Source organism: Bacillus rossius, chromosome 13 (assembly GCF_032445375.1).
Source record: "Bacillus rossius redtenbacheri isolate Brsri chromosome 13, Brsri_v3, whole genome shotgun sequence".
Lineage (NCBI taxonomy): Eukaryota > Metazoa > Arthropoda > Insecta > Phasmatodea > Bacillidae > Bacillus > Bacillus rossius.
Genome location: NC_086340.1, coordinates 40,814,377 through 41,102,734, shown reverse-complemented (window position 1 = coordinate 41,102,734; position 288,358 = coordinate 40,814,377). Strand labels below are relative to the sequence as shown.

Here is a 288,358-nt window from a genome sequence, read left to right as displayed (position 1 = left end):
CAAAAGGGCGTTACGGTAAAAAATGAGCGCGTCTTTCAGTACTCGCCAGTGTTACCTCAGTAATGATCCTTCAAGGCTTGTAGGTAGTGAGAGAACGACGTAAACAAGTTGTTGCGTGTGTAAGTTTTTGTGTGTATAAATTTTTGTGTGTATAAGTTTTTGTATGTGTAAGTTGTGTGTGTAAGTTATTGTGTGAGTAAGTTGTCATGTGTGTAAGTTGTCGTGTGAGTTAAGTTGTCGTGTGTGTAAGTTGTTGTGTGTGTCCCTGTGAATGTTTTAATACAACACTGGTAGTTGGATATTACACATAAAAATGTTTTAAATACAACAATGTTTGCGTTTTTAATACAGGATTTCCATAAGAGAATATCTGTTTCAATTTTATATAATAATATTTTAATTTAGACCAATTACATCAAATTAAAGGTAAACTAACCTAGTTATTCTTACAAACGCTCAATATGTGCACCTTTAGTAATACGGCACACATTTAACTTAAGTACAATTCTTCCCACACTTTGGTTAACAAGTCCGGAGTAATGTAAGCAATAGCCTCTACCAATTCTGTATCTCAACTCTGGCAAATCATTATGTAGCGGCGGAACGTAGACACGATCTTTTATAAAACCCCAAAAGAAAAACAATCGCATGGCGTTATGTCAGATGAACGTGGAGGCCAGCGCAAAAGAGCTCTGTCGTCTCGACCATTACGACCAATCCAACGGTCAGGGACTTCGACGTTCAACCACTCTCGTGCAAAGAGATTCCAATGGGGAGGGGCTCCATCCTGTTGCCAGATAAAGTTTACAGGTTCACCCTCTGCTAATTACGTCCATGAGTCACCATTTTGCGTAGGTGGTGCTGCAAGCGGGAAAACCACGAAGCAGTACTCACGCATGCTCTTTAGTTGTGTCCTTGGATAAAAACTCTTCAGCGCTTACAGTTAATATTTTAAAACTTTGTAACAGGGACATTATTTTATGGATACAATGCGTAACAATGTCTTACATATAACAATGCATTTCCCTACTTCCACTTATACAAATTTCAGTTCTATTCACAAAGTTTCTCCTACGAAATGCCGCGAACCGGAGCTAAGATGTTACACATCAAAAATTGTTTCACTCAGTGTGTTACGGAAAGTGTAACGATCAGGAAGAGAGCGGTGTAACCACGTAGCTTTTTGGCTCCATGTTTGTTCCACTTACATTTCTATGGTGTAGTGACACCCTGCGAATGTGGATATGGCCATTGCACATTACACGCGTTATTCTGAAGCATCTTGATAGAAATAGCAACTGAATTTTCAGGTCAATATGAAGCTTAAAACATACAAGTGCCACATAACATGTGATTCCCGTAAAGCCTCTCGGTTTGTAAATTTATGTATCATATTTTGGCTATCAAGTTACTTGCCGGAAACACAGAGCACAGCAGTAGCGCTGCTTGCAGCGCCACCAGTGAGCTGACGTGGAACTACTACAAAAAACCTGTGAAGTTTAACTTCTAACGCAAGTGGCAACCACGGTTTCGTGTTTTTAAATAAATTCATTACATAGCTGTCATTATTTTTACAATTGGTTTTTATATATTTAATATGTGTGTATTTAATAATTTTTGGAATACTGTGGTAAATAATTTTTGAATAAACTTTTAAATTTTAGTATGTATATAATTCACGTATGAATATATTATTGGGGTTTCCTAAAATAATATAAATTTAAGATATTTTGAGTACTATAAAACCATTTGTTTTATTATTTACGAATTATGACTTCAAATAAAATGTTCACCAAAAATTAATTAAAAACTGTATATAAGCCTTTGATGTTATAAAAATTATTAAATTAGCACTTTTAATTACCAAAAACGTTTATACAACTTCCTTTATTTATAAACAGAAGCCTATACACAAATTTCCATATTTATAACTTCATAAACGACGAATATCCAAACAAACTTCCATTCCCAATCTAAATCCCTTAGGGGGATGAATTTTCAAAAATACTTTCTTAGTGCACATCTACGTTATACACGAAAAAATTTCATGTTTCTGGGACCCACCAGTTTAAGCTATGCGTTATCTGCCGGTCAACCAGTGTTAAGAGTTTTGTTAAGTGGATCATAATGAAGTTCCTGAAAGTTTAGCAGTAAAATTATAATAATAAAACTACCTCCGTAGCTCTATCATATAGCGGGCCTCAAACCACGTGAGAATCGACACAGAGCTGTGTTGCAAGAGAGGCGCTGTGGTAGGGGGTGTGGAATTGTAGTGGTTTCCTGAAGCTACTTCCTGGAGAACCCTGTGGGGGGAATGTAGTCCTGCCCCAGTAGACCTGTGCGTGTCCTCTCTTGACCTCGTCAAAGAGAAGCAAGTATCCACCACATAATAATAAATAGAGACCGGAAAAATTCTCGGTTTCAATGACCTCTAGGATAGTCTCCACGATTCTCTATGCACTAGGACAAATTGCACCTGCTCATTGGATAGTGACTCGTGACACGTGTCACCGGGGATGCTTGTGATTTGATACTTATTTTGTTGAAGGGTTTTTCACTGGCTTAGAGACCTTCAGGTAAACGGTGGTCCAATAACTGACTCAGAATGAAGATGAACGAGTTTGGACTCTAGCCTACCGCGAAATGAATCCGCGAATTCTTCCTGACTCCAGCGATGGGTGTGGCTGTGGAGCCAGTTCGTTGTCGTGTGACTTGGAACCCGCCGGCGCGCGAGTGGAAGACGCTCACTCGACGCCCAGGTATGCCCGCTCCGGGCATTGGGGCATGCGCCATGCCGTCTCGAGGCCCGCGGCATGCAAATAGCATCAGCTAAGCGATCCTCGGACAAAGCTCCGAACCAGCGGTCGATACGACGGCACGTAACAACCCCCCCTCCCCCCCCCCTACACGGGGGCCTCCGCTTCCCTCCCAGATCACATGCATCCGCGTAATAAACCATTTTCCCCCTTCCACGATAAAGGTCTTGACGAACCCAAAAATACTTCTGTCGGAGCGCCCAGGACACAAAAGGGGGAAAAAAAATTCTGAACTTTTACGATAGATTCCTTTGGAAAACAGTTGCCAAGATATAGTCAGTAGAGACCGGAAAAATTCGCGGATTCATTAGGCGATAGGCTAGATTTCAAATACATATACCTCTTAGATGATTTTCCTATTGGCTTACTGTTCATCTGGACGCATCTAAACCAGTTATAAATCCTCAACCAAAGAAGGATCGAACCACAGACAAACCAGCTGAGACGACTTACAAGTCGGCAGCCAATGAACTTGCGTTATTAGCCCGAGTGTACAGGGGAATGTGCAGTCTATCCTGAAGGCAATCGAAACCGCGAATTTTTCCGGTCTCTAATAGTCAGTGATACCACAAGAATGAAAACTGTAACACTGTACAACACATGGCTATGGTTATTTTTTTGCATATATTAAATACGTTTTTCGAGATGATACTGAGTATTTCTCACCAAAAGTTGGCGCATTATTTAATATTTCAATTAATGTTTCATTAAATCATATTTTTTAAACCACGGAAAACCTGATTTAATGTTCAATAATTTGAGTTGATTTTTATTATGCTTATTAATGTGTGCATTTAAAACTGGAAAGCTATTCAGGGAACGGTTTTCAAATAACTTTAACTATTGGAGGTACCGGGACAACACGCAGCATAAATTCCCGGATAAGAATATGAACACATTATTACAGCGAACATTATTTTGTGGTGACACAGTTGTTTTCATGTAAATATTCAAATCTACAAATATACCTATTTAATTTTACATGAACATTTCTGTTTCATTTACGAAAAAAACATCACACTCTAGCAGCTTGTGCAACTGGATTCAAGGCAAGCACACACAGAAACTTCAGGGACATGAAAACTTCACATGGCAAAATTGAAGTTAGTTGTACTATACCAGCATAAACAGTAAATGCAGGTTTACACTAGAAAATTAAATAATTAAGAATTAGTGGAGTATTGAAGATATGACTCCATGTATAGGTACTAATATGATGGTATATAATGGACGTGTAGGGGTTTTGACGGGTGTTGTGCGAATCATATGTTGACCTTAGAATTAAAAGCGATGGTTATATTTGATATATTTCCTTAATAATTATGAGAAAAACCAATGAGAGCACATTAGAAAGTGATTTGGCACGAAATGTTTCCTTGGGGAAAACAGGTTGTGATTACTACGAAATGAATAGAAAATACGAAATTATTACCATAATGCCAATAAAAAGAGACCTGAAAAATTCGCGGATTCAATTCGTGGAATGTTACGATTCAAATAATTATACCTTATTGCTCCTTAAGCCATTGGTTCACTGTTAATCTGGAGTAATGAGGGCCAATTAGAGATCCTCGCTCATAGAAGTGTCGAATCACAGGCTGCCCAGTCGAGACGACTCACAAGTCAACAGCCAATGAACAGTTGGCATTTGCCCGAGTGTGTCTGTAGAGGATAGTTGAGTCTATCCTGGAGGTCGTTGAACCCGCGAATTTTTCCGGTCTCTACCAATAAACAATAAATTACCTTCTTAAAAGTAAAATACAAGAAATGTTTTTAAAAAAGTGTTTAAGTCTTTCTGCACTCGCCAGTGATTTGTAAACATCTGACCTCGAGAACGAGCAAATTCATGTCTTCTCGTGTTGTTAATATTGAAAATAATTAGAGACCGGAAAAATTCGCGGTTTCGATGGCCTTCAGGATAGACTGCACATTCCCCTGTACACTCGGGCATATAACGCAAGTTCATTGGCTGCTGACATGTAAGTCGTTTCAGTTGGTTTGTCTGTGATTCGATCCTTCTTTGGTTGAGGGTTTATAATTGGTTGAGATGCGTCCAGATGAGCAGTAAGACAATAGCAAAATCATCTAAGAGGTATATGTATTTGAATTCTAGCCTATCACCTAATGAATCCGCGAATTTTTCCGGTCTCTACAAATAATGCTATAATGTAAAACTCGGACACAGAATTCAAATTTTATTTCTTTAAAATAATACCGAGCGTGATAAATATACTGATCAATAAAATGTTCACTTGTCAAGAACATAACAATTTCTAGACACGAACCACACACATAATTCTGCGTCTGCCGCTAGAATTCGCTGCCTGAATCGTAACATTTGCTTGTCACTAGAGACCGGAAAAATTCGCGGATTCATTAGGCGATAGGCTAGAATTTAAATACATATACCTCTTAGATGATTTTGCTATTGGCTTACTGTTCATCTGGACGCATCTCAACCAATTATAAACCCTCAACCAAAGAAGGATCGAATCACAAACAAACCAACTGAGACGACTTAAAAGTCAGCAGCCAATGAACTTGCGTTATTAGCCCGAGTTTACAGGGGAATGTGCAGTCTATCCTGAAGGCAATCGAAACCGCGAATTTTTCCGGTCTCTACTTGCCACCATTATCCACAGGTGGCAGCACCAAACTAACAGATATTTTAAACTATTAGAAACGGCTGCAATAAAAGCGAGAAAAAAAATTTCAAACCCCGGTTTTTGTTCTAGTTTTCAACAAGAAATTTTACTAAAATAATATCCATCTTATTTAAATTCGCTAAAAATTTTATACATTAAAGTTCCCGCACACTTATATTTGTTTTTACTTAAACGACTGACTTCAGTCTGTAAATAAATACTACAAACAAACATCAGACTTATTAAGCTGTTTCAACATTATTATTATAATAACATATATTTTACAACATTATTATAAGAAGTAAATAATAAATACCTAGGACAAGATTCGAACCGCATCCTGTGAGGTTAACAAGCGCTCTCTCTATCGCTGTGGTGTGCTGTGCGGTTGACATATTACAAGGAGGATATATTGTATTATAATTACTGTAATGCCAGACTTATTACGTATTTTAAAACTTGAGGTTACTTTTAATTTGGCACACCAATACGTTTGATATGTACCCTAATGTTTACGAAAGTGACTATACACGAGTTTATGTTGCTACACGTGGGTCCGCCATCTTTGTGTCACATTTCCGCCAAAAACCTCCTTTCCGTTTTCACGATATTACTCCTGCAAAATGCCGTATTCCGAGCGTTAAATGGTTACACATCAAAATGCTCTAATCAGAAATTATATTTTGTTTTGTTATTTCAAAAATCGAATATTCTGATGTGTTTCTGGTTAGTGTTTGCTATTATACGAGTTTATAAAAAAAGTATTTACAATAAATATAAATAAATTTTTTATGTGAAAATTGGCGTGAAATAGATGATATTAACATTACATAAAAATATTTAAATTTGAATATATTTGTATTCTAATTTGTATACGAATTTGAGGTAACGAGCTACTGTATTGTAATATTTAGGTTGAATCGTAGCCATAAGTCGTATTTTAAGTAGGTACCTACATAACCAAGCGCACCATGGATAAAAATGTTTCGTTGAACAACTCATTAATCGGTAGAGACTGGAAAAATTCGCGGTTTCAATAACCTCTAGGATAGACTCCACGATCATCTATGTACTAGGACAAATTGCACCTGCTCATTGGATAATGACTCGTGATACGCGTTACCTGGGATGCTTGTGATTTGATACTTCTTTTGTTGAAGGTTTTTCACTGGCTTAGAGTCCTTCAGGTAAACGGCGCGGCGGTCCAATCACTGACTCAGAATGAAGGTGAACGAGTTTGGAGTCAAGCCTACCGCGAAATGAATCCGCGAATTTTTTTTGGTCTCTATTAATCGGTTACGATTCCTAACCGAAATGCACTTTTAAATGCACCGTATACATACAAACACAAAAATTCATCTTTTATAACATGGCTTAATTTCATTGGCTGGAATAAACGACCACTACGTCAATCATAAACTCTAAATTAGCAGTATTACTAAACTCTTTTTCATCGGCAGTAGTATATAATAGGGGCTCCGAAAACAGGCTTCAGGCTGTGGAGCGTGTGGAGCTGCACGCTCGAAAAAATGTCACGTTCCGGAGGCCATATTTGATGAGCGTAACGGGACACAACGTAACGGGACAAGTAGATCACGGCAGCCATCTTGGATCCGGATCAGAATTCTATTAAGTTAATTTTTTGATGAATTTTGAACTTTTCCCCGAATCTCTAGCATTAAAATTACGGATTTTCAAGATGGCGGCCAAATTTCAAGATGGCGGGTGTCACAGCAATAATAAATGATTACTGCACTCTAGCGGGTAAGAATTAAACTAACATGGCGTCGGTGCACTCTCGCCGCCGATACAATGATGATGGTTTCCAACATCGAAGACAAGATGGCGGACATGACGTCATACTAGATGATGTTATATATGCTTTGAAAAAAGTGGTGGGGGGCAGTCTGTCAGCAGCCACCACAGGGGGAAGGATCGGTCGCCATTTTTAATTTTTTGACCTCGTCGGGTTCGAACCGAGGACTCCGAACTCCGTGTCTAAAAAGTTCAATTTTTATAAATATTTTATTAAAATTTTATTAATTTAATTTTTTTTATAAATTTTAAAATTTTTTTCATTAAAATCGGATAATAAATAAAAAAGTTAAAGATGGCGGCCGTAACGGAAATTGCAACGGTGACGTCATCATCCAATATGGCGGACAACACAATGCCGGAAAGTTCGAGAAAACAAAATGACGACATCCAAAATGGCGGATCCAAGATGGCGGATCCAAGATGGCTGCCGTGATCTACTTGTCCCGTTACATTATGTCCCGTTACGTTGTGTCCCGTTACGCTCATCAAATATGGCCTCCGGAACGTGACATTTTTTCGAGCGTGCAGCTACACACGCTCCACAGCCTGAAGCCTGTTTTCGGAGCCCCTATTATATACTATCGGCGTTCAGGATTAGTTTGTAACTCTTAAGTTTTTCAGTAGTAAAGTCACATAAAAGCCCCTCGAATTCGAATTAATGTATCACACTTAAGATATTAATTTACTTGCTATGTGGTGCCGAAGGCTTAGAGACGAAATTCGGCATCATTGCTTGCACGATACACTTTTTTTGTGGCACCATCAAACTCGCAAAAGAAACAGAGGAATAAATAATGGGATCCATAACATAGCAGGTGTAAGTAAAATTTTTGCCTATATGAGGTTCTCATACCAAAACAAAACCTGCGCATCTGAGCTAAACGAGTCCGAGGCCAAATATTATTGATGTTTTTTCTCTAATTTCATATTATTTCTTGACAGAATGTTTTTTATGTAATTTTAACTTAGAAAGTTACTCAAAATTATTTTTTAAACCATTTAGAGTAGTTATAAGAGCTCTAGTCTCATGCGTTCTCCATCCTGTTGCTATACAGTTTTTCATAACAGTCCGAACTCTTAAACGTCGTCTAAGTCGAGAGTTTATTTGAAAGAAAATTATTTATAGTAAAATTTATAATAAAAAATATATTATATAAAGATTATAAGGTCTATAACCAAATAGTACAAAAAGGCATCTCCCAACAAGTTACTTGAAACTCTACAGCACAAGAAATTGATTAAGAGTCACCTTCAAAATTTTCCTAAGATTCATAACAGCATGAAAAATGATTATAATATGAATAAATACTATCATGAGTTGATCCAGGGTTATAACTTACTCGTGGGATACACGAGCATAACAAACACTAGATAAGCAATTTCAAGTTAGGGATACTTTTACTAAACGACCACTAACAATGTGAAGCAAACCTGAGCCAACCTTACACTGTGTGGATTTCAAAAGAAAAAAAAAAAGCAGTAATCACCAACAAGTGGTGGAGAAACAGTTAATTCTTTGTTCAAGTTAAAACATTATGCCAACAATACTTCACAAACAACTAGTTCTACACACGAGTGTGGGAAAAACAAACAACAAATTACAACTACACGCTTATTACTAGGGGCATGCATATTTCGCGAAAATATTCCGAGACTAGCTCAAAGTCAAAACACTGTACCGTCGTCTGTTTTTCGTGATTGGGTGAGTTTCTTTCAGGTACATGCCAATTGTTACAACACCAATCACAGGTTTTTAGTGCGGAAGCAAACGCGAGCTGAGTGGCTGTCAAATAAGGCTACGACTTTTCTCGCAGACGGCCGCCAATCACAAGGAAGAAGACGGTGGTGCGGGTATACCTTGTTGCAGTCTAATCGGCGTTCAGAGTTTTCCGCGAAAAATGCCTGCTCCTACTTATTACTGAACTCCATAAGGCCAGACCGACAAGTGGCAAGGTTGCACCGTCTAACTTAAACAGGATACATGGGATACCCGTATTATACACATCATGTATCCAACTATACCATCTGGCAGCCCTGTGCGCACGTGCGAAGGACGAGGGGGGTAGGGGGTAGGGGAGCACAGCTCAAGGGTGGGGGAAGGGGGGAAAGGGGTGTTTCGAACCATAGAGTCTCTTCCTGGCGGACGGCATCGAGGCCAGAGCGCGCGGTGTGGAGTCTCCCAGCCAGGCCCTCCACCCTCGACTCTATGTCGTGCTTGGAAACGGGGAAGCCTTCATTTCACAGACTAGATAGCCACACCCGAAGTTCCCCGAAGTTCATGCTCGCTTTTTTTTTCTTCCGTTCTATCTCATTGTATAAACCGGTGTGGCATTAAATTTTGCGGTCGATTAGGATAGGTTAGCTACATTATAAATACTTTAAAACATTGCGTATGGTTGGTTATATTAGGTAAGTATAGCTACATTAAAAATACTGTAAAATCATTTTATGATTGCTTAGCAAATAACATTTAATATGTAGCTATCCAGGGCTAGGAAACCGTTTACATGATTTCACAGTATCTTTAATGTAGCTATCCTAAACAAATCAACCGTCCACAATGTTTTTAAGTATTTATAATGTAGCTAACCTTACCTAATTGACCATTAGTTATTATGAGTTACAATGAACAAAAAAAAACCGAAGATACACGTTCGGGCGTTTGGCTCTCTCGTCTGTGAAAAAGAGGCTTCCCTTGGAAACGTGTTCGCTTCTGTACTTTATTACACAAGAGTCCATTGGAAACCAGTTGCCAAGAAATACTTTGTAATACTACGTGTTCAACACATGGCTATGATTATGTTCGCTGAGTACCGAGTATTTCTTACGAAAATCGGCACATCATTTTATATTTTATTTGATGTTTCATCTAAACATAATTTTTTTAAAACCAAGGGAAATATAAAATAATAACCAATAATTAGGATATATTTGTTTTATTATATTTATTAATGTACGCAGTTAATACTGTGAAGCTATTCAGGTAACGATTTGCAAATAACTTCAACTATTGGAGGCACTGGGACAACACAAAGCATAAATGCCCGGGTAGGAATGCGAATCCAGTATTACTGCAAACACCATTTTGTAATGATACAGTTGTTTCCATGTAAATGTACAAATTTACAAATACCTTTGAGTTTGTATAAATATTTCGGTTTCATTTACAAAAAAAGTTACAGTTTAACCCTTATAATCATGCATGCGACCGGACCTCGCTTAAACGACAGGATTATCCTATAAGTAGGGACCGGAAAAATTCGCGGGTTCAATGACCTGCAGGATGAACTCCATAGTTCTGCATACACTCGGTCAAATGTCACCCACTCATTGGCTGCTGTCTTGTGAGACGTCCCAGCGTAGCAGCCTGTGATTCGATAAAGCTTTGGTTGGGTATTTCTCGTTGGCTCAGAGTCATCCATTGAGTTGTGAGCCAATAGCAGAGGCAGCACTGAGGTATAACGATTTGTATTTTAGCCTATCGCGAAATGAATTCGCGAATTTTTCCGGTCTCTACCTATAGGTGAATGCTAAGTCTGTACCAGTGGCAGGCAACAAGATAGCACTGACGTTATTACAGTTACTGCAAGGGCCACATATTAACTTCCACAGCAATGGAAAGTCCTCTTGGATGCATTCCAATATACGGCTTTAATAATCGATAATATTTATCAACACAACCTTTAAATAAAGTAAAATATAATATAGTGAAAAATCACATTCCCAGTATAATCATTTAGATTTTAAATATTTACTCACACTGCTATAGAAATTACTTTTGTTGCTAGTTTAATTATTCATGTTTATTCCTCGCACGAAAATGCATCCTATTGAAACAAATTATAGTTTTATTTTATTTACAACCACCGTCTCTGAAATTATTACAGGAATTCATTCAAAACAACAAAAATAAAACCAACACCAAATAATAACAAACGTCCCCATATAGCAACTATGAATATTAACACAAGCACACAAAAAAAAAAAAACTCCCAGCAGACACTCAGCTGATACGATTATTTCCATATAACTAAAAAAGCCAACTGTGCAGATTTTTCGCTAAAGCATGTGAAAAATGTGGTTTCGTGATACGATTTGTTCATGTAATTCAGAGAACTGTATTACTCGTTAAGATATATCCTATGGAATATTTTATATAACTAGAGACCGGAAAAATTCGCGGGTTCAATGACCTCCAGGATAGACTCCAATATCCTCTATACACTCGGGAAAATGCCAACTGTTCATTGGCTGCTGACTTGTGAGTCGTCTCGACTGGGTGGTCTGTGATTCGACACTTCTATGAGTGAGGGTCTCTAATTGGCCCTCAGTGCTCCAGATTAACAGTGAACCAATGACAGAAGCAGCACTAAGGTATAATTATTTGAATTTTAGCATAACACGAAATAACCCCCCCGAATTTTTCAGGTCTCTATATATAACTGAAAATGACAACTAATAAAGCACGTGATGTATATCCATATCTGTTGCTTCAATGACTTTAATAAGACGTTATTGAAGTAAACCGTAACATCAGATATTACTTGAAATATGCCACTTATATAGGACAAGCTATCTTTCTTCTATCGCAAAAATACTCAGAGCGGGTCTGGAAAGTTTGATTAAACCGCTTACCTTTATTTGACAAAAGAGTAATAGAGGGTAAAAGGAAGAGTAAAACTTTTTTACTTTAAATCCATGTTAGAAGAGCAGTCTAGACAATGGCTCAAGGTTGTCTCTGTGAATGTCATGATAAATGTCAAGTAGGATGAACCAAAGAAAATAAAACTTCAGTGATATTTTATCTAAGCTTAAGGTGACGTTAACGTTTACAAACCCATTTATTCATATAGTGATATTATGGATTGTAATCAAAATGCTCAATTTGTTGTAAGTTTGGTCTGTTTATTTTATATAAGTGTGAAAAATTAATATTCTTACTTCTTTAAGGCCTTGACATGGATTAAATAATTCTCGTTACGCCACTGAGAACTGAGTCCGTGGTATTTGCTTCGAAATTTCATGTGATTGCTGCATGTTTCGGAAGCTGAAGAAGTGATTTTTAATAAAGTACTTCCTACATCGTATGGGTGTATGATTCTGTTTTTATTTCCTATGAGTAGAGAGAGACCGGAAAAATTCGCGGATTCGTTAGGCGATAGGCTAGAATTCAAATACATATAACTCTTAGATAATTTTGCAATTGGCTTACTGTTCATCTGGACGCATCTCAACCAATTATAAACCCTCAACCAAAGAAGGATCGAATCACAGACAAACCAACTGAGACGACTTACAAGTCAGCAGCCAATGAACTTGCGTTATTTGCCCGAGTGTACAGGGGAATGTGCAGTCTATCCTGAAGGCCATCGAAACCGCGAAATTTTCCGGTCTCTACCTATGAGTTTACTGAATGGGGACTATTTACATGTCTCTCATAAAAAAAAGTAGTTAACTTTTACAAACATTCATTTACATTCCAACAACATACCGTGATTAATAATAGCTACGCATACATACCTGATAATAAGTCTTTTACCTCTCTAATTGACTCGATGTAGGACAGCGTACTGCAAGAAAGTACACCATAAATTGCTTGCTATCACAGTAGAACAATTAGTAGGAAACAGCCGGCCAGAGCTGAATTACAAACAAGAAACTCCCATAAATAAGCAAATGTTGACAAGAAGCCGGGTTCATACTAAGACATGTCAAATTATTTGTTTTCAATTAATTTGCCACAAGTTTTTAAAAAAAAACCTCCAACAAAGCTTTGCTGGTGGAAAACTATTTTTTCCCCCCGTGAATACGGTTTTATGTAGTAAAGTGAACTATCTGCAGTTCTTAATTTTAAGGATTAGAGGAGGAAAGAAAACTTTAACTGCCTTCCACAGTCATTACGTTGTGGAAGAAATTAGGTTTCATAAGAATATGAGATTTTTATAAAATTAATTTCTTAGTTACTGTGTAATTACATCAACAAAAAATAAGTAAAATATGTTTTCTCGTTAAGTTAATGTGAGATATGCTACTCTATTTGAATTTATCTCTTCAAGGTTGTACAATTCAGCATTGTCATTAGAACGTTTTTTTGACGTGATAACGTCTTATAAATCAATGAACGCCGGCTGCACGCACGAAAAACATGACTCATTGTCACGTTCCGCCTAAGCCGAGCGTGCAAGAACCGGCCAACCACCGTGCGAGAAAATCTTCTATAATATCAAACAGGTTAAGGCGGGCTTTTTAACTAATTGTTCGTGATTATATTTAAACAAATTATTTAAATTAAATTTGCCAAAACTGCAAATAATATTTGAAAATTAAAAAATTATGCAAATTTTCATTAATGTTTTCTTATGACGTTATCACGTAAAATTATCGTCCGTAAACCGACTTTACAGACAACCCCCCCCCCCTTTTTTTCTCGTTATTTATAGAGACTGGATAAATTCGCAGTTATGATGGCCTTCAGGATAGACTGTACAATCCCCTGTACACTCGGGCAAATAACGCTAGTTCATTGGCTGCTGACTTGTAAGTCGTCTAAGTTGGATTGTCTGTGATTCGATCCTTCTTTGGTTGAGGTTTTATAATTGGTTGAGATGCGTCCAGATGAACAGTAAGCCAATAGCAAAATCATCTAAGAGGTATATGTATTTGAATTCTAGCCTATCGCCTAATGAATCCGCGAATTTTTCCGGTCTCTACTGATTGGCTAGGCTACCTGTCACGTGGCTTCAGGCCTGCTGGGAACAGCAGGTTAGGTTTTATGAACTATTTACCTTCTGCACTTGTCACGGTTCGAACCAACTACTCCAAAGATGAGGAAACTGCGTTTTTTGAAAATATATATTAAAATTCTTATAAATATATTTATCAAAATGATTTAAAAATCCATAATTACGTCAAAGATGGCGTCCAAGATGGTAGGTGTTAATCAAATCCTCACTCCTACTCAAACTCAGAAATTTTCTGGAATATAAGATGGCTGTATGATGCCACAGAACCGAACTGTTGGAATCTAAGATGTAAACCAAGGTCAAAGGTCAAAGTCATCTAATTGACAGCTACGATGTCACAAAAAAAATATGGTGGTCTCACTCCGATTTCTGTTCCCGGACTGGTATAACTATACTACTATGTACAGCTGCTGACCAGCTGTCAGTCAGCACTGGGCAGACTATTGGCTGCTACGAACGAGCAGACCAATCAAATGCGCTACACGTGCGCATGTGCGGTAAGAAAAATTAAGTTCTCATTTATTTTCAAACAAAAATGTATTTTGATTATGCTTCCAAATTAAAATAATCAAATACATACGTAAATAAACATAAAATACAATTTCAATCTAAAATATTAAGAGTCATAACAAGAAACGGCGGAAATCGCGCTATTTTGTGTACAAGACTCTGCTCCCACTCACTCGTAAACAGACAAAACTATGTACTTCGTTCATATATACGATGATAATAGAATAAAGCTTCTTAACATTAAAACTGTTTTATGACCTTCAGCAAACGTTCACAAATATTGATCGGATAGAGTTTGAAACAAATTTTTGCATCTTGGAAAATGGAGGGAGAATTCTTGTCCTACACGCGATTTGAAAATGGGTCCACTTCTTAACTTATTTTACGTGATAAAACTGTCTGCGTTACCAGGTGGAAGAATTCCCGACCAATTTTATATGTTTTTGCTTCACCTTGACCATTAGTTTACCCGTTTAATATTTTAATACTAGGAGAAATACAAAGGATTTAATATTATTAGTGGAAGCATAAAAGCGCTTGAAATGGAATAACTCTTTTCAGGTGCTCGAAAATGAAAGTAACTCGATCTATGCAATCTCTTCAGGTACGGTTGAAATGTGAGGGTTCAACTCTGCAGTTAATGAGACACGATGGCTGACGTCAAATGGAATCACTCACTTCGAAATCATTCCTCCGGAGTCACGGACGTGATTCTTTCAGCGCCGAAGTAATTTCCTGATGAGACTGCATCCCCCCCCCCCTCTCCTGGCTCGCTCGTCAGCTCGAGTAAAAAACGAGCTGTTTGAGAACCCTGGGTCACGTGTATGTCTCCGTGCTCAAGGCTCTAGGCTCGGATGACGTGCTTCTCGGAAAACGCAAATTCATTGACTCAGAGTCAGTTCCCAAATATTCCGTGTTAGTGCATCTTTGGAAATTTTTTTTTGCGTGTAACAATTAGCTCTTGGTACACGACATTTGTTGGGAATATTTTCGTAGGTGCGACAAAAGCAAAAAAAAAAAAAAAAAACAACAAAAAAAACAAAAAAAAAACAATTGGTTGTCTGTAAAGTCGGTTTACGGACGATATTTGAACGTGACAACGTCATTACAAAACATTGATGAAATGATTGCATAATTTTATGTATAAAATTGAATCATTTTTATTGAGTTATCACTATTTTGTATGGATACAAAGATGGAGTGAAATGAAATCTACAATTTAATTGATAAATTTACTTTTATTTGCACTCATTAATTCAAATATGTTTATTACTTTAACGAAGAGATTATTTTAACTATACCTTTTATACATGTTTGCTATTTAACTTCTTCCAATCTGTGTTATTCTGTTAAGGATAGGACGATGATAGGAAAAGTAGGAAACGAATGGAAGTGTTTCAAGTTTAATGTGCCTCGAAAAAGTCAAATCGATGGTTGTTCCAATCGAGTGGAAGAGAGATAGATGCGGCGCAAGCGTACAATGAGCGTAACGGGACACAGAGTAACGGGACAACGTGCGTAACGGGACAATTTTTCTTGAGTGCAGCCGGCGTTCATCGATTTATTAGACGTTGTCACGTCAAAAAAAAAAACGGAAATGTGGAACAACCGCGGTGCTGAAATCTGCGGTGGTTAACGTGAACCAAAGTTCACAGATACAACGGTAAACCTTATAGTATTCGCTTTTTAAATGAATTTTAACAAGACGGGTAGTATTTTAATTAAGTTCCTTGTAGAAAAGCAGGTCCAAAGCCGGGGTTAAATATATTTTTTCAAGTAATTTTGGCTTCTACCGGAGCCGCTTCACTGTATAGTTTAACCTTTCGCTCTAAAAAAGTTGACAGTTGACGTTGCTGCTTCGGCAGCGCATTCTAGCGGCGTATGCGGTAACTACGTGTGATTCGCGTCAGTAAAATAAGTTGAAAAACACGCTCGGCATTACTTTAAGGAATTCTACGTTAAATTTCGTGTCAGAGGTTTCGTATTTTAAGTTTATTGACCACTTCACTTGCGAGCACTGAAGGAGTTTTCCCCCCGCTGCGAAGTTGCAGAAGCGATTGGCGTGACATTGTTTGGTGTCTAGGCAGGTACCCGGTGTCTAGTTGGTACTCGGGCAGCAGGCGGCAGCCGGGCAGTCCCCGTGCAGATACGCCCTTCAGGCGCCGCGTCGCCGCGCGGTCGCCATGGAGACGCCGGCCACGTGACTAACGACGCGGTCGGTCCCGCGACGTGCAATTCACGGCGTCCGTCTTCGCGCGGGGAGAGCGATTATATTTTTGTCCCACCCCATTTTCCCCCCTTGCAATACTAGAGGGGTTTTTTTTTCGGATGCCGGTTGCGCCGCCTGCATATTCATGATTTTTTTTTTTTTTTCCCCTCTCGCCCCTTGAAACGTTTATCTCTTTATCACGCGGGGGAGTTATTTTCCCGAGCGGACTGCGGTGCTCGGCGGAACACTCTGCAGCGGCCGCCATGACAGCGCGGCCTCTGCGTCAGGCGATGCTAGCGCTGCGGCAGAAGTCGGCAACTACCTCGCGTGGGCTCCGCTAGAGACCGGTGTGCTATACTTAGAGACCGGGAAAAATTCGCGGATTCAATGACCTTCTAGGATAGGCTCCATTACACCTCTGCATTTCTCAAGCAAACACGCATGTACATTGGGTGCTAAATTGTGAGGCGTCTCCACTGAGTAGCTTGTGATTCGATGCTTCTTCGGTCGATAGTCTCTCATTGGTCCAGAGAGCTTCAGTTAAACTGCGAGCCAATAGCAGAACCAGCAGAGTTGTGCACATGTTTGAATTTCAGCCTATCACGAAATTAATCCGCGAATTTTTCCGGTTTCTAACGATACTGTGTACATGTGTGCGATACATGACTGCAGACGAAGAGCGACGTTGTTACAAGCAGCCTGACAGACCAGTACTGGTGTCCTGTGAAACTCTTCTGTGATAGCTTCCCCGTGGTTCGGCCGAATGGAGTACGTGATGTTGATGCACTTTGTCCTTCAAAACTCCCCATGAGGAAAAGGTCAGGTTGGTGTCAACTAGGGGGGATCATGCTAGCAACTTCACAGACCCACGTCGACAGAACCAGTTCAGTCACTCACTCACTGGCATGGCGTAGTGTGGCGGTGCACTATCTTGCTGCCACAACAGGACATACATGTCCGGTCGTGCACACGGTGTCTGAAAGCAATATAAGGTAATGTTCTCCAGTAAAAGGTACCATTGAAAACAAATGGGTAGAGACCGGAAAAATTCGCGGGTTCAATGACCTCCAGGATCGACTCCAATATCCTCTACACACTCGGGAAAATGCCAACTGTTCATTGGCTGCTGACTTGTGAGTCGTCTCGACTGGGTGGCCTGTGATTCGACACTTCTATGAGTGAGGGTCTCTAATTGGCCCTCAGTCCTCCAGATTAACAGTGAACCAATGACAGTAGCAGCACTAAGGTATAATTATTTGAATTTTAGCATAACACGAAATGAACCCGCGAATTTTTCAGGTCTCTACAAATGGGCCAACCTGAAGTGTGCCGGGCTTGGTCCCGACCCACCAACCTCCAACTGTGCGCTGTAGCAACAGCAAACACAAAAAATAATTATAAATGAAAAAAAAGGGTTATATTCTGGAATAGAGACCAGAGAATGTGAGGTGTGTGTGTGTGTGTGTGTGTGTGTGTGTAACTGTCAGTTAAAAAAAAACACTGATGGCTAGAGACCCGGAAAATTCGCGGGTTCATTTCGTGTTATGCTAAAATTCAAATAATTATACCTTAGTGCTGCTTCTGTCATTGGTTCACTGTTAATCTGGAGGACTGAGGGCCAATTAGAGACCCTCACTCATAGAAGTGTCGAATCACAGACCACCCAGTCGAGACGACTCACAAGTCAGCAGCCAATGAACAGTTGGCATTTGCCCGAGTGTGTAGAGGATATTGGAGTCGATCCTGGAGGTCATTGAACCCACGAATTTTCCGGGTCTCTACTGATGACAGAGTAAATTAACAGAACAAATGAGTAACAAATTAACAGAGTAATTGAACAGACTAAGAAATTAAACAAAGTACAGAACCGAAATGAGAAGGAGGCAGGGTTCTCAGAGGCTTATATATGAGCGTAGAGCGCACTACGCATGCGCGAGACCCCTAGAGGGGGGTCAAAGGCGAGAAAGAGGAAGGGATGACGACACAAGCAAAACAAGAGGGGGAAGGGAGGAAGTTGATATCCACGCCGAGACGTCTTCAGATGACGACGGTGAATTCACTTCAAATCAACCCATCGTAAGAGACTCCACCCCAAACCATGACACCAGGACTATTGTCATTACACCAGGACTATTGTCATGCATACGGATGTTTACACTAGGATTTTATTCCCTCCAGTACACGCAGTTGTTTCGGTTCAAACCTCCCGAAACATTAAATTTGGCCTTATCTGTCCAAATGATGTGTTTTTCCAAACCTTGATTTTCCTTCAGGATTCCCAGCCATTTCTTTTGAAAACTCCAAGCGCCTATCAGGATCATCATCGTTAAAATAATTTATCAAACGAGGATGATGTGGCTTTAATTTCAGATCCTTCATTAATCTCTGCGGTGTCGTGCGTGATATGTTGAACTCTGGACAAACGCCTTTGAGATTTCTGCTTCCCGGGGGACGAGTGAACGGCTTCCAACACACGAGCTGTGTTATCATCGGTATGCACACTCGGGGGCCTACCCGCTCCCTTAGCACGCAAAACACTGCCAATTGCTAGAGACCGGAAAAATTCGCGGATTCATTTCGCGGTTGACTAGACTCCAAACTCGTTCACCTTCATTCTGAGTCAGTGATCGGACCAACGTTTACCTGAAGGTCTCTAAGCCAGTGAAAAACCTTCAACAAAAGAAGTATCAAATCACAAGCATCCTTGGTAACACGTGTCAAGAGTCATTATTAGAGACCGGAAAAATTCGCGGGTTCAATGACCTCCAGGATAGACTCCAATACCCTCTACACACTCGGGAAAATGCCACCTGTTCATTGGCTGCTGACTTGTGAGTCGTCTCGACTGGGTGGCCTGTGATTCGACACTTCTATGAGTGAGGGTCTCTAATTGGCCCTCAGTCCTCCAGATTAACAGTGAACCAATGACAGAAGCAGCACTAAGGTATAATTATTTGAATTTTAGCATATCGCCTAATGAATCTGCGAATTTTTCCGGTCTCTAGACATTATCCAATGAGCAGGTGCAATTTGTCCTAGTACATAGAGGATCGTGGAGTCTATCCTAGAGGTCATTGAAACCGCGAATTTTTCCAGTCTCTACCAATAGCTCGAGACCTGAATATATCTCGGTTTCATTAGGCGATAGGCTATAATTAAAATACATATACCTCTTAGATGATTTTGCTATTGGCTTACTGTTCATCTGGACGCATCTCAACCAATTATGAACCCTCAACCAAAGAAGGATCGAATCACAGACAAACCAACTGAGACGACTTACAAGTCAGCAGCTAATGACCTTGCGTTATTTGCCCGAGTGTACAGGGGAATGTGCAATCTATCCTGAAGGCCATCGAAACCGCGAATTTTTACGGTCTCTTCCAATAGCGTCAAATTTGTTGTTTATTCTTGCGATTGTTAACATAAGGGGAAGAGCCATTTCCTCCAAACTCAACTACCATCTCCCGTCCCACCACAGAGTACCTAATTGTTTGTTTGCAGAATACAAAAGTGACCGTTATCCCCACTCTCAGGCTACACAGTGTTGCCATATCGAAACTTGTGTAAAGAATTACAATTAATACAGTCAGTCAAACATCGTGTACATAATTAAGGGCCACTCTGTAGTTAGGGGTAATATGTTCTGATAAATCTTTTATTTGTATTTTAGCCTTCTTGTTTGTCATGTACTCATGTGTACACTCGGACGCTCTGTAATGCCATTGAATATATATAATGCTAAACCAGTGCTTTGTGTATACTTTTCTTTTAATAAATTTTAGCTGGTTGGTAAGTATCATCAACAAATATTCCCCGTTATGACTGTTTTTGACATTAAGTTGTTTAATTTTTTAACAGTTTTGTTGACTGTCAGATTTGTGACGAATCCACGTGATTAGACAAAAAAAATGTATAATTACAGATATTTATAAAATTGTACAATTACACAAAACAACTGTATAACTACAAAATAGTGTCTGAAGAAATACTGGGTTCGGATTATTACACGGGAATTTATGCTTTGTGTTGTACATGTACCTCCAATAGTCAAATGTTATTCATAAACCGTTACCTGAATAGTTTTTTAATATTAAATGCGCACATTAGTAAACATAATAAATCCAGATTAAGTCCAATTATTTATACATTCGATTTTTTTCAACGATTAAATTAACTATGCTTCAATGAAATTTAATCAATTTAAAATATAAAATAATGCGCCATTTTTCGTAAGAAATTCGTAGTATTATATCGAAAAAAATTATTTCATAAATGCAAAACTATCTATACAAAGTTACAATGCCTTTCTAGTGGCATTACAAACAATTTCTTGGCAACTGGTGTCCAAAGGAATCATTTGTGAAAGTACCAATGCCTTGCCCGAGACTGCAACCCGGTCCCAGCGCCACCTGGCATAACAGGGTGTATACATACTAATGTCCCAGTTTCAATTATATATTATAGCAGTTCAGTTTAGACTATTTACAACAAATCATATATCAAATTGAAGGTAAACCAATCTTTTTTTCTTATAAATGTTCAATATGTACACCTTTAGTTGTAAGTAGTATATAATAGTATGTCCGGGGACAGGCTTCAGGCCGAGGAGCCGACCGCCATCTTGGATTGTGACGTCACGGCGGCCATCTTTGATGACCTTGACCTTTGACCTTGATCCTTGGCCTTCAAAATTTGCCAAAATTTACCAAAAATATGCCCAAGTTCGCCCAAATTTCCAGTTTTTTGGAAAAAACATTCCGCCGAAAAATTCCAATCCAAGATGGTGGTCGGCTCCTCATCCTGAAGCCTGTCCCCGGACATACTATTATATACTACTGTTATACGGCACTTTCACCTCCCACAGTTCTGACATGACATATAATCTATTTTTTCTCTTGATTATATATATATATATATATATATATATATATAATCTTATAAGAAAAATTGGTTTTGAAAGAATCTCTTTTTTTAAAGACTTTATACACAATTTATGCGTGAGCAAGTGCATAACTTAAAAGTTGTTTAAAATATCATTGTTCTCTTGTAATATTTTCTGTAAAGAAACTTTCAGCCATGTAGCTTAGTTAGATAATGGATCATCCATTCCATTTTAAAATTGGCCTAGATGGTAAAACCCTGAGTGAGAACTTACGTTTAAAGCTGCCTAGCTTAGAATAGCATTGAAATAAACACGAAGCTCACTGTTTTGAAGATGTTCTTATTTGATATTCATACACGTGAAATACGCAGCGAGTTATATTTTAAAGAAGAAAAAAGGATTGTATCAACATTGATCTGATAAAGAGGAAGAATTATTGTTCTTGCAAGCACGTAATACTAGGGAGCTAGACTCGTTTGTTTTGCATTTCGGACAGCCAACGCTCTTCAACATTCCCCACAGTTTTTTTTTTAATCTTTTTTGCACTCTGAAGCAGTTTTTCCTGCAAAAAATGTTTGGTGCACAGCACCTTTCTAACCATAAATTAGTGAAATGTAGGGCAAACAACATATATTTATACGGAATATTTACCCGTCGTTATTTTTACACTGTTGAAAAGTATGGTATATGGTAAAAATTATAGACATATGCCATTGCTGATTACACTGTGTCACAACACTGTATTTTTTTTGTATCTTGAACAAAATAAATATTTTAAATTACACATAATTGTAAATTAGTACAAAATATCTCTATCACTACAAATTCATGTTTGCAGTAATACTTTGTTCGGATTCTTATCCAGGTATTTATGCCTTATGTTGTCTCAGTGCTTTCCACTAGTTGATGTTATTTGTAAAAGGTGTCCTGAATATTTTTCTAGTATTAATTGCGCACATTAATAAGCATAACCAAACAAAATTAAGTCAAAATATTGAATATGCAATTATCTTTTCTATGATTTTAAAAATTTAAGTTTTAGTGAAACATCAATCACCTGTTGGATGAATTCCAACCGAAATACTCAAAGGTTACGGCAAAAACCTCCGTCATCAGTAGTCGGAGTTAGCAGAATTTTTTTTTTTTTTTTTTTTGTAATTACGTAGCATTTTTCTGTATAACCTCCAGTTTCTTTGTTTTCTGTGTCTTGTGGCAAAATGTTTGTTCATAATCATACCTCATGTCTTGTAAACAGCTCTCTAACTGGGAAAGCAAACACTTTACGTATCGTGCAACGGGATTCAGAGGTCAGCCAGTATTCAAAAAATATTCGATATTCGTGAATAATTTGATACTCGATATTCATTAATAATTTGATATTCGATTCGACATTTCCAATTATTTTTTTTAGTTATTTATTGCCAATATATAGGCACTGATCACGTGGGATGCATTCACATAAATAATTATTGGAAAAATAATTAACATGTTTGAGGTAAAGATGATTTTTTGAGAAATATGTATTTTTCCTGCAACAATAGTTTGCAATAGCATTGTTTTTATTTTTATCAAATAATCACTGATTGTGATTTAAAATGATTAATAATATGTACTCTGTGTTGTGGATATAATCAGATCAACAAAACAACTTTCAAACTTCAAAGTTAGTGGTTTTAAAAAATGCATTTTCATGTTTTATTTGTTTGTTTTTTCCTTTATCCTATATATCTTTATTATCGTTCGATATATATTCCTCTCTTGTTTTAGTTTACTGTATTTTGGATCAATTTTTTTCTCAGACTCCTGTGTAATGTGGGAAAATTTTTTTAACTGTTAGTTAAAATTTCGGTCGATGAGTATTCAATATCCGTTTTCATTGTGATATTCGTTTAGAAATTTGAATCTAATGAAAAAAATAACCTATTCGCAGGAGCCTAGTATGATATCACAACGCCACGCACTGCCATTGCGCTTCCAAACTCCTGTTCTATTGCAACCCCTTCATTGTAAGCGAAAAGCACTTAAATTTGAATTAATTATTTTGATGCTTGGAGCACGAAGTGATTTTATATTCTAACATCGATGTCACCGTGGTTAGCAATTGGTTAGCAAAACAAACCGGAACTGTATTAAGGCTAATACTAAAACGTATGTTTGTCAGCTTGAAACCAACTCTGTTTAAAGCTAAGATTGCAGTACAGAGCAATCGTCACCCATTGTGGTCAGACTGAGACTATATTTGTGGCTTCATAACATAACAATTCTTAATTTGTATACTATCGATGATTATAATAAGTTTTCTTTTCTATTTTTCTATATTTTTAATTTTACTATTTGTTGCTTTTTACTATATGTTATTTTTGTTAGTTTTTGTAATACGAAAGAAAAAATTATAATTTTAAACATAAATTATTATTTCACATTAGGTAGTCGTCTGTCACTATTAATAACAATGAATTCAATTAAGTTCTATGGTAAAACAGAGACAATTTTTTTTTAAATATTAAATTATATAAAGCAATTCGATGAAAAAGAAGTAAAAACTAAAATAGCGTATTTAATTTACGTTTAATTATATATAATAACTAGTTGTAGAAAATCTTTACTACAATAGAACTTAAGTGTTTTTAATGTTGTTTTGAAATAATGAGGAATCTCCCGGTACAGAAGCAGAGCTAGCTTTGGCTAAGTGTGAGAGAGACGAGTGGTCCCATATGTATACCGCTGCTTTGCCGATTAAACTATAAAATAAATTATTTACAGGTCGCTCTAAATGGTTAGGACCATTAGTAGATTTAATATACCTATAATAACATTTACTAAAATTCTGGTATCAGGTTTTTCTTAAAAACAAAAAATTATCTTTAAATATAACAATATATACATTTAAAACCTAGTTTGTATTTTTTTTTCTAAAAGCAAATGGTAGGCAGTATAAACTTTTATCTGCTTTACTATTCGTTTCAGAGATTTCTTTTCAAAATGAAATTTTTTAAACAAAGCACGGTATTGTCGCTGCATTTATTTTTACTAGTTACAAGTTTAGATATACAAATGTGTAGACAAACAAGACTTTTAATGTAGTAAAGATTTTCTATAACTCAAAACATACTTTTTTTTAAATCGTCCACTTTAAAAGGAGTATTTAATCTCAAAATTTTAATATTTTTTTAAATAAATTAAATAAAAATTATTAAAATTAATAAGTAATTTCTAACAGAATTTTACAAAAACTCATCTAAAATCTACATAGGCCTATGTGTTTAAACTTTTTCTGGGACTTTTCGTTTTATGAAATAGACTTCCATTTGGCACAAGATTAATTAATTAATAATATACTGTTTTTAATGCTGGTAATGATAAGTTTGGCCTTCCCAATAATCGTCTGGTGGCCATTACGTGACTTTAATACTTTTTTTTTTGGGGGGGGGGGGGGGGGGAGGAGGGTCGAGTTTATTAGCTAAAATTGTAATGAGGTGAAAGTGAGATAATTTTTTTTTAAAGAAAATTTATTTGTGGTATTGACCGTTCATTAATGTTATAAGGTTAAGATACTTTATCTATAGAAACGTAAGTATTTTTCGAAAGTTAATACCGACAGAAGAGATTGCATTCTTGATGTTGGATTAAGATTATAAATAAGTTGTAAGGTGCATGTAGTTTAGGTCAGTTTGAGCTTTAAAAATATAACTTACTATCTGCCCGACCCGGCTTCGCACGGCTATACTAATGGAAAAAAATTAAGCCACATCTCCCATTTACAGTAATGGTAAATAAAAAAAAAATCAGTGAAAATTTATTACAATGCTGTAAAATGTACCGGAGAGAAAATGAATAGCACCAATGGTTTCCCGACTCGTGCACGCAACGTACAACTGATGTACCCATACTTCGCTACGGCAGTCTACAGGCAGATCACTCTTGCGCCGCTCATTATACATGCCCCTCCTTGTGGGTACGCCACTGCCGCGCGATGCCCGTTGCCATGGAGACGCAGAAGGCATGAACAATGCAAAATCCTGTTCTCATGCAGACAAAGAACCTTTGTTGCCTGGTTTTAACCACCCATGGATCTAATTTTCGGAAAATGTCATCCTGCGTAACATAAGGAACATTACTGTGAAGTTTCAAGTCTCTAAAATATATATACTTGAAAAAAGGGCAATTTTTGATATTTAAAGTACTCGCAAAATTTCAACGGTGATGAGGACTGCACTAACAATGAAATAGTCGTTGCCATAGAGACGAATGAAGCATCAACAAAGCAACAGCCGTTGCCATGGTGATTTCCTACCGAAAACTGGAAATTTTGATATATTACGCCCCCGAAACTCCCCTTGGGATCGTATTTCCGCAGAATCCGTTCTTAGTGAGCGTCTACATCACAAAATGAGTAACTATGCTAAATTTCAAGTCAATCGGGTGTATAGTTTTAGAGATCTCGTGATGAGTGAGTCAGTGAGTGGTATTTCGCTTATATATATATATACTAGATAATGCCCGGCATGCGTTGCAATGCCTCAATCAATTTTTTTTTGTAATTTTTTAAACGTATACTAAGCATCTCTCTTTATCTCTTTAATTCTATATCTCTCTATGTATATCTCTATAACTCTCTCTATCTTTCTATTTATATCTCTATCTCTCTATATATCTTTCTAGCGGACCCGACAGACATTGTCCTGCCCAAATGTACTTTTTGTGGGATATGGATATGGCGGTAAGTATTTCTACGCTGGACATTTTGTATCTTCTCATTATACATACCCCTCCCTCCTCTTGGGCGCGCCACTGCCGTTACCAAAAACCTTTCCCATGGTTACGCAGAAGGCAACAACAATGCAAAAGCCCGTTGCCATGGTGGCTAATTATCAACAATGCTTAGTTTTTTTGCTTTTAAAGCGTTTATTTTTAGTTTTTCTTAACTCAGAATCGAGATAAAATATCCAATTGTGAATCTAAACCATCCTCGAATCCCCTTGAACTCACACACAAAATTTCATCAAAATCGCGTACAAACAGACAGACGGAAAAAGTACTGTTTTATTATAGTAAGATAGATAGATTATTCTTACATGTTCGCATCCATGCAGTATATGAAAAATCAGCATTCATAGCCCCACACCTATAACTATACGTATCTGCTGCCCACGACTTTTTCCGCATGGAATTTTGTATTATCTTGCACCATTTAGAAATTTAAACATTATAACATAACAGTTGATACAGTTGTAGTAGTTTTCTTATGTTCACAAATGATAATTTTTCTCACCTCTATTTCAGTCTTTGCAATAAAAATATGTTACTACCTAAATTTTGAGTAAATATGTTTCTACTTTCAAATGTAATGACGGAAAGACACTTCATAAAATGTCTTTGTAAACCACATTTACTGTTTTTTCCGTCTCGAGCTAGAATGTAAAGATTGTCTGCATTACTGACCCGCGAGCAAGCTACATACATTTCAGAGAGAGAGAGAGAGAGTGAGAGAAAGACACATATTGAATGTCTATTTAACTAATTTTTTTATGAGAGCATATTTTCATTAAATAAATCATGAAATCATTCAACGATAAAAGCTGTTTATTTAATTAAGCGGACGGGTTCGCTCCAAGGAGAAAATTGACGCGGCGAGACCTCGTGGACATAGAGAAATGACACACACTCACTATTTGTGTGGCTATGAAACATGATTTTTTTCTGCAATTTAAATTGTAATATACAAAAAGGGTATTGAAAATTGAAACAAATATGGCGACACTATAAACTGTCAGGATCTTTATTTTTTTTCTTACTCTCTACTTAGTTACTCACAACAGCAAAACTTAATGGCTTCTAATAATGCGTTGCAAATTTTGCTTTTAAAGCGTGTTTTTTTTAGTTTTTATTAACTCAGAATCGAGATAAAATATCCAATTGTGAATCTAAACCATCCTCACTATTTGTGTGGCTATGAAACATGATTTTTTTTCTGCAATTTAAATTGTAATATACAAAAAGGGTATTGAAAATTGAAACAAATATGGCGACGCTATAAACTGTCAGGATCTTTATTTTTTTCTTACTCTCTACTTAGTTCCTTACAATAGCAAAACTTAATGGCTTCTAATAATGCGTTGCAATTTTTGCTTTTAAAGAGTGTTTTTTTTTTAGTTTTTCTTAACTCAGAATCGAGATAAAATATCCAATTGTGAATCTAAACCATCCTCGAATCTCCGTGAACTCACACACAAAATTTCATCAAAATCGGTCCAGCCGTCTAGGAGGAGTTCAGTGACATACACACGCACACAAGAAATATATATATAAAGATTGACTAATATCAGATTAAGATCTTGATGAAATAGGACAAAAAAAGTATCGATTTCTCATTCCAAATATTCCCTTTAAACTTCAATTTTTTTTTCAGACATTTAAATAAAATTCATGGCATTATAAAGTCATGTCTAAAACGTTTATGTCCCTTGCGTATATCTGGTAACATGGACAGCGCTTATAGCATGTAGCGTACACTGGAAAGAAATTAAATGCACCTTAAAATGCGCACTGCGACCTGAGGATGAGACACGTTATAGAAAGAATCTTGCCATCGTAAAGTATTGTTAAACAAAGATATTTACATAAACATAAGAATTTAGCGCTCAATTTATTTATAACAAACAAAAAATGTTTTGTTACCCAGATGAAAAAGGTATTTGGGGGTCGTTCCATTTGGGCTTCAATTATTAGCATGGTAAATATTGCCAATTCCTGTATTCTTACCACCATATTTCGACAAATAAATTCTTCTTATAGAAAATTCTATATCAAGCCTTTGCTGACTGACAGTTCAGCGGAATTTACAGAGCACTTGCAACGCACTGAATCAAATCTCTGAAGAAAAAAAACAATAAAAATTACTGTTGTATCTATATAGTTTTTAACTGAATTAATCAGTAGGATTTCTTGTACTTGATAAGGCAGTTTAAAACTTATTTCCTCTGATTTACACGGATTTCTTCACACTGAGTATTGAAATTTAACGTGTAATTCTACAGGATGAGTCTGAATTTGACGACAAACTTCAACGGTTGAAGTAGTTACTACAGGTTAATTACGACGAAAAACTAAAAACATGCCTACGACGTATGGTCTCAAGGGTTTCTCAAGGCTGTTAAACGTCTCTGAAGTTGAAGCTGAACAGCATTTCTATTATAAATAATAGAGAAAGTATTTAAGATAGAACACAGAACGTCTGGGTTATGTTTAATTGATTGAAGTTCTACAGTCACCACAAATTGTGAGGTTGTAGTAAAATTATTTAATTAACATTATTTGGGTTAGTAACACGCCACAAAAATATGTGGAAAATAAAGGTGTTAACCCCAATTAAATCAAATGAAGAAATTTGTTACAGTGACAAAATTCGCGGTGGCTACAGAACTTTATTCAATTAAACACAATTCAGACTCTCACTGTTCCATATTTAAAACTTTCTCTATTTTTTAAAATAAAAATGTTGTTCAGTTTTAATGAAGCACATCAGTAGAGACCGAAAAAATTCGCGGTTCCGATGGCCTTCAGGATAGACTGAACACTCCCCTGTACACTCGGGCAAATAACGCAAGTTCATTGGCTGCTGACTTGTAAGTCATCTCAGTTGGTTTTTATGCGATTCGATCCTTCTTTGTTTGAGGTTTTATAATTGGTTGAGATGCATCCAGATGAACAGAATCATCTAAGAGGTATATGTATTTGAATACTAGCCTATCGTCTAATGAATCCGCAAATTTTTCCAGTCACTACACATTAGAGCGTAAGTCGTATGCATGTTTTAAATTTATTTTGTCGTAATGAACCTGTAGTTGCGCATTTCATCGGTCGAACTCAGAGTACCGCTCTGCACAACAGGTGACAAGCTGTTGATGAAACTAGAATGGAATACGAATAAGTAAATTATTGGACTAGGCAAGCTGCTTGTCTGATTGTAAGTCGTTATTCCCGGTGGAACTCGCTAGCACCGACAAGGTGCAATTTTATTTTTCCCTAACCTAATTAAAACTAAGTGTATTTTGGAGGGGTCCGGGTTAGGGGAGGGAACTAAGTGCGACTCAGGTCGAAGCCCATACGCCTGGTCATGCTGGGATCAGCCATGCAGGGAGAGGGTCGCATGCATCATGTGCTAGGAGGGGATTGGCCAGCCATGGCAACGATTGTTGCCATGACAAACTTCCCTCACTCATAAATCTAGACTGTAACTAGAGATAGGTTGGGCCCAGGTAAATCCTGCATAGACACAGGGAAAACGCTGGACACTGACATCCGGGGTGCAAATTTGCATGCATTAAGTGTAGGATAATACAGGAGACAGAGGATGGTCTGGATGAAGAGTTGGACAGAGTAGAAAAGAGTCTACCATGCGGGGGGTAGGGCACTTGGACTCAAGGTCTGCTTTGTATCTTATCCAGGGCTGGATTTAGTGGCCAGGGACGCAAGCGCCCCTGGTGGTGAGAGGCTGCACTGACCACTCACTCCGCCGCCAGTCAGCACCTAACACTAAAGAAGAAAATGCGAATAACACAAGAAATATGTTACAATAAAATAAACATGCCGCCGTGCAGGGCGGAAGCAAATGACTTATATTTAGAGAACAGAAAAAATTCGCGAATTCATTTCGCGGTAGGCTGGACTCCAAACTCGTTCACCTTCATTCTGAGTCAGTGATTAGACCGCCGTTTACCTGAAGGACTCTAAGCCAGTTAAAAACCTTCAACAAAAGAAGAATCAAATCACATGCATCCCCGGTAACACGTGTCACGAGTCATTGTCCAATGAGCAGGTGCTATTTTTCCTAGTGCATAGAGGATCGTGGAGTCTATCCTAGAGGTCATTGAGACCGCGTTTTTTTTTAGTCTCTTCTTATATTATATGAATATTACTTAATTCTATTATTCTTGACAAGGTGCAAGTCACCCAGCTGTGGATCACAACACATGTTCGGGCTCCTTTAGTGTGTGTGTGTGTGTGTGTGTGTGTGTGTGTGTGTGTGTATGTGTGTGTGGTTAGCGAACTGCTTCGTCACATCCCCCCCAATACCCCTCCTCATAAAAGCGTGGCGCCTTGTTGTGTCACCCTGCGACAGGCGCTACCATCTGGCGTTACAACTCTGCACTACTAGCGCAGTACGCTTCACACCGGTGCGATGAATACCATCCGAAATGTACCAGCACTCATACTCATACTGTCATAACGTCATCAATACCCGGAGTTTAATAAAAAAAATTTGTGTTCGTAATCACGAGGGCTACAGACAAATAAAAATTGATATGTGCTTCTAAAACATATACTTTAGTGATTGGTATTGAATACGGGTACATATATATGATAAAAAAAATTATTTAATGAGAAGTGTAGTGATATAATTTGTGTTAATAAACGTTTCAAGTGTATCTATGTAGGTATAAGATCCCTTGTGTATCATTTATTTACTTTATAGCTTATATATTATTACTTTATTATTCAATAAATAATTTAAATGTTTAAATTAGAAAAACATTCCGTATATTTATTGAATTTTATTATTAAATAAAAAATTTCTTAATTATTTTACTAAATTAAATTATTAATTTTATAAACTTTTTATATTAAGTCTGAATACTGAGTATTTATTTACCTTTTTTTAATGTATTTGAATTTATACCTGACCAACCGTATTTATGATATCACTACAGTCCTATTATTTTTTTGTTTCTATTAATTATTTGTGTGCAAAATTAAAGTTATTTTTTTTTGTTACGCCAAGTAAGTAAAACTTCTAACGCACGTACATAAAAACACGAGTCCAATTTTCATTTTAAATATCGGGTTATCATTTGAAAATGAATAATAATTCAGTTTTCCAAAACGCCTTGAAAAGAGAGTTTTTAAAGGATTAGGTAAAACCAAGTTTTTATTTATGAAATACATCCAAAAAGTTTGATTAAGCTACATATGAACGGTTAATAAAAAAACTTGATATCACTTGATAACCAAACATGCTCTTAGTTTACTTCGGCATTGAAATATAAATTGATCACTAAATTTTTCAAAAATTTTAAATAAACACAAGTTAACTTGTTATAACCATTCATTAATATCGAATTTTAGGGAAATTATAAAGTTAATTTAAATCGCACCAACAAGGAAAATTTATGGAAGCAAAAAATAAAAAAGGTACCTACCCAGTAACAGGCAACTCAACCACGTGTGGCCCTAAACAAGCTGTCGCACGCCACTGACTGGGGGAACACAGGTTCGCAGACATCTCGCACACGGAATATAACCAGAGCACAGGGGCTCCCAAAACTACAGACCCGCAGGTTATATCCGACTGCGCCCCCAGTACCAACCAATATGCTCAGAAAAATATTTTTCTGTACCTTCACGAAAGATTCCTTTTGGAAACCAGTTGCCAAGAAATAGTTTATAATACTACAAGAAAGATAGCGTAACTTAGCACAACACATTACTATAGTTATTTCTGCATATATGAAATACTTTTTTTCTTCGAGATAATACTGAGCATTTCTTACGAAAATTGGCGAATAATTTTATACTTCAATTGATGTTTCATTCAAGCATATTTCTTACACTGCTTGAAATAATATCTATTTTTTCAATTATTGGGCTCTATTTGGTTTTTTTTACGCATATTATTGCACGTATAAAATACCGTAGTGCTGTTCAGGGAGAGGTTATCATGGACCAACTTTAATTATTGGAGGTAATGCCCGGGTAAGAATCCAAACCCAATATCACCATTATCTTTGAAAGATTTGTGCAGTGGGAGTGCATGACTTGATGTAAGCTTTTGGACATTCGCCATTGCTAAGCAGTATTTTGTAGTGCCACGGTAATTGTACAAACATCTGTGAGCTGTGACCTGAGCGAGTGGCGACTGTTGCAGGCGACGGGCATGACGCCGCTGATGTACGCCGTCAAGGACAACAGGACGTCCTTCCTGGACCGCATGATCGAGCTGGGGGCCGACGTCTGCGCCAGGAACAACGTGAGTACCGCGAGACCCTTACCGGAGACCCGGGGGACACCTCCAGGGCCGCAACTAGAGTCTCTGGCAACCGGTGGCATGAACGGATTCATGCGCCACCCCCTCCCTCTTTTTTGCACATACCACACCAATAAAGCGGATGTCCGGGGGCCCTCCCACGGAAAAATGGTGCTATTTAAGCATTTTCCATACCTACATGTGACAGTTTCTGTGCTACTGTAACTTCCATGCAAACACTTGTTACCAGTTACCAGTTGTAGTAGGAAGGAATTACAATGCAAGCGATTTCGGCGCCCCCACAGCTTTGCGCCCGGGGCGTATGCCCCGCTTGCCCCCCCCCCCCCCCTTCCCAGTTGCGGCCCTGGACACCTCGCAGGTTCATGTGTCGACATGGTCTGGAGCCCCTTCACGCTGCAGTCCACCTGGAGGACTCCAACCCAGGGGTCGGCCGCCACATGTGGCTCTACACCCCTCTGCCTGCCGCGGCTCAGAGCAAGGCCGGACATAACCTCAACCTGCACCCACACCTGCCTCCTCCCCCTCCCGCTCTGCCCCGGCTGCTTCTTACTGCAATGATTAACTAACTAACACAACCGAGGTTTTCTTGTTCTATCAGTAGAGCTCTGCTAAAGACCACCATAGTTCTTACATTTACGTGTTTTTTTCGTAATCACGTGGGCTACAGACAAATAAAAATCATATATGTGCTTTTAAAACATATACTTTAGTGATTGGTATTGAATACTGGTACATAATTCTAATAAAAAACATTTATTTAATGAGAATTCTAGTGATATAATTAATGTTAATAAACATTTCAAGTGTATTTATGACTTTATATTGAATTTGCGAATACAATATTTTGATTTTATCTAAAAATTTTATAGTCTTAAAATTCACTGTAGATACAGAGGAAATACACGATGAGGCTCTCTAAAAAAATTGGAAAATCTGTTGTTTTTTTAATACTTGGTTCATCTCACTCGAAAGCCTGCCGACCCCTGAATTACGAGCCAATGAGAACGTTCAACAATAGAAGTGTCGAATAACAATCTCCTTAGCTGACAGATGCCATGGGTAGGTAGCCAATGCGCAGTTGCAGTGGCCCGAGAGCTTACAGAATTGTGGAGTAACATCCCAGTCATGGAAACTGCTAATTTTTTTTCCCCAGTCCCAAACACTTGGTGTAAAAACATTTTCCAAAATTTATTTGAACATGCAGTGAAAAACCTTATCAAGTCATTGTGTTAAGAAATATAAGTTAGTTCTACATTTAAAAAAACATGAAGTACGTTAATCAAGTTGCTGGGGAAAAAATATTGAAGGTGGTACCTGCACATAACTTCAATAAACTACCAAAAAATATGATTTTTGCCTTGAAAACAAGGTACAATAAAGTTCAACGTATTCAAACAACTTGCCCAAACATCTACAATATTCCTTACGTAACATACACCCACATTGCTTAATAGTAAACTAAATGTCCCTCTTCTATGTCCAGTATGTGTGCAGGGTCGGATATAGTGTTACCTTCTCCGGGGCAGAAATTGGGACAAGGGCCTTTCTCTTTTTGTTCATACAATAATAAACGTTCCATGCAAAATTTGTTTTGTATCCGTGTGTATATTTAGAAAAATATTAATTTTTTTTCATAAACTTGGTACATTTCAGTGTTCAAATGTACTTTTGTATTATTTCCGTACTGTATTTAAGGAAATAATATAATGTTCAAGGTGCAATAATAGGCTTACCAAAGATAAAAATACAGATAGTTTTAATTGGTTTATATTTTAAAATAACATTATTAAAAAACATAAACATACCGTACTTTTACAGTTGTATTACCTAACTCTGTAGATATTCAAGGTCTAATAAAAAGTTATGGTATGAATATACACATATAAAATTAGGCAATTAAGACATATATGCCATACCGTTTTCAGTCACTTAGTACATATAGTTTGTTTTTTGCCGTAAATGCAGGCAGACAACCAAACCTGGACAACACTGCAAACTGACGAACACAACGATGAAAACAAACAGGTATTATTGACAACACAGCGGTGACAGCACGGACGAAAACAGTATTTTTCCTATGACAAAACAGTTGCGACGTTTCGGGAAATAGCATCTGTACCTGTCATCGGGTACAAACAACCACATAGATAAATAGGTATCATTTAGTTGTACTATAGTTTATATAATCTCTCAAAGTAAACCCTAATTACAATTGGTTCCTTTTAAGTTTTTTCGTAGACTTCAGATGTAATGTTAAAAACTCTTACTTACTCTAACTTATAATCTCCTCCCCCATTATGGTTTCTCACCACTTCTCATCTCATCTCCTCCACCCAATCCATCAAGAACATCTGCACAGCCATTGGGCCATGGTTTTCGTGAGTTTTCGGGCCTCCTATTGGTGCCACATGTTGACTACATGGAAAACCCCAGGTCCCATTTAGATACAACCATTTTTATTAGTTATTGTAATTTTATATATTTCTAAGAACAACTACTGGTGTCATATTCACCTTCACTAAAACTGTAATTGTGATAATGGAAGAAACAGGTCTCCTTTAGTTTCAGTATAGTTTCTTGGTCACTGTAACTTTAATGTGATCGTCATACAATCAGATTGACATTTCTGCTGTCTATCGCACCCCACTGGCATGAAAACCTAGGCTCATTCAGTTGTTAAATAGTTTTTCAGTTACTTTTTTTTAACTCATCAGATGACCATCTGCTCCTGTCACCGGAATGGTGATGATTTGAAGGTAAAACAAATGTTAATTATTGCAATATAATTGTTAGTAACTAAATGTTTCTATAATATTAATAATCGCAGTTGCCATAGCTACGTAAAACGAACTATGAGGAAATAAATAGAAAACCAGGTATAATTGAGTTAATATCAATTTTATTAGTTACTTGTAACTACAGATGGAGTCATATGTCCCCTGGAAGTGAAATTATATGCATAGATAATTTATTACAATTTTTTTAGACACGACATTGCAGTTTTTCACTGTCTGCCATGGAAAAAAATTAAAGATTGCAAAATAATAGTTAAAAATGGAAAAAAAGCCGAAATCAACTTGTTGAACACATGGACCCAATATGAAATGAGACAACGCAACTGTGACTGCACGGACTAACACAGTAGGTCTCCTATGACAAAACGGTTGCGACGTTTCAGGAACTGTTATCTGTTCCTGTCATAAAGTACAAACAGACTGCATAGATAAGTAGGTATAATTTATTTGTACTATAGTTTATATAAGCTCTCAAATTAAACCCTAATTGCAATGGGTTCCTTTTTAAGTTTTTTACGTATACTTCAGTTGTAATGTTAGAAACTCTTACCACAAACTCTTTTTAGTGATATCACTCCTCCTACTGGGAGAGGTTTCAAACGTTATCTTGTATGTGCTAAGTTACATGCAACTTGAAAAATAGATTAATAAATTAGGATGTTTCATAGCATTCTGAGAAGGAAAAAGGCTTTTGAAAACATTAAAAATTAAAAAATAAATTTGCTCTATATTTACAATAATAAATAATTTTATGAACATACAATGGTAAATACACCATGTAATTAATGGAGGTTTGAACGAAGAAATGTTTACATTTTCCCGACTTAACAAATATAAAGGTTGTCTGCAATTTGATGTAAATTTTTGTACACAATTTCTTATGTAGTCATTTTTTGTGCATATAGAATTTTTATCGAAATAACACTGGAAATTATCTGAAAATTAAAAACCTCATTGTAATATATTTTTTTCACGCCACGAAAAATGTTTATCACTATTTGTTAAAATGTTTTACCACCTTTGAAAATGAGTTAAAATGAAAATTATATCACTTAGAGCATTATCAGTTTTTGTGATATTAACAAAGATAATGTTTTGTGTGCCTATAAAATATCTAATAAAATTGAAAATAAATAATTTAATAATATGGCTGCTTATATATATTTTTTAATTTTGGTTGTCAGGAATAGGTCTCTGAAAGTAGATTTAAAAAAAATTGTCAGTGTTTTGACTAACAGGAGAAGGCTGAATCTTCTAAAAAAATATAAAAAATTATCTGACAAGAATAAAACGATTGTGGGTTCTGTAGACGTTAGATGCCTACGACTGCAGCGTATTTATCTTGGAGCGCGTGATTACTTCTTGTCTAAACGACGCCGTGTGAACCGGCAGTTGGCGCTAGCTCCACAAAAAAAGCTCCAACGAATAAATTATATTTTTTTTCTGAAAGCAAAGCAACGTGCTATTTACTAACAGCAATCCATTTAAGTTTCTACCGACCCAGAAAACTTTTTACATTTACCTTGCTTGTTTTCTTTAATGATAAAAAATTACCATACCACACATTCTTTGTTACGATTTCTTTTTTGTTGTTTTTTCTCTAATTAAAATTTTAATTGCTGAAGACGTGCGTATGTATGGAACATGCATGCCTTTGCTTGCACGAATAATGAACATGTATTTTTTTTATGTATAATACATTTGAGACTAAGCTAACACTTAATAATTTGAGTTATTTTAAAGATAATCCACTAAACAATAGGCTTTGGAGGTACAGTTTTGTTTTAATGAGTTATCAGAAGTTTATTCGTTTAATGTGTACTAAATTAATACATTGTATTTTTTTATAATCTTTAACGTAACACTAAGCTATTTTAGTGGAAAGTACATGGAAGCAGTCTTCAGATATTATTTTTTTATGATATTTCGCGGAGAACGTAATAAATAAACAATTTGCTATTCTTATATGAAAATGTTTGCGGCAGATAACTTGAAAGTGTGTTTTATGTTAATTGAAAATAAAGAAATGAAATAAAAAGTAGGGCAAGTAATGACACTGACGAACCCTTAGGCGCAAGTAACACCCGGGATATTTTCCTAAATGAACATCTGTTGAAAATATTTGTGGCAGAAAAACGAATGCAAAAGAGATATCGAATTGAGATAACCAGCCCTTAAATAAAACGAAAGTAATGTAAAAAAAATCTATATGTGAGACCGACCATTACATTATTTCCCAAATTTGTACAACTTGTTTTTATTAATGTTGGGTGTTTTAATATGATTGTATTGTGATGAAGTATGACTGTAAAATTAAATAAAGATTTTTAAAACGTATTTAAAGTACAGGTTCAGTTAGTTGCTGTATTTGGTTTACGGGGGGAAAATTGATTAGCTTCACACCTTTTATTTATCAGTTTTCATCTTGATTGCACAAGCGAATGTGCAAGGTGTTGACAAGCATATGTCAACTAGTAATTGCTCGGGGCCACATTTCAAAACTTATGCAATATTTTAGACCACAAATAGGCCAATCTTAATTAAATCGTGCAAGCATACCAGAGGTTCCAGGATGAAATGCTAGGCATTGTTGTTGTTTCTTTGGTTGAACTATAAAATTTTCTTACTTAAATTGCTTAAAAATATTTTTTTTAATATGGCAAAATAAATAAAATCTCTCATATTCAAAACAAATGAATTTCGAAGAGAACCACTTTACAAGGAAAGTTTTTTAAAATATATATATTCAACAAATGGTAGCAGAACAAAGTGTGAACGAGTTTTTCAGTTCTCGCCCGTGATGTTTAAACATCTAACCTTGGTAACGAGCAAATTCATTTGTTCTCATGTTGAAAATACACTTATAATACGGAAGTTGGACACGAAATATAACGCATAATTCTTTAAAATAGTTCCGAGTGTGATAAATTTACAAAAATTGGTTTTTTCGACTACATTTACTGACGTAAATCACACGTAATTTTCACCCTCGCTTAAGTAGCTACGTCCACTATCAAATCATTCGATTTACAGAGCGAAAGATAAAACTATATAATGAAACAGATCCGGTAAAAACCAAAATTACTAAGCACCGAATTTGGAACTTTTTTTTTTCAACAAGAAAATTTCGATCTATAAAGTTTCCCTTTGGCTTTGTTAACTTACATTTTCACAATTCCCCACAGGTGGCAGAAACGTCGTTACAAATTTTCGTTCTGCGTCACTTCCGTTCCATACACAAAATTATTTCTACCAAATGCTATATACCGGGTGTTATATTTTCACACATTAAAAATTATAATAAAGAATAAAGTAAAATAAATGTGTGTTGAGACAAATGTTTTGAACGAGGTATGAGATGAAACGTCGGGAAGCGCGCAACCCCTGGGAGGGGCGGCTGTGACGCGCCGCGCAGGGCTGGTCGGCGGGCGGCCTACCCGCGCAGGGGCGCGACACGCCACGCCGCCCGCACAGCGAAGGCCAAGATCAAGCTCCCGTGCAAGGCGCGCCCCTCCCCCCGGACACGCGAGCCTATCAGGTCACGGCACACTCCACTCCTCCCCCCTCCTCCGCCGGGGCGGGTCGTGACGTCATGCGAGGGACCAGAGCACACGGGCGCGTCCCGAACCTTCCCTTCGGCCGCCCAAGGCCGCGCGCCAATCAGCGCCGGCCTCCAGGACCGAGGTCCACGCAACTACAATTAGCGCCACACGTCTATTGCGTTTCAATGCCAACCAACCAGATCCGCGGTCCTTACAAGCTTTTACGATAACTAGAGACTGGAAAAATTCGCGGTTTCAATGACCTCCAGGATAGACTCCACGATCCTCTATGTACTAGGACAAATTGCACCTGCTCATTGGATAATGGCTCGTGACACGTGTCATCGGGGATGCTTGTGATTTGATCCTTTTTTTGTTGAAGGTTTTTCACTGGCTTAGAGTCCTTCAGGTAAACGGTGGTCCAATCACTGACTCAGAATGAAGGTTAAAGAGTTTGGAGTCTAGCCTACCTCGAAATGAATACTCGAATGTTTCCTGTCTCTAACGATAACAGCGGGGGCAATAAGCCACAACCTATCATAGGTATCAAATCTGTCCCCTTTGGCAGGAGGTAAAGGTCCAGTGGACCAGGTACTCCAAAGCAAACTGCAAAGGGTCTTTGGGAGGCACTCAACAGAGTGCACTTTCGGAAGCTTAAGCAAACAATAAAAAAAAAATCGGGGGTAACCCATCACACCTGCTGTTAACTATCACACAGACATATAATTTTAATTTTTTTATGTAGGCATTCTATTTATGAAGTAATAATCTTATGCTATAATTTTGACTAGAATCAACACCATGAGGGACACATTCAAGGTTTGGTAAACTCCACGTATTACTGAGATAAGATTTGTCAACTTTGGTGTACGAATAGACTGAAGAGGGCAGTAAATGCTACTCCATGTTAGTATTTATTTCCTGCATATCACCTATAATACTCCCAGAAATTTTAAAATAAATATAATAAATGTTTGCAAGTTGAAATGTGCCAACTTGCCTCTATTCCTGTGTTGTGCGACCGTTTGCCAAGATTTCAGAAGCACTGCGTCTACTGTACAAACCCTTTAAAATCTCCCTTGACTAATCAGCACCACGGGAAAGTAGAGGAAGAGATAAAAAGCGGGAAACGGACATATTTTATCCACGCAAAAAAAAAGCTATGAAAACTGCTTCGAAACTCATTATTCAATTATTTTACTAACCAATTATTGACTCCAACTCAAGAACAGACAGAAAGTCTATAGAGTTATACCTCTATGAGTACAGCTGTAAAAAAAACGCATGTCATGGCAGACACAACTTGTGCGTTCTTGAGGTTATGAAATATCGTGAAACTTTTGAATGTTTCAGTTTCAGTTGCGTGTTTGGTGTTTCGTCGCTAGTGTATTGCAATCTGTGCTGCGTCACAGCACAACTTCACAGTTAATTACTTCAACCACTGGAATGCCATTTGAAAAAAAACGCACTTTCCGTAAGCCGATTTAGACGGTTCCATTGTGTAATGGTAAGTCAATGTTGGTGTCATACACAGAAAACGGTCGAAGATAACTTGAGAAATTTTAAAAATCCATCGGTATTGGGAAATTTACAGCCGCTACATTATCACTTTTTTCGTATGTATAAAGAGAAAAAAAAGTTGCAAATACAAGTGAAGTTTCACTTCTTCCATAAGCAATATATTTTTATAGAAGAATAAAGGAAACCTAAATCTATTTTCTTTTCTAGAACATATTTAATATAAAACTTACTTGAATCAAATGTTTTCCCTAAATACGATCAATTTAAATAAAATAAAATAATGTATATATTAATGTTTTACAAAACATATCAGTAAATATATATAATTAATAAATATAAATTTTTTCCATAAAAACCAATAAGTCTGCAAAAATATTTTTTGCTGTCTCGTTCAGTTGATGTGTCATATTAAATATCATTTCTTGTCTTCCAAGGATTTTCATAAGTTAACTTAACCGTCGGATTGAGCAAAAATGTATTCACTTATTCGGATCGTGCATCTGATCATCGATAAACTGTTACCTGATCATTTTAGCGCAAGGCTAAAAATACTTTCGGTTCCTTTTTCAACCAAATGACTACGCCTTACGAGGATACCTCAACTATGGGAAATGATTCAGGTTATAACAAGCTCAGCAGGTAGAACTGTTTTAACGTGAACCACACGATATTGCTTATAAGTGGAACAAAATATTAAAATTGTTATTATTATGAAAATCTGCTGTGTCACCACAAAATGCTTTATCGCTACAAACCACACTGCGGAATACCACTTTGTCAAATTTTTTGGTGGCAATTATTTTTAATGCCGATTATTGGCTCGCTGGTGATAAGCAATATTCGTGAACGCATAAAACATTTTTTTTGGACAACATCTATGGTACGTTGTTTCCTTGTTTTCACTAAGTGAATTTTTGCAAAATATAAGGTGGAAGCCACATAACAGTTTCCATTTTGACATAATTGGGGGTTAACCGTAGTAAAAAGTATTCTCAACAAGTGGGAAACCAATAATTTTAAGAAAACGTCAACAAAACAAGGGGCAGGAACCAAGCTTATCATTTAAAGTGTTCGTCAAGAAAGTCCTGAACACTTTCTCTGTATCACCCATTTTATTAAATTTTCTATGTTAAACAATAACACTAATAGGCGTTTTTAAATTATCAATTTTTAAAAATTATTTTGACGTGTCTGTGCTAAGGTCGTAAAAATTTCACATAAGCTTTACCGCAGCTATGTAACTATGTGCCCTACTTAACTGCAACCTGAACTGTTACGGATGTTGTCTTCCGAGCAAAATTACGTGAGACACAACTAAAATGTAATTGGTAACGAGAAACTCTAACGAAACACATGTGCTGTTAAGCTATTGTACATATATGTTCCTGGTATATAGCTTAATACTGATAAAACAGTTGCATTTTTTTTCTGTGATATTGACAGTAATGATTCACAATACTTAATACTTAGCAACTAACTCAGTTTTATGAAAAATCTTATAAAACACGACTGAATTAGTTAAGACCGTTAATTGAATCACCAGCTGCGACTGGGTTTTAAATAAACATTTGCACCTTTAATACGTTTTCTTTCACGATTTATAACAATAGTCGTTGATGTTAGAATAAATGAATATACGTATACGGCTGTAAAATTAATTCTTCTTTCTCTTTATTTTAACCGCAGAGATTTCTAAGGAGCTACAATCATCTAAGAGCATGTGGCGATTTCAGAATAAATAAGAAAAAAAATATTTTGGTTTATATGCTTGTTCCTATGTTCACTTTGTGTCATTTTTTACAGAACATTTCTTTGATATTTTTTGTGTAAGCTTTTACGCAAAAAAGTATCTAATGGAGCAAAAAACTAAATTATTTTTAATGCATTTCGATTTTTAGCTATGGATGATTATAATACAAACCTGCGGTTAATTTATGTATATAATATTAAATAAGAATAAATAATATATTGATATAATAAAAATAAAATTAAGCAACAAATTCTGGTTCTTTAGACAGGTTTTTATCAAGTTGCTTCATCAGTGTCTGAGAGGCAGCATTGACACTAGCTATGTCCTCGTGAAGAAACTTACCGTATTCTATTGTAACACGCTGACGTAGTTGCAGTGTTTTACCGCGCGTGAAGACTGCGCCGAAATCACAGCACAACGTAGCAAAATTGCTACAAATTACCATAAATTTGGTATCAGCCTTGGAAAGAAAAAATCGGTGTATACAATCTCAGCAATATATTAGCCGCTGACATTATTTATGAACTGTTTCTATACTCAGGGGCTGCACACAAAATCTGCACGAGGTTAGTGGCATATTTTAGATTTATCTTCACACGGTCTCGAAAATAACTTGGGCAAAATAAATAACACGGTCTGCTAAAATTGCAGTGATCTCAATAAACATTACTCCTCTTACCAGCAATTTATTACAGTTTTTAAAATTCATTTTTTATTATTATTTTAAGTCAAGGCAGTATTTGGAATATGTTTATAACGTAAGGCTGAAACCCTGTGTTTTTACACAATAAAAACTGTACGATGACAATTTTTGTTACACTCTTACAAAGGGAAGGAAGGAGTACGCAAAGAAAACGAAAATAATAATTTTTTTTGGCTTGACACAAAACTTTTTTTTTATCTTACTATTTTTGTATGTATTTACACATACATTTAATTTTTTGCAAATATGTTTATATCTGTCAAATGTCATTCAGTATTTTGAATTTAAATTTGGACAACATTTAACATATTTTATACCTTACTAACTTCTTGTCGATGTTCACTAGTGGTGACAGATAAACACGTAACACGCAAACCATTTTTATTCACTGAGTACATTGATAATTTAAAAACTTTTAATGTTAATACATTATATATTCTATGTATGTATGCTAGTGTCTTGCTACAGTTTCATTCAGCATCCAAGCTACTGCCAAAATTTGTTTATTCTACTCTGTAAGAAATATTACATACATTCAGTCAAAATACGTATTCTTTGCTACATCTGCGATACAAGATTGCCAGAGGCCAAAATGCTTACGATAAACCACGATTTTTCTTTTACGTTATTTTTTCGTTACCTAATCCACACTCGTGACCTTACCGGCGATACCAACTTAGTGATACCACTTAGTTAACAAAGTAATCAACTTTATAGGCATCTTACATACTTTATTTTCCAAGTAAGTTAGGAAAATTCGTCAGCGTTGATATTTTATAAGCGCACATTCCAAAGAAAAATACGTTCTTCAAACTGACCGAAATGTAGCTAAAAGTTTTTAACAATTTCATTTCGTTTCAGGTACTGTTCCCCCGTTTTTAATAAGTTATAATGGATACATATTTGGGAATGTAGCCTACATAACTGGGAAGTTTGAAAGCAGTATTTTTCATTGACTTAAGGTGAACGTTTTTCACCAGTGTAACAAAACACAAACTAATGAGTGGTACGTTTAGAGATTGCGTCTTCGATTATAGGCCATCGTTCTTTGCTCCAGCACCCCACGACGCGGCGTGCAAACAGGCACTTACATTAGTGGCGCTGCTCACTTGCTCCTGCGCTTCGAACACTGGGAATAGCTCACAGGAGGCGCGCCACTTAGCGCTGCATCGATCCCACAGAAGCCGATAGATCCGGGTTCGCCCTATCGGCAGCAGACCAGAGGGGAGATTAGGGTGATTGCGGTTCGGATCAGTTGTGCCAACGCAGGTCTTCACGAAGTAATTGCTTCTGCTAGCAGAACGATGCACATTCATATACGGGCTGTTGTTTTTTTTTTTCAAACTCCGATGGGATATATAAAAAAGCGGGTTGTCTGTAAAGTCGGTTTACGGACGATAATTTTACGTGATAACGTGTCATAAGAAAACATTGATGAAAAATTGCACACTTTTTGATTTTCAAATATTATTTACAGTTTTTGCAAATTTAATTTAAATAATTTGTTTAAATATAATCACGAATAATTAGTTAAAAAGCCCGCCTTAACCTGTTTTATATTATAGAAGATTTTCTCACACGGTGGTTGGCCGGTTCTTGCACGCTCGACTCAGGTGGAACGTGACAATTTTTCGTGCGTGCAGCGGGCGTTCATAGATTTATAAGACGTTATAACGTCAAAAAGAAAAATTTACATAACATAAAATTCTTATTACCAAAAGTTCAGTAGGGTCTTACTAATTTTTTCTACATAATCGCCAAAACGATCAAGGCATTTGTTCTGTCGTAACACAAGCTTTTCGGTGCCTTCTTCGAAGAAGTTAATAACTAGTGAAAAGAGATACAGCGCCTGTGCCTCCCTCTCCCTCACGACGTTGCTGTGAGGCGGGTGGACTAATATTGCGGCGCATTCTGCCCCCACTATTCACAAATCTTGAGATAAGTCTTGACGCGGGAACCAGTGCGCCGCGCGAATAGGCCATCCCCCTCACAGCAGCGTCGTGAGGAAGAGGGCGATACATGCGGTTGACTGTTCACAAAATAGATCAATAGCTTTGAAGTCTGTTTCTAAAACTTTATAAAACTAATGGTTGTATACAATTATCGGTCATCTTCCCATTTGGATTATATATTGTTTTAATACATGACAATGTTTGTGGATGATCCTCTATTAAAGCGCTGCAATAGTTTATAATTTTTAGTAAAATATTTTGCTCCAAGGTAGAATGCACTCCACTGAAGAATATTTTCATGAGCTAGTTATTTTAGGGTAAATCACGGGCATTCTTTATAGACTGGCGTGTCCTTTTCCTTGTAGCCATTATTACTATCATATTAATATTGAACGCACAAAGAGTACTATATGACGAAATGGTATTTGGTTTAGCCGTTGATACAAATTGAAACCACTATGTCTCCCAAAGGCGAGTTTATTTTTTTCTGAAACGTTATTATATTTTATTTACGCTCTGTGTGCTAGTTAAAATCTTGACAAAAAATTACCGAACCTAGCATACCAGGGAATGTGGAATGTGGAAAGGTACACATTAAATCACCGTCTCATACGCTTTTTTTATGTCGTTGCTTTTCCGTATATTTTTAGTTTGAAGGTTATTCCATGGATTTATCTCTTAAATGCTGTTGCGAAATTACGGTATTTGTGTGGAAAAAAAATAAAATTCCATAGCGTTGCAGATTACTGTATGTGGTATGATCACTGTATGTGGTATTATCACGTGTGATTAAAATTATATATAACGGCAAATGTGTCTCCGTCACATCTGAGCTAAGAAATGTGCATAAATAATTCTCTCTATATTGCCCAGGGAAGAAAGAAAATGTTTTAGCACGCCTCTCAGGGAGATGGGTGGAGTTAGGGTGTGTTCATAATTAAAAACACACAAGCGAGCGCACAGCAGACTATGTATGTACATGTCCTGCGCGAAGTCGGTTCACAGTTCAAATATTACTGTTAATATCAACCAATGAAATATCGCAATGTATCCGACATCTGTTGGCGGTGTTAGTAAGTAACTACATTAACTACCAACTGATTATCTTGTGACATCTGACCAGCAGTTTGAGAGCACTAATTTTAACACGTAAATAAACAAGGGTTAGAGACCTGAAAAATTTGCGGGTTCATTTCGAGTTATGCTAAAATTCAAATAATTATACCTTAGTGCTGCTTCTGTCATTGGTTCACTGTTAATCTGGAGGACTGAGGGCCAATTAGAGACCCTCACTCATAGAAGTGTCGAATCACAGGCCACCCAGTCGAGACGACTCACAAGTCAGCAGCCAATGAACAGTTGGCATTTGCCCGAGTGTGTAGAGGAATATTAGGAGTCTATCCTGGAGTTCATTGAACCCGCGAATTTTTCCGGTCTCTAACAAGGGTTATACAAAATTGTTTTTAGTTAACTGTTCTTACCACATTTTTTTATTTATAATTTTTGCTAGTGACTCATAAGCAATAGCATTAATTAAATTTTAAAGCAGTAATAACACCTGAGCATTGTAATATCTTAACAATTTCTTGCCACAATGTGATTGATAAACATAAACTGTTCTCTAGTCCCGCCAAAATGGTTTCCTACCCTACGCTCATTGGTTATTGTTGCGTCTGTAACAGGAATAAAATATATTCATTTCTTTCCTATGCACACGACCTGTCACTAGAGACCGGAAAAATTCGCGGATTCAATAGGCGATAGGCTAGAATTCAAATACATATACCTCTTAGATGATTTTGCTATTGGCTTACTGTTCATCTGGACGCATCTCAACCAATTATAAACCCTCAACCAAAGAAGGATCGAATCACAGACAAACCAACTGAGACGACTTACAAGTCAGCAGCCAATGAACTTGCGTTATTTGCCCGAGTGTACAGGGGAATGTGCAGTCTATCCTGAAGGCCATCGAAACCACGAATTTTTCCGGTCTGTACCTGTCACCCATGACAATGACCGTCTTATGCGCTATTGTGAATCAGTAGGTTGGAAAACATGGCGGTCAAATACAGAGCGCTCGACTTATTGTTACTGTTACTGTTATTTTTTTTTAGTTGTGTACCCAGTTTTAGTACACTGGTACACTCTGTTCTATATGAGGTGTCTTCTTTAAGACAGGTTCTTCAGCGAACATCCAGGATTCGTCGCAATTTTGGTCTTGGGAAGCATTTTGTGTTCGTCTGAGCTGTTGGCATTGTGGTGTCCGGGATATCGGGTTTGTCGCATCTCTGGGTTCGCCTGTGCTGTCGTTGTGTTCTCCACATTGTCTGTTTGGTTCGTCCGCTTGTCTCTGTGTTTCCCAATCTTGTTTTTGTCTTTATTTTTTGATCTTGTTGCAAGCGTGTCACTTTGTCCGTTCTGTGCTGTAATATATTTTTGGCTAATTTCTTGTACGAAATTTTCTGGGCTGTTTATGTTTCTTTTTATTAATTTTTGACATCGGCTGGTTTTGACTTGTTTTCTATTGGGTTTGCATGTTCATCATTTTTATCCTTTTTTGAGATTTCGTATGACAAAGAGCGTAACAAGTAATAGCGTATGCCCAAAAAAATATCTTAGATCTGTATACAAACTATCTCTCACAAATTTCACTACATTTAAATGGGAGTATTTGAAGAGCCATGTAAACATAAGGAGAAAACATTTCTTATACAGATTTTTTGGACATTGATTTTAAATTAAGTGGTTTGAAGGAAATTTAAAACCCGAATTTAAGAGAGGAAAACGTTTGAAAGTTCATCCGCATCAGAACGAATCAACCAGGAATTGAGAGGGAATTGTTAGGGTGAAGTAAGGATGTTGTACTGAAGTGTAGAATACTGAATGAGGTAAGATGAACGCTGCCGAGGCATGGAATGGGACAGAATGGTAGGTTTCTCTCAGTTTCTGTATGATTCTTTAAGAAAGTAAAATTAATACGTGTTTTTCTACAAACACGAATTTCAAAAGAACTCAACAGTCATTTAGTCTATAGTAGTTATTAATTAATCCAACGGCTTTTTAATTTTTTTTCCCGCTTACGCATAAACCTAGATAAAATATTACAATTTAAAAGTTTCCATACGGTTAACTTCATAATTTCTGGTTTCAATTATGTTAGATTTAGCTTTGTTTATACTAAACTCTAATCCCAATTTATTCTTGTCCTAGTTTACTGCGGTCTAAGTACACTCAGTTCCAAGTTCACCCCAAACCGAGTTGACACCAGTCAGAACGAATTAGACTCCAGTTCGATTTCACTCAAGCTCGATTTCATTCAAGTTCGATTTCGCTCAAGTTCGTTTTCGCTCAAGTTCTATTTCGCCCAAGTTCGATTTCACTCAAGTTCGATTTCGCTCAAGTTCGATTTCACCCAAGTTCGATTTCACCCAAGTTCGATTTCACCCAAGTTCGATTTCACCCAAGTTCGATTTCACCCAAGTTCGATTTCAATCCAGCTCGAGTTCACTCAAGTTCGATTTCGTTCAAGTTCGATTTCACCCAAGTTCGATTTCACTCCAGCTCGAGTTGACTCCAGCTCGAGTTCACTCTTGTTCTGTCGAACAGCCCAGGAGGAGTTGACTCACGCCGAGGTGTGACTCCAGTTGAGAAGGTGCTCAGACGAGCGTGTCTGAGCGTGTCTGAGCGTGCTCTCCGGCGCGGGGAACAGGGAACAGGGAACAGGGGTGCACAAGAGGCGTGGCTGCTCAGGCAGGTATCGACAGGCAGGGAGGGGCGCCCGCGCTGCCGCAGCGACTAATGGGATTACCCGCATTTGCCCAGCCCTTGTCCGGGGCCGCGCCGGATTAATCACGAGAAATTGAGGTCTCGCCGCGGCATGATAGATGAGGGGTGTGGTGTGGAGTGGGGAGAAGTTTGAGGAACAGGGTGGGGTCGGAAGTGGGGGGAGGAAGTTATTCGCACTTACCCCCCCCCCCCTCCCGTCCAGAGTCCCGAGCCAATCGCGTGTCGGCGCGCGGGACGGAACACGACCGCCCGCCGCTGCGACGAGAATCACAGCTCGCTTCCCAGAAGTCGGCGCAGACCTCTCTGCACCAACACAAACACCAGAGATGTGTCACGCCTGCTCCAGGGTGACGAGAAATCTTAACGCGCCGTGTTGCAAACACACGTATAGCACGAAACTGGGCCCCAGAAATTTAACGTAGAATTCTTTAAAATGAAGCCGAGGGTTCCAAATACGCGAAAATTGTCTTTTCAGCTACATTTCTGGAAGCGAATCACACGTAGTTTCAGCACACGCCGCTAGAATTCGCTGCCGGAGCAGATACGTCGACTATCGAATCATTCCATTCGCAGACATAAATTTTATACTCTATAAGGAAACGGCTCCGGTAAAAGCGAAAAATACGTGAAAAAATAACTAAACTCCCGACTTTTGACCTTATTTTCGACAAGGATGTGTCATTAAAATACCGCCCATGTAGTTAAAATTCATTAAACAGTAAATACTATAAACTTTATCTTCGGCTTTGTGAACTTTGGTTCACGCCATTGGCCACAGGTACCAGTACCGTGGTTACACATTTCCGTTTCGTGCAACTTCCGTTCCATTCACAAAATTACTCCTACGAAATGCCGTAGGTACACAGAGAGTTAATATGGTACACATTAACAAATAATAATAATAATAACCACCGAAAACTCAAAATAAGGTTTGAACCAAGACCATTGTCAGAGCGAGGTGAACATATGAGAAACGGCTGTCTCTTGAAGTCCTAGTTGTGACATTGGCCATTGCGAGGCGCTGGTGGCGACTTACCTAGATACGCGCTGTCGATTGGACTGAGCCTTAATTTATTTTCTCTTTACGACTCGTTTACAACGAAGTCATTAAAAACGGTAATACACTAAACGTCTAAGGGAAACAGGGAAAGAAATGGTCTTTGGCCTTTTATTGGAGCCATTTGCTGGAACCGATTTTGAAAAAAAAAAAAAAAAAAAACTGTGATTTCAGGATGGTCGTGCCAGAATTCGAATCAGGGTTTTCTGGAATGCGAGTCTCACTTTTTACCGGTGGGAACAGTTGAGGGAATCAGAAAGTATGTAGGAAACCATGGAGTAGTCAGTAGATTTATAACTCCTGGAAATTCTGGGATGATTCAAGGAAATATGTAGCTATTGGTTAAGGGAAGTTTAAATAAAATGATTGAATAAAGGCTTGTCCTGAATCGCCCACCAATCAACGGTGCTATGCGCAATGTGTCAGGTTCGATTATTGTTTCGTTGCAATGCTGTTTTGTTCAAAGTATTTTTGAGTATTGTGTAATTTTAAGACATGTGAGATTGGATTCCTATACTGATAGTGTCTCGAAGTACGATGTAAGCAACGTCACTTTGTGTGTTATTCAAAGTTTTTTTATTACTGTGCAATTGCCACAACATTTAAGAATTCTAAGTAGTGCAAAAATAAAGGTTGGTGGATATCAAGGAATTCGATTCGTTAATTTTGATGGACACACTGATATTTTTTAAGCTCAGGTTTGTAAAACAAAGAATGTGTTTGAGTCAGCTGATTTTAAAATTTATTTTTAAAAATAATATTTGGTACTTAGAAGAGGCTTTCTTTTTATACAAAACTGCTATAAAAATTTGATCACTTGAGAACTTAAAGTAAACATTTTTTAAATTTCTTATTTAAATCGTTGTTATATGTTTTATTATAACATTACTCTGCAATGTTAAATTAATCGTCAAACAATTTAATTCGTTTTCCTTGTCACATAACACTTTTTTGACTGCCAACCATTTTCATCGAAATGTGAAAATATACTGAAATATATTAACTAAAAGATTATGCTAAAAAAGGTTTGTGTAATTATCATGACAAAAAACCTCTCTTAGATGTTCAAAGTTGATCTCATTATTTTATAGAAATCTTTCAAATTTTATTGGTTTTTATTTAAAATGTTTTACCTATTTAATTATACAATTTAAAATAAAAAGATTAAAATATTATTTTTAGATATAAATTTTCCTTAAATTGACACAAATGCTATTTAATAAAAATAACCACCTTTTAATATCAAATATAATATTAACTTTGAGACGTCTTATGCAAATTCTGTCCACTTAATTTAAAAATGTTGCAGTGAGCTTTAAGATTATGATTTTAAATTATTTCCCCTAAATATAGCTGGAGTTATTATTTTAGGATTTGGTAACTGACATCGCAAACAGCCATAAATATTTTTTTTTTTTTCAAAATATGATGCATGTACTCGGCTTCGACTGTACTAACTATCAGTAGATTATTTTCAAAAGCTATAATTAATGTAGGAAGGATGTCTATAGGTTTTAAGGAGCAGATACGCTATATGATTTTCAAACTGTTTTAATAATCATGAAATGTTTATATCGTTTAATGCTGAAAATTTACGTTGAAGCAGTTATTTCACATTAATATATTTGCAAATCCCTTAAAATAGTTTATATTGTTAGTATTATTTTACATTTGTCGTCAACACAAAGAATGAATTAGGGGAGGACGGGGCAAGTTGGCGATGTTAAGAGTTCACCATTTTTTATAATTTTAATTTTGGAAATACGATTTCCTTCTTTCCAGACACTATTAGAATAGTCTTTTGTCGTGGTGTAACTACATGAAAAAAATCTATATTTCTATATTATCTCAAAAATTCTGCCCTTTTAAAAATATAATGCAAATGTGCCATCTTGCCCCGTTACCGGGGCAAGATGACTTTGACTACGGGGTAAGATGACATTTTTGACACAAGTTTAAACATATTTATTCTTAGAATGCAAACTACTGTAAACTAACTAATTTAACATTGTTACATGCGTTTTTACATATAAGGCATGTTATTAAAGGCTTGGTTTGTTGAAAATTACAATTAATAGTTAACTTACATAACTAATTCAGAGTTGGTGTTTTATAAACAATAATCGCACACAAATTTTCCTCCTTCAAAGTTCGAGCAGTCCTCGTGCCACCATGTGTGGCATTTGCAACACTCGATCCAGTCTTCTGATGGAGGATTGACATAAATCTCATCACACACTGGACACTGCACTTCGGATATTTGAGCTGAAGTCATGCCTGTCGAAAGTTGGAGCTTCTTGGATTTTTCTCGAGAATCGAGCTTCAGTTTCTTAGTAACAGTTCCTTTTTTGGCTTCTCTAGACTCTTGTCTTTGTTGCTTCAAACGTTCTTGTTCTATCCTCTGAGCTCTCCTCTGAACCAGAATCGCTTTCATGGGTGAGCTTGTGATGACACTTGCATTTTGCTTATGAGATTATAAAGCTCAGAAAATCAAACAAAAGTTATAAAAGAGTTGTATGTGGATACCACAAAAACCGTATAAAGCACTTGGGGCAAGATGACGAGTCGTCATCTTGCCCCAGTCAACTTGCCCCGATCAGCAATGTTATTAGTATTGGATTTTTTCGCTAGGAAAAAAATAAAAGGTTAACAATATATAGTGGTTAAGAAAAGTATATAGTCTAAGGTAATAATGTGTGGCATTGAATATCCAAATATCTTACCTGTTTGTCCATGAGATATTACTTCGAAGTTCTTGAAAATTACAATACGTCAGACCAAATGTACGAACATCATCTAACAAACAACTAAATGGTGGCAGCGGCTTCACTGTGCGATTCTTTAGTGCCCACCAGTGTGGAGCGCTAGTAGTGTCTGTTAGGTGGTGCTATCTAGTAACATGACGTGGAACTAAGTCATTCGTCATCTTGCCCCGCTCGTCAACTTGCCCCGTCCTCCCCTACATACTAAAACATCAACAAATAAATGGGACTAACTCTTTTTTTAGCTACCAGTTACGTACCATAAGATTTCTAATTATTTTAATCATTTATTTTTGTTGAAAATCAAACCATAGGAAAATGTCATGGCTAAAAATCTGTTGGAACCTATTTTACGTCATTAGGTTTCTAACTAAGAATAATAAATTTTGTAAGACAATCATTGCACTATTGCATTTAAACACTATGCATAATTTTTCTATGTTATCTATTACTACGATCGAGTGGTATTTTTTTGTAATGATGTAACTCTATTTATACTGCAGGAATATGCATTCCTAAATCATCGTTACGGCAAAATTTATGTGACTGGCGTCCAGACTTGTATTTTTGCGCCGTAAAAAAAGGTATTTGCATGGCTGTGATACACGTGAGGTCGGAGTGACTTGTCGACGGCGTTATCGAGCAGTCGCCGAGATAAGCATCCCTCCTGTGACCTTTGAGGTCACGCTGGTTGTTATTCCACCGACCAACCACCGTGCGTGCAGAGTCCAGCCTGTCGTTCGGCTCTACACATTCCTAATGACGTCAAATAGGTTTCTACAGATTTTTTAGCCATGTTTGATCTTCAACAAAACTAAATTATTAAAATAATTGGAAAGCTTATGGTACGTATTTACAAATATTTCTAAACGAATGTTTAGAAAGTATAAAATAGGTATGAATAGATCTGCAAGTCTTTGTAATTATTATACTTTTATGTAGTTTTAAAAGTCGCCAATAACGATTAGTTAATGTCTGGTGACAAAGCTTGCCATCAAAGAGACAGAGTTTACGTAAATAGCCCTTAGAGCTAGCAAAAGGCCTAAAATGTAATTATTTAGCTTCGATGTGAGCCTTACGGGCAACACTCGGCCTGCAGAACTCCAGAAGAAACGACACGCGGTTTGAAAACAGCCCAAATATAACAGTGAGGTCTGTTTACGAAAAGTTTTTAAGGAGACACTTAGACCGGATAAGTGGTTCTGTTCACGTGTTTAAATTTTAAAACTGTATTTTTTTATAAGACTTGCAATAGCTAAAACGAGTGTTCTCAAAGTAATAACTTAGGCATGGAACAAACGTTGAAAATTCTTGAAAGATTTAAAAGCACTTGCATTGCACCATAACTTCTCTGTCTATAATGTCTATAATGTTTGTAATTTTTTTGATTTAGGTACACATATACAAAGCATCTCTCTCTATATCCATACATTTCCTTCTATAAATCTCACTGTATATAACACTCTCGATATATATCCATATATCTCCATATATATCTCTCTATGTATTTGTGTTTCTATTTATATTTCAATCGATCTCCGTATCTATATATATTTATATATCTTATATATATCTATATATCGGATCATGTCCCTCTCTATACCTCTCTCTACCTCTCTCTATAACTCTATCTCTCTATATCTATATCGTCCTATCTATATCGTCCTATCTATATCTTTATCTATAAAACACAAGATGAACACACAAATATATATATATTTACCTATCTATCCTTTGATTTATCCCTTTACCCTTCACGGGTTTGACATTGGATATAAAAATACGCGCGTATTAGAATGCAAATTTGTGTCAAAAGTTCAAGAAATCGATGAATAACTTTCGGAGATTTCAGATTTTGAACTAACGAACATCTGCATTTCTGTTTATAAAGATTGGACATTTTTTCGTTGCAGGTAACGCAAGGAACAGTCAGACAATCAACAGTTGATTATTGCAAAGTGAATGACGTGATAACCAAAACAAGCACAGATTTCATTCTGAACTAGCTACACCTTTATCATTAATAGTTTGTTAGTTCAAAAATACATATTCAGCGGTAAATTTATATAAACATTTATTGTAAAAAACTGTTAACACAACACTTACACTCTTGAGAGGGAGATTGTTAAGGAATGCATAAGTATGCACAAAATTGTAAAAAAACAAAAAAAAATTTTCGGGTAGGGAATCGTGCGTGGCTTTTATACTTTGGCCATCCTACAAGGACAAGTCACATTTGGTTCCATTGAGTATACTGCGTCACCCAGAGCTGTGCACATATCACTTTTACTCATTCACAATGAGTTGAATGATTATTTTTGACTTGATAACGTCTTATAAATCGATGATCTCCGGCTGCATGAACGAAAAATCATGACTCATTGTCACGTTCCGCCTGAGCCAAGCGTGCAAGATCCGGCCAACCACTGTGCGAGAAAATCTTCTATAATATCAAACAGGTTAAGGCGGGCTTTTTAACTAATTGTTCGTAATTATATTTAAACAAATTATTTAATTTAAATTTGCAAATACTGTAAATAATATTTGAAAATTAAAAAGTATGCAATTTATCATCAATGTTTTCTTAGGACGTTATCAAGTAAAATTATCGTCCGTAAACCGACTTTACAGACAACCCCCTAACTAGTTTTTTTTTTAAATTTAGGTCAGGTGTCGTTTGGATGTTCTCCGTAAAGCATTTTCGATACAACAGATCGCTGTTTGACGAACAGCTTAAGCGGGATCTCAGCGGAATTGGAAACGCCTGTCAAATTTGTCGGCTAAAAGGAACCACCGATCAATTTGTCTGCGGCGGGTCACAATAAAAAATGATTGAGACATGGCAGGAGCAATATTTGGGAGTGCAGAACGAAGAAGCGTTGTTGCTAAAGGTGTCGGGTCAGGGCGTCCATTCCCGAGGGAAAAGTGGGGCAACCCCTCCCCCTAGCTCTCAGGGAAAGGAAAATATATAGCTATATATAGTGTAGTCAGGTGATTTTCTTTCAAGAATATGATTTGAAAGTCGATTTTACGTATTTTTTTTTAAGAAATAATAAAATTTTTTTATTTATTTATGTCAACATTTGCAAATTAAGTATTTGCGAAATCAAAATAATGTTATTTTAACATTACTAACAAATCATTATTCATTTCATTTCCTCTATAAACAATCTTCAATTTAAAATACGTTTTATAACACACAATCATTTTCTAACCATACTACAGTGTTATTTTCTTGTTTGGATAAACGAATGTAGAGTCCATTTTATGAAGAGATTTTTATTAGCTTTTTTAACGCTTTATAGACATTTTTTAAAACCCAGTAAAAATATTAAGGTTTTCAACGTTTCAATTTCTGATATCTTCAAAATTTTTAACTGACGAAGGTCAATATTAAAATTCTATTCTAAAAAATTAAAACTACATTTTCTGACGTTACATCTAACGCTACTTCAAACGTTACAATCGGATTTTTTGTAGCTAGAGTATTTCTGAAATTACTATCGTTTAGGTGCTGGAAATTAGTGTAGGATGAAAATCCTGGACGAAGGATTTTTCGAAAATTTACTGAAAATTATTTTTAGTTGATTTTTATACGTACAATTGATTTCCAGAATTTGGCCATAAGGAACTAATTTATCATGAACATAACAAATTTCCATGTAAGCTACGCTTGTAAATAGTTTGTAATGTAATATCGTGGTCATAGATCAAATCCGCTAAATAATTTTTACAGTTTAATTTAGACTATTTAAAACAAATTATAATTCAAATTGAAGTTAAAATAACATATTTATTCTTATAAATGCTCAATATGTGCACCTTTAGTTTTGCGGAACACATCCAACCAAAAGTTCAATTCTTTCCACACTTTGGTTAACACGTCCGGAGTGAAGGAAGCAATAGCCTCTTCAATTCTGTGTCTCAACTCTGGCAAATCATTAGGTAGCGGCGGAATGTAGACACGATCTTATATAAAGCCCCAAAGAAAAAAATTTTTATGGCTTTATGTCAGATGAACGTGGATGCAAGCGAAAAAGAGTTCAGTTTTCTCGACTATTACGATTAATCCAACGGTCAGGGATTTCGACGTTCAACCAATCTCGAACAAAGAGATTCCAATGGGAAGGGCCTCCATCCTATTGCCAAATAAAGTTTTCAGGTTCACCCTCTATTAACTGGTAAAAAATGAATTCATTCGCGCTGCAGGCGAGAAAACAATAAAGCAGTTCTCGTGCATGCGCTTATCTAAAACTCTTTGAGATAGCTCTTTAATTGTGATCTTGAACAAACTCTCTACAACGCTTACTGGGACATTCTTTTACGGACATGCCGTATAAACTTACGTTGGTTTCTTCAACGGTAGATGTAGGTTGGCACCTCTGCACCGAGACTGTAATGGAACGGGCTGCCAGTTTGCAAGAGTCGACTGCAGCAGTCTGCTTTAATTACCCCCCCCCCCCCCGCGACTTCGTGTTCGAGAATTATACACTAAGTCTATTAAACCAGGGAAGCATCGCGTTCCTTCCGGCAAGCACCGATACGCATTGGCAACTCGTAAAAAAAAAAATTTAAAAAACCCTCTGGAGAAGTTTTCCCATTACCCAGCTTGCCGCGGGCGTGACTCAGACACTCGACACGGTGAATAAGTCGGGCTTAATTTATTGCTAACGCCTTGACCTCTCGACCAGCCTCCCCTCCCCCAGAACAACCCCCTCCCCCTCTCTCTCTCTCTCTCTCAAGGTGGCAACCCTTCTATTCCTTCCTCACGAAACACCAGTCATCCGTCTCTATTTTGCCGCCTTCTGGGGCCAGCCCTAGCGCGTGATCGCGCGCCTGATGGACTCACCGCAGGCACGCTTCGTCCCTGTTCTTCCGCGAATAAACACGAAGCAAACAAGTGGCATCGGTGCTTCACGAACAAACACAAGAAAATAAGTGGTGTTAGTGCTTCACGAACAAACACAAGAAAGCGAGTGGTGATAGCGCTTCGCGAACAAACACAAGGAAACAAATGGTGATAGCGCTTCGCGAACAAACACAAGGAAACTATTGGTAACAGCGCTTCGTGAACAAACACAAGGAAACCATTGGTAACAGCGCTTCGTGAACAAACACAAGGAAACAAATGGTAATAGCGCTTCGCGAACAAACACAAGGAAACTATTGGTAACAGCGCTTCGTGAACAAACACAAGGAAACAAATGGTGTTTGCGCTTCGCGAACAAACACAAGGAAACTATTGGTAACAGCGCTTCGTGAACAAACACAAGGAAACAAATGGTGATAGCGCTTCGCGAACAAACACAAGGAAACTATTGGTAACAACGCTTCGTGAACAAACACAAGGAAACAAATGGTGATAGCGCTTCGCGAACAAACACAAGGAAACTATTGGTAACAGCGCTTCGTGAACAAACACAAGGAAACAAATGGTGATAGCGCTTCGCGAACAAACACAAGGAAACTATTAGTAACAGCGCTTCGCGAACAAACACAAGGAAACAAATGGTGATAGCGCTTCGCGAACAAACACAAGGAAACAAATGGTGATAGCGCTTCGCGAACAAACACAAGGAAACTATTGGTAACAGCGCTTCGTGAACAAACACAAGGAAACTATTGGTAACAGCGCTTCGTGAACAAACACAAGGAAACAAATGGTGATAGCGATTCGCGAACAAACACAAGGAAACAAATGGTGATAGCGCTTCGCGAACAAACACAAGGAAACTATTAGTAACAGCGCTTCGTGAACAAACACAAGGAAACAAATGGTGTTTGCGCTTCGCGAACAAACACAAGGAAACTATTGGTAACAGCGCTTCGTGAACAAACACAAGGAAACAAATGGTGATAGCGCTTCGCGAACAAACACAAGGAAACTATTGGTAACAGCGCTTCGCGAACAAACAAGGAAACAAATGGTGATTGCGCTTCGCGAACAAACACAAGGAAACAATTGGTAACAGTGCTTCGTGAACAAACACAAGGAAACAAATGGTGATAGCGCTTCGTGAACAAACACAAGCAAACAAATGGTGATGGCGCTTTGCGACAAACACAAGAAAACAAATGGTGATGACGCTTTGCGACAAACACAAGAAAACAAGATATTGATAGAGCTTCGCGAACAAAAGACAAGGGAATGTTTGAGATATTGGTTTTGCCCCAAGAGATCTCTTTAAGCGATAACAAATGTGTCACTAAACTGGATCTTCTATATAGCTGGTAGGGTAAGACAAGGCGATTATGTCATCAGAACGTAATGAATAAAATGTAACGCTCAGAGGGTAACGAAAATCGCAACGAGAATTAGTATCATGTTTTAGCTGTAAGTACGATGACTCGCTGCAAACAGATATGAGAGCAGCAGCATTCGACGACATGTTTTTATTATGTCACACTTGCATACTTGCACACAAGCATATTTCCTCACTCGCATAATTGTGCACTTGTACACTTAATACCTGTATACTTGCTCACTCGCATACTTCCGCACTTGGATACCTTTGAGCTCGGACACTTGTAAATATTCTTACACACTCGCCAACCTGCACGCTTGTATATTACACACTTGAATACGTGTTTCAAATGTATGCGTACCCTGCAACTTTCCTATCCCTCAGTCTGCGAGGTCCCACTTCTAGCGCGTGTGGCGGCCACGCAGGCAAAAATTTTCAAAACAGTGTCCTTAATATTAAAATCCTAGTTAAATAACGTATATTTCAAAATGCCATTTCATGTGTCAGTAGAATTTATGATTCTGTTACGAGCGCAGACAGGACCGTGACACGCGCCAGGTTCGGAGCTGGCTGGCGGCCCTGCACGGCCACTAGCGTCACTAGCTGTCAAGCTGACGAAAGGCATGCCACGCGTGCCTGGCCTGATTACAAGGGTCGTCGTTACCCCCTTCCCCCCTCTACCCCACGCATCGTCCTGCCACGGCACCGTTATCTAACGCTGAGCGGCCTTGGGAATTGCGCGGGCCGCCACACGGAGTGGCGTGAATAAGTGACGCCCTTCTCGACTGTTCGAAATATGAAATCAAATATTTGGAAACAAATGAATGCAATACAAGGGGACAAATTTTATATTTTATTGAGAGGAGAGGTTAATAATAAAAAACTAAATACAATTAAAATTCTAATAGTTTTAGTCATGAGACACTATTATTTTTTTAATTCGAAAATCAAGTTTGAATATCACCACACGAAATGAGTTAAGGAATCACCTCCCAAAATATATCTAGCCAGTTTTACGAACAACTCGTGTAGCTATGCTGAAAGTACATTCTTGTATAATTTTGCAAAATGGATTTAAGTCAGGATCCGAAAAAAAACGTAAAATCAACAGAACAAGCAATAACATGAACGAAGTACAAGGAAGAGAGAACAGTGCATTACAAGTGAAGACTACGGGGTCACAAACAGCGGAAATCCTGTGACGGAACAGTTACAGCAGTTACTTGTGGTAAGAGCTGTAGTGGCAAGGCTCAAGCCTGACCCGCCATGTTGTAGGGTGAGCACAAATGATCTGCACACTTTAAAAAAAATCAGGAAAACAAAACGGTGCGGCGGATTTACCTGAAACGGTTTCCAGTCAAGAGAGTAGTTTTTATTACTAGTTACGGTGACTCAATACGCGCTCATCGAGTCACGCGGCAAACACAGAGGTGGTATTTAAATTTGTCCGACACTTTGTGCAGTGTGTCGGTGGCGATGGACTCAGTTGACACTGTGATTCTCTGTCTCAGATCCGGCAAAGATAGAGACATTGTGGAACGAACACTGTCTTTGACACAACCCCGCGGAAATTAATCGCATGGGGTTAAGTCTGGTGTTAGCGGTGGCCATCTGCCCCACACCACATCTTGTATACCTGCAGGACCACGCCATCTACCTGGGAGATGTGTGTTCAGGTGTTCCCTTACAGGCGAGTGGAAGCGAGGCGGTGCACCATCTTGTTGTAAGATGAAGTCGTTTGAATCTTCTCCCGATTGAGGCAGAAGCCACGAGGTAGTCATGAAAAGGTAGGAATAACCTGTAAAAATCTTGTTTGGGTGAAAAAGAATTACCTATAGAAGTAAATCTTCTCCGTCAACATGGCACAGAACAATTTCACTTTTGGGGAATCTATCTCATGCTCGATGGTCACATGAGAATTTTTCTTTACTCTAAAACGCACATTGGGCATATTCACTTTGCCATTCGTGTGGATTGTAACCTCGTCACTGAAAATTAACCTCATTGTTAGATTTTTGTCGTTGTCAATCCTCGTCAGCACCTCGGAGCAGAATCCATAATGTGCACCGTAATCTTTTGAGCACCTGGAACCACTGGAGTATGTATGGTTCCATGCGCAAACGTTTGCGCATGATTTTCGATACCGTTGTTTGGGGCATCTGCAGTTCACGACCAGCTCGCCTTGTTTAGTTCCGTGGACTTCGCAAGAATGATGCTGTAAACCATTCCACATCTTCCTCGGGCACGGAGAGCCGACCACGAGTCTTGCCTTTGCAAATGTGACCTCTCTCTTCAAATGTCAGGCATATTTATGCCTGACATTTGTATATATTATATATTATCTTTGAAAGATTTGTGCAATGGGAGTGCATGACTTGATGTAAGCTTTTGGACATACGCCATTGCTAAGCTCATGTATGTCTGTAGAAGAAAACTAAAAAATACCCAAAAGACAAAAACACAATTAAGCAAAAAATTGCTGTTGTCAACATGTTATAAACACCACATAATATTCCATAATAGGAATATGGTCAACAAACAAAGAAAAACAAAGAAAAATGGACCAAGAGAACGAAAAAAAAAAATATGATGACAGCATAAATATATTGAACCCAAAATTTCAGAATGACAGGTGAAACGAGACCAAAACACGACAAAACGAAAAGACGAAACAAACACAATAGTTTACCAAAACAGAAACAAGCTACGTTTCGGGAACTGCTATCTGCTCCCGTCTTCAGGCAGAGACACTTACATGGTACGAAAACACAGGTGCGACTGAGTAGGGGCTGTATATATTATATTGTATATTTGTATTTATACCTTACTACATTTGTATGACCGGCTTGGCGGATTCGTGATAAAATGTGTGCGAAATTCACGTTGCACAACAGTTACTGGCGCCCTTTTTCGCTAACTGAAGCAGTCACCAACTGTGCGGTAAGTGCCATTATAAGAGGAGGCAACATGCAACGAACAAAACACAAACATTTGCAAAAATCTTTCAGGTATCCTCTATTGGCTGAAAGAAGTTTCAGGTAAATCGACCGCACCGTTTAGTTTTTTATGATTTTTTTGAAAGTGTACAGAACACTTTTTGTGCTCGCTTAGTATTTTTTTATCGCTAACTGGCTCTGCCCACTTCTTCGTTCACGTCGTTCGTTTGCTGCCGGTTCATTCGTCAGTGTGTTTGGTCGATATATTTTAGTTTCAAGGTTCCACATTGATTTTGTAGGGATGTTAATGCAAAATTAAATATTAAATACAGTATTTTAAAATAATGCGTTAATTAGCACACACACACACACACACACACAAGTCATATAGTAAAGTGAAGTTAAGACTCCGCTTTGTAATTCTTTTTCGTAAATATGTTTTTGGTTTAATATTATAATACCTTTCCAGTTATTTACATATATCATAATAAAATATACTTAGTTAATCGTGGAGTTGCTAACTAAAACTCGTTTGAATTTCAAGTCAATAGCGTCAGCAGTTATTGATTTGAATCTTTCCGTACGTGCAGAAAGGTGTCTAATTTGAAAAAAAAAAAAAAAAAAAAAAGGAAAAATAAATAATGATTAGAAAATCACAGACAATTCGATTTTATATATTCGTCTTGATTCTAAAATGTTATAAAATAATTTAATGTCTACACTTCCCAGCTGTGACCAAAATCTCAATTTAGTATATACAGAGTCACCATGGTGGAATTAGTCGAACATAAATTTTATCTATGAACACGTGCGTTATTTTTCAGACAGAATAAGTGTAGCGAATTATCTGTTGTCAAAAAGTGCTGTGATACTTAATATGCAGTGACGACGTGCTGAAACATCTGCTTATGATTCATTGAATCTAAAATAAAGACACGAAACTAAATCAATTCTCCGGGTTTACAACTGGGCGCGTGTGGACAACTGTCGAGAGAGTGCAACTTCCCTGTACATTGAATACGCAGGCTATGTCTGGATTCAACCGACAAAGTGTCTGGATAATGTTTGACTGAACACAGTTCTTCCTGTTGCACAGCACGTCACAAATTGTATGGGTAAAAAGTGGGTTACCTCTAACTATTTCAATGAAATCATTTTATGACGACAAAATGTTTTGAGGTTGTTATAGAACTTGGATCAAATAAACAATATTGGATACTTTATTATTTGAAACAATAAAACGTGTTCAGCTCCATATTATTAACCCGCTTTCTTGTCTGTTTATCTGTTAGGTACAAGTTTTTTTTCAAAATATTTTTATTTTATTTTAGCAAGGCCCCAGATTTGTAGCGTTAGGCTACGAGCAGAAAAGTACTGTTGTGCGGGATGCATACTGCAAAACTTTCAGGCGGTGCCTACAATACCTACCAACAATCCATTTATTTGAATCGAATTTGGTAATTTAATTTTTCAGGAAAATAACAATTAAACATATAGATTTATTATTGGTAGATGGGTATGGGAATTTATATTTCAGTTATTATCAGGTAAAGATAAACTTAAATACCCTGCAATATGTCAAATGTATCTGGAATAATATAATCACGATGTTTAAAATTGATTGCTTACTTTCACAAACACAAGACTAAATAGCAGAAAATAATAATTCAAATTATTTGTTTTAGTATACCATGCTTTTAAATGGACTAAACATTATAAAATAATTTCTTCTGGCCGCATATCAGTTTATAACTGCATACAGATTAGTAATCCCAATACAGATTGGCCTAAAAATTTGTGTTTGTTAATTTTTTGATAGCTATGAAAATATTTGTAAGATATAAAATGAAAAAAAAACATGGGGCGCATGCAACGGAATGTTAATAGTTCACCTAAGTCACTAACCATTTTCTTGCACTGCAAATTATATGAACTGCTGTGTGTGTTTTCTCAACGGGAGCTACTTCCTACACTCCTTATTATCTATTTATTATGAACACAATGTACAATGTACATATATATTTTAGGAAAATTATTTTGTAATCTATGATTTTTTTAAGCAAATATACTGTGCTCCTAAACTTTAGTGTGTACAAATAGTACTTTACTTTTTTAATAATATAATAATGTTGAATCAGCTAAATAAGTTTGGTTTACAGACTGATTTCAGTCGTTTAAGCAAAAACAAATATGCAAACATATTGCAGCGTACTGGGTTCGAACTCCACCCAAAACGCCCCAACTTTACCGCTCAAGATATGAGCAAGAGAAATACTAAATTTGAATTAAGACGTGCATTATGTTATGCACAACAGAGTGAGGGACTAATAGTGTATTGAGTAACGAATAACAGGAGATTTAGCCCATTGCAACATTAGACGCTTTTACTGGTGTCGATTACAATCACGATTACACGATACATAGATGTCAATCAATACAATATAATAATATAAATATAAGTGATTTAACAGGTACAACTCAGTTTATCTCCAACTAAATGCGCGCTATAAGCTGTTTACATCAGATAGACTAGTTGTCAATTTAAATAAGGTGATTACACGCAATGCATAGTAACAGTAATAGATAAGCGTGTTGCCGAGTATACAGTCAGCCAAGAGTAATAGATTATATTTCAGTGACACACAAAATAAGTCTACAAGAACCATACTTATAAAAAAACATTACACATGTCCCTAGTAATATACGTAGTGATACTATAATATGCGAGCATCCCACTTAGGGCTATTTAACATGAGGCTAAATCAAACAAGAACATATATTACGTCCAACATTTTTGAGATTCTAAAATACGACGTCGTAAATCGAAGCCGTAAGTACATATCTTAAGGTATCATTCAGAAGTTCTACTTTAAGTACGTTACATTCGTAAATTACATGCCCCAGGCAAACGTAAGTAGTGCGTTAAAAAAAACATTACGTGTCACACGTGTCACAGAAATAATCGGCCAAACGCCTAACATCGAATTTACGTGTGTTGGGCTCAACATAGCACCTATGCTCGTAACGTACATCAAGGCAATGGTCTGTCGTGAGTTATGCAAAATGGGGAAATTCAACGAGCACAAAACAAAATGTATAGCTCCATAACGGAAGGAATTTAGGTTCACAAAGTATGCGCATTACAGTGAACGAACTCAGTACAACCACGCGAACGTGGCCCGGTTAAACTAGTCATGGCAGACTAGGAACACAAGAGCTACAGTTAAGGGGCGATCACACTATCAACCCAACATAATCGTTAACGCACCGAACCAAATTTTTACAAGGTGGCGTCCGAATCAGAAAATTTAAAACAAGACAAGAAGTTAACCAGAAATTTCACACAATAGACAGAGCCACCTTCTGTCGCAACGAAGTTAGATTATAAACCAAAAGTCGCCATGCTCACCAGATACCACGCCGCTCCTACGTCTAACAAACTAAAATGACTACATGGAAGAGTACGCAAGTCCTGACTGATCCACCAAAGCGGACTATCTGAAGATTTTAAATATAAATACTCCCACCGAGAGACATCTCCGCGGCTTAAATACCCCAGCACCCGGGTCGCCGCGCAGGCGCACAGCTCATGAGGGAGGGAGGCAAGGACGGGGAGGGAGGCGGAGAGTGGAACGAAGAAGGAGGGGTAGGATGGAAGAGGCCGAGAAGGTCACTTCAATATAATTAGTGCATAATTCTCAACTGTGCGGTAGCGCTCATCGTCCGCTCTAGCGAGCAAATAAGGTACTTAACTTCAACTCTTATGCAGACGTTAGCTATCGCGATATATGCATTTCACTAGCGAAATACCAGTTCTTGCTATCGATAGTATCGAATCTCAAATAGCAACAACAACTTTCTGAAATAAACAATATATGCCGTGCTTTCCTTTTACACAGTTCTCGGTTGTACAATTTTCGTTTAGAAGTTAACAATTTTAAGTTCTTAAGTAATTAAGCAGTTTTTAAAGTTCTTAAAGTAATAGCAAATCTTCAAATTAACTTTTTATACCAGAATTATGTGCTCGCGATCGATAGAAACAATTCCTTCCCTGCGATCGACATTTTAACCAATTTTTAGTTATAGGAAGTTGCAGTTATTCATTATTTTGTCATTATTTTATTTTAACATATTAATAGTTTAAGATTGTGTCATGTGTGTTCTAATAGGCTAAGCGGACGGAGTACGAGCTTAATTTTATAAAATGTCTCATGCACTCTATCAGTATAAATGTATCCTTAATTATGCAAACAAATAAGGTGTTTGTATCAAATTATATTATAATTACATTTACAATTGTTACAAAAATTTCCATTATTTTGAATTAAAAAAATAAAATGACAATGCCGGTACTAAAATTACGCCATAATTTTGAAGACTGAAATAATTTTTTAGTCGCTCTTTGTATTTAGAACAGTGAATAAATGAAAACAGACTTTCATGCAAAATCACTGATAGCATAAACCATTTAAATAACCAGTTATTCAGGTGGAACCATAACTGGTATTACAAAATAACCACTCCGCTCATTCCTAACTGCTATTTGCGTTTGATGGTGCCAAGCAAAGTTTGCGATTAAGGCAGCGAATTCTAGCGGCGGGCGCAGAAACTATGTGTGTGATTCGTATCCAGAAATTTTGGTATATTTGAAAAAAGCGAATATTTTATTTGTCAATTGATTTATCACGTTTGACTTTAATTGGAAAAACTCCAAGTTAAATTTCGTGTCCGATTTTTGCATTATAAGTAGAGACAGGAAAAATTCACGGGTTCAATGACCTCCAGGATAGACTCCAATATCCTCTACACACTCGGGCAAATGCCAACTGTTCATTGGCTGCTGACTTGTGAGTCGTCTCGACTGGGTGGCCTGTGATTCGACACTTCTATGAGTGAGGTTCTCTAATTGGTCCTCAGTCCTCCAGATTAACAGTGAACCAATGACAGTAGCAGCACTAAGGTATAATTATTTGAAATGAACCCGCGAATTTTTCAGGTCTTTAATTATAAGTTTATTTGCAACCATGAGAACAACATGTATTCGCTCGTTACCGAGGTTAGATGTTCACACATCGCCGGCGAGTTCTGAAAGTGATCGCACAGAGTGACGTGCGTGTGGCCCAGAGAACGCTCTATATGCACGTCCACTCTATGACCCGCGAACGCGACCTTCGCAGCCGGCCGGGGGAGGGGTAGGGGAGGGGTAGGGGTGGTTCCCATGATCCTCCAGTTCCCCAGCGCACGCGACCTGCCATGCCTTCACGACACGGGGGGAGGGGAGGTGGTGGAGGGGGTGGGAGGGGAGGAAATAAAAAGGGGAACGAAAGAAACTGCAGATTGCAATCAGCGCCGTGTAATCGCTTTGTTACGGCCGCAGCCCCAGCGCCTTTATTGTCCTTCCCCCGCCAACAGGCCGCCTCTCGAAACAAGTGCGTGGCGTGAGGATTCACTAGGCCTACTGCTCACTGAACCCGAGTCAGACGACCTGAGCGTAAGAGAAGCCTAAGATGTAAGTACATAAAGTTCTGTCCCTTCCCGATTACACCCGAACAATTCACCTTCGGCCAACTACGGGATTTGTTTTATTTTTGCGCAGGAAAAATGAATTCAAATATTTAAGTGGTCGGTTAGGTTAGCTACATTAAAACACTTTAAAACACTATGGACGGTTAGTTGGGTTAGTATAGCTAAATTAAAATAAACAGAGAAATATATATAAACCCGAGGTTCGCCGAAGGTGAATTGTTCGGGTGTAATCGGGCAGGGACAGAACTTGATGTACATCTTAGGCTTCCCTGAGCGTAACTTCTGCACAGCCGAGAGAGTACTCATAGGCGATGACGTCATCACAGCGTCCCAAAATTTGACGTAACGGGGAAAAAAATGGGTGCGTGTCCGCCACGCTCGTTTAAAGTGAAACTTCGCAGACAAGAGAGACAGGAAAATTTTGTGTACTTTAAAATATTTGAAACACGCGCAATCATGCGTTGAAAATATTATTTACTAGTGCCAGACTATTTTTTCAATGGAATCTAATGAATTGATGAGTTTATGATAGCTAAAGTATGGTACATGACCCCATTAGAAAGGTATATGCAAATAGTCGTGATTCTAAAGCTTACACCGGATCCAACCTCAGAGTTGAGTGATTAGAATGACAAATTGCGAGTTGAGAAAGTACGCGAAAGTTGGAAAAAAGTATGCAGAATTATGCAATAGGGTGCAAAAAGTATGGAAATGTATGAAAGCTTATGGAAACATATTTCCTTTTGGCACAGCTTACAGGCGTAGGTAGATTTAGAAGTACCTGTTTCTTCTGAAAATGTTTTGGAAACTTATATAAACTCTTGTAACATTTTAAGAATTTAATACATAACATTCTATACGTTCGACAATTTTACAAAATGACTGATTAAACCTTTTCTCATATTCCATGCAGTGAGAATATTTTGAGTATTTTTAACTCTAATGCATCTAGCATTAAAAGTCTTAACTAATTTCATGTTATGCCTACTAAGATAGTTATACAATTATTTTTGACCTTTAAACAATATTTTTCATCCCTTGCACTAATATGTAGTCGTACCACTTTTTTTTGGACAATGTTAAATGGCAATGTTAAAATAGTTAAACATAAATTCCAACGAATTTAATTGTAAGGAATTTTAATTTGTTTTTTTTAATGTAAAGTCCTGTTTTTTACGGTAATAGTGGTTTTATAAAAAAAATTGCTTCAGCCAAAGGTTTTAAATAAATGTTAGGATTTTTACAATAAATTATAACGGATTTGATAGTATATATATTTAATTTATATATATATATATAAACTTTGAGTTGATGGTTTTTTGGTATATGGACCATGAAACAAAAAACTATATAAAAATTTTCTTTTCATGGTGTGCCTACTAAGGGAGTTATGAATTTTTTGTCATTCAACCCCTGTTTATTCCCACCTTGCAGTTATAGTTGGTCGTTTAAAAAATTATTTCAAACGAATGTTGTGGATAATAATTTACCGTTTAACAATAAAATAAAATCGATATTATTGTGTACATGGTACGTAATTTATGATCTTTTCATAATGATTCCATCCTAACGATACTCATTACTGCTAGAAAATTTAAGACAGCTAATATCAAGCGTGCGTTGCTCTCTTCTTTCGTTTTCATAATGACTATCCTAACGAATAGTCATTAGTGACAGAAAATTTAAGATAATTTTAGACAATTCAAGCACCCCATGCTTTCTTTAGGACAAAGCCATGAAATTATTGTATTGTCATCCTTATTACATACACTTGCAAAGGTTTCAAATCGATACGACAATTAGAAGTAGGTTAAAATCGACTTCAAAGATTTGATTATGTAGTTACAGGTGAAGCTAATAAAAGCGTGTTAAAAAAGCTTAACGTTCAGAATGTTAGGATGAAGTGGATGCCACTTCAAACCGCGCGCCGCTGACCGTCTCCACCCCCTTCCCCCTCTCATCGTGTCGCCACCTTCCCCTTCCTTCCTCCCCTTAGCCGATTCCCGTGACGTCACTGGGATTATAAATTGGTGGGCCGCCTGTGGCCTCGGGTCTGTTCCGGTCCGGAGGTGTCGCGACATGGTTTTGGTATGTATGCTCAAGCAGTCGTTACTTTAAATTAGTGTGAAGTGGCCATGCTCTTGTTGTTTATGTAGCTTAAATTATCCTGAGGTTAGGGTTTTATACTCTAAATCCTGTTTCGGCCGCCACTTTTAGAAAATTTGATTTTGGTTTCCTGTGTCTGCTTAGTTTGCTTTGGAGTTAATTTTCTGTTTGAAGCACGACTGCTGCGCGATACCCGAACCATGGTGCGACACCCCCAGATTTAATATTCTCATTATTATTGTTGCCTTGACTGGCCGTGCTTGTACAAGCCTGTACTTTCTATTCATTGTTGTTGGCCGTAAATAGTTGCTCTATTTTATCACTTGGCTATGGCCGTTGGATCGGACAGACCATGAGCACGAGCACCCTGAATCTCCTCGCGAGGAGCAGTTAGCTTGACCCACTCGGTTCTGGGTCATAAATTGTGTTGTTGCTATGTGTTAGTTTGTTAAATTTGGCTTGCTTTGTAAAGTAATGTAGGGGTCTCGTTCGGCGTTAACTTCTTGTTATATATTTGTATACGTTGCTAATGGTATGATATTGTTTTCACGAATTTTTTTTTTTTTTTAACGAACGTCTTGGTTTTTCCGAGTCAAAAGTTATACTAAATGGAAATCTCGAAACGCAGCAAAATGACCTCAATATGGTGGCACTTCCCCCTCCACCGCGCGCGATGCGTCACATTCCTCACTTGGCGTAACGAATTATTTGATCCTTTAGCCATCCGGTGGTGTAATTAAATTTTGGATGGAGATGATAGATGTGTAGCTGCAACACCAAACTGTCTCCCCCGATTTCGTTATCATCAGTTATTTTTTTTAATTTCATCCCACTATGGAAGCAATTTTAAAGACGTATTCACGTCAAAAAATTAATCGCAACACGTAGGTACTCATGATGATGCGCAAAAGGCGCACCAGTGTGAAGCGCGCGCGCGCTCTCGGCACTGGCAGGCAACTGTCGCGGAGCATACACGGGCGTGCGACGAAGCGCGCGCGGTTCACATGGGTGCGGTGCGACGTATTGCGTATTACCCCGAGGGTAGCGTGTTTGAACATCTTCTGTAAAGACTGCAGAATATTTAATTATATTTTTTTATCAGCTCTTTCATATTGTAACCTTTGCTCATCACTTTCAGCCAAAGGTCACAATACCCGCCCCCCAGCTGGGTACTAACGTGTATAAAAAAATATATATAAATGCAGAAAAATTGCTTTGCCCAAAATACTAACCAGAATTAAAGAAAATATTACAAGATGTTAATATCCAAATTAATTCAAAAGCTTTAAAAAATTCTTTACAGCATAAAATAAGAGATAGGGTCAGTTTGGTTACAGCTAAGAAAAACTACAACCGAAATAAAGATAAGCATTTAAAATTTATTTTCTTTAAAAAAAAAATTATTAACTTTGCCAAACATATGACGTGTTCTGAGAAAAACATTACATTACGTAAAGCACGTCGCATAAATAAGTTGATCCAATTACAATAACTATTAGGCAATACAAACATTCCTTATATAGTAGATGAGATTATACTTAGTCCAACTTCGTTGCCACACTGCGTATGAATATCATTACTTCCTACAATAGATTTCCTATATTCCCTACCCGGAACGTACATTTATACAACTATAAAATATTTAGACTAAAATATTAAATTTACAAATAAATACGTCGGGAGCTCCCAAGTAATGTAAATTCCAGCTCTAGCAATATAAACATGTTACAAAAGCCTACTAAAAATATATTTCTTAAAATTAAGCCTGGTATATTATTATTACAGAATACCAATATATATAAGTTCCAGTCCAAGTACACGGCCGTGTGATTCCATTTAAAAAGGTCCGTGCGCACTAAAATTGGAATGGCTTATTAAACGCAACGAGAATACCCGTTTCCACTAGTAGACTTTAAGAATAACTTTAAGTTCATTTTACGTTTCACCAAAAGGTTGAGACGACCGCCACATTACAAGTCAACTTGAAAAAAAATACGTAGATTTCCCACACCTGTGCCAAAAACATGCAAGGGGCACTTACTTGATATCCTCTTCTGAAAATCGTTTACCGTATATTTGCATAAACTTGCAAATGCTCAAGCAAACGTCTGTGTGCGGTGAAGGTCACGCCCACCCGGCCAAATGGGACGAACAGCTGAGCGGTGCGTGGCGTGCATCGCCCTCGTACATCACAAAAACGTAGCTTCTTAAAAAAAATCAATACCACTGATAACTTCCCAGTCTAATACACCAAGGTTCATGCTTGTTAAATTTAAAAGTTTACGCATTTGTCAAAAAAAATTATGACTGCACACTGCAAACACGTCGTGACGCCATCAAAACCGCTGCCAAGCGACCGGCCTCCACGGCCACGGAAAACCAACTATTCCCTCACTGTGCACACGAGCGCTGTTGTAATTCTAGCGGTGACTCAAGGAACTAAAGTCCGTTTATAAAGTCTATAATGCCAATTCGAAATACTTGACGTAAAATTTCAATAAACCAGGCAATAAATAAAACTAATAATAGTAAAACAAATTAAACAATCTGAGTTAATTAATACAAAACTTTCTAAAGCTGACTAACACGATGGCTTTCGGCCCGCCTCTAATGGCCAATTAAAACATTTGAAAATTGGAAACAAAACTAAATTAAACATAAAAAATTACCAATGATTTAATAACAAGTTCCGGGCTTACAAAGCTAAAATTAAAATAAATAATCTACGGGTAGCATACATGCTACAATATATGCCATCTCGCCATAACATCATTTTTTTTAATGAGACGCTTCCAAGAAAACTTTTAAGACGTTTGGGTTTGCAATACTGACATTTATAACTTTCTACAAAAATATCGAAACGTTTCTGGAAATTTCGAGCTGTGCAGGGCAACCACACACGTAGACAAATGAAGAGTGTTCTTAATAAATTGTTTAAAGGTTTCTTATAATACAAAGAATAATGAATTGGATTCATGTTCAATAAAGTGACCCATATTATTCACAAACTTACGAAGATAGACGTATACTTATGAGAATATCTATATAATGAAAATAATATCTAACCAGAGCGATTCGTAAATTCAAGGTGAAAATAATTAAGAATGTAAATAAATAAACACTTATACCATAGGAAGGTGAGAGGTCTCTGAGATGTTAGTCTTAGTTAGATAACCTAAATGATTGTTGAAGGGCTTGTAAATGACGCTCCTCTGTCAGGATGTGAATGTGTGGAGGACGAGTGGAGCACGTGTGGAGAACGAGTGGAGGAAGTGTGGAGGAAGTGTGGAGGAAGTGTGGAGGACGCGTGGAGAACGAGTGGAGGAAGTGTGGAGGAAATGTGGAGGAAGTGTGGAGGAAGTGTGGAGGACGTGTGGAGGACGTGTGGAGGAAGTGTGGAGGACGTGTGGAGGACGTGTGGAGGACGTGTGGAGGAAGTGTGGAGGACGTGTGGAGGACGTGTGGAGGACGTGTGGAGGACGTGTGGAGGATGTGTGGAGGACGTGTGGAGAACGAGTGGAGGACGTGTGGAGGAAGTGTGGAGGACGAGTTGAGGAAGTTTGGAGCACGAGTGGAGGACGAGTGGAGGACGTGTGGAGGAAGTGTGGAGGACGAGTGGAGGAAGTGTGGAGCAAGAGTGGAGGACGAGTGGAGAACGTGTGGAGGAAGTGTGGAGGAAGTGTGGAGGAAGTGTGGAGGACGTGTGGAGGACGAGTGGAGGACGTGTGGAGGAAGTGTGGAGGACGTGTGGAGGAAGTGTGGAGGACGAGTGGAGGAAGTGTGGAGCACGAGTGGAGGACGAGTGGAGGACGTGTGGAGGAAGTGTGGAGGACGAGTGGAGGAAGTGTGGAGCACGTGTGGAGGAAGTGTGGAGGACGTGTGGAGGAAGTGTGGAGGAAGTGTGGAGGACGTGTGGAGAACGAGTGGAGGAAGTGTGGAGGAAGTGTGGAGGAAGTGTGGAGAACGAGTGGAGGACGTGTGGAGGACGTGTGGAGGAAGTGTGGAGGAAGTGTGGAGGACGTGTGGAGGACGTGTGGAGGAAGTGTGGAGGACGGGTGAGGACGTGTGGAGAACTAGTGGAGGAAGTGTGGAGGACGTGTGGAGGACGTATGGAGAACGAGTGGAGGACGTGTGGAGGAAGTGTGGAGGACGAGTGGAGAACGAGTGGAGGACGTGTGGAGGAAGTGTGGAGGACGAGTGGAGGAAGTGTGGAGCACGAGTGGAGGACGTGTGGAGGAAGTGTGGAGGAAGTGTGGAGGACGTGTGAAGGACGTGTGGAGGACGTGTGGAGGAAGTGTGGAGGAAGTGTGGAGGAAGTGTGGAGGACGTGTGGAGGACGTGTGGAGGAAGTGTGGAGGACGTGTGAAGGACGTGTGGAGGACGTGTGGAGGAAGTGTGGAGGAAGTGTGGAGGAAGTGTGGAGGACGTGTGGAGGACGTGTGGAGGACGTGTGGAGGACGTGTGGAGGAAGTGTGGAGGACGTGTGGAGGACGTGTGGAGGACGTGTGGAGGAAGTGTGGAGGACGTGTGGAGGACGTGTGGAGGAAGTGTGGAGAACGAGTGGAGGACGAGTGGAGGACGTGTGGAGGAAGTGTGGAGGAAATGTGGAGGAAGTGTGGAGGAAGTGTGGAGGACGTGTGGAGGAAGTGTGGAGGAAGTGTGGAGGACGTGTGGAGGACGTGTGGAGGAAGTGTGGAGGAAGTGTGGAGGACGTGTGGAGGACGTGTGGAGGAAGTGTGGAGGACGTGTGGAGGACGTGTGGAGGACGTGTGGCGAACGAGTGGAGGACGTGTGGAGGACGTGTGGAGGACGTGTGGAGGAAGTGTGGAGGAAGTGTGGAGGACGAGTGGAGGAAGTGTGGAGCACGAGTGGAGGACGAGTGGAGGACGTGTGGAGGACGTGTGGAGGACGTGTGGAGGACGTGTGGAGGAAGTGTGGAGGAAGTGTGGAGGATGTGTGAAGGACGTGTGGAGGACGTGTGGAGGAAGTGTGGAGGAAGTGTGGAGGATGTGTGGAGGACGTGTGGAGGAAGTGTGGAGGACGCGTGGAGGACGTGTGGAGGAAGTGGGGAGGACGTGTGGAGGACGTGTGGAGGACGTGTGGAGAACGAGTGGAGGACGTGTGGAGGAAGTGTGGAGGACGAGTGGAGGAAGTGTGGATCACGAGTGGAGGACGAGTGGAGGACGTGTGGAGGAAGTGTGGAGGAAATGTGGAGGAAGTGTGGAGGAAGTGTGGAGGACGTGTGGAGGACGTGTGGAGCACGAGTGGAGGACGAGTAGAGGACGTATGGAGGAAGTGTGGAGGACGAGTAGAGGAAGTGTGGAGCACGAGTGGAGGACGAGTGGAGGACGTGTGGAGGAAGTGTGGAGGAAGTGTGGAGGAAGTGTGGAGGACGTGTGAAGGACGTGTGGAGGACGTGTGGAGGAAGTGTGGAGGAAGTGTGGAGGACGTGTGGAGGACGTGTGGAGGAAGTGTGGAGGACGAGTGGAGGAAGTGTGGAGCACGAGTGGAGGACGAGTGGAGGACGTGTGGAGGACGTGTGGAGGACGTGTGGAGGAAGTGTGGAGGAAGTGTGGAGGACGTGTGAAGGACGTGTGGAGGACGTGTGGAGGAAGTGTGGAGGAAGTGTGGAGGACGTGTGGAGGACGTGTGGAGGAAGTGTGGAGGAAGTGTGGAGGACGTGTGGAGGACGTGTGGAGGAAGTGTGGAGGACGTGTGAAGGACGTGTGGAGGACGTGTGGAGGAAGTGTGGAGGAAGTGTGGAGGACGTGTGGAGGACGTGTGGAGGACGTGTGGAGGACGTTTGGAGGATGTGTGGAGGACGTGTGGAGAACGAGTGGAGGACGAGTGGAGGACGTGTGGAGGAAGTGTGGAGGAAATGTGGAGGAAGTGTGGAGGAAGTGTGGAGGACGTGTGGAGGAAGTGTGGAGGAAGTGTGGAGGACGTGTGGAGAACGAGTGGAGGACGTGTGGAGGACGTGTGGAGGAAGTGTGGAGGACGAGTGGAGGAAGTGTGGAGGACGTGTGGAGGACGTGTGGAGGACGTGTGGAGGAAGTGTGGAGGAAGTGTGGAGGAAGTGTGGAGGACGTGTGGAGGACGTGTGGAGGAAGTGTGGAGGACGTGTGAAGGACGTGTGGAGAACGAGTGGAGGACGTGTGGAGGACGTGTGGAGGACGTGTGGAGGAAGTGTGGAGGAAGTGTGGAGGACGAGTGGAGGAAGTGTGGAGCACGAGTGGAGGACGAGTGGAGGACGTGTGGAGGACGTGTGGAGGACGTGTGGAGGAAGTGTGGAGGAAGTGTGGAGGACGTGTGGAGGACGTGTGGAGGAAGTGTGGAGGACGTGTGGAGGACGTGTGGAGGACGTGTGGAGGACGTGTGGAGGAAGTGTGGAGGACGTGTGAAGGACGTGTGGAGGACGTGTGGAGGAAGTGTGGAGGACGTGTGGAGGACGTGTGGAGGACGTGTGGAGGACGTGTGGAGGAAGTGTGGAGGACGTGTGGAGGACGTGTGGAGGACGTGTGGAGAACGAGTGGAGGACGTGTGGAGGAAGTGTGGAGGACGAGTGGAGGAAGTGTGGAGCACGAGTGGAGGACGAGTGGAGGACGTGTGGAGGAAGTGTGGAGGACGAGTGGAGGAAGTGTGGAGCACGTGTGGAGGAAGTGTGGAGGACGTGTGGAGGAAGTGTGGAGGAAGTGTGGAGGACGTGTGGAGAACGAGTGGAGGAAGTGTGGAGGAAGTGTGGAGGAAGTGTGGAGAACGAGTGGAGGACGTGTGGAGGACGTGTGGAGGAAGTGTGGAGGAAGTGTGGAGGACGTGTGGAGGAAGTGTGGAGGAAGTGTGGAGGACGTGTGGAGGAAGTGTGGAGGACGTGTGGAGGACGTGTGGAGGACGTGTGGAGGACGTGTGGAGGACGTGTGGAGGACGTGTGGAGAACGAGTGGAGGACGTGTGGAGGAAGTGTGGAGGACGAGTGGAGGAAGTGTGGATCACGAGTGGAGGACGAGTGGAGGACGTGTGGAGGAAGTGTGGAGGAAATGTGGAGGAAGTGTGGAGGACGTGTGGAGGACGTGTGGAGCACGAGTGGAGGACGAGTGGAGGACGTATGGAGGAAGTGTGAAGGACGAGTAGAGGAAGTGTGGAGCACGAGTGGAGGACGAGTGGAGGACGTGTGGAGGAAGTGTGGAGGAAGTGTGGAGGACATGTGAAGGACGTGTGGAGGACGTGTGGAGGAAGTGTGGAGGAAGTGTGGAGGACGTGTGGAGGACGTGAGGAGGAAGTGTGGAGGACGAGTGGAGGAAGTGTGGAGCACGAGTGGAGGACGAGTGGAGGACGTGTGGAGGACGTGTGGAGGAAGTGTGGAGGAAGTGTGGAGGACGTGTGAAGGACGTGTGGAGGACGTGTGGAGGAAGTGTGGAGGAAGTGTGGAGGACGTGTGGAGGACGTGTGGAGGAAGTGTGGAGGAAGTGTGGAGGACGTGTGGAGGACGTGTGGAGGAAGTGTGGAGGACGTGTGGAGGACGTGTGGAGGACGTGTGGAGAACGAGTGGAGGACGTGTGGAGGACGAGTGGAGGAAGTGTGGATCACGAGTGGAGGACGAGTGGAGGACGTGTGGAGGAAGTGTGGAGGAAATGTGGAGGAAGTGTGGAGGACGTGTGAAGGACGTGTGGAGGACGTGTGGAGGAAGTGTGGAGGAAGTGTGGAGGACGTGTGGAGGACGTGTGGAGGAAGTGTGGAGGAAGTGTGGAGGACGTGTGGAGGACGTGTGGAGGAAGTGTGGAGGACGTGTGGAGGACGTGTGGAGGACGTGTGGAGAACGAGTGGAGGACGTGTGGAGGACGAGTGGAGGAAGTGTGGATCACGAGTGGAGGACGAGTGGAGGACGTGTGGAGGAAGTGTGGAGGAAATGTGGAGGAAGTGTGGAGGAAGTGTGGAGGACGTGTGGGGGACGTGTGGAGCACGAGTGGAGGACGAGTGGAGGACGTATGGAGGAAGTGTGGAGGACGAGTAGAGGAAGTGTGGAGCACGAGTGGAGGACGAGTGGAGGACGTGTGGAGGAAGTGTGGAGGAAGTGTGGAGGACGCGTGGAGCACGAGTGGAGGATGACGCCGTGTCCTGGTGTGTTGCAGGACAACTACAATGCCCTGCACATCGGCGCCATGTTCTCGCGCGAGGACATCGTCAAGATGCTGCTCACCAAGAAGGGAGTGGACGTGTACGCCACTGGAGGGGTGAGCACTGCCCCTCCCCTCACCCCCACCTCCAACCCTCTCCCCAGTCTCTCGCTGTCAATCACACGTTTACAGCTCACCTATCCAAGTGATACATTCATTCACTCAAATATATATCTAATTACAATAAATTAATACATGCTTAGTTTTGAAAATTAAAAATATCTATTCGGAAATTTTTACTCTTAGTTTGTAATTCTAATGAAAATTAGACCCATCCATCTGAGATTTTTATATGCGTTTGCTATAATTTTAAGTTTTAAATATTTATCCCAATTTTTGGCATGTCAAGGCATAAATCATGTCTCCTAGGCCTTCTGTACCTTGTTGTGACCACATGTTTACTAACAGTCTCTAGTCTGTGAGCGCCGCGAGGAAATAACTTACCATTTCACGCGGGCGACTACAAGCTAAGCTCTATGCCATGACAACCAAAAAATTTAGCACGGAAGCTTTATTTCAAGTGGTGCCAAAATATTCGAAACTGCAAGATAACGTGGACTTATCCCGCTTAACAAACATATACTTTGCTTTAATAGACTTGTTTGTTATACATTTTACCATACTTAACATTTACAAGATATATTCAATATCAACTAAAACAATTTTTTATATAGGTAACTTATATGTTCTTACGTACTTTAGAAAACTGGGCAGGATTTAGGATACTGCTATTGTCTCAGTACACAGTGTAACCACACAAAGGAAAACTCAAATCTTATCCCTCTTTCGCAAACTACCAACATCTGCTTTGATGTTTACTGGGTAAACGGGAGTTCCCTTAAACCCCTTTGGGTCAACAGATTTAACTAATTTATTGAAAAAGTTTTAATTAGATCCCAAATCTTCACGGGTGGTTACCAGAAAAAAAAATTATATACCGTTTGCATAGCACACACGAAATGTGCAAGTCAAATCAGTTTTGGCTAAGTACATAAATCCTCAACATGATCTCGTAGTAAAAAAAAATGCAGGACGAAATAAAAAGTGTTGACAAAACACAGTTTTCCTGGATAATAAACCTCAGAAATGTATTTAAATAAACGCATAAACACCCAACAACAACCAAACCACGGTCCGGCGGTTGTTTTCTATGTTTTCCTGTGGTCACGCGAAGTTACCCCAGGCAAACCTGTGATGGCTCACTTACACTAGGCCACAGCTAATAAATTTCCCCAATTTCACGGACTTGTAAACTGTTTGTCCGCGTCTAACGACTTGTTTGTCAAGGAGACGTTAGCACATTGAGGATTTATAATTTTACTCATTTTTAATTTTTTAAATGACAAAAATATATAATTTCGTTTATCGCAGTATCATATATTAGTTTAATTTTTAATTAACATCGTTTTGTTTCGTTTGTAAACATATATTTTATTGTATTTACTCGGCCTTGAAAGAATGAAAACCAATTTTTTAAGCAAAATATTGAAAACGTCTATAATTTTGAACCCAAATTTTTGAAGATAGCAGAAAATAAACATCTAGCATAAGATTTGTTTGTGCCATAAATTGCTGCATGGTAAGAGAGGAAATGGTTGCACGCAAATGTCACTCCCGAGATGAATGACTCGAGTCTCAGTGATAGTTCCAACCCTCCTGGTCTGGCGTTGGCTGCGCCCGACGGCTGGTCGGAAGCTACCCCCCTCCCATCTTATGGCCCCCACATTCAATTACGGGCCCTGGACCCAGGATCGGATACGCGTCCCCCACCCCTTAAATTTTACAGTCACGTGCTGCATTATAATTGCATGGTTATTTCTCACCTACACTCTTTTTAGAATGTTATCTAACCTGAAAATACAGGGTAGGTATGATTATGTTTACTACTTTATAAGTCCAAAAATATATTTATGTATAAAATATTTAATATGTTTTTTCTAGTTTGTAAAAATCATGATTGTTAAACATGTAAAAATGAAACAGCCCCGGGCCCTGGACACAGGGGTCCAGCCAGCCCCACCCTTGTGGGGGCCATGCCCCCCCCCCCCCCGCTCCAAGCCCCCTCGCCCTGGAGGACGCAGGAAGCATCTGAGCAACTCCCGGCTGCGCGGGCGCTATAGTGTGAAGGTCACTGGCCTCTATAATGATATAATGACCTTCATATGCACAAGTGCTTTTTTTTTAAAGAAATGATTCAGAAATCCTCAAAATTACACAAAAATATTTCCCTTTCAGAGGAAATTTTTCCGTTTCGAGGAAAAATATATATCCCTTTTTTCCTTAAAAAATTTCACAAGGAGCAATATTCCTTAGACATTGGACGATTTTCCGTAAAAAGCTACCATCTGAATTAATGACGTGGTTCTTGACTCAATCGACGTATTCGATATAAAATATAATTAACACTTGAAAAAAAGTTCCTTAAAGGCGTAAAAATTATTTATTTTAAAAAAAATACTTAATTCGATCTAGGTAAGTAAAAGATAAAGTTTTGTTAAAAAATTTCATTAAAAGTTTCTTAAAATTATATTGTTTTAGATATATATAATTCAATAAAAACGTACTTACGTTACATTAATTCGAAAGTAATCTAGACAATTCCCTATAGATGCACTTATGTAAAAGTTAAATGTGTTATTGCAACTCTATAAGTGAGAGAGAGCAGGTCAGTGTCATAACGAGTCTATGGCTATTAAGAGAACAGGTCTGTGTCATCACTAGTCTATGGGTAGGAAGAGAGCAGGTCTGTGTGAGCGCTGCTCTCTTGCTAGGAAGAGAACAGGTCTGTGTGTGCTCTGCTCTATGGCTAGGAAGAGAACTGGTCTGTGTGAGCGCTGCTCTATGGCTAGGAAGAGAACTGGTCTGTGTGAGCGCTGCTCTATGGCTAGGAAGAGAACAGGTCTGTGTGAGCGCTGCTCTATGGCTAGGAAGAGAACAGGTCTGTGTGAGCGCTGCTCTATGGCTAGGAAGAGAGCAGGTCTGTGTGAGCTCTGCTCTCTGGCTAGGAAGAAAACTGGTCTGTGTGAGCGCTGCTCTATGGCTAGGAAGAGAACCGGTCTGTGTGAGCGTTGCTCTATAACTAGGAAGAGAACAGGTCTGTGTGAGCGCTGCTCTATGGCTAGGAAGAGAACAGGTCTGTGTGAGCGTTTCTCTATGGCTAGGAAGAGAACAGGTATGTGTGAGCGCTGCTCTATGGCTAGGAAGAGAACAGGTCTGTGTGAGCGCTGCTCTATGGCTACGAAGAGAACAGGTCTGTGTGAGCGTTGCTCTATGGCTAGGAAGAGAACAGGTCTGTGTGAGCGCTGCTCTATGGCTAGGAAGAGAGCAGGTCTGTGTGAGCGCTGCTCTATGGCTAGGAAGAGAACAGGTCTGTGTGAGCGCTGCTCTATGGCTAGGAAGAGAACAGGTCTGTGTGTGCTCTGCGCTATGGCTAGGAAGAAAACTGGTCTGTGTTAGCGCTGCTCTATGGCTAGGAAGAGAACAGGTCTGTGTGAGCGCTGCTCTATGGCTAGGAAGAGAGCAGGTGTGTGTGAGCGCTGCTCTATGGCTAGGAAGAGAACAGGTATGTGTGAGCGCTGCTCTATGCCTAGGAAGAGAGCGGGTCTGTGAGAGCACTGCTCTATGGTTAGGAAGATAACAGGTCTGTGTGAGCACTGCTCTATGGCTAGGAAGAGAACAGGTCTGTGTGAGCGCTGCTGTATGGCTAGGAAGAGAACTGGTATGTGTGAGCGCTGCTCTATGGCTAAGAAGATAACAGGTCAGTGTGAGCACTGCTCTATGGCTAGGAAGAGAACAGGTATGTGTGATCACTGCTCTATGGCTAGGAAGAGAACTTGTTTGTGTGAGCGCTGCTCTATGGCTAAGTAGATAACAGGTCTGTGTGAGCGCTGCTCTATGGCTAGGAAGAGAACAGGTATGTGTGAGCGCTGCTCTATGGCTAAGAAGATAACAGGTCTGTGTGAGCACTGCTCTATGGCTAGGAAGAGAACAGGTATGTGTGAGCACTGCTCTATGGCTAGGAAGAGAACTGGTCTGTGTGAGCGTTGCTCTATGGCTAGTAAGAGAACATGTCTGTGAGAGTGTTGCGCTATGGCTAGGATGAGAGCAGGTCTGTGTGAGCGCTGTTCTCTGGCTAGGAAGAGAACAGGTCTGTGTTGTCTCTGCTCTATGGCTAGGATGATAACATGTCTGTGTGAGCGCTGCTCTATGGCTAGGAAGAGAACAGGTCTGTGTTGTCTCTGCTCTATGGCTAGGAAGATAACAGGTCTGTGTGAGCGCTGCTCTATGGCTAGGAAGAGAACAGGTCTGTGTAAAAGCTGCTCTATGGCTAGGAAGAGAGCAGGTCTGTGTGAGCGCTGCTCTATGGCTAGGAAGAGAACTGGTTTGTGTGAGCGCTGCTCTATGGCTAGGAAGAGAACAGGTCTGTGTGTGCTCTGCTCTATGGCTAGGAAGAAAACTGGTCTGTGTGAGCGCTGCTCTATGGCTAGGAAGAGAACAGGTCTGTGTGAGCGCTGCTCTATGGCTAGGAAGAGAGCAGGTCTGTGTGAGCGCTGCTCTATGGCTAGGAAGAGAACAGGTCTGTGTGAGCGCTGCTCTATGGATAGGAAGAGAACAGGTCTGTGTGAGCGCTGCTCTATGGCTAGGAAGAGAACAGGTATGTGTGAGCGCTGCTCTATGCCTAGGAAGAGAGCGGGTCTGTGAGAGCGCTGCTCTATGGTTAGGAAGATAACAGGTCTGTGTGAGCACTGCTCTATGGCTAGGAAGAGAACAGGTCTGTGTGAGCGCTGCTCTATGGCTAGGAAGAGAACAGGTATGTGTGAGCGCTGCTCTATGGTTAAGAAGATAACAGGTCAGTGTGAGCACTGCTCTATGGCTAGGAAGAGAACAGGTATGTGTGATCACTGCTCTATGGCTAAGAAGAGAACTGGTTTGTGTGAGCGCTGCTCTATGGCTAAGTAGATAACAGGTCTGTGTGAGCGCTGCTCTATGGCTAGGGAGAGAACAGGTATGTGTGAGCACTGCTCTATGGCTAAGAAGATAACAGGTCTGTGTGAGCACTGCTCTATGGCTAGGAAGAGAACAGGTATGTGTGAGCACTGCTCTATGGCTAGGAAGAGAACTGGTCTGTGTGAGCGTTGCTCTATGGCTAGTAAGAGAACATGTCTGTGAGAGCGTTGCGCTATGGCTAGGATGAGAGCAGGTCTGTGTGAGCGCTGTTCTCTGGCTAGGAAGGGAAAAGGTCTGTGTTGTCTCTGCTCTATGGCTAGGATGATAACATGTCTGTGTGAGCGCTGCTCTATGGCTAGGAAGAGAACAGGTCTGTGTTGTCTCTGCTCTATGGCTAGGAAGATAACAGGTCTGTGTGAGCGCTGCTCTATGGCTAGGAAGAGAATAGGTCTGTGTATTAGCTGCTCTATGGCTAGGAAGAGAACAGGTCTGTGTGAGCGCTGCTCTATGGCTAGAAAGAGAACAGGTATGTGTGAGCGCTGCTCTATGGCTAGGAAGAGAACAGGTATGTGTGAGCACTGCTCTATGGCTAGGAAGTAGCACGTCTGTGTGAGCGCTGCTCTATGGCTAGGAAGAGAACAGGTCTGTGTTGTCTCTGCTCTATGGCTAGGAAGATAAAAAATCTGTATGAGCACTGCTCTATGGCTAGGGAGAACAGGTCTGTATGAGCGCTGCTCTATGGCTAGGAAGAGAACAGGTATGTGTGAGCGCTGCTCTATGGCTAGGAAGAGAACAGGTCTGTGTGAGCGCTGCTCTATGGCTAGGAAGAGAACAGGTCTGTGTGAGCGCTGCTCTATGGCTAGGAAGAGAGCAGGTCTGTGTGAGCGCTGCTCTATGGCTAGGAAGAGAACAGGTCTGTGTGAGCGCTGCTCTATGGCTAGGAAGAGAACAGGTCTGTGAGTGCTCTGCTCTATGGCTAGGAAGAAAACTGGTCTGTGTGAGCGCTGCTCTATGGCTAGGAAGAGAACAGGTCTGTGTGAGCGCTGCTCTATGGCTAGGAAGAGAACAGGTCTGTATGAGCACTGCTCTATGGCTAGGGAGAACAGGTCTGTGTGAGCGCTGCTCTATGGCTAGGAAGAGAGCAGGTCTGTGAGAGCGCTGCTCTATGGCTAGGAAGAAAAAGGGTCTGTGTGAGCGCTGCTCTATGGCTAGGAAGAGAACAGGTCTGTGTGAGCGCTGCTCTATGGCTGGAAGAGAACAGGCATGTGTGAGCGCTGCTCTCTGGCTAGAAAGAGAACAGATCTGTATGAGCACTGCTCTATGGCTAGGGAGAACAGGGTTGTGTGAGCGCTGCTTTATGGCTAGGAAGAGAACAGGTCTGTGTGAGCGCTGCTCTATGGCTAGGGAGAACAGGGTTGTGTGAGCGCTGCTTTATGGCTAGGAAGAGAACAGGTCTGTGTGAGCGCTGCTCTATGGCTAGGGAGAACAGGGTTGTGTGAGCGCTGCTATATGGCTAGGGAGAGAACAGGTCTGTGTGAGCGCTGCTCTATGGCTAGGGAGAACAGGGTTGTGTGAGCGCTGCTTTATGGCTAGGGAGAACAGGTCTGTGTGAGCACTGCTCTATGGCTAGGAAGAGAGCAGGTCTGTGAGAGCGCTGCTTTATGGCTAGTAAGAGAACAGGTCTATGTGAGCGCTGCTCTATGGCTAGGAAGAGAACAGATCTGTATGAGCACTGCTCTATGGCTAGGGAGAACAGGGTTGTGTGAGCGCTGCTTTATGGCTAGGAAGAGAACAGGTCTGTGTGAGCGCTGCTCTATGGCTAGGAAGAGAGCAGGTCTGTGTGAGCGCTGCTCTATGGCTAGGAAAATAATAGATCTGTATGAGCACTGCTCTATGGCTAGGAAGAAAAAGGGTCTGTGTGAGCGCTGCTCTATGGCTAGGAAGAGAACAGGTATGTGTGATCACTGCTCTATGGCTAGGAAGTAGCACGTCTGTGAGAGCGCTGCTCTATGGCTAGGAAGAGAACAGGTCTGTGTTGTCTCTGCTCTATGGCTAGGAAGATAAAAAATCTTTATGAACACTGCTCTATGGCTAGGGAGAACAGGTCTGTGTGAGCGCTGCTCTATGGCTAGGAAGAGAACAGGTATGTGTGAGCGCTGCTCTATGGCTAGGAAAAGAACAGGTCTTGGTGAGTGCTGCTCTATGGATAGTAAGAGAACAGGTCTGTGTGTGCGCTGCTCTATGGCTAGTAAGAGAACATGTCTGTGAGAGCGTTGTGCTATGGCTAGGAAGAGAGCAGGTCTGTGTGAGCGCTGCTCTAGGGCTAGGAAGAGAACAGGTCTGTATGAGCACTGCTCTATGGCTAGGGAGAACAAGTCTGTGTGAGCGCTGCTCTATGGCTAGGAAGAGAGCATGTCTGTGTGAGCGCTGCTCTATGGCTAGGAAGAGTGCAGGTCTGTGTGAGTGCTGCTCTATGTCTAGGAAGAGTGCAGGTCTGTGTGAGTGCTGCTCTTAGGCTAGGAAGAGTGCAGGTCTGTGTGAGTGCTGCTCTATGGCTAGGAAGAGAACAGGTCTGTGTGAGCACTGCTCTATGGTTAGGATGAGAACAAGTCTGTGTGAGCGCTGCTCTATGGCTAGGAAGAGAACAGGTCATTGTGAGCGCTGCTCTATGGCTAGGAAGAGAACGGGTCTGTGTGATATCTGTTCTATGGCTGCCGCAGACGAAGCAGCAGACGGCAGTGCACCTGGTGGCCAGCAGGCAGACCGGCACAGCCACTAGTATCCTCCGAGTGCTGCTCAACGCCGCCGGCAAGGAGATACGTCTGCGGCCCGACGGGGTGAGCGGTGCCTGCCCTGCCTTCCTAGACGCCTTCTGGCGCGCCATGGGCACTCCCGCTCCCGGGGTCACAGCGGCGTCCGCACGCGCGATCTTACTGACATTTTCTTTTCAAATGTTGGTTACAATAATGTGTATTTTTTAAGATTTTGTCTACCTACTTTCGTCTGTGGAAACTTTTAATACTCAAATAGAATTAAACAACACATTCTTAAACAGGCCATTTTTAACCAAAGTGTAAAATCATACGGCTATCGTATGTTTAATGAAGACGTAATTTGCAAGAAACATTTAAAATCTATTGGGTTTGGTTTTGTTTTGTCGCACGGTTAAAAACCGCCATGATCGAAACAATGCGATATCGCATCTGTCGCGCCTTTGTGACTCTGCATCCAGTAGGAACGTCGTGCGGTTATTTTGTGAGGCGATTTAACAGTATTTGTTTCTAATCAGTTTTCAAGTAATTCCAGTAAAAAGTTAACAAGAAATAGTAGGTACATCACTAATATTCTGAAGTTGATAGAAATTATTGATGGCTTTGAATGTTTTCCTCAATTGAATTATTTGTGTTGAACAAAAATTATTACTTATGTGGATTTTAACGAAGTTGTAGTCATTTAAATATCCAAGTTACATTACAATTACTTTTTAAACAATAAAATTAACCATGTATATTGTGATACAACGTTTTTAATTGTAACTTTTTCAAAATAATTATTCAAATGTTGGCTTTGTTTCTCATTATGAATCCCTTCTCAAAATAGTCACGCGGTGTTTTCTCACTGACGCTAAAATTTTTGTCAAGTACGGTTTTATTTATAGACATAACAAGTAATTTCATGTTCACCAACTCACAAATATATACTCAAATTCGTAAAGTATGCTTTGTTAACAAATCAAATTCGCAATTTGCTGCTTACATTCCCGTTTCCATTATGCGAAAGGCTTTATAAAATGTTTGATTTTCCCGAGAAGAATATAAACTGTCTGAAAATAGCCAAAAAAAATTAAATTTTTAGAGTAAAATGTATTGCTCAAAATGCCGGATTTCACACAGATCAAATGTAACAGTGTGGAAGGAACCTTACGTCGATAAGACTGTGGCCACGTTTTCTGTCATAGCGAATTTTCGGTGTAAGGAAATACGTGTCACTGAAATTGTGATTTTTGAAAGCGAATTAAAAGATATTCTTTTTTAATAAAACCTTGAAGGTATCAATAATAAATTTTGAAGCTGCTGTCAGAAAAAAAGTCTCCGTTTTCTTCAACTAGGTTTTTTTTTTAATTTGTAAAAACGTTTCATAAATCAGTAGGATTTATTTTTCTGTAGTAAAAAAATCGGTGATCGCGTATTTCTAAAGTTTCTTGTCAGTGACGGTGATCAGAGCTGCGCAGTATAGTTTGATGCCCAACTGCTTTCATCGTAAGGTTTCAGGGTCGAGTCATAATAATGGCATGACTTTAGACACTTTCATTTGTCATAATTAGTCATGATGATGTATCGTAGTCACTAAATTGTCGAATAAAGTTTCGTGTGTCAACTTAATCGTTAATAAATCACTAAAGAGGAGTTTTACTTGACTCGTTGGTTATAAAAAAATTACCAACAAGAAAAAAAATTATAAAATTAATATTTATTTTTGAAAAGCCGTTACGACCGGGCACAGACCTAAGTGAGCCAGTGCGAGCGGGTTGTGGGTTCGAGTCCTCACAGGAGCATAGCCTACTTCCGTAAATTCACGGAATTTTCAAACGAAGAATTCAACTCAAATAAACAAAGATTTTTTCGTAATTCAAAATATTTTTATCTTCGTAAAAACTACGCCTTGATTTGATTTCAGAGTTGTAACTTTTGTCCTTAACAAAGTTAAACATTCATGTGGACAAAATAAGTGTGTTCTTGCTGTAGAGTTAACCAGTTTCGAATGTTTTGTTCATGTAAGAATATTATTTAGGATCAATGTTCAAAGTAAGTGAAATCAGTGAAAGTAAAATTACGAAGATACCTGGATAAATTTTAACCAGCGTTCTTCGAAATTATTAAAGTTGCAAATTTTTAACAGTTGTGCGGATATTTCACTACATTTGTTTGTTCTCGAATTTTGTAGAAAAATTGGTCCATTCGTACGCTACATATTACCTGTTGTTTGTAACCAGTCAGGCAAACACTGATAACTAACAATTTTACTTTACAAATGATATCAGCGTCACTATCTAAGAGGATGGTTTCTGGGTTTCCAGAGCTGAAACAACCACAGTATTGCTTCCATAAACTCATTTTCAAAACGTTTCTTCACAAATATCTTAAATTAGCGAAAAACTAAAAAAAAAAAAAAAAAAAAAAAAAAAAAAAAAAAAAAAAAAAAAAATTGTCTGTAAAGTCGGTTTACGGACGATATTTTAACGTGACAACGTCATAACAAAACATTGATGAAATGATTTTATACTTTTATGAATAAACTTGAATCATTTTTATTTTAATAATAAAAGAATCAATACTTGAAATTATACTAGTAATCAGATTTTTTAAATGCAAGAATGATTAACCTTTATTTCCGAAATTGTTGTTGTAATAAGCAATGAAAACCACATTAACTTTTCACTTCACTTTATAAACAGTCGACGAAACAGTTCACGTGTAGATGACTTGTAATTAATTTTAAAAACTGGCGTTTAGCTATAAAGTTTAAATATAATTATGAACAAGTTTTCATATAAATAAACTGTAATCAAATATCTATCATCAATTATATGAATCACCATATTTTTTTAGTCAATTTTAACATAACCTATTATTACTTCACTCGCCGACAGCGTAACGGAACAATGTACGTAACGGGACACTTTTTCGTGCGTGCAGCCGGCGTTCATCGATTTATTAGACGTTGTCACGTCAAAAAATTCAAAATTGTACCCCACCAGTGTTGCGTTGTTGCATTTTTCTTCCATGTCATCGCTCCCGCTTGAGGACGGAAACAACATGGCTGTTGAGACCTACAGCTGAACTAAGTCAGTTACTGTGCCGTCCTAAGAGTGAAGAAGTTGTTTAAATCTCAAAAAATGAATGTTTATCTTCGAACTAATTTTATAAATCACAATTTTCGTTGACACGCATTTCTTCATGCTATCAGAAAAAAAATAGAAGCTCTTCTTAATGAATCACCAGTGAGTCATTGTTTTATTTATAACATAGGCTATTTGTTTTTCGAACAAGGCATAACAGTTAGAAATTTACAATTCATAAACCCTCATTTGAGGAAGACAAAAAATTTAAAAATTTAAACATAATTTAACTACTGTCAATCCCGTAACTTTTATAATTGTGACTTCTGCACATTTAAATAGTCATATGTTCAAATATTCGATCTTACAGAGTGTGCAAAAATATAGTTATACTTTCAAAATGGCACCCATCCATCCCTCTTAAAGACGTCGGCTTACATGTTTCTTTAACAGGTCATATGTATTTTCCACCAAGGTGAGTTCGACTTAACGCAATTACCATATCTTCTGATCAGCTTGTCAAATCAGCATCACATTACTCATTAATTATTCAGTCTAGTTCCATCGTGACATCTTGCAGCCAAAAAAAAAATAAAACTCTGTGTCTACTGGTTTATTCATTTCAGTTCAATAGAATATATATTAAGTTCAAAGAAATTAATCAAACTGATTGAATATAATGTATCCTTTTTAGTTCATAAGTACTTTACAGGTTACATTCATGTGTACAAGTTTGTGAATTTGTTGTACAACGACACTGAACTACTGACAAATGTGGACTCAGACATTACTGAATACAAAAGTAAAGGACGAACACTGATTAAGATTTTTATGGGACTCTGAAATTAATGATTTCGATTGTTTGTTGTTTTTGAGAAGAGTATCAGGGGTCAGTTATTACCTAGAGCTTACGTGTTCGACAAATTCCCGCAGGAAATATTTCACGTTTACCGGTGCTGATTTGCTGTTTCACTGTTTCGTTGGCGAAAACTTAAATTATGTCGCAAATTGGTCAGTCACTTTGTGGAAAAACGTATTTTCAACTGATCTTCATATTAAATCCATTGTTATATGGCATATAATACTCTGGGACAATGCCACACCACTCATACAGGAAGAACACCCAATAACAAGGAAACTTGAGGAATCAGCGTTTATTGTCAGCAATAGCAATATTATCAGTCAACAAAGGATTTAATTAAAAAATGTGCGGATACCTTTAATTAAAAAAAGAAACCAATTTACTACACAACCCAGTTACAAACTAACAACACTCACAGAAATAAATCAATCAATAATATCACTCCTTTTGTACGCGACCAATCAGGATAGTCCTCGCCTGCCATTGGCTGTGCAAGGAGAGGAGCTCTGAAACGTATAAACCCATGGGTTTCCCGTGCCCAACCCTTGCTTGGTTGAATCTTTCTGCCCCGCCCATCTCTTCTTACCTGGACCTTTTTCCCTCTTGTCCAGTAGTTTCTTGCTTGCTTTAATGCACGATAATTGATCCCCGCATGACCCGGCTCAGGGTTTTCCCTGTGTCTATGCAGGTTTTACCTGGGTCACTTTAGTTGGCTTTAAAGGCTAGACTATCAAAGGGGCGTCAGTCATGGCTACAATCGCAGCCATGACTGGCCAATAAACCCCAATAAGCACATGATGCACGCACCCTTGTTCTGCATGGTTAAAAACCCGCATGGTAGAGTGTAGAGACTTCGGCCTGAGACACACTTAGATCCTCCCCTAACCAGGACACCCCCCCATACACACTTAGATTAAATTAGGCTAGTAAAAATAAATAAATAAATCGTGTTCAATATCTAGACAGGAGGTAAAGAACCATTGGATCAGGTACTCCAGAGCAAAACTGCAAAGGGTCTCTGGGCGATACTCAATAGAATATTTGTTCGGGATTCAAAGCAAACAAATGTAAAAATAAAAAAAGTGTCCAATATCAGTCTTTTTGTGCCTGATGACGGAACAGATGTCAGTTCCCGAAACGTCGCAACTGTTCTCACTGGAAATCTTCTGTGTTCGTCAGCGCTATCGTTGTTTCGTCCATAGCACTTGTTTATCTTCATCGCTGTGTTTATATGTTTGCTGCGTTGTCCAGGTTTGTTGTCTGCCTGCATTTAATCTGTCTCGTCGTTGTTAGCCCACTGTTTTCGTCTGTGTTGTTATATTATTTTGTCCATGACCTAGTTACTTCAACGGAATTCTTGTGCTTTATTATATTTATAAGTTGAACAATTTTTTCTCCGTTCTGTCGTCGTTGTGTTGTCAATAATACGTGTTTAGTTTCATCGTTGGTTCCGTTCATCCATCAGCTGATTTAGTCTTGTTTTCTGTGAATTTTTAATCTTCATATTTTTATTTATTTTTGATTTTAAGTATGAAAAACAGTGCAAAACTGCATTGGCGTAAGTAAAAAAAAAACTGCATTAAACCAAGAAGGCACTTGAGCAGCAACGCGCATTGCTGAGATTCGGGCCAGCCCTTGCTAATTATCCCTCCCGCGGCTTGAATTAGAACGGCAGGGCCTAATTAAAGTTTCGCGTGCTGGGAGGTGTGGGACTCCCCCTACATCCCCCTGACCGCCCCCCCCCCTTACCACCCACCTGACCCTGTGGCTGACAGCGAGGAACACGTCTCGCCGTCAGAGAGTTCTGCTGCCCGACGGAGAGGGGATACCGACCGAGATAGTGCGGGCCTAGCCTTCCGCCTTATCCGCCAGCCTTCCGCCTTATCCGCCAGCCCTCCGCCTTGTCCGTCCTCCCGAGCTTCCAACAGCACGGCGGCTCACCCCCTTGACCGGCGTACAGTTCCCACCAAAAGTTTCTAAGTCCATCAGTAGAGACCGGACAATTTCGCGGTTTCGATGGCCTTCAGGATAGACTGCACATTCCCCTGTAAACTCGGGAAAATAACGCAAGTTCATTGGCTGCTGACTTGTAAGTCGTCTCAGTTGGTTTGTCTGTGATTCGATCCTTCTTTGGTTGAGGGTTTATAATTGGTTGATATGCATCCAGATGAACAGTAAGCCAATAGCAAAATCATCTAAGAGGTATATGTATTTGAATTCTAGCCTATCGCCTAATGAATCCGCGAATTTTTCCGGTCTCTATCCATCAGTCAATTTTGCCAGACGGTGCAAGCAGCATTCATACTTTGAAAGCAATAAGTTAACAAATTAATTAATGGTCCAGGTTTAGCTAGTCCTGTGCTACACAAATATGTGTTTGTTTTGTCCATTACTTCGGAATAATAACTGCGAAGGTCTTAGTGTTTCCGGTAACACCTGGCCTGGCTCACCTCATCATGACCACAGAGTAGCAACCAACAGCATGTAGGATCTTTCGACTGCGTAATACTGACAATGATGAATTTTTGAAAGTTTGGCCAGCTTCATTAATTCGGTAAGTTTGTTTTTTTATAAAAAAAAACTTATTGTACTTAATTATTACTGTCATACAAACACATTGAACACTTTTCCCTAAAATATTATTTTTAATTTATTACTCTTGCTGTTTTTGAATACTTACTTAAAATAACTTTTAGCCTAAAGGATCCTGGAAAAGTGCGTCTTAAAGGATGTCAACCATTTATGTTCACCTTCCGAATATAATCAGAGATATTTGCAGAATCGCCGATGCAGTACTTCGTGTACTTTTCATGTATTAGTGTGGCCTTTGGAGTGATTGTGGACTAGCTTTTAGTAAAATTGTGACGGTAGCCTGTAGCTTTGACAAACAAATTATGTTTTCATCCTTTAATGTTTATCTTTTAATGTCACATCATTAATTTTAACACGTGAAAAATTGCCTAAAATAATTGTGTGAGAAATTCGTAAACACAGCTGAATAGTATTACTTTGTAGGTACACCAGGAATTGCTAGCGTCGTCGGAAGAATTCCGATATCCTCTCACAACTATTTGCTGAATGAATGCAGTTTTAAAACTAAAGGATCGCTCGGTTAAGACTGCATCGGCATCGGTAAAGAACACACGCTAATTTTTGGGGTACAGCATGAGTTTTGCACTTCTTCCTTCAGGAATTTTCCTCTCCGAGGCAACCGACGAACGTAAAGCGTCGCTCGCCGATCTGTCGGCGGCAACCCTCTTCCTTAGCTGATCCGTTCAAGGCCCGTCTTTCAATTGCAATGTGCTAAATTGTGTTCTACGGACACTGATCGCTGATTGGTCCACGTCGACCTATGACGTCACGGGTGGTGTGGGCGATGGTCCGAATCTCCCTGGTCCGAATACACTGGTCAACTTGAACTTTTTGTCCAAATCTGTGTCCTTTAGCAGCCGAGAAAAAGAACACTCTTGATATTGGCTGTTTTCTGTTCCCATTTAAAACAAAGTTAAATACAAAATTACGAACATTAATCACCATATACATTTGCCGTGCAGAATAATTAAATATTATTTAATACCCACCACTTTCACAAGTTAACTAAATATTTTTTAACTTAGCTGCGTACTCATTTACAAAGCTTGAAAGCATTAAACAAAAACAAAAAAAATGGGTGCGTGAACTTATGTACGCGCGTGAGAAGTTATACATCTTTGGCATCATTAAAAAATAGTTTTTAATTGCATGCAAATAATTAATTACAATTAAATAATAAAAGGGCTGGAAAAATATAGTCAACACAGTCAATTAAGTTCATTTTAAATTTGAAAAATTAAATAAATAAAATTTAGAGAATAATAAATATATATGACATAATTTGTACTAAATATTATAAGATTCTTAATTTTAAATATTTATTATTGATTATTTAATATTTTAAAATAAAATAAATAAATTTAATAATAAATTCAAAATTTAAGTTTATTCATTTTTTAAATATTTACTATTTTCCTAATTTAATATTTACCTTTCATTTTTATCAAAAAGTTTTCATTAAATTTGTTCATTTATTTTTATAAATATTTATTATTTATTCAATTTAATAATAAATATTAAAAATTAATATTTTAGTTTGATGTTCGATTTTAATTTTTATCACAAAATGTTATTTAATGCTTTATTAAATGTATTTCTTTATTTGTAAATATTATATAACTTATAATAAATATTTAACATTAATAATTTAATAATATTTAGTATTCATTATATTAAATAATATTTTAATTTATATCAATAAATAATACATACGGATAGTTAACCTCAATTATATTGGAACACTTGAAAAAGTATATAAGCATAATTTTTTTTGCTAATATTTACGAATAGTAAATAATATTAATCAAAACATTCAACTTAAATCACTACTGAATATAATTTATTAGCACATATATATTTCGCACTTGTATGAAACTAAAACACGTGTTGTGAATGTAGAAACTAGAAACATGTGGATAAATATTATAATATGAAAACAGTGATCAGAGGCGACGAGCGTGCCAACATGCGCGACTAATAGAGGTTCTATTTCTATTTTGTTGGTAGCTTTTTTTTTTTCAAGACTTAATGAGCGGTTTATCGGGCAGCTTCAACCTGTTAATTTTGTGTTACAGTAATGCTCGCGCATCTTAAAAATTCACTCTCATCATTTTTCTATAACGCGCCTAAAGAAGTATAACTTCAAAAAATAAAATTATTTTGTAGTTGCATGTTTACTGAGCTCCAGTGACTACTCTATAAATCAGTAGATTCGGACATCGCACATCGCAATTGCAGACAGGGCAGTTTTCCGTGCGACAATGTGACGTACTTCACATTCGGATAATGTCTGACCGCCCACAGGTACGGACAGTTGTAGACGGGCCCTAATAGACGTAAGTGTTGTCTAATGTGGCTGGCACGGCCCAGCACCCTCACGAGGCTATTATAACTCCCCTGATTCCCCTCCCCCCACTCTTGAAGCCGGGAGGGAGCAGCAGAAAGTAGCCCAGGCGAGGGGATGTGGTCGCTGTAGCTCCGTCACTAGTAGCGGCAGGCGCTGACGAAGGTAAGTGCATTGCTGCTGAACATTCCAAGCATCGTTCTTTCTTGTTGTAACATCTCAGCTCCCGGCGTACGGCATTTGGCGGGGGTGATTGCTAGAGACCTGAAAGATTCGCGGGTTCATTTCGTGTTATGCTAAAATTCAAATAATTATACCTTAGTGCTGCTTCTGTCATTGGTTCACTGTTCATCTGGAGAACTGAACAATGAACAGTTGGCATTTGCCCGAGTGTGTAGAGGATATTGGAGTCCATCCTGGAGGTCATTGAACCCGCGAATTTTTCCGGGCTCTAGTAATTGCGTGATTGTGAACGGAAGTCGCATGGAACGGAAATGGCGGATGGCGTGAACCAAAGTTCAAAAATTCAAAAGGAAACGTCATAGTAATAACTGTTTAGTGAAGTTTAAAAATACGGGCAGTATGTTAATAAAATCCTTTGTTGAAAATCAGATGGAAACTTTCGGTTTGGTACTTTTTTAAAAGTCTTTATTCGCTTTTATCGGAGCAGTTTCATTATATAGTTTAAAATTGCTGTCTGCGAATGGAATGATTCAATAGTCGACGTGGCTGCTTCGGCAGTGAATTATAACTGCAGATGCGAAAATTTCGTGTGATGCGCGTCCAGAAATGTAGCTGAAAACACTTTCTGCGTATATTTATCACTCTCGGCATTATTTTAAAAATTTCTGAATTAATTTTTACGTCTGAGTTTCGTATTATAAGGCTGGGTTCACAATTGAAAAAATAACAGTAACAGTAACAGTAGGTCGTGTGCATAGGATATGAACGCAATGTTTCCTAACCTAACGATTCACAATAGCAGAAAGTTGGTCGTGTGCATGGGAGCGAGGTCGTGCGCATAGGAGTGAAATGAATATATTTTATTTCGGTTGCGTACACATGGCACAACAGCCAATGAGAGAAGAGCAGGGTGTTTTTTTTGGTGGGACTATAAATATGTTTATATTTATTAACCATAATGTGGTAAGAAAATGTCGAGATAATAAAAGTATTATCGTTATTTTGAAAGTTAATGTTTATTTACTAACACTGCAAACAGATGTCGCATCGTTCGCAAAATTTCATTGGCTGAAATTAACAGTAAGAATTCAATTGTGAAACGATTTCGCAGTTCGCACAGGTCGTGTGCACAGGTCGTGTGCATGGCTTGCTATGCACTCGCTTAATTTTTTTAATTGTGAACCCACTTTAAGTGTATTCGCAACATGATAACACATGAAACTACTCGTTACCAAGATAAGATGTTGCACCACTAGTAAGTACTGAAAGACTCATAAAATTATTTGTTGGGGTCAGGGAAAATGAAAGCTTTGATATCGACCATCTGTCATTATTCTTGTTGCATAGGTACATAAAAATTCTTCTAAAGAAAAAAAAATGCATTGCACTATGATTTCTATTAAATAATATTAAAACTAAAATGCCAAAACCCGAAATCCCACGAATCCACAAGTATTTCTTTTAATTCCTGTAAGAAATCAACAACCACTCGCGACGAAGTGACATACAAACTACGTTAGCTGTTCGACATTCATTTGCAGCAACTTAAGTCTAATATTGACTGGCATGTGATCACACTCCCGAACCTTGACGAACATATCCAGAGTTCAGTGCATAGAGAAAAATATTTATGCTATAATTAATTATTTTTGACGTGACGTCTAATAAATCGATGAACGCTGGCTGCACGCACGAAAAAGTGTCCCGTTACGCACATTGTCCCGTTTCGCTGTGTCCCGTTACGCTAATTTTATATTTCTCTTTGCTAACCTGAACCGTCTCCGTGGCGTATTTCTGTTTTCATGCATTTCAATGTAACATTTTCATTGCTCTTTGCTAACCCGTTCCTCCTAGCATTGCTGCAGAGTCGGTGACGCAAATTTATTATTTTTGACTGCATCTTGGTGTTGGGTAAGCCATTTTCTTTCACATTATCCTTGAAACACTCCCATTTGTTTCCTACTTTTCCTATCATCGTCCTATCCTTAACAGAATAACACAGATTGGAAGAAGTTAAATAGAAAACATGTATAAAAGTTATAGTTAAAATAATCTCTTCCTTAAAGTAATAAACATACCTATTTTAATTAATGAGTGCAAATAAAAGTAAATTTATCAATTAAATTGTAGATTTAATTTCACTTCTTCTTTGTATCCATACAAAATAGTGATAATTCAATAAAAATGATTAAATTTTATTCATAAAAGTATGCAATCATTTCATCAATGTTTCGTTATGACGTTGTCACGTTAAACTATCGTCCGTAAACCGACTTTACATACAAACAATTTATTTTTAAGATTTTTAAACATTTGAAATATCGTTGACCAAACATAATCAATCCTTTATTTGTAAGTATGAGAACAACATATTCAAAAATTAATAATCATAAGTATCTTTTCACAGAGTAAGCACCCACAGTTTTCCAATGCTATTGCCAATCACGCAAACATCACAGTCCGTTCTTAAAATGGTTAAGTAAAATAATAACACAAACAAACCACTCGTAAATAACATCTATGTCAGGATTTGCAATTATTTAGCTACAGAAATGCCGCTGTGGAGAATCGTAAAGGATAAGTTATTAATTTTAAAAATTGACTTTTGCAACTGATTTTTTTTTTGGAAAGCTGCTACCTTTAAGTATTGCCGTTCCAAAAAGCAGTAAATGTAAGCCGAATTCAATATTGCAGAAAATTGAATTAAAAGATAGGCAAAGTATTAGTCTGGATACGAGTTACCTAAACATTCGAATCAAAATAATAACAAACTACTTAAATGTATCGTTATTTTGTTTTAACTCAAACTACTTATAGTAAAGTTCTTACCAACGACGTGTGGTGGCTTGTCTTTATCAATAATTGCAAAGAAAACTATGTACGCTTGGTCAGTTTTTAAACATAACTGCAGTCCTTTATGCCACTAGCATTGTCGCTCTGAAAAATATTAATTGAACGGCGTCACATAATACAAATTCGGATAAGTACTTTAGAAGAAACAGAATTATCTCAAACGTTATTAAGTGGAGGCTACATTTTCGAAATCACGTCAACAGCACAGTTTCACACGCATAGACCAGAATCAGAAACTACATTTACTCACAACACAGCTGTTCGTAACATTCCAACTATATTTCGCCTCATTAACGTTTGTCGGAATTTTCTCTTTCGAATTCTTATATGTATATTGTTATCTATTATTATTTGAAGTACTTTTCTTTTACCTAGATACAAACATCTAATTTAGCAGTTTTTTTTCCTACTGAGAAATATTTACTAATAAGTCGTGCCTCGCCAATTTACACAATAATCGAATCAGTTAAGTTTTATATTTTAAATGAGCATATCATAAAAGTTAGATGACGTAGTTCGACTACTTTCCGTGCGCCGTGTGCGTGTTATCTTACATTGTGGCAGCTGCCGTATGTTTGTGTACGTTTAACTTCTGTGCGTGTATGCTGTGTGCGTGCTGTTGCGCATATGCAGACCTGCCTTAAGTCTGTGTTGCGGGAAGCGTTGCGCATGCGGCTGATGAGTCACTACCCTAATACCATGGCGTGTCGATTTGTTTTAGTAATACCTACTGATATTATAAATGCGAAAGCATGTTTGTCTGTTGGTCCTTCTTTCACGCAGCGACGGAGCGCCGGATCGACATGATTTTTTGACGTGACAACGTCTAATAAATCGATGAACGCCGGCTGCACGCACGAAAAAGTGTCCCGTTGCGCACATTGTCCCGTTACGCTCATTGTACGATTGCGCCGCATCTAGCTCTCTTCCACTCGATTGGAACAACCATCGATTTGACTTTTTCGAGGCACATTAAACTTGAAACACTCCCATTCGTTTCCTACTTTTCCTATCATCGTCCTATCCTTAACAGAATAACACAGATTGGAAGAAGTTATATAGCAAATATGTATAAAAGTTATAGTTAAAATAATCTCTTCGTTAAAGTAATAAACATATTTGAATTAATGAGTGCAAATAAAAGTAAATTTAACGATTAAATTGTAGATTTCATTTCACTCCTTTTTTGTATACATACGAAATAGTGATAATTCAATAAAAAAGATTTAAATTTATTCATAAAAGTATGGAATCATTTCATCAATGTTTTGTTATGACGCTGTCACGTTAAACTATCGTCCGTAAACCGACTTTACAGACAACCAATTTTTTTTGCATGTATATAGTTTATGGGCCTGTTTCAGGCTGTTTTAGAGTCATAAAGATGCGTATTTTACTGACGGAGCCTTAAGTGGCCCGCCTAAGTCAGGGGCGTATGTGTGTTAGTGAGGCGGGAGATAAGTGCGACGCTCGCTGGTGCTTCTAGCACGCTGTCGCCTCTAAGCGCAAGGCTCTGAACTGGCGTGCAGTCTTCTCGAAGTACACAGGACAACTATGAGATTCGAGCGATGACCGTAGAATTATATGGCGGAAAAATGAAGATATAGGTGTAATGCAAGTACGTTAAGTGCTTTCAAGAATCTGTAATTACTCTGAAAACACGCCTTTAGGCCATCTTAACTTTTCTAAAAATTCAGTTTAAAAACTTTATCCAAAAACAAAACTACTTCTCGGACCTCAGCGTATTCATAAACAGACCCTACTCAGATATCTTGAGTAGTTTTGAAATCGCGTTGTTTTTCCCGAAGCTCTGCTCACTGCGTGTGTGCCCTTGTAAGCGGGGCCATTAACCAAAGAATAATTTAATTTCAAGGCTTCATTCAATGAGAGAATAGCCATGAAAGGCTATCCGAATTATATTGGCGCTTACACGACCTTGTGTCAATAGTATACCAATTTATTCTCACTACTTCAAAATATTTTACTTTTTTACACGTTCAAGTTAATAATTTGACATTATCATAGATTATCATAAATGTATGGAGACAGCAGTTAGTTGGCTAAACAACAGACTATCGCTACATTTTTCCTATAGTCATCACTCAGAGGAACTTAGAATTTCATTTATGTATAACCCTCTGATATTGAGAGAAACAATTTGTGTCAGTAAATAGTTCTTGGAAAATCTCCCTTTTCAACTACATTTAGTAAAAAATGTAATAGTTTTCTAGTTGTCTTTCAGCGAAAACAAAATTTTGTGGTCATGTTAATATGTTAGCTCCAAATAACTTAACATACTGTGCTACCGGACTATCATTCAATAGCTCTTTGATGTAACAGTAGCAGCGTGAGAACTGGAAAAGGGATGACGAAGTGGTTTTAACAAGCCAACAGAGTGAAGCAGGATGGTGCATTGTCCCCATTGCTATTCACGATAGAGTTGGAGAGGATAATGAAGAGATTGGACGAGAAGATTAGAAAAGAATAGATGAAGAGTAGGTGTATTTGGTTCATATGGTGGCAGGGGAGGGGGGAGGGGGAGACGGGGAGCCACGGCGGCCATCTTGGATTACGTCACATCCGGTCGCCATCTTGGATTACGTCACATCCGGCCGCCATCTTGGATTACGTCACTTCCGGCAGCCATCTTGGATTACGTCACTTCCGGCCGCCATCTTGGGTTACGTCACTTCCGGCCGCCATCTTGGATTTGACTTTAACATTTGACCCCGACGACCATTTTGTTTTCTAGAACATTCCACCTTATTATGACGTCATGTCCGCCATCTTGAAAATCCTTATTTATTATCCGATTTTAATTTAAAAAAATAAAAATTAATAAATTAATTTTAATTAAATGTTACAATTATCTAGCACCACACTCCTATACATTACGTTTACATCATCGAGCACCCCACTCTTCTACATTACGATTACATCATCGAACATCCCACTCATCCCTGTCGCAATTTTTCGTAACACCACCATCTTTAAAATAAATTTATTATAAAAACAATAATTTAAACCATTATCGTCTGCTGGAGGCAGCCATCCTGGATTCCGCCATATTGATTTCATCCGATGATGTCATCACCATCCTAAAGCACCTTAGTGTATGTAAGGTCGAGTTTCAATTCTCTACCAATGTTGTTATGATCCTTATAGACCATAAAATCCACAGTCATTTCGTTGTTGTAACCACCATTTTTTCTTAAAGTCCTACCATTTATAGGTTTTAACTAAAATATATGTTATCAATACTATCGTTGTGGATGTGATAGTTAAAGTAATGATAATTTAAAAAAAACATTTATTACTCCATCTTAGCGGACCAGAAATTTTCAGAGTCCTAACCCACAAGTAGATAAGTATCTCTTCTAAGTAGGAACATGTTTGCGTACACGTGTTTAAAGAGCTGCACGGAAGCAAATATTTTAAATGTTTGGGTATACATTCATCCCCCCCCCCCCCCCCATAAAATTTTTAATGACAGAAAAAACACAAGCAGCTTTAATCGTTCACGAGAATATTATGCTACAAACAAAAATACCGAATCAAATTTGTACAGTATTAGATGTTCCCCTATCTTCACGAGAGAGACCACATCCGACACATAACATTTTACGTTTCAACTTAATGTCTGATCACTATAGTGTATATGATGCAGTTACAACACTCACCTCAGCCATTACCTACTGCTGCACGAGAAGCACTTCATATCAAATGAAAATAGTATTTTTTTAAGTCGTGGCAAGAAGTCGAAGTAAATAAAATATATAAAAAAATATTTAACATATTTAATAAAAAAAAAACACAATCCTTCGCACCATCTTCTCCCCCTTGTTAACAGAAGGCGTTACCGACCCTCTTCACAACACCCCGCTCCGCAGTACTTTCCATGCTAGCATCAAATACTTTGCCCACACAACTATACAAGCACCACACAGCTCCAAAGTCGATAATTGAGGAATAAGCGCCTAATATTCACCCTTCACAGCAGCAATATCCTCCACAGTCAGAGTGGAGGTATTCACAGGTACATCTGAGATGTCTTCCCTGGACTCTTCGTCTTCATCCATCGCAAGAACTTCTTCCTGGCCGCTAGCCTCCTGACAGCACGCATAGAACTCATCCTCAACAATCTTCTCATAGGTGGCCCGACACATCTTACTAGCTCTGTTGATAACTACGAATGATACATCCTAAGGATGCAATTGTTCAACTGTCCCCACCCCTCTACCCTTTCTATTGCAGTCCTGTTCGTGCGTGCCAAGCACACACGTCACTGACGCACGGCCTTTGACGTCAGCAGACCTACCCCCTTCCCCCTCACCCTGAACCATCCACACCCCAAATAGCTGCGTCATTTAGACCTGTCGCCACGCGTCCCCAGCCTCCTAATACCATTTTAAGCACCTTCGACGAACATCCCGACCTCTGGTAACTAGTGAAAAGTTTCAAACAGCACATGAATAAATACATTTTGTATTTATTTTAGACTTGCATTTATTAATATAAAAATTTACAACATTTCAAAACATTATAATTTATATGGCATCAGTAGATTTTATCCAACTGATTTTCACATTTATCGAATCCTAGCCACTTCACAAACAAGGCATCATCTTTCTAATCTATCAATTTTTCTACTTAATAATCGCTTGGGTACTTGGTAGGCTGAATTTGTTCCCCATAGAATCCGCCACGTATCACCAAACCTCGTAAATCTTCCAAGTAGTAACATCTCGGATGGTAATTATGTGTTTTAACAACACGGAATATTTATGTTAACCATTTATAAATACATACAAAATATTCAATTTTAGCTCTAAGTTTTATTACGCCTAGTTTATTTGCATCAAAATAAACAGTTTCCAGGAGTGAGTTATCTTTTACATTAACAGGCACCATGCCAGTTTTTCTGTATTTTCTGTAACATGTAAATCCACATAATATAACTCCCTTTTGCTGCGAACTCCCTTCACATGACTTCCTTTAGAGCAGGAATAAATCATTCATCCACCCATCCTTTATCTCGGTGAACATATAGTTTAATTATTAATTTCGAACAAGGCTACAAGACTTCTTGGCTACAAAGCTACAAGCTACAAGGTTCCAATCGGCTACGTGTCTACAATACTACCAGGCTACAAGACCACGAGGCTACAAGAATACATCAAACACATAGAAAAAATCTGGATATAAAAATACCAACTCAGCAAATTTAAAGCTTACTGTAGAGCCGAAACATCCCTGAAATATGTATTTTATGCTTCCTACAAGACCAAGGGGTTTTGACCATTAAATATTCAGCCCTGGCTACAGACTTGACAACAAACATTCAATGAAACGGACACACATTTGGGTAAAACATTGAACTCAGTAGGATACGATATCTAGGATACATTAGTTAAAATACTAAAGGAAACGATAGAATCCAGCTCAAGCCGGCTACAATGCCTCCATCCACATTTGGCTCCAAATGATTTCAGTTACAATGTAGCACGTACCCGCCACAATTGCCAGAAATACGTTATTATGACTCTCCATTTTGTTAGTCATTTATTACGAATTTTACATCTTTAAGTTAGAAGTTGTACTACGAGAACCCAACCTCAGCTAGAAATTAGATTACAATAAATAAAACAAACTTTTTTATCCAAAGTATAATTTGGTTTTTCACTTTTATACACATGCAGACAAAACAAGTTGTTATTGTATGTAGCATACATTTCTTATTTCACGAAGTATAGAGCATAATTGTTTGGTATTGGGTAAATTTTCTTCATTTTTGCGAGACAAGTAGAAGTCTTAACCTATCTACCAATATGTTAGAATATTTCCATGTGGCATAATAAATATCTTCGGCTTCTAATATCTTACGTAAATTTTCATTACTAATACTTTTAAGACCTCTAAAGTTCCGTTTTTAATACCAGCCTTAAAGTCATTAAAATTGTAATCGCCCCACCGACCATCATAAGCCTAATCTGAATAATTTAGTTTAATAAGTCGTTTCCATCATTTTGGTCTCAACACTTTATCACAGTATTCGATCTTGTGAGCTTCAAGTTCTTAATCATAGTCTTAGTTCTTGTAAGCTTCAGGTGAATAATCGCAGTCTTCGACATTTTCAGCCTTAGGCTGTTCTAAAGTGCTCTCAATTTCATGGAGGCGACTAGAACTTGGTGTAAAAATTTTTTTAATTACCCATGAAAATGCTACTTTCTTCGTTAACTTTTAATTCCAAATAATTAACAAGACCTGGGATAGTACTATTAGAATCATCATCTTCACATTTCTCGTGATCATTATAGTCGTCTAATATTTCACTTCCTTGCTTTTATAGACACACAATTCTTAACATTAATCAGCCTTGTTTAACCAGACCTCAAGGGGGGAGAGAATCATGTTACAAACGAGTGTTTCTCGGCTGTACTTAGCATATTTAACGAATGAGTAATGGATATTTTTATTCAAGTACCACCTGATTAAAATGCGGAAATTTCTTATTCGGTGTCAGGAATTGACAATACAAACGGATATCTCTCAATATATTCCAAGACCAATACAAAAAATAAAACTCAATAAAAGATATATGACTCAAGAAAATCTGGAAGCACATTCCTCTAAAAGAATACAGACGTGTCTATTACTAATGTGAACACACATTTAAACACTAATACTCCTATTTCAAACACAATTCATCATATTTCAAACACATCTCAGCATATTTCAAACAATTATCCACACAATTCACAAAAACTGCATATTTCAAGACCAAGAACAGAAGTTTGAAAGATGTTCTTTTCTCTTCTAGAGCGACTCATGATGTTACAATCATCTGGTTTTCGTCGATCCTATAGATGTTTATGCAGGCACGAGGATTCTGTTTCTCTAACAGAGGTATCTGGCGAAGTGGATTGGGAAACTCGTTGTTAGTGAAGTTGAACTTCCCCTCCAAGTCATTGTAGCACTGACTAACATGCTCAGATGCTCACCCGCATTTAACTTGACCAGAATTGCACACTAAAACATATGTGCTCATCTAAGTATTTACAGATTGACCACCGCATATTTTTCTTTGATGCAGGTAGGTATTTCGATGTAGGAGCTAGCTCGAAGTGGATCAAGCTTGTTAATGTGTAGTTGTAGTCGCCAGACAAAGACCATCCGGACCCCTTTCATAATTAGTATTCTTCCTCTTTACATATCTTAAATATGTATTCAGTAATGACATCCTCCACTTCACGAACTGCAAAGAGTGGAACATTCGTGGTTTTGAAGGCCTTCTTGTCTTCACACGTACCCATTGGCTTTTCACAATTGCACTCAAGCACGATGTAATACTTGAGTGGACCATCCTCTTCAATTTCCTCTAGAAGTTGGCTTATTAGTTTAACCTTGATAGAGTCCAAGTATGTGCATGTGTCTTTGACAGAACTGGTATTATTTTCTACCACACAAGTCTTCAAGTTACCCCAGATTCCCACTTCTGCAATGATGAAGTCGTGGATGTTGGCCAAAACCCGCCTCTGTCACCAGCAATGTTCGGCTGGTGCTTGGCTTAGGTATGACTACAGGCTTAAGCGCGGCCATTCTCTGCTTCTTAGTTGATAGTGGATCAGGACCCTTGCACACTTTGGTATGTGCTTTCAACTTACCAGCCCTGGCGAACACTTTAGCATAGTTCCCACACAAATACATTTTATGGCTAGGTTTGAGACCGCAAGCCGTCTTCTCATGATGTGTGACATGGCTGGAGTTTTCGAAGGTTTTGAAGCAGAAGCTTCACCAGGTGACTGAAGTCGTGAGGGCAGCACCAGTACATGTTGTAAGATATTACCGCAATTTATCACTGCGAGCAACCATCTTTCCACACAGATGACACTGCTGGAGGTCATGCTGCTGGTTGTCAGCACACTGACGTTCATAACGGTAGCAGTTATTAGCTGCCGTATAGGTAGTAGGGAAGAAACGTAATTTCTGCATGGTTGATGTCATCACAACAATCGGTAGTCTGTGCTCAATGCACGGAACACACGAAGGAAGCCCGACGTACGGAGAACTATAACAGAAGTCTTAAGAAAACAATGTAGCTACCCATTACATGAAAATGTTTGCATACATAACTTCAAACCTACAAACTACAGCTTCAACAAACCAATCCTTAAGTTAGCAATACCTTACCCCGAAAAAATCTAAAAATCACTAAAATGTTAAAGTATGTAACTGACAAGTTACACAAAAGTAGTCAAAAAATATTCAAAGTCCTGGTAACTGGTAACTTTTACAAATTTTTAAGTACAGAGAAGCATTTAGCTGAAAAATATTCAAAGTCCACACAACCCCCTCTCCACACAAATGTTTAAGTACAGTGAAGAATTACCTGAAAATATTCAAAGCCCTATATAGTTACATTTTCAAACAAAATATTAAGTACACAGCAGCATTTAGCTCGAAAATATTCAAAGTCCACACAACTCCCTCTCCACACAAATGTTTAAGTACAGAGAAGCATTAAACTGAAAAATATTCAAAAGCCCGCACAGCCACCTTTTCACACAATAGTTTTAAGTACACAGAAGAAGCTAGCAGAAAAAAATTTTCAAAGTTCTGATAGCTAACAAAATTATTTAAAAGATCATATAGATAGCTATCTAAAAAAGGAAATAAAATGAATACACAGTCTCAAATCCACTCATTTACACGAAATCCAAAAAATTACAACTAATCATACTACCCCTCAATATAACAAAGAAGCCCCTTGCTTGAAACCAATCAAACATAAAAATTGTTACAATTTTAGCACAAAACGTAGCTCATGTGCAGGTTTTCATAACTCCTGAGTTTCGGTAGGTATGTGATGTGTGCAGGGGTATGGGGTAAAAACATGTAGCAACCATGCAACAAGTATGATTAACCTCTATAGCTTGGACCAAGTACAACCACTTTTGGCTTTGCCAATTAGAGATGAGGTCGCTAGGTACTTTCGCAATCATGACTCATCTCTCAAAAATGTCTGAGAGCCTGAGCTATCCACAACAGTCTCAAGCAATTCACGGCATCGTGGACCCATGAATCCGTCAACACACAACCATTATCTACACACACAGTTAAACTTCTACATGGCAATACTTGACATGGTAAATGTTATAGTTGTGAAAGGAAATAGTTAGAAACATTGAAATCCAATACTTTTTTTTTGGATTCAGAACACACACATACATGTGTGAAACTAAGCATGGGACTTGAGCGAAAACACTAGTTGCTCACGAAACATTTTGTGTAAATAACTTCATACCTACAAACCCACATTAAATCCATAATTCATAGTGATAAATTATCAAACCAACCCACAACACCATCAAATTAATCCGCACATTATCATATTGCAGCTACCCCCACCACCCTTTGAATTCAATCTAACATATAAATCACTCAAATACCACCAATGTAAAGATTACAAGTCGAAAAATTATGCATGAGTTCAAGTATGGAGGTGATCTCATCCATATCAGTACAGGCTCCTACACAAAAAGAAACAATTAAATGTATCACCCCGGCCACCAAATCATTTAGACCATCCCAAGACACATATAATATCTCTTATGCTGCCATTATTCTGAAAATCACAAGATTCTTTGTTTTTAACACCAGCTACATGGTCATTATCCTCATCATCTTCTCTGATATCATCGACACAGTCATCATCATGATCAACATAATCATCCAGATTACTGTCATATTTCGTAATCTTAGGCGTCGAAGCTTCTTCTTTGTATTGAAACATTCTTTATAAGTGTCCATCAATTCTCCAAGTTCGAAGGCTCCGGAGAAATGGGCTGAAACATATTCTCACTATTCACAATAATGATACTTCCACCATCTTCGGTCTTCCTTAAACCTTCAACATCCTTAATTTCAAGTTCTTTGTCGAGATCAGAAGAGCTACGAACATTCACCCCAAGGAATAACATTCATCAGTGAGCATAACTTTACAAGTCTTACAATGCCTTTTTAAGCTCTCTTAGAACAAAATACCTGTCACACCGATCAAAACTTAACATTTTATATAGTTGGTTTTTGACATCATTCCTTCTCAGTGTAAAACCCCTGTCACAATAACAACACCAGTGACATTTTCATGACGTTAATAGCACCGATCCAGAATCCATATTAGTTTCTACGACAAATGTCAGAAGCAACCTGAAAGTTAAACGCAAACACAAAACTTAAATAGAACATTAAAATAAACTATCAGCGAGAGTTAATTCCGAATTTTAAATAATACATGGTTAAGTAGTTCCGCTTGTCACCAATATATTTTGCAACATGCCGATTTAAAGTAACTAATTATTTATTTCTAATGAAGTAAACCTTATACAAAGTACATAATATAAGTTAAGTAAACATAAATGTTACCCACATATGACTACAAATGTAGTAATTCGGCAGCAAATGTAACCAATTTTCTCCATCTGTCTACAAATGTAACCCTGTAGCCTATGTATTCCGATCTTCAACCCACTTTGTTTCAGAGTAAGATGGGTGCATTCATACTGTTTATAAAGCTATGTTATTATGTAGCATGCAGGATGTATACTTGGTGTTCTCAAGAGAAGTAAGGATTCGATAGGTCTCAAGGGAAAGAAAATCAAATTTGTGTTGCCCTCGTAACAAGCTACCTTTTGCTTATATGTAACAAAATAGTGAATTTTAATAAAGTGTCATCGTTATTTTCATTTGTTTAAACTAACTGAAATTCTCAGCACATAACCAGTCACATGTAGAAATAATCTGACTATGGTGGATTATTACCACACAATTCGCTGAAAAATGCTATGTGAGAATCAATTTTATTTCTAAATAAGGTCACATTCGCCAGTTCTAAGAGTGAACATTATGGAGGATGTATACTTGGTGTTCGCAAGAGAAGTAAGGATTCGATAGGTATCAAGATAAAATCATCAAATTCTTGTCAGGTAAAAAGGCATAAGCACACGAAAAAAAATTCTGACACAGTAAAGTTGAAGCAAACTTAGAAATCCATCGAAATTTCACGTGAAAAAATAGGAGCACTCAGAGAATACCATCAGGGAGAAGATTTAATCCTGCTTAAACAAAGAGTTCACAAGCTGACTTGTGCTAGAACTCTCATGTTGATTAAGCAAAGAATTCACAAGTTGACTTGTGCTAGAACTCTCATGTTGCTTAAGCAAAGAGTTCACAAGTTGACTTGTGCTAGAACTCTCATGTTGCTTAAGCAAAGAGTTCACAAGTTGACTTGTGCTAGAACTCTCATGTTGCTTAAACAAAGAGTTCACAAGATGACTTGTGCCAGAACTCTCATGTTGCTTAAGCAAAGAGTTCACAAGTTGACTTGTGAACTCTTTGTTTAAGCAGGATTAAATCTTCTCCCTGATGGTTTTCTCTGAGTGCTCCTATTTTTTCACGTGAAATTTCGATGGATTTCTAAGTTTGCTTCAACTTTACTGTGTCAGAATTTTTTTTCGTGTGCTTATGCCTTTTTACCTGACAAGAATTTGATGATTTTATCTTGATACCTATCGAATCCTTACTTCTCTTGCGAACACCAAGTATACATCCTCCATAATGTTCACTCTTAGAACTGGCGAATGTGACCTTATTTAGAAATAAAATTGATTCTCACATAGCATTTTTCAGCGAATTGTGTGGTAATAATCCACCATAGTCAGATTATTTCTACATGTGACTGGTTATGTGCTGAGAATTTCAGTTAGTTTAAACAAATGAAAATAACGATGACACTTTATTAAAATTCACTATTTTGTTACATATAAGCAAAAGGTAGCTTGTTACGAGGGCAACACAAATTTGATTTTCTTTCCCTTGAGACCTATCGAATCCTTACTTCTCTTGAGAACACCAAGTATACATCCTGCATGCTACATAATAACATAGCTTTATAAACAGTATGAATGCACCCATCTTACTCTGAAACAAAGTGGGTTGAAGATCGGAATACATAGGCTACAGGGTTACATTTGTAGACAGATGGAGAAAATTGGTTACATTTGCTGCCGAATTACTACATTTGTAGTCATATGTGGGTAACATTTATGTTTACTTAACTTATATTATGTACTTTGTATAAGGTTTACTTCATTAGAAATAAATAATTAGTTACTTTAAATCGGCATGTTGCAAAATATATTGGTGACAAGCGGAACTACTTAACCATGTATTATTTAAAATTCGGAATTAACTCTCGCTGATAGTTTATTTTAATGTTCTATTTAAGTTTTGTGTTTGCGTTTAACTTTCAGGTTGCTTCTGACATTTGTCGTAGAAACTAATATGGATTCTGGATCGGTGCTATTAACGTCATGAAAATGTCACTGGTGTTGTTATTGTGACAGGGGTTTTACACTGAGAAGGAATGATGTCAAAAACCAACTATATAAAATGTTAAGTTTTGATCGGTGTGACAGGTATTTTGTTCTAAGAGAGCTTAAAAAGGCATTGTAAGACTTGTAAAGTTATGCTCACTGATGAATGTTATTCCTTGGGGTGAATGTTCGTAGCTCTTCTGATCTCGACAAAGAACTTGAAATTAAGGATGTTGAAGGTTTAAGGAAGACCGAAGATGGTGGAAGTATCATTATTGTGAATAGTGAGAATATGTTTCAGCCCATTTCTCCGGAGCCTTCGAACTTGGAGAATTGATGGACACTTATAAAGAATGTTTCAATACAAAGAAGAAGCTTCGACGCCTAAGATTACGAAATATGACAGTAATCTGGATGATTATGTTGATCATGATGATGACTGTGTCGATGATATCAGAGAAGATGATGAGGATAATGACCATGTAGCTGGTGTTAAAAACAAAGAATCTTGTGATTTTCAGAATAATGGCAGCATAAGAGATATTATATGTGTCTTGGGATGGTCTAAATGATTTGGTGGCCGGGGTGATACATTTAATTGTTTCTTTTTGTGTAGGAGCCTGTACTGATATGGATGAGATCACCTCCATACTTGAACTCATGCATAATTTTTCGACTTGTAATCTTTACATTGGTGGTATTTGAGTGATTTATATGTTAGATTGAATTCAAAGGGTGGTGGGGGTAGCTGCAATATGATAATGTGCGGATTAATTTGATGGTGTTGTGGGTTGGTTTGATAATTTATCACTATGAATTATGGATTTAATGTGGGTTTGTAGGTATGAAGTTATTTACACAAAATGTTTCGTGAGCAACTAGTGTTTTCGCTCAAGTCCCATGCTTAGTTTCACACATGTATGTGTGTGTTCTGAATCCAAAAAAAAAGTATTGGATTTCAATGTTTCTAACTATTTCCTTTCACAACTATAACATTTACCATGTCAAGTATTGCCATGTAGAAGTTTAACTGTGTGTGTAGATAATGGTTGTGTGTTGACGGATTCATGGGTCCACGATGCCGTGAATTGCTTGAGACTGTTGTGGATAGCTCAGGCTCTCAGACATTTTTGAGAGATGAGTCATGATTGCGAAAGTACCTAGCGACCTCATCTCTAATTGGCAAAGCCAAAAGTGGTTGTACTTGGTCCAAGCTATAGAGGTTAATCATACTTGTTGCATGGTTGCTACATGTTTTTACCCCATACCCCTGCACACATCACATACCTACCGAAACTCAGGAGTTATGAAAACCTGCACATGAGCTACGTTTTGTGCTAAAATTGTAACAATTTTTATGTTTGATTGGTTTCAAGCAAGGGGCTTCTTTGTTATATTGAGGGGTAGTATGATTAGTTGTAATTTTTTGGATTTCGTGTAAATGAGTGGATTTGAGACTGTGTATTCATTTTATTTCCTTTTTTAGATAGCTATCTATATGATCTTTTAAATAATTTTGTTAGCTATCAGAACTTTGAAAATTTTTTTCTGCTAGCTTCTTCTGTGTACTTAAAACTATTGTGTGAAAAGGTGGCTGTGCGGGCTTTTGAATATTTTTCAGTTTAATGCTTCTCTGTACTTAAACATTTGTGTGGAGAGGGAGTTGTGTGGACTTTGAATATTTTCGAGCTAAATGCTGCTGTGTACTTAATATTTTGTTTGAAAATGTAACTATATAGGGCTTTGAATATTTTCAGGTAATTCTTCACTGTACTTAAACATTTGTGTGGAGAGGGGGTTGTGTGGACTTTGAATATTTTTCAGCTAAATGCTTCTCTGTACTTAAAAATTTGTAAAAGTTACCAGTTACCAGGACTTTGAATATTTTTTGACTACTTTTGTGTAACTTGTCAGTTACATACTTTAACATTTTAGTGATTTTTAGATTTTTTCGGGGTAAGGTATTGCTAACTTAAGGATTGGTTTGTTGAAGCTGTAGTTTGTAGGTTTGAAGTTATGTATGCAAACATTTTCATGTAATGGGTAGCTACATTGTTTTCTTAAGACTTCTGTTATAGTTCTCCGTACGTCGGGCTTCCTTCGTGTGTTCCGTGCATTGAGCACAGACTACCGATTGTTGTGATGACATCAACCATGCAGAAATTACGTTTCTTCCCTACTACCTATACGGCAGCTAATAACTGCTACCGTTATGAACGTCAGTGTGCTGACAACCAGCAGCATGACCTCCAGCAGTGTCATCTGTGTGGAAAGATGGTTGCTCGCAGTGATAAATTGCGGTAATATCTTACAACATGTACTGGTGCTGCCCTCACGACTTCAGTCACCTGGTGAAGCTTCTGCTTCAAAACCTTCGAAAACTCCAGCCATGTCACACATCATGAGAAGACGGCTTGCGGTCTCAAACCTAGCCATAAAATGTATTTGTGTGGGAACTATGCTAAAGTGTTCGCCAGGGCTGGTAAGTTGAAAGCACATACCAAAGTGTGCAAGGGTCCTGATCCACTATCAACTAAGAAGCAGAGAATGGCCGCGCTTAAGCCTGTAGTCATACCTAAGCCAAGCACCAGCCGAACATTGCTGGTGACAGAGGCGGGTTTTGGCCAACATCCACGACTTCATCATTGCAGAAGTGGGAATCTGGGGTAACTTGAAGACTTGTGTGGTAGAAAATAATACCAGTTCTGTCAAAGACACATGCACATACTTGGACTCTATCAAGGTTAAACTAATAAGCCAACTTCTAGAGGAAATTGAAGAGGATGGTCCACTCAAGTATTACATCGTGCTTGAGTGCAATTGTGAAAAGCCAATGGGTACGTGTGAAGACAAGAAGGCCTTCAAAACCACGAATGTTCCACTCTTTGCAGTTCGTGAAGTGGAGGATGTCATTACTGAATACATATTTAAGATATGTAAAGAGGAAGAATACTAATTATGAAAGGGGTCCGGATGGTCTTTGTCTGGCGACTACAACTACACATTAACAAGCTTGATCCACTTCGAGCTAGCTCCTACATCGAAATACCTACCTGCATCAAAGAAAAATATGCGGTGGTCAATCTGTAAATACTTAGATGAGCACATATGTTTTAGTGTGCAATTCTGGTCAAGTTAAATGCGGGTGAGCATCTGAGCATGTTAGTCAGTGCTACAATGACTTGGAGGGGAAGTTCAACTTCACTAACAACGAGTTTCCCAATCCACTTCGCCAGATACCTCTGTTAGAGAAACAGAATCCTCGTGCCTGCATAAACATCTATAGGATCGACGAAAACCAGATGATTGTAACATCATGAGTCGCTCTAGAAGAGAAAAGAACATCTTTCAAACTTCTGTTCTTGGTCTTGAAATATGCAGTTTTTGTGAATTGTGTGGATAATTGTTTGAAATATGCTGAGATGTGTTTGAAATATGATGAATTGTGTTTGAAATAGGAGTATTAGTGTTTAAATGTGTGTTCACATTAGTAATAGACACGTCTGTATTCTTTTAGAGGAATGTGCTTCCAGATTTTCTTGAGTCATATATCTTTTATTGAGTTTTATTTTTTGTATTGGTCTTGGAATATATTGAGAGATATCCGTTTGTATTGTCAATTCCTGACACCGAATAAGAAATTTCCGCATTTTAATCAGGTGGTACTTGAATAAAAATATCCATTACTCATTCGTTAAATATGCTAAGTACAGCCGAGAAACACTCGTTTGTAACATGATTCTCTCCCCCCTTGAGGTCTGGTTAAACAAGGCTGATTAATGTTAAGAATTGTGTGTCTATAAAAGCAAGGAAGTGAAATATTAGACGACTATAATGATCACGAGAAATGTGAAGATGATGATTCTAATAGTACTATCCCAGGTCTTGTTAATTATTTGGAATTAAAAGTTAACGAAGAAAGTAGCATTTTCATGGGTAATTAAAAAAATTTTTACACCAAGTTCTAGTCGCCTCCATGAAATTGAGAGCACTTTAGAACAGCCTAAGGCTGAAAATGTCGAAGACTGCGATTATTCACCTGAAGCTTACAAGAACTAAGACTATGATTAAGAACTTGAAGTTCACAAGATCGAATACTGTGATAAAGTGTTGAGACCAAAATGATGGAAACGACTTATTAAACTAAATTATTCAGATTAGGCTTATGATGGTCGGTGGGGCGATTACAATTTTAATGACTTTAAGGCTGGTATTAAAAACGGAACTTTAGAGGTCTTAAAAGTATTAGTAATGAAAATTTACGTAAGATATTAGAAGCCGAAGATATTTATTATGCCACATGGAAATATTCTAACATATTGGTAGATAGGTTAAGACTTCTACTTGTCTCGCAAAAATGAAGAAAATTTACCCAATACCAAACAATTATGCTCTATACTTCGTGAAATAAGAAATGTATGCTACATACAATAACAACTTGTTTTGTCTGCATGTGTATAAAAGTGAAAAACCAAATTATACTTTGGATAAAAAAGTTTGTTTTATTTATTGTAATCTAATTTCTAGCTGAGGTTGGGTTCTCGTAGTACAACTTCTAACTTAAAGATGTAAAATTCGTAATAAATGACTAACAAAATGGAGAGTCATAATAACGTATTTCTGGCAATTGTGGCGGGTACGTGCTACATTGTAACTGAAATCATTTGGAGCCAAATGTGGATGGAGGCATTGTAGCCGGCTTGAGCTGGATTCTATCGTTTCCTTTAGTATTTTAACTAATGTATCCTAGATATCGTATCCTACTGAGTTCAATGTTTTACCCAAATGTGTGTCCGTTTCATTGAATGTTTGTTGTCAAGTCTGTAGCCAGGGCTGAATATTTAATGGTCAAAACCCCTTGGTCTTGTAGGAAGCATAAAATACATATTTCAGGGATGTTTCGGCTCTACAGTAAGCTTTAAATTTGCTGAGTTGGTATTTTTATATCCAGATTTTTTCTATGTGTTTGATGTATTCTTGTAGCCTCGTGGTCTTGTAGCCTGGTAGTATTGTAGACACGTAGCCGATTGGAACCTTGTAGCTTGTAGCTTTGTAGCCAAGAAGTCTTGTAGCCTTGTTCGAAATAAATAATTAAACTATATGTTCACCGAGATAAAGGATGGGTGGATGAATGATTTATTCCTGCTCTAAAGGAAGTCATGTGAAGGGAGTTCGCAGCAAAAGGGAGTTATATTATGTGGATTTACATGTTACAGAAAATACAGAAAAACTGGCATGGTGCCTGTTAATGTAAAAGATAACTCACTCCTGGAAACAGTTTATTTTGATGCAAATAAACTAGGCGTAATAAAACTTAGAGCTAAAATTGAATATTTTGTATGTATTTATAAATGGTTAACATAAATATTCCGTGTTGTTAAAACACATAATTACCATCCGAGATGTTACTACTTGGAAGATTTACGAGGTTTGGTGATACGTGGCAGATTCTATGGGGAACAAATTCAGCCTACCAAGTACCCAAGCGATTATTAAGTAGAAAAATTAATAGATTAGAAAGATGATGCCTTGTTTGTGAAGTGGCTAGGATTCGATAAATGTGAAAATCAGTTGGATAAAATCTACTGATGCCATATAAATTATAATGTTTTGAAATGTTGTAAATTTTTATATTAATAAATGCAAGTCTAAAATAAATACAAAATGTATTTATTCATGTGCTGTTTGAAACTTTTCACTAGTTACCAGAGGTCGGGATGTTCGTCGAAGGTGCTTAAAATGGTATTAGGAGGCTGGGGACGCGTGGCGACAGGTCTAAATGACGCAGCTATTTGGGGTGTGGATGGTTCAGGGTGAGGGGGAAGGGGGTAGGTCTGCTGACGTCAAAGGCCGTGCGTCAGTGACGTGTGTGCTTGGCACGCACGAACAGGACTGCAATAGAAAGGGTAGAGGGGTGGGGACAGTTGAACAATTGCATCCTTAGGATGTATCATTCGTAGTTATCAACAGATCTAGTAAGATGTGTCGGGCCACCTATGAGAAGATTGTTGAGGATGAGTTCTATGCGTGCTGTCAGGAGGCTAGCGGCCAGGAAGAAGTTCTTGCGATGGATGAAGACGAAGAGTCCAGGGAAGACATCTCAGATGTACCTGTGAACACCTCCACTCTGACTGTGGAGGATATTGCTGCTGTGAAGGGTGAATATTAGGCGCTTATTCCTCAATTATCGACTTTGGAGCTGTGTGGTGCTTGTATAGTTGTGTGGGCAAAGTATTTGATGCTAGCATGGAAAGTACTGCGGAGCGGGGTGTTGTGAAGAGGGTCGGTAACGCCTTCTGTTAACAAGGGGGAGAAGATGGTGCGAAGGATTGTGTTTTTTTTTATTAAATATGTTAAATATTTTTTTATATATTTTATTTACTTCGACTTCTTGCCACGACTTAAAAAAATACTATTTTCATTTGATATGAAGTGCATCTCGTGCAGCAGTAGGTAATGGCTGAGGTGAGTGTTGTAACTGGATCATATACACTATAGTGATCAGACATTAAGTTGAAACGTAAAATGTTATGTGTCGGATGTGGTCTCTCTCGTGAAGATAGGGGAACATCTAATACTGTACAAATTTGATTCGGTATTTTTGTTTGTAGCATAATATTCTCGTGAACGATTAAAGCTGCTTGTGTTTTTTCTGTCATTAAAAATTTTATGGGGGGGGGGGTGGGATGAATGTATACCCAAACATTTAAAATATTTGCTTCCGTGCAGCTCTTTAAACACGTGTACGCAAACATGTTCCTACTTAGAAGAGATACTTATCTACTTGTGGGTTAGGACTCTGAAAATTTCTGGTCCGCTAAGATGGAGTAATAAATGTTTTTTTTAAATTATCATTACTTTAACTATCACATCCACAACGATAGTATTGATAACATATATTTTAGTTAAAACCTATAAATGGTAGGACTTTAAGAAAAAATGGTGGTTACAACAACGAAATGACTGTGGATTTTATGGTCTATAAGGATCATAACAACATTGGTAGAGAATTGAAACTCGACCTTACATACACTAAGGTGCTTTAGGATGGTGATGACATCATCGGATGAAATCAATATGGCGGAATCCAGGATGGCTGCCTCCAGCAGACGATAATGGTTTAAATTATTGTTTTTATAATAAATTTATTTTAAAGATGGTGGTGTTACGAAAAATTGCGACAGGGATGAGTGGGGTGTTCGATGATGTAATCGTAATGTAGAAGAGTGGGGTGCTCGATGATGTAAACGTAATGTATAGGAGTGTGGTGCTAGATAATTGTAACATTTAATTAAAATTAATTTATTAATTTTTATTTTTTTAAATTAAAATCGGATAATAAATAAGGATTTTCAAGATGGCGGACATGACGTCATAATAAGGTGGAATGTTCTAGAAAACAAAATGGTCGTCGGGGTCAAAGGTTAAAGTCAAATCCAAGATGGCGGCCGGAAGTGACGTAACCCAAGATGGCGGCCGGAAGTGATGTAATACAAGATGGCCGCCGGAAGTGACGTAATCCAAGATGGCGGCCGGATGTGACGTAATCCAAGATGGCGACCGGATGTGACGTAATCCAAGATGGCCGCCGTGGCTCCCCGGCTCCCCCTCCCCCCTCCCCTGCCACTATATGAACCAAATACACCTACTATGAAGGCCATGCTATTTGCTGAAGATTTGATGGTGTGGGGAGAAAATTAAGGTGAGATGCAAGAGGAACAAACAGTATGGAGTGAGGAAGTGAGAAAATGTGGTATGGAATTCAGTATTAAAAAGGATGAATTGATTGTCATGACGAGGTACAAAAAGGATTTAGGAGATGTTGTTGAGTTGAAAAAGGTTTAAAACTTAGTAAGTGTATTGGAGAGAGGGGAATAAAACAAGGAGGAAATACATAGTAAAAAGAGAACATCAAGGAGATACATTCTACGGATGTTAGAGGAATATGGCATGGAAGAGGGATGTGCTATTAAAATGCTAACATGTGTGGTACAATTCCTAACATGTGCCTATAGTCACTTATGGAGCAGAGACTTGGATTGCAGATAAGAGAGATGCTGGGAATATCAGAGCAACAGATACGACGTTTATGAGGAGTATGTTGTCAGTTACGAGGCGAGACAGGACCAGGAATGAGATGGTGCAAGCAACAGCAGGAGTACAGGACTTGAATAACATAATTGAAAAAGCCAGATTGAGATGGAATGGCCATGTCCAGAGAATGTGAAAAGAGAGGCTGTCCAGGAAAATGGTGGAGTTGAAGTACACAGGAAGAAGACCCCAAGGAAGACCAAGGATGAGGTGGGAAGAGCAGTTAAAGTAGTGCAGGAGAGAGAATAATGAACAAAATGGAGAAGGATGAATGGTGAAGTGACAAAGGAAGATGGAGGGTTTTACTTTGCTGACCCAGCCGCAGACTGGAAACAATTTATTATGATGATAATGATGACGAATATAATGGTTATGAGCTCCTTGATAAGCAGCGCCAGAACATGCCTTGCTTAGTGTCCAACAATGAGGTTTATACTTCTTCATATAGTCCAATTTTAGCCATGTGGCACGTAGAAGGATTAGAGAGAAATTTCATAAAATGTTTCATAGCTTCGAGATACTTTTAAAAATAATTTGTGATGTCTTTTATAAAACGTATTTACAGCAGTGAATATTTTCTTGAGTTATCACATAAATGTTAATGTGCACTTTAGGATCATTTTAATAAAGAAATTAAAATATTTTTAATAATCTAGCAACTTATTAAAATGTGCACCTATCAGACGATGCATGGAAAATTTAATTTAATTATCAAGGATTGCGTGGCTGAAATCTCGGTGGTTTGCCCGAATTTTTCCCTCTTTTATACAGCAGCACGCAGATGAAAAAGCAAAAAAAAAAAAAAAAAAAAAGCCACGATTAACCCAAATGCCAGCCGCACGCAACGGCAATATGTCTTAAAAAGTTAACGATTTGACATGAAGTTACCTACCAATCAGTGCCTACAAACAAATTGGTCAGAAGCTTTTCCGAAAATTTAGCAGGGGCTGAAAAATCTCCTCGGATTTGAATACCCGCAGGTTAAAGAAATGAGGATTATTTTATGAATTGTGTATTACAATTAGGAGTATTTTTACTGTTGATTTTTTTTATCCTTAATTAAATCCTTTTAATTGTTTTGTTTCAGTTTTCATTAATTCATTCTGTATTACCTTGGTTAATGTGGTCTTATAATTGGATAGAATTGGCCTTTAAGATAACTTTCCCAGCAGAAAAAAAAACACAGAAAAACTGGCATTATTTTGTATTTTTTACCTTTATAGCTTTACGTTTTGTCAACATTATTAGTTATTGCCATTATTAATTATCGTGCCTTCCGTTCAAATAAATAATTATTCAGTTTTTCGTTCGGACTGTAGTGAGAACACCAGGGACGGCTCACAGAATAACGAGAGACAGGGCTTTCAGGAAAGTGACCGGACATGTGCTGTCGATAAGAGCCATTCCTTCAGTACACTGTGTGATATTGCCGCACCTGAGTCGGAAACCCAACCGTAAATAATCCTAGGTCGTGCTTCACCTATGCACAACCTCGAAACCACCCTGAATTTGCCCAGCAATTAATATTCTATTTCTGTTCGCAGGTTTTCCGTAAGGGCACACGGATATTAGATGGCTGATTACACCTTCACCCTAAACTAGTGATGGATTAGATCCCAATTTTATCGAATCCGAATCTCGAATTCGAATCCTAGAGAGTACTTCAAATTTACCCCTTGAATCAGAGTCTAGGTGTCAAGGGTGAAAAATAAAATAATTTACAGTAAATTCAAAATATTAACTATGGTGTTCAAACATTCTACCCTTTAAATGGTTGTTCACAAACCAAGTTTCCAGAATCAATACACATTTAAATTTTGTTTATATAATTACATGATTAAAGTAAAATATATTGGGGAATGAAGACAGGAGAAGTATGAAGCAAAAACTTGACCTATTTAACTCCCGAGTTTATCAGTGTTTCATTTTTTAGTTAACTCTTATTCCTCTAATATTTTACTTCAATTATTTTTCCTCGAATATTTAATCCTTCAAATACAAAGGATTTGAGGGTATTCGAGGTTTTGAGGATTTGATTGGTCCATACCTACTATAAACAAGAAACTGTTTAAACTCTACAAATGTGTGGGATTTCGCTGGAAAATGTTAAGTGGTCCGCCTAATCATGGGTATATTTGTCTTAGTGAGGCGGGATGATAAGTGCGACGCTCGCTGGTGCTTCTGCCGTGGTGTCGCCTCTAAGCGCAGTCTTCTCGTCGTGCGTAGCACAACTGTGAGATTTGAGCGATAACCATCACATTGTATGGCGGAGAAATGAAAACAAATGTGAAATACAATTCCCTTGAGTGATTTCAAGAATCTGTACAGGATGTTTCATGCCCAAACATTATTCTGAAAAGAAGAAGAAAAAAAACGCTTTTTTTAGCCATGTTCATTCTTCTGAAAATATAGTTGGAAAACGAAACACGGAAGCAGAACTTCTCATCCACCCTTAGAGTATTTGTAAATGCTTCTCGTGAACTGACACCTCGCTGATATCTCGAGCAGGTTTCAAATTACGTGGTTTCTTCTGAAGCTCTGCGCACCAGCAAGGGGGGGGGGGGGGTTTGAAACGGCTCCAAGCAGTGGCAGATCCTAGGGGGGGGGGGCACTTGCCCCTGGTGCCCCCCCCCCCCCCCCCCGAAAAACCAGTTGTCTGCTACATTAATATTGCCGACAAAAATGATTGTTTCTGAAACCAATAAAATATTTTAATATAATTAATGAATTTCTTGTAGAATCATAAAATCTGGTGGTTGGATGTTATGTGTAGTGCGAGTAGATTAAATACAAATTTAGTAATTTTAAGACATTTTTTTCTCTGGCTATTCTGAAATCCTAGGTGAACCTCTGGATCCGCCACTGGCTCCAAGTAGATCATAACGAAGCCGTTGAAAAAGTTCATTTCCCTAACTTCACTTATTCGCTGTTTCCAATGTTTCACGTCCTGAGTGCGTGAAAGTGGTTGCCGTGGTTAGTTATTTCACTTCGCGCGGACATCGGCACATGCTTGCGGTGACGTCGCTCACAATGTACACTTCCTAGCAAAAAGTAAATACCACTAGAAAAATTAATATAATAGTGTTTGGCTCTTAAGTTCTGGTATAAAATGCTTCTTAACCGCAATAAATCGTTTGATAACTGCTATTAGATCGCTTTTGACGCCTAGTCAATATATTTTATTTACGGCAAAATAAAGGCTGTAAGAAATTGTTATCTGAGTTGTTATTCATTCACTAACTTTCTACAGGTTTGTCTAAATATAACAAAATTTTTACAATAACTTCAAGAAAAACATATAATCAACTGTAGGAACAATTTTTTTAGAACTCTAAATTTAGTATTGATTCCAACAACCAATTACTAAATTAATTAAATATAATCTAGTTATTGAATTATGTATTGAGAGAGAACTTCAAGATACATAATAATTAAGAAGTTATTTCTACAAAATGTTTATCACCAAAATCGTATCATCTTTAATCTACTGATTGTCTTAAACTTTTGGTTGTACCTGTAATGGAGAGATGAGAACCAACCGCAGCTTGGGATGAATGTATCGGGGCTTACAGCAGGTCTTCACGGACGGAGGGGAGTGAGTAAGGGGGGGGGGGGGGGGAGAGACGCCGAAACGAAGGTGTGCGAGGAACGGGAGAACCAGGAATAAAACCTCGGCTCACCGCAACGTCCGCCACGCTTCGCAACTGTGAAGAAATCCGGGCGTGATCCTCCGGAAATCGAACTATAATTTCGCGAATGTAACGGAAGTCGCATGTAACGGAAATGTGTAACCACGGCGCTGCCAACTGTGGAGGATGGCACGAACCAAAGTTCATAGAGACAAAGGGAAGCTTTATAGTTTTAACAGTTAAATGAATTTTAATAATTTTAATAAAATTCCTTGTCAAAAATGAGGTCCAAAGCCGGGGTTTAGTATTTTTTTTTCAAGTCTTTCTTTTTTTCGCTTTTATCAGAACCGTTTCATTATATAGTTTAACCTTTCGCTCTGCAAATAGTCGACGTAGCTGCTCCGGCAGCGAATTCTAGCGGCGGGTGCGGAAAAACACGCGTGATTCGCGTCAGGAAATGCAGTTGAGAACACAATATAATCGTATATGTGTATATCTCTCACGCTCGGCATTATTTTTTTGTCTCCGAGTGCCGTGAGAATGCCACGCATCTCTGGCGAGTACCAAAAGACTCACTCACTCACACGTTCAATTCGAGTCAAGGACTGGCACGCGTAAAGAGAAGTGCGGCGCCCTTGAGTGGGGAGCTCGATGTCGGTGAGAAAGTAAGGAAGGGAGGGAATGGGGAAATAAATAAAGCAAAGAGTCAGACAACTGTAAAACTCTTTTTTTTCCTCTCAGTCCCCCCCCCCCCGGGTCCCATGTTTGTCACAACCATGTGCTGTATTAGTGTGTGTGTGTGTGTGTTACTGAAGTGTGAAGTCTCGTCGTGAGCGGACTGTACGTCTGTGCGCCTCGTGGCACGTCCCCGGGGTACTGCTACGGGAGACCTTCTGCCATTCCCGATCACACCCAAACAATTCACCTTCGGCCAACTTCGGGATTTGTTTTATTTTTGCTAGGGAAAAATGAATTCAGATATTAAAAGTGGTCGTCGGTTAGGTTAGCTACATTAAAACACTTTAAAACACCATGGACGGTTAGTTAGGTTAGTATAGCTACATTAAAATATAAATATATATTAATAAACCCGAGGTTGGCCGAAGATGAATATTCGGGCGTGTTCGGGCAGGGACAGAACTGCTGCTGCTCGGCAGAGATTCCGCGCCAGTCGTCGCGACACCAGGGTGTCCACAAGGGAAAAAATATATTTCGTACCAACTTAAGCGAGAAAAAGTACTAGATTTGAAAAAAAAGTACTAAATTATGATTTGTTATAGTTGTAACAATAATAGGAAGTTATAATGAAATTGCAATGCTCTAACTTAAATATCACACCACACACACATACATTCCATAGTTTTTAAAAATAATTACGCTTAATAATAAAACATATCGGAGTTACTGTAATATTATTATATTAAAGAAAAAAGTACTAGATGTGAGCGTGAATGTACTAGACCACTAACAGTACTAGATCTAGTAGGAAAGTACTAACTGAGGACACAGCGGAGATACTGTTTGTTTGTATCGGGGTATTGAGTTGGGGAGGGGGTGACTAGGGGGAGGGGAGAGGGGGGTTCGCGTGTCGGGCGTCCTGTGGTCTGGCGGCCCTCTCACGGCGTGGTACGCTCGTCCCAAATAAACTACACCCCTCCCCCGCCCTCCCAGGGGCATGCCCCATGCCTCACAACCCCGCTGGAGCGAGCCGTCCGCCTTCCTGCTCAGGCCGGGTCTCTGTGGGACCCCGCGGAGGGAGATGCATGACACATCTACAGCGTGTCTCGAAACTCCTGCTCAGACATTGTGGAAGCATAAGGTCCGATCATAGACGAGAGACATTCCAGTGTGGGAAGCCTTCTTTTCACAGACGAGAGAGCCAAACGCCCGATCGTGCATCTTCGGTTTTTTTGACGTGACAACGTCTAATAAATCGATGAACGACGGCTGCACGCACGAAAAAGAGTCCCGTTTCGCTGTTTCCCGTTACGCTCAATTTAAAATGCTCTTTGCTAACCAGAACCTCCTAGCATTGCGACCGAGTCCGTGGCGCAAATATATTATTTTTGACTGCATTAATGGTGTTGGGTAAGCCATTTTCTTTCACATCATCCTTTAAACACTCCCATTCGTTTCCTACTTTTCCTATCATCGTCATATCCTTAACAGAATAACACAGTTTGGAAGAAGTTAAATAGCAGACATGTATAAAAGTTATAGTTAAAATAATCTCTTCCTTAAAGTAATAAACATAGGCCTATTTGAATTAATGAGTGTAAATGAAAGTAAATTTATCAATTAAATTGTGATTTAATTTCACTCCTTCTTTGTATCCATACAAAATGGTGATAAATCAATAAAAATGATTCAATTTGATTCATAAAAGTATGCAATCATTTCATCAATGTTTTGTTATGACGTCACGTTAAACTATCGTCCGTAAACCGACTTTACAGACAAACAATTTTTTTTGTTCATTGTAAATAAATATGGCAGTGTTGATAAAAGGAGAGACCATAAACAAGGCAACGGTATTTATTTGTACGCCGCCATATTTTTCGTTTGCCGTGTGTCCTTGTATGTTTATTTTGGACAACTCATGATAACTAATGGTCAATTAGGTTAGGTTAGCTACATTATAAATACTTTAAAACATTGTGGACGGTTGATTTGGTAAGGATAGCTACATTAAAGATACTGTGAAATCATGTAAACGGTTTCCTAGCCCTGGATAGCTACATATTAAAAAGTTATTTGCTAAGCAACCATAAAATGATTTTACAGTATTTTTAATGCATCTATACTTACCTAATATAACCATCCATCCACAATGTTTTAAAGTATTTATAATGTAGCTAACCTATCCTAATCGATCGCATAATTTAATGCCACACCGGTTTATAAATAAAGATAGAACGGCGTATGGCGTATGAGTAAGCTACATCCCAAATAAATACAACTGTTGTGGTACGGGAAGAAAAAGCGAACATGAACTTCGGGGAACTTCGGGTGTGGCTCTCTCGTCTGTGAAATGAATGCTTCCCTACAATGTTCGCTTCCTCGCCAAGGAAGGCGTGGAACCGAGTCAAGGCTTGAAGGGACTCGAAGCTCAGTTGTGTTCGATTGGGCACAGAAAATTTAGAAACATTCACGATGAAGCGGAAGATCAAAGCCATAAACAGCGTCTGGCGACCAGCGTCGATGGAGACAATATTCATGCCATGCGGGAGCTTCTGGAAGGTCCAGTGAAAGAGACATTAGGAGAGGAAATATTTGAAGATGACGCTGTGTTCGGAAAGTGCGTGGGCAATTGGCTACTGGAGGTAGCCAATTTTCCTACAGTTGCGAAGCGTGGCGGACGTTGCGGTGAGCCGAAGTTTTATTCCTGGTTCTCCCGTTCCTCGCACCCCTTCGTTTCGGCGTCTCCCCCCCCCCCCCCCCCCCCTCCACCTCGACACCTCACCGTCCGTGAAGAACTCGTTGTGACCCAAGCTGTGGATCCAAAAGTTTTCATGAAGGATGGAGAAAATACATTTCTGTTGAAGGAAACTAAGTAGAAGAATAAGGAATTTAATTTTTTTTTCATAAATCACCCATAAATAGAGACCAGACAAATTCGCGGGTTCATTTCGTGTTATGCTAAAATTCAAATAATTATACCTTAGTGCTGCTTCTGTCATTGGTTTACTGTTAATCTGGAGGACTGAGGACCAATTAGAGACCATCACTCATATAAGTGTCGAATCACAGGCCACCCAGTCGAGACGACTCACAAGTCAGCAGCCAATGAACAGTTGGCATTTGCCCGAGTGTGTAGAGGATATTGGAGTCTATCCTGGAGGTCACTGAACCCGCGAATTTTTCCGGTCTCTACCCATAAACCATATTAATAATTGGTGAGTTTACTTATTTACGCGGGTTAGAAGTTATACTTACTTGGCGTAGTTCTGCTAGCAAATAAATAATTAAAATAAAATAATAATAGGACAGGAATAATGTTATAAATACTGTTTGTAAAGTAGCCTACAAATTTTAATAAAATAAAATAAAATGAATAAATACTTAGTATTCAATATTAATATAAACATATAAATTTAATTATTTTAGTAACAAAATCCAGACTAATTTTAATTAATAATGCTAAAAAATATTAGTGATAAATTTTTATTCTAATTTATTAACTTCAATTATTTATTGAATAGTAATATAATAACTATAATGCAAATCAATTATACGTACGGGAATATAATTTCACTATAAAATACAATTGAAAAAGTTTATAAACACAATTTATGTGACTAATATTTACAATAAATATATGTTTTGAATTATATGGAATAGTGTACAAAATCAATCACTTAAGTATATGTTTTAAAATTACATATATAATATGTGTTTGTTATGTACCCTTTTTCATCCTGTCTATTTATGTTGCCTGTCGCACATCGTAAAAAAAAATATTTATTTTCATTTTTTCATAAAGCCCCTAAATAAGTGTAACCTAACGTCACTTATATAAAATACACTTGCAAAAGTTTATAAACTCAATTTTTATTACTTATATCACAATAAATAAATGTTTCAAATAATATGTACCATTATTCAATATCAGTCACTAAAATATAGGATTTAAATGTACAAATATATTTTTTTATTTGTGTGTAGCTCTTTTGTCTGTGGGCTTTTTTATTCATCCTGTGAAAATTTCGTTGCATTGATGCGCGCGCATCGTAAAAATTCATCCACGTCATTTTTTTTTCCATAAAGTGCTTAAATAAGTAAAACTTAAAATATTCCTGTTTGTATTTGAATGACCCTCGTAGAACACAACTGGACGGACTCAAGTCAACACACACTGTGTGTGCTCGGAACTCTGTGAAGAATAAGGCCACGTTACAGAAGGGTGGGTGACGGGTGTCATCATTGTGGGGGTGACAATATGACAAAAAATAATTGGTTGTCTGTAAAGTCGGTTTACGGACGATAGTTTAACGTGACAACGTCATAACAAAACATTGATGAAATGATTGCATACTTTATGAATAAAATTGAATCATTTTTATTTTAACAATAAAAGAATAAATACTTGAAATTATACTAGTAATCAAATTTTAAAAATGCAAGAATAATTAAACTTTAATGCCGAAATTGTTGTAATAAGCAATGAAAATCACATAAACTTTTCACTTCACTTTTATAAACAGTCGAGTGGAAGAGAGATAGATGCGGCGCAAGTGTACAATGAGCGTAACGGGACACAGCGTAACGGAACAATGTGTGTAACGGGACACTTTTTCGTGCGTGAAGCCGGCGTTCATCGATTTATTATACGTTGTCACGTAAAAAAATAATAACACCAATTTGTGCTTACGAAAAATTTTAAAAATTATATTATTAAAAACTGGTTTGATAAATAACTTTGGCAATTATTTGGAGAACGGTCTTGAAGTGAAATAAATTTAAACCTGATTCAGTACCAAATCTGACATCAGCTATACCATTCTTAAGAACTTTGTGTGTTTCAGTAGCATCATGTAAGACAAGTTTTCTTTTTTTTTATCAAACATTATTTAATCAAGAAATCTTAGGTTCACAATGAGTCAAGCTCGGCTCTCTGACTTATCCGTCTTGTAAACTGAATTCAATTTTGATGATGTGATTTCACGATTCGCAGGGGAAAAATTTAAAAGGGAAAAAAGGTTTTAAGAGGGTTGGTCTCACATAACCACTTTGCCCGCTGTTAGCTTTTAATTCTTTCCATGTGTTTGTGGGGATGATTGATTTACACAAACATACATATATATGTATATGTGTATATGCTGCGGAAACTACGTGTGATTCACGTCAAGAAATGTAGTTTAAAACACTAATTTTGTATATTTATCACGCTCGACAATATTTTACAGAATTCTACGTAAGATTTTGTTTCTGAGTTTCATACTATAAGTGTTTTTGCAACATAATAACATGATATCGAGGTTAGATGTTAACACATCTCTGGCTAGTACTGTACTGAAAGACTCGCTCACACACACACACACACATACACACACACACACATATATATATATATATATATATAGAGAGAGAGAGAGAAATAGGCCATGGCAGAGTCCTCCTCCAGTAGTCCTGCTCAAGAAGATATGCGGAGTCAACTAGTGGCTGCTAAAGAAGAAATCGAGAAAAGGGATGAAAACAGCATCCAGCTTGAAAGACACAAGCAGTGGTTGAAGCATCGTCTGGCCGAACACGAAGGTCCCACTGGACGGCTTGTAGCAGCTGTAACAGAAGAACGCCGACAAATTATTAAGGAAGCTAAAGCTGCTGCAAATCGAAAGATCTTCTTCGGGGATGTCAAGGTTGAGGGCACTTCCAGTGGCCACCCAAGATTCAAGCCACCCACCTTAGATGGCCAATATTCGTGAGCAGTATACAGGCGACAGTTGGAGGCAGCTGCGGAGGTGAATGGTTGTGACGAGGAAGAGATGGCTGCAGCACGTGTCTCGGCCCTGCGAAGTCCATACCAGTTCCGGACAAGAAGGACTTTACTGCATCAGTATAAGCTCTTGAGCTTAGGTGTGATGGCCGACACATGGGTGACACTTGGTACAGGACTGCATTGAAGACATGACCGCAGCGATCTTCACAAATCCTTTAGGGGTTCGAGGTTTACATCGAAAGGCTTGTGCAACTTGTCCACCCAAAGGCTCCTGCAGAGTTCCGACAGCAACTAGCTACTAGCGCACTTATAGATGGACTCAGGGATGCAGGGGCCCATCAAACCCTTCGTTTGGCCCACCACGAGGGTATCTGCGATGCCCTCGTTCACGCCCTGAAATTCAAAGGTTCCCTACGTTGCTTCAAGAAACATTAGCATCATTACGAGGCGAACTGTGATAAAAAAATCTTACCATGGCTTGAATGCCAGTTCCCGTACTGAAGAAGGAAATATTCTCGGGGCATTAAACAGACTGTTGAATGGTTCACAACTTCGGAGGTCCAGAATAAATATATCTAGTGTTTTAATCCCAATTTTAGTTTTTATCATTAATGGACAGAAAGTAATTATTTACTGGGCAGTACAAAAGGCGCAAGTCTTAGACTCGAGAGGTTTACACCGTTCACGAAAAGAACGGTACTACATGTACATATTGTACAGCTACATATGAACATCCTGAATACTGGGAGGAGACCGGAAAAAACACAACTCTGTGATAACAGGATTGATCATCATAAAGCCTACCGGATCCGAGAAAAAAGAGTTTGACGACGTGAACTGGATCATGTCCAGCGCACTTAACTCGTTTTTTCCACAAGTGATCTGCCCCCAGGAATGTTTCGGGTGAGTTTCTGAACAACCAATCCCACGCAGAGAGACTTGAGTTAGATATAATCAGTTATGACACAGACGTTCATTCGCAAGCTTGCAATAAGCTTGAATGAGGATAGTCAAGTCAACTTGCTATGGCAACCTTAGCTTCAGCTTGCAAAAAGCCGAACACGTGGACACTAATGAGTAGAGACTGGAAAAATTCGCGTTTTCAATGACCTCTAGGATAGACCCCACGATCCTCAATGTACTAGGACAAATTTCACCTACTCATTGGATAATGACTCGTGACACGTGTTACCTGGCATGCTTGTGATTTGATACTTCTTTTGTTGAAGGTTTTTCACTGGCTGAAGAGTCTTTCAGGTAAACGGTGGTCCAATCACTGACTCAGAATGAAGGTGAACGAGTTTGGAGTCTAGCCTACCGCGAAATGAATCGACGAATTTTTCCGGTCTCTAGTTATGACTAGGGACCGGAAAAATTCTCGAATTCAATGACCTACAGGATGGACTCCAAGATCCTCTATGCACTCGGACAAATTACATCTGCTCATTGGCTACTGGCTCGTGACAACTATTAACTAGAATGCATTTGATTAGATACTTCTTTCGTGAAGGATTATTCATTGGCTCTGATTCCTTCAGACAACCTGTGGTCCAATCACTGAAGCAGCAAAAGGTTAAACACATTTGGATTCTAGCCTATCGCGAAATGAAACCGCGAATTTTTCCGGTCTCTAGTTATGACACAGACATGCATTCGCAAGCTTGCAATAAGCTTGAATGAGGATAGTGAAGTCAACTTGCTATGGCAACCTTAGCTTCAGCTTGCAACAGGCCGAACACGTGGACACTAATGAGCTTGATAAGCAACACCGCGAGCTGGTCGTGCCATCAGGGATGTGCTAGTCGTCGCTAAGGCCGGAGCTGTTATCGCCCATCGACCCAGCGCCGGGTGGAGAGGCCTGATCTTCACTGACCCCGAGCCAGCCCGCGATCTTTACACCTTTGCGCGCATCCGGAGTTTCCGATGTGTAACACCTCATCTCTCGGTGTATGGCATTTGGCAGGAGTAATCTCGTGAATGGAACGGAAGACGCAAGGAACGGAAATGTGTAACCACGGTGCTGCCATCTGTGGCTGATGGCGCAAACAGGGGCGAACAACGATTTTGTGAAGGAGGGAGTCCAATATAACCATTAAAACATTTTATGAGTAGTTTTCTTTTTAATTAAGCGCTAAAAACTAAAAATCTTTTTTGAAGTCCAACGTTTACACATAGAAATTTAAGTAATGATTGTGCTTGAGAAAATAAAATTGAAAAGTTTTATTTATTTGTTTTTAATAACTTTTATCAAGGCAAGTGTTTGATGTTTTCGTTAAAATAGTCATTAACACAAGTATAAATGTTTTTTTTTTTTAAATACATGGAACACACATGACAATTTTGTATGAGATACATGCATACAACTAACTCATGTGCAAACCCGCATTAATTATATTCTTCTTGCAAATGCAATTATTACCATTTCTGTGTATGAGGCATGTTGGGCTAGACGTGGGAGGAAATGCACTTATTGTAGCCGACTATGAGGATTACAATACTCCCAAATAAATCTCTATGTAACATTGTGTAATTTCCTTATTCTGTCTTCACTATTGACGTGACAACGTCTAATAAATCGATGAACGCCGGCTGCACGCACGAAAAAGGATGACTCATTGTCCCGTTACTCACATTGTCCCGTTATGCTAATTGTACGCTTGCGCCGCATCTATCTCTCTTCCACTCGATTGGAACAACCATCGATTTGACTTTTTCGAAGCACATTAAACTTGAAACACTCCCATTCGTTTCCTACTTTTCCTATCATCGTCCTATCCTTAACAGAATAACACAGATTGGAAGAAGATAAATAGCAAACATGTATAAAAGTTATAATTAAAATAATCTCTTCGTTAAAGTAATAAACATATTTGAATTAATGAGTGCAAATAAAAGTAAATTTATCAATTAAATTGTAGATTTCATTTCACTCCGTCTTTGTATCCATACAAAATAGTGGTAATTCAATAAAAATGATTCAATTTTATTCATAAAAGTATGCAATCATTTCATCAATGATTTGTTATGACGTCACGTTAAACTATCGTCCGTAAACCGACTATACAAACAACCAATTTTTTTTCAAGTATTTTTAACTTTTGTCGAAGCTGTATCATTATATAGTTTAAATTTTCGCTCTGAAAATGGAATGATTCGATATTCAACGTAGCTGTTCCGACAGTGAATTCTAGTGACGGGTGCGGAAACTGTTTGTGATTAGCCTAGAGAAATGTATTTTAAATAACAATTTCACGCTCGGCATTATTTTAAAGAATCCTGCTTTAAATTTCGTGGCCCGAGTTTCGTATTGTGTGCTTGGAACGTGACAACACATGATTTCGCTTGTTACCGAGGTTAGATGCTACACATCTACAGCGAGTACTAAAAGACTCTCGCGCATTTTTTTAAAAAATTTCCGACCGCGAAGTTGCACGAACGAGCGGGGACGCACCACAACGCCGAAATACCACAACGCCGAACGTACAATAACGCCAAAAACCATAACGCCGAAATGCCAAATTGACCACAATGCTGACAGTTAGAAAACTTTTGTGTACCACAACGCCGAATTACCACAACGCCGAAATACATTAACCCCGAAAAATGTCATTGCAGGACTGCCACAAAGGTTAGGTTAGGTAAGGTTAGCACACAAATTCATTCAGTTGTTTTTCATTTTGATCCTGTGCCCCCCCCCCCCCCCCCCCCTTTTCCACCAAGCAACATTTTTCGGCGTTGTGGTACACAGCAGTTTTCTAGCTGTCGGCGTTGCGATAATTTGGAATTCGGCGTTATGGTATTCGGCGTTATTGTACGTTCGGCGTTTTGGTATTTCGGCGTTGTGGTAACGACCCCGAACGAGCGTTTAACCTCGGATATGTTCGGTGACTGATCGGGGGTCAATGAATCTTGGGCTTATCCCCTCCCCCCACACCCCTTAGGGGTGCGTGACCCCGGCGACACTAGCGCGTGGCTCGTGCGTGCGGAAATGCAGATTTCGCACCCGCCGCCCCACGCCTTGTGGGGGAGGGGGGCGGGGGAGAGGGAACTCCCCCCACTCCTACTCCCGCTTTGCGAGCGGCGCACGACGGAGATTTAAGGCCCGTCTTCAATCGCAATGTCCCAGGTGAGTGGTTCGTGTTTGCACTCACCGCCAGGGGCGCTTGCGTCCCTGGCCATCAAATTCCAGTCCCGGAGAAGACATCAAAGCGGACCACGAGTCCAAGTGCCCAACCCCCGCATGGTAGACTCTTTCTACTCAGACCAACTCTTTCATCCAGACCATCCTCTGTCTCCTGTACTTTCCTACATTTAATGCATGCAAACTTGCATCCCGCATGAAAGTGCCCAGGGTTTTCCCTGTGTCTATGCAGGTTTTACCTGGGCCCAACTTAACTAGTAGTTTAGACTAGAGATAAGAGTGAGGGGAGTTAGTCATGGCGCCAATCGCTGCCATGGCTGGCCAATCCCCTCCTAGCACATGATGCATGCGACCATCTCCCTGCATGGCTGATCCCAGCATGACTAGGCGTATAGGCTTCAGCCTGAGACGCACCTAGGTCTCTCCCTAACCCGGACCCCTCCCAAATACACTTAGTTTTTGTTAGTTTAGGAAAAATCGCAATGTCCCAGATTGTTTTTCCGTCGAACACTGGACGCTGATTGGCACACGTGACCCTCTGACGTCACGGGTAATGTTTGGTTCGAATACGTTGCTCAAATTGAACTTTCTGCCCCAATGTGTTTCTTTTGGTAGCATAGATGAAGATCTCTCGTGATATTTGCTGTTTTCCGGTTCCCGTTTCAAAGAGGTGAACACGAAATAACGAACGGAAAATATTTATCAGCGCTGTCCGTTTGTGGCCGGCCTTTTTTCGAAAAGCCGAACACACGAATTCATTTGTTAGTGTTTACTTTTGTCTAAATATCATTGCATTCCCATAACTTTCGCAAGTTAAACGAACCAAAAAAAAACGTAGCTGCGTTCTCATTTACATTGCATGGAAAAATATATATATTTAAAAACAATTGAACAACGTTTATTTTGACGCTGAACGTTTACTGCGCTCTGGTGACTTGTTTAGAAATCAGTAGATTCGGACATCAGATATCGTAATGTTAGACAGGGCTGTTTTACGTGCGACGGTGCGACGTCATTCACATAAGGATTACAACACGGACCGCCCACACGTTCGGACTGTGGCCTTAAGGGGGCCTAAAAAAGGGCTGTAAACTGCTCGACAGGGAGTCCCTTTTGTCCAGCAGTCGGGGGAGGTACCGATATATCCCCGAGGTCCCTCCAGTCTGGGCGCTGTGGCAGCCATTTCCAGCTGGGGCTGACGGCGGTCGTCGCCTGACGAGTGCAGTCACATCCGGGCCTTAACCGGCTGTAAAACCGTCGGGCCGAGGTACGGCGGGTCGGAGGGTTTTCCGAGGAGACGAGGACACCCTGTTCTCAACTCTGAATGTTGACGGTTTGGTCTAGCTACCGGCAAACAGTCTGCCGAGTCGACGCCAAGTTGGTAGTAGTACGGGGAGAATCCACCATGTTTGAATGGTCCCCGCTGAGGTTTCCTCTCAGGCCCAGGATTCTTGTTGGGAAGGACTCGTACTTGGGAGTGGTGCCCCGAGTGCTTTAGGGGCAGGTATCAGGGCTCCCTAGCCCTATGACGTGCTGACGTTGTGAGCGACGAGGACAGCTCCGGTAACCAGCCTGGATAGCCGGGAGAGGTTGGGTAGGCCTCCACCGGACCGCGGGTTCGCTGGGTGATTGAGGAGTCCCAGTGTGAGGCGGGAGACTGGGGTAGGCGCCAGAAGTGATGACAACTCCAGAGGACTAAGGGAGCATCCAACTTTCTGGTCAGCTGAGTTGGGTAGGGGGCTGGAGGTGGTACACATGCTGGGATGGGTAGCCTCAGCCCCTGTGTATAGGCGAAGCTCTAACGCCCTTCCTGATTGCGTATGCGGCGTGATCCGCATCCACACCCATGGGGCCCCCAGAGCTGGGTCAGAAATGAAAAGGGGGGGAAGGAACCCTTTGCACGGCATAATGTTGCCTTAAGGGGCCCGCCTCGTCAGGGGTGTACATGTGTCAGTGAGGCGCTGGTGCTTCTAGCGTGGTGTCGCAGTCTTCTCGTCGTGCGTTGAGCAACTATGGCATCAGAGCGGTAACCATAACATTATATGACGGAGGAATGAAGATAAAGGTGTAATGCAAGGCCCCTTCGAGAATCTGTAACGGCAGTTTCATGTCTAAAAATTATTCTTAAAAAAAAAACACGCGTTTCAGACATTTTCACTCTCCTGAAAATACAGTTTAGAAACAAAGCACGGAAACAGAACTACTCATACGTATACTTGAATGCATTTCGTAAACAGACGCCACTCTGATGTCTCGAGCAGTTTTTCAAATGGCGTGGTTTGTTCTGAAGCTGTGCGCACAGTGTGTGTGCCCGGGCAGGCGGGGGGCTTAACTGCCCGTGCTTCTTTCTCGCAGATGCGCGCGCACATCTCCTGCTCGCCAGCTGTCAGATGTCTCCCCTCGGTCATTCTACCCGTTACCGTCGGTTCACTGAGTAGCATTCAAGGACACTGAGCCACGGTGTGTCCAGATTTTTCATTTACTTATTTATAACCAGCTAGTGTCCGGCATGCGTTGCAATGCCTCATTCTTTTTTTAAAATTTGTTTGAAGTAGGTTCACTTATAAAAAGCATATCTATATCCCTCTCAAATTCTCTATACCTCAATCTCTCTCTATTTCTATAACTTTATCTACATATACATCTACCTATTTCCGTCACTCTTTATCTCTAAATATATATCCCTCTACATCTCGCTATATCGCTCCTCTATATACCTTTATCTAGAGACCGGAAAAATTCACGGGTTCAATGACCTCCAGGATAGACTCCAATATCCTCTACACACTCGGGCAAATGCCAACTGTTCATTGGCTGCTGACTTGTGAGTCGTCTCGACTGGGTGGCCTGTGATTCGACACTTCTATGAGTGAGGGTCTCTAATTGGCCCTCAGTCCTCCAGATTAACAGTGTACCAATGACAGAAGCAGCACTAAGGTATAATTATTTGAATTTTTGCATAACACGAAATGAACCCGCGTATTTTTCAGGTCTCTACATCATTCTGTGCGCTGCGTTTCCAGATGCACCCACACTCACAGCATCACTTGGCTCAGCGGGCGTGTAGCGGGTCTTGTGGGGTAGATATGGCACACAGGCCTGTTTTTTGCGCTGGTTTCAACACGGAAAACACTCTTTCTTTTTTTAACTTTTACAGAAGATTCCTTTGGAAACCAGTTTCCAAGAAATAATTTGTAATACTTCAATAAAACTGCTCTAGATTTTTACAACACTTTTCCGTGGTTATTCTTTGCGTGTATGAAATGCGTTTTTGAAAACAATACTGAATATATAAGCTTGCGAAAGTTGTTAAAAATTGATTTATGTTAAGTAAAGTCATATTCCATTTCAAACCATGAGAACCAAAATAGGCCTTTTAAAAAAAAGTGCTTATTAATGTGCGAAGTTAGTACTGGAAAGCTATTCAGGGAACGGTTAACTAATGAAGGAACTGGGGCAAAACAAATCGTAAATGCCTGGGCAAGAATCCTAACCCAGCATTTCTGCGAACATTTTTTGGACGTGACAACGTCTAATAAATCGAAGAACGCCGGCTGCATGCACGAAAAAGGATTACTCATTGTCCCGTTACGCACATTGTCCCGTTATGCTAATTGTACGCTTGCGCCGCATCTATCTCTCTTCCACTCGATTGGAACAACCATCGATTTGACTTTTTCGAAGCACATTAAACTTGAAACACTCCCATTCGTTTCCTACTTTTCCTATCATCGTCCTATCCTTAACAGAATAACACAGATTGGAAGAATTTAAATAGCAAACATGTATAAAAGTTATAGTTAAAACAATCTGTTCGTTAAAGTAATAAACATATTTGAATAAATGAGTGCAAATAAAAGTAAATTTATCAATTAAATTGTAGATTTCATTTCACTCCTTCTTTGTATCCATACAAAATAGTGATAATTCAATAAAAATTATTCAATATTATTCATAAAAGTATTCAATCATTTCATCAATGTTTTGTTATGACGTCACGTTAAACTATCGTCCGTAAACCGACTTTACAAACAACCAATTTTTTGTAGCGATAAAGTTACTTTCATTTAAATGTACAAGTTAAAAATGTCTCAGATTTTACATGACTATTTTAGTCATGAAATGTCGTGGCAGAGTATTTATATATTAGGAGGTTGTAAGCTGCCAAAGGCACCCGTTCAAAAGTATTGAATACAACAAACACATTAATATAATCCACATGAAAATTTATAAAAAAAATATCATATTCTTTTAATAATGTGCAAAGGAAAATTATTTCTGATATTTATGATCTGAAAAAATATATTTTTTCAGTGCATTTGTGCTATTTACCAATAATTTTATCAGCAAGAAATTAAGTGACCACAAAAAAAGAATATAATATAAAAATTCAAAAGGGTGTTATTCCAAATAAACAAAACTGCAAAAAACCTTTTGGGTATACAAACATATTATATACATATAAGACAAATAAATGCTAAACTTTTTTAATAAAATTATAAACTTGAAATATATAAGCATATTAAAAAATAAAAACCAATAATTTCGAAAGGGCATTAGTACATTCTTCGGGATATCTTCAAAAGATTCCCAGTGACTCGATATTAGATTTCCAAAACGGGAAATTTTTTCACCGTTTTTCGTTTAGAGCTAAACTTTCTGAGATATATAAGCCTTTTAGTAGTGATATATAGGATGGCCAATCACAGACAAGCTACCGAGAGCTAAAAACAAATCGTAACCTGCTGTAAGTACACATAACGTTTGCATCTTCAACAGTTTTTCGGAAAACTTCACTTCAATATTAAAGGCGGAACTTTTTCGTCGTTTATAAAACCGTATTTAAAAACTTAGTTTTTTTGTTTCTTGCGTTTTTTTGCGTAGTTTATAAACAAGCTTCCTAACCTTGGGAAGCCTAAAATGTCCATCAAGTTCTGTCCCTGTTCGAACACGCCCGAATATTCACCTTCGGCCAACCTCGGGTTTATATATATATATATATATATATATATCAATTTATTTTAATGTAGCTATACTAACCTAACTAACCGGTCATAGTGTTTTAATGTAGCTAACCTAACCGACCACTTTTAATATTTGAATTCATTTTTCCTGCGCAAAAATAAAACAAATCCCGAAGTTGGCCGAAGGTGAATTGTTCGGGTGTAATTGGGAATGGCAGAACTTTATGTGCATCTTAGGTCTCCCCCTAAACTTTCCATGCCTAATTTACATGTCACGGCATTTTAAAAAGAGCCGTTGCTACTTCACATTCACCCTTCCCTCGCGCCACGCAGTGTTGCCAAGTCGGCAGGTGACGTCATCGAGTAGCGTGTTCCGAACGCCTACACAGTCTATTTCCAGCTGACAAGGCCAACTGCAGTCCTTATCACGAAGAATTAAAATTGCATAACACCCCTCGTGCTTGGCTGCCCTAAAAAACATTACGTTAGTCATCACTACCTTGCTTCTAGGAAAGCGAGTGTGTTGCTAGGATCTGGAACTTGTTGAGTAATTGCCATGGAGGTAAGAAGTTTGGAAGTTGAGTGTGCTATATTTTTTTGAGAAGCTAACATTTCACAGGGAATGTGTACGTTAAAACAAATGTGCCACTGCTAAACAGTGTACGCAGTAACACTGGTTTCGAATTCTTCCCAGTGCATTTACACTCTGTGTTACTCTGTGTTGTCCCAATACTTCAAATAGTTAAAGTTGTTTGAAACACGTTCCCTGAATTGCTTTCCAGTATTAACTGTGCACATTAATAAGAATTATACAACAAAAAACAGTCCAATATTGAATATTCGATTGTTTTTCGTAGTTTACAAAAAAAAATATGTTTGACTGAAGCATCAATTGAAATATAACATTTTGCACCAATTTTCGTAAGCAATACTCAGTATTATCTCGAAAATGGTATCTCATATATGCATAAAAAACCATAGCCCTGAGTTGTACAAATTTACAATATATTTCTAGTATTATTACAAACTATTCTAGGCAACAGGTTTCCAAGGAAATATTTTGTAAAATTACAGAAAAAGGTTTTTGGCGTGACAACGTCTAATAAATCGATGAACGCCGGCTGCACGCACGAAAAAAGATGACTCATTGTCCCGTTACGCTCATTGTACGCTTGCGCCGCATCTATCTCTATTCCACTCGATTGGAACAACCATCGATTTGACTTTTTCGAGGCACATTAAACTTGAAACACTCCCATTCGTTTCCTACTTTTCCTATCATCGTCCTATCCTTAACAGAATAACACAGATTGGAAGAAGTTAAATAGCAAACATGTATAAAAGTTATAGTTAAAATAATCTCTTCGTTAAAGTAATAAACATATTTGAATTAATGAGTGCAAATAAAAGTAAATTTATCAATTAAATTCTAGATTTCATTTCCCTCCTTCTTTGTATCAATACAAAATAATGATAATTCAATAAAAATGATTCAATTTTATTCATTAAAGTATGCAATCATTTCATCAATGTTATGTTATGACGTTGTCCCGTTAAACTATCGTCCGTAAACCGACTTTACAGGCAACCAATTTTTTTTTTAAGAAAGGACAATAAAACAAGTCTTTAAAGCGCTTACAAGCGAGCAGTACGTAAACTCAGTGTGTGCAAGGTAATCATCCGCATGCAGAACCACACGCTGTTGATACTAGATAGTGCGACACTTGCCTTCAAAGAACGCGACTATCATTGAATTAGGATTTGTCCACGGAATTTTCCCGTACAAATATAACTGATGCAAGCAAACGTCATGTCGATTTGTTTACAAATGGTCTGCCAACAAACACACGTTGTTAAAAATAAAAACATTACTGTAAAGCACGACATATTTGAATACGCTATTAACACAGTGCTGTGAAATTTTATAACATAAACAATTCAAATTCAGACTTAACCAAAGGATCCTTTAATTTAAAGACTCAATTTGGTGAATAACTAACCGGTTAATTATTTATTTACATTCACAAATTTTTCAGTATTTATTTTCAGGTTATTTTCAATTTATACTCGTTCAAGTATATCATTCTATACCTTGTTGCGACCACATGTTTACTATCAGGCTCTAGTCTGTAAGTGTCGCAAGGTAATAACTAAAGACCGGAAAAATTCGCGGATTCATTAGGCGATAGGCTAGAATTCAAATACATATACCTCTTAGATGATTTTGCTATTGCTTACTGTTCATATGGACGCATCTCAACCAATTATAAACCCTCAACCAAGAAAGAATGGATCGAATCACAGACAAACCAACTGAGACGACTTAAAAGTCAGCAGCCAATGAACTTGGCGTTATTTGCCCGAGTGTACAGGGGTATGTGCAGTCTATCCTGAAGACCATCGAAACCGCGAATTTTTCCGGTCTCTAGCAATGGCTTATCATTTCACTCGGGCGACTACAACTGTCATGATCACGCCAGTTCACAAGTACTGACTTCAACCAATAGCAAAAGATAAAATATTCAGCATAGAAGCTTTATTGCAATCGGTATAAAAATATTTTAAATTGTAATATGGCGAGGACTAATCTTTCTTAAGTCACCTGATTTGGAAATATGTGGTGATCTCTAATGACCTTCGCTGTCGAAGGTAATTCGTTCATCCCAACCACCAATCTGGCAGAGAAAAATAGTATCGAAATCATTGCCGTGTGCAAGCCACTATTCTGAAGTGAAACATATTTGCAGGGGGGGGGGGGGGGGTTTACCATTTTCGAGCGTTACGAAAATTCCGATCGCACGAGGGGAATAGTGAGGTAGGTGGTGGGGGAACCAGTGCGTCAGCGGCGACGCCACTCCTACGCATGCGCTAGCAGTCGAATGGGAAAACTTCAAGGGGAGGGGATAGGTACGTAGCGCAGCAACCTATAAGTAGAGACCGGAAAAATTCGTGGATTAATTTGGTGATAGGCTGAAATTCAAACATGTGCACAATTCTGCTGGTTCTGCTATTGGCTCGCAGTTAACTGAAGCTCTCTGGGCCAATGAGATACTATCGACCGAAGAAGCATAGAATCACAAGCTACCTAGTGGAGACGCCTCACAAGTTAGCACCCAATGTACATGCGTGTTTGCTTGAGAAATGCAGAGGTGTAATGGAGGCTGTCCTAGAGGTCATTGAAGCCGCGAATTTTTCCGGTCTCTAGCTATATGCTAGTTGTAACCGCTGGAAGGGGAGACGGCAGGGGAGAGGTAGAAATGACGCAGCAGCGATGCTACGGAATTCTCGTAACGCTGCTTGTGTTTGTCTACTCCTCAGGTTTCGTAACGGATAGCGACTGACAATACTATATTTCTTTCATTTAATTTAAAGTATCTACAATGTATTTATTCTTATAGAAAAGAGTAATTGATTTTTATAGCTAACTTTTTTAAGTATAATTCGTTTTTATGTGAATAGTGTGAATGAAAATGTAAAAAAAAAGACGTATAGACTTAAGAGGTTAGTTTTATAAGTGTAATTTACTTTTGGCTAGTGAACACTGTGATTTCAAGTGCCAACAGTACTTAAAGACTTGTGCTGTAGAAATTAGTGTAATTTATGTTCGTTTTGAATATTTTTTTCTTGTTCTTTAATTTTATTCAGCTTAAAATTGTGATTAAATATCATGCCTAAAAATAATAAAAAGGCAGAAGCAAATAAGAGGTATTATCAAAGGCAAAGTGGGAATAAACCACCAAAAGAGGCGTCAAAGAGTGTCAGTCAACGGTTGCGAGGGTACAGGACGAGAAAAATTTTTATTTTCATTTAAAATCATACCCGCATCGTTATTATACTCGTTTATTATATCTTATTCAATAAAAAATATTATATATATATACACACCTCATAAGCAAAAAGTTTCACTTATGTCGCGCTAGACTCAATGCACACCTTTTTTAAAGCAGCATTGACATAGCTGCAAAAAAAAATTAATATATATAAATAAAAATGTAAATGTTCGTTTGCACGAAATAGCTAATCTCCGAAAGTTCTTCGCCGATTGCTTTGAAATTTTTGACACAGTGTTGCATTCGTATACGCGCGTGTTTTTATATAATAACGACGACTTTATATCTCTTTGGCGGCAGAAAATTTTCAAAATGATGTTTCAACGAAAACGTCGCTTTAAAATTCGGCCTTGAAATTGTAATTGAAATATCACTCCCATCGCGCGCAAAGAGGTTTCACTTGATTTTAAAAACTAAACAGATGAAGAAACGTGTGCTTTCTCTTATCTTCATTATTCATTCAACCAGACAGAGCCACGGCGACGCGTGAACTGTACAGCTGGTCTTGAATAACTTTACAAGAACACTCACGAGAGAATACGTGTTATTGCTCGTCGTACGTAATTGCGACCAGCTCACGGGTGAAATGGATCGTGGTTAGTTGGGTTGGCGGGAGGGGTGGGGGATGGGGTTTCTCGCAGGATTGGCGGAGAAGGAGGGGGGAGAGCGGTGATTGGCCCGCCCAGTCGTGATGGAACTAATCTGCGAGTACTCCCGCGGCGCGTACGGGCTTTGTAGAGGGGGGAAGGGGGGGTGGCACCATAATCCGTAACAGAAAGGAGGGGTGCAGCTATTTGTGCTATGGGGTGGGGGCAATTGGAGGGTACGACGGGATCGATCCACTGTCCTCTTGGCGGGCCTGTGGAAATACAAACATGTGTTTACCCCCCCCCCACCTGCCCCTCTTCATCTTCCGTGCCTAGTGCACATTTCGGCAGGTCTTGCCCGGGCAGGTATAGCCCGAACCACCCACGCTTGCAAGAAGCAGGGTGTCCGAAGGAGCTGTCTGACTGGTTCACCCGAGTGAATCAGGCTTCAGATTTCCCTTTAGATGTTAAAAAATTTAAAAAAAAAATACTCAATCACGTACTCAACTCCCGTGCTTACATAGGTTTAGCTGCGATGTCAGTGGTGATCGTGGTTGGAAGTGTGTCAATTATCATCAGAAAATTTGTTAGCATTTTTTTATGATAGAATATGTATTTTCACTAAACACGTTTTAGCATACTCAAAATTATAGTATTAAGTCATTTTTAAACCTTATTTTTATAATTCTTGTCCATTTATGTCAATTAAGTTGTTGTTTTTCATCACTTTTTAATATATTTAATGCTAATTTAAGTAAATTTCAACTTTTTTTTATACTTTCTTTTATTTTCTTGCTTATTGTTTAACTTAGGTAACTTAGATGTGTAGCCTACGTTTATTTTGCTCTCATTTTGATAAATATTAACGTGGATGGCAAGGTAAACTTTAACATCGCCACAAAAAAATAAGCCAATAAAATAAATAACACATAAATGTTTAATGTTTTAACTCACAGTGACTTTTCCGATAGTAGGCCTATGCTAAATATTGATTAAACATATTTATCTCAAACATTTGAATTTAAAAAAAAAGTGTGTTAGTCTCTGTACTCGTCAGAGTTGTGTAACATCTAACCTCGGAAACGAGCATTTTGCAAATACACTTGTAATACACAAAATGTTACGTTTAATTCTTTAAAATAGTGCCGAGCGTGATAAATATACAAAAATTGTGTTTTCACCGCATTTCTCGACGCGATTCACGCGTGGTTACAGCAGCCGCCGCTAGAGGTCACTGCTGGAGCAGCTTCCATTTGCAGAGCGAAATTTCAAACTATGTAGTGAAACGGCTCCGATAAAAAAAAACGAAAAAGACTTAAAAAAAAATACTTAAGTCCGGCTTGGACCAGAATTTCGATAAGTAATTTTAATAAAATACTTGTCCATCTGATAAAATTCATTAAACAATACTATAAAGTTTCCCCTTTGGCTTTGTGAACTTTGGTTCGCGCCATCCGCCACAGATGGCAGCACCCCGGTTACACAAATCCGTTCCGTGCGACTTCCGTTCCATTCACGAAATTACTCCCACCAAATGCCGTATACCGAGAGCTAAGATGTCACAAATAAAAAAAAATTGGTTGTCTGTAAAGTTGGTTTACGGACGGTTTTTTAAACTTTTCCTCCTAAAAACAATTATTAAATAAATGCAAATGTATATATGAAGGGTTGTATAATGTCTATAAACTATGGAAAAAGAGCACAATGTGCTGGCGTTCCACTATGTAAACCTATGTAAATATCAATGTACGCAAACATCGCAATAAAAAGCTTTTGAATTTGAAATTTGAATTTGACGGTAGTTTAACGTGACAACGTCATAACAAAACATTGATGAAATGATTGCATACTTTTATGAATAAAATTGAATCATTTTTATTTTAATAATAAAAGAATAAATACTTGAAATTATACTAGTAATCAAATTTTAAAATGCAAGAATAATTAACTTTTATTGCCAAAATTGTTGTTGTAATAAGCAATGAAAACCACATTAACTTTTCACTTCACTTTATAAACAGTCGACGAAACAGTTCACGTGTAGATGACTTGTAATTAATTTTAAAAACTGGCGTTTAGCTATAAAGTTTAAATATAATTATGAACAAGTTTTCATATAAATAAACTGTAATCAAATATATATCATCAATTATGTGAATCACTATAATTTTTTAGTCAATTATAACATAACCTATTATTACTGCACTCGCCGACAGCATAACGGAACACAGCGTAACGGAACAATGTGCGTAACGGGACACTTTTGTGCGTGCAGCCGGCGTTCATCGATTTATTAGACGTTGTCACGTCAAAAAGTATTGAGCTACCAAAGTCCTACACAAAGCGCTGGGGGAGTGCGCGAATAAATCGTGTTAAAGTCACTAGTTTACTTTTTGAAATATAAACTTAAAAAAAAAAAAAAATCTTCCAAACAAAGCTTATGTTCGCCCAACGAGGTACACGCAAAACTGTAACGGAGATTCTGGCTCACCACAAAGTCGCGTAGCAAAAAAAAATTCTAGTTTATTCAGACCAACACCATCTACAATTAGATCAGCTGTACTCACGATTTCTCTCGTCGCTGCAGCAGAAACACTCGTAGCTAATACCAAACAAGGCATTTAAATAAATTCAAACATTTTTAATAAATACGTCTGGCCTGTCCCCCGAAAGCCGAACAAACGTGCTCGAGGCTCAACGTGTGAAATTCAAAGTCTCGATAAAAGTTCTGCACCGCGCCCGGACATGGCCCGTACACTCCAACAGTCGCGGGCCCATTTGACTCCCCGCGCGCGAGGCGCTACAACGAGGTCTCGCCTCGACTCGGAATGTCTCGTCACTTCGGAACACACACCGGCCAACGTCTTTTTACAGGGCAGCCAACTGACACTTCCTACTGCCAACTGTCACGTAAACTCTCTACACGAGGAAACTGATTCCGCACCCCCGAGCAACTCCACAGCGATACAATAGAATTAAAACAAGAAATAATTACATAGGCTAAGATACATAATTATTTTATTAAAAACTAAACTAACAATTAAATATAACAACATTTAAATATTTAAAAAAAATTAAAACATATATTTAAAACAGGTATCTAAAAAAGATATTTTTAAAAGTATAGTTAAAACAAAGATAACCCCTTTTATTTTGTGTAAAAAACAGGGTTCCAAAAGCAAAACCGTATTTTGGCCAGAGAACTGGCCACAGCCTTGCGAAAAATGTATCGTTAGCTTTTAAACAAACGCAAGTAATATAGTGTTCAAACTGATACATTTCTCAAGCCACTTTTTTATTTATATTCCCTGCTTATTTGTTTCTATTAATATAAACAAGACAAAATTGTACAGTTTCTTGGACATACGCCATTGCATTATTTCACTGTTTGTCATGGGAAAAATGCATAAATGCAAATTAAGATATAAAATGAAAACATAAACCCACAGTAAACAAGACAAAACAGCTTATGCCAAACAAATAAACCCAGCGATGAACCTAAACAGGTACTATAGACAACACGACAGCGCAGGCGAGCACATTCAAACTTAAATATCAGACAGCACAAGAACTCCGTGGAAGGGATTTAGTCTCGGAAAAAGTAATAGTACAGACAAGCACAGTGGGGTAACAACGATTTGACAGGTTCAACTGTAACAGTAAATGCAGACGGACAGCAAAACCTGGGCAAGGCAGCAAATATACGAACACAACGGTGATCCTAAACAGACGTTATGGACAACACAACGACAACACCGGCGAAAACACCAAAATTCTTACCACGGAATTTTGGTTTTCTCTATTTAAGTATGAATGTGTTTCTCTGTGCTGCAGTAAATGTGTTGTCCATAATATATGTTTAGGTTCATCGGGTTTATTGGGTTTACCTGTTGGACATTAGCTGATTTAGGAATGTTTTCTGTGGGTTTATAAATGATATAAAAATACTTTATCGAAAAAAAAACTACATAAAAACGGTTAATTCAAAACTGTTTTCCACGCGATTACATTATCATAGTTCGATCTAGTCTTTGAAATATTAATTCCGTATAGTTTCCAAAAACCTTTTAAAAATATTTATCTTATTAAATACAAAAAACCATTAGTAGCATACAAATGTATTTTCTGGCACAGGTTCCAAGTCTAAGGAGCGGGTATCCGACCATTGTAACGTCACGGTGGCCATTTTTGTTGTCAAATATTCTCAAAATTCCTTAAAATTCCCTATTTCAGTAAATAAAAAAAAAATCCGTTTTGAACGAAAAATTACCCTCTTTTTTCCTCAAAAAAATCCATAGAAGCAAAATTTACTCAGAGTGGGGCAATTGTCCTTAAAAAGCCACAGCGGAGGACAGGACCGAGTCCTTGACATAAAAACTTGAATTTCTCTCATTTTTGACTAGTAAATTCCAATAAAATATATAAAAATTGCTAACCTCAAATGTTTAGCTCTTAATTCATTTCAGTACTCGCTTTGATTCCCGGCGAAATTAAACATGTAATTTATTAATAAAAACATTTTAAAAATTAATAATTATGATTTCAATAACATTTTAGTAAAAAAATCGATTTCGTCACGATTCCCGCTTGATTAATGAAAACCAATCCTTGGTTCGACTACACCGGGAATTGAACCCGCGACCCCTCGACGTGAGGCGTAAGTGCCTACTCGGTGCCTGACTTGTTTTCTGTGTACTTCGACACCCAGCGAGTATTTCGGACGAGTCGAGGTCCTGTTACAGGGAATTACACTTGAGTGTACTTGTGTACCACTAAAGAAAACAAAACTATCAGAATAAAACATTATCGTTTTTCTAAGACAGAAAAAAAGTAAGTACGTTTTTTTATATTATTAAGTAGAGCAAGTTTATTATTTGGTACTAAAGCGCAATCTACACAGCTAATTATTTTTTTTTAATATGGCATGGAGAATAATTTTCACGATTGCATCCATTAAAGCCCCCGCATACCCGGGCACACACACGGTGCGCAGAGCTTCAGGGAAAACAACGCGATTTCAAAACTACTCAACATATCCGAGTGGGGTCTGCTTACGAAAATCATTTAAGAGTTCGCTGAAGGCCGAAAAGTACTTTTGATTTCGGATTAAGTTTTTAAACTGTAGTTTTAGAAGAGTTAAAATGGCTAAAACGCATGTTTTCAGACAAATTTTTAGGCGTAAAACAACCGATACAGATTCTTGAAAGTACTTTAGGGACTTGCATTACAGCTTTATCTTCATTTCTCGGCCATGTAATGTTACGGTCACCGCTCAATGCACGACGAGAAGACTGCGCGCCAGTCCAGAGGAGACACCGCGCTAGAAGCACCAGCGAGCGTCGCGCTTATCATCCCGCCTCACCAACACATGTATACCTCTGACGAGGCGGGGTTAAGAACTGCACATACACAAATTGATTAATGAGGTCATGTGCGTGCAGTAGCGGCCGGTGATGTTAAATTATGGGTGTTCACACACTCATACATACACACATGCGAACACATATGCACTCATAAAGAAAAAAAAGAAGACATCCTACCTTACTGCGTTCTTGAAGCCTGTTTTGGTGTCAGATTATCTGTGTTGATGCGGAACCGTAGCAGTTACTGCTTATCTTGGAGTCGTGAAAGTTATATTTCGTTTATTACACAAAATAATGTCTGTATTTGTAGCCCGAATTAACACAACGAAGCGTATTGACCAGACTAGTTGTTTTTTAAGAGATTTTAAATTGTAACTCAAAATGGTAGATCGCTGATCAAGCCTCGCATAAATAATAAAAAATGATGTTTGATGTTCTTGAGTTTTCAAATTTGTGGCTGGGCTTAAGCTTATCAAAGTGTTGCACCTGAAAGCAATGTGAAGCTAAAAAATATGATTTTACAAACTTTAATGCTACAAAGGTATTATTATTAATTTGTAAAAAAAATCCATTCTTCTGGTTTTCAGCTGAGCAAACTTGTTGATGACTCTATGATTAAAATCATGCATGCTTTTTATTAGAGACTTTTCTATTGACAACATTGCTAAAGCAGTAAGCCTTTCTTCTGACACAGTGTTCCGAAGAAAAGTCTTGACCCTATTGAGAGTAGAGAAGCACCGTTCAGCTTCACTTGTTGTCATGGGAGTTGTTACAATAATCCTCAGAAGACTACTAAGTTGAGGAAATGTGTCCTGGTCCAGATTATTGCTCAAAAGAAACTGAAGTATAACCAAAGCACCATCAGCTTGATGAAAGTCATTCCTACTATACAAAACTTGCAGCTCTGTTTGCAGTTGCTCTTTTGATAGAAACGGGTATGTTTCAAGAGCTACTCTAAATTCTTCTTCTGGAAATGCATTTGAAACACTGGAAAACTATTGACGTGAAGAAGTTTAGAAACTGTAAAATGACCACTAAACGAAAATCTATCTTTAATTCCAACAATAATTGCATCGCAGACTTCTTTAGCATTTGCAGTTATGGATGTAAATGATATTTTTCTCCTTTTGTTTTGATCAGTTTGCTCCACTGAAGTACACATGTCCTCCACTTTATCTCTAGCAACCTGTATATAAATTGCAAACTGCTCAATACTTGTTTTGATTTTTCCATAGTCAATGTCAGAGGTTTGCAGTTGTTTGAACAATATGTCAGCGTGCGGCATGATACGATAAAAAAAACTCGAGCCAAAATAAAAAATACTGGGTCGTGTAAATTAGAAACAAGTCCACTGCTTTCTCGTCTTTTTTTTTTTTTTTTGTCTTCTACTCGCTCTGAATTACAAATATTTTCTAAGCACTCAATCAGCTCGTTCTTTTGCTCAAATACAGTGTTAACTGCCCGAATGTTGAAAACCCATCTTTTGGCTGCCAATCCTGTAAGTCTCTTTTTCACAACACTGTCAAGTAGTTTTGTCCTCTGCGAAGACCGAGTAAAGAATTCTGGGAAACCTGACGAATTGGAGAAAAATATTTTCACAGAACTGTTTATGGCTGCAGCGTTCTGCAAAACTAAATTAAACTGATGAGCATAGCAGTGAATGTAATACGCAAAGGGATACTGTTCTCTCATTTTTGTTTGCACTCCATTAACACGGCCACTCATGACAGCAGCACCATCATAGCACTGCGCAATTAATTTCGTCTTGTTCTCTCCCAGTTTCGAGTCTACTTCTGAATAAACAGATTTGTATATAGATTCAACATCTAAACCTTCTGGATTAAAAAAAAACCCAAAAATCTCTCAAAAATGATGCCATTTCTCTTGTATCGAAATACTAATACCATTTGTTGTGAAGTGAGCACATCAGTGGTTTCATCTACCATTACAGCTAAATAACTTGCTTGTTTTATTTCCTCTGAAATTCTTTCCCTGCAAATACACAACATGCATTCTAACAATTCATTCTGGATCGTCTTTGAAGTACCTTTATACACAGTGGCATTTTCTAAGTGTTCTTTCATTGCAATGTCGATCGAGCTTACAAAATTAACGAGGCCCCTGAAGACACCAGGATTTTCAGAAGTTTCACTTTCATCATGCCCTCGTAACGCCAGTTCAAACGTTCCACAAAATTTTACACAATCTATCAGTTTACCGACAATATATCTGTTCTTGTCCACTTGTTCATTATGTTTTTAAATAGACTCTCTGTAAGCACTGTCTAGCTGTGTACTGATGTTTATTCTACCTAGCAATGTAAATTCAATATTGGCATTTTTGTGAGCAAGAGAGTTTTCATGTTTATTAATTTTCTCGCCCAAATGTACGAGGTCCTTATAACCTTACTTTGTCCACGCGCTAACTTCTGCACTAAAAATCAGGCACGGAAAACAAAACAGAGCATTTGTTTTTACACAGCCGCATAGCCACTTGTGTTTTGTTAAAAAAAAATTGTTAAATTTACGTCTGAAAATACGTTTTTATGACTGTTTTCATAGTTATTTCTAAATGAGGCTGATCAGGAACTAAATTTTTAATTGTTAAATTTTCCTCGTACGTACGTTTTCTATTCGCTAAAATTGTTTGTACGTAATTCATTATGGCGATTTTTAAAAATCATACATGTTTACTGTACGCGCCAAATAACGCAGTCACATTTTCTCAGTTAGTCTTAAAACAAAGGGAAAGTTTATAACATACCTCAGAAAAATGTTGTCCTGCGTAAGGCACAGAAAAATATTTTACAAACGCACACGCAAACTAATTATTTAAAGATATTTACGCTCGCATTGAACCACAAGCAACTACTTGTTTCTACTGGACGTAAAAAACTGAAAACAAAAAGTTTGTTTGGTTAGGGGACAATACTGGCATCTACCGGGCTGATTCATAAGTTATGACTCACTTCTCTGATCAGTGCTGCTGTGCGTGCTGAAATTTGGAACTCCATCATTGAGCGACGAGACGCCAGGACAATCACGAGCACACCACAGTCGTGCACTCGTCCAGTGTTAAATGTCCCGTAGGAGGTGACGTAATTCCTTCGTGCGCATGCGCAAAAGGACCGAGGCAGGCATGCAGGCAGCGCGTTTCGTGCACAGATCCACTGTGAACACTACAGCGTTGCCGTATCGCCGCAATCGAAAAAATAAAAACAGACGTCCGTGACAGATGCAAACAAAGCGACGAGTGTAACTCTGGTAGCTGCCACTGGTAAAAGTAGATAAAAAGGTACTTTCAACTCTACAAAATAAGTAAATGTTCTGTAGAAAACTGGGTGTGCACGTACACCTGTGCTCTTTAATACCGGCCGCTACTGTGTGCGTGTACCAAGGCTTGACCACCCGCCAGGTGTGACAACTGTCACTAATTTCCTTTCCTGCGCCATAGGCTGGAATCACAATAGCCCGTCATCCTGCAGAGTGTAGCCAATCAGAGGGCCCGAACAATTTCATCTGTCCATCCGTCAAAAGTTTGACGAGCTCATTCTTTTGACGAGTGGGTGGATTGGTTATATCCACGTTTTTGTTGCGCCATCTTGTTTCCAGAAAACAGGCCTGTTCGTTCCATTGTTTTGTATAGATGAACATATCGGGAAGCCTACTTTTCACAGACGAGATAGCCAAAACCCGAAGTTCCCCGAAGTTCATGGTTTTTTCCGTATCTTTAATGTAGCTATCCTAACGAAATCAACCGTCCACGATGTTTTAAAGTATTTATAATGTAGCTAACTTAACCTAATTGACCATTAGTATCCTTTTATCAACACCGCCATATTTATTTACAATGAACAAAAAAAAAACCGAAGATGCACGATCGGGCGTTTGGCTCTCTCGTCTGTGAAAAGAAGGCTTCCCGAACATATCGCGTCCGTCCTTCATAATATTTTCCCTTGTACATGCTGCCAACCGTTGATAAAACTTAAATTTTTGAGAAAATGTATCTTGTTGGTAAAATTATATTAGTTTGACAAACATGTAAGTAATGAACTTATAACTCATTAAACTCAGTGTTACATGCATAATTAATTTATTAATTACACGTCTGTGAATAGGACAATTTTTTTTTCAAAACACAAACTTCAAAATGTGTTCAAACATAGTTTAAAAAAAATAATCAAGTAAGCATCTAAAGAATTAAACTTACTTTAAAAATTTCTAATATGATAAAATTTGACATTTGGAGGTTATAATTTCATCCTTCCGTAAAAAGTTTGAAGTTGCCAAGCTTTTGACGGACGGACAGATGAAATTTTTCGGACCATATGATTGGCTGCAGGTCACATGACCGACGGACGGATGGAGGCTAAGAACTATTGTAATTCTGGCTTAACAGAATTGTTAAAACCTACGTCGAAAAAATTCAATCACAACTAAAAAAAATTTCTGAGGAAATGCTAAAACAATTATGTACAGGAACACGATATAAATAGCAGACAACATCGATTGAAATCTCTGAGAGGATAGCCGAATGTTGGCAGCACTTGTTTAGGAAAGTTTTCTGATGGACGGATGAAGTTATGTTGTAGATAGCTCGGCTTGCTGCGTGGCGTTGTCGGACGGAATAATGATGTACGGATGTCGGACGCAATCGTGACGGACTATTGTAATTCCTGCGTCATAGGAGCAGTGGCGCACCCATTAGGGGGGGGGGGGAGGTTGGGTTTTAAACCCCCTCCGAAAATGTGAAGAAAATATCAAGAATGGAAAAAGTAAAAACATTCCCAGTCCCAGCAAAATAGGTACAATGGTCTATGAGCAGCGCTCAATCTACCAAACTTTGTGAGATGTTTTCACGTCAGTGTATACATTATGGTGTTAGTATTACATCTGTAGTCTGCTACTGTGAATTACTTTAATTTTATTACAAATTAGTTTGTGTTATATAAAAACTAAGAATTGTTTGTGCGCTATGTTTATCTCAATTTTTGCATAATTTTGGACTGTATTTCTGCAGTTTTAACTAGACATTATATGTGGAAATTTTATACCCTTTGTTTTTACTCGTAGAGTGAACTTAATTTGTGCGTGTGAATGCATTAAAAAGCAAACCATCATTGTCAGTGATTTATAAGTTGCACAGAATGTGGACTATAATGCAAGCTATGATTCTCATGGTATTATAATCATACTGATTTTGAGCGGACGAGACCCTGGGTTTGATAAAGGTACTTACTTATCTTTGTTTGATTCTTGTCTAAAACAAAATTTAGTACCGTACTAAAAATTATTATTTTTTCTACCAGCAGTATATTCAATAATTAGATACAAAAACTTCTTAAATAGCAACAAATTTCACCTAGAAATACAAATTTTCCCGGGAGAGGACCCCTCTTTATTTCTGAAACCGGTGTTCCTTCATTAAAAAAACAAACATCAACCCCCCCCCCCCCCCTAAAAAAATCCTGGTTGCGCCTCTGCATAGGAGTAAAACCCGCACAGTGAACACAGAAGCACAGCGCGTGCCAACTACCAGTGTGCCTACAGACACGCGAGACACCCGTTGTGTGATCACTGTCAAGGAGCCGTGCCGAAAATAAAATGGCGGTAAAGGGATATTTCTCATTTAATAAAAGAAGTTGTTAGTGTCAAGGTACTGGAAATATCAGACATATTTATTTCATTTTTTTATTTTTATAAAAAAGTCCTTTGGAAAGCAATTGCCAAAAAATAGTTTGTAATACTACAAGGGTGTGTTGTAAATTTGTACAACATATTGCTACGGTTATATTGCATATTATATGAAATACGTTTTTCGAGATAGTACTGAATATTTCTTGCTGCGCTTACGAAAATTGCCGCATAATTTAAATTTTGATTGATTATGCTATCATTATACTTTATTTGGTTTTATTATGCTTAATTATCAGCGTAGTTAATACTGGGAAGCTATTCAGGGAACGGTTTGACAAATAGGCCTAACTGCTGGAGGTATCGGGACAATACAAAGCATAAATGCCCGGGTAAGTATCCGAACACAGTATTACTGCGAACTCTATTTCGTAGTGATACAGTCCATCAAAAGATTCGAAGTGACGCAAACTTAGATTTCCAAACAGGAAATTTTTTCCCCGTTTTTCGTTTAGAGTTAAACTTTCTGAGATGTAAGCCATTTTAGTAATTATAAGTATAGGTATTCGTAAGTCGCCTAAGATGACCATTGAAAAATGATTAATACAACAAAACCTTTGATTTAATAACAAAGTCGTGTTCAACTTCAAATGTTATTCCAATTTTACTCTTCCGTTTTCTATTTTATACACTTATCTATGGAGTAGGCTAATATTTGGCTTTATGAGACGCTTGTCTCCAAGGTATACATATCTCTTTGGCATTACAGAGTCAGTGAGTCAGTGATGAGCGTAACTGTATATAGGATTTCACATGAATATTTCGGTTGGATTCACATAGAGATAGTACAGTGCACCACGCATCACCTATGGATGTTCGGGAAGAATGTCCGCGTGTTATGCACTCCGCAAGTTTCTGTCGAGCTGTTGTTCGTCCCGCAGGTAGAGGGGGGGACCCCGTGACGGCAGTATTTTAAAGTCCCGACCAATAGGGTCGCGCGGTTGCACAACGACTTCTTCGGCCATTCGCATTCTTTATTGCCTCCCTCTCTCTCTGACTCTCTCTCTAACCTCCCTCCACACCGCTCAACGCGCGTACCACCCTGGGGTAGTGGCAGCCCTGCATCCTGTACAGTCTGTCTCTCTCCCTCGTGGCCGTGGGAACACCCCGTGGACCCAGTAGCTGTCACGCGCGCGCCACGGCCTGTCGCCGCCCCGTCGCGTCGTTTCCGCAACGTTGGCGACACTGCTTCGTGTGTTGTTGTCGCGCCTGCCACGTCGCCCTGTTCCAACCGGTAACAAAGACACGTCGCTGACTGAGCTACTCTTTTAATCGTAACTGCAGTTCGTGGATCGTTTGTCAACATTATAAGTTATTAATGTTTCTCCGTTTCTCTCGGTCTACATCCGTGTTTTTTTTTTCATTCACTGCGGTTTCAAGTGTCGCCCTGGTGTTGGAGTGACGTAAGCTGTGAGTCGAGTGTTCCAGATCAGCGGACGGAGTGCAGTGTCGGTTGTTGCAAACTTGGTTATCGCGTGACTACAAGACCGTGTTGAAACAGTGTTATGATGGTTTGGTCATGTGAACATGTGTGTGTTTTTACAAAGTGCATAAATGTTTCCGAGGACCGAAATGCTTTTTTTTTTCTTCCTTCGACTATAGAACTGTTGAGAAAGTTCACGGTGCTTAATTATTTTACGGTTTCGTAGAGACCTGAAGTTTTTTCAAGAATCCGCGCGGGCGTCGATAACTTGCAAGTGATTTATGATGAGCAAAGACATCGGCGTGGTTGTTCTGCCCCTTCGCGAAGACCGACCCCAGGGAGGCGCGACCAGTGGTCCTGTACGTCGCGACACGCAGCAGGCAGCAGTTTAAACATGCGCTCCAGGAAGTTCAGGAAAAAGACTTTGATTCTCTCGAAGCTGAAAATACCCAGTAGGTTTTCAGGCCCGGGTCACCACGCGCCCGGCCGGAAGTCACCCCGGGTTTCCGTTCCCGGCGTTCGAGGCGGTTGAGGCGATAGTGCAGACCCGGGGGTCGACACCGCCATATTTGTTATTATTACTAATCGACTTGACGGCGAAGTTAAGGCTTCCAGCCTTCTGTCACATTCGACCACGGTACTACACAACAAATCAGTATTCAATACTTCATAAAAACTCATATTGCCAACCTAAAAAAAAATCCAGACATTTTTGCACGACTAAAGAACATAAACGACAAAAAAAAATAACCAAAATAACGTGAAACAGGAATAATACAGCAGATACAAATGTGGTTACAAGCATTACGCCCACGCGTTTATTTATTTTATTTTCTTTATTTATTTATCGTCTTTATTGGTTGGCGAAGTTACACTTAACCACTTTTCTGCAATTACATCAAATGGTGGAATACTAAAAATTAAGCATGGTATAAGCAAATGTCGACTAAATATCAAGTGAACAAATTAACATTTTAACCGCTGTTAGCGGCACGTTTAACGGCATGTTGGCGGCTGCGGTCGCGGGGATCATCAGGTGACATTGCCAACGATGCACTTCGCGACCTCGCGTATAGAACTCGGAGAGCGGCAGGGCTGAACGAGGCTCTGTGAGAGGAGGAGTGGGGTCGCGCGCCTGACCACGAGATGTGTCGGAGGACTGTGAGTGCGGCGAGGTGACATGAAGGGGGGCGGGAGGAGGGCGGTGGTCAAGGAGCCCTCGACGACAGAGACGCCCGAGTCGACGGAGTCGACGGCGCGGGAGGTGGCGGAGGCGGGCGCGAAGGGCGACTTCGTGGCCAGGAACCGGCTGCGCGCGGGGCTGAAGAGGAGCGCGTGGCGCGCCGTGCTGCAGAGCGCACTGGACTCGTTGCAGAGGGGCAAGATCCCGCTGCTGCTGGCCGTGGAGGCGGGCAACCAGTCCATGGTGCGCGAGTTGCTGGGGCAGCAGGCGGCGGAGCAGCTGCGGGCGGCCACGGAGGGCGGCGACTCGGCGCTGCACCTGGCGGCGCGCCGCAAGGACGTCGACATGGTGCGCATACTCGTCGACTACGGCACCAACGTCGACATTCAGAACGTGAGTACCATCCCTCTCCATCTCCATCTCTCTACTGCACTGTCCGTGTCCTGGTACGTGCGCTGTCGAACAAATTACGATAGCTAGAGACCTGAAAACTTCGCGGATACAACGACCTCTAGGTAGGGATAGGAAAAATTTCACGGGTTCATTTCGCGACAGGCTAAAATACAAATAGTTACACCTCAGCGCTGCCTCTGCTATTGGCTCACAACTCACCTGGATGACTCTGGGCCAATGAGACACACCCGACCAAAGCTTTATCGAATCACAGGCTGCTACGTTGGGACGTCTCACAAGACAGCAGCCAATGAGTGGGGTGGCATTTGACCGAGTGTACGTAGAATTTATGGAGTTCGTCCTGCAGGTCATTGAACCCGCGAATTTTTCCTATCCCTACCTCTATAATAGCCTCCATTACACCTCTGCATTTTTCAAGCAAACACGCGTATACATTGGGTGATAAATTGTGAGAGGCGTCCCCACTGGGTAGCTCGTGATTCGATGCTTCTTCGGTCGATAAGTCTCTCTCATTGGCCCAGAGAGAGCTTCAGATAAACTGCGAGCCAATAGCAGAACCAGCAGAATATTGTGCACATGTTTGAATTTCAGCCTATCACGGAAATTAATCCGCGAATTTTTCTGGTCTCTGACGATAGTTAGATACCTGAAAAATTCGCGGGTTCATTTCGTGTCATGCTAAAATTCAATTAATTATACCTTAGTTCTGCTTCTGTCATGGGTCCACTGTTAATCTGGAGGACTGAGGACCAATTAGAGACCCTCACACATAGAAGTGTCGAATCACAGACCACCCAGTCGAGACGACTCACAAGTCAGCAGCCAATGAACAGTTGGCATTTGCCCGAGTGTGTAGAGGATATTGTAGTCTATCCTGGAGGTCATTGAACCTGCGAATTTTTCCGGTCTCTAACGATAGTAAACAAATTTTGATTAGAAGCGAAAATGTTTATTCTAATAATTTAATTTCACAAACACAGTATTCATTATAAATCACAACGCATAATATTTAAATGCACATATATAATTTTTATTCGTATGTGGCCTTTATTTAATCCTGTGAAAATTTCATGCGATGAAATAAAGGCTCCACGCAAATAACAATTATATGTGTGCTTTTAAATCTCATAAGTTGTGATTTATGTTGAATACTGTGTTTATAAAATTAATATATTAGAATAAACATTTTCAATACTAATCAAAATTAATTCTATTAGCCCTACTTTAATAAATTAAATCATACATTTAACACATGTTTGTATTAATATTGAATGCTGAATATTATTATTTTTTAACTTGATTGAATTTATACTTTACTAACCAAATTTATAATATCACTACGGTCCTTTTGTTATCTTATTTCAATTAATTATTTGTGTGCTAAATTGAAGTTAGTTTTTTTTGTTACGACAAGTAAGTATAACTTCTAACGTGAGAACATAAGTAGGCCTACACGCACCATTTTGGTTATTTCTGTGCTCGCCATTGATCTGCAATTAGGCAGTCCTTCTTGTTACCACAATCAGTAATCGATTTGCTGCAACCAAATACTCTTAGGCCTGTTCTACAATGACAAGTAAATGGAGACGGATCTCCCTGAATATGTTTTTCTATCACGTTTGCTGCTTCCATAATTCACAGAAACGTAACAAATGGCAACTAATAAGATTGCATTTCAAAGTTCAAAAATATTCATTTAATTAAAAAATATATATATTATGCTTTGAAAACACAGCACGGGCAGAGTTACATAAATGAAAAAAATAAAAAGACTAGATAGAACACTGGTTATTTTTGAACTTGAAACCATTTTTAACGTATTTCGAACATAAAAAAACATGGCTACCATCGCAGGCAAGTATTCGGCTTCTATTGGTCTCACGGAATAATGTAACCGGAAGAGCTGAGCATTGCCCAGCTAATCCGTCTCCGTCTGCGTGCGGTTGTAGAAAATCTGTTCCGTGAGATCCGTCTCCGTTTCCGTGATCCGTCTCCGTTTACGTGATCCGTCTCCGTTTACGTGATCCGTCTCCGTTTACGTGATACGTCTGCGTTTACGTGATCCGTCTCCGTTTCCGTGCCATTGTAGGACGGGCCTTGTCGGTGGACGTTCTGAAACATCTGTCGCTCGGAGCTCCGCCTTCTGGAGTAATTATGTGGCAAGTGTGAAGTCGATGCGAGGTGCTTCTTCAGCTACTGTAACCCAGCGTCGATATCCTGGACACGGCCAACCTCCGGTTCACACTAACTTTATGTCTGAGTGTTTTCCTTTCTTTTGTTTGTGGTCCGAACTGTTCACTCGGTGGTTAGCTGACCTTCGCGACGAAGGTACCTGGGTTCGTGGAGGCTCAAGTCCCAAACACAATCAACGTAATACCTGCACATGGATAGTTATAGCGACAACCAGTTTAACAACACGGCACTAACCCAGCGGTCCGACTACAACGACTATAGACTTAACACCGTTCCTTTGTTCATTTTGGTTGTTTTAGCCTTCAAAAAATAATGCTGCTGTTGTTGGTAAAGTGTAATTAAAATGGGGGAAAATAGTATCAACATAATAAAATCGATAATAGCAAAGGTATTGCAAAATTAAATGCACCAAAATATTTTTTTTCACCTTTGGAAATTAGACAGTGACGTTTATAGCTTAACTTCATCCTACGGATACAATAAACAAAATAAAATAATATTCAGCACAATCTAGTCAACTGGCATATTTTCTTATTCATTAAATAAAATTCTCAAATGATGATGTAGTAGAACTTTAAGAGCTTCTGGTTGGCCAGAAACATATCACGGTTTTAGCAAAAACCACAGAATTAAGCAAGAGTTAAAGTGAGAGCTACTGTACTTAAACACTAATAGCGGACTTAAGTAAATGCTTAATACAGTGCACGATTGTAGCTAGTTAGATTGAATTTAATGTAGTTTGGTGCTATGTATTATACTGTGTTGTTAGTGGAATACTCATGTTAGTTGTGTCCAAGAGTTTAGGCATGGGTGCAAATTTGTACTGCCCAAACACCAGCCGGAACGTCTTTTAAAGTTTTGCCTACTTTTCACAAACTATCCATTGGGAACCGGATCCCAGACAATATTCATAATATTATTTTACTCTGGTGTGAAGTTTCTCAAACTAGTGTTATCTATACATCCAAAAACAGTTTTTAGTATTTAACTTCATTAATAAAACTTAAACTACTTACTGCGAAGAATACCACCGACAAATTGGACTTTGTAACTAGTACAGTGTCCAAGATATCGCGTTAACTATGGGTGCCTTTCATTGGTAACATCGGTATAAGAGTACATATTTACATGTCGTCATGTCATAGGTGCGAGAATCAAAATATTTTATTTAGTGTAAACACTACTACTGTTTGAATAAAAATATATAAAGCTCGGGTGAATTTTGCCAGACCATAAAGCCCTTATTCCCACTGAAACTTATAAAAATTTTTAAGAACAAATTGTGATTTTGCCAACATTATGTAAATTTAAAAAAAATGCACGCAGAAATATTAAATATTGAATCAAGACTGAAATTATAAATAATCTTTAATATATAAATAAAAATAATACGAAACTTTTGGCATTTAGGAGAATTTATTTCACAATTTTTGAGTTTCTTACATTGATCCCAAAACCTTATCACCAAAATTTTTGTAACTTTAAATGGCTCGAAAATTAAGTGATGAACTTCATGAAGTCAAACTGGCTTGCTTGATAATATTGTAAATGCTATAACTATAAATATATTAGGTATACGTGTATTATAAAATTGAATACATTGTATTGTAATCAATTTATAGAAACCAACGGCAGCTTAGAAAGCTGACCGAAATAAAATTTGGGATAAAATAACGTTTCTATAATAGAATATGCGAGGCAACAAGACAGGACAACTCGCCAGTCAGTCGACGCGCTCGCCTGCGGGTGTGGCACCGTCCATTGCTATTACACGCTTAATGCAATTAGCAGTGGCGCCTAGTTATCCCCCTTTCAGTGAGAAGTCTCTTGGGCTCTGGAAGGTTCGGCACGTTCCCAGAGCCCCATCTGCGTGAAGTGGCGTAACTAGTACGACATTGTTCTGGAAGCTTTGTAGTTCCAGCCCACCAATATAAATGCATGTAACATTTCTCCGACACTGCTGCGACCCGTCGTCGCAGAATGTAAATGTATGAGCTTCAGTTAACGTGAGAGACGTTTGTGTACTCTCAGTACGTGTTGGCGCAACGTTCAGAGGAATGATCCAAAGATATTTTTTTTTGGGCTGAGCCAGGGCCGCGTCTAGGGGGGGGGGGGGGGGCAAAAGGGGCATTTGCCCCGGGCCTAACATTCAAGGGGGCCTCAAATTTTATCAAAAAACTATATCATTATTTAAAGTGAATTCCTATTTTATATCTGGCGTAATAATAACTTGTCTTTAAATTTAGATACCTATTTATTTAGTTTTGTAAAGCATGATTTCACAATAAAACCACTCCGTGCTGTAATTTGTATGGTTTTATTTATAACTACTGAGTAAGTCACCGACATCGATGCCGGTCCATGAACCTCCTCAAACACTAGAACCATGTGATTGTGATGGTAAGTTGCCTTTGACTTTACCACTTTCAAGCTCTGATAAAGTTAAAGAAAACACAAAAGTAACTAAAATAGATAATTGTAATCTCATTAACACAACTCCAGAAATTACCATAACTTCTAGAAACTGTGCTAGGACTGAAAGAAGTGTAGTTTGATAGTGCAGTGTTAATAGAAGAAATCCAGCAGGATCCTGCTGCATGGCCTGGAAATATCACTGACGAAATGATTAGTTATTGTGTTGATAAGGGGCCGGACTGTTTTAGTAATAATCATGGAGACTACACAGCTTCTGCTAGGCAACATCCAAAATGTACTCGTAAACTAACATCATCTGCATTTGTGAGAGTTCTTGAAAATGGAGAGCGACAGGAGAGAAAATGGTTATTGTACTCTAAATGTACGGGAAATGTGTTTTGCTTTGCGTGCAAACTTTTCAGTAATTGTAAACTATCAAAATTTGTAAATGGTTTTTCTAATTGGAAGAAAAAAAAGAAGAAAAGTTGAGGGAGCATGAAAACAGTATTGAACACAAAGCATGTTCTTTAAAATGGGTTTCAAGAAAAAAATAAGAAAATGTCAAATTCATCACATTTAGATGCACAAGTGACTGAGACAAATTACTGGAAGAATGTTATTGTTAGAGTAGTGGCAGTTGTAAAATGTTTGTGCAGTCGTGGTCTTCCTTTTCGTGGTATTAATCAGATGCTTGGATCACCTCGTAATGTTAATTACCTAGGAATTTCGGAACTCCTTGCTCAGTTTGATCCTTTTTTACAGGAACAATTAAGGATACATGGGAACAAAGGAAAAGGTCATGTATCGTATCTTTCTTCTGATATATGTAAAGAATTCATTGAGCTAATGGGCAACGATGTTTGGAAACACATGCTAAATGAGATTAGACAGGCTAAATATTATTCACTGATAGTTGATTCTACACCTGATGTTACCCATACAGATCAATTATCTTTTGTATTTAGATACTGCCTTAACTGTAACATTTTGGAAAAGTTTTTGTGTTTCATTCCATTTTACAGCCACACAGATAGAAATTTAAGTGAAGTTGTAACCTGTACTCTAAAAGACAACACCATTGATATGCAGGATTGCCGAGGTGAGAGCTATGATAATGCAGCCAACATGTCAGGAAAATACGAGGGCCTACAAGCGCACATTAAATCAATAAACAGCTCTGTGCTGTATGTTCCATGTGCAGCACATTCAGTAAACTTAGTAGGAAAAAAACAGCGTTGGTGAATATATTCATGCAACAAAACTGTTTCTGTGTTTAGAAAAGCTGTACTCATTTTTCGCTGCTTCCACTCACAGGTGATCAGTTCTTGAAAGAGTTATTTCGGAAAGCACAGGAAATAGCGGAAAGCCAAAAATCACTGTCAAGAGCTTGTCGGAAACAAGGTGGTCATGCAGAGAAGATGTATTGAAAACTCTCGTCATTCATTGTGATGAGATTTTCTGTGCATTTAATGATATGTTCAACGACAAAAATGAAACGCAAGTCACAAGGATGGAAGTGAACTCCCTCATGAAGGAAATACAATATTTAGAATTTGCTTTTATGGCCGTATTTTGGTACGACAGTATGGAAAGATTCGGTGCAGTAACCAAGCATCTACAGAAGCCTGGACTCGATGTCATAACTGGTCATCAACTGATGAATTCTTTGAAAGATTTTGTTTCCGATTTGCGAAATAGTTTTGATGAAATTGAAGTTAAAGCAACACAACTAAGCAACCATCTGTTACAAACTTTTGTAGATACTAGATCTTCCAAAAATAAAAAGTTTTTGGATGGAAAAGACGAACTTTCAACTGTTGTAACATCCCGCGAGAATGTCAGAATTTCCACATTTCTATGCATCGCTGATAAGCTCCGCATGGATCTGGAGAAGAGAGCTGCTTCCTACAAAGATATTGCCTCAACATTTGGGTTTCTTTGTAACTTAACTACAGCAAGTGAAGATGAACTCAAATCTAGTGCTACCGAGTTGGTCAGAAAATACAGAAAGGATCTGCAGCCTGTTATTACAAATGAATTATTACACTTATCATCATTTCTCAGAGAGCAACAAGTTGAAGACAGTGTTACATCATTCACTCCACAAAAGGTTTTGCAGCACTTATATAACAGTGATATAATTGATGTATTTCCAAATGTATCAATAGCACTGCGCTTGTATTTGACACTACCAATCACAAACTGTGAAAGTGAAAGATCATTTTCAATACGTCAGTTCTGAAGAATCAATTCCGATCTACCATGTCACAAGAGAGATGAAACACGTTAGCGGTGATTTCTACAGAACATGATATTGTGAACAACATTTCATTTGATGGACTCATTAACTTGTTTGCTGCTGAAAATGCAAGGAAGAAGTTTATTGCAAAGTGAGTTAAAAAATATGTAATTTTGATTGGTCGGGATCTGCAAGTCATAAAATTGTGTAAATATTTGAGAACGATTTAAGACTTTCGTAAATGACGCAGAGAAATATTGAGGGTGGGTGTTGGCTATGAAATATTACTCTATTTCAACTAGAAAATTTGTTGTTATACATTATTTTGTTTTCCCTGCATTGATATGTTTCATATTTCTGCGTATAGAGGCTGCATTTCATTATGGTACTTCTTGTCCTTTTTTATGTTAGTTATTACATACATACACGTCAATGCAAATATGAGTTTTTCATATCTGAAAATTATCACTACAATAAAAACAGGGGGGGGGGGGGCCTCCGAATATTGTTGCCCCAGGTCTCGCATTCTCATAAAACTGCCCTGGGCTGAGATCATTGGCTCGCCGATCGAAGAGCATCGTGGTGCAACTGGCCACATCTAAGAACAGCTGCGACGGGAGGACACGGCAGCGTGTTCTACTTTGTTCCGAGAGGCGCGGGGAATGCAGGGAAGCGACGTGACAAGGACCAGCGAGCGGCAAGGCCACCGGAGCGCTGTTCGTGCCGCACGGACGTAACTCCGCGGGTGCAAGTCGAGCCCTTCTCGGACAGGGGTGTCCAGTGTGAGTGCTCCTGCGCGCACCCCTGGTGGCCAGGCCCGGCTGAGGCGCTCGCGTGGTGTCGCCTGCAAGCACAATGGGGAGCCTAAGATGTACATCAAGTTCTGTCCCTGCCCGAACACACCCGAATATTCACCTTCGGCCAACCTCGGGTTTAGTTATATACATTTATATTTCTCTGTTTATTTTAATGTAGCTATACTAACCTAACTAACCGTCCATAGTGTTTTTTAAGTGTTTTAAAGTAGCTAACCTAACCGACCTCTTTTAATATTTGAATTCATTTTTTCCTGCGCAAAAATAAAACAAATCCCGAGGTTGGCCGAAGGTGAATATTCGGGCGTGTTCGGGCAGGGACAGAAATTGATGGACATCTTAGGCTTCTCTAGCACAATGCTGTGGATAGGCGCCAGGTGTTGATCCAGGCGGAAAGGGGGGGGGGGGGGGGGTGTGCGTAACATCCTAACTCTCGGTATACGGTATTTGGTGGGCGTAATTTCGCGAATACGAAGGAAGACGCATGGAAATCTGTAACCACGGTGCTGCCATCATTAAAAGATGGCGCGAACCATTGTTTACAAAGCCAAAGGTAAACTTTAGGTTATTAAGTGTTTAGTGGAATTTTTTAACAAGATGGGCATTATTTTAAAACAATTCTGTGTTGAAAATCAGTTCCAAATCCGGGAGTTTTTTTAAAAATTTTTTTAACTTTTGACGAAGTCGTTTCATTATATATATAGATGATTTAAAATTTCACTTTGCAAATCGAATTATCGATAGTCGATGTAGCTACTCCGGCAGCGAATTCTCGCGGAAACTTCGTGTGATTTGCGTCCAGAAAACAAAACCTGCGCTTCATGTCCGAGTTTCGTATGAGAAGTATGTTTGCAACATGAGAATCCAAGTGTTTTCTCGTTACCGATGTTAGATGTACCCTTCACTGTTTTGGTTTTATAAATTCTTTCATTTAGCGGAAAGAGACAACAGACGGCATGAGCCAAGAAATACAATAACATATAGAGTAAATAAATAAACACTAGACTTACGCACAGCTGAAATTCCAGACGTTGCTTGTTCTTTGTCTCTTCTTGGAAAACAGGACAAGTGAATTTCCAAGGATCATCCTTGTAAAATTACAAAAAATATTTTTACAGTGTTGGACTGCTACATGTACATGACGACCACTGTTTCCACATTCGTAACACACGGCTTCTTAACGATATTAACAATAACTATTTAATTTGTAATATAATTATTAACTATTATAAGTTTTAATATTTTTAATCTTACTTTTTTATTTTAAGATTATAGATTAGTGTCTATTGACAGTATTATCAGCTTTGCAGTAACTGACAAAAAAAATTCGATTCTAAGCACAACTTATTACTTCACAGGATAAAATATTTGTAGCTGTCCGTCACTTTTCATAAAAAGATATTCCATAAAATTATTCGCTATGCTCAATATATTAAATAATATATATTTTATAAAAAATTGTTGAAAAAAACAGTTGAAAACAAAATGGCGTCTATCGATTGCCACTCCTTTCAAAGAAATAATAATGAATTTTGTAATATGACGCTCTTTATGAGTAGTATAGGATAGCCGGTCCGAAAACATGGCGCTGGCGCGTGGATTGTGATTGTCGGTCCGCCATCTTGGATTGTGACGTCACGGCGGCCATCTTGGATGACCTTGACCTTGACCTTTGACCTTGACCTTGACCCCGGCGGCCATCTTGGATCCGCCATCTTGGATCCGCCATCTTGGATGCATCGTAACAGGACACAACGTAACGGGACACAACGTAACGGGACACAACGTAACGGGACACAACGTAACGGGACAAGTAGATCACGGAGGCCATCTTGGATCCGACATATTTAAATCGAGCGCCCCACTCATTATGATGAAATTTTCATCTCTGTCGCCATATTGATTTTTTTATGTTCCACTGGAGGCCGCCATCTTGGATACCGACGACTCTGTTTCAGCTGTTTGTTCCTAGATAGCGCCAGCGTCGCTTTTGATTTTTTTTATGTTCCACTGGAGGCCGCCATCTTGGATACCGACGACTCTGTTTCAGCTGTTTGTTCCTAGATAGCGCCAGCGTCGCTCTTGATTTTTTTTCTGTTCCACTGGAGGCCGCCATCTTGGATACAGTCGACTTTGTTTCAGTTGTTTGTTCCTAGATAGCACCATCGTCGCTCTTGATTTTTTTTCTGTTCCACTGGAGGTCGCCATCTTGGATACCGACAACTTTGTTTCCGTCGTTTGTTCCTAGAGAGCGACAGCGTCGCTCTGTCTCATCACATAAGGTCGATGTTCCATTACCTACCAGAGCTATTATGATCCTTATCGACATATTAAATTTATTTTTTTATGAAAAATATATTGGAAGCGCTGTGATTCGAACCATCACAGCTCTGATCTCTAGGTTGGAAAACATACGCCTTTAACCGCTCGGCTATCGAGACATTTACCAGACTGAAAATTAAATAAGGTATATAAAAAAAATAACATGCATATTTGGACTTGTAATTTTTTTAATTTAAAGTAATAATAGCACCACCTGTTCGAGACAGAACCACCATCTTGTATTAAGACGTAACTGTTGCAATTATCGTTATGGTCGCCATCTTGAAAATCCGTAATTCTTATGTTAGAAAATCGGGAAAAATTTCAAAAATCATTAAAAAAATTAATCAACCTAATTAAATAATAAAAAAATCCTTAAAACCACCGTTGCACTTTTCGTGACGACCGCCATCTTGAAATCACCCGCTGGAGATCATCATCTTGTTTTCGACCGCTAGAGTGTGCTGATACCATGTTAGTATAAGTATCTAGTCACCACACATTTGTCCTTGACCTTGAACTTTGTCCTTGACCTTGAACTTTTACCTTGACCTTGAAATTTGCCCTTGACCTTGAAATTTGACCTTGGCCTTGAAATTTGACTTTGTCCTTTAAATTTGACTTTGTCCTTGTCGTCCATCACGGATCCGTCATTTTATGTTCAGTACATGCTACCAGGAGCTACCACCTGTCGGAGTACACCATCTTGTGTGTGTACTTGTATTATAGAGTACATTTCCATCTGGATGATTTTATTCTAACCCGCAACAGTGCAGTAATCATTTATTACCGAGGTTCCCCCGCCATCTTGAAATTCGGCAGCCATCTTGAAATCATGTAATAATGTAGCTAGAAAAGCGGAAAAAATCCAAAATTCATCAAAAAAATCACTCATTAACTTACATATCGATTTGATCCGCTCCAGTCCTTGGTTCGATCCCTGAATGATGCAATAATGTTTAATTTTATGAAAAAAATAATAATAATTTCAATAAACCATGTTCAAAATTCTTAAGAGACTTTAAATCCTCTACTACCATCATCCTATCCGACATCAAGACCATCATCTTGGAATTTTCGTAATAATTTAACTAAAAATTCAGGAAAAAGTTAAAAATTTATAAAATAAATTTGCAAACAATATACTGATTAATTAGGTCGTCTAGGGTCCTTGGCACGATTCTGGACGAAGCTAAAATAAATTTAATTTAAATACCAGAAAAGCGTTCGGTTAGAGAAATAAAACACCACAAAGTCTTTTAAAAACATAATATTTATTACACAATTTCTATCCTACTACAGAATCACTTGCAAAAGCCAGCAAACTTATAAACATTTAGCTTTGCATAGACGTGCAACGACTACTTCTTAGCTCCAAATGCTCCAGCAGCTTTAAATGCTCCAACAGCCTCCAAATGCTCCAACAGCCTCCAAATGGCTCCAACAGCTCCAAATGCTCCAACTACCTTTTCTTTCAACAGCTCCAATGATATTGGGCTACAATGCTACGAGTCTAAGAGACTACGAGGCTACAAGGCTACGAGTCTAAGAGGATCTAGCTGGTTCCGAGTTATACATGGCTGAGAGACTGCATGACTAAAAGACCGTATGACTACGAAACTACATGTCTATGAAGCTACATGGATACAAGTCTACTCGGCTCCAACACGCAATGTACACACAGTACACACAGGAAACTGAACGTACACACAGTACACACAGGAAACGGAACGTACACACAGTACACACAGGAAATCGGAACGTACACACAGGAAACGGAACGTACACACAGTACACACAGGAGACGGAACGTACACACAGGAAACGGAACGTACACACAGTACACACAGGAAACGTAACGTACACACAGGAAAACGAAATGTACAAACAGGAAAACGAAATGTACAAACAGGAAAACGAAATGTACAAACAGGAAAACGAAATGTACAAACAGGAAAACGAAATGTACAAACAGGAAAACGAAATGCACAAACAGGAAAACGAAATGTACAAACAGGAAAACGAAATGTACACACAGGAAAACGAAATGTACAAACAGGAAAACGAAATGTACAAACAGGAAAACGAAATGTACAAACAGGAAAACGAAATGTACACACAGTAAAACGAAATGTACAAACAGGAAAACGAAATGTACAAACAGGAAAACGAAATGTACAAACAGGAAAACGAAATGTACAAACAGGAAAACGAAATGTACACACAGGAAAACGGAATGTACACACAGGAAATCGGAACGTACACACAGTACACACAGGAAACGGAATGATCACACATACAGTAGAGGAAACACAGGTTTATTTGGAAATCAGGATACAAGAAATAAATCATACTTTTTTAAAATATAAATAATTCATTTTATTTTTCATTAGTACACACATGACAGTTAATCAAATGATTATTGTATGTAGCCAGCGTTCCGAAGTTCTTTAAGTATGGTCGATACTTCCACGATATGCGAGTAGTTCCCTCTACGAACAGATGCCACCATCACTCTTAGCCGGACAACCAATATTTTTGGATCTTTCCATGATGTGGAATCAATCTCTTCTGCCACCATCTTCATTGTATGTTTATTATAAATATTATGATCTCTGGTGTCTTCCGTTTTAACACCATCCTCACGGTTACTTTCATCATCTAGCCAGCGATCATCACAAGCTTGATCAGATTTATTTATTATAACACGACGTTTCCATCGCTTCGGTCTCAGGGCACCACCACATTCTTCGATCTTGTCAGCTTTAGGTTCTGCATCACAGTCTATGCCTTGTAAACAGCCTCAGAGTCACTGTAGCAATCACCGTAGAAGACAACGTCTTCACCCAGATTACTGCAAGAACTCAATATCGTTGATGTCGAAGTGTCTTCATCGTCTGTATGCTTCCTTTTCAGGAGTCCACCATTTATACAAAGTATGGAGGATCTGCTAAATATAGGCTTGAATGTATTCTCACTTTTCACAGTGTTGATACCTTCATTAGTTTCAGTCTTCCCGATACCATCAACATCCTTCAATATTTTTTTCTCGTCACGATCGGCGTGCTAAGGCTTCCATCTTTTCTATATTAATAATATTATTTGTCTTAAAATCTCCGCGTCCATGTCACTATCACAGATGTAAATCATCATCATAGCTGTCATCAATATTATCATGAGTTGCATCAATATCACTCATTTTATGATATCGTTTCCACATTTCAGTTGTCAGAGATGTACCACAATCTATGATCTTGTGAGCTCCATTCTCATTTTCTGTAAAAGCCTATCAGTCCAGTTTTATTATTTTATCCTTCAACCCATCATCGCAAACTCAATTAAATCATCTTAGTATATAGAAAAAAAATCATCAAAGTTCCTTTCATTTAATCATAGGAACCGCATCATCCTTTCCACCTATAGTTTAGTTTGAGCCAAAGAGTCTTTCATTATATATACCATGCAGTGTTCTTCAAGAGATGTGGTATACTAACAGTTCTACATACAAAACCATCCTATCAATAATTTGTTTACACATAAAAAAAAAACCTTCACGCTATTTTTTCGTGTTTTACTAAATTATCTCTTCGTCTAAAATAATTACCACACATAGTAATTTCTACAAAGGACACTTTGTCCAAGTCATTTTAACCATCATCTGTCTGAAAACAACCATGTCCCATCTATATCACAAAGTAAACGAGGGTTAGTGGAGATAGGTCAAACAAGTGCTAGTCACTCATAGGGTAAGAACCATGTGTTCGATACATATCTCAGTCAATGTAGCATCTATGTATTTTTCTTACCTCATGTAGAAAAATATCTTACAATGCATACGAATTTAAACTTATTCACGTGCGACCAGTCAAAAGTACATAAATTCAAGCACGTCAACCTCAAAAAAAAAAAAAATTCTCAAGGATAGAGACAGAGACTACACGATCGAGACACGCCTACCGTCACCCGCAAATGAACATTGACCCCTCGCGCGGGAGTTGCAATCTAGCAGAATACTGCGGCAGTCATATTTTTGCTCAAGACATGCATACATCACGTCGCTAGCCTTCCAACCCATTTCACGTAAAACTCCAGTGAAATCGTAATCCAGCATACGTAAAGTACTTGCTGGAACCACTTCAAAGTATACATCACTGAACCAGAGCAGAAAATCAGCCTACGAATGTATATCTTGCTACCTACAAAAATAAATGTAAAGCACATATACGAGAGGAGTCGATTCCTACATACCATACTCAATACTCTGATAATTATAAGCAGCAAAATATTTTAAATCAAGACCTTAGCCAGTATACATTCATTTTCCCATGTTGTAAAAATTCATGTTAGTAATCAGCAACGGAGTGAGCTACTTGGACGAAGAACAGCTTTCCAAGTATCCAGAATCTTACTGATACAGACCATCCAGTGCACCAGCATACCCCGAAGTGTGGTCAATTGATAAACATTCTTTAATTTTTTAATATCACCTCCGTAGTGTACACCAATATATGACAGGTTACGATTTAAGACCATAAATTTCCCACAAGTCTATTAGTTTTATTTCGGGGAGTAATAAATTATTTCTCAAACATAATAAATCAAGTTCCTATCAGATTTGCTCTAATGTTACGGCATTACCTGTACCAGCACATTACCAAAACATCTCCCATAAAAATCTTAAGAATGCAGATGACATACACAGTCAAAAATAATTTAACAAAAAAAAAACAGTCTTCAGCATTATTGATAAAAAAAGAATACACACAAACAAGTCAAAACGGACATTTCAAATCCAACCTAAATTACGTGACACATGTAGTTTATTGAATTAAGATAAACGATGCAGGTTAGGGAAAAATATATAAAAAATTCTTTAATTCTATAATTTATTTAAAATTTTACATTTATACACATTAAAATCTGACACTGTATATATTTTTTACATTTCTCAGTCCATGCGACATTCAACATTATTAAAATAAATTATTATAGTTCGTATTAAGAGTGAAAAAATACAAATAATTCATACAGATCACGTTACATCAGATCAGGAGTGTAACACCTTAGAGGGCCAGAAATTATGCTAGAAAACCGTCTTTACAAAATTGTTAATGTTTTTTCAAGTAAAATTTTCGTGTAACCTGTACACCGCACTTCTCACACAGAAATTTTACACGGTCAAGATTTCTTCTGCAGCCATGCCTTTCATGGATGCGTGTACTTCGTAGTCGTTCAAATCGTTTACCACAGTAGCGGCACTGATACAGATACTCATCACAATTACCATCGCTTCCCCGATGTACAACTTGCAAATTAACTTTGCTTTTACAATGCCTAATCAAATTACTTTTGTTTGTGAAATGTACACCACATGGCTCACACGGAAATTTCATCGATTAACGTTTCTTCTACAGACATGATTTTCATTTCTTCTTGCATGTTGTCGGTATTTAAAACTTTTGCTACAGTACGTACACAGATGTCTCGTCGTTAGACCGTTAGTCACCGACGGCTCGGAAAGTATATTACTTTCAATGTGCACTGCTGTTGTAGGCGACGAAGTCCCGTATGTTGCATGAGCTGGAGATTTCCCAGTCGACATTAACAGATCATCTGTACTGGATGCCAAAGAATCTGAAGTATACACGACTGATGCAGAAGCTGGGAATTGCTCACAAAATGTTTTATTTACGAAATGCGGTGTATTTGCAGGTATCGGAGTCTCCTCTGCGTTCGATAATGAACACATTGAAGTCTCTTGTAGTGAAGAGACAGTAGATACAGCCATACATCGGGATCTCTGGAGATGGTAGCTTCGTTACTATCGGAATCTCTGGAGCTTCCCTCATCGTTGTCATAGGGATCTGCTTCGTCATCATCGCCTCCGTCGTCAGGGACCCCGGTGAAGACGTGAGACCCTCCGTCAAGATCTCTGCAGTCGTTGACCCCGCCACCATTGGGATTTGTACCGATTTCAACGTTGCTACAATTGAGTTCGGATACACATCAATATTCATATACCAGACTTATATGCAGCCAAAGACTCGCTTAAATAACAGTGTCCGCTTGTATAATACGCAAGTCAATACATCATCCATTGTTATTACTTAAAAAAATTAGGAATTTCAAGGAATGAGAATTTAAATTATATATACAATCAACTAATCACACATCCTACATACACGGTTAATTTAGACTTAATAGAGGAGCAAGAGTCTGTAATCAATGGAACTTTCAGAATCCAAACAAAATTTAAACTACTCAAATGTAAATTTTATTATGTAGAGCTACACATAACATCCAACTGACTCCAAATGACTACAACACATGACTAAAATAATTTATACGATACCAGGCTAGGTCCAAAGTCAATTTTTTTGTACCTCTCATCTACAGTTCAGGGGAGCTTCAGTGCTGATATAGCTACAGCCAAGACATGCTCAGTACCACACATCTTCAAAATCCTATCCCTTCAAAGTCGATCCTTGTTAAGCCTTACGACAAAAGTCTCCGAAACAAGAGACCTACTCTATAATTTTACTAGACATTTTTAACCTTTCATAGCACACATCGATAAATATCTTCGTAAATATCCCAAAATATTATCAGACCACTAGCATTTGATTTATGCACATACTGTGGGTCACCAGCGTATTCATCAACACATGACCATTCAACATTAAGCTCCCCACTTACTTCCATCAGTCTACTAGGCTCCACGCAGCACACATAAACTAAAAGAAGTCAATTAACAACCTATTATTTATTTACATTCGAATATTTAACAGCATACCGTCGACTAGTAAAATAATCCTGTCAGTGAACATGTCAGCAAAGTCTACATTTATATAGAACCAGGAATCCATTGAACATTCAGAACCTAGCTACACATACACAGTGCTGGATGCAAGTTAATTCTACACTTATTTATCATCACTGACACTCATATTACATCATAGGCACTTGAGTCAACACTCATTTTCCATCATTAACATGCACACAAATGCAAATTAACCACCATCGACACTCAATGCAACCAACCACTTTCCATAATCTAATCTCAATTCGGCACTCATTTTCCATCATCAACACTCAATTCAACACTCACTTTTCATCATCGACACTCAATTCAACACTCACTTTCCATCATCAACACGCATTTTCCATAGTCGACACTCAATTCGACACTCATTTTCCATAATCGACACTCAATTCGACACTCATTTTCCTTAATCGACACTCAATTCATCACTCATTTTCCATAATCGACACTCAATTTCCATCATCGTCACCCAATTCGACACTTATTTTCCATCATCGACACTCAATTCTACACTCATTTTCCAACAACTACACTCAATTCAACACTCATTTTCCATCATAGACACTCAATTCGACACTCAATTTCCATCATCGACACTCAATTTGACACTCAATTTCCATCATCGACACTCAATTCGACACTCATTTTCCATCGATGACACTCAATTCAACACTCATTTTCCGTCATCGATACTTAATTCTACATACTCTTTCCTTCTTCGACACTAATTTTCCATCATCTACATACAGTAAAATGGAAACTTTCCACACACACACACACACACACACACAGATACATATATAAATATATTCATACTCAACTCAATTCTTTAAAGTAGCATACACATGAACTTTATTAGGACATGAATAACGACACATTTTAATAACAATTTTTAAAATTATATTTATATCAAAAATACAAAAGTATAAAAATCCGTCAGTCAATACACATTACTAACTTATTATATATACCCTGAAATTCTAAGTTCATCAAGAATAGCCCACGTTTCTTTGATAACTGATACAATTTCGTAATTTTGCGAAACAAGTAAAAGTCGCAACCTGTTCGTTAACACGTTCGAGTCTTTCCACGATATATAATCAATTTCACTTGATGACACCATCTTCTTCGAATGTTTGCTGAACATATTCTGAAAATCGTTGTAATAATGATTATGATAATTTGTATCATCATCATAATCGATGCTATCCACATCTTTATCAAACACACTGACATCTTCATCTTGCATATCCCAGTATTTCGAATTTTTTGACATTGGAGTACCATCATTGGCAACAAGCTTACTTGCTAATTTTCCAAAAAAATATTCCAAAGTCCGTAGAAGTCTACTTTAGGACGCTTTGACACTTTTTCTGGAGATGTTACTTTCATTATCTTCTACCTTACTTATATCTCCAACACCATTTAAGCTATATACTTTCTCAAGACCTGGAGAGATTTTAACACAATCGCTTTTAAGACTAGGTCGATCAATTTCATTGTAAGACATACTGTCCCCGAGCATATCGTCTCCATCTTCGTACTTTATCTCCTGAACGAGCTTGGCTTTACAAGTTTTATAGTGTCTTTTTAAATTCTCTCTTCGTGTCATCCGCCTACCACACTTGTCACAACTTAGTATTTGACGGAATGGACTTTTAAAACAATCGGTCTTTTCATGTCTACGAGCATTATAGCTTTTATCAAAGTATTTGCTACAGTATGTACAATGTCCTTCAGATCGAGATCGATATTTGAGTATCGTACTTTCACTAGACTGTATGTACTCCATAATGGTTGAATAGCCACTAAAAGTATTATTTAGGTACTTCGTATTTTTATGTATGAACATTCATTAATTATTTACGAAAAAAGATTTTTTTTTTCTCATTTTGACTAAAAAACTCATGTTCCACGTAGTTTTACTACCCACCTTCATATTTCCTCATATATTATGTTGTAAAAGCATCCAAAGTTGGTTGTAGGTTACGGAATGCTCACTCACGATCTCTTGAAAAAGGTGTGCCTCCCTAGATCTCAAGAGGAAGAACATTGACCTTATTTAAAAATTAGTGAATAATATCATGACCTAGCAAGAATCACAAGGTAATCTATTCACATATTAGCAACCATCATGTATTAGTTGTCTGTATATGCAGTCTCTGTTGTCTGTATAAGTAGACAATGTTTTGTGTGGGATGCGGGATGCTCCCTAACGATCGCAACAGAAGGAGGACTTCGCTAGAACCCAAGGGGAAGGGAAATCTTCGTGTGTGATAGCTTTTTCCATTTGTTTCAAGGCATAGTAATCGTCTGATTAATGAACTTTGGTTTTTGTGTGATTTCCACCTGTTAAAATTATTTTTTAAGTGTTGATTTGATAATATGACTTCGGAAATTTACACGAAACTCTGAATAAAATTACCTGTCTTAGACACCAAGGACAGTACAGTTTGTCTTTCATGTTAATGCTTCTCAGATGTCTCAAAGCATATTATTTGTCTGAGTAAAGTTATTATTTTTTTTAATCCACCTGATAACAATATTGTAAGTGCTGATTTATTGACAGAATTTCACTGATTAAATTTAACTCTGAATAGAAATAACATGAGTCAGTAAGTAAAAAATTCTTCATGCAGAGATAGATCTCGCGCAAATAATCAGGAGCACACGGCGAAATCCATCAGATGTCTAGCCAGGAATAATCAGAAACACTTGGAGAAAGCCATCAATATAATATCAAGATTAATCAGAAGCACTCGGAGAAATCCATCTGATGTCTTGTTAGGTATAATCAGAAGCACACGGAGAAAACCACCATAATATTGTCAAGAATAATCGGAAGCTCACGGAGAAAACCATCAGGGAGGATGTCGTTTATAAACATCATAAATTACCAATTTTTTTAAAAAGTCCAAATTTAATCCTGCTTAAGCAAAGAGTTCACAAGCCCGCTTGTGAACTCTTTGCTTAAGCAACATGAGAGTTCTAGCACAAGCCAGCTTGTGAACTCTTTGCTTAAGCAACATGAGAGTTCTAGCACAAGCCCGCTTGTGAACTCTTTGCTTAAGCAACATGAGAGTTCTAGCACAAGCCAGCTTGTGAACTCTTTGCTTAAGCAACATGTGAGTTCTAGCACAAGCCCGCTTGTGAACTCTTTGCTTAAGCAACATGAGAGTTCTAGCACAAGCCCGCTTGTGAACTCTTTGCTTAAGCAACATGAGAGTTCTAGCACAAGCCCGCTTGTGAACTCTTTGCTTAAGCAACATGAGAGTTCTAGCACAAGCCAGCTTGTGAACTCTTTGCTTAAGCAACATGAGAGTTCTAGCACAAGCCCGCTTGTGAACTCTTTGCTTAAGCAACATGAGAGTTCTAGCACAAGCCCGCTTGTGAACTCTTTGCTTAAGCAACATGAGAGTTCTAGCACAAGACCGCTTGTGAACTCTTTGCTTAAGCAGGATTAAATTTGGACTTTTTAAAAAAATTGGTAATTTATGATGTTTATAAACGACATCCTCCCTGATGGTTTTCTCCGTGAGCTTCCGATTATTCTTGACAATATTATGGTGGTTTTCTCCGTGTGCTTCTGATTATACCTAACAAGACATCAGATGGATTTCTCCGAGTGCTTCTGATTAATCTTGATATTATATTGATGGCTTTCTCCAAGTGTTTCTGATTATTCCTGGCTAGACATCTGATGGATTTCGCCGAGTGCTCCTGATTATTTGCGAGAGATCTATCTCTGCATGAAGAATTTTTTACTTACTGACTCATGTTATTTCTATTCAGAGTTAAATTTAATCAGTGAAATTCTGTCAATAAATCAGCACTTACAATATTGTTATCAGGTGGATTAAAAAAAATAATAACTTTACTCAGACAAATAATATGCTTTGAGACATCTGAGAAGCATTAACATGAAAGACAAACTGTACTGTCCTTGGTGTCTAAGACAGGTAATTTTATTCAGAGTTTCGTGTAAATTTCCGAAGTCATATTATCAAATCAACACTTAAAAAATAATTTTAACAGGTGGAAATCACACAAAAACCAAAGTTCATTAATCAGACGATTACTATGCCTTGAAACAAATGGAAAAAGCTATCACACACGAAGATTTCCCTTCCCCTTGAGTTCTAGCGAAGTCCTCCTTCTGTTGCGATCGTTAGAGAGCATCCCGCATCCCACACAAAACATTGTCTACTTATACAGACAACAGAGACTGCATATACAGACAACTGATACATGATGGTTGCTAATATGTGAATAGATTATCTTGTGATTCTTGCTAGGTCATGATATTATTCACTAATTTTTAAATAAGGTCAATGTTCTTCCTCTTGAGATCTAGGGAGGCACACCTTTTTCAAGAGATCGTGAGTGAGCATTCCGTAACCTACAACCAACTTTGGATGCTTTTACAACATAATATATGAGGAAATATGAAGGTGGGTAGTAAAACTACGTGGAACATGAGTTTTTTAGTCAAAATGAGAAAAAAAAAAATCTTTTTTCGTAAATAATTAATGAATGTTCATACATAAAAATACGAAGTACCTAAATAATACTTTTAGTGGCTATTCAACCATTATGGAGTACATACAGTCTAGTGAAAGTACGATACTCAAATATCGATCTCGATCTGAAGGACATTGTACATACTGTAGCAAATACTTTGATAAAAGCTATAATGCTCGTAGACATGAAAAGACCGATTGTTTTAAAAGTCCATTCCGTCAAATACTAAGTTGTGACAAGTGTGGTAGGCGGATGACACGAAGAGAGAATTTAAAAAGACACTATAAAACTTGTAAAGCCAAGCTCGTTCAGGAGATAAAGTACGAAGATGGAGACGATATGCTCGGGGACAGTATGTCTTACAATGAAATTGATCGACCTAGTCTTAAAAGCGATTGTGTTAAAATCTCTCCAGGTCTTGAGAAAGTATATAGCTTAAATGGTGTTGGAGATATAAGTAAGGTAGAAGATAATGAAAGTAACATCTCCAGAAAAAGTGTCAAGGCGTCCTAAAGTAGACTTCTACGGACTTTGGAATATTTTTTTGGAAAATTAGTAAGTAAGCTTGTTGCCAATGATGGTACTCCAATGTCAAAAAATTCGAAATACTGGGATATGCAAGATGAAGATGTCAGTGTGTTTGATAAAGATGTGGATAGCATCGATTATGATGATGATACAAATTATCATAATCATTATTACAACGATTTTCAGAATATGTTCAGCAAACATTCGAAGAAGATGGTGTCATCAAGTGAAATTGATTATATATCGTGGAAAGACTCGAACGTGTTAACGAACAGGTTGCGACTTTTACTTGTTTCGCAAAATTACGAAATTGTATCAGTTATCAAAGAAACGTGGGCTATTCTTGATGAACTTAGAATTTCAGGGTATATATAATAAGTTAGTAATGTGTATTGACTGACGGATTTTTATACTTTTGTATTTTTGATATAAATATAATTTTAAAAATTGTTATTAAAATGTGTCGTTATTCATGTCCTAATAAAGTTCATGTGTATGCTACTTTAAAGAATTGAGTTGAGTATGAATATATTTATATATGTATCTGTGTGTGTGTGTGTGTGTGTGTGTGGAAAGTTTCCATTTTACTGTATGTAGATGATGGAAAATTAGTGTCGAAGAAGGAAAGAGTATGTAGAATTAAGTATCGATGACGGAAAATGAGTGTTGAATTGAGTGTCATCGATGGAAAATGAGTGTCGAATTGAGTGTCGATGATGGAAATTGAGTGTCAAATTGAGTGTCGATGATGGAAATTGAGTGTCGAATTGAGTGTCTATGATGGAAAATGAGTGTTGAATTGAGTGTAGTTGTTGGAAAATGAGTGTAGAATTGAGTGTCGATGATGGAAAATAAGTGTCGAATTGGGTGACGATGATGGAAATTGAGTGTCGATTATGGAAAATGAGTGATGAATTGAGTGTCGATTAAGGAAAATGAGTGTCGAATTGAGTGTCGATTATGGAAAATGAGTGTCGAATTGAGTGTCGACTATGGAAAATGCGTGTTGATGATGGAAAGTGAGTGTTGAATTGAGTGTCGATGATGAAAAGTGAGTGTTGAATTGAGTGTTGATGATGGAAAATGAGTGCCGAATTGAGATTAGATTATGGAAAGTGGTTGGTTGCATTGAGTGTCGATGGTGGTTAATTTGCATTTGTGTGCATGTTAATGATGGAAAATGAGTGTTGACTCAAGTGCCTATGATGTAATATGAGTGTCAGTGATGATAAATAAGTGTAGAATTAACTTGCATCCAGCACTGTGTATGTGTAGCTAGGTTCTGAATGTTCAATGGATTCCTGGTTCTATATAAATGTAGACTTTGCTGACATGTTCACTGACAGGATTATTTTACTAGTCGACGGTATGCTGTTAAATATTCGAATGTAAATAAATAATAGGTTGTTAATTGACTTCTTTTAGTTTATGTGTGCTGCGTGGAGCCTAGTAGACTGATGGAAGTAAGTGGGGAGCTTAATGTTGAATGGTCATGTGTTGATGAATACGCTGGTGACCCACAGTATGTGCATAAATCAAATGCTAGTGGTCTGATAATATTTTGGGATATTTACGAAGATATTTATCGATGTGTGCTATGAAAGGTTAAAAATGTCTAGTAAAATTATAGAGTAGGTCTCTTGTTTCGGAGACTTTTGTCGTAAGGCTTAACAAGGATCGACTTTGAAGGGATAGGATTTTGAAGATGTGTGGTACTGAGCATGTCTTGGCTGTAGCTATATCAGCACTGAAGCTCCCCTGAACTGTAGATGAGAGGTACAAAAAAATTGACTTTGGACCTAGCCTGGTATCGTATAAATTATTTTAGTCATGTGTTGTAGTCATTTGGAGTCAGTTGGATGTTATGTGTAGCTCTACATAATAAAATTTACATTTGAGTAGTTTAAATTTTGTTTGGATTCTGAAAGTTCCATTGATTACAGACTCTTGCTCCTCTATTAAGTCTAAATTAACCGTGTATGTAGGATGTGTGATTAGTTGATTGTATATATAATTTAAATTCTCATTCCTTGAAATTCCTAATTTTTTTAAGTAATAACAATGGATGATGTATTGACTTGCGTATTATACAAGCGGACACTGTTATTTAAGCGAGTCTTTGGCTGCATATAAGTCTGGTATATGAATATTGATGTGTATCCGAACTCAATTGTAGCAACGTTGAAATCGGTACAAATCCCAATGGTGGCGGGGTCAACGACTGCAGAGATCTTGACGGAGGGTCTCACGTCTTCACCGGGGTCCCTGACGACGGAGGCGATGATGACGAAGCAGATCCCTATGACAACGATGAGGGAAGCTCCAGAGATTCCGATAGTAACGAAGCTACCATCTCCAGAGATCCCGATGTATGGCTGTATCTACTGTCTCTTCACTACAAGAGACTTCAATGTGTTCATTATCGAACGCAGAGGAGACTCCGATACCTGCAAATACACCGCATTTCGTAAATAAAACATTTTGTGAGCAATTCCCAGCTTCTGCATCAGTCGTGTATACTTCAGATTCTTTGGCATCCAGTACAGATGATCTGTTAATGTCGACTGGGAAATCTCCAGCTCATGCAACATACGGGACTTCGTCGCCTACAACAGCAGTGCACATTGAAAGTAATATACTTTCCGAGCCGTCGGTGACTAACGGTCTAACGACGAGACATCTGTGTACGTACTGTAGCAAAAGTTTTAAATACCGACAACATGCAAGAAGAAATGAAAATCATGTCTGTAGAAGAAACGTTAATCGATGAAATTTCCGTGTGAGCCATGTGGTGTACATTTCACAAACAAAAGTAATTTGATTAGGCATTGTAAAAGCAAAGTTAATTTGCAAGTTGTACATCGGGGAAGCGATGGTAATTGTGATGAGTATCTGTATCAGTGCCGCTACTGTGGTAAACGATTTGAACGACTACGAAGTACACGCATCCATGAAAGGCATGGCTGCAGAAGAAATCTTGACCGTGTAAAATTTCTGTGTGAGAAGTGCGGTGTACAGGTTACACGAAAATTTTACTTGAAAAAACATTAACAATTTTGTAAAGACGGTTTTCTAGCATAATTTCTGGCCCTCTAAGGTGTTACACTCCTGATCTGATGTAACGTGATCTGTATGAATTATTTGTATTTTTTCACTCTTAATACGAACTATAATAATTTATTTTAATAATGTTGAATGTCGCATGGACTGAGAAATGTAAAAAATATATACAGTGTCAGATTTTAATGTGTATAAATGTAAAATTTTAAATAAATTATAGAATTAAAGAATTTTTTATATATTTTTCCCTAACCTGCATCGTTTATCTTAATTCAATAAACTACATGTGTCACGTAATTTAGGTTGGATTTGAAATGTCCGTTTTGACTTGTTTGTGTGTATTCTTTTTTTATCAATAATGCTGAAGACTGTTTTTTTTTTGTTAAATTATTTTTGACTGTGTATGTCATCTGCATTCTTAAGATTTTTATGGGAGATGTTTTGGTAATGTGCTGGTACAGGTAATGCCGTAACATTAGAGCAAATCTGATAGGAACTTGATTTATTATGTTTGAGAAATAATTTATTACTCCCCGAAATAAAACTAATAGACTTGTGGGAAATTTATGGTCTTAAATCGTAACCTGTCATATATTGGTGTACACTACGGAGGTGATATTAAAAAATTAAAGAATGTTTATCAATTGACCACACTTCGGGGTATGCTGGTGCACTGGATGGTCTGTATCAGTAAGATTCTGGATACTTGGAAAGCTGTTCTTCGTCCAAGTAGCTCACTCCGTTGCTGATTACTAACATGAATTTTTACAACATGGGAAAATGAATGTATACTGGCTAAGGTCTTGATTTAAAATATTTTGCTGCTTATAATTATCAGAGTATTGAGTATGGTATGTAGGAATCGACTCCTCTCGTATATGTGCTTTACATTTATTTTTGTAGGTAGCAAGATATACATTCGTAGGCTGATTTTCTGCTCTGGTTCAGTGATGTATACTTTGAAGTGGTTCCAGCAAGTACTTTACGTATGCTGGATTACGATTTCACTGGAGTTTTACGTGAAATGGGTTGGAAGGCTAGCGACGTGATGTATGCATGTCTTGAGCAAAAATATGACTGCCGCAGTATTCTGCTAGCTTGCAACTCCCGCGCGAGGGGTCAATGTTCATTTGCGGGTGACGGTAGGCGTGTCTCGATCGTGTAGTCTCTGTCTCTATCCTTGAGAATTTTTTTTTTTTTTGAGGTTGACGTGCTTGAATTTATGTACTTTTGACTGGTCGCACGTGAATAAGTTTAAATTCGTATGCATTGTAAGATATTTTTCTACATGAGGTAAGAAAAATACATAGATGCTACATTGACTGAGATATGTATCGAACACATGGTTCTTACCCTATGAGTGACTAGCACTTGTTTGACCTATCTCCACTAACCCTCGTTTACTTTGTGATATAGATGGGACATGGTTGTTTTCAGACAGATGATGGTTAAAATGACTTGGACAAAGTGTCCTTTGTAGAAATTACTATGTGTGGTAATTATTTTAGACGAAGAGATAATTTAGTAAAACACGAAAAAATAGCGTGAAGGTTTTTTTTTTATGTGTAAACAAATTATTGATAGGATGGTTTTGTATGTAGAACTGTTAGTATACCACATCTCTTGAAGAACACTGCATGGTATATATAATGAAAGACTCTTTGGCTCAAACTAAACTATAGGTGGAAAGGATGATGCGGTTCCTATGATTAAATGAAAGGAACTTTGATGATTTTTTTTTCTATATACTAAGATGATTTAATTGAGTTTGCGATGATGGGTTGAAGGATAAAATAATAAAACTGGACTGATAGGCTTTTACAGAAAATGAGAATGGAGCTCACAAGATCATAGATTGTGGTACATCTCTGACAACTGAAATGTGGAAACGATATCATAAAATGAGTGATATTGATGCAACTCATGATAATATTGATGACAGCTATGATGATGATTTACATCTGTGATAGTGACATGGACGCGGAGATTTTAAGACAAATAATATTATTAATATAGAAAAGATGGAAGCCTTAGCACGCCGATCGTGACGAGAAAAAAATATTGAAGGATGTTGATGGTATCGGGAAGACTGAAACTAATGAAGGTATCAACACTGTGAAAAGTGAGAATACATTCAAGCCTATATTTAGCAGATCCTCCATACTTTGTATAAATGGTGGACTCCTGAAAAGGAAGCATACAGACGATGAAGACACTTCGACATCAACGATATTGAGTTCTTGCAGTAATCTGGGTGAAGACGTTGTCTTCTACGGTGATTGCTACAGTGACTCTGAGGCTGTTTACAAGGCATAGACTGTGATGCAGAACCTAAAGCTGACAAGATCGAAGAATGTGGTGGTGCCCTGAGACCGAAGCGATGGAAACGTCGTGTTATAATAAATAAATCTGATCAAGCTTGTGATGATCGCTGGCTAGATGATGAAAGTAACCGTGAGGATGGTGTTAAAACGGAAGACACCAGAGATCATAATATTTATAATAAACATACAATGAAGATGGTGGCAGAAGAGATTGATTCCACATCATGGAAAGATCCAAAAATATTGGTTGTCCGGCTAAGAGTGATGGTGGCATCTGTTCGTAGAGGGAACTACTCGCATATCGTGGAAGTATCGACCATACTTAAAGAACTTCGGAACGCTGGCTACATACAATAATCATTTGATTAACTGTCATGTGTGTACTAATGAAAAATAAAATGAATTATTTATATTTTAAAAAAGTATGATTTATTTCTTGTATCCTGATTTCCAAATAAACCTGTGTTTCCTCTACTGTATGTGTGATCATTCCGTTTCCTGTGTGTACTGTGTGTACGTTCCGATTTCCTGTGTGTACATTCCGTTTTCCTGTGTGTACATTTCGTTTTCCTGTTTGTACATTTCGTTTTCCTGTTTGTACATTTCGTTTTCCTGTTTGTACATTTCGTTTTCCTGTTTGTACATTTCGTTTTACTGTGTGTACATTTCGTTTTCCTGTTTGTACATTTCGTTTTCCTGTTTGTACATTTCGTTTTCCTGTTTGTACATTTCGTTTTCCTGTGTGTACATTTCGTTTTCCTGTTTGTACATTTCGTTTTCCTGTTTGTGCATTTCGTTTTCCTGTTTGTACATTTCGTTTTCCTGTTTGTACATTTCGTTTTCCTGTTTGTACATTTCGTTTTCCTGTTTGTACATTTCGTTTTCCTGTTTGTACATTTCGTTTTCCTGTGTGTACGTTACGTTTCCTGTGTGTACTGTGTGTACGTTCCGTTTCCTGTGTGTACGTTCCGTCTCCTGTGTGTACTGTGTGTACGTTCCGTTTCCTGTGTGTACGTTCCGATTTCCTGTGTGTACTGTGTGTACGTTCCGTTTCCTGTGTGTACTGTGTGTACGTTCAGTTTCCTGTGTGTACTGTGTGTACATTGCGTGTTGGAGCCGAGTAGACTTGTATCCATGTAGCTTCATAGACATGTAGTTTCGTAGTCATACGGTCTTTTAGTCATGCAGTCTCTCAGCCATGTATAACTCGGAACCAGCTAGATCCTCTTAGACTCGTAGCCTTGTAGCCTCGTAGTCTCTTAGACTCGTAGCATTGTAGCCCAATATCATTGGAGCTGTTGAAAGAAAAGGTAGTTGGAGCATTTGGAGCTGTTGGAGCCATTTGGAGGCTGTTGGAGCATTTGGAGGCTGTTGGAGCATTTAAAGCTGCTGGAGCATTTGGAGCTAAGAAGTAGTCGTTGCACGTCTATGCAAAGCTAAATGTTTATAAGTTTGCTGGCTTTTGCAAGTGATTCTGTAGTAGGATAGAAATTGTGTAATAAATATTATGTTTTTAAAAGACTTTGTGGTGTTTTATTTCTCTAACCGAACGCTTTTCTGGTATTTAAATTAAATTTATTTTAGCTTCGTCCAGAATCGTGCCAAGGACCCTAGACGACCTAATTAATCAGTATATTGTTTGCAAATTTATTTTATAAATTTTTAACTTTTTCCTGAATTTTTAGTTAAATTATTACGAAAATTCCAAGATGATGGTCTTGATGTCGGATAGGATGATGGTAGTAGAGGATTTAAAGTCTCTTAAGAATTTTGAACATGGTTTATTGAAATTATTATTATTTTTTTCATAAAATTAAACATTATTGCATCATTCAGGGATCGAACCAAGGACTGGAGCGGATCAAATCGATATGTAAGTTAATGAGTGATTTTTTTGATGAATTTTGGATTTTTTTCCGCTTTTCTAGCTACATTATTACATGATTTCAAGATGGCTGCCGAATTTCAAGATGGCGGGGGAACCTCGGTAATAAATGATTACTGCACTGTTGCGGGTTAGAATAAAATCATCCAGATGGAAATGTACTCTATAATACAAGTACACACACAAGATGGTGTACTCCGACAGGTGGTAGCTCCTGGTAGCATGTACTGAACATAAAATGACGGATCCGTGATGGACGACAAGGACAAAGTCAAATTTAAAGGACAAAGTCAAATTTCAAGGCCAAGGTCAAATTTCAAGGTCAAGGGCAAATTTCAAGGTCAAGGTAAAAGTTCAAGGTCAAGGACAAAGTTCAAGGTCAAGGACAAATGTGTGGTGACTAGATACTTATACTAACATGGTATCAGCACACTCTAGCGGTCGAAAACAAGATGATGACCTCCAGCGGGTGATTTCAAGATGGCGGTCGTCACGAAAAGTGCAACGGTGGTTTTAAGGATTTTTTTATTATTTAATTAGGTTGATTAATTTTTTTAATGATTTTTGAAATTTTTCCCGATTTTCTAACATAAGAATTACGGATTTTCAAGATGGCGACCATAACGATAATTGCAACAGTTACGTCTTAATACAAGATGGTGGTTCTGTCTCGAACAGGTGGTGCTATTATTACTTTAAATTAAAAAAATTACAAGTCCAAATATGCATGTTATTTTTTTTATATACCTTATTTAATTTTCAGTCTGGTAAATGTCTCGATAGCCGAGCGGTTAAAGGCGTATGTTTTCCAACCTAGAGATCAGAGCTGTGATGGTTCGAATCACAGCGCTTCCAATATATTTTTCATAAAAAAATAAATTTAATATGTCGATAAGGATCATAATAGCTCTGGTAGGTAATGGAACATCGACCTTATGTGATGAGACAGAGCGACGCTGTCGCTCTCTAGGAACAAACGACGGAAACAAAGTTGTCGGTATCCAAGATGGCGACCTCCAGTGGAACAGAAAAAAAATCAAGAGCGACGATGGTGCTATCTAGGAACAAACAACTGAAACAAAGTCGACTGTATCCAAGATGGCGGCCTCCAGTGGAACAGAAAAAAAATCAAGAGCGACGCTGGCGCTATCTAGGAACAAACAGCTGAAACAGAGTCGTCGGTATCCAAGATGGCGGCCTCCAGTGGAACATAAAAAAAATCAAAAGCGACGCTGGCGCTATCTAGGAACAAACAGCTGAAACAGAGTCGTCGGTATCCAAGATGGCGGCCTCCAGTGGAACATAAAAAAATCAATATGGCGACAGAGATGAAAATTTCATCATAATGAGTGGGGCGCTCGATTTAAATATGTCGGATCCAAGATGGCCTCCGTGATCTACTTGTCCCGTTACGTTGTGTCCCGTTACGTTGTGTCCTGTTACGATGCATCCAAGATGGCGGATCCAAGATGGCGGATCCAAGATGGCCGCCGGGGTCAAGGTCAAGGTCAAAGGTCAAGGTCAAGGTCATCCAAGATGGCCGCCGTGACGTCACAATCCAAGATGGCGGACCGACAATCACAATCCACGCGCCAGCGCCATGTTTTCGGACCGGCTATCCTATACTACTTTTATGCAATACAACAGGAGTATGCATTTCCGAAATTCTAATTTCAAATTTTACTTCACAAAATACAATGCTGCAGATACATTTAAAAAACTATTTTTCTTAACATTACAAAGGTGTGTCTAAGACCTTTCTTCTCAATGGTGTGTATCTGGCAACAGAGCACATTCAAACGACGGCGCTAAACAGCAGAAGTCGTGCATGGGAAAGAGTGAACGCACACTTAACGGCACCCGGCACCCCAAGTAGTTCAAGTGTGCGCACACGAGAGAGCTTCGTGCTTCACGCAACTACGCCCACTGACCAGCTACTCAGCTCGGCTCCTTGTGAAATGTGGAATTTTTGTTGTATCGCTTATCAAAGTCATAAAAAATTCTATGATTTTTAAATGCCAGTTAAAATTTATTATTTTTTCTGGAATAAACTAAACCATATCACAAAGCGGCCAGTAAAATTGACTTTAAACATAAAAATTTCCAGTTTTATATTAAATTTATTCTCCTTATCAATACTACATAAAAACGTTGCAGCTAATAATGAAAAAAAAATTGCGATATACGAAGGATATTCGTAAGTAAGCTCCTTGTAGTCATTAAAAAAAATAAACTCGCGAAAAAAAGTTTTATTGACAGTTTAAGTTTACTGCATATCTTTTTCAAAAGATCGCCATTCAGTTCCAGTCACTTTTTGTAACGCTTCACCAGTTTATTTAACCACTCTTAATAGAAGTTCACCGCCTGGAAATTAACCAGTTAACAATCGTAATTTTGTACCTTTTGCTGTAATTGCCTCTGCGACCCAAAAAAAAACGATAGCCATCATTTTTCGACCCAAGTACGGATATTGCGTAAACATTTTCAGGATATGTTTACTAAGCGCTTGTACCCAGACTACACGCATTGCGTATTGTAAGTCCGTCATGCCTAGGGAAGCCTTAGATGTACATCAAGTTCTGTCCCTGCCCGAACACGCCCGAATATTCACCTTCGGCCAACCTCGGGTTTATTTATATATATTTATATTTATCTGTTTATTTTAATGTAGCTATACGAACTTAACTAACCATCCATGGTGTTTTAAAGTGTTTTAATGTAGCTAACCTAACCGACCACTTTTAATATTTGAATTCATTTTTCCTGCGCAAAAATAAAACAAATCCCGAGGTTTGCCGAAGGTGAATATTCGGGCGTGTTCGGGCAGGGACAGAACTTGATGGACATCTTAGGCCAAGGTCTGTAGAAGGGGAGGTTAGCCGTTGCCCGTGGCAACCAGCGGGCATTTTCACTCGGGGTGGGGGTTCTACGTCACAGTAGGACCCTTAGCTCGCTCGCGGTCGCTTGAGAGCGCGGGAAACGATGTTCGCCACGTGTTTTGTTCGTAGTACCGACGTTTATTATATTGCGTTATAGATAGAGACCTGTAAAATTCGCGATTTCAAATACCTAAAGGATAGACTCCATGATCCTCTATGCACTCGTGCAAATAACATCTGCTGATTGGTTACCGACTCGTAACACCTGTTGACTGGAATGATCGTGATTCGCTAATTCTTCTGTTAAAGATTTTTCATTGGCCCAGAGTCCTTCAGATAAACTGTGGCCCAATCACTGAAGCAAAATAATGTCAAAATTATTTCGACTCTATCCTATCGTGAAATAAATCCGCGAATTTTACAGGTCTCTAGTTATAAACTATGAATTTATCTCTTTGCAGTGTTACATTTGTAGTTCAAGTTAGTGCACTTTTCGACCAATGATAATTAAGTTTTCCACTTCAAACTGTGTGGGAATGCAGATAAAAATTTTAATGCATACGCAATTCATAAATTTATTTTTAATTTAGTAAAAGTCCTTTCGGTGATATGTACGGCCTCAAATGCAGGAAAGTTCATACTGTGACACTTCTATAGATAAATTACTCCTTTAGTTACATTTTCGGTTATTCATAAAATTTAATTGTTTACATTAGAAATAACATTGTTGCAATTTATATTTTTTTGTCTATGGTAGAAAATTTTGAGCTAATGAGATGAAATTTTGCGATGCTTTAGAAATCCAAAAGGCGTGCAGAATATTGCGTAAATTGTAACTGGACGAAAGTTTGATTAAATATTTTGTATATTTAACTTGTGACTTCCTCTTATTTATTTTCGATGTAATTTATTTTTCTTTGTGTAGTTTCATGAGAATGAAATAAAATAGGGCATACACATGATAAAACCATTTTTACATAATTATATGAAACATGATATAAATACCACCGTTCTTCATATTGTGTAACATAAATGTTCACGAAAAATGTCATGATGAGGTAATTTTTTAAATGTACCTATTCGTGTTTATCTATTTAAAAAAAAATTGGTTGTATATAAAGTCGGTTTACGGACGATAGTTTAACGTGACAACGTCATAACAAAACATTGATGAAATTATTGCATAATTTTTTGAATAAAATTGAATATTTTTTATTGAATTATCACTATTTTGTATGGATACAAAGAAGGAGTGAAATCAAATCTACAATTTAATTGATAAATTTACTTTTATTTGCACTCATTAATTCTAATATGTTTATTACTTTAACGAACAGATTATTTTAACTATAACTTTTATACATGTTTGCTATTTAACTTCTTCCAATCTGTGTTATTCTGTTAAGGATAGGACGATGATAGGAAAAGTAGGAAACGAATGGGAGTGTTTCAAGTTTAATGTGCATCTAAAAAATCAAATCGATGGTTGTTCCAATTGAGTGGAAGAGAGATAGATGCGGCGAAAGCGTAAAATGAGCGTAACGGGACACAGCGTAACGGGACAATGTGCGCAACGGGACACTTTTTCGTGCGTGCAGCCGGCGTTCATCGTTTTTTTAGACGTCACGTCAAAAAACTAAATTCGCGAAGTACATAAATTACATTTACACCGCAAGAATCTCTGTGATACATACTTTAAATGGTATAAGTTTCGTTCATTTTGAGACTTTGGTGTTGTAATTGTGAGGAGTTCAGTTTTCGAGCGACAGGCATGCCGCCTGCAAGCTGCTAGTCAGGCTGCGCTACGGTCCTACTGTGACGTCACAGTTCCCCGCCGTGACAGGCCACACCCCCATCGGCTAACCTCCCCTTCTATAGACCTTGATCTTAGGCCTCCCTCATGCCTGTGGCAGACATGTCCGTTCCGATCCCGGCCGGGGAACAACTGTGCAGAGGGGTTGAAGAAACTGGTGAAGCGTTGCGGAAATGGCGATCAGGTGAAAATTGTGAATAAATACGAAGTAAACTAAAACCTATCAATAAAAAAATATTTCTTACGAGTTTTATTTTTTTTAATGACCGAACGGAGCTTACTTTACGAATATCCGTTATAAATAAATTGCATTTTTTTTTGTAAGTAGAGCGACTCAGAAGGTGTGTGTGTGAGTGTGAGTGAGGTGAGTATAAAATGGCGACCGTGGAACGCGCATGCGCGGCTCGGCTGGGAAGTTTCTCGAGCTGGAGGGGGAACGTGGGTGGGGACGGGAATGATAAAGGAGGGAGAGGGGAGGCAGCGACACTCGGGCCGGCGCGCCTCGCTGACCCACTTCAGGCGCTCAAGGTCACTGCAGAACGGACACCCGGCGACTGTGCCACAACAACCCCTTGCTTGGTTCTAGAGTCATCCGCTGTTCGGTTCACATCCTCAAAGTAGAAACAGGAAAAATTCGCGGGTTCATTTCGTGTTATGCTAAAATTCAAATAATTATACCTTAGTGCTGCTTCTGTCATTGGTTCACTGTTAATCTGGAGGACTGAGGGCCAATTAGAGACCCTCACTCATAGAAGTGTCGAATCACAGGCCACCCAGTCGAGACGACTCACAAGTCAGCAGCCAATGAACAGTTGGCATTTGCCCGAGTGTGTAGAGGATATTGGAGTCTATCTTGGAGGTCATTGAACCCGCGATTTTTTCCGGTCTCTACCTCAAAGTAGCCACCCACGAGCGTTTTTTTTAAAGATATACTTCTTTAGGCGCGCTGCGAAAACATTGTGAGAGTGAACTTCTACAATGCGCGCGCAGCATGCAACAAAATTTGACTCGATGAAAAAACCGTTTCATACAAATAAACATTATATATGTGATTTTAAAACGTATACTTTAATGAATGGGTTTAAATACTAGTCATTGTCATTATAATAGTTTATTTACTGGGAATATTAGTGATATATATTGTGTTTATAAACTTTTTCAAGAGTATTTTCAAGTATAGTTGTGTAAATGAGTTTATGTTCTTATATGTATGATTTATTATATATTATAAATTATTACATTAATATTTAATAACTAATTTTAATTATAAATCAGAATAAACATTTAGCATATTTATAGATTTTCATTTATAAAATTTATCTCGATTATTTTACTAAATTAAATAATTAATTTTATACATAAATAAATATTTCATACTGAATATTTATTAAGTTTTTTTAATTTTATTGAATTTATACTTTACTTACCGTGTATAAATCACTCTAGTCCTTTTATTATTTTATTTCTCTTAAGTATTTGTAGGCAAAATAAAGTTAGTTTTTTTATCACGCCAACTAAGTATAACTTTAACGCGCTTACATAACTACGCGCATTTTTTTGGTTATTTTCTTTTCGTGTGAAATCAGTTTAGTTAAGTTATTATCTTTGAAAGATTTGTGCAATGGGAGTGCATGACTTGATGTAAGCTTTTGGACATACGCCTTTGCTAAGCACATGTATGTCTGTATAAGAAAACTACAAAAAACACAAAAGACAAAAATCACAAATCAAGCAAATAATTTATGTTGTCAACAGGATATAAACACGACATAATATTCCATAACAGGAATATGGTCAACAAACAAAGAAACATGGACTAACAGAACGAAAAATTCCCCACAAATGATGACAGCACAAAAATATTGAAACCAAAAAAATTCAGCACAACAGTTGAAACGAGACAAAAACACAGCAAAACGAAAAGACGAAACAAACACAATAGTTTTCCAAAAACATAAGAGAACGAAAAAAAAACCACAAATGATGACAGCACAAAAATATTGAACCCAAAGTTAAGTTGGGTGAATACTTGTATTTCAAACGTAAGACTATTATTGTCTCCTTGATAACGAAATTACCGGAAATGGGTGATTGGCGAAACAAATAGATTAAACAGTATTATATTTGGTGGGGAAAAATATAACCCGAGAAAAACCTATCACCCGAGGAAAACGGCCGTCACTTTTCGCATTTGCGAAAATTCGTGATTTTTCCGAGTCGATAATCGAAACACATCACAATTGTGAAGGGCAAGCGTCTTAAACAAATCATTTTTTACCCCACACAAACTTTTTTAAAAATTTCACTATTTCTATATTATTTTTGAGGCTAATTGAAAAAATATATACAGAAATATTACATTATCAACATAAGTTTACAAACGCATCAGTATTAAGGAGCTTATCTTAATTACGTATTTTTAATTTATACTTTAATGTACATTAAGAAGTTTTATCATATGATTGTTTTATATTTAATAATCTACATTCATTTTCAAAATTGCCCGTAATTTAAAGGGCTTGTATCATTTAAAGCACATTGAGTTCTGAGTTAACTTCCTAGCAAACACAACTATACAACTTTAATACCTAGGTTATTCTTCTACACATTTTAAAACATCCACGGGCTATTAATAAAAGCAGCACGCGGACTTTTCTTTTGTCATCACAAAAAAATATATATACTTCTTTTCCTACTTTATCCATCAAACATTTAGAGAATGTTATTAATTTTCACAAATAATTCAAAACTTTTAAAGAAGGGTTGATAGCCAATTGATTATATCCTAGAAACTGAATGTTTTGTTAGTATCTAGCAAACATACACTCTGGAGTCATACTATAGTAAATTTGAGTTTGAAATGTCTAAAAAATGCCACAATTAATTTTTACTAATTAGTTTTAAAGTTTTTCTAACAGTGTGAACAAGTACTTATAGAGCATATTTAAGGCTAGAAACCAATGTAAATCTTATCACTTTAATATTTTTTCTTTTCAGTTCATTTTTATAAATCTTAAGACCTAATTTTCTGTAGCTAGCATAGCATATAGAATAGCGTAACCCGTTAGTTGTAATGTTTTAGCAGACAGCTTGCCCCTGCAGACTTCTGAAGCTGCTGTACCGCTTAACACATGTGCTAAGCGCGTAGCCGCATGTTCATGGTCCAGGGGCGCGGGAGAAAGGGTCTAAACAGGAGGAAAAGTGTCATAATGAAAAAGTACCATAGTAATTATACCATAATCTCTTACACACCCCATGGAATGAGTACAATAGTTTCACTCTCACATTTTTGAGCAAGTAGTGTATAGACTATGTCAGTAGGTAGCGCTGTCAACCCAGAATTTTCCTAGGTAAACTTTCAACACTATAGAGAGAACTTGTGATGGTGACTATATGTGCTTGCAATCATATATCAATTTAACAGATCGCGTGCGAGAAGAAGCATTGTTTCCAAAAATGTATTATTATCAGCTCCGTCTGTTTCTCAGTAATTCTGTGGTGGACATCGTACCATGAATGTTGGCGCCAGCAATATCTGGCATATGCGCACTCACTCTAGGCAGATGGGTCATAAGGGCGGGTTTATAAACTACGTAAGGAATGCAACCGTGGAAAGAAATTCACGTTCGTTTATAAATCATGAAAGTCGCAAGACGTCACTAACCAAAGAACTGGAAAATGTAAAATTCTTCCCCAAGTTTCTATTGATTATTAATGTTTATCATGAAAAATATATAAAAACTGTCAATAATTTAATCTATAAGTAGTTTTTTTTCTTTCCCTATGCAAAATTTTAACAAGTGAAAATGTCATGTATATGATAAAAACATTACTTTCACATTCCATTTGCGTCCTTTAAAAGTTTTCGAAACACTTCCCTTAAAACACGGAAGGCGGAAACACAAGCCGAAACGTAAGAAGTTAAAAGTTCACCGACGCTTGCGTAGAGTTTTTGCGTCTTGTGTAGTTTACAAACGAGTATCTGAAAACGACGTCGTTATTGAACTTTTTGCGTCTTAAGTTTCTTGTGTAGTTTATAAACCCGGTCGAATACAGAGTATTTTGGAACGTTTAGAGCCGGTAGATTATGACGTCATCGTTGGAGTTATAAGCAAGGAGTATATAAGTAAAAAGATATTTCATTCCCAGTTTTAACATTATTCCTTATTTTTTCCTCTGAAATCGGTTACTAATGATTCTCACACTACCAACCATACAGCATAAAACCAAAGAAATTTAGTTTTGTCCAAATTTATATCAGTATCAGGTTGTTATTAGAATTCTTCGTGCTATATATCAAGGTCGGTTAAATATATTTATAAGTTTTGATGAAATATTGTCTTATTTATATTTTAGTGTCTTGATATTGATAACGTAAAAAATAAAGAGTTTTTATAACACTTTATTAGATTGTTCGTTGGTGGTCTAGAAAAATGTTAGGTTAACCAAGTTGTTCCACAATACATAACCATTTTGGCTCCTAGTATCGCAATATTTATTTACATAAATACCCATCTAAATAAATTCACACAAATTGGCTTTATTTTAACAGGTAGCTACAAGCACCGCAAATACGCGAATAGGAATGTACCATTAACTAGTGCCTTCAAGAATCACCTGTTTCAAACACACAGTATCACAAAAATATTAACATAAATTTTGGTATTTAAACGTAAACGTTTACCGAGGCCTTCCGATTCCTTTACTTTTAGGTGCCACACATTATTTAATAGTCATTTATCCAATTTCTTATTTTAAATAAACCTATGCATTAGACAGGAATATGTAGAGACCTGAAAAATTCGCGGGTTCATTTCGTGTTATGCTAAAATTGAAATAATTAGACCTTAGTGCTGCTTCTGTCATTGGTTCACTGTTAATCTGGAGGACTGAGGACCAATTATAGACCCTCACTCATAGAAGTGTCGAATCACAGGCCACCCAGTTGAGACGACTCACAAGTCAGCAGCCAATTAACATTTGGCATTTTCCCGAGTGTGTAGAGGAAATTGGTGTCTATCCTGGAGGTCATTGAACCCGCGAATTTTTCCGGTCTCTGGTAATTACTTATCCGCGATATGTAAATGGTCGTAGTAATGAGAAGGAAATGAAACAGGGAACGATGACGTGTGATACGAGGCCTCGAGTTGCTATTCACGCCTACAACTCTCGCGTCATGCTGACCTTCAGGCAGTGCGTATAAACACACACACACACACACACGGTGTGTTACGTTACTGCATTTGTTTACCTTATGAATAAAACATCGGGGCGGGGACTTCGAAAATAAATGCCTGCTTCGGTGCAAGAGCCCCACAACAACAACTTCGGTGCGGAACTTTCGAGACCCAGCCGTGCCGGACTATCAGACGCTAGTGTAGATTTAACAGGATTTCCGAGTGTGAAAATGTGAAATGTAACCCACGGAGAACACGAAACACTGTACAGAAATGAAAACCGCCGGAAGCGAAAAATAGCGACCGGAAAAATTCGCGGTTTCGGTGACCTTCAGGATAGACTGCACATTCCCTTGTACACTCGGGCAAATAACGCAAGTTCATTGGCTGCTGACTTGTAAGTCGTCTCAGTTGGTTTGTCTGTGATTCGATCCTTCTTTGGTTGAGGGTTTATAATTGGTTGAGATGCGTCCAGATGAACAGTAAGCCAACAGCAAAATCATCTAAGAGGTATATATATTTGAATTCTAGCCTATCGCCTAATGAATCCGCGAATTTTTCCGGTCTCTAAAAATAACCTTTAGAAAAAATAAGAACGGTGCTCTTTGTATGTTAATATACGATCAGTCTGTGATATCGTGTTATCTTCTGTCATAGAGTGCCGTTTCTTTCTTCCCTTCGTGTCGAGCTATTGCCACCCCCTTTCTTCACTCGCGCCCCTTGCGCGAATGTTTTCACATGCTGATGAGGCAGGCGGGTCGTATTGGTGGTACTTGATTGGCTCGCGTTGCGCGCAAGGGCATTGTTCGCGCTACAAAGAAAACCAAACACGCTCGTGATCCCTATCTCTGGCGCGGGACTGGAAACAGTGTTGGCTCGGACTAGAGGGCCGATGAGGGGATAAAGTGGAAACTACGGGGGCAAGAAGGTTTCATGAGTAGAGAACGGAAAATATCGCGGATTAATTTCGCGGTGTAGGCTAGACTCCAAACTCATTCACTTTCATTTTGAGTCAGTGATTGGACCGCCGTTTACCTGAAGGACTCTAAGCCAGTGAAAAACCTTCAACAAAAGAAGTATCAAATCACAAGCATCCCCGGTAACACGTGTCACGAGTCATTGTCCAATGAGCAGGTGCAATTTGTCCTAGTGCATAGAGGATCGTGGAGTCTATCCTAGATGTCATTGAAACCACGAATTTTTCCAGTCTCTATTCATGAAATATTTTGAACAGTTCCGCTCCATTAGACGAGTTAACACCACGTGCGACAGACGTGAAACTGGAAAGATAAAAACTAAACAATAAAGTACACAATGTAGATGTACACTGGAGGTTGACAATAGTTACATACATGTTGACGAGAAACCTGCGAAAAGGCTTAACAGAGGTCTGACTCTCTACTGTACCCCCACTCCCCCTCGACTGGGTGTCGTACTTTTCGTTACGCTCTGATGAGACGTCGTCTCATTTTTCCCTACTAGCTGGAACAAGTTTCAGCTAGAAATGTATCTAAATATTACAAATGTATAGAGACCGGAAAAATTCGCTGTTTCGATGGCCTTCAGGATAGACTGCACATTCCCTGTACACTCGGGCAAATAACGCAAGTTCATTGGCTGCTGACTTGTAAGTCGTCTCAGCTGGTTTGTCTGTGATTCGATCCTTCTTTGGTTGAGGGTTTATAATTGGTCTAGATGCGTCCAGATGAACACTAAGCCATTAGAAAAATCATCTAAGAGGTATATGTATTTGAATTCTAGCCTATCGCCTAATGAATCCGCGAATTTTTCCGGTATCTACAAATGTAACATAACTTATGATGTTATTCGCAAGTGAAACGCAAAACAGCGCCTTCGTCATTTCAATATTATTCTAACCCAAAATAGAATAGCGTAAATATTTTTATGCTCAGCTTAGATGAAGCATTACATATTTATTTTTATTATTTAAAACCTATATTTTTTGTATTCATCTAATTTTGTAAGTAGCAAGGTTAATACACGCGTTCGTATTATTTTCTTTCACTTACAAGCTATGATGTGAAATTTTTTTTATCGTAAATGTTAAAAGCTAGTCCGTTCAGCATTTACACATTGACAAACATTGGTCTTAAAACCCTTTACTAAAATAACTTTATCGGTTTTTGTGATGCTGTAATATATTAACAAAAAACCAAGATTAAATGTAAAATTGTTATTTATGGTTTCTGTGTACCAAATATACCATTCATTTAAATATATAATTATATTATATACAATTTTTAATATATATATAAGTACATTATCGTATTCAACGCGATCCCATAACCCCATAAGAATGTCAATGACGTTATCAACATGGTAGCAATTACGTCATTATCACAGCTACTTCCTTACGGGATAAACGCGGGAAAAAATGGTATATTCAGCGAGAAACGTTGTACACATTAGTTTTTTTGATTACGTTTTCTTAAGTAAAATACATTTCATTCATCGTTATTCTAATATACAGTGCCATAATCAACATATGCAGTATTGTTTAGTAAGTAAAACGTAAATATACACACTTTAAATTGTAAATAGTTGAAACAGTTCCAAATCCGTGAAATCTACTTGGGATTTTTTTTTTGTATTCTGGTACATATTGTATCTGTAACTGGATTTCATTGTTTCATCAGTGTAGTTCACTAATTCTCCAGTGAATTCCGGTCTTTAGTCTCCTAGGTCCACAGCAAAGTTCACCCACCCATCCACCAGTGAATGACCATCTGTTGGGTGAATCTTCAGTTACTACTATTTCACTTATTAAAATCACACATTCAGATTCGGAGTGCTCGACGTAAATATCTTGAAAAGAGGTTTGAAGGGGGGGGGGGGGGGGGAATTAGGGTCAAGTGTGTCCTACCTCCCCTGGCTCTAACACTGGTCCACGGAAATAAATTAAAATTAGACTTCATTTTACTGTGGGATCTCAAATTGTTTCAAAATATCTGATTATAACTACGTGTACAAGCAAAATTTATTTCCAAAAGCATTACAACACGAAGTTGTAAATTTACTGCATCATTAGCAGATGAATAAATCCCAAGTAATAGCTTGAAATCTCTTGTGATGGATTTGTAGTTTTTGGTCATAATATATTAGTTCTGTGTTGTCGTAAAAGTCATTGAGTAAAAGTTGTTTCAATTGTAGTTGGCTACGTGTATCTTTCATGCTCTCGAGTTAGTGATTCAGTTATTGTTTGTGCTTGTTTCTGAATATAAAATCAAACAACTCTTGGTTTACATGGAAGCTTAAATGAAACTAACTTTGTAGTACATGATAATATATACTTGTCCATATTTATATATCCAAATACACGTGTCAATTATTCTGTACCATATTTTTTTTTGTAAATGAAACAGAAATAGTCATGTAAAATTACAGATATTTATATTTTTGTTTACATTTGCACGAAAACAGCTGTATCAGTACAAAATATTATTTAGTAATAGTGGGTTCGGATTCTTACCCAAAAAAAATTATGCTTTGTGTTGCCCCAGTACCTAAAATAGTTAAAGCTATTTGTAAACCGTTCCCGGAATAGCTTTCCAGTATTAACTGCGTACATTAACAAACAAAATAAAACCAGATAAATTCCGATTATTAAATATTCTATTATCTTTTCCGTGGTTTAAAATATAATGCTTGAATCACGTGCCAATTTTAGTACGAAATACATAGTGTTATCTCGGGAAACGTGTTTAATACATGCAAAAATAACCATAGATAGAGACCGGAAAAATTCGCGGATTCATTTCACGGTAGGCTAGACTCCAAACTCGTTCACCTTCATTCTGAGTCAGTGATTGGACCGCCGTTCACCTGAAGGTCTCTAAGCCAGTGAAAAACCGTCAGCAAAAGAAGTATCAAATCACAAGCATCCCCGGTGACACGTGTCACGAGTCATTATCCAATGAGCAGGTGCAATTTGTCCTAGTACATAGAGGATCGTGGAGTCTATCCTAGAGGTCATTGAAACCGCGAATTTTTCCAGTCTCTAACCATAGTAATGTGTTGTACGAGGTTACAATATATTTGCTGGCAAACAGGTTTCCGTAAAGAGCACGGAAAGTATTTTGTTGTGTGTGTGTCGGAGGTAGGTGAGTGATGTGTGGCGACATGTGCGGTTGTCGTCCCCAGCCGTGCCACTCGGAGCCGTCCACACGACGTGCGACGCCCAGGTTTATAACTGTTTCCCCCCTCCACTCGTCCGCCGGGCGGCCGTCAAGGCGTGGCTTATCGGCCGCTCCGACAGCGCCACCCCCTCGCCACCTGTCACTCGGCGTCACGCTGCTGGTTCTGTCGCGAGCCGCAACAGGGCGCTGCGCAGACTGACATTCGCCCCGGACCCCGTGCGGACGGTTTGCAAGTGAAACTTCTTCGGGCGCTACGGGAATCAAATTTCAATGCAACGTGGTCGTGAAACATTGTCGTCCGACGCTGAAAGGAAGGATAGTATGTTGCGGACGGTGCAGAGAAGCGGGCTCCACGTGGCTTAGTGCGGCTCAGGTTGAACCCCGCCATGCTGCAGGGATAGGGACCCGCCTGCGTCTGACTTGCTGGCGTCTAGTAAGGTAGTGTCTGGGCAGAGGGCAACACAACGGGGTTTGAGCTTATTTGAAGTGAGTAATAATTTTGATAATTTTGTTGATTCATGTTTGATTAAAATATTGTCCTTTTCATTCTCTCTCTATCTCTCTCTCTCTCTCTCTCTCTCTCTCTCTCTCTCTCGGATATTTTACCTACTACGATATACTTACGAATCGAGATTTGAACTGCCAAAGAAGTTTCACTTCTATCAAGTGTACTGAGATTTCCGCCCTCTTTCTTTTTTTTCATTTTTATTTCACTTGTTTGTCTAGTGTTATTTTTCAAATATGGACATTAATAGGTGAAGGAAAATTTTAAAAATTATTAGCATGTAATTTAAAGTGCTGGTCAATACAAATTTCAATTCATGATTTCTGGGAAAGCTATTCAGGGAACAGCTTTCAAATAACTTTAACTATTGGAGGTACTAGGACAACACACGGCATAAATGCGAACCCAGTGTTGCTGCGAATACTATTTGTTGTTTCCATGTGAATGTACACATTTAAAAACATCTGTAATTTTACATGAATATTTCTGTCCCATTTACAAAATAAATGACTAGAGACCGGAAAAATTCGCGGATTCGATTTGCGGTAGGCTAGACTCCAAACTCGTTCACCTTCATTCTGAGTCAGTGATTGGACCACCGTTTACCTGAAAGTCTCTAAGCCAGTGAAAAACCTTCAACAAAAGAAGTATCAAATCACAAGCAACCCAGGTAACGCGTGTCACGAGTCATTATCCAATGAGCAGGTGCAATTTGTCCTAGTACATAGAGGATCATGGAGTCTATCCTAGAGGTCATTGAAACCGCGAATTTTTCCAGTCTCTATAAATGACAGTGTGAGTAGGTGCGTGAACTGCGTTGTGAAGTGACAGTTATTGACAGCCGGCAGGGCGGGTGGAGGGGATGATGACTCGGAGCGTAACGACTTCACAACGCAAAGGTTCTTTTTGGTTCCGGATAAATTACGCCGTAGAAACTTAGCCAGATTTGTGATTCCAAGTTATGTGTAGACAGGCAAACAGGCACAAGAAGGTACAAAGGTTTTTTTTTGTGGACTTAAAATTTTGTACTTTTATAATACTATTTTTAGTTCGAAGTGAGTAAACCCAATCCTAGTAGATTTAAGAAGGGTTTCTGGAAGTTTTCAACGAGTAATTTTTTGAAGCTAAGAGTAAGTAATTTTATGTTGAGCAGTTTCAGGTACAAAATGCATCGAGCAGCTGTAAGTGGATTAAGTGTATTATTACGTCACAAGCAAAAACTGCAGGTATAAAAAAGAGTTGTATGTGGATTAGGCCTGATGATTAAATGTGCCTGAATTTTTAACTCTGTGGTGGTGAGGAAAAGAGATTATTTTAATAAAATTAATCATTGTTTCATTTTCCAGAAAAACATGCAGTTGTCAAATGTTTCGTGAAATCAGTTCTAACGCTTCAATTTTCCTTTATCGTAGGCACAGGACATAAATATTGATCCGAGAAAATAAACTATCATTGTTTTGGATTTAATTCCCAACAAGTTTGTTTATTTTCGTTTATAACCTAAAGTAAACAATATACAATATAATGGAGTAATTATTCTTCGCCACTTTTTCAGGTTTAATTAGAAATAATAGTTTCAAAAAAATTATAATAACACGTTTTTAAAAACAGAATCCAAAAATTACTTCTAGCCCCTCTACAGATTTATAATCCCCTACAGATTCCTAACCCAAGTAAAAATTGTCCTGTAAATTTGTGATTGTGAATTTTTAGTAGCTACGAAAATACCTGTGCGATTTAAAACGAAAAACGTGAGAGTAGCTTTCGTTGAGAAAACTCACACCAAAGTTCATATTTGCAATGCAATAAAATTGTTAGTGACATAGATGAGCTATTCATGCATCAATTATCTATTTAATGCGGTCCAAGTTTTTCGTTTTAAATCTTACAGGTATTTTCATAGCCATTTTAAAATTCGCAATGCACAAATTTTCAGGGCAATCTATAATGGCGTTAAAAATCTGTTTGGGGTTAAAATTCTATATGGAGCATAAAGAAATTATTTTTTAAAATTTTGCATCTTTAAAAATATACATCTTATTATTATTATTTTCTGTTTTCAACCCTGTGAGTGTGAAACTCTGCAAAATAATGCTAAACATTTTGATCGGAGATTCGGTGATGTCGGCACCGCCTGGGCGTGCTGCGTTATGCAACCCGCAACACTGTACTGTTGTGCTCGTAGCCTAGCACCACGAACCCGGGGGATCGCTACCAAACAAACAAACAGACAAACAAGAAAGGAGTAAAGGGCTCCGCCTACCCGGACACACACGCGGTGCGCAGGGCTTCAGGACAAAAACAACGCGATTTCAAAACTACTCAAGATATCAGAGCGGGGTCTGCTTAAGAAAATCATTTAAGAGTTCGCTGAGGTCAGAAAAGTACTTTTGATTTCGGATTAAGTTTTTAAAACATTATTTTTAGAAGAGTTAAGGGGCCCGCCTCGTCAGGGCTGTATGTATGTTAGTGAGGCGGAACGATAAGCGTGATGCTCGCTGGTATGTCTAGCGCTGTGTAGCCTCTAAGTTCAAGGCTCTGAACTGACGCGCAGTCTTCTCGTAGTCACAGGTTAACTGTGAAATTTGAGTGGTGACCTTAACATTTTATGGCGGAGAAATGAAGATAAAGGTGTAAATCAAGTCACTTAAGTGCTTTCAAGAATCTATACCAGTTGTTTTACACCTAAAAATTACTCTGAAAACATACGTTTTAGACATTTTAACACTTCTAAAAATACAGTTTAAAAACTTAATCCAAAATCAAAAGTACTTTTCGGCCCTCGGCGAACTCTGAAATGCTTTTCGTAAGCAGACCCCACTTGGATATCTTGAGTAGTTTTGAAATCGCGTTGTTTTTCCTGGAGTTCTAGGCACCGTATGTGTGTCCAGGTAGGCGGAGCCCCTAAGATGGCTAAAACGCATGTTTTCAGAGCAATTTTCAGGCGTAAAACAACCAGTACAGATTCTTGAAAGCACTTAGGGGACTTGCATTACACCTTTATCTTCATTTCTCGGCCATATAATGTTACGGTCACCACTCAATGCACGACGAGAAGACCGCGCGCCAGTCCGGAGGCGACACCGCGCTGGAAGCACCGGCGGGCGCCCCTGACGAGGCAGTGGCTGGCCGGTGGTTGGTGGACGGCGGCTGGTTGGTTGCAGGGCGAGGGCCAGACGGCGCTGCACATCGCGGCGGCGGAGGGCGACGAGACGCTCGTCAAGTACTTCTACGGCGTGCGGGCCAACGCCGCCATCATCGACCACCAAGGTGAGGCGTCTCCCGCGTCCTCTGGATCACTCATGCCTAGAGACCGGGAAAATTCGCGGTTTCGATGGCCTTCAGCATAGACTGCACATTCCCCTGTACACTCGGGTAAATAACGCAAAGTTCATTGGCTGCTGACTTGTAAGTCGTCTCAGTTGGTTTGTCTGTGATTCGATCCTTCTTTGGTTGAAGGTTTATAATTGGTTGAGATGCGTCCAGATGAACAGTGAGCCAATAGCAAAATCATCTAAGAGGTATGTGTATTTGAATTTTAGCCTATCACCTAATGAATCCGTTAATTTTTCCTGTCTCTACTAGAGACCTGAAAAATTTGCGGGTTAATTTCGTGTTATGCTAAAATTCAAATAATAATACCTTAGTGCTGCTTCTGTCATTGGTTCACTGTTAATCTGGAGGACTGAGGGCCAATTAGAGACCCTCACTCATAGAAGTGTCGGATCACAGGCCACCCAGTCGAGACAACTCACAAGTCAGCAGCCAATGAACAGTTGGCATTTGCCCGAGTGTGTAGAGGATATTGGAGTCCATCCCGGAGGTCAGTGAACCCGCGAATTTTTCCGGTCTCCACTGATGACGGGAACAGATGCCAGTTACCGAAACGTCTCAACTGTTTTGTCATAGGAAAAACCAACTGTGTTCGTTGGCGTCGCAGTCATTTTATTGTCCGTAATATATGTTTATGTTCATCGTTGTGTTCGTATATTTGCTCCGCTGTCCAGTTTTTTTTTGTGTCTGCATTTACTGTCTATGTTGAATCCGTCTCGTCCTTGTTAGCCCAGTGTGTTCGTCTATGCTGTTATTTTTTTAGGACTAAATTCCTTCTACGTAATTCTTGACGTCATACTAGCTGATGTAATATATTCCTTGTCATTTGTAGTGGAAGGTCAGTATGCCGGTGGCTTCCGTGGAAGAAGGATCCAACGCCATTTTTAATCGAACGACCTCGTGGGGTTCGAACCGAGGACTCGATATCATAAGTGCGTTTTTAAAAAAAAATATTAAAATTTATTAATTAATTTATAAGAATTTTAAATTTTGTCCTTGTTTTCTAGGGTATAAAACGATTTCCATAATGGTGACCATAACGAAAATTGCAACGTTTATAAAATACAAGTTTTCGGGTGTAAAATAAGCAACTATTTAATATTTTTTTTAATTTTGTTTTGGAATTTTGGGTAAAAAAATAAAGATCTCGTGTTTATGGTCAAGGTCATGATCGTGATTTCGGCCTACTTAAGGCGGCTAGCTTTTAGGAGTCTTAAGCCGTTTTTAGGAATTTGGATTTTTTCAAAGGAAAACGTTTTTTGAGGCATCCCGAATTTCGAATTTTTAAGTAACAAAACGGGAAATTTTCCCTAAAAACGGGAATCTTCCCCTCGAAATAGGGAAATTTTTTAGGAATTTCTGGGAAAATCTGAGATCAAGATGGCCGCCGTGACTTCACAATCCGAGATGGCGGACGGTGTCTCTGCCTCCACGGCCAGAACCCAGGGCAATCACCCACGCCATCTGCAGCTTTCACTGTTCACACGACCGCCTCCTTCGGCGCAGCCGAAACCAGCGGCTGAATGACGAGCAAACGACAACTGCTCGTAGGGGACGCACCACAACGCCAAAATACATTAACGCCGGAAAATGCCATTGCAGGACTGCCACAAAGGTTAGGTTAGGTAAGGTTAGCACACAAATTCATTTAGTTGTTTTTCATTTTGCTCCTGCGCTCCCCCTCCCCGCATCAACATTTTTCGGCGTTACTGAATTTCGGCGTTGTGGTACACAGCAGTTTTCTAGCTGTCGGCGTTGCGGTCAATTTGGCATTCGGCGTTATGGTATTCGGCGTTATTGTACGTTCGGTGTTGTGGTATTTCGGCGTTGTGGTAACGACCCATGCTCGTAGAGTCGGTGACCTTCGAAATTGAACCCGCAGGCCTCTGCGCACCCAGACCACTAAGTTTGCTGGTGAATTCTTTATCCGGGACTTCTTTGGTGACAGGTTTCTCGTGGAGTTAGTACCTACCGTCGGCCCGAAATCTTCTAGTGCGTGTCAGGGGCTTAAGTCTTCTCGACAGCTAAGTTGCAGAGACGGTATCACTAGAGACCTGAAAAATTCGCGGGTTCATTTCGTGTTATTCTAAAATTCAAATAAGTATACCTTAGTGCTGCTTCTGTCATTGGTTCACTGTTAATCTGGAGGACTGAGGACCAATTAGAGACCCTCACTCATAGAAGTGTCGAATCACAGACCACCCAGTCGAGACGACTCACAAGTCAGCAGCCAATGAACAGTTGGCATTTTTCCGAGTGTGTAGAGGATATTGGAGTCTATCCTGGAGGTCATTGAACCCGCGAATTTTTCCGGTCTCTAGGTATCACACAACCAATCAGAACAGGAATACTAGAGCAGGCATCAGCCATGACAGTAATTTCCAGGGAAATCTCGGGAAACCACTGGAACCGAGATAAGAATAGCCGGGAATGCTAGTTCAATTGAGAGAAAAGGACACGGAAGAGTGTATTATTTTCAATAATTATCACAGTCGTGAGGGAGGGTCTGTTTGATAAAACGACAGGGGCCACACAGAAAAACGTTTTCTGAACTTTTACAAAATATTTCTTTGGAAACCAGTTGCCAAGTAATAGTTTATAGTACTACAAGCAAGATATTGTAACTTTGTACAACACAGGGTTATGGTTATTATTAAATAAGTATATGAAATATGTTTTACGAAATAATCCTGAGTACGAAAATTGGCGCACAATTTTATATTATAATTGATGTTTCATTCAAGCATATTTCTTACGCAGTGGAAAATATCATCCACTATTCAATAATTGGGCTTTATTTGGTTTTTATTATGTTAATTAATGTACGCAGTTAATACTGGAAAGTTATTCAGGGAACGGTTTTCTATAACTTTAATTATTGGAGGTAATTCCCGGGTAAGAATCCGAACCCAGTTTCACTGCAAAAACTATTATTTAGTGATGCAGTTGTTTTCATGTAAATTTACACATGTAATTTTACATTAATTTTCTGTTCCTTTTACAACTAAAATTACAGTGTATAATTGTTATTGGTGTGATAAAGTGGCAAGATCATTAAAATGAGAATGAGTTGTTACCAAATACCCAATACAGGACTGCTTCGTGATTTTTCTGTGCGATAATTCATAATTTTTAAGTGATGCTTCTGCCGTTGTTGTCACACCCGTCTGATAGCAGGATTTATGTATGGTATTAGCATTTAGAGCCTGGTCCGTCATGGCCAGAGTTACTGTTTCTTGGCCACGTCCATGAACATGGTATGCCCGACGTTTCGTCACGCTTTGTGACAGCCATCCTCAAGGTCGGGTAACAACCTAAGGCTTGGAAGATCTGGCTCAGTATTTACAGCTGGGCTGAGATTGGTCCCTGCGGGTGGTCGTGATTGGAAGATTTCCTGGGCAATAAGGACACATCTGCTTTGTAGGCCCAGCAGTCTTGACTGTGGCTAATTCTTGGTTGGTCATCTCCACGCTGATCAATAGATCAAGGAACATGTGTGACAAATTCAGTATAAAGGAGGAATTGAAACATGTATAATTTATCTGGTAGCTAATGATTACACAAAGACAGATATCCACAGTCATGAACAAAAAAAAAAGATTAAATCTGAAAATCAGGGCAATAAATAACACTTTTCCTCTCTACCATACATCAAAATACTACATTAATTATATCCAAAGTAATACATAAATATAACACCAAAACAGTCCAGAAGCCAGTTAATAAAATGAAGTCAGTTATAGGTACTGTGAATACAAAGAACTATGTAAGAACCACCCGAGATTTTACAAAGTAACTTGCTCCTGCAACAAGACTTATGTAGGACAAACAGACAGATGAAACTCTATTGGCTTAAAAATAATATTCAGCAGACATCAAACAGCAGTAATTACTTAGCCATAGCATTGCACTACAATTAAACAGGACATAAAACCAACTTTAACCAACCCAACACATTGACACATGATCAACTAAAATCAAAGATTAATCTGAGAAGCCAAAGAAGATTAAAACGGCAATATCAACAAGGAATATGACTATAGATAGAGTAATATCTGTAAATCTTTGTGTCCTCACTCTCTTAAAAGATCACCATCCAAAATACGCCCCAGACAAGCTTGCTCCACATAGCGCTTTCAATTTTCTAATAGAAGTGACAAGCTGAGAAATGATAACAGGTACTCAGTAAACACTTTTGTGGTGTACCTCCATGCCACCAGATAATTTCTCGCATGCTAGCCTACGTTAGTAGCATAGAGGTATAAGGCTGTGGTCTCTGAAGTTGTGAATGATAACGTCTGATAATTAGGGACTGGAAAAATTCGCGAGTTCAATGACCTCCAGGATGGACTCCACAATCCCCTACATACTCGGGCAAATGCTACCTGCTCATTGGCTACTGACTTTAAAGACCTGTGAACTGGGATGCTTGTGTTACCATGCTTCTTTGGTTGAAGGTTTTCCATTGGTTCAGAATCCTTCAGATAAGTTGTGAGCCAATCACAGAAACAATGTGAATGTACGTATATTTTGATTCTAACATAAAACGAAATGAATCTGCGAATTTTTCCGGTCCCTACTGATAATGGTTAGTACGAATGAATTAATATCTGCGTCGTTAAAAACAGTTACTTAAAAAAATAGCCAGTCATGGGGACTGTCAACAGAAGTGAAAACTTAAAACTTTGTTTTTAAATGTGTAGTATGACATCATTTCTACGTCAAATGTACGTCAGAAAATGATTTTGATATTATATCAGTACGATGTCAGCATGATATCATTTATCCTTACATCATTTTTTGTCACAACAGATGTCAGTAGTACGTAAAAATGTCAGACCTAGGTCATGTATTCACGTGGTCAAATTAACTTCACTTACTGCTACTAGAGCATGTTGGTGATGCGAACTCACAAGATTTTTACCCATGTACACAGGCCGCTGCGCGTCGCCAGTCTGGCGCAACACGTCACTAGCATGTCGGTGACGTGAACCCATAAGTTTTGCCCCTACCAAATATCGCTCAACGCGGCCAAAGACGTTTTCACTTCAGAAATAATTTAAAACTGTTTCCACAGTGCAAGAACCACACTTGAGCCAGTGTTCAGTGTGTGATGAGGTGACATGTCTACGGCGCAGATCGCACGCCCATGCACCTGGCGGCGGAGAACGGCCACGCCAGCATCATCGAGATCCTGGCCGACAAGTTCCGCGCCTCCATCTTCGAGCGCACCAAGGACGGCAGCACACTCATGCACATCGCGTCGCTCAACGGCCACGCCGAGTGCGCCATGATGCTGTTCAAGAAGGGCGTGTACCTGCACATGCCCAACAAGGTGGGTGACGGGCTCACATGCCCAACAAGGTGATTGGCCGGTCTCATATGCCCAACAAGGTGAGTGGCCGGTTCTCACATGCCCAACAAGGTGGGTGGTCAGTCTCACATTCCCAACAAGGTGGGAGCCAAATATATGACCCGAAAAATTCCATCCGTACATCCGTCCCTCAAAAGCCACACACTTGTACCACACAGATGCATTAAATTATAACCTTTAAATGCCTGCGAGAGTAGTATATAATAGGGCATCCGAGGACTGGGTTCTGGGTGAGGTGCCGAGGTGCCGACCGTCATATTGGATTGTGACGTCACGGCGGCCATCTTGGATGGTTGTGACCTTGACCTTGACCTTGACCTTGACCCCGGCGGCCATTTTGGATCCGCCATCTTGGATCCGCCATTTTGGATGACGTCATTGTGTGTTCTCGAAAATTCCGGTGATGTGTTTTCCGCCATATTGGATGATGACGTCACCGTTGCAACTTCCGTTACGGCCGCCATCTTTAACTTTTTTATTTATTATCCGATTTTAATGAAATTTTTTTTAAAATTTATTAAAAAATCCATTTAATAAAATTTTAATAAAATACTTATAAAAAATATACTTTTAGTACACGGAGTTTGGAGTCCTCGGTTCGAACCCGACGAGTGCAAAAAAAATAAAAATGGCGACCGATCCTTCCTCAATGGTGGTTGCAGGCAGACTGACTCCCACCACTTTTTCAAAGCATATATATCGTCACCTAGTATGATGTCATGTCCGCCATCTTGAAATTTGGACGCCATCTTGAAAATCTTTATTTACTATCCGATTTTAATGAAAAAAATTCCAAAATTTATCAAAAAATTAACGTATTTGAATTCCGTTTGATTATATCGTTGTACGTCCTCGGTTCGATTCCCGGCGAGAGTAAATTGTCGATCCTTCCTCCATGAAAGCTACCTAGACTGATCTACCACCACCAGTACAAGGTATATATCATCAACTGGTATGACATCATGTCCGCCATCTTGTCTTCATCCGCTGGAGAGCACCATCTTGTTTTCGTCTGCTAGAGTGTGTCGATACCATGTAGTATAATTATCTGGTTACCAAACCTTTGACCTTGACCTTGAAATTTGACATTGACCTTGAAATTTGACCTTGACCTTGAAATTTGACCTTGACCTTGAAATTTGACCTTGACCTTGAAATTGGACTTTGTCCTTGAAATTTGACTTTGTCCTTGTCGACCATCATGGATCCGACATTTTATGTTCAGTACATGCTACCAGGAGCGACCACCTGCTGGAGTACACCATCTTGCGCGTGTACTCATATTATAGAGTACATTTCCATCTGGTTAATTTTATTCTAACCCGCTACAGTGCAGTAATCATTTATTACCGAGGTGCCCCCGCCATCTTGAAATTCGGCCGCCATCTTGAAATCATGTAATAATGTAGCTAGAAAAGCGGGAAAAAATCCAAAATTCATAAAACAAATCACTCATTAACTTACATATCGATTAGATCCGCTCCAGTCCTTGGTTCGATCCGAGATCGATGCAATAATGTTTAATTTTATGTAAAAAAAATAATAATTTCCATAAACCATGTTCAAAATTCATTAAATAAATTTGTAATCCATATAATGATTGATTGGATCGACTTAGGTCCTTGGTTCGATCCCTGGCCGATACAAAACAACTTTAATTTAAAAACAAATACTAAAAAAGTGCTAGGTGTGAGAAAATAAAAACACCACAAGTTCTTTTAAAAAAATTTTATTACATAAATTCAATACACTACTACAAGTACAAAAAAAACACTGACAAATTAACAAAGCCTTTTGGATTCCTCGATTCAAACAGTCTTCTTATTGTACGGACTAAGCCTTTTACATGACTTTAAATGTCCATCCGATCCGGTCATCACCGCAGCCAGAGACGGACTGAAGTTCAAATCACTTATATAGTCTCATTAGCCGGTACAACACATGAGTCAAATCAATAACCCTGTTCATTATACGTCTCGGAGCATTTTTTATAATGACGATGTAAGCTATCGATACGTGAAATTAGTTTATTGCACTTATTGCACTGAAATTGTATTCTTTGAACATTATTAGAACAACCGCTTCTTTCATGTCTGCGAGCATTTGAGGTGATAGTAAATGATGCACCACAGTATTTGCACTGATGCGAAGTACGCTCTTCATTAATTGAAGTATACAATGTTGATGAAACTTCAGCTGATGGTGGAACAGCACATATCGAAGTCTCCTCCAGTGTTGTCAGAGGCGTTGCCAACGGGATCTGCTCCAACATCGTCGGCGCTGACGTCATGGTTCCCGTAGTCGATGATACATCCTCCATCGAGTACGACGTTAAAGTCGGTAAAGATGCCATCGAAGTCTCAAGAACAGGCAATTACACGACTTATGCACCAGAAGAAACAAACTAGGTGATCCCTACACCACCGTCGCCAGTAACAAACTGAGCGTCCTGCTGTCTAGGACTCGCTTATATACATGCACCGTATGGAATAATACGCTAGTCAAATCAAGAACCATCTACAATAATACTAGAGTCAAAACAACGTTAAAAATAGAAGCACCGACTACGAAAAGGCAGCACATTTGGAAGCACCGACTACGAAAAGGCAGCACATTTGGAAGCACCGACAACGAAAAGGCAGCACATTTGGCAGCACCGACAACGAAAAGGCAGCACATTTGGAAGCACCGACTACGAAAAGGCAGCACATTTGGAAGCACCGACAACGAAAAGGCAGCACATTTGGAAGCACCGACAACGAAAAGGCAGCACATTTGGAAGCACCGACAACGAAAATGGCAGCACATTTGGAAGCACCGACAACGAAAAGGCAGCACATTCTGGAAGCACCGACAACGAAAAGGCAGCACATTCGGAAGCACCGACAACGAAAAGGCAGCACATTCGGAAGCACCGACAACGAAAAGGCAGCACATTTGGAAGCACCGACAACGAAAAGGCAGCACATTTGGAAGCACCGACAACGAAAAGGCAGCACATTCGGAAGCACCGACAACGAAAAGGCAGCACATTTGGAAGCACCGACAACGAAAAGGCAGCACATTTGGAAGCACCGACAACGAAAAGGCAGCACATTCGGAAGCACCGACAACGAAAAGGCAGCACATTTGGAAGCACCGACAACGAAAAGGCAGCACATTCGGAAGCACCGACAACGAAAAGGCAGCACATTTGGAAGCACCGCCAACGAAAAGGCAATGCATTTTGGATGCACCATCATAAAGACAGCGCATTTTGGAAGCACCATCGAATAAGGAAGCACATTTTGGAAGCACCATCGAATAAGGAATCACACTTGGAAGCTCCATCGAATAAGGAAGCACACTTGGAAGCTCCATCAACAAAAAAAAAAGGCAAAAAGGAAGCACAAGTTACGAGATCTAAGTCTTAGTTAGAAATCAGAATACACGAAATAAAAACCTTAAATTTTTATAATTTAAATTATTTATTTCTTTACATTATACAAATGCAAGTAAAACAAGCCATTATTGTATGTAGCCAGCTTTCCTCAGTTCCTTGAGTATGAAGGATATTTCTTTGATGCACGAATAGTTTCCTGCACAAAGCGAACCATGTAGAAGTCTTAGCCGGTCAACCAATATGTTTGGATCTTTCCATGATGTGTAATCATTCTCTTCTACCACCATCTTCCTTGCACCTTTATAATAATTATTATGATCTCTGGTGTCTTCCGTTTTACCACCAACCTCAGGGTAACTTTCATGTTTGAGACGGTGATCATCACAAGCTTGATCAGATTTATTTAATATATCACGACGTTTCCACCGTTTCGGTCTCAGGACACCTCCACATTCTTCGATCTTGGCAGCTTTAGGTGTTTCATCATAGTCTATGTCTTTGTCAACAGCCTCAGAGTCACTGTAACAATCACTGTAGAAGGAATCGTCTTCACCCAATTTACCGTAATAATTCGATGTTGATGATGTCGAAGTGTCTTCATCGTCTTCATGCTTCCTTTTTAGGAGTCCATCATTTTTACAAAGTAGGAAAGATCTACTTGAATTCGGCTGGAATATATTCTCACTTTTCACGTTAAGGATTCTTCCATTGTCTTCATTCTTCCGTAAATCATCAACCTCCTTCAATTTAAGTTCTTTGTCGAGATCGGAAGAGCCAAGAATATTATTGTGATAATGCAGATCACTCTTCCTTAGGCTAGTAGATTCATCGTTGTCCTCTTGCTTGTACGCAGGCTTGGCGCTACAAGTTCTGCCATGTCTTTTTAGGCTCTCTCTCCGCGTAAACGACTTGCTACATAGAACACAACATATCATATTGCGCAGAGGATTTTTAACACAGTCATTCTTCTCGTGTTGTCTTTTATTCTTTCTCAAGATAAACTCTTTACTGCAAAACTTACACCTATGTTCTTTCGATACAGCGTCAGATCCCAAATCGGAATTCATATTAGTTACTTAGACTAATGCCAGATACCAATTGAGTGTTTTAAATTAAATCCAATACTTAAATAGAAATTTTTTCATATTTCATCAGCGAGAATTAATATATCTCATGCAAAAGTACTTTATGCATGTAGTTCTGCTTTTCAACAACAGATGTCGCCACATGTTGCTTGCAGGTAAATAATATTTAGTTCTTTTATGCGGGATGCGGGATGCTCACTAACGATCGCAAAAGAAGGATGGCTTCGCTAGACTCCAAGGAAAAGGAAGTTCGTCTTGCATGTTGGTGCTCCACAGATGTCTCATGGTGTAATATTAATTTGACTGAGTAATGATATTTTTTTTAATTCCACCTGATAAAAATATTGCAAGTTTTGATTTAGTAGCAGAAATTATCGAATTAAATGTAACTCCAAATAAAATGACATGTCTCATTAGACAAAAAAAATCCATGCAGAGATAGATCTCTCACAAATAATCAGGAGCACTCGGTGAAAACCATCAGATGTAAAGTCAGGAATAATCAGAAAAACTTGGAGAAAGCCATCAATATAATAACAAGAATAATCAGGAGCACACGGAGAAAACTACCATAATATTGTCAAGAATAATCAGGAGCACACGGATAAATCCACCATAATACTGTCAAGAATAAACGGGAGCACACGGAGAAAACCACCATAATATTGACAAGAATAATCAGGAGCACACGGAGAAAACCGCCACAAGTTTTCTTTGATATCATAAAATTTCAGAAAAAAATAAATAATAAAAATAAATAAATAAAAAATTTAAAAAAATGAAATAAAAAAATACATAAATAGATTCTGCTAGCTTGTGAACTTCTCATTGTTGAGCAAAGATATAGTTCTAGTACAAGCCAGAATTTTATGTATTTTTTTATTTCATTTTTTTAAATTTTTTATTTATTTATTTTTATTATTTATTTTTTTCTGAAATTTTATGATATCAAAGAAAACTTGTGGCGGTTTTCTCCGTGTGCTCCTGATTATTCTTGTCAATATTATGGTGGTTTTCTCCGTGTGCTCCCGTTTATTCTTGACAGTATTATGGTGGATTTATCCGTGTGCTCCTGATTATTCTTGACAATATTATGGTAGTTTTCTCCGTGTGCTCCTGATTATTCTTGTTATTATATTGATGGCTTTCTCCAAGTTTTTCTGATTATTCCTGACTATACATCTGATGGTTTTCACCGAGTGCTCCTGATTATTTGTGAGAGATCTATCTCTGCATGGATTTTTTTTGTCTAATGAGACATGTCATTTTATTTGGAGTTACATTTAATTCGATAATTTCTGCTACTAAATCAAAACTTGCAATATTTTTATCAGGTGGAATTAAAAAAAATATCATTACTCAGTCAAATTAATATTACACCATGAGACATCTGTGGAGCACCAACATGCAAGACGAACTTCCTTTTCCTTGGAGTCTAGCGAAGCCATCCTTCTTTTGCGATCGTTAGTGAGCATCCCGCATCCCGCATAAAAGAACTAAATATTATTTACCTGCAAGCAACATGTGGCGACATCTGTTGTTGAAAAGCAGAACTACATGCATAAAGTACTTTTGCATGAGATATATTAATTCTCGCTGATGAAATATGAAAAAATTTCTATTTAAGTATTGGATTTAATTTAAAACACTTAATTGGTATCTGGCATTAGTCTCAGTAACTAATATGAATTCCGATTTGGGATCTGACGCTGTATCGAAAGAACATAGGTGTAAGTTTTGCAGTAAAGAGTTTATCTTGAGAAAGAATAAAAGACAACACGAGAAGAATGACTGTGTTAAAAATCCTCTGCGCAATATGATATGTTGTGTTCGATGTAGCAAGTCGTTTACGCGGAGAGAGAGCCTAAAAAGACATGGCAGAACTTGTAGCGCCAAGCCTGCGTACAAGCAAGAGGACAACGATGAATCTACTAGCCTAAGGAAGAGTGATCTGCATTATCACAATAATCTTCTTGGCTCTTCCGATCTCGACAAAGAACTTAAATTGAAGGAGGTTGATGATTTACGGAAGAATGAAGACAATGGAAGAATCCTTAACGTGAAAAGTGAGAATATATTCCAGCCGAATTCAAGTAGATCTTTCCTACTTTGTAAAAATGATGGACTCCTAAAAAGGAAGCATGAAGACGATGAAGACACTTCGACATCATCAACATCGAATTATTACGGTAAATTGGGTGAAGACGATTCCTTCTACAGTGATTGTTACAGTGACTCTGAGGCTGTTGACAAAGACATAGACTATGATGAAACACCTAAAGCTGCCAAGATCGAAGAATGTGGAGGTGTCCTGAGACCGAAACGGTGGAAACGTCGTGATATATTAAATAAATCTGATCAAGCTTGTGATGATCACCGTCTCAAACATGAAAGTTACCCTGAGGTTGGTGGTAAAACGGAAGACACCAGAGATCATAATATTTATTATAAAGGTGCAAGGAAGATGGTGGTAGAAGAGAATGATTACACATCATGGAAAGATCCAAACATATTGGTTGACCGGCTAAGACTTCTACATGGTTCGCTTTGTGCAGGAAACTATTTGTGCATCAAAGAAATATCCTTCATACTCAAGGAACTGAGGAAAGCTGGCTACATACAATAATGGCTTGTTTTACTTGCATTTGTATAATGTAAAGAAATAAATAATTTAAATTATAAAAATTTAAGGTTTTTATTTCGTGTATTCTGATTTCTAACTAAGACTTAGATCTCGTAACTTGTGCTTCCTTTTTGCCTTTTTTTTTTTGTTGATGGAGCTTCCAAGTGTGCTTCCTTATTCGATGGAGCTTCCAAGTGTGATTCCTTATTCGATGGTGCTTCCAAAATGTGCTTCCTTATTCGATGGTGCTTCCAAAATGCGCTGTCTTTATGATGGTGCATCCAAAATGCATTGCCTTTTCGTTGGCGGTGCTTCCAAATGTGCTGCCTTTTCGTTGTCGGTGCTTCCGAATGTGCTGCCTTTTCGTTGTCGGTGCTTCCAAATGTGCTGCCTTTTCGTTGTCGGTGCTTCCGAATGTGCTGCCTTTTCGTTGTCGGTGCTTCCAAATGTGCTGCCTTTTCGTTGTCGGTGCTTCCAAATGTGCTGCCTTTTCGTTGTCGGTGCTTCCGAATGTGCTGCCTTTTCGTTGTCGGTGCTTCCAAATGTGCTGCCTTTTCGTTGTCGGTGCTTCCAAATGTGCTGCCTTTTCGTTGTCGGTGCTTCCGAATGTGCTGCCTTTTCGTTGTCGGTGCTTCCGAATGTGCTGCCTTTTCGTTGTCGGTGCTTCCAGAATGTGCTGCCTTTTCGTTGTCGGTGCTTCCAAATGTGCTGCCATTTTCGTTGTCGGTGCTTCCAAATGTGCTGCCTTTTCGTTGTCGGTGCTTCCAAATGTGCTGCCTTTTCGTTGTCGGTGCTTCCAAATGTGCTGCCTTTTCGTAGTCGGTGCTTCCAAATGTGCTGCCTTTTCGTTGTCGGTGCTGCCAAATGTGCTGCCTTTTCGTTGTCGGTGCTTCCAAATGTGGTGCCTTTTCGTAGTCGGTGCTTCCAAATGTGCTGCCTTTTCGTAGTCGGTGCTTCTATTTTTAACGTTGTTTTGACTCTAGTATTATTGTAGATGGTTCTTGATTTGACTAGCGTATTATTCCATACGGTGCATGTATATAAGCGAGTCCTAGACAGCAGGACGCTCAGTTTGTTACTGGCGACGGTGGTGTAGGGATCACCTAGTTTGTTTCTTCTGGTGCATAAGTCGTGTAATTGCCTGTTCTTGAGACTTCGATGGCATCTTTACCGACTTTAACGTCGTACTCGATGGAGGATGTATCATCGACTACGGGAACCATGACGTCAGCGCCGACGATGTTGGAGCAGATCCCGTTGGCAACGCCTCTGACAACACTGGAGGAGACTTCGATATGTGCTGTTCCACCATCAGCTGAAGTTTCATCAACATTGTATACTTCAATTAATGAAGAGCGTACTTCGCATCAGTGCAAATACTGTGGTGCATCATTTACTATCACCTCAAATGCTCGCAGACATGAAAGAAGCGGTTGTTCTAATAATGTTCAAAGAATACAATTTCAGTGCAATAAGTGCAATAAACTAATTTCACGTATCGATAGCTTACATCGTCATTATAAAAAATGCTCCGAGACGTATAATGAACATGGTTATTGATTTGACTCATGTGTTGTACCGGCTAATGAGACTATATAAGTGATTTGAACTTCAGTCCGTCTCTGGCTGCGGTGATGACCGGATCGGATAGACATTTAAAGTCATGTAAAAGGCTTAGTCCGTACAATAAGAAGACTGTTTGAATCGAGGAATCCAAAAGGCTTTGTTAATTTGTCAGTGTTTTTTTTGTACTTGTAGTAGTGTATTGAATTTATGTAATAAAATTTTTTTAAAAGAACTTGTGGTGTTTTTATTTTCTCACACCTAGCACTTTTTTAGTATTTGTTTTTAAATTAAAGTTGTTTTGTATCGGCCAGGGATCGAACCAAGGACCTAAGTCGATCCAATCAATCATTATATGGATTACAAATTTATTTAATGAATTTTGAACATGGTTTATGGAAATTATTATTTTTTTTACATAAAATTAAACATTATTGCATCGATCTCGGATCGAACCAAGGACTGGAGCGGATCTAATCGATATGTAAGTTAATGAGTGATTTGTTTTATGAATTTTGGATTTTTTCCCGCTTTTCTAGCTACATTATTACATGATTTCAAGATGGCGGCCGAATTTCAAGATGGCGGGGGCACCTCGGTAATAAATGATTACTGCACTGTAGCGGGTTAGAATAAAATTAACCAGATGGAAATGTACTCTATAATATGAGTACACGCGCAAGATGGTGTACTCCAGCAGGTGGTCGCTCCTGGTAGCATGTACTGAACATAAAATGTCGGATCCATGATGGTCGACAAGGACAAAGTCAAATTTCAAGGACAAAGTCCAATTTCAAGGTCAAGGTCAAATTTCAAGGTCAAGGTCAAATTTCAAGGTCAAGGTCAAATTTCAAGGTCAATGTCAAATTTCAAGGTCAAGGTCAAAGGTTTGGTAACCAGATAATTATACTACATGGTATCGACACACTCTAGCAGACGAAAACAAGATGGTGCTCTCCAGCGGATGAAGACAAGATGGCGGACATGATGTCATACCAGTTGATGATATATACCTTGTACTGGTGGTGGTAGATCAGTCTAGGTAGCTTTCATGGAGGAAGGATCGACAATTTACTCTCGCCGGGAATCGAACCGAGGACGTACAACGATATAATCAAACGGAATTCAAATACGTTAATTTTTTGATAAATTTTGGAATTTTTTTCATTAAAATCGGATAGTAAATAAAGATTTTCAAGATGGCGTCCAAATTTCAAGATGGCGGACATGACATCATACTAGGTGACGATATATATGCTTTGAAAAAGTGGTGGGAGTCAGTCTGCCTGCAACCACCATTGAGGAAGGATCGGTCGCCATTTTTATTTTTTTTGCACTCGTCGGGTTCGAACCGAGGACTCCAAACTCCGTGTACTAAAAGTATATTTTTTATAAGTATTTTATTAAAATTTTATTAAATGGATTTTTTAATAAATTTTAAAAAAAATTTCATTAAAATCGGATAATAAATAAAAAAGTTAAAGATGGCGGCCGTAACGGAAGTTGCAACGGTGACGTCATCATCCAATATGGCGGAAAACACATCACCGGAATTTTCGAGAACACACAATGACGTCATCCAAAATGGCGGATCCAAGATGGCGGATCCAAAATGGCCGCCGGGGTCAAGGTCAAGGTCAAAGGTCAAGGTCAAGGTCACAACCATCCAAGATGGCCGCCGTGACGTCACAATCCAATATGACGGTCGGCACCTCGGCACCTCACCCAGAACCCAGTCCTCGGATGCCCTATTATATACTACTTGCGAGGGTTTCGCTTGTCAAATTGTTTTACATTAGAAGTTGGTTTAATTACTTAGATACTTGCATAATATATTTATTTTTAAATATATTTGAACACATTTAAATGTTCTATTGTAATAAATACTAGAATACCCAAATATGGTGCAACCACTTGCCTTCGCCCCACCCATGCTTCTCCCGTGATTCAACCACAGATGTGATGCAGCGGTGCCGTGTGCCCTTGTTGCAGGGAGGCGCGCGCAGCATCCACACGGCGGCCAGGTACGGCCACGTGGGCATCATCAACACCTTGCTGCAGAAGGGGGAGAAGGTGGACGTCACCACGCACGTGAGTGGGCGTTCCGTTACCCCCTCCCATGCGTACCTCATGCGTAGAGACCGGAACAATTCGCGGTTTCGATGACCTCTAGGATAGACTCCACGATCCTCTATGCACTAGGACAAATTTCACCTGCTCATTGGACAATGACTCGTGACACGTGTCACCGGGGATGCTTGTGATTCGATACTTCTTTTGTTGAAGGGTTTTCACTGGCTTAAGAGTCCTTCAGGTAAACGGCGGTCCAATCACTGACTCAGAATGAAGGTGAACGAGTTTGGAGTCTAGCCTACCGCGAAATGAATCCGCGAAATTTTCCTGTCTCTACCTATAAGCACTGCCTTCTTGGCATACAACCGTCACTAGAGACCAGAAAAATACGCGGTTTCGATGACCTTCAGGATAGACTGCACGTTCTCCCGTACACTCGGGCAAATAACGCAAGTTCATTTGGCTGCTGACTTGTAAGTCGTCTCCGCTGGTTTGTCTGTGATTCGATCCTTCTTTTGGTTGAGGGTTTATAATTGGTTGAGATGCGTCCAGATGAACAGTAAGCCAATAGCAAAATCATCTAAGAGGTACATGTATTTGAATTCTAGCCTATCGCCTAATGAATCCGCGAATTTTTCCGGTCTCTAACCGCCACCTAACTCGCGGGCCGTGTTCCAGTGAATGTCATAGCCAAATCCCATCAAGGAAACAAATCGGCAACCGTTTTAATTCACGGTGCCCTGCGCGAGGCTACAACCTGGTTGAAAAGTTTTCCAGTTGACGTTTTTCAAACCGTCGATACAATTGTTAAGGCAAACATACTATAGATAGAACCACCTTTCTTATTTTCTTAAGAACTTTTTTTAAGTTGAGATTATTTCCTGTTAACACAATTAAAGTGTACAAAATGTTTTCCAGGATAGTTTCACTGTCATAAAGTAATATTTGAAAGGCCAAAATCTTGGGTCGTCCCAAGATGATCAAAAAAGTGACTATATACGAGTTAGTGGCGCCAGACGCGGGCCCTCCACCTGGACGAAATCAACGAAAGAATGAGCTCTGCGCATGCGCGGAATTTGGCAACAGATAGGCACTGGATAGGACACCAAAATCCCGTCCCTGAAAATAGGGGATTAGCCGTGTCCAATCGTGTACTAGGAATACGGTTAGGGACACAGGTGTAGCCTTAACCCTAGTTGTACGTCTTGGAATATTGGCCTAAGTACGACTGTAGAAACCGAATTCCTGAAACCATTACCCATCCGAAGTAGGGAATTTGTGAAACGCTTGTAACTGGGTGGTTTCGCAGAGTTTTAATGTTTAGCTGGCTGGTCGCATCACAGAGAAAAAGGTTTGTTTGAATCAAACAAATATTTGCTTGTGTATGACTAAACAAAATTAACGTGGTGGAACAAAATATTTTGTTAGTTTAACCAAACTCGGTAAGTAACAAAAATAATTTGTTACACCTAACCAAATATACATTTGAAGTTGGAAAAAAATCATTTGTTGTGTCAACAGAATCTTTCCTACAAAAAAAAATTGGTTGTCCGTAAAGTCGGTTTACGGACGATAGTTTAACGTGAAGTCATAACAAAACATTTATGAAATGATTGAATACTTTATGAATAAAATTAAATCATTTTTATTTTAATAATAAAAGAATAAATACTTGAAATTATACTAGTAATCAGATTTTTAAAATGCAAGAATAATTAACCTTTATTGCCGAAATTTTTGTTGTAATAAGCAATGAAAACCACATTAACTTTTCACTTCACTTTATAAACAGTCGTGTGGAAGAGAGATATATGCGGCGCAAGCGTACAATGAGCGTAACGGGACACAGCGTAACGGAACAATGTGCGTAACGGGACACTTTTCATGCGTGCAGCCGGCGTTCATCGATTTATTAGACGTTGTCACGTCAAAAAATATGTTCGAACTTACAAAATATATTTATTTCGCCATGTATAAACAAATACAAACCTTCCTCTCGGTGCAAGGGAGCGGGTGACGCAGTTACGCCCTGTTGCTCGCAGGACAACTACACGCCGCTGCACATCGCCGTGGAGTCGGCCAAGCCCGCCGTCGTGGAGACGCTACTCGGCTACGGCGCCGACGTACACGTCACGGGTGAGTAGCGAGTAGCGAGTAGCGACCACTCTCGCCAACCACCGGACTTTCCTACCAACAGTACACTTGAAACGAACGAAATTTTTCTTCGTGGAAACTACGCCTTGTTTCGACTTGATAGTTCTGTTTTTAGAGACCGGAAAAATTCGCGGGTTCAATGAGCTCCAGGATAGACTCCAATATCCTCTACACACTCGGGAAAATGCCAACTGTTCATTGGCTGCTGACTTGTGAGTCGTCTCGACTGGGTGGCCTGTGATTCGACACTTCTATGAGTGAGGGTCTCTAATTGGCCCTCAGTCCTCCAGATTAACAGTGAACCAATGACAGAAGCAGCACTAAGGTATAATTATTTGAATTTTAGCATGACACGAAATGAACCCGCGAATTTTTCAGGTCTCTATCTTTGTTTAAGGTAATCAAACACGTACATGAAATAAGATGTTTTTTTTGCAGGTTTCTTTACAAGTTTTTAAAAATATTTTTGCTAGTTTGCCAACATTATCTTCGTGGACTCATATTATAAGTCAGTACCAGTACATTTACGAAAATAACGATCGATTTGGGAAGATCCGTTGGAGAATTTGGAAACAGCGTACTTCGTAAATTTTAGGTGAAAATTTTTAAACGCGTAATTCCATAGGGGGCGTTCTCTCACATCGGAGGCAGTCGCCACTGTTGTAACCTCTCGTGTCAAACGCAAGAGGAACAAGGGGTGATATGGTAGACAGAGGTGTGCTAAGTGTTAGATATACACATTTTTATTCTTTAAATACACATACCCTTATCACAAACGAACATTAACTTCAAGATATAAACAAATCACATTTGTTTCCAGAGCTTTCACTGGTTACACAGCTGGAAAGTCTCTGTGAACAGAAAATACAAAAATGATAAAATCGTACCTGTACTTTGTGATACTACAACAAAGGTTTTGTAACTTTGTACAACACAGGGCTATGGTTATTTTCGCATATATGAAATACTTTTTTTTTCCGGGATATAACTGAATACTTCTTGCGAAAATCGGTACATAATTTTATATTTTAATGAAATTTCATTAAAGTGTAATGGTTTTAAACCTTGGAAAAAGTAATAGAATATTCAATATTTTAAAATTATTTTGTTTAGTTCAACAATTTAAATTTATTTTGTTTTATCGTTTTTATAAACGTGCGCAGTTAATACTGGAAAGCTATTCAGGGAACTGTTTACAAATAACTTTAACCATGGGAGATACCGTGACACCACAAAACATAAATGGCTGGTTAAGAATACGAACCTAATATTACTGCGAACACTTATTTTGTTGCAACACACTGATGTTAATACCACGTGCGGCTAGCACAGACCGTGTGCACCCAACACGTCGCCTGCTTCCCGCGGAACATCTAGACGTCACGGTGCTGCGAAGGCGCGTCCTCTGCAGGGTTGTGTATCCTCCAAGCAGGAGTATCTCGCTCTGGTCGATGAGCAGTCCCTGACCCGCAGGCGGCAAGCTGCGGGAGACGCCGCTCCACATCGCGGCGCGCGTCAAGGACGGCGACAAGTGCGCGCTCATGCTGCTCAAGTCGGGCGCCGGGCCCAACCTGACCACCGGCGACGGCCAGACGCCCGTGCACGTCGCCGCCAAGAACGGCAACGTCGCCACGCTCGTGCTGCTGCTCGACGACGGCGGGGACCCGCTCTTCAAGTCCAAGGTCGGCCATCTTGATCACCTTCTCCCTTCCCGCTCCTCCAGAGGCATTCGTCCCCGCCATCTTGCGTTTACCAGTTCTCATGATGACAGCAGAGTTCCACTCTTCATGTGCAAGGTCGGCCATCTTGTTCTCCTTCTCCCTTCCCGCTCCTCCAGGGGCATTCGTCCCCGCCATCTTGCATTTACCAGTTCTCATGATGACAGCAGAGTTCCACTCTTCATGTGCAAGGTCGGCCATCTTGTTCTCCTTCTCCCTTCCCGCTCCTCCAGAGGCATTCGTCCCCGCCATCTTGCGTTTACCAGTTCTCATGATGTCAGCAGAGTTCCACTCTTCATGTGCAAGGTCGGCCATCTTGTTATCTTTGCCTCCACACATCCTTCCTTTCCACTACTCCAGAAACAGTCATCCCCACCATCTTGGCTGTATCAGTTCTCACAACGATGGCAGAGACACACTCTTAAAGTCCAAGATCGGTCATCTTGTTCACCTTACCCCTCATACTTTCTTAAAATCCTGATTCTTCAAAGTCATTCATCCCACCATTATGGATATTTCAAAATTACTATATCAAAGTGGCATCTTGATCTTTCAGGTCAAAGGTCAGCCATCGTGCAAATCTCATTCTCAAATTGTTCTTCTTTACAGTTCTCAAGAAGCCTGCATTTCACCTATTTTATGTGTAATTTTTCTGTTGTAAAATATTTTTGGGGAAAATATTCCAATATTTTGCATTATAATTTTATGAATTCTGGAAAGTAAAGGACACGTTTCTCACCCTCAATTCCCCCTTCAAAATAATGTAGAGGTCTTGTGTATATATTTATTAAAAATTGTTACATTTTTGTATTTAACTTGGTACCTAGTGTTTCTATATTGTATATATGGCAGCAGACACATTGAATGTAATCACTTAAAGTTAAGTATAGCATAAATATTTACATAAATTCCTATATGATTATAGAAAATTTAAAGGGAATATTATCTACTTTTGGCATGACCATTAAACAGTAAATTATGAACATAGTTAGGGAGGGTAAACCTGCGTGCCGACTGTTTAGAATGTTGTTTGTACGGTTGCTGAACACCATTGTACCACCTGTGGTATGGCTGCATCTGGATACAAGGGGATATCTTCAGTGACCCTGGCCTGTTGACAGTAGTAAAGAGAGTGCTAGCTGGAACGGAGAGTGGGGGAACAGGCCTGCCAACAGCGGGGTCGGTGTGCCAGCAGAACAGGGAGACGCCGCTGCACCTGGCGTGCCGCGGCTGCCTCGGGATACAAGGGCACTATCTTCAGTGACCCTGGCCTGTAGACAGTAGTAAAGAGAGTGCTAGCTGTGATGGAGGGTGGGGGAACAGGCCTGCCAACAGCGGGGTCGGTGTGCCGGCAGAACGGGGAGACGCCGCTGCACCTGGCGTGCCGTGGCTGCCTCGGGATACAAGGGCACTATCTTCAGTGACCCAGGCCTGTAGACAGTAGTAAAGAGAGTGCTAGCTGTGATGGAGGGTGGGGGAACAGGCCTGCCAACAGCGGGGTCGGTGTGCCGGCAGAACGGGGAGACGCCGCTGCACCTGGCGTGCCGTGGCTGCCTCGGGATACAAGGGCACTATCTTCAGTGACCCTGGCCTGTAGACAGTAGTAAAGAGAGTGCCAGCTGGAACAGAGGGTGGGGGAACAGGCCTGCCAACAGCGGGGTCGGTGTGCCGGCAGAACGGGGAGACGCCTTTGCACCTGGTGTGCCGCGCTGCCTCGGGATACAAGGGCACTATCTTCAGTGACCCTGGCCTGATGACAGTAGTAAAGAGAGTGCTAGCTGGAATGGAGGGTGGGGAAACAGACCTGCCAACAGCGGGGTGGGTGTGCCGGCAGAACGGGGAGACGCCGCTGCACCTGGCGTGCCGCGGCTGCCGCGCCGACGTGGTGCGCCAGCTGATCGAGTTCGTGCGCACCAAGCACGGCGCCGACGTGGTGCCGCAGTACGTGAACTCGCTGACGGAGGATGGTGCCAGCGCGCTGCACTACGCCGCCTCCGCCTCCAAGCCCGAGGTGGAGCGCCCCATGACAGACAAGGAGACGGTGCAGCTGCTGCTGGAGAACGGCGCCGACGTGTCGCTCATCACCCGCACCGTCAGTGTCTTCTCTTCCTTCTTATACTACTCTATGTTTATCATCTCTTCATCATTAGTTCTTTTTTTTACTACGGTTTTTATCTTTCGACGTGAATACAGCTTTAAAATTGCTTCCATAGCGGGAGGCAATTCAAAAAACGAATGATAACAAAATCGGGGGATACAGTTTGGTGTTGCAGCTACATATCTATCATATCCATCCAAAATTTAATTACACCACTGGTTAGTTAAAGGATCAAAGAATTCGTCACGCTAGGTGAGGACTGTGATGCATCGCGCGCGGTGGTGGGGTTAGCGCCGCCATTTTGAAATAATTTGGTTGCATTTCGAAATTTCCATTTAGTATAACTTTTTACTCGGAGAAGCTACGGCGTTCGTTTGAGTTTCAATCGTCAGCTCTCGTCAAAATCTATCGTTCGCATATATAAAACATTAGTGTAAAAAGTGAATATATATATAAGTGTTAAAATAAAAAAAAGTGTTTTATATTTTGTGTAGAAAATATTTACTATTACGTACAACACACAGCCACTAATGCATGGGATGTGGGATGTGTCGCAGACCATGGAGACGGCGTTCCACCGGTGTGCGGAGGCGGGCAACAACGACATCCTCACCGAGATGCTGAGCCACATGTCGCAGACAGAGGTGCAGAAGGCGCTGAACCGGCAGACGGCGGTGGGCTGGACGCCGCTGCTGATCGCCTGCCACCACGGCCACATGGAGATGGTCACCACGCTGCTGGGCAACCACGCGCGGGTCGACGTGTTCGACAACGAGGGTCGCTCGGCGCTGCACCTCGCCGCCGACCGCGGCTACCTCCAGGTGCCTCCCGCCACATCATCCTCTAGCCTTTACAGCTGGCGACCCACCTCTCCACAGTCTATCGGTCCATGGTGGAGCATGTGTATCGTATCCCTTCCTTATGTATATTAGAGGTGGATCGAAAAGTATCAACCCGATACTTTGTCACTGATACGCGCCTGTATCAGGAACGGAAAACGAGTACACTTGAAAAGTATCAAGTACTTTAGTATCAGTTCAGAATTCGCCTGGAACAACACCACGGCCAATGAGCGCAGAACCCGATCGCAGATGACGGTCACTTGGGCGGAGCTTGTGAAAGGGGAGGGAGCAGGAACGACGAATAAGGGATAAAGAAGGGAAATAATGTAGGGGAGGAAGCGCAGGGGAAGGCGTTGAAGGAGAGGCGCAAAGCGAAATTGTTACGAGTCGTTTGGTTATTGTCCCACATCAAAGTACGCTCAGTGCGCAGTGCGTGCACAGTCTCGTTCAATAATAAAACTAATGAAATTTTAATATTAAAAAGTACATTAATACAAGATATAATATTTATATTTGTGCACCTAACAGCAATGAAAATGCAAATAAATTCTCAGTTGACACTAATAACAGATGTAATCAACATATGGACTTTTTTTCCCGAAAACAATTAGTAACTAGTGTTTTCATACATTAAAAGATTACGATTTTATCAAAAATTAAAAATAAAAAAAACAGATACGTACATTAGTGGGCATACTATATCAATGTTTACATTTCAAATGTTTCTTCAGATTAGTCGATGATGATTTATAACTCAGTTTTTGTTTACACAAATTACAATTAGCAAACTCATTATTTTCCGTAAAAAAATTCCACACAAATGAAGTCTTTTTCCTGCACTTATCCATTCCTTATTTCACTATAAAGATACTAACTACAAAGCATGACAGCCCGCAACAATGTACATGGTGGTAACTAATACACGGCCAGGACGAACTGCAGTGAATGTTGAACTGATTGATACTGGCTGTATCAGGCGGGCATGAGAGTAACAGAGGTAGAGAATTACCGGGCGTGATAAATAATGTATCAGAGACACCGATACCTTTATACGCTGGTGATGACGGCACGGAGGATGTGTTCCCTGTAACGAGAATGCTGATACCTTGTCGCTTCCTGGGACCGCTACTGCTCTGATACAAAAGTATCAGATACTTGTACCTAGCTACATTACTGTATCAGTATCAGGTTGGAACAGATACCGAAAATTGCTGTAACAACCCACCTCTAATGTATATGTCATTTACCATCAAATATTGCATATATATAGCATATATATTAAGATACTGGTTGATTATTGGTAAACAATTTGTGTTCTGATTTCAAAAGGGTTGACAAAATATAAGCACGTTGTAGCAAAACAGTTATTTATTTAACAATAGATATTTGTTTGCGTAGGTACAATTCGAATTGTTTCGATTTTTCTTATCTTTTTTGGTGGATTATTCTATGGTTTCTGATAGTTTAAGGATTGAGTCGCGACACACCTGTATCCCTTCCATAACCCACTTGTGGGTCGCGACCCACCGTTTGGGAACCGCTGCTCCAGAGAGATCTTTAGACTTTCCTTCTAAAGATGCATATGAATTATTCCTCTAGGAGGGTCATTTAAATAAAATTTGATGCAGATCTTTGAAATTTCCCTTCTTGGGATATACGTTTTTCTTCTAGAGAAATATTTAAATAATATTCTACACATATCTTCGAATTTTCTTCAAGAGAGACCTTTGGATTTTTCCTCTATGATGATCATTTTAATTTTCCTTCAGGCAGAATTTTGGATTTCCCCCTCTGGTGATATCCTCGTCCTCCAGTGAATTTCCAAATTTTTGTTCCAGACAGATGTTTATAACTTTATTCAAGAGAATGCTTTAGATATTTGCTCTAGGAGGATATTTTAATTTTTCTTTCAGGCAGAGCTTTGGATTTTCTTCAGTAGTGATACCATTTCCCTATAGATGACTTTTTAAAATTGTCCTCTAGAGAGAAATAGAACTGCCGTCGTCCGGGGTCTCGGGTTCGAGTCCCGGTGCGGTTCCTAGCGGGAGTGGCTGTTGCAAATGTAATGAGTCCGGGTGGGCGCCAGACTAGCTCTGGTGCTAGTCGGTAGTTGGGTCGTGGGGTCGATTGCCCTGCGTGGCCCACTAGGACCGTCGGCGATGTTGCGTGGGTTTAAGGAATTCCCTACTCGGCGGTGATTGGGGATAGCAGGTTTAAAGAAGCAGACGCTGAAATGAGGTAATAAATGACGGGCGTCATTTATTCAGGCGACGGTGGCTCTGGTGTAACTTCGTTGGTTACACGCCACGTCGTACAACAGGTGACGTCACAAGATACAAAAACTACACAATTACACGCAACTAAGTCTGAAAGTTGCTTAATTAACGTGGCACAAGTTTACAAAAGGAATGTTACACGAGGTTGCGTTACACAAGTTTACGAATGTTACGTGGAGAGATGCGTCGCACAAGTTTACAAAAGAAATGTTACACGAGGTTGCGTTGCACAAGTTTACAAAGAAATGTTACAAGGTCACTAATTGTTCCGTATTATCGTGTCCCTAGGCGTTTCTGAGCCTGGCTGCTCAACGAGGGGTGAGGGTGATTGGAGGCGGCCAATCCCGTAAGTCTGCGTATCGAGGCGGTGCTCGCGTCCACGGCAGTGGAGCGCGGACCGCAGCTAAATTCGCTCAAAAGTTCCCTTACGGGGAGTGTCAGTGCCGGAGCGACTGAGTTTAACCAAAGTTCTGTCCTCGGGAGACGGCCCGTACCGGATACTGAACCTACCCCGCGGACCAAGTGTGGTGCAGGGGGGTGGGGGGTTTAGATTTATGCGGCCGGATTAGGTCCTGGACCGAAAAAACTGGACCGGGTACACACGGAGAGATTATTAAAAAGGGGTTTTAAGAATGACTATATTTACCAGAAGTGAACTCGGTGTGGACAAAGGATGATGTCTCTCCGTGGGACGTGCGTCCGCCCCGGTCCACGAGTCGCGCTGTACTGGCGTCATGTCATGGAGTCCGGCCGAGGCTCGGTGGCTCTCGCGCCAGGGATGACCTCATTACGTTAGTTTCTGATATGATATGTTAATAAGAGAATTTAATGATGTTAAATTCTCACATTAATTATAAAGGCTGAATCAAGGTCATTCGTCCCTTCTACAAATGAAAGTTATTATATTTAAGAATTATTATGTTTGAATTTTTACGTCAAACCAGTGACTGTTCGTCTCTTGTCGGATTGCTCTGGTGGGGTTAATGACGCAACACAAGGTTTGAATAATTATGTCATAAGGTCTGATGGACTGATTCAGGCAGAAGGCCGCCAGGGGAACACTCACACGCGTATTGCTGTAGTTACACAAGTGAGTGCCCGGGCACTCCTACGTCGCACTTTCGTTGACCAACTTCAAATAAATACGTAACACTGTTTAATAATCTATGTTTGTTTTTTAACGTGGTTGGTTTTAATGACGGTCTGTTTATTTTGGGGGGGGCCAGGTTCTACCTTGGTTGCTGGTGGCTCGCCTGACTCGGGTGGGCCATGGCTAGGGGCGCGTTCCGTTAGCGGGAACGTATACTGGCGGTTGCAGGTCGGGCTTTAGGGTGGCCTTTGGTCGGACGACGTCAGAACTTTTTTTCTATAGAGTCCTCTAGGGACATCTTTGAATTTTTCCTCCAATATTTTCCTCTAGCTTATATTGAGTGGTTGGTATTGTTACGATTTACCGCGGGTTCGTAAAGGATAGCCCAATTAAAGATTTTTATCACACACACAGTTTTATTTATTACCACTACTTGTCACTTACAAATAATCTTCTAAATTGGCAGATTATTAATTACAGGTAAATAAAAGTCAATTCCCCAGTCACTCGTTTCACACACCTCGCTGGGCCGCACTTCCGGCGCAACTCTCGCCGCAGCACCCCTCGTGGGTCTCTGCCGCGGGACTCCGTCGCCGCACTCCGCCGCCGCCGTCACACCCTTCGCCGAGATCCCACACGACTCACTCGCAACTTCGCCCGGGACTCCGCCGCGCCCGCGACTCTATCGCCCGGAAACTCCCGACTCCACTGAACTCACTCACTCCCTGCCCTGGAACCTTCGTCCAGGGACTTCGCCACTCTGCCGCACCCGCGGCACTATCGCCCGGAAACTCCGCCGTGGGAGAACTCCCCACTGAACTGAACTCTCTCGAAGGTCGGCCCAACCTCCTTATATAGCCCTTGGGTTCCCGTCCAGAACAATTGGGCATGTCTCCGAGATATCGCGCGACCTTCGCCGTCGAAATGCCTAGAAACGCGTCGTGAGTCCTCGAAGGACGTGGCGGCTGCTCAAAGAATGCCGATAAACGCAACAAGCATCGGGTTTCCACAAAACACGCCGATAAACATGTCTGAGTCCTTTTATTCCGCAGTGCGGCCTCTTTTAAGTAACTCGATCTGAGGCAGGTGCGCGCTGCGACGGTCAGGATGTCGCGAGATAGTATGACACGAGATACCAGGGAGAGGATGCAGGTGGAAGGGGGCGCTGACAGGCCGAACGAGCGCGGCGACGCCAAGCACTGCAGCCAAGCGCGATCGTAACAGTATTAACCATTAAAAAAAAAAATTTTTTTTTTGTAGGATACACTCTGACATTACATTATTTATAAAAATTAAGTTATAGTTAGAGACCTGAAAAATTCGCGGATTCATTTCGTGATAGGCTGAAATTCAAACATGTGTACAATTCTGCTGGTTCTGCTATTGGCTCGCAGTTTAACTGGAGCTCTCTGGGCCAATGAGAGACCATCGACCAAAGAAGCATCAAATCACAAGCTACCCAGTGGAGATGCCTCACAATTTAGTACCCAATGAACACGTGTGTTTACTTGACATGTGCAGAGGATAATGGAGGCTATCCTAGAGGTCATTGAATCCGTGAATTTTTCCGGCCCCTAGTTACAGTCGATAGGTATTGTTCATGACACAAGCTGGAGTAGAGAGGCTAACTGATGGGAATGTAGAGGGCCAGTAAAATTTTATAATACTGTAGACAAGTGCTGTCAAACAAATATATGCAGGATGTCTGCTCGCCAATCAATTAACAGGCTCACTTTCAGTAATACAAATCCAAAAATCCGTTAAGGAATTTGAAATAAACAAGTCAACGATTAGCAAGAAGTGGAGGACCATTAATCATTAACAAGATTTGAAAAAAAAAAAAAAAAAAAACAGTCATCTTAGAAATATTGGTGTTGAGTTCCAAGCATACATTTTACGGTGATTTGTAGCTACGTTCTCTCATCCCCTATCACATAGTGTAGAACCTGGGGCGAGGGGGTTGGGGGTGCCAAATCCAAACGCCCCTGATTGTAACTGAGAAATGGAAATGATAATCTATATCCCTCCTTCTAAATTCACCAGATTCTCACCCATGCCTTAGTGTATGTAACACAAATTCTAAAACATCCAGTTTAAATCTCTGTTGTACTGCTTTTCCAATAGCCATTCCAGTTTTGATACTGTCATATAAAAAAATATAAAACATTTGTCATTTTTTATTCAAGTGTTCTGTTATGTCTAAAGAATGCTGGAGCAGGAGTCATTACTGTGTGTGTGACGTCAGCAACACTAACTGCCTCTGTCTGCAGGTGTGCGACGCCCTGCTGACCAACAAAGCCTTCATCAACAGCAAGTCGAGAGTTGGCCGGACAGCTCTGCATCTCGCCGCCATGAACGGATACGCTTATCTCGTCAGGTAAAGAACACCGGCACGTTCATTCTTTGAACAAACATGGGTGCGTAGCTGCCATGCGCATTAGAATGAAACTTCACAGATATAGGTATAAGAGTGTATAACAATGTGTGCGAGTATGCGAGTGAGTAAGAATGCGGGTGACCAAGTACGCAAATGTACAAGTATACAAACTTGCAAGTATGCAAGAAAGAGTGCAAGTATGCAAGTTTTCTCTAATGAATACATGTCATCGATCACCCCACTCCTGAGTCCACACCCTTTCTCCGCCATTGAGCACTCCACTCCTGATATTTGCACTTTTAGCATTACTCTTTGATTATACTCTGATGACTCCATTACCTCGACTTACACTTTAAAGAAGTTTCACTTAAAATTTCATTTTAATATTCGTTTGTAGATTTCCTTGGAGGTAAAACGTCTCTTCCCACAAGCTCTACAAAAAACTGTAAATAATTTTACGTGAAAACTTATAGAATAAACACATTAAAATTCCCTCATAATAATTACTACCTACTGTGTGACTAACAAGTGGCGAAAAATCCAGAAATGATGTAATTAATTATAAAGAAATTAATTAGTTTAAGAATGTGAATCAAGTTAACAAATGTTTGTTAATTTTTCATTTAATCCGTCTGTGGAAAATTGTTTGTATTGTAAATAGGTTGTCGCGTACCCGCCTCCGTAGAATGCGTGGAGACGTGGCGGACGTCGCTCGGCCGTTTTCTAGTGTTGCCCGGCGCCAGCTCTCTCGCGTAGAGCAGCCTCCTGCGGGGAGGCAGGGGTGGACCGTCCGGCCCGTGTAGCTGCCGAGGGACGTCGCGCGCTGGAGAAATGTGCGGTGCAGGCTAGTTGTGTTAGTCCACGTGTTTTGGCCCGCGGACACGCCAGATACAAAACAACACTCACGCACACGGTAAAGAAAACGATAAAAAAGAGATTATACACACTATAGAACAGAATCCAAAAGCGATAATAGCGGCGAGTTTATGGAGCGTCTCGCGGCCGCGTCTAGCCTCGAAGGTGTCTCGCACGGGACTGGAGACCAGGACGCCGGCGCACTGCTCTCGCGCGCACGGAGCGGAAGTGACGTCATTCCCAAAGCCGCGGCGCGCTGCGGACAGGGCTGTGATCCGGGCTTTAACCCAGAGGCACGGAGGTACGACGTCAGATGCCCCCCCCTGGATAAGCCCGGGTCAATGCCGTGCGTGCTTCCACCCGAGGCAGCAGGATCGGGACGCCCTCTCCCACGGCGGTCGTTGGAGTTAGGGCCGCCTTTCTCGCCCCGTACTCGCCGGGTTGTCGTACACAAACGCGTCCAGCTCCGAGCCTGTGACATAGTCTGCCAAGTAACGTGGGGCTCGCCGACGTCGCCGGTTGCGTCTCGGGGTCGTCTCAGCCGGCTCCTCGACTGTGACTCTGAACTCTGCATCGGCGAGGGAGGCACCATGTCCCCATCCACCTCGGGTGGGGGAGAGTGGCTCATCTGCCTCCTCCTCGTCCGGCTCGGTCACCAGAGGTTGTTCGCCCGCCGCATCGGCGCCCGCCTCGGGCATCCCGGTGACGTCATCGATCTGTGTCCGCGTCGTGCGTCTCCGACGGCGTCGCCTCGGACTTGTGGCCGAGCTTCCTGCTGTTTCCAGGGTCGCTGTTTCGGGGCTGGGGGTGGCATGGAACAGGCCCCGCATGCCTCGGGGTGTGATCGAGTCGTCGGAAGTAGGCGTTTCGTCCACTTCTACCAGGGTGACATCTTCAGAGACCAAATTTTCTCCTGGGACTGATGTTCTCCGTATGGTGTCTCGGTGCACTTTTCGCGCCCGCCGTCCATCAAGGCGGACTAGGTAGGTGCTCCTACTTAGCCGTTTAAGGATCGGGTGTGGTCCCGACCATCTGGGGCTCAACCCGGCACTGTAGTTCTTCGGCGCGCTGGACAGAGGCTGCGTGCGCACGTATACCAGTTCTCCAGGTTGGAGTTCCGGTGGCATTCGGGTCGTCTGCGGTGTTATCTGGTGAGTATAGGCCCTCTGGTGTTCGAGCGCTGTTGTCATTTCTGCCTCTCGCCGTTGACGGCGCTCCTCTGGATCTTCCTCTTCATCGGCTACCCCGTGGGCTGTCCATTCTCCTGGCAAGGGCAAATTGTGGCCTTGGACCATTTCTGCCGGGGTCATTCCTGTGGCTGCATTGGTTCTGCGACGGATACAAAACAGAGCCTCTGCAAGATGGTTGTCCCACTTAGTATGGTCGCTACCCAGCCTTATGCGCATCTGGACTTTCAACTCTTGGTTTCGCCTTTCCGTCGGGTTGGCTCGGGGGTGGTAGGCAGGTGTGGTCCGGTGTTCGACGTGCCACGAGTTGCACATCTCCCGCCACTGCCTCCCGACGAATTGGCTGGCATTGTCCGTCAGCAGGTCTCTCGGGTAGCCCCAACGTGGGAAGAATTCCGTTTGCAATATTGTCCCAATGGTGTTGGCCCGTACATTGCTGGTGGGGTAAGCTTCTACCCAACGGGTAAAGAGATCGGTCACTACCACCAGGAATCTCTTGCCCCAGGCTGTGCGGGGATATGGCCCCATGACATCCAGCGCGACGGACTGGAAAGGGGTAGTGGGAATGCGAGGCTGTTGTTGCTCCATCCCGTCGCTCCGCCGCGCTTTCCGCTCTTGACACATCTCACAAGTCCTCACGTACTCCCGCACGTCCCGGGCCATGCCGGGCCAGTGGTAGTGCTGACCGACCGCCCGCCGTGTTTGGTCTGCCCCAGGGTGTCCGGCCAGGTCGTGATCATGCATAAAGCGCAACACCGCTTCACGTGCCTCCGGTGGGACATAGGTGCGCCACTCCTGATCGGGTCCCAGTCCTCGTATGTAGAGCACACCGTCCCTCGTAGTCCAGGTCTCACATGGTTCCGCTATTTGCTTCGCGCGTCTGCGCTCAGCATCCTGAGAGGTGCGTTGGGCATCGTGCACCCGACGTTTCAGCTCGACCATGTCCGCAGGAGGCGGGTCGTCGTCTACACCTAGAGCAAGCAGGCGGCAGGTTGGGTCCCTTGGGTGGTGGTGATCCGTCTCACGGCCAGGTGGCAGTATCTCGTCCCAAGATACCTCGTCCTTCAGGCACGATCCCTCCTCAGGGTCCCGTGACAGGGCATCCGGCAGCTCGTTTTCTACTCCTGTAACGTGCTCCATAACGAAGTCGAACGACTGTAGAAACAGCGCCCACCTCACGAGTTTGCTTTTCCGCCCCTGGAGGGTCCGCAACCATGTGAGGCATTGGTTGTCCGTGCGCAATACAAATTGCCTACCCTCGAGGTGGGGACGGTATTTCTTCAGTGCCCATACCACAGCCAGGCACTCCTGTTCATTGCTGTGGTAATTCCGTTCCGCGCGGCCGAACTTGGCACTGGCGTAGTCGATTATGCACCTGTCCCCATTTTCGTCTCGTTGATATAGCACCGCGCCCACCCCCTCGGCGCTCGCATCCGTCTGCACGTACAGCGTCCTCTCGGGGTTTATCCGTGACAGAGTGTGGCATCGGAGAAAAGCCGCCTTCAAGCTGTCCAGCGCCTGCTGTGCAGCCGGTGTCCAGTGGTAGCGCTGTCGTGGTGACAAAAGATCTGTCAGAGGGGCAGTGAGCGTGGAGAACTGCGGGATATAGTTCCGCAGCCAGTTGGCGAGGCCCAAGAGCTTCTGCAACTGCTTGCGGGTTCTAGGGGGTTCAGCTTCTGCAATTTTCGCCAGGTGCATCGGGTGCGGACGATTTCCCTCAGCATCCACCACATGCCCCAAAAACTCCACCTCTCTCCGTCCAATGTGACACTTCTGTGTGGCACAGGTCAAGTGGTGCATCTGGAGCCGCTCCAGGACCAGGGATAGGTGCTGCACATGGTCCTCCCAGGTCTTGGAGTACACAATCACGTCGTCGAGGTAGGCTGTCACGAACTGGCCAATGTACCCTTCCAGTACGCGGGCCATCATAGCTTGAAATGTGGCCGGCGCGCACTTGAGCCCGAAGGGCATGGCACAGAACTGAAATCGTCTACCATCGGGCACCGTGAACGCAGTCTTTTCTCTGTCACCTGGGTGTATTGGCACCTGCCAATACCCCGAACGTAAGTCAAGGGTCGTGAACACTCGTGCATTGCCCAGGCCTGCCAAGGCCTCGTCCACACTGATCTGCGGTGGTGGAGAACTAATGGTGACACTATTCAGGGGACGGAAGTCCACACAGAAGCGCATGGTCCCATCCTTCTTGGCAGCAAGGACGATGCGTGAGTTGTATGCGCTGTTGGAGGGTTCAATGACATCATCTCGCAACATTTCGTGCACTTGCTCACGTATCACCTGTTGCTCGCGGAAACCATATCCACTGGGGGCCTCATACACTGGTTGGTCGTGCATAGTGGGGATTCGGTGTTCTGTCACCGTTTTGCGCCTGAGTGGGTCGGCAGTGGCGAAGATGCTCTGCCTTTCCCTTATGAGCCGCCTGAATGCATCCTGATACTCTGGGGGTACATCATTGTCCACATCTTCTAACTTCGTGGGCTCTCTCGGGGGAGGTGGTGCTCTACCTAGTGCATACACTGCCAGGCGCTCATGTTTGCCAACATTCACTAGCCCAGAGGCCGGCGCTATCACTGTGTCATGCTCTACCAACCAAGGCTGTCCCAGCACTAGGTCCTCCCTGAGTCCCTCTACTACAACTGCTGCCGTCTGGGTAACCAGCTCCCTCACACTCACCGTTATGATGGCGTCCCCGATGGCTGTCCCGACTCCGGTGCTCGTGGCCAGACGCAGTGCACAGCGTCTCGGTGTGACGTCCGCTAGCGGCACCAAGTGTTGGGCCACGAACACGTGGCTCGCACCTGTATCTACGAGAGCAGCCGTCGGTCTCCCGTTCAGAGTTACGGGTACCCGCATCAGCCGGTCGTCTGGGGTAGTGAGCTGTCCCAGTGTTATGCGTGTCTCGGCCGTGGCTTCGGGAAGGAGGTTAGGTGGTGTGGGGGGCAGAACTGTTGGTCCTACACCCCCTGCTGCCCGTTTCCCGCCAGTTGTTGTTGTTTTTGTTGTTGTCTTGGGCAGTCCTGGTGCCAATGGAACGTGTCCTGCGGGCATCTAAGGCGACACTGGGGTGGTCGGCCTCCGTCCCGCCGATTCCCCGCGTTCCGCCACTCTGGTGCGGTGGTCTGTCGTCTGCCACTCGGTGGGCCTTCGATTGCCCGTGCTACCATCTGCCGTGGACGTTCGAGCTGCATGTCTCCCTCTGGGAGAGCGGGCGCTCTGTACTCGTGTCTGGGCTCTCGTCCGGGAGTGGTCATAGTTATCCGTCGCCCCAGAAGGCACTGCAGGTTGCCCTCCGTGGCTACGGCCTGTCGCACATATTCTTCAACAGACCCGTTGCAATACGGCCTGAGGAAGGGTTGTAATTCTTCCCGCACTAACGCGGTCACGTCCGGCAACGCTTGCTCCGGCGCTTCCCCTGGGGCTATGCGACGATATAGCTGCAACTTGCCCGCCAGGAATCTCTCCACCGATTCCGTGTCCCTCTGCGCCTTGCCGTAGAAACGGGCCTTGCAGCTCAAGACTGCCTGGCGGTCATCAAATCGCTGCATGAGACACGTGGAGAACTCCCGCCACTGCATATCGTATCGCCCCCACAGAGTCCACCACTCACGAGCTCGACCACGCAACTGTTCGCTTGTGCGCTGGGTCCACTCCTCTACCGGCACACTGCACTGTAACATGCGCCTCTCACACCACCGCACAAACTCCCGTGGGTCTTCGTGCACGAGCCCGCTAAACTCTGGCAGCACTATGCGCCCAGCCCCTGTGGCAACCCGCACAGCGTACGCGACTGGCGGCGCTGCCGAGTTCGTAGGTGTGTCTCAGTCAATTAGGTTCGGCGACGGTGGATTCTGGTTCGGTAACATCGACCCGACGCGGTTGTCCGAGCAGCCTCTACACTCGTCACATCCCCCTTTTTCCCGGTACACGGCACTCGCTGTGTTTGGGGCTACCCTATGCATCTGCTCTGATGATGTATCCCTGTCCCATAACAACACACCCTCAGCAGTTTCTGTCTTCACCTCACTGCGCCTCAGTGGCACGCACGTACACGTGTTCCGACACTGCCACTCTCCTGTCACAAGGTCCATTCCTTTCGGTAGCTGACACGTCGCGCACGTAACTGTCAACCCGCGCTGCAGCATTGTTTACAAACACGGGGCCCACGTGGCCGCTCCGTCTGCGCAGCCTGCCCGCGCAGGCTATCACCGCGCCCGCCCGAACACCGCCGGCGCGCCCCGAAGATCACCGATGGCAGAACGGCGAAAGGGTGAAAAAGGAGGGGGTACCACGGTGCGTTATCCTGTTGGAGGGGGGTGGTGGTGAATCGACGGGAAATATAATCCGGTTGCAGGATGGGAGACGGCGATGCGTTATCAGCTGAACCGTGAAACTGATAGGTGTTGAAAACGTGGGAAAGGAATGGTTGCGTCCTCGCGTTGATGAGATCAGAAGTACTGTCTAGGTGAATAAGTGAATCCATCCATTGTCCCAGGTGGATTTTCACGCTGTCTGATCACTCACTGTACACTCTTTTCCCGCACTGCACGCGCTCTCCTGTGGACTTGCAGTTCGCCACACATACGGGCGCCAAATGTCGGGTACCCGCCTCCGTAGAATGCGTGGAGACGTGGCGGACGTCGCTCGGCCGTTTTCTAGTGTTACCCGGCGCCAGCTCTCTCGCGTAGAGCAGCCTCCTGCGGGGAGGCAGGGGTGGACCGTCCGGCCCGTGTAGCTGCCGAGGGACGTCGCGCGCTGGAGAAATGTGCGGTGCAGGCTAGTTGTGTTAGTCCACGTGTTTTGGCCCGCGGACACGCCAGATACAAAACAACACTCACGCACACGGTAAAGAAAACGATAAAAAAGAGATTATACACACTATAGAACAGAATCCAAAAGCGATAATAGCGGCGAGTTTATGGAGCGTCTCACGGCCGCGTCTAGCCTCGAAGGTGGCTCGCACGGGACTGGAGACCAGGACGCCGGCGCACTGCTCTCGCGCGCACGGAGCGGAAGTGACGTCATTCCCAAAGCCGTGGCGCGCTGCGGACAGGGCTGTGATCCGGGCTTTAACCCAGAGGCACGGAGGTACGACGTCAAGGTAATATGATTAAGTGGCACTGTAATTTAATTTAAGCCCATGGCCGCAACGAAAATCAATACGTTTCATTAAAAACATAGTGTTCTTAGAGAAGTCTTTGAAACCAAGATGGCATGTTTGTGTGGATGTAACTGCGAGGCGATTGCATAGTAAGAAAGTCTTTGAAAAGGTTTAAACCAAGATGGCGTCTTTGTGAGGGCGTGACTGCGAGGCGATTGCATAGTAAGAAAGTCTTTGAAAAGGTTGAAACCAAGATGGCGTCTTTGTGAGGGTGTGACTGCGAGGCGATTGCATAGTAAGAAAGTCTTTAAAAAGGTTGAAACCAAGATGGCGTCTTTGTGAGGGTGTGACTACGAGGCGATTGCATAGTAAGAAAGTCTTTAAAAAGGTTGAAACCAAGATGGCGTCTTTGTGAGGGTGACTGCGAGGCGATTGCATAGTAAGAAAGTCTTTAAAAAGGTTGAAACCAAGATGGCGTCTTTGTGAGGGTGTGACTGCGAGGCGATTGCATAGTAAGAAAGTCTTTGAAAAGGTTGAAACCAAGATGGCGTCTTTGTGAGAGTGTGACTGCGAGGCGATTGCACAGTAAGAAAGTCTTTGAAAAGGTTGAAACCAAGATGGAGTGTGTGTGAGGGTGTGACTGCGAGGCGATTGCATAGTAAGAAAGTCTTAGAAAGGTTGAAACCAATATGGCGTCTTTATGAGGGTGTGACTGCAGGGTGATTGCATAGTAATAAAGTCTTTGAAAAGGTTAAAATCAAGATGGCGTCTTTGTGTGGATGTGACTGTGTGGTGATTGAATAGTAATAAAGTCTTTGAAAAGGTTGAAACCAAGATGGCGTCTTTATGAGGGTGTGACTGCGAGGCGATTGCATAGTAAGAAAGTTTTTGAAAAGGTTGAAACCAAGATGGCGTCTTTATGAGGGTGTGACTGCGAGGCGATCGCATAGTAAGAAAGTCTTTAAAAAGGTTGAAACCAAGTTGGAGTGTTTGAGGCGATTGTGCGCAGGTTCCTGATCCAGGACCACAATGCCGTGATTGACGTGCTGACGCTAAAGAAGCAGACGCCACTGCACCTGGCGGCAGGCGCCGGCCAGCTCGAGGTGTGCAAGCTGCTGCTGGAACTGGGCGCCGACATCGACGCCACCGACGACAACGGCCAGAAGCCCATCCACGCGGCCGCCATGAACAACTACGCCGAGGTGGCCCAGCTGTTCCTGCAGCAGCACCCCTCGCTCGTCATGGCCTGCACCAAGGTGATGCCTGCCGCGCTGTGAACCACGCTCGCCCAGGCCCAGTCCAGGCAGCATCAAGTTCCATCACGCTCACTACTAGTTTACACATGACAAGCTTGCAGCAAGCCCACCACGTCAAGTGTGTTAACTTGAATCAGGCTTGATTCAAGCTATTACACATTACATGCTTGCAGCAAACCTCCCTCGTCAAGCTTGCAGCAAGCTTGCCATGACAGGTGTGTTAGCTTGAACTGATCTTGATTCATGGTAACTATTTACACATGATAATCTTGCAGCAAACCTCCCTCAACAAGCTTGCAGCAAGCTTGCCATGACAAGTCTGTTAGCTTGAACCAAACTTGATTCAAGGTAACTATTTACACATGACAAGCTTTCCATGAGCAAGCCTGTAAGCTTGTGGCAATAATTCATGGCTCAAAAGAAGGGTTGAATCAAGCTCGCAGTGTGATTGAATCAAAACTGCTGCAAGCTAACATAGGAACCATAACAAGCTATCTGCAAACTTTTTGGATGTTGGCTTCACTGTTAAACATTTTCATCTGATTACAACTTACACAGATATCATCATAAATTTATGTATATCGTTGTATATTTTATATGTACTAAGTTTACTTACCCTGTTAAAAAGAACTTCACTCGTAAGTCAGAATTGGGTGTAAATTCTATGAAGATCCAGTAATCTGGAAATGAAGAAACCCTGTTTTAATTCAATGTTAATTCTTTGTTGAAAGGTCTGTAGTATTGTTAGCGAACCAGGTTCAAGTGGTAACCCAGCTATGTGGATGGTGTTGCAGGACGGGAACACGTGCGCGCACATCGCCGCCATGCAAGGATCAGTGCGCGTGATCGAGGAGCTGATGAAGTTCGACCGGCAGGGCGTCATCTCGGCGCGCAACCGCATCACGGAGTCGACGCCGCTGCAGCTGGCGGCCGAGGGCGGCCACGCCGAGGTGGTGAAGGCGCTGGTGCGGGCCGGGGGCAGCTGCTCCGACGAGAACAAGGTGAGGCATCCTCCCCGCAGGCCCCTCCTTCCAGCGATGCATGCCGCGGGGAAGTTTGATCTAATACAGTCTCTTGGACATACCCCATCACAGCTTTGCACTGTTTGTAATGGAAAACTTCAAGAACGCAAGTTAATGATTAAAATGAAAACATAAACCCACAGAGAACAAGACTAAATCAAGCCTATGTCAAACAGATATTCCCAACGATGAACCTAAACAGGTGTTATGGACAACACGACGACAACAACAGCGCAGGCGAACACGTTCAGACTTAAATACGAGACAGCACAAGAATTACGTAGATGGGATTCAGACATGAATTTACTGTTATTGTTGAAACTGTCTTGTCGTTGTTAGCCCACTGTGTTCGTCTGTGCCGTGCTTTGATTGACAAATGATGTAAGTATAAGAAGCCCAGGACTAAGTAGGGATTTTAGTGCCATAAAGTTGTAAAATGTTTCCTTCACCTTTGCTCTTGCCGAAGGTCTGGTGTGATGATTTTGTTGTTTTTCTTTATTGGGGGGAGGGGAGATCCAGAAGGACCTATTCTCCTCCCCCTTCCACATTAGTAGTCTTGCCTACTCTGTGAACCAGACGTGTATTGGGATGTTATTTTATACAATTCAATCATTTTTCACAATATTGTTTTCAAATAAAAAACTACACTGTGCATTGCAAGAAAAATAAAATGGCAATAAACGAATAAGTTTGTAATAATGTTTTTATTTTTATTTTATTGTTTTCATTGTTTAATGGTTAAAAATATGCAAAACGCAGGAACACCAGACTACCTTTACTCTCTTTTTTTTCCCCTTTAAATTTTTTTTCTTTTATAACCAATTTCTTCTCTTAGAATGCACACTGCATGTGTAGAGACCACATAGTTTGGGTGGTCCAATCACTAGCCTTCAACTAAGGTGATTTAGGTTCAGTTCCTAACGGGGGCCAAATCATATTTTTCGCAAACAGGGAACATGTCGGATGTTGCCAAATAGTTGGTAGGTTGTTTCGGGGTTCTCCCATTCTCCCCACGGATTCATCCTGTTGGTGCTCCATTCACACCACTTCGCCCCTCATCGTCTCTGGTGACTTCAATGTCAATGAGTGTTAAGCTTCAAAATGCATTCAATCACAGAGAAGTTTTTGTTAGAATGTTATATTGTGAAAAGTGGCTTAGTTTTCGACTAAAAATATTTCACGTTTAGGCATCAGGCGCAGGCGGGTCCCTATCCCTGCAGCATGGTGGGGTTCAACCTGAGCCGCACTAAGCCACGTGGAGCTTGCGACCTGCCAAGTTCTCTGACCGTTGCCAACCATTTAGCATCAGAAATTGTTTCACAACAATATTTTATGAAAACGTGCCTTTACTTAAATTTCAGCCTTGATATTTTACTCCTATCACACCCAAAGAAGTTGCACTTCAATTATAAATAGTTGATTCCTATTCTGCGGGAAATCCCCGATTGTGCTGTTGATCACTATTCTGTGAGAAACACACATTCCTCCTCCTGTGGGGAAATACCCTTTCTGTGGGTAAGTCCCAGTCAGATGTGCAGATTTGCTGGACTTCAGTTCTTTGATGTTATAACTTTTTTGTTCCAACATGAGTGGCAGGAAGTGGCATTTTGTATAGCTTTCATTTGAACGTGGTGAGAACCAAAATAACTGACGTAATAAAAAAAAACCTGGTTTAAACCGAAATTAACCAAGTTGTTTGGTTTTTTCCAGCCCTACCGTGCAGCGGCGCAACAAATAAATTTCCAAAGGGGGCCAATATACGTTTTTATAAAGAATCATCGATCCCCCCCTCTTGAAGTGGGGGGTCGGGGGGTCCTTCCGCGGAAAAATTTGTATTTCAAGGTGGAAAATGGTGCTATTTAAGCAGTTTTATTATCTAAAAATTGATTACACAGCACTTTCTTTGCCCCCATTTGCCCCCACTTCAAGGTTTCAGAAGGGGGGGGGGGCAAAAGACCCTTGCGCCCCCCCTGTTGTTGCGCCCCTGCTACCTGCATGCTGTAAAGGGAAAGGCCACGGCACATTGTAACACACTGTCCAGCACGTGCCGCGGGAGTCCACGGGGAAGGGCGAGTCTCGCTCCGAGGGACGGTGCCTCCTGTTGCAGGCCGGCTTCACAGCGGTGCACCTCGCCGCGCAGAACGGACACGGCGCCGTGCTGGAGGTCATGAGGTCGACGCAGTCCCTGAGGATATCCAGCAAGAAGCTGGGCGTCACGGCGCTCCACGTCGCGGCGTACTTCGGCCAGGCCGGTGGGTTCACGCGCCGCTGACGGAGGCAAACAGACACGGCTCCAAACAACGAGCGCCGTGTCGGTGTCCAGTACGACGTTGGCAGAGTTGCTACCTTGCTACCTTACCACATTCGTGTAGTGGCGCCTGTCATACTTTCCTGATCCCTGTTCTCTGGCCGTGCTGTCTGATGCATTTTCTGTAGCTGTGTGCGACATTCAATAATGTCCGATGAAACTGGCGCACGTAATAATGCATGGATAGAAGCACAGTAGATTGCTCTGCTATATTTATCTGGCTTTCAGCGGTTAGTTTTGTCAATGAATGGATCCTTGAAACCAAAGGACACCTTGCAGTTAAGGTTAAATGGGTTAAATGAGTAAAGGACAAAGCTCTAGTCCTAAGGGTCTGTGAGTACTCGAAAAATACCCCCATGTTCTTGAATATAATTTGATATTTGATTCAACATTTTGAATTAATTTTTCATTTCCCCCCCCCCCCCTCCCCCCCCCCCCCCCCCACACACACACACAAATTATTTGTTACCAATAGTTAGGCCTACACCTGGTTGTACACATTCACAAAACAAATTATTGAGAAAAAAAATGTAACTTGTATGAGGCTAAACTGATTTATTGAAGAATTTATATTTGTACTGCAACATTATTACTATGAATGATAATCATAAAGTCAAATATTCCATGAAAATGATATAAAACTATTAAATAATATTCTGTTTTTTGTATGTAACCTTATCAACAAAACAACTTTCAGCTTAAAATATACTGGTTTAAGAAAATGCATTTCCATTCCTTTATTTTACATTTATCTTTGTAATGGTACCAGGTAAATAACTCTCTTTTTTTATTTTGCTGTATTTTGAATCTCCTGAAAAGAGTTATTTTACGTTACAAATTGTCATTTATTTGATGGGTTTTTGAACGAGGATGTAGAAACAGCTTGGTTTTATCTGTATAGTAGTCTTCTATATATTGGCCACACCGAGCTTCGCATTTGATGATGCTATGGAAAAGCTGACCGGTTTGCTCGATATGGAAAATAATTTCACTGTATAATCAAGCAATAATGTGCAGTCATCAGGATGAGTAGATGTCAAATTTCAGTTTTTAATTTTAATTAAAATATTAGATATGCATTAGAACTAATGGTGAACAGAAAATAGGTGTTTTTTATGATATTTAGTTTATGAAAAAAGGGGTTAGAAATTTGAAATGCTTTCAGCCTAAAATTGAAAGAGTGGGAAAAAAAAATTTTCACTGTTTGTTAAAATTTGATTGTAAAAATGTTCGGTATTTATTCGCAGGGCCGGCGCGTTCATATAGGCGAACTAGGCAACCGCCTAGGGCGCTCAGTAGCTGGGGGCGGCGCAGCACAACACAAAACAGCTGATATAATATGTTTAACAATTATTGAAACTAGATGAAAATGGGTTTTTGTAACAGTTTGGAATGTTTATGATGTGTAATAAGTAAAAAAGTAAAACAAAAAAAACACAAGCCTGCTTACATTTGATTGTTGACAAAATCTTAGGCTTACGTGATGTATTTTGAGGCAAGGAAAATTTTTTTTTTGGGGTGTCCGGCCAGGGGGGGGGGGGGGGGGGGGGGGGCATTAAGGTATTTCGCCTAGGGCGCCAATTTACCTTGCACCGTCCCTTGGGTATTCGTGAATGTTGTGATGTTGGAGTGGGAAGGCGCGAGTCAGTGGTGGGCGTGTGCGTGTGCAGAGATCGTGCGGGAGCTGCTGATCCCATCCCGGCCACGGTCAAGTCGGACCCGCCCAGCGCGGCCAGCCTGGTGGGCGAGCTGGGCAACGAGTCGGGCATGACCCCGCTGCACCTCGCCGCCTACTCGGGCAACGAGAACGTGGTGCGGCTGCTGCTCAACTCGGCCGGCGTGCAGGTGGACGCAGCCACCACCGAGAACGTGAGTGGCCGTCGCGCCCCGGGCCGGAACACCGGCTGCCAGAACCATCATTTCTTTATGGAATCCACTATTTAACGATGGCAAATGTAGCAGTAAGGAAGCTATGGATGACCAAGAGACCAAATAGGTCCTCTATTTTACATTCAAAACATTACGTCGGGCTGCAATAAATAAAATATAAAAATTTCCAAATACATTCTAAATTATGTGTTAAACACAAATTACTGAACAACAATCTTTATATGACAACAGGGAACTAGCCAATTAGGGATCATCCATTAATCACGTGAGGCTCCAGGGGGGGGGGGGGGGGGGGGGGGGGGGGTGATGTCGGTGGTCGGGAAAAATCACGAAATATCACAAGGGGGGTGGGGTGTAAAGAGATATCACGTGTATTTATTTTTTTGCACAATTTCTACTAAACCTAAAAGTGGCGCGTGACCTTGACTCGCCGTAGCCAGGCAACAATATCCCCGCCCACCGCAACATGAACCACCCGGCTCGGCTTGCCAGTCGCCAGTAAGACTGTGATTTTGGCGCCGAATACATGCGTAAATCACATATAAGCCTTTCTTTATTATTTTTATGCCAGTGAGAATAAACCTGCAACCTTAAATTAGTTTGCTAAAAAAAAATCACGTGATTAATGGACAACCCCTTACTAGGTATTAAAAAAAAAAAAATGTTACTGGTCTCCATATCACTCGACAATTATTACGTTACAGGGTAGTTTATAATAAACCATTCCGCTATATTATCCTACACGTAGACCATGTATATGGTATCGTACATGACTATTCAGTATGGCTTTATAGAGAAACGTCTGATATTAACCACTGCGGCAATGCGCGTTCTGATATGAGCGTAACTCGCCTTAGTCTTTAATGGGTGGACGTCTTGTGGATGAGGTCGTGATGTCACGGGGCAGCGGGATGACGAGGACAGCTCCACTCAGCAAGCGAAGTCACAGGTCGAGTTATGTCCCTTAAGATTCTTGCCCGTTAGACTCACTGACTGGGATTCACGCCGCAACTCCGGGGCGCAGAAGACAACAATCCAACCTGCTGACTCCCTAGGGGCAGCTACTGCAACAGTCTTGATCCAGTCTTAAAACAAGCAACTAGGACGTTACCAACACATAACCTTGGGCTGAAACTACGGCACTCGTGAGCTCAGCAACTTGTTACTTGCTGCCAAGTTCACTCTGCGAGGTTGTGTCTCTTGGAACAGTCACGACACACAAACTGTTGTGTGGCAGTTAAGTCTTAACTCAGGTACACTATGCACATGCCCTCATGCCTGCTCAAAACCACGCTGTCGCCACACGCCAACCTCTATCAGCCCGTCACTCGTTATGCCAAAATATTTCTTGGTCCAAACAAGTATTATTTAACGCTAGCCTTGTTGACCCACAGATTCTTCCAAGTCCTTTGTTAGCAGCACACAGGACAAGTCCAATTCTTTACAGCGTGTACGAAAACAAAGTGGCGTAACAAACTCCAAGTCCTGGAGGTGGCGGCGAAGGCGACGACAGCGGGCGATCTTTGATGGTGTACATGGGCAGCAGTAGTGTCTCGGCATCGTCAACCATCACCTCTCGAAAAGGTTGGGGGGGGGGGGGGGGGTATTTATACTGTAAAATCATCCATCAAGAAGGGGTAGAAATATCTGAACTGTTCCCGCGGGAAGAGACACTGACCACAGTTTCCTGTCCAGAGTGTGCCATTTCTATTACCGCTGTTTTCCGGCCCGAAGGCCGGCCCACCCGCCACCTCCCCTCCTGTGTCTGCGGCCTTTTAGGGTAGAACAGGAGTCGTCTTACAGATCTCACTAATTCAGAGCCCGACATCTGAACTAGACTCTGAAGACATGTCCACTCCGCTCTGTCCGACATTTCTATGACAGCCAAATATAAACAAGTGACTCCAAAGCTAGCTCGCGCGCCAAAACCACTGCGTGCAGCAATCCTCACCTGCTGGCGATGTCCATCTGCGAGGCGCACACTCGTAGACAGTATCTTCGTGTATGTTAATACTGTTAACATGGCGATATAACCCATCTTTGAAGGAGTGTGAAGAAAACAGTATTTGATTTCAAGAATGTGGGAAGGAATAAATAAGGAAAGTATGGTGCTAAGGGGTCGTCCATAAATCACGTGATGTTTTTTTAGCAAATTTTTAACCCCCCCTCCCTCCTAGTGATTTGTGGTGATGTTTCAGAACACCCCCCCCCCCCCCCCTAAAAGTATTTTTTTGGTACAAAATATTTTTAAAAATATAGGTATAATCTAATTTAATTCTGGAAAATTAAGCACAGTGATAAAAATGTCCAGACACACATTTAAGGTTGCAGGTTTATTCTCACTGGCATAACAATAATAAAGGAAAGGCTTATATGTGATTTAAGCATGTATTCGGCGCCAAAATCACAGTCTTGCTGGCGACTGTAAGCCGAGCCGGGCGGTTCATGTTGTGGCGGGCGGGGGATATTGTTGCCTGGCTACGGTTTAGTTTTAATCGCGCGAAAAAATAAATACACGTGATATCTCTCTACACCCCCTCCCCTCCCCCCTTGTGATATTTCGTGATTTTTTTCTCGACCCCCCCCCCCCCCCCCCCCGCCCTTTTATTGCCTCACGTGATTACTGGACGATCCCTAGCGTGTGGCGAGGCCTGACTGCATGCGTGCATGTGTGTGCGTGGCGTGGCGGCAGGGCTACAACCCGCTGCACCTGGCCTGCTTCGGCGGCCACATCACGGTGGTGGGCCTGCTGGTGAGCCGTGCGGCCGACCTGCTGCACAGCGGGGACCGGCACGGCAAGACGGGCCTGCACATCGCCGCCACGCACGGCCACTACCAGATGGTGGAGGTGCTGCTGGGCCAGGGCGCCGAGATCAACGCCACGGACAAGGTGACCGTCCGGGCCGCGGTCGACACCGTGCCAGTACAAACATAACAACAAACAAACTTTCACGGACATGAAAAAAAAAATTATGAAAAACAACATGAACAAGGACTAAAAGTATTTACAACTATAAGTAATAGCTTAAGCATAAAGTAAATAATTAGGACAATAAAGAAACTGATTCATTTATACTATATAATACATTACATATAGATCATAGGATAAAAAAATATAATAAAAACTAAAATATTAAATAACAAGCAAAATACATAGGTTTGTATTAACATCTATACTAATATTATAAAGCTAAAGAGTTTGTTTGTTTGTTTGTTTGTTTGTTTGTTTGAACGCGCTAATCTCAGGAACCACTGGTCCGATTTGAAAAATACTTTCAGTGTTGGATAGTACATTTATCGAGGAAGGCTATAGGCTATATAATATTATCAATAATATTAGGGATCCTTACTAAAAGTCCAATTTAGAATCAAGTGTGTTGGAGGGGGTTAGATACAACATGCAGTACACGTACGAAGTGTGTGTTGACAATGCCGCAGGCGCTAGAAGTTTATTTCCTATTGCCTATTAACATTGTTGCCACGCACTATATGCCTTATCATTCTTAATTTTCCCATACAAGTAAAAAACACCCGTGTGATATTAACAACGAAGCAATCAGTACCATCATAAGAGTTCAATTAGTATTTAAATACTTTTTATTACTTTAAATCGCAAACCTAAACTATTGTTTTTTTCCCTCTCTTTGTGTTTAATTTGTTTTTTTATTGCCCTTTTTTTCAAGTATATATATTTTACAGACTTGAAACTTCACAGTAATGTTCCTTATGTTACGCAGGATGACATTTTCCGAAAATTAGATCCCATGGGTGGTTAAAACCAGGCGACAGTGGGTACTTTGTCTGCATGAGAACAGGATTTTGCATTGTTCATGCCTTCTGCATCTCCATGGCAACGGGCATCGCGCGGCAGTGGCGTACCCACAAGGAGGGGCATGTATAATGAGCGGCGCAAGAGTGATCTGCCTGTAGACTGCCGTAGCAAAGTGCGGGTATATCAGTTGTACGTTGCGTGCACGAGTTGGGAAACCATCGGTGCTATTCATATTCTCTCCGGTACATTTCAATGAATTTTTTTTTATTTACCATTACTGTAAATGGGAGATGTGGCTTAATTTTTTTTTATTAGTATAGCCGTGCGAAGCCGGGTCGGGCAGCTAGTTTAGAATAAGTAGGAACAGATTAGGTACTAAGGTAGATTAATGTACGCCTGTACAGTATGAACGTTAGTTTCGTCAATATAGTTTTAACAGGAATACCAAATAAACATTAATAAAAAGAAAAATGGTACGTATTGAAAACAACTTGTAATAAGCTCTCTTTTCTTTCTTTTCCATTTAACCGGATTGGGCTCAGCAATGTGAGGGCTGATCGCGCATTGCCGGTGATTTTGAGATGTTAACTATGGGCGCCACCACGTGGAAGGGCACGTGGACCCGGCGGAGTCTCTCACTCAGGGCGTGACGTAGCCCAAGTGGGGACGAGTTACCAGCCCTTTCTATCCTAGCTACCCAGACCTGGCCCGCTCTAGGCGTCGGGCACGCCACACTCCTAGACTCACTCACCACGTGATTAAATAAGTACTCACTTTATATTTATTCTCCAGATTTAATTTCACTAACACGTCTCTCTACACGCCCGTTACACGTTACACATTACACGGTTAAAAAGCCTGAGGCACGAATCGGTTTAGGTGAGGGCATGGTCCACACACGTGGCCATGCTGCAAAGTATACTTATTACACGGTGATGAAAAAACTCGACTGAGACAATTAATTAATTAAACAGCCCGCTGGCCGAGAGCTGCCCCGAGGATGACGAGCGAAAGAGATTCAGAAATACTTAACGAGACAGAATTACTTGGTCAGTGCAGAACAAAGGTTGAAGTCCCCGGGGTGCTGGCGCGTCTGCTCTCGGTCAGTGATGAAGATGGACTGGGCTGAGCTCATCGCTCGCAGGTGGCAACATGGCGCCCTTCGCGCCAACACAATTACCGTTACTATATTCTACGACTCCGTGCCCCGGCGAAAGTTGAGTAAATTACAGATAAACATTAAAAATATATAAAAATTACTGACAATGGAAAGTTTGTTACTATTTACTTATTTAATGATAATTCATATAAAAGCATTCCTATCCTCGTCCAAGTCCGTGCCTGTTCGGGTCCGCCCGGGCAACGTCTATAGTTATTTAAGGTAACTTATTTAAATTAAAGAAACACAAGTAAACTACACAGCACTGGGGCGAAGATGGATGAAAACAACAAAAAGGCTTACAATTAATATTAACATAGCAATTTTAGGGATCGCCGCACTGCTTCTAAGCGCCCTCTTGTGGTAGTTCGTGGCGCGCAATTCAAACACACGACTACGTACATGGCGGTACAAATGCCGGGGAAGGGGAGAGGAATGTTGAGGAAACGGAGACTGACTAGGCTCATGGGGCGTAGCCCCGGCTGACGTCAATTGCTTCCCCCTCGAATAGCCGGTCATGTCGACGTTTCCGCTGGGTCGCCTGTGGGCGTGGTCGCCCCCTTATCAACAACAGCTGTGCTTCCTCGCGATCCCTCGGGGTCGTAGCGTGTATCGCGGAGCCGGAACTGGGTCTTGTGACGCCCGGTCTCCCCTCTCTTCCCGCGGTGTTTCGTCTTCCTGCGGTTCGGTTACTGTCACCCTGAACGTGGAGTCTGCCAACGAGTAATGCAGCGGCCATAATGGCTCGTCCGGCGAACCCGGCCTACTCTCTACTTCCTCCGGCCACCTTATCAGTGGTTGGGATGTCGACTGGCCCTCCGTCACTCCGGGCGTGTCCCTGAGAAATCCCCTGAAAGGCGAGACGTCACTCCCCGAGTCTTCGAACAGCCGCCTCGGCCGGACATCTGTGACTGCGAGGGGCGTCGCCTGTCCCGCCCCCAGGTCCGGGAAGCCTCTGAACCCGCCCCCGTCTGTTGGGGTGGACGTGACCAGCTGTGCGGCCGCCCTCCCGTCTGTCTCGTCCGCCGCCTCCGTCTCTCTCTGCCGCGTCCCTGCTCCGTCACGTCTCGTTCCCGTCTCTTCCGCCCCGCCCGCCGCCTCCGTCTCTTCCTGCCCCGTCTCCGCCTCGTCCGCCGCCTCCGTCTCTTCCTGCCGCGTCCCTGCTCCGTCACGTCTCGTTTCCGTCTCTTCCGCCCCGTCCGCCGCCTCCGTCTCTTCCTGCCCCGTCTCCGCCCCGTCCGCCGCCTCCGTCTCTTCCTGCCCCGTCTCCGCCTCGTCCGCCGCCTCCGTCTCTTCCTGCCGCGTCCCTGCTCCGTCACGTCTCGTTTCCGTCTCTTCCGCCCCGTCCGCCGCCTCCGTCTCTTCCTGTGCCAAGCGCACATCGTCCCGGTGATATTTCGCGGCCCGGCCTGAGGGTAACTTTATCACGACCGCCGTGGGCCCCGCCTTGACCACCGCCACCGGGCCAAACCACTTCGGCGCCAGGCCGGCGCAGAAGTTGCGTCGGCCGGAGGAGAGGGGGTGGAGCTTCGCGTAAACCAGCTGGCCTGGTTTCAGTTCAGGGGGCGGGCGGGTCGTCTCGGGTGTGCGTTGTGCTTGGTAAGCTGCCTGGTTACGTCGCGCCCTATCGTGCGTCTCGGCCAATCGCCTCAGGCGTCCTTCGGGGCTCTCTACGTCCGGGTCCGTTTGTTGTTGCCACACGTGATATTCCCCGGGGAGGGTGAGGTTCCGCCCCTGGACCATGGTGGCTGGTGTTTCGCCGGTTGCCGCGTTCACCCGTCGCCGGATGCAGTACAGAACGTCCGGGATGTGCGTGTCCCATTGGGCGTGGTCATCCGCGAGCCTCAACCGCAGTTGAACCTTCACCTCTTGGTTGCGTCGTTCCGTGGGGTTCGCGCGGGGGTGGTACACGGGGGTGGTGTGTAGGATTACCCGCCATTTTCTCCCCAGCTGCGCCCACCGGCGCCCGACAAATTGGGTGGCATTGTCCGACAACAGGACCCGGGGGTACCCCCACCTAGGAAAAAACTCTGTTTCCAGGCTGCGTGCAATGGTGCCGGCGCGGATGTTCGCAAGGGGGTAGGCCTCCACCCAACGCGTGTAGCAGTCTGTCACCACCAACAAAAATCTTTTCCCTCGGGGCGTGCGGGGATATGGTCCCATTAGGTCTATGGCGACTGTATGGAATGGCTCGGTGGGCTGCCTGGGTACCTGCTGGGCTGTCCCGTCGGTGCGGCGCGCCTTGTGCCTCTGGCAATGTTTACATCTCCTCACGCAGTCCCGTACAAACTTGTTTACCCCTGGCCAGTAGAACTGTTCCCGCAGATCGTGTCGCGTCTGGTCTGCGCCGGGGTGTCCGGCTAGCCTGTTCACGTGATACATGTCAAACACCTCCCGGCGGGTGGCGGCTGGCGCGAACGTCCGCCATTGGCCAGCTGTCCCCTTAGGTCGCGCCTGCAGTGTCCCGTCCAATACACGGTAGCCTTCACATTCTCCGCTCCCGCAACGGCGCACGATCTCCTGTGTGTCTGTGTCCGTGAGTTGGGCCGCTCGCACGTAGGCGTCTAAGTCATCAAGCTCCGCGCCTGGCGGTAATGTCGGTGTGACGTCAAGGTTTAGGGCACACAATGCGGCTTGGGTTGTCGGGGTGCGCGGGGTCCTGGGTATGCGCCCGCTGGACGGTGGCAAAAGCTCCTCCCACTCAGCATCGTCACAGGCTGTGACGGTGACGTCCGGATTTCGCGACAGCTCGTCCGCTAGTTCGTTCTGTTTTCCCGGTACATGCTCGACTTCGAAATCTAAGGCCTGTAGAAGCATGGCCCAACGCGTCAGCTTCGAACGTCGCCCCTGCATCGTGGCCAGCCATTTGAGACATTGGCTGTCCGTTCTCAGTACGAATTTCTGCCCCTCCAGGTGTGGGCGGTAGCGTCTGAGGGCCCAAACTACGCCTAGACACTCACGCTCGTTCACGCTATACCGCTGCTCGACGTCGCCGAACTTGGCGCTTGCATATTCAATCACCCGAGGCTCGCCGTTGTCGCCGAGTTGTAACAGGATGGCCCCGATGCCCTTCTCGCTCGCGTCTGTTTGTACGATCAGGGGTCTGCCTGGGTCCAGCCGCGCGAGTAAGTGGCACTGTTGAAATCTGCGTTTTAGCTCGTCAAAAGCGTTTTGGGCTTCCACGGTCCACCTGAACGGACGTTTGGGTGACAGCTGTTCTGTCATCGGCGCCGCTACTACCGAGAACTCTGGGACGAAGGCTCGCAGCCAGTTAGCTAGCCCCAAGAACTTTTGCAGTTGCTTGCGCGTGCGTGGGGGCTCCTTGTTGATAATTACACTCAGCTGTTTTTCCGTGGGTCGGTTTCCGTCCGCGTTAACCACTAAGCCCAGGAAATCTAGTTCTGTGGTCCCCAGGTGGCATTTTTCGCGATTGCATGTAAGACCATGGCTCGCCAGGCGTTCCAAGACTAATGCTAAATGATGCGCATGTTCTTCCCACGTCTGAGACCAAACAATTATGTCGTCCAGATACGCGGCCGCAAACTTGCCCGAGTAGTTGTCTAAGACCCGTGTCATCATCCCTTGGAAGGTAGCGGGGGCGTCCTGTAGGCCGAATGGCATCGCGCAAAACTGAAATCTCCGCCCGTCCGGGGCTGTGAACGCCGTCTTGGGTCGGTCCGCCGGACGTATCGGCACCTGCCAATACCCAGATTTTAGGTCGAGGGAAGAAAATATCTTGGCGTTACCCAGGCCTGAAAGTGTGTCGGCTATGTTCAGCAGGGGGGGTGGGGCATTAATTGTCACTCTATTGATAGGTTTGAAATTGACACAGAAGCGTAGTTTCCCGTCTTTTTTTTCTGCCAACACGACCTGGAAATTATACGGACTTTCGCTAGGCTCAATTATCCCGTCATGCAACATGTCCTGAACCTGGTCTAGGATGGTCTGTTTACCAACGTGGCCGTAGCTACCGGGTGGGATAAACATTGGCTCGTGAGGATGGGTCGGGATGGCATGCTCAGCTATGGTGGTACGTTTCAGCGGGTCCGCGGACGCAAACACATTACACTGGTGGTCGAGGACCTGCTGGATGGTAGCACGAAACTCGGGGGGAACTCCGTGCTGGAACTCGTCGAGACTGACCTGGTTTACTGCTGGTGGAGTAGGCTTACCCAGCCCGTGGATGGTCCGCCGCCCCTGGGTGCCGACGTGGACGCAGCCGGCCCGGATGTCGATGGCTGCGTGCTGCTCGTAGAGCCAGGGTAGCCCCAGAATGACGTCATCACGTAACTGCTCCACCACCAGCGCCGTCGTGACGGACCGTTGGTCCCGCACGTCCACCTCCAGCGTCGCGACGCCCTGGGTGTAGCAGGCGTCCCCCGTGGTAGCCAGCTGGAGTTGGCCCGGGTGGTGCTCGAAGTTGTCACGGCCAATCACGCGTGCCGCCACACAGTTGTGGCTGGCGGCGGTGTCAACAAGCGCGTGGACTGCGCGCCCGTTGACAACCACCGGAATGCGCAACAGGTCGGCCTCCGCCGCTCCCACGTGACCCAGGAGAGGCCCCGCCGCCGTAGGTCTGTTGTTGTTAGGTGAGGCGGGGGAGGTGGGCCGTCTTAGCGCGCCGCCCCCTGCCGTCCGTTTCCCGACGGCTGCTGCGCCGCGAAGTCAGGCCGGAACTTGTTCCTCACCGGGCAGTTCTCGTGCCAATGGAACGTGCCTGGTGGACACGTGTGGCACTGAGGTGGTGGGCTGCCGCCGGTAGTCCGTCTCCGCCATGTCAGCTGCGCGTGGCCGCTCGGTCCGGGTTCGTCGCGCCTAGCTTGGTCTCGGGTGGGCGCCGTGTAGGGCACCAGCGCCTTGGTGTCGGCGGGCGTCGTGTCTTCCTGCTTGGTGCTCAGGGTGGCGTGGATCCTGGTCGGTCTGACAGCTCGTAGGTCCTGCTCTAAGACGCGCGCCTGTTGGACGAACTCCTCTGCCGGACGCCGCGTCATCGGGCGTAAATACGGGCGAAATTCCGGGCGCATCAGCTCAACTACCCGCTCCAGCACTCCGGTAGGTTCTTCTCCGGGAAACAGCCGCTTGTACAGACGTATTTTTTTCATGATAAACGCCTCCGCCGCCTCCGTCGCGCCTTGCTCGAGACAATACAGCTCCGTCCGCACTCTCATCTCTGTCTTCACGTCCGCGAATCTGGCCTCGAACAATCTCGCGAACTCGGTCCACGGCATGTCATACTCCTGGACGATCTGCCACCACGTCTTGGCGTCGCCTTTGAGCGCGGTGCTCACCCTGTTCGCCCACTCACACTCCGGCACTCCGTAGCGATTCAGGCGTTCCCGACACGCGTGTACAAATCTCCGCGGATCGTCGCTGGTTCTGCCCGCAAATTCCGGTAGCTCCACGTGTCCTATGAGAGGTACCCTGCTCCGTGGTGTGTCGGCGGCGTCTCTCACCGGGCTGCGGCCTGACGGGCCCGCTATTCTCACGTGGTGGCACCACTGGCACGTGTACCACCCGTCTTGAAAGGAGATTATTTCGGACTTCGCGAAACACGCCGTGTGCTTGAACGCGCGACAGTTCCGGCACCAGCCTCCCTCCCGCGTCTTGCCCTCACACTCCGCATCCGTGCACTTCCCGTGTCCCGCCTCAAACTGATCCGCCCGTTCTGCCTGCTCGTGGTTCGGCTGCGCTTCATACTGTCCTACGCACACGCACGTGTCCGTCCACGAAGAAATCGCCGTCCCGCTCACCTGGCGCGGTCGCGCGCACATAACACAATATAAGCTATTCTTTTGAAACAACTCACTTGCCTTAATCGCGCCCGGATTTTTGTCAAGTCCGTGGTTGTCCGACATGGTCGTGTGGTGGTGAGGCCGGTCGATTGCCCCTCTTCCCTTCGCTACGCGACGCGACGCGGATGGCGGTACACACACACACTGACCTGGCCCGGCTGCTGTTGTCGCGAGGAATGCGGCCACCTGGCTGCTCGCAGCGAATTCCTGGAAGCGCGCGCCCGGCTGGTCACGTGGCCGGCGCGCCAGAGTCCCGCTATGCGCTCCGCGCGAACAATAGTTCCAGCGCGAACTTTAGTTCCGCGCGCTCCGCGTAACAACCGCCTATCTCACACGCTCGTACAGGTCTGGTTTTCGCGGAAGATGTAACTCGCCCCACGCTCTTGGGCGCCATTTGAGGGCTGATCGCGCATTGCCGGTGATTTTGAGATGTTAACTATGGGCGCCACCACGTGGAAGGGCACGTGGACCCGGCGGAGTCTCTCACTCAGGGCGTGACGTAGCCCAAGTGGGGACGAGTTACCAGCCCTTTTTATCCTAGCTACCCAGACCTGGCCCGCTCTAGGCGTCGGGCACGCCACACTCCTAGACTCACTCACCACGTGATTAAATAAGTACTCACTTTATATTTATTCTCCAGATTTAATTTCACTAACACGTCTCTCTACACACCCGTTACACGTTACACATTACACGGTTAAAAAGCCTGAGGCACGAATCGGTTTAGGTGAGGGCATGGTCCACACACGTGGCCATGCTGCAAAGTATACTTATTACACGGTGATGAAAAAACTCGACTGGACAATTAATTAATTAAACAGCCCGCTGGCCGAGAGCTGCCCCGAGGATGACGAGCGAAAGAGATTCAGAAATACTTAACGAGACAGAATTACTTGGTCAGTGCAGAACAAAGGTTGAAGTCCCCGGGGTGCTGGCGCGTCTGCTCTCGGTCAGTGATGAAGATGGACTGGGCTGAGCTCATCGCTCGCAGGTGGCAACATGGCGCCCTTCGCGCCAACACAATTACCGTTACTATATTCTACGACTCCGTGCCCCGGCGAAAGTTGAGTAAATTACAGATAAACATTAAAAATATATAAAAATTACTGACAATGGAAAGTTTGTTACTATTTACTTATTTAATGATAATTCATATAAAAGCATTCCTATCCTCGTCCAAGTCCGTGCCTGTTCGGGTCCGCCCGGGCAACGTCTATAGTTATTTAAGGTAACTTATTTAAATTAAAGAAACACAAGTAAACTACACAGCACTGGGGCGAAGATGGATGAAAACAACAAAAAGGCTTACAATTAATATTAACATAGCAATTTTAGGGATCGCCGCACTGCTTCTAAGCGCCCTCTTGTGGTAGTTCGTGGCGCGCGATTCAAACACACGACTACGTACATGGCGGTACAAATGCCGGGGAAGGGGAGAGGAATGTTGAGGAAACGGAGACTGACTAGGCTCATGGGGCGTAGCCCCGGCTGACATCAAATGTGTGACCTTTTAAAAGCACTCACTCTTTCTTTATATTATTAGCAAATAAAAAAGTGAAACGATGTTGTAGGTACTTAAATACATTTCAAAAAAGTAGCTTCATGAAACCAAAAATATTAATCATCCGAATCTTATTTTTAACATTTGGACTGACAAAAGGAAAACAAACAAAATGGCATTACGTACAGAAACTTTACTACATTTAAGTCAGTTTTTGTGGCTACTTATTGACATTATTTATCTGAAATAAATTTAGATAATTTTATTAAGCTGTTGAAATTCTCGAAATTTTCAAGAATTTTTACCCAAAATTAAGTTACATAAATTTGTGTTGTAGAGAAATTTAATCTTATGTCTTTAAGTGGCCAGTAGCATTGACGTTTAACCTGGTATTATTAATTCTGTAATCTATTATGAATTTGACTGATAACAATACAAACACTCGTTTGTGATCTGAGCACATTCAGAATATCAAAAATCATAGCTAACCGAATACTACTGGGAAAATTCAATACAACATAACGTACTTGCAGAATATTGTGCTTACCTAATAAAAAAATATGTTTCAAACATTCTTACAGATTATAATCACATTATCACACACAGGAAGTGCATGTATACTATATAAAGTCCACATGTTTGGAAAATAACTGGTTAACTTCTGCTGTATCAGTGTACACTATAACTTACCTGCGGTTACAATTAGTATGCACACTAATTGAAGCAACATCTGTGTTTGTAAGTCTTGCACAAAATGTATTTGAAGATTTTTTTTTGCTTTTATTGAATCTGTTTCATTAAATAATTAAAAATTTCTGTCTTCTTTATATAAGTCAACTGTGAATTAGTATGAAAACTAAACACAAAAATAATTAAAAAATCAATTTACAATAAATTGTCATATTTACGGATCAAAGAAATAAAAAATTTAGTTCAAAATTTTTATCAACCAAAACACAATATAATGTAAAATTATAGTATTATTTAATTTCTCAGTTTATGAAATTCTATCTATTGTATCCTCCATATCCAACTCTGAGCCTCCTTTCTTACCAGTCCCGAGATTGATTACAACACGCTTGTGAGCCGGCGTGACAGATGAGACAGAATAACACTTTGTAATGCCGGGAAGTGGAGGAAGGGGGGGGGGGGGGGGGAGTCAATTCACAGAGGCTGCAAGTTAAGGCATCCACTCCTCCAGGGCCGTTTTATGAGAATGCGAGGCCTGGGGCAACAATATTCGGAGGCCCCCCCCCCCCCCCCCTTTTTTTTATTGTAGTGATAATTTTCAGTTATGAAAAACTCATATTTGCATTGATGTGTATGTATGTAATAACTAACATAAAAAAGGACAAGAAGTACCATAATGAAATGCAGCCTCTATATGCAGAAATATGAAACAGATTTATGCAGGGAAAACAAAATAATGTATAACAACAAATTTTCTAGTTGAAATGGAGTAATATTTCATAGCCAACCCCCACCCTCAATATTTCTCTGCTTCATTTACGAAAGTCTTAAATCGTTCTCAAATATTTACACAATTTTATGAGTTGCAGATCCCGACCAATCAAAATTACATATTTATTAACTCACTTTGCAATAAACTTCTTCCTTGCCTTTTCAGCAGCAAACAAGTTAATGAGTCCATCAAATGAAATGTTGTTCACAATATCATGTTCTGTAGAAATCACCGCTAACGTGTTTCATCTCTCTTGTGACATGGTAGATCGGAATTGATTCTTCAGAACTGACAGTTTTGAAAATGTTCTTTCACTTTCACAGTTTGTGATTGGTAGTGTCAAATACAAGCGCAGTGCTATTGCTACATTTGGAAATACATCAATTATATCACTGTTATATAAGTGCTGCAAAACCTTTTGTGGAGTGAATGATGTAACACTGTCTTCAACTTGTTGCTCTCTGAGAAATGATAAGTGTAATAATTAATTTGTAATAACAGGCTGCAGATCCTTTCTGTATTTTCTGACCAACTCGGTAGCACTAGATTTGAGTTCATCTTCACTTGCTGTAGTTAAGTTACAAAGAAACCCAAATGTTGAGGCAATATCTTTGTAGGAAGCAGCTCTCTTCTCCAGATCCATGCGGAGCTTATCAGCAATGCATAGAAATGTGGAAATTCTGACATTCTCGCGGGATGTTACAACAGTTGAAAGTTCGTCTTTTCCATCCAAAAACTTTTTATTTTTGGAAGATCTAGTATCTACAAAAGTTTGTAACAGATGGTTGCTTAGTTGTGGTGCTTTAACTTCAATTTCATCAAAATTATTTCGCAAATCGGAAACAAAATCTTTCAAAGAATTCATCAGTTGATGACCAGTTATGACATCGAGTCCAGGTTTCTGTAGATGCTTGGTTACTGCACCGAATATTTCCATAATGTCGTACCAAAATACGGCCATAAAAGCAAATTCTAAATATTGCATTTTCTGCATGAGGGAGTTCGCTTCCATCCTTGTGACTTGCGTTTCATTTTTGTCGTTGAACATATCATTAAATGCACAGAAAATCTCATCATAATGAATGACGAGAGTTTTCAATGCATCTTCTCTGCATGACCACCTTGTTTCCGACAAGCTCTTGACAGTGATTTTTGGCTTTCCGCTATTTCCTGTGCTTTCCGAAATAACTCTTTCAAGAACTGATCACCTGTGAGTGGAAGCAGCGAAAAATGAGTACAGCTTTTCTAAACACAGAAACAGTTTTGTTGCATGAATATATTCACCAACGCTGTTTTTTTCCTACTAAGTTTACTGAATGTGCTGCACATGGAACATACAGCACAGAGCTGTTTATTGATTTAATGTGCGCTTGTAGGCTCGTATTTTCCTGACATGTTGGCTGCATTATCATAGCTCTGACCTCGGCAATCCTGGATATCAATGGTGTTGTCTTTTAGAGTACAGGTTACAACTTCACTTAAATTTCTTCCTGTGTGGCTGTAAAATGGAATGAAACACAAAAACTTTTCCAAAATGTTACAGTTAAGGCAGTATCTAAATACAAAAGATAATTGATCTGTATGGGTAACATCAGGTGTAGAATCAACTATCAGTGAATAATATTTGCCCTTTTCTAATCTCATTTAGCATGAGTTTCCAAACATCGTTGCCCATTAGCTCAATTAATTCTTTACATATATCAGAAGAAAGATACGATACATGACCTTTTCCTTTGTTCCCATGTATCCTTAAATGTTCCTGTAAAAAAGGATCAAACTGAGCAAGGAGTTCCGAAATTCCTAGGTAATTAACATTACGAGGTGATCCAAGCATCTGATTAATACCACGAAAAGGAAGATCACGACTGCACAAACATTTTACAACTGCCACTACTCTAACAATAACATTCTTCCAGTAATTTGTCTCAGTCACTTGTGCATCTAAATGTGATGAATTTGACATTTTCTTATTTTTTTCTTGAAACCCATTTTAAAGAACATGCTTTGTGTTCAATACTGTTTTCATGCTCCCTCAACTTTTCTTCTGTTTTCTTCCAATTAGAAAAAACATTTACAAATTTTGATAGTTTACAATTAGGTACCTACTGAAAAGTTTGCACGCAAAGCAAAACATATTTCCCGTACATTTAGAGTACAATAACCATTTTCTCTCCTGTTGCTCTCCATTTTCAAGAACTCTCACAAATGCAGATGATGTTAGTTTACGAGTACAATTTGGATGTTGCCTAGCAGAAGCTGTGTAGTCTCCATCATTATTACTAAAAAAAGTCCGGCCCCTTATCAACACAATAACTAATCATTTCGTCAGTGATATTTCCAGGCCATGCAGCAGGATCTTTCTGGATTTCTTCTATTAACACTGCACTATCAAACTACACTTCTTTCAGTCCTAGCACAGTTTCTAGAAGTTATGGTAATTTATGGAGTTGTGTTAATGAGATTACAATTATCTATTTTAGTTACTTTTGTGTTTTCTTTAACTTTATCAGAGCTTGAAAGTGGTAAAGTCAAAGGCAACTTACCATCACAATCACATGGTTCTAGTGTTTGAGGAGGTTCATGGACCGGCGTCGATGTCGGTGACTTACTCAGTAGTTATAAATAAAACCATACAAATTACAGCACGGTGTGGTTTTATTGTGGAATCATGCTTTACAAAACTAAATAAATAGGTACATAACTAAATTTAAAGACAAGTTATTATTACGCCAGATATAAAATGGGAATTCACTTTAAATAATGATATATTTTTTTGATAAAATTTGAGGCCCCCTTGAATGTGAGGCCTGGGGCAAATGCCCCTTTTTCCCCCCCCTAGACGCGGCCCTGCACTCCTCGTCTCTTTCACTGTCCCAGGTGACCACAAAATTCTCTGCTTTCTGACGAATGGCTTATGAACTACTGCTTGCGGTTTCAAAAACGTCTATTGACGGAAAGTGGCACCTGAAAAGCTGTTGGTAAATATGATATAAATTTACTAATTTAAAAAAATTCTTAATTTCTGTTTGTTTGAATTGTGATTTTTATCTGATACTTTACACGAACACACAATCAAAAAGGTTTGGGGTCGCATTGTAGCACTATGTTGGGGTAAACACGGCACATGTGAGATCGCGAGAGCCTGCTCGGGACGGCGGACTGTCCCCAGAATGGCTGGACGCCCCTGCACTGCGCGTCCCGCGCGGGCTGCTTCGACGTGGTCCGCCTGCTGGTCGACTCCGGGGCGTCGCCCAAGTCCGAAACCAACTTCGGGAGCCAGCCCATCTGGTTCGCCGCCTCGGAAGGCCACAACGACGTCCTCAAGTACCTCATGACCAAGGAGCACGACACCTACAGTCTCATGGAGGACCGCAGGGTAATGCCATCATGTGGTCCTGTAGTGTCATGTCGTGCTGTAGCGTCATGTCATGCTGTAGCATCATGTCATGCTGTAGCGTCATGTCATGCTGTAGCGTCATGTCATGCTGTAGCGCCATGTCATGCTGTAGCATCATGTCATGCTGTAGCGTCATGTCATGCTGTAGCGTCATGTCATGCTGTAGTGTCATGTCATGCTGTAGCGCCATGTCATGCTGTAGCGTCATGTCATGCTGTAGCGTCATGTCATGCTGTAGCGTCATGTCATGCTGTAGCGTCATGTCATGCTGTAGCGTCATGTCATGCTGTAGCGCCATGTCATGCTGTAGCGTCATGTCATGCTGTAGCGTCATGTCATGCTGTAGCGTCATGTCGGTGTTGCGTTAGTCGATGAAGGCCGGCAACCCTGACGATAACTGGTGCAAGATCTCAAGCCAGCGAGATGGCAGGTGACAAGCCAAGTCAATAACACTACACAGTACACAGTCTATCCATTACGTAATTGTGAAACACTTATTAAATCAATAAGTTATTTCTCCAGCTTAGTCATTAATTTTCGTGGCACCAAAACCTTTAAAAAAAATGTGACACACAATTACAATTGTACTACAGATAAACGAATCATGGCAACTCACAAGCATTGTTACGCTGATTGTCTTTAAAGTTGACATCCAAACTTGCCTGAAGCGAAACAGACTGTGAATATGTTCAGTGGTTACTTGTACAAATGTGTATTTAAAACACACTTCTTCGTAGTTTAGGTATACCTTTTAGACGTGCTATCTACGCTTCATTATATATATATATATGTATGTTTTCTTGCATTTATAAATGCGCCAAACATACAACGACCATTTTTTATATCATCTTGTATGATTCAAATTTAACATTACTTATTCGGAATAATTTTGTTTTTTTTCCAAATATTTCTCAGATAAATTTAAAAAAGAACTTTTAAAGACACACTTATAACAATAGTGTTATAAATTCAAAAGTCTAGCCATCATTCAAAAACAAAACTTTGATGCTCATTTCAGTAACAGCCCACCTTTGACACAATGGATATAAATAGTCTTTGCAGTCAGAAAGTCTTGTCATGCTTTCGAGTTTTGTTATTCCAGCGTAAGCGTGTATGTTTTCTATTTTCAAATGTACAGATCCACTACCACACAGCATCCAGGCTACACTTTGACGGAGGCGTGCATGCATGGAGTGTGATGTAAGGTTGTCTGCCTGCAGTTCGTGTACAACCTGATGGTCTGCAGCAAGAACCACAACAACCGGCCCATCGAGGACTTCGTGCTGGCGTCGCCGGCGCCCGTGGACGCAGCGGCCAAGCTCTCCAACATATTCATCAACCTGTCCACCAAGGTATGGCTCACAGGAAGTTCGTAATTTTTTAGCTACGATCATCTCATAACGACTGCAGCTTATCATAGGTCTTTAAAAATTACCTTTCTTTCCCATGGTTTCTTTAATAGGGACGAGAGTTTATCAACTATTTTCGAAGTAAAATATTTCTTTGGGCATAACGGGAGTAAAATTTCCAGGCCAAATTTTATTGCGTTTCCGTGAAACACTGTTGTGAAACGGTTCTGATGCGGAAAGAACGGAAAGAGGTTGCGGACGGAGCAGAGAACTGTTCCCTTGAGCGGGCTCCACGTGGCGGCGCGCGGCTCAGGTTGAACCCCGCCATGCGCAGAGAGCTACGTTTTCCCGGGCAGGCAGGTGACAGAAGGGTGCCCTGCGAGACAATCACGGTGTTTATAGTCATCGTGAATTGTGTTAGATTTATGTACACATTTCTCTATTATAGGAGCCAAAAGAGGTTATGAAATAAATAGGTTGATCTGATATTCTTGATTTGTCATTTACGAACCCGTCCCTTATCCCTGTTCCACAATGACGTGGTAACATCAAATCGTAAACGGACACGGATCTGCACGATAGTTACATTTCACTTTCCGTCCGCCGCTTCCACAATGCACGGAAACGTAACAGATACCACAATAAGATTGAGTTTTGAGGCTCCCAAAAATTAATTTAATTGAGAATAAAAAATGTGATATGAGAAAAAACCCGGTCAGGGTTTACATATAAAATTAAAATAAACCTAAAGTAATGATAGAACACTGCATGGCTACCACCGCAACCAAATATAAAGGGTTCTGTTGGTCGCACAGAGTATCGTACACGGAAGAGCCAGGCATTGCCAAGCTGGTACGGCTCCGTGTCTGCTTCGGTGCCGTTGTTGATACTCTGTTCCATGAGATCCGTCTCAGTTTACGTGATACATCTCCACTTCCGTGTCATACGGTAAACTGTTTTGTTTTTTCCCTATGAATATCGGGATATAAATACAGTTTACACTTCATTGTGTAGACGTGATCTTAATATAGTGCAGGATTGGTTTCACGCTGGGTGTTTGGAAGTGTCTTCTGTTGTAGTTCCTTAAATAATACTAAGGACACTTGGTACTCTATTACTTTTATTATTGCCACTTAATCGCACGTACACTAATCACAGTAACAATGTCTCGGAGTAGTACACATCTAACTTACTCTTACATATCACGGCCATCGTAACCTATATTTTCTCGACAGTCTCGCCAACTTGGCCATATACAACATGTTCAAGTTGGAAAGGTAGCCCGGGAGTGTGTAGTTACGCTCCTCGGCCGTGTTGCAGGAGAAGGAGCGCGCCAAGGACCTGATAGCCGCGGGCAAGCAGTGCGAGGCGATGGCCACGGAGCTGCTGGCTCTCGCGGCCGGCTCCGACTCGGCAGGGCGCGTCCTCACCGCCACCGACCGCCGCAACGTCGAGTTCCTGGACGTGCTCATCGAGAACGAGCAGAAGGAGGTCATCGCGCACACCGTGGTGCAACGGTACCTGCAGGCAAGACACGCCTCTTCCTTATTTTCCTGCAGGCAAGATTCGCCTCTTCCTTATTTTCCTGCAGGCAAGATTCGCCTCTTCCTTATTTTCCTGCAGGCAAGACACACCTCTTCCTTATTTTCCTGCAGGCAAGACATGCCTCTTCCTTATTTTCCTGCAGGCAAGACACGCCTCATCCTTATTTTCCTGCAGGCAAGACACGTGTCTTCCTTATTTTCCTGCAGGCAAGACACGCCTCTTCCTTATTTTCCTGCAGGCAAGACACGCCTCTTCCTTTTTTCCTGCAGGCAATACACGCCTCTTCCTTATTTTCCTGCAGGCAAGACTCGCCTCTTCCTTATTTTCCTGCAGGCAATACACGCCTCTTCCTTATTTTCCTGCAGGCAAGACACGCCTCTTCCTTTTTTTCCTGCAGGCAAGACTCGCCTCTTCCTTATTTTCCTGCAGGCAATACACGCCTCTTCCTTATTTTCCTGCAGGCAAGACACGCCTCTTCCTTTTTTCCTGCAGGCAATACACGCCTCTTCCTTATTTTCCTGCAGGCAAGACACGCCTCTTCCTTTTTTTCCTGCAGGCAAGACTCGCCTCTTCCTTATTTTTCTGCAGGCAATACACGCCTCTTCCTTATTTTCCTGCAGGCAAGACACGCCTCTTCCTTTTTTTCCTGCAGGCAAGACTCGCATCTTCCTTATTTTCCTGCAGGCAATACACGCCTCTTCCTTATTTTCCTGCAGGCAAGACACGCCTCTTCCTTATTTCCTGCAGGCAAGACTCGCCTCTTCCTTATTTTCCTGCAGGCAATACACGCCTCTTCCTTATTTTCCTGCAGGCAAGACTCGACTCTTCCTTATTTTCCTGCAGGCAAGACTCGCCTCTTCCTTATTTTCCTGCAGGCAATACACGCCTCTTCCGTATTTTCCTGCAGGCAAGACACGCTTCTTCCTTTTTTCCTGCAGGCAATACACGCCTCTTCCTTATTTTCCTGCAGGCAAGACACGCCTCTTCCTTTTTTTCCTGCAGGCAAGACTCGCCTCTTCCTTATTTTTCTGCAGGCAAGACTCGCCTCTTCCTTATTTTTCTGCAGGCAATACACGCCTCTTCCTTATTTTCCTGCAGGCAAGACACGCCTCTTCCTTTTTTTCCTGCAGGCAAGACTCGCATCTTCCTTATTTTCCTGCAGGCAATACACGCCTCTTCCTTATTTTCCTGCAGGCAAGACACGCCTCTTCCTTATTTCCTGCAGGCAATACTCGCCTCTTCCTTATTTTCCTGCAGGCAATACACGCCTCTTCCTTATTTTCCTGCAGGCAATACACGCCTCTTCCTTATTTTCCTGCAGGCAAGACTCGCCTCTTCCTTATTTTCCTGCAGGCAAGACTCGCCTCTTCCTTATTTTCCTGCAGGCAAGACTCGCCTCTTCCTTATTTTCCTGCAGGCAAGACACGCCTCTTCCTTTTTTCCTGCAGGCAAGACAGACTTCTTCCTGTTTTTACTTCAGGCAACACACCTTTTCTTTTTTTTTCTACAGGCATGACACAGTGACACACCTCTTCCTTTTATTTTTCCTGCAATCAAAACACGCCTCTTTTATTTTTTACAGGGAAACATGCCACTTCCTTTCTTCTCCCCCTCGTTCTTCGGAGCGAGATTGTGCAGTAGTAGACACTGGACTCGCGTTCCAGAGGAGCCAGGTTTGAATCCTTGTCAGATCTTCCTGATTTCACAGTTCCATTGTTTCTCTAAATCAGTGATGACCAATTTCACTGTTTTTTTTTTGTTTATTTTTTAGGACCAGATCCCATTTTGAAACTGATCCGAGAGTCAAACTCTCATGAATTAATAGTACATATTTTACAATTTTTTATCTTACAAAAAAATAAAAATAGAAAACCTAAAATATATAAAAATAATTACATTAAAAAATATAGATTACATGAATATATGTAATATTTTTAAATTTTTCAATATCACGGATTCCAAACAGTGCATTTAGTGATAACTTTGTCTACATCTATTCAAACAATGTCAGCTAATACACAAGAGGATGCCCAATCATATTTTTTGTTGATGGGTTTTTAAGCGAGCAGAACGAAACTACCTATGTTACGATACGGATCCATTTGGCCATCACAGAAATCATTTTACACCTTTTCTGAACTGGTCCCTTACGGCAAACTCTTGCCGAATTCCTTTCCCGATATCCCCGATAACTGTTGTGGGTTACTGTCAACTATGCATTTAAAAAAAACAGGCATCTATGTTACTTGTTTTTTTATATATACTTGAACCAAAATAATTTGTTTTCCTCTCCTAATCAGTGAAGTTTATGTTTATCAATCCTTCATGTCAAGTTAATATATATGTGTGTGTGTTTTGTTTTTTTTAGTTTTTTTTTTTACATGCATATTATATAATTGTAATAACATTTTGATGTCTATTTAATGCTTGGTCTACACACTGAGTTAGTTATTTCAGTTTTTTGTAGTCGTTATTTGTCAAGGAATTATCGCGTGAATTTATTCAGATAGCTTTCTTGCACTTGTTGTTGGGTGACAAATTTTCTCACCAGGTATAAAATAAATTTTATGGTGAAGCTGTGAAAAGTCAGGCAAGAGATCATATTTATAAATTTTTGATGCTATCAGAAAATACGTAGTAAATTATCTGTTGAGAAATTTGAGACAAAAGATACAGGAATATATAGGAAAAGCCCTCGAACAACGCAGGGCTGTAGCCAGGATTTTGTGAAGGAAGGGATCCAGTACAACCCTTATATAATTTTTTTAATGAGAAAAATTTCTTTATAATTGAATTTTGAAGGAAAATTTATTATCACGCTAAAATCTCAGAATGCCAAACTTTACACATAGAAATGTAAGCAATGATTTTGCTTGAAAAATAAAACTGAACATTTCATACTTTGGTTCTTATTTAATTATTTTTAATACTTTATTCTTAAGTAAAATTTTTGATGGTTTTGTTAAAAAAAGTCATAAATATTTATATTAATGTTATTTAATACATGAAACACTCATGACAAGTTAGTTTGAAAGAAATACTTACAGTAATTCGTGTTCAAAGTGTCATTAAATATAGACTACTTGGAAATACAATTCTTGCTTAATCTGTGCATGAGGCATTTCAGGCTATAAGAGGAGGAAATACATTATTGTAGCCCACTAAGGATATCAATCATCCTTCCAAAATAATAATCTCAGCAAAATTAAGTAGCTAATTTGTTGTAATTTTTTTATTAGTATGTCTTTTAAATCCTGAAAGGGAAGGGACCGGACCCCTCTGACTCCCCCCTGGCTATGTTCCTGAACAACGGTAATGAAAAGAAAATTAATACATTGCCTGTGGAAAAATATAGAAAAGGTGTGTTGCCTGCAGTAAAAAAAGTGGGTTGTTTGTATAGTCGGTTTACGGACGATAATTTAATTTTACGGGATAACATCATAAGAAAACATTGATAAAAAGTTGCATACTTTTTTAGTTTTCAAATATTATTTACGGTTTCTGCAAATTTAATTCTAATAATTTGTTTAAATGTAATCACGGACAATTATTTAAAAAAGCCCTCCTTAACCCGTTTTGATATTAAAGAAGATTTTCTCGCACGGTGGTTGGCGGGAACTTGCACGCTCGGCTCAGGCGGAACGTGACAATTTTTCCTGCGTGCAGCTGGCGTTCACGTCAAAAAAAGGAAGAGGCCTGTATTGCCTGCAGTAAAAAGAACTTGACACGTGAAACGCAGCTTTAAAAGTCAATATAATTTGAATATCTCCAACCTTAACTACTGTGACAGTTGCGACGTGTTCGCTCGGCAGGAGCTGTGGCGGGGCAGCCTCAACTGGGCCGCCTGGCAGACCATGCTCCTGTTCTTCGCGTTCATCTGCTGCCTGCCCGTGTGGGTGGTGTTCACCCTGCCGCTCGGCCACCGCTACAGCAAGGTGCCCATCATCAAGTTCATGTCCTACCTCACCTCGCACGTCTACCTCATGGTGTTCCTCATGCTCACCGGCATCACGCCCGTCTACCCGGTGGTGCGTGGCTCGCTGCTGCCCTACTGGTACGTCTCCGGCGCGCCGGTCCGTCTCGCCCGCTGCAGTGACAGGTCTTTCCCCCGGCTCATTCCGGTGTAGTCTCAACAGCAGTGCCGAGTGCAACCTGATGGAATACAGAACACTGGGGAGGTTCCGATACCCCATGCTTGATCGGCCATTGTATCGGCTAAGGTATCTGAAAATATATACTCAGAACTTTGATATTTTTTTTTATACTTGCTACATTCACTTGCCGTATTTTAATAATATTTTTACTGAATTATTTGTTAACTACATTTTTAAAAAGAAAATCATAAAAAATAATAACTTAGGCAAAGTTTAACTACAGGTAAATAGAAATGAAGATGTTTATCCAACAAATAAGTGACGAACTTGCTTTTAATTTTTGCTGTTCAAAAAAAAATTACATCTCAGATATATATTTATTAAAAATTTATGTTTCTCAATAATGTATTCATATAGTGTGGCCAGTAATTGTAAACATTAATTGTGGCATATGGGATAGTGGTTGTAGTGAAGTATCGTAGTGGTGTCAGGGTATCGGGAAATGGTATTGGAATTGCCCTAATGAAAAACGACAGTAACAGTACTCTCTGAGCTAACTTTAATCAGCTAACTAAAATCTGCCGAAGCATAGAATGTCGGATTAAGACCTTTCACTGTAGTGTGCAGAGCTTTATTAGAAAATATTTTATCCAAGAAATTATCTTAATTTTTGGGGGTGTTTCAGCAATTAAAAAAAATTGTTTAGTTATATTAGTCCCCGCCATCAAAATTTTTTTAAAAGTATCTTGCATGTTATGTTTTACAGAACTTTTTATTGATGTCTTTTTTTTATGGATCATCTTAACATTTATGATGTTTGTGGATCTTTGCTTGTTAAAGGCTGTAACAAGTTGTAAAAGCTTATGAATGAGTTGAAAAATAATTTCAAATTAAACTTATTGCATAATTAATGATATAATTTTTCGACTCATTTCTATTTTCAATAAAATTGATAATATTAATATTAATCTGTAAAAGTGTAGCTATATAATGTTTTTTTTTTTTACATAAGCCTGCAATTAGTAAAATCATTATAATGTCTATGTTTTGTATTTCTTTTTATGCGTTTTTTATATTTTGATGTTTATTTTTTAATAGTTATATTTTAAACTTTATTTGTTTGTTTGTATTTTGTTTGTATTGTTTATATGTTGTCCTTGCATATACGTGTCGGGCCCACCGCTAAAGCCCTCGGCTGTTGGTGGGCATGTTACAACATTAATTAATAAATAAATTAATAAATAAATAAATAAATAAATAAAAATGAAAATGCCGTAATGGCGGGAACAGATGCTCTTTGAGAATGTCGGTACCGGACCGGAGCTCGAGTACAGCCGCTCGCCCGCCCGCAGGTACGAGTGGGTGCTGCTGGTGTGGCTGTCCGGCCTGCTGCTCTTCGAGCTGACCAACCCGAGCGACAAGAGCGGCCTGGGCTGGATCAAGCTGGCCGTCCTGCTGTTCGGCATGTTCGGGGTGGCGCTGCACGTGCTGGGCTACGTGGCCGTCGGCCGCCAGTACTGGCCCACGCTCATGTACCTGCGCAACCAGCTGTTCGCCATCTCCTTCCTCTTCTCCTGCGTGCAGATCCTCGACTTCCTCTCCTTCCACCACCTGTTCGGCCCCTGGGCCATCATCATCGGCGACCTCATGAAGGACCTGGCGCGCTTCCTCGCCGTGCTCGCCATCTTCGTGTTCGGCTTCTCCATGAACATCGTGGCGCTGAACCAGCCCTTCATGAACCAGACCCCGCGCGAGATCCGGAAGAACGCCAAGCCGCACCAGTACACGGGCCTCTTCGGCGAAGGTGACTCGCTTCGCTACCACCTCCTTCCAGTTAAACGTTCACAATTGTTTTAATTTAATCAAATTTCATTGAATCAAATGTTTGAATTGTAACAAAATAAATCAAAGAAAAGAAACTGAAATGTATTCAAAAAAGTTACCTAACTCAACGTATCAAAGTGAAACAATCAAAATAATCTGAAACGAAACAAATGGAAACTAAATACAACCCAAAGAAACAAAATAAATTGAAACCTAATGCATTAAACAAAAAAAATAATTTAAAACTAATAATTTAAACTAAAAAAATTATTTACTAGAAATTTTTTTTTTAAAACTTTAAACATGCTTGCTATTGCGACCTACCCCAACACTTTTTTTTTTTTGTAAATTGATTTTAATGGCAATTTCTTCAATAACTGTGCATATTTACAGAGTGAAAAGTACCTTATGTTTTATTAATCCAATATATAAGCTAATACCATTCCAAATCTCATCAAAATCGGGTTAGTAGTAAAGGTCTACATTAATTAATACACAGTTGGTTTTCAGATCAGTGATAATGTGGCACTATTTTTTTTTACCCAACATTGCTTTTGGATATTTTTTCTATTTCTGTTTACTTTTTCATTGTAGTTCGAATCAGCCCACTGGAATCTTTCGAGCTGCTGTTCTTTGCTGTGTTTGGGATGACCACACCAACTCATCTTCAAAAAGAAACCAAACAGCCAGCGTGGACCACGTATTTATTTAAGGTAATATTTTTTATGAGTGAAATAAAAATAAAATAAAAGAACACTGTGATCAAACAAGTCAGCTGTACTTGACAAACATATAAGATATAACCATTTGTAAAAATTATCAGAGATGTCAACAACACACAAGTTTCAATTCAAATGTTTCACCATTACAGTGAAACCTGATTAGACAATGGCGGAATATATTCTTGCAACAAGTACTCAGAATAATGATGAAATACCAAAGAAATACCAAAATAGCAACGAAATGTACGTCATATCAAGGAATTAAGTAGCATTTAAACAAAACAAAATTCAAATCATAAAAATGTTTAATGTTTGAAACTCAAGGAGTGTAATTTCCAAACAAAGAACAATTGTACCAAAGTGCATTGATCAGAAAAACTAATTTAATTTGATTTATTGCGCATCTCTTATTCAATTACTTTTAAACTACAAATTCTTGCTAAATTATTTTTATGGTTCTGAATGTGTCTCTTTCAGACCAATTTATTACAAATTATTATTTTTTATCGTAAAAATGCAGCATATAAATTTTACCACTATTTCGGTGGAGTATTAAAAACAGCTTTTATACAAATAAAAACAAAATTGGACTAAAAATAAAAAACCACATCTTGTCTTTGGTATCGGCATCATTAAAGGGGGTATTGAAACAGCCCTAGTTTATTTTATTTCTGACTTTGGAAACATGTATGCACTTGGATTTGAGGCACTGTAGTGGAGGTATGAGAGGGTTTGAGAGAGAGTGGACTTATTTTATTTCTGACTTGGGAACATGTATGCACTTGTATTCGAGGCACTGTATTGGAGGTATGAAAGGGTTTGAGAGAGAGTGGACTTATTTTATTTCTGACTTGGGAACATGTATGCACTTGGATTCGAGGCACTGTATTGGAGGTATGAGAGGGTTTGAGAGAGAGTGGACTTATTTTATTTCTGACTTTGGGAACACGTATGCACTTGGATTCGAGGCATTGTAGTGGAGGTATGAGTGGGTTTGAGAGAGAGTGGACTTATTTTATTTCTGACTTTGGTAACACGTATGCACTTGGATTCGAGGCATTGTATTGGAGGTATGAGAGGGTTTGAGAGAGAGTGGACTTATTTTATTTCTGACTTTGGGAACACGTATGCACTTGGATTCGAGGCATTGTAGTGGAGGTATGAGTGGGTTTGAGAGAGAGTGGACTTATTTTATTTCTGACTTTGGGAACACGTATGCACTTGGATTCGAGGCACTGTAGTGGAGGTATGAAAGGGTTTGAGAGAGAGTGGACTTATTTTATTTCTGACTTTGGGAACACGTATGCACTTGGATTCGAGGCACTGTAGTGGAGGTATGAAAGGGTTTGAGAGAGAGTGGACTTATTTTATTTCTGACTTGGGAACATGTATGCACTTGGATTCGAGGCACTGTATTGGAGGTATGAGAGGGTTTGAGAGAGAGCGGACTTATTTTATTTCTGACTTTGGATACGTGTATGCACTTGGATTCGAGGCACTGTATTGGAGGTATGAGAGGGTTTGAGAGAGAGCGGACTTATTTTATTTCTGACTTTGGATACGTGTATGCACTTGGATTCGAGGCACTGTAGTGGAGGTATGAGAGGGTTTGAGAGAGAGTGGACTTATTTTATTTCTGACTTGGGAACATGTATGCACTTGGATTCGAGGCACTGTATTGGAGGTATGAGAGGGTTTGAGAGAGAGCGGACTTATTTTATTTCTGACTTTGGGAACACGTATGCACTTGGATTCGAGGCACTGTAGTGGAGGTATGAAAGGGTTTGAGAGAGAGTGGACTTAATTTATTTCTGACTTGGGAACAAGTATGCACTTGGATTCGAGGCACTGTAGTGGAGGTATGAGAGGGTTTGAGAGAGAGCGGACTTATTTTATTTCTAACTTTGGGAACACGTATGCACTTGGATTCGAGGCACTGTAGTGGAGGTATGAAAGGGTTTGAGAGAGAGTGGACTTATTTTATTTCTGACTTGGGAACATGTATGCACTTGGATTCGAGGCACTGTATTGGAGGTATGAGAGGGTTTGAGAGAGAGTGGACTTATTTTATTTCTGACTTAGGGAACACGTATGCACTTGGATTCGAGGCATTGTAGTGGAGGTATGAGTGGGTTTGAGAGAGAGTGGACTTATTTTATTTCTGACTTGGGAACATGTATGCACTTGGATTCGAGGCACTGTATTGGAGGTATGAGAGGGTTTGAGAGAGAGCGGACTTATTTTATTTCTGACTTAGGGAACACGTATGCACTTGGATTCGAGGCACTGTAGTGGAGGTATGAAAGGGTTTGAGAGAGAGTGGACTTATTTTATTTCTGACTTGGGAACATGTATGCACTTGGATTCGAGGCACTGTATTGGAGGTATGAGAGGGTTTGAGAGAGAGTGGACTTATTTTATTTCTGACTTAGGGAACACGTATGCACTTGGATTCGAGGCACTGTAGTGGAGGTATGAAAGGGTTTGAGAGAGAGTGGACTTATTTTATTTCTGACTTGGGAACATGTATGCACTTGGATTCGAGGCACTGTATTGGAGGTATGAGAGGGTTTGAGAGAGAGCGGACTTATTTTATTTCTGACTTTGGATATGTGTATGCACTTGGATTCGAGGCACTGTAGTGGAGGTATGAGAGGGTTTGAGAGAGAGTGGACTTATTTTATTTCTGACTTGGGAACATGTATGCACTTGTATTCGAGGCACTGTATTGGAGGTATGAAAGGGTTTGAGAGAGAGTGGACTTATTTTATTTCTGACTTGGGAACATGTATGCACTTGGATTCGAGGCACTGTATTGGAGGTATGAGAGGGTTTGAGAGAGAGTGGACTTATTTTATTTCTGACTTTGGGAACACGTATGCACTTGGATTCGAGGCATTGTAGTGGAGGTATGAGTGGGTTTGAGAGAGAGTGGACTTATTTTATTTCTGACTTTGGTAACACGTATGCACTTGGATTCGAGGCATTGTATTGGAGGTATGAGAGGGTTTGAGAGAGAGTGGACTTATTTTATTTCTGACTTTGGGAACACGTATGCACTTGGATTCGAGGCATTGTAGTGGAGGTATGAGTGGGTTTGAGAGAGAGTGGACTTATTTTATTTCTGACTTTGGGAACACGTATGCACTTGGATTCGAGGCACTGTATTGGAGGTATGAGAGGGTTTGAGAGAGAGCGGACTTATTTTATTTCTGACTTTGGGAACACGTATGCACTTGGATTCGAGGCACTGTAGTGGAGGTATGAAAGGGTTTGAGAGAGAGTGGACTTATTTTATTTCTGACTTGGGAACATGTATGCACTTGTATTCGAGGCACTGTATTGGAGGTATGAAAGGGTTTGAGAGAGAGTGGACTTATTTTATTTCTGACTTGGGAACATGTATGCACTTGGATTCGAGGCACTGTATTGGAGGTATAAGAGGGTTTGAGAGAGAGTGGACTTATTTTATTTCTGACTTTGGGAACACGTATGCACTTGGATTCGAGGCATTGTAGTGGAGGTATGAGTGGGTTTGAGAGAGAGTGGACTTATTTTATTTCTGACTTTGGTAACACGTATGCACTTGGATTCGAGGCATTGTATTGGAGGTATGAGAGGGTTTGAGAGAGAGTGGACTTATTTTATTTCTGACTTTGGGAACACGTATGCACTTGGATTCGAGGCATTGTAGTGGAGGTATGAGTGGGTTTGAGAGAGAGTGGACTTATTTTATTTCTGACTTTGGGAACACGTATGCACTTGGATTCGAGGCACTGTAGTGGAGGTATAAAAGGGTTTGAGAGAGAGTGGACTTATTTTATTTCTGACTTTGGGAACACGTATGCACTTGGATTCGAGGCACTGTAGTGGAGGTATGAAAGGGTTTGAGAGAGAGTGGACTTATTTTATTTCTGACTTGGGAACATGTATGCACTTGGATTCGAGGCACTGTATTGGAGGTATGAGAAGGTTTGAGAGAGAGCGGACTTATTTTATTTCTGACTTTGGATACGTGTATGCACTTGGATTCGAGGCACTGTATTGGAGGTATGAGAGGGTTTGAGAGAGTGCGGACTTATTTTATTTCTGACTTTGGAAACGTGTACGCACTTGGATCGGAGGCACCGCGGTGGAGGTACGAGAGTGGACTCCGCGCGTGTGTCGCCAGGCGGTGTTCATGATCTACATGCTGGTGTCGGTGGTGGTGCTGATCAACCTGCTGATCGCCATGATGTCGGACACGTACCAGCGCATCCAGGCGCAGTCCGACATCGAGTGGAAGTACGGCCTGGCCAAGCTGATCCGCAACATGCACCGCACCACGACCACGCCCTCGCCGCTCAACCTGGTCACCTCCTGGCTCGTCCTGCTGCTCAGCATGTGCCGCAAGCGCAGTGAGTCCGGCGCCCTGCTCCCGTCTGCTCCGGCTCGGAGAGGAACCACAAGGGCGGACGAGAAATCCAAGATCAGACAATGTCATTTATTTACCGTATTTACTCGCATAATGTCCGCAGTAATTTGGCTACATTTTTGACAAAAAAAAATGGGGTGCGGACATTATGAGGTGAAGTCCGGAAAAAAAATTTTTTTCCTCAAAATTTTACATGTTTTGTGTAGAGTAAAAAAAAATTGTTCTCTCATAATTAGTATACTAGTAGCCTGATTTTACGTATGCTCACGGTGCCGCGGATTGCATTAGTAAAATCGCTGCTTCGTAAAATTGGCACCCTTCCCTCGGCCCAGTTGAAAAATATTAACAACGGCGGCACACTACTTCGCAGAGCGCTGGTGACTGGCGACCCTCCGCAGCAGACGTGAGAAATGTGACAGGTGTCGAGATAATTGGGTGCCGGCGATTAGTGGACGACGCCACTCATTTTTTTTCTCTTCTCTCACTCGCGTGTGCGCTCTTACGTTCAGAAGACGCAGCCAGCCTATACAGTCAAAGCATTGTTGACAGCGTCGGTAAATTTCCATCCCGTTACTGTGCCTTTCAGGGGTGGCCAAGGTTGCTTTGTCTGGCGTGGACTTTATGCGGTTCCATTTAAAGTATTTAAAAAGAAATGTGCGGACATTATGCGATTAAATACGGTAGTTTAATCTTTGCATTCACCCGTGTGTGTTGCTGTTTTGTCCATATCTACTGTTCTTGTTGCAACCGTCTCGTCATGTCGGCCCGCCGTGTTCATCCGTGCCGTGACCGTTTTTCCGACTAATTCATTCCACTGAATTTCTCTGTGCTGTCTGTGCATCTAACATTTGACATTGGTTTTTTTTTTATGTCTGTGTATTGATATTTCTTGTCCATTCCTGTGGTTCCTCTGTGACGTACAGTGAAAACTAGCAATGGCAAATGTTTTAAATCGTTAAATCAAAAGGAAAACCACAGTAAGTGTTGAAGGCCTGCACGGTGGGGTGTCAGTGGGTGGGAGAGAGCAGTGGCGGACGCTGGCGTGTGTTGCAGTGACGAAGCGGAAGCGACCGAGCCTGGTGCACATGATGGGCATGCACCAGAGCAGGGTCAGCCCCCGCACCAAGATGGGCGCCAAGTGGCTGCAGAAGGTCAAGAAGGGCCAGGTCGCTCCTAAAGGTACCGTCGGCGTGTGTGACCAGTCTCCACGCCTTCCTGTCATACAGTTATTTAAATTCATCAAATGCTGACCAACACAGAATAATTAAATGCATTGATGGAATATCAAACACTTACAACTTTGAGACTTTGACATACTAGGTGCTATGAGATTTTATAATCTCTAGAACATACAGTTCTATCATTCATGACACACACTTCTGACTGTTGTATTGAAGCCATTCACTCCATATTATTGTAATGTATAATTTTTAAAATACCACAATTAAATCAAACATACGGATAAAACTCATATTCATTCAATCACCAGTACATTTTTTTTAACATATCCTAAAACCGATACTAAATTGATTCTCCAAAAATTTGGTGTTTGTACACATTAAGTAGCTTAATAACATCTTAAGTACCTTAGTTACACTCTTTAACTAAAAAGATTTTTGGTCAGTGGAAAAAAGTATTTTACAGCATAAACTTTATGCATAGCACTATACACACAATGCCTTTGACTAATAACAAATACAACATTCAAGTATAGCCTACAACACTACAAACACGTAAATAGAAAAGACGGGTGCCACCTGAATAAATGAAATAGTACTTTTCCAAGATTATCGTTTTTTTAAGTTTCGGTTAGAAATCATTACATCGGTAAATCACTTCTTGTAATATTTCCTGTGAATTCTGTTAAAAGTTCTGTTTTGTGTGAATTCTGTTCCATCCTATCAGGGTAAACCCAGCCACTAAAAAAAAAAAGCTCATGTAACTCTGTACACGTGATAGAAGTGAAATTTCTTTGGCAATTCAAACCTCGACTTGTAAGTATATCATAGGGGGTAAAATGGCAGAGAGAAAGAGTAAGGGAGATAGAACTCAATTTTATAAATAAACATTGACGACAGCTGTCATTTCTATCCTGGTTCCTAGGCCCGCTGTTACCCATAGCCGTCTGGTCCGGGCATGAGTGTAACAAAGTGCTTTGAGTGGTGCTTCGAGCGGTGAGCGCACCCGAGCGCGGCGGCTGGTGTGACGAATGACAGTGCAATCTGACCCGGACCGCGTACTGTCTCCCACGCCCCCCTCCCCTGCTTCCCATTCCCCGTGCGCCGGTGCGTGGGAGTCAGTCGTAGCTCGCCTCTCATCCGCGACGGACGCGTCTGAGCACTGCTCCGCGCTTCGTTGCTAGAGATTCGTGAGTGGTTCGCCATTACGACGTAGACCGAACTACGGACATACATCCATCCTAAATGGCGTCTCGAGCGGCCGACAGCTCGAGGGGTCGCTGTTGTCCTGGCCCCCTGTTGTAAGCCACAAGGTGAGAACCTGTTCACTCCCTGAGTTCTAGGCTGGCCGGCGCTCTCGTCACGACAGGGAATCACTAGCAACAGGGGTCAGAGAGCCAGGTGTCGTCAACATGAATTAACTAAATTATTAGTCACTTCAAAATAAGCTCAAACCCCGTAGTGTTGCCCTCTGCCCAGATACTCCCTAAACTTGGGGTGGCGTCAGGCGCAGGCGGGTCCCTATCCCTGCAGCACTAAGCCACGTGGAGCCCGCTCGAGGGAACAGTTCTCTGCACCGTCCGCAACCTCTTTCCGTCCTTTTAGCGTCGGACAACAATGTTTCACGAACACGTTGCACTGAAATTCGGCCTTGAAATTTGACTCCCGTCGCGCCCGAAGGAGTTTCGCTTGAAACCTCTCGGGACCGGACCAGTGTGGCTCGTGCCAGGAGTCCGTGCACGAGACGAGGGCCCGACTGTGTGTTCTCCGCAGACTCGGTGGGGCTGGGCGTGGTGCACCTGAGCCCGCTCGGCTCGCAGATCAGCTTCAGCAACCTGCAGCGCATCGAGAACGTCACGGACTGGGAGGTGATCGGCAAGAAGTACCGCGCGCTCATGGGCACGCTGGACGAGCGCAGCCACGACACCAACTCGCCCACGGACGAGACGGGCAGCGAGAGCGAGCACCACAACAACAACAACAACAACGTCGTCGCGTGAAGGCACGCGTCCCCACAGAGCTTCCGCTCGGCTTCCCCGGAGAGGAGCCGGCGTCCGGCATTCCGAACATCATTTGTATTCACTTACGCTTTTCTATTCCAAGTGCAGTGAAGCTGTAACAATGAAAATTGGGGTTAAGAGTAATTCATGCACAAAATTAATTTGTAAATCCCAGTTTCAAGACATTATTGAGTGAACAGCAGGACTGCTTACGTCAGTCTGGAGGACAATCTGTATTCAGAGAATGTTTCGATAAGTTTGTAAGCACTGCAAAAACAATTCCTAAAAATTCTAAAAAAAATTCTCATTTACAGTTTTATTTAAAACTAAAGTATTTTAAAATCATTGACTTAAAAAACTAAACAAATATTTGTTAAAAAAAAAATTCCTCCTCCAACTCCACTCCCCTTCTCTTTATATTCCAAGTGAGTATATGTTCAAAATTGATATTTGTATTTAAATTAGTTTCAAATTTAAAAAATAAAACTGATATTTTTATAGGCCTACGGCGAGTACTTCGGAGAAGATGGTGCGAATAATATAGCCGCCAGTGTCGTTTAGAAAATCGTACATTTCACTGCTGACTCATTATATTGTGTCATTTTCAAAAAAAGCAATTTTTCTGAAAATTACGTGGTTTTAGACTGTGCCCTAAGTGGTGCTGCAAAATTTTATATGTTGAAGCTGTGTAAAAAATGTACTAATTAGCAAATATTGAAAAATGTTTACACCAATATTATTTATTTTGAAAAGTACAAAATGTATAGTAATTTTTATAAAAGCCTAGGTAATGTACATTTTTCTGTTTTAAGTAAAACAGGATGTATGTTACAAAAATATATTTATGTATGTATGTGTATAAAATGAAAATTTATTTTAATTTGATTTCGACAGTTGTCATATTTCAATTAAGTTTGCAAAAATTACAAAACATAATAGCAAAAGTTTTCAAAGCATTGGGCAGCTCGCTATGTCATTTTAGATTGGTTAATTTTTTATAAAATGGAAAAAATTATTAATGATTATGAGGTGAAAGCAGTTAATGATATCTTCTTTTCTGTTTAATCATTATTAAAATGACTACTTTTATTATTTATATATCTGGTCATGATACGAGTATGGTAGCCCTAAATAATCTGTACAAATTTGACCAATTTTATTGATCAGTAACTTAATGCTTTAAAATTTTTCATCAGTTTAAAAAAATGGTGTGAGGACCATTAAAAGATATCTTTTATTCCTTACAATATCTGGAATTTTATTATTGTTGCTTAAAATCTTTCTTTATAAAAAGCTGTTTTTACATACCAGTATTTCATTCTCATGGTAATTTTGTGTTTTTGTTACACACAAATCTGATTTTAAAAGATTTTTTTAAATGGTTTTTGAATACTACATTAATTTAATTTAGGCCCTTTGTAGTGCATTAGAATATTTTAGGTAACGTTCCTAAACATTCAATGGACATTAGTAACCTTTATCACTGTTCTGCATAGGATATTTACCATACAAATATGGTAAGTACATTTGCTGTGCATCTTACTTTTACCTAAACAAAAGTACAAGAGATTGTGTGTTTGTATGGTAATTTTTCCATAAAATCTTTACGGTGAATTATTTCCATTGCATGTTTAGAAACATTAACAAAACATTTTTCGAAGTACATATAGCATTAAAGTGAATGTTTGTTGTCTGTCCTTTCGTTTTTCGAGCTAAAATTACAACTGACCTTCACCTGGATGTGATGCAATGATATGACCTAATGACTTGCAACTCATGGTGATTTTCCACTAGTATGGTGCATCAGAACACTGCTGGGACAATATTTTATGGTGAATAGCGATACAACCAAAATAACAGCCAAACTGAAGTTAATACACCACATAACACCAAAATGCAAAGCAAAACATAAAATGCAGTGAAATTCACCTCAATTACCTAATTTTGTCTGTTAAAATATAGAATTTATTTCATAAAACTTTAGTTTAGGCTTTTATTATATAGGTATTTGGGGGAAAAAAAATTATTTTAGTCAAATGTATTGTTTTTTTAAAGTAAAGTAAATAATAGCAGTGTCGTGAGGGGGGGTTTCAAATCGGCGCACGTGCATACCTTGGGCGCCACCACGTGGACCCGGCTACCGACTCTGTACCAGGGCCGTGACGTGACCCGTGTGGAGCTAGGCTCGACTTCCCCCGCTAGCTCTCACCGGCCCGCTATGTCACTGCTCGTGGGGTCTCACACCTCCGTCTCTGTGCTGGGAAACTCATGGTCGGGAATTAAGTGCAACGAGTCGGGTGAATATTGAGTTTTATTGGCGCCGACACGCATAGGCGTGCGCAGGACTTCAGTAGTGGTGGTGCCAGATTACACAACAGCCCTATCATCCACGGACCCGAGCCTAAAGCGGAAAAATTTGGATTTGAAAACGCAAAATTGTGCTATTTAAGGTGTTTCCGAACAAAAACATTAAATACACAGATGTAAAAATTTTAACATTTTTTTATGACAAATTATGGCTTTCAACGTTATAATCACCAGGAAAACTACTAAACTATTTACAGTTTTAAGCTTTGTTGAGCCATAAAGTAAATTGCACAAATTGTTTGCACGTAATGCTGGTGGCTTTACTTATATGTTTTCTGAAGACGCCAATTAAATGCTAGAAAAAACATTCTCAAATGTTAAGTATTAAAATCAACAAATCAAGGGAGTTTTTGTAACATACCTTAAATATGTAAGATATTAAAATAATAAAAATACACAAATAAGAGTGGGCAAAAGTTTCAACTTTTGGAATACAACAAAAATGTTTTGTCGGCGACTGCATATGTCATCGAGTAAGCCTATCCTTTTAACTAACTAAACTCACTCTCTCTTTTTTTTTTAAAAAACCCTGGTGGACGGCGGCTATTATTCCGTGCACCTGCTGAGTGGAGTGAACAGTGGACACCGAGCGCGCATTCTAGGAGAACTAGAAGAAGTATTTACATTTACATTTCAGAAGTTTCGTAGCCGCGGCCCGCGTGTACAACACAAGTAATTGCAACTGGCTTGTTTCCGTGTGTATAGTTGGTTCGATTGATAATTGATATACTGATAGTGTTATGAGCTCATATATATTACTCGACACGATTGGAAAACATATTTTTTTGGAAATAATACGGATTTTTGTAAGTATGTATTATTTCTGCTTTAAAAAATAAAATAACGTTAACCCTAATGGAGGTGCCAAGGCACCTGTGGCACCTACCGTGCGCATGCCTATGCCGACACGTACACTGACGACGCACACAGAAAACAGCACATAGTCCAGCTTTCATGCTGACCAGGACACCGCGTGGCCCGGCCCCGAAAGTGCAAGTCCGCAGATTAATCCAAAACGCTCCGGGGAGCTTTAATTAATTAATTTACACAGTCTGCTGCCGGGGTAGGCCTCGAAGATTGATTAAAAAAAGGTTTAAAAAAAATAGTTACGACGGCGGATGTTAACGGATTGGTTACGAGCAAAAGTTGAAGTCGACCAGGTGCTGAGATGCGTCCTACCCCGCACGGCGAACGGAAGAGACTGCCCCGGTCCCCGGGTGTCATGGCCGCAGGAAGTGCTGAACTTACCGTTAGTAAATTTATATGACAGACAATTAAGCATAAATATTTAGACCTTTTAAAAATTGCAAGTTAATTAAGATTTAAGGATTACATACTACAGATATTTAAGAATTACATTATTTAAAAAAAACATGCAGTCTCAACTGCTCCAGTTAGGGTGGGCAACCGGACACACGCACACGCACTCGTTGGCGGGAGGCGTGAAACAGAGGGTGTCGGTGGGAGGAGAGGGGGTCGGCAGTGGCGTAGCCCTGGTCACGTCAGCAGTCTATAGTTGATACCCACAGAGAAAGATGTTATTTTGGGTTTTTAACATAGAATTTTTCCTTATTTATATAAAGACAATTACAAAAAGTAAAATTTAAATTTGAAAATATGTCCAACTTTATCGTGAACTAAGATACATTATAGAAAAATACTGAATTTTTTGATTGCAGTGGTATTTTATATACCACATATTTTAAATGTCTTACCATAAATATTTGTAGCAGTTGATCAATGTGCTTAATATGATTTTATTATAGCAAATGTTTTATTTTTAATGACCATAAAGACAAAATCCACTATTTTTAATGATGGAATTTGTGTTTTTATAACACCATAAAATCTTTGCTCTACCTATTAGAGATGCTAAATCAAACTAAGAACGTAATATTAATATCCTCGTATAGATTTGGTCCATACATTTTGACACAAACTTCATGCTAATTAAATGACATTCATTGAATTTTATATTAAAAATAATTACAGTTTTGTGATTAACTTCAGGATTGTAGTTGTGTTTACATGTATTTCAGTGTTCTATGGTTCAATGATATTTTAACTGGTTATATTTTTGTTTTATCTCACTTTACCATAAAATCTCACACCTGCTCATCATTGGATATTTATTTACCTTCGTCAATAGCGACAATAGCTTCTGGAAAAAACCCACTGGGAGGTGGATTAGACATTGACAGTCAAGACCCTAGACTTGTTCTTGTGGGGTTATGTCGGGGACAGAGTGTATTATGTAGCAGGACTCACTGAGAAATACAGTTACAGACGTTGTTGCTGGTATCACCCGAGGTGTGCTGCTCAACACAGGATGCTAAAGTGAATGTCAGTTCAATGTTCTGGAGGCTACTTATAATAAACGTTTGGAAACACTTCCACACTGTAAAAAAATATATATATGAGTATGTCTAATTATTTTCATTAAATATAACTACTTAATGAGTTTATCTCTTTGTGTCGCAAGCCATACATATGTTCCTTTAAAGTTTTTATTATTATTTATATTATTATTATTATTATTATAAAAATGTTTGAAAGCCTTAATGGCCTACCTGGTATGACAGGTTGTATGTATTTTTAAGTGGCTTTTGTACGAATTGGCTAAATTCAAAACCTTTGTATCGCTAAAATTTAACTTTCAACAAATTGATTCTTCATATGTTTTTTTAGACAAATAAATTATTTAATTGCAGTACCTACTGTACTATTTTTTGGTAAACCTGGAAAACAGTTGTGTCAAATTACAATGTTATTTAATGTACTATACTAAATAACTAACCAAAATTTTTAGATGCACATAAATTTTTTTAAAAAATACATAAAGTAACAGAGCTACTTACCTACATTAAAAGTATTATTTGATCTTTATACTGTATGTATGTATAAGTGTGAATTTTTTGTAATGTGTATATATGCTTCTTGGTTTTTAAATAACATAACAAAATAATTATTTTTACAAGTGTACAGTGTAAATGAGTGAAAAGTAGTAACGAAATGCTTTTGGATTGCTAAAAGTAGTTTACAAATTTATATATACCTGTAAATACATTTGTATACGAAAACTGTGTATTTATACAGTAAATCAATTGTAAATAAAAGCTTTCTTCAGTATGATTGTACAAACTTAATTATAACTAACAAACCCAAAAGAACATTACTGTATTGGCTATACTGCTTGGGCCTCCATAAGTATATCAGATGTTTACATTAATCATTAGCAAACATCCAAAATTTAGGGTAGAACTACTGTAATGCCCCTCGTGCCTCTAAATTGAATTATGTTGAATTAATTAAAAGGAGCCTTGGAAACTTGCTGGATACAAAAAAAATAAGTTAAATAAATAAATGGATTTACCAGAGGCGGCACGAGTTGGGGAACAAACAAAATTTAGGAACTTCCTGTAACAAGCAAGGAGGAAGTTGGTGTGGATCGATAAAATCAATAAATAAAAACTACACGATTAACTTGATCTATAGTTTCCCTGTTTTATTTGCCCTGAAGAATTATCTTATTTCCATTATTTTACACACACAAGGTTTTAACAATTTTCAAAGATTAACAAAAAGAAAAATCGAAAAGAGGGCCGGCCCGTGCTTACTGAGAACAATTTACATTCGTAGTTTGACATATAAACATTTGCATTATAAGTTTCACACCCAAAGTTGTATGGATCCGATGATTACATTGATAATTAGTTCTATTCGCTCTACATTTTCTTGAGAAAAACACTGGTCGCTGGTGGTTTGGTCATCCGCTTAAAATAGTTCGTAGCTAGGTAAGGGGGAAATGTTGAATTTACATTACCACCCGGGGTCTTCAAACGATCACGTCGGGTAGTAGAAGCGTTTCTTCGAATGTGACCCACGGAACAGAAAGGGGGGGGTGGCCACGAGATGAGAGCAATCAATCTCTCCCCGTCATCGAACCCTGTCAAAACAGGGGAGTTGCCCAGCACGCTGCCATCGTGGAGTCAGCCAGGGACTGGAGCTCGCGAATTGCACGGCAGGACGCGGATGATTTCTTCATGATAAAATTTAAAAGAGAAAAATTTCTAAGGCAAATGACTAAACTGTGCAGACAGACTAATCTACTAGAATTGACTTGAGGGATAGCATCCCTTATACGAAGCGACTACATAGCGGTCGGATGAAGTCGTGCCGATTCGCCGATACTCGATGGAGGTCTGTCTGCGGACGCGACGCGAGTTGATCTGTGTCGCAGCAGGACGCGTCTCGTAATTAAAAGTGCCCACCGGCTCTAACAGGTGGAAGGGGGGGTGTCTGGGCCGCCGAAAAATACCGAACTTGCCCGAAAGCGGGCGGAGAAAAAAATCTAGCAGGAGTCTTGAAGTTGGCCACACTGGGCGACAGTAGCGATCTCTGTCGGAGAGGTCTGAGTTGAAAACAATCGACTCGCGCACGGCGTCCATATAACTCAAGGGAGCGCAAGTGCTGCTCTCTGGCGCCCTAGAGGGTAGGCAAGCGGAGAAGTTCGCGACTTGGTCGCTAGGTAGTGTTTGCTGTCAGTTCTGGCGCCTTCGTTTTTGCGGGTAGACCTTGAGAACGGTCACTGGTGTCCAGGGGGTTACGACCGGTCATTGGTCTTACTTGGAACTGAGAAGAGGGGGGGGGGGGGGGGGGTAAAATGCAACGCTGATGGGAAACTACGCCCCGTCGTGGCTGCAGAGGGGCGAATATAACACTAAGACGTGATGAAAAAGGCGAATCTCAGCTCGTCTCTGCGAACTGGTCGCCTGCAAGCTACAAGCTTGCCTATGCAGTTAGGGTCACGAAGAGAAATAATATTACAGGCTTGAGGCGTGACTGAAGGCGGGAGAAACGGTTAGCTGTCTGCCAGTCAGGGATTAGGCCAGCAAAATATATGATACGCCGATGGGAAAGGGGCTTCAGGGCACTGAGACAAAGTTTAACTCAGAGGAGTACACCAGACTAACAAATTAAAATTACACTATAGTAGAGCAAATAAAATTTCCACACAAAAATTTAAAATCATAATAAAAACTTAAAATATATCGTGTCGAATTTACTAATTAACGGCACACTACAACACTATAAAATGATTTTATTTCAACTGTAAAAAATTGAAATGGTGTCTGAAATCAGGCCAGGAACGTGCAAGAATTATTCCTTCTCCATTTTCCTTGAACCGTAATTTCAAGTGTAGCCGTCCCAAATGACCTCTCTGACGAGATGTTAAGCCCAAATAAGATTTAAAAAGACAAAACAAGTTTCCCTATATTTCCATCAAGTCACTGATGCTTCCTTGGTAAGTGTTGCTTGGCTCCAGGATTATTTTTTATCTGCTCACGCTGTCCAGTCCTCTTTGTTTTTGTTGACTAATGTTGGACAATGTATGATGTGAATTGAAATATTTACACTGCCATTGCCACAGAACTCTTAAGAATGACCGCCATGTGAAGGGTTGTCGAAAGGAACCAAGGCCCCTATCATTTAATGTAGAACTTTTCTAACCCCAGAATTTAAAAAAAAAAAAAAAATCTAAAGACTGTAAATATTATCTGTGCATACCACATTACTTGTAAGGTCTCCTATGAATTATATTATTTACAAGGTAATGACCGGCATGCTTCTGTATTTTTGTTGAAATAGGTATGCATATACAATGCATCTCTCTCTCTCTCTCTCTCTCTCATTCTCTCAATCTATCTATGTGTATCTCTATATATCTTTATCTACAAACACACACACACACATGAGCGTGAGGGATATTCCAAAAGTAAGTTTAGTCATTGTTGTTTTTGGAAGAGCAGATGGTACCCCAGGTGAAACAAACAATCGCCACAAGAACCCACACCCAATGCTGGTCCAACGACGGACGCAGCATCGGCGGAGGAGGAGAGCGCAGAAGAAGGGAGAGTGGCAGCAGACCGGCATGCACAACATTATTCGGTCACAAGCCACGATGGCAGTCGCCGGTGGAAGTGGGAGCAGTTGTCCCTGCTTTGAAAGCCGCACTCTCGGGACGTCACTTTCGCGACGATGCAGAGGTGGAGCGGGCTGTGCGGCAATTCCTTGCATCGCAGGGCACCGAGGTTCGCCAGAGTGGTTTCTTCAAGCTCCTTGCACGCTACGACAAATGTCTCAATGTAGGTGGCGACCATTATACCATGGTGTATTTTTTTGCGATAGTTTCTGTGTGAAAAAAAATTACAAAACTTAATTTCGGAATGTCTCGTGTGTGTATGTGTGTGTGTAAATACCTCTATCTCTCTCTTGCATATATATATATGTGTGTGTGTGTATATATTTCTATACCTCTATATATATCACACTACATTAAATATAAAAAATATAAAAAAATATATTTTACCTGTCACAGGTGACAAAAGTATATAAAAACACAAGCATATTCAAATTCAACTTTGTGTCAAAATTTCGAAGCAATCAGTGAAGAACTTGTGGAGATTTAAGATTTTAAATGAACAAACATTTACATTTTTATTTATAGAGATTTATTTATTATATTTCACATACCCACCAACAGTCCGGAGACGTTTACGGTGGGCACAACACATGCATACATAAGACTATGTAGTCACTGTAAGTACATAGGCACTGCCTTCCTGTAGGCACCTGAAGGGACGCACCGAAACAAGTAGGCACTCCTGCAGTTGGCTGACATACGTAAGCAGCCTGTACCACGTACTTGCAGGGACCTCAACAGACACAAACTAACATTAAATTAACATATATGATAAAGCAAAGAACAGGCAATCAAAATAACAATACAGGCTGGGGCTAAAAGTGTGTATCGGTTTTGAAGGGCTATTAAAGAAAACGGGCAACTTACAGAAATTAATTTTATTGGAATCAGTATACATCCTTATGAAGTTCTGAATATCAGATCGGGAAGATGTTGGCTATCAGCAGTGATACATTAATGAAGGTGGTTTTGAAATTCAACAACCGCTGTTCGGCACATTTCAAGGGGTATAGCTGTGATTTCCTCCCGAATTCGCATCTTTCATTTTTCCAAGGTGTGTGGACAATATTTGAAAACCTTTTCTTTGTGGTAACCCCATAGGAAGAAGTCACAAACTTACGATCAATGCGGGCCCTGGATTTGAACGTTTGACAACTTCCTGTGGAGTTACCTCAAGGAAAAGGTTTTCAAACATCGTCCTCACAACTTGGAAAAACTGAAGATGCAAATTCGGGAGGAAATCACT

The 288,358-nt window shown here is 40.3% G+C and overlaps 1 protein-coding gene across 1 annotated transcript; it reads left to right on the top strand.

Annotated features, from left to right (window-relative positions):
* The first annotated feature begins 69,322 nt into the window (after positions 1–69,322).
* LOC134538475 (serine/threonine-protein phosphatase 6 regulatory ankyrin repeat subunit A-like) lies at positions 69,323–280,026 on the top strand. Its single transcript, XM_063379807.1, is given in 27 exon segments — positions 69,323–69,336; positions 77,480–77,581; positions 85,192–85,308; positions 155,054–155,254; positions 202,096–202,201; positions 207,403–207,599; positions 218,284–218,382; positions 220,407–220,500; positions 221,992–222,200; positions 224,071–224,328; positions 224,892–225,155; positions 230,813–230,919; positions 239,087–239,333; positions 240,128–240,334; positions 242,463–242,607; positions 244,334–244,354; positions 244,357–244,532; positions 247,246–247,443; positions 261,409–261,615; positions 262,857–262,988; positions 264,306–264,512; positions 268,343–268,584; positions 269,977–270,428; positions 271,043–271,161; positions 275,342–275,567; positions 276,638–276,763; positions 278,536–280,026. Coding segments are annotated over 27 exon segments (4,695 nt in total). The 5' UTR covers positions 69,323–69,327; the 3' UTR covers positions 278,763–280,026.
* The last annotated feature ends 8,332 nt before the right edge of the window (positions 280,027–288,358 follow it).